The 208543-nt window shown below is 49.8% G+C and overlaps 1 protein-coding gene across 1 annotated transcript; it reads right to left on the reverse strand.

Moving 5' to 3' along the window:
• Positions 1-57657: 57657 nt before the first annotated feature.
• LOC137356256 (zinc finger protein 184-like) lies at positions 57658-202850 on the reverse strand. Its single transcript, XM_068022129.1, has 3 exons — positions 202742-202850; positions 155246-157029; positions 57658-57737 (listed from the first exon to the last, which is right to left on the reverse strand). The coding sequence occupies exons 1-2, from the start codon at positions 202848-202850 to the stop codon at positions 155273-155275; spliced, it is 1866 nt and encodes a 621-aa protein (XP_067878230.1). The 3' UTR covers positions 57658-57737; positions 155246-155272.
• Positions 202851-208543: the final 5693 nt, after the last annotated feature.

Genomic DNA, 208543 nt, shown 5'->3' on the forward strand with positions numbered 1-208543 from the left:
GACAACAGATCAGAGAGAGAGAACAGATCAGAGAGAGAGAAAGAACAGATCAGTGAGAGAGAGACAACAGATCAGAGAGAGAGAACAGATCAGAGAGAGAGAACAGATCAGAGAGAGAGACAACAGATCAGAGAGACAACAGATCAGAGAGTGAGAGACAACGGATCAGAGTGAGAGAGAGAGAACAGATCAGACAGAGAGAGAGAGAACAGATCAGACAGAGAGAGGGAGAGAGAACAGATCATACAGAGAGAGAGAGAGAGAGAACTGATCAGAGAGAGAACAGATCAGACAGAGGGAGAGAGAGAGAACAGATCAGAGAGAGAGAGAGAGACAACAGACCAGAGAGAGGGAGAGGCAACAGATCAGAGAGAGGGAGAGGCAACAGATCAGAGAGAGGGAGAGGCAGCAGATCAGAGAGAGAGACAACAGATCAGAGAGAGACAACAGATCAGAGAGAGAGAACAGATCAGAGAGAGAGAGAGAACAGATCAGTGAGAGAGAGACAACAGATCAGAGAGAGAGAGAACAGATCAGACAGAGAGAGAGAAAAGATCAGAAATAGAGACAGCAGATCAGACAGAGAGAGAAGAGATCAGACAGAGAGAGGGAGAGAACAGGACAGAAAGAGAACAGATCAGAGAGAGGGAGAGAACAGACAAGAGAGAGGGAGAGGCAACAGATCAGAGAGAGGGAGAGGCAGCAGATCAGAGAGAGAGACAACAGATCAGAGAGAGAGAACAGATCAGAGAGAGAGAGAGAACAGATCAGAGAGAGAGAGACAACAGATCAGTGAGAGAGAGACAACAGATCAGAGAGAGAGAACAGATCAGAGAGAGAGAGAGAACAGATCAGACAGAGAGAAGAGATCAGACAGACAGAGAGAGAGAACAGATCAGAGAGAGAGAGAACAGATCAGAGAAAGGGAGAGAACAGGTCAGTAAGAGAGACAAAAGATCAGAGAGAGATAACAGATCAGATGGAGAGAACAGATCAGAGAGGGAGAGGCAACAGATCAGTGAGAGAGAGAACAGATCTGAGAGAGAGAGAGAACAGATCAGAGAGAGAGAGAACAGATCAGAGAGAGAGAAAACAGATCAGAGAGAGAAAACAGATCAGAGAGAGAAAACAGATCGGAGAGAGAAAACATCAGAGAGGGAGACAACAGATGAGTGACAGGGAGAGACAACAGATCAGAGAGAGAGAGAGAACAGATCGGAGAGAGAGAACAGATCGGAGAGAGAGAACAGATCGGAGAGAGAAAACAGATCAGAGAGGGAGACAACAGATGAGTGAGAGGGAGAGACAACAGATCAGAGAGAGAGACACAACAGATCAGAGAGAAAGAGAGAACAGATCAGAGAGGGAGAGGCAACAGATCAGAGAAAGAGAACAGATGAGAGTGAGAGACAACAGATCAGAGAGAGAGACAACAGATCAGAGAAAGGGAGAAAAGATCAGAGAGAGCGACAGCAGATCAGACAGAGAGGACGGATCAGACAGAGAGAGAGAACAGATCAGAGGGAGAGAAGAGATCGGACAGAGAGAGAACAGATCAGAGAGAGACAGCAGATCAGAGGGAGAGAGAACAGATCAGAGAGAGAGAGAAGAGATCGGACAGAGAGAGAACAGATCAGACAGAGGGACAGGCAACAGATCAGAGAGAGAGACAACAGATCAGAGAGAGAGACAACAGGTCGGACAAAGAGAACAGATCAGAGAGAAAAAGAGAACAGATCAGAGAGAGAGAGAGACAAATGATCACAGAGAGACAAATGATCACAGAGAGCAAGAGAACCGATCAGAGAGAGAGAGAACAGATCAGAGAGAGGGAGAGGCAACAGATCAGAGAGAGAGAACAGATCAGAGAGAGAGAGAGAGAGACAACAGATCTGAGAGAGGGAGAGACAACATCAGAGAGAAAACAGATCAGGGAGTGAGAAAGAACAGATCAGAGAGAGAGAGACAACAGATCAGAGAGAGAGAGACAACAGATCAGAGAGAGAGTGAACAGATCAGAAAGAGAGAGAACAGATCAGAAAGAGAGAGAACAGATCAGAGAAAGAGAGAAAAGATCAGAGATAGAGACAGCAGATCAGACAGAGAGAAGAGATCAGACAGAGAGAGAAGAGATCAGACAGAGAGAGAGAGAGAACAGATCAGAGAGAGAGAGAACAGATCAGAGAGAGGGAGAGGCAACAGATCAGAGAGAGAGAGAACAGATCATAGAGAGAGAGTACAGTTCAGAGAGAGACAACAGATCAGAAAGGGAACAGATCAGAGAGGGAGAGGCAACAGATCAGAGAGAGAGAGAACAGATCAGAGAGAGAGAGAACAGATCAGAGAGAGAGAGAACAGATCAGAGAGAGAGAACAGATCAGAGTGAGAGAGAACAAATCAGAGAGAGAGAGAACAGATTAAAGGGAGGCAGAGGCAACAGATCAGAGAGGGAACAGATGAGAGAGAATGAGAACAGATCAGAGAGAGACAACAGATGAGTGAGAGAGAGAGACAACAGATGAGTGAGAGAGAGAGACAACAGATCGGAGAGAGGGAGAGGCAACAGATCAGAGAGAGAGAGAGAACAGATCAGTGAGAGAAACAACAGATCAGAGAGAGAGACAACAGATCAGAGAGAGACAACAGATCAGACAGAGAGAGAGACAACGGATCAGACAGAGAGAGAGAGAACAGATCAGACAGAGAGAGAGAGAGAACAGATCAGACAGAGAGGGAGAGAGAGAGAGAACAGATCATACAGAGAGAGAGAGAGAGAACTGATCAGAGAGAGAACAGATCAGACAGAGGGAGAGGCAACAGATCAGAGAGAGAGAGAGAATAGATCAGTGAGAGAGACAACAGATCAGAGAGAGAGACAACAGATCAGAGAGAGACAACGGATCAGACAGAGAGAGAGAGAACAGATCAGACAGAGAGAGAGAGAGAACAGATCAGACAGAGAGGGAGAGAGAGAGAGAACAGATCATACAGAGAGAGAGAGAGAGAACTGATCAGAGAGAGAACAGATCAGACAGAGGGAGAGAGAACAGATCAGAGAGAGAGAGAGAACAGATCAGAGAGAGAGAGCGAACAGATCAGAAAGAGAACAGATCAGAGAGAGAGAGAGACAACAGACAAGAGAGAGGGAGAGGCAGCAGATCAGAGAGAGAGGCAGCAGATCAGAGAGAGAGACAACAGATCAGAGAGAGAGAACAGATCAGACAGAGAGAGAACAGATCAGACAGAGAGAGAACAGATCAGAAAGAGAGAGAACAGATCAGAAAGAGAGAGAACAGATCAGAGAGAGAGAGAAAAGATCAGAGATATAGACAGCAGATCAGACAGAGAGAACAGATCAGACAGAGAGAGAAGAGATCAGACAGAGAGAGAGAGAGAACAGATCAGAGAGAGAGAGAACAGATCAGAGAGAGAGAGAACAGATCAGAGAGAGGGAGAGAACAGGTCAGTAAGAGAGACAAAAGATCAGAGAGAGATAACAGATCAGAGGGAGAGAACAGATCAGAGAGAGAGAACAGATCAGAGAGAGAGAGAACAGATTAAAGGGAGGCAGAGGCAACAGATCAGAGAGGGACAGGGAGCAGATGAGAGAGAATGAGAACAGATCAGAGAGAGACAACAGATGAGTGAGTGAGAGAGAGAGAGAGAGAGACAACAGATCTGAGAGAGAGAACAGATCGGAGAGAGAAAACAGATCAGAGAGGGAGACAACAGATGAGTGACAGGGAGAGACAACAGATCAGAGAGAGAGAGAGAACAGATCGGAGAGAGAGAACAGATCGGAGAGAGAAAACAGATCGGAGAGAGAAAACAGATCGGAGAGAGAAAACAGATCGGAGAGAGAAAACAGATGAGTGAGAGGGACAGACAACAGATGAGTGAGAGGGACAGACAACAGATCAGAGAGAGAGACACAACAGATCAGAGAGAAAGAGAGAACAGATCAGAGAGAGGGAGAGGCAACAGATCAGAGAGAGAGACAACAGATCAAAGAGAGAACAAATCAGAAAAAGGGAGAACAGATCAGAGAGAGGGAGAAAAGATCAGACAGAGAGAGAAGAGATCAGACAGAGAGAGAGAGAACAGATCAGAGAGAGAGAACAGATCAGAGAGAGAGAGAACAGATCAGAGAGAGAGAGAACAGATCAGAGAGAGAGACAACAGATCAAAGAGAGAGTGAACAGATCAGAGAGAGAGTGAACAAATCAGAAAAAGAGAGAACAGATCAGAGAGAGGGAGAAAAGATCAGACAGAGAGAGAAGAGATCAGACAGAGAGAGAGAGAGAACAGATCAGAGAGAGAGAACAGATCAGAGAGAGAGAGAACAGATCAGAGAGAGAGAGAACAGATCAGAGAGAGGGAGAGAACAGGTCAGTAAGAGAGACAAAAGATCAGAGAGAGAGAGATAACAGATCAGAGGGAGAGAACAGATCAGAGAGAGAACAGATCAGAGAGAGAGAGAACAGATTAAAAGGAGGCAGAGGCAACAGATCAGAGAGGGACAGGGAGCAGATGAGAGAGAATGAGAACAGATCTGAGAGAGACAACAGATCTGAGAGAGACAACAGATCGGAGAGAGAGAACAGATCGGAGAGAGAGAACAGATCGGAGAGAGAAAACAGATCAGAGAGAGAAAACAGATCGGAGAGAGAAAACAGATCAGAGAGGGAGACAACAGATGAGTGACAGGGAGAGACAACAGATCAGAGAGAGAGAACAGATCGGAGAGAGAAAACAGATCAGAGAGAGAAATCAGATCGGAGAGAGAAAACAGATCAGAGAGGGAGACAACAGATGAGTGAGAGGGAGAGACAACAGATCAGAGAGAGAGACACAACAGATCAGAGAGAACAGATCAGAGAGAGGGAGAACAGATCAGAGAGAGAGAGAACAGATCAGAGAGAGGGAGAGAACAGGTCAGTAAGAGAGACAAAAGATCAGAGAGAGAGAGATAACAGATCAGAGGGAGAGAACAGATCAGAGAGAGAACAGATCAGAGAGAGAGAGAACAGATTAAAGGGAGGCAGAGGCAACAGATCAGAGAGGGACAGGGAGCAGATGAGAGAGAATGAGAACAGATCTGAGAGAGACAACAGATCTGAGAGAGACAACAGATCGGAGAGAGAGAACAGATCGGAGAGAGAGAACAGATCGGAGAGAGAAAACAGATCAGAGAGAGAAAACAGATCGGAGAGAGAAAACAGATCAGAGAGGGAGACAACAGATGAGTGACAGGGAGAGACAACAGATCAGAGAGAGAGAACAGATCGGAGAGAGAAAACAGAGCAGAGAGAGAAATCAGATCGGAGAGAGAAAACAGATCAGAGAGGGAGACAACAGATGAGTGAGAGGGAGAGACAACAGATCAGAGAGAACAGATCAGAGAGAGGGAGAGGCAACAGATCAGAGAAAGAGAACAGATCAGAGTGAGAGACAACAGATCAGAGAGAGAGACAACAGATCAAAGAGAGAGTGAACAGATCAGAGAGAGAGAGAACAAATCAGAAAAAGAGAGAACAGATCAGAGAGAGGGAGAAAAGATCAGAGAGAGCGACAGCAGATCAGACAGAGAGGACGGATCAGACAGAGAGAGAGAGAGAAGAGATCAGACAGAGAGAGAGAGAGAACAGATCAGAGGGAGAGAGAACAGATCAGAGGGAGAGAGAAGAGATCGGACAGAGAGAGAACAGATCAGACAGAGGGACAGGCAACAGATCAGAGAGAGAGACAGCAGATCAGACAGAGAGGACGGATCAGACAGAGAGAGAAAGATCAGACAGAGAGAGAGAGAGAACAGATCAGACAGAGAGAGAAGAGAATCGGACAGAGAGAGAACAGATCAGACAGAGGGACAGGCAACAGATCAGAGAGAGAGACAACAGATGAGAGAGAGAGACAACAGGTCGGACAAAGAGAACAGATCAGAGAGAAAAAGAGAACAGATCAGAGAGAGAGAGAACAGATCAGACAGAGAACGGATGAGTGAGAGAGAGAGACAACAGATCTGAGAGAAGGAGAGACAACAGATCAGAGAGAAAACAGATCAGGGAGTGAGAGAGAACAGATCAGAGAGAGAAATCAGATCGGAGAGAGAAAACAGATCAGAGAGAGAAAACAGATCGGAGAGAGAAAACAGATCAGAGAGGGAGACAACAGATGAGTGACAGGGAGAGACAACAGATCAGAGAGAGAGAGAGAACAGATCAGAGAGAGAGAACAGATCAGAGAGAGAGAACAGATCAGAGAGAGAAAACAGATCGGAGAGAGAAAACAGATCAGAGAGGGAGACAACAGATGAGTGAGAGGGAGAGACAACAGATCAGAGAGAGAGACACAACAGATCAGAAAGAAAGAGAGAACGGATCAGAGAGAGGGAGAGGCAACAGATCAGAGAAAGAGAACAGATCAGAGTGAGAGACAACAGATCAGAGAGAGAGACAACAGATCAAAGAGAGAGTGAACAGATCAGAGAGAGAGAGAACAAATCAGAAAAAGAGAGAACAGATCAGAGAGAGGGCGAAAAGATCAGAGAGAGCGACAGCAGATCAGACAGAGAGGACGGATCAGACAGAGAGAGAGAGAGAGAAGAGATCAGACAGAGAGACAGAGAGAACAGATCAGACAGAGAGAACAGATCAGAGGGAGAGAGAAGAGATCGGACAGAGAGAGAACAGATCAGACAGAGGGACAGGCAACAGATCAGAGAGAAAGACAGCAGATCAGACAGAGAGGACAGATCAGACAGAGAGAGAAAGATCAGACAGAGAGAGAGAGACAACGGATCAGAGAGAGAACAGATCAGAGAGAGGGAGAGGCAACAGATCAGTGAGAGAGAGAACAGATCTGAGAGAGAGAGAGAACAGATCAGAGAGAGAGAACAGATCGGAGAGAGAGAACCGATCAGAGTGAGAGAGAACAGATCAGAGAGAGAGAGAACAGATGAAAGGGAGGCAGAGGCAACAGATCAGAGAGGGAGAGGGAACAGATGAGAGAGAATGAGAACAGATCAGAGAGAGACAACAGATGAGTGAGAGAGAGAGAACAGATCTGAGAGAGAGAACAGATCGGAGAGAGAAAACAGATCGGAGAGAGAAAACAGATCGGAGAGAGAAAACAGATCAGAGAGGGAGACAACAGATGAGTGAGAGGGAGAGACAACAGATCAGAGAGAGAGACACAACAGAGCAGAGAGAAAGAGAGAACGGATCAGAGAGAGGGAGAGGCAACAGATCAGAGAAAGAGAACTGATCAGAGTGAGAGACAACAGATCAAAGAGAGAGTGAACAGATCAGAGAGAGAGAGTACAAATCAGAAAAAGAGAGAACAGATCAGAGAGAGGGAGAAAAGATCAGAGAGAGCGACAGCAGATCAGACAGAGAGGACGGATCAGACAGAGAGAGAGAGAGAGAACAGATCAGAGGGAGAGACAACAGATCAGAGGGAGAGAGAACAGATCAGAGGGAGAGAGAAGAGATTGGACAGAGAGAGAACAGATCAGACAGAGGGACAGGCAACAGATCAGAGAGAGAGACAGCAGATCAGACAGAGAGGACGGATCAGACAGAGAGAGAAAGATCAGACAGAGAGAGAGAGAGAACAGATCAGACAGAGAGATCAGATCAGAGGGAGAGAGAAGAGATCGGACAGAGAGAGAACAGATCAGAGAGAGGGAGAGGCAACAGATCAGTGAGAGAGAGAACAGATCTGAGAGAGAGAGAGAACAGATCTGAGAGAGAGAGAGAACAGATCAGAGAGAGAGAAAACAGATCAGAGAGAGAAAACAGATCGGAGATAGAAAACAGATCAGAGAGGGAGACAACAGATGAGTGACAGGGAGAGACAACAGATCAGAGAGAGAGAGAGAACAGATCGGAGAGAGAGAACAGATCGGAGAGAGAAAACAGATCGGAGAGAGAAAACAGATCAGAGAGGGAGACAACAGATGAGTGAGAGGGAGAGACAACAGATCAGAGAGAAAGAGAGAACAGATCAGAGAGGGAGAGGCAACAGATCAGAGAAAGAGAACAGATGAGAGTGAGAGACAACAGATCAGAGAGAGAGACAACAGATCAAAGAGAGAGTGAACAGATCAGAGAGAGAGAGAACAAATCAGAAAAAGAGAGAACAGATCAGAGAAAGGGAGAAAAGATCAGAGAGAGCGACAGCAGATCAGACAGAGAGGACGGATCAGACAGAGGGAGAGAGAACAGATCAGAGGGAGAGAGAACAGATCAGAGGGAGAGAGAAGAGATCGGACAGAGAGAGAACAGATCAGACAGAGGGACAGGCAACAGATCAGAGAGAGACAGCAGATCAGACAGAGAGGACGGATCAGACAGAGAGAGAAAGATCAGACAGAGAGAGAGAGAGAACAGATCAGAGGGAGAGAGAACAGATCAGAGAGAGAGAGAAGAGATCGGACAGAGAGAGAACAGATCAGACAGAGGGACAGGCAACAGATCAGAGAGAGAGACAACAGGTCGGACAAAGAGAACAGATCAGAGAGAAAAAGAGAACAGATCAGAGAGAGAGAGAGACAAATGATCACAGAGAGACAAATGATCACAGAGAGCAAGAGAACCGATCAGAGAGAGAGAGAACAGATCAGAGAGAGGGAGAGGCAACAGATCAGAGAGAGAGAGAACAGATCAGAGAGAGAACAGATGAGTGAGAGAGAGAGAGACAACAGATCTGAGAGAGGGAGAGACAACATCAGAGAGAAAACAGATCAGGGAGTGAGAAAGAACAGATCAGAGAGAGAGAGACAACAGATCAGAGAGAGAGAGACAACAGATCAGAGAGAGAGAGACAACAGATCAGAGAGAGAGTGAACAGATCAGAGAGGGAGAACAGATCAGAAAGAGAGAGAACAGATCAGAAAGAGAGAGAACAGATCAGAAAGAGAGAGAACAGATCAGAGAAAGAGAGAAAAGATCAGAGATAGAGACAGCAGATCAGACAGAGAGAAGAGATCAGACAGAGAGAGAAGAGATCAGACAGAGAGAGAGAGAGAACAGATCAGAGAGAGAGAGAACAGATCAGAGAGAGGGAGAGGCAACAGATCAGAGAGAGAGAGAAGAGATCATAGAGAGAGTACAGTTCAGAGAGAGACAACAGATCAGAAAGGGAACAGATCAGAGAGGGAGAGGCAACAGATCAGTGAGAGAGAGAACAGATCAGAGAGAGAGAGAAAACAGATCAGAGTGAGAGAGAACAGATCAGAGAGAGAGAGAACAGATTAAAGGGAGGCAGAGGCAACAGATCAGAGAGGGAACAGATGAGAGAGAATGAGAACAGATCAGAGAGAGACAACAGATGAGTGAGAGAGAGAGACAACAGATGAGTGAGAGAGAGAGACAACAGATGAGTGAGAGAGAGAGACAACAGATCGGAGAGAGGGAGAGGCAACAGATCAGAGAGAGAGAGAGAACAGATCAGTGAGAGAAACAACAGATCAGAGAGAGAGACAACAGATCAGAGAGAGAGAGAGAGAACAGATCAGACAGAGAGAGAGAGAGAACAGATCAGACAGAGAGGGAGAGAGAGAGAGAACAGATCATACAGAGAGAGAGAGAGAGAACTGATCAGAGAGAGAACAGATCAGACAGAGGGAGAGAGAACAGATCAGAGAGAGAGAGAGAGAACTGATCAGAGAGAGAACAGATCAGACAGAGGGAGAGAGAACAGATCAGACAGAGAGAGAGAGAGAACAGATCAGACAGAGAGGGAGAGAGAGAGAGAACAGATCATACAGAGAGAGAGAGAGAGAACTGATCAGAGAGAGAACAGATCAGACAGAGGGAGAGAGAACAGATCAGAGAGAGAGAGAGAACAGATCAGAGAGAGAGAGCGAACAGATCAGAAAGAGAACAGATCAGAGAGAGAGAGAGACAACAGACAAGAGAGAGGGAGAGGCAACAGATCAGAGAGAGGGAGAGGCAGCAGATCAGAGAGAGAGGCAGCAGATCAGAGAGAGAGACAACAGATCAGAGAGAGAGAGAGAACAGATCAGAGAGAGAGGGAGAACAGATCAGTGAGAGAGAGAGAACAGATCAGACAGAGAGAGAACAGATCAGACAGAGAGAGAACAGATCAGAAAGAGAGAGAACAGATCAGAGAGAGAGAGAAAAGATCAGAGATATAGACAGCAGATCAGACAGAGAGAACAGATCAGACAGAGAGAGAAGAGATCAGACAGAGAGAGAGAGAGAACAGATCAGAGAGAGAGAGAACAGATCAGAGAGAGAGAGAGAACAGATCAGAGAGAGGGAGAGAGAACAGATCAGAGGGAGAGAGAAGAGATTGGACAGAGAGAGAACAGATCAGACAGAGGGACAGGCAACAGATCAGAGAGAGAGACAGCAGATCAGACAGAGAGGACGGATCAGACAGAGAGAGAAAGATCAGACAGAGAGAGAGAGAGAACAGATCAGACAGAGAGATCAGATCAGAGGGAGAGAGAAGAGATCGGACAGAGAGAGAACAGATCAGAGAGAGGGAGAGGCAACAGATCAGTGAGAGAGAGAACAGATCTGAGAGAGAGAGAGAACAGATCTGAGAGAGAGAGAGAACAGATCAGAGAGAGAGAAAACAGATCAGAGAGAGAAAACAGATCGGAGATAGAAAACAGATCAGAGAGGGAGACAACAGATGAGTGACAGGGAGAGACAACAGATCAGAGAGAGAGAGAGAACAGATCGGAGAGAGAGAACAGATCGGAGAGAGAAAACAGATCGGAGAGAGAAAACAGATCAGAGAGGGAGACAACAGATGAGTGAGAGGGAGAGACAACAGATCAGAGAGAAAGAGAGAACAGATCAGAGAGGGAGAGGCAACAGATCAGAGAAAGAGAACAGATGAGAGTGAGAGACAACAGATCAGAGAGAGAGACAACAGATCAAAGAGAGAGTGAACAGATCAGAGAGAGAGAGAACAAATCAGAAAAAGAGAGAACAGATCAGAGAAAGGGAGAAAAGATCAGAGAGAGCGACAGCAGATCAGACAGAGAGGACGGATCAGACAGAGGGAGAGAGAACAGATCAGAGGGAGAGAGAACAGATCAGAGGGAGAGAGAAGAGATTGGACAGAGAGAGAACAGATCAGACAGAGGGACAGGCAACAGATCAGAGAGAGAGACAGCAGATCAGACAGAGAGGACGGATCAGACAGAGAGAGAAAGATCAGACAGAGAGAGAGAGAGAACAGATCAGACAGAGAGATCAGATCAGAGGGAGAGAGAAGAGATCGGACAGAGAGAGAACAGATCAGAGAGAGGGAGAGGCAACAGATCAGTGAGAGAGAGAACAGATCTGAGAGAGAGAGAGAACAGATCTGAGAGAGAGAGAGAACAGATCAGAGAGAGAGAAAACAGATCAGAGAGAGAAAACAGATCGGAGATAGAAAACAGATCAGAGAGGGAGACAACAGATGAGTGACAGGGAGAGACAACAGATCAGAGAGAGAGAGAGAACAGATCGGAGAGAGAGAACAGATCGGAGAGAGAAAACAGATCGGAGAGAGAAAACAGATCAGAGAGGGAGACAACAGATGAGTGAGAGGGAGAGACAACAGATCAGAGAGAAAGAGAGAACAGATCAGAGAGGGAGAGGCAACAGATCAGAGAAAGAGAACAGATGAGAGTGAGAGACAACAGATCAGAGAGAGAGACAACAGATCAAAGAGAGAGTGAACAGATCAGAGAGAGAGAGAACAAATCAGAAAAAGAGAGAACAGATCAGAGAAAGGGAGAAAAGATCAGAGAGAGCGACAGCAGATCAGACAGAGAGGACGGATCAGACAGAGGGAGAGAGAACAGATCAGAGGGAGAGAGAACAGATCAGAGGGAGAGAGAAGAGATCGGACAGAGAGAGAACAGATCAGACAGAGGGACAGGCAACAGATCAGAGAGAGACAGCAGATCAGACAGAGAGGACGGATCAGACAGAGAGAGAAAGATCAGACAGAGAGAGAGAGAGAACAGATCAGAGGGAGAGAGAACAGATCAGAGAGAGAGAGAAGAGATCGGACAGAGAGAGAACAGATCAGACAGAGGGACAGGCAACAGATCAGAGAGAGAGACAACAGGTCGGACAAAGAGAACAGATCAGAGAGAAAAAGAGAACAGATCAGAGAGAGAGAGAGACAAATGATCACAGAGAGACAAATGATCACAGAGAGCAAGAGAACCGATCAGAGAGAGAGAGAACAGATCAGAGAGAGGGAGAGGCAACAGATCAGAGAGAGAGAGAACAGATCAGAGAGAGAACAGATGAGTGAGAGAGAGAGAGACAACAGATCTGAGAGAGGGAGAGACAACATCAGAGAGAAAACAGATCAGGGAGTGAGAAAGAACAGATCAGAGAGAGAGAGACAACAGATCAGAGAGAGAGAGACAACAGATCAGAGAGAGAGAGACAACAGATCAGAGAGAGAGTGAACAGATCAGAGAGGGAGAACAGATCAGAAAGAGAGAGAACAGATCAGAAAGAGAGAGAACAGATCAGAAAGAGAGAGAACAGATCAGAGAAAGAGAGAAAAGATCAGAGATAGAGACAGCAGATCAGACAGAGAGAAGAGATCAGACAGAGAGAGAAGAGATCAGACAGAGAGAGAGAGAGAACAGATCAGAGAGAGAGAGAACAGATCAGAGAGAGGGAGAGGCAACAGATCAGAGAGAGAGAGAAGAGATCATAGAGAGAGAGTACAGTTCAGAGAGAGACAACAGATCAGAAAGGGAACAGATCAGAGAGGGAGAGGCAACAGATCAGTGAGAGAGAGAACAGATCAGAGAGAGAGAGAAAACAGATCAGAGTGAGAGAGAACAGATCAGAGAGAGAGAGAACAGATTAAAGGGAGGCAGAGGCAACAGATCAGAGAGGGAACAGATGAGAGAGAATGAGAACAGATCAGAGAGAGACAACAGATGAGTGAGAGAGAGAGACAACAGATGAGTGAGAGAGAGAGACAACAGATGAGTGAGAGAGAGAGACAACAGATCGGAGAGAGGGAGAGGCAACAGATCAGAGAGAGAGAGAGAACAGATCAGTGAGAGAAACAACAGATCAGAGAGAGAGACAACAGATCAGAGAGAGAGAGAGAGAACAGATCAGACAGAGAGAGAGAGAGAACAGATCAGACAGAGAGGGAGAGAGAGAGAGAACAGATCATACAGAGAGAGAGAGAGAGAACTGATCAGAGAGAGAACAGATCAGACAGAGGGAGAGAGAACAGATCAGAGAGAGAGAGAGAGAACTGATCAGAGAGAGAACAGATCAGACAGAGGGAGAGAGAACAGATCAGACAGAGAGAGAGAGAGAACAGATCAGACAGAGAGGGAGAGAGAGAGAGAACAGATCATACAGAGAGAGAGAGAGAGAACTGATCAGAGAGAGAACAGATCAGACAGAGGGAGAGAGAACAGATCAGAGAGAGAGAGAGAACAGATCAGAGAGAGAGAGCGAACAGATCAGAAAGAGAACAGATCAGAGAGAGAGAGAGACAACAGACAAGAGAGAGGGAGAGGCAACAGATCAGAGAGAGGGAGAGGCAGCAGATCAGAGAGAGAGGCAGCAGATCAGAGAGAGAGACAACAGATCAGAGAGAGAGAGAGAACAGATCAGAGAGAGAGGGAGAACAGATCAGTGAGAGAGAGAGAACAGATCAGAGAGAGAGAACAGATCAGACAGAGAGAGAACAGATCAGAAAGAGAGAGAACAGATCAGAGAGAGAGAGAAAAGATCAGAGATATAGACAGCAGATCAGACAGAGAGAACAGATCAGACAGAGAGAGAAGAGATCAGACAGAGAGAGAGAGAGAACAGATCAGAGAGAGAGAGAACAGATCAGAGAGAGAGAGAGAACAGATCAGAGAGAGGGAGAGAACAGATCAGAGAGAGGGAGAGAACAGATCAGAGAGAGGGAGAGAACAGGTCAGTAAGAGAGACAAAAGATCAGAGAGAGAGATAACAGATCAGAGGGAGAGAACAGATCAGAGAGAGAGAGAACAGATCAGAGAGAGAGAGAACAGATTAAAGGGAGGCAGAGGCAACAGATCAGAGAGGGACAGGGAGCAGATGAGAGAGAATGAGAACAGATCAGAGAGAGACAACAGATGAGTGAGTGAGAGAGAGAGAGAGAGAGACAACAGATCTGAGAGAGAGAACAGATCGGAGAGAGAAAACAGATCAGAGAGGGAGACAACAGATGAGTGACAGGGAGAGACAACAGATCAGAGAGAGAGAGAGAACAGATCGGAGAGAGAAAACAGATCAGAGAGAGAAAACAGATCGGAGAGAGAAAACAGATCGGAGAGAGAAAACAGATCAGAGAGAGAAAACAGATCAGAGAGGGAGACAACAGATGAGTGAGAGGGACAGACAACAGATCAGAGAGAGAGACACAACAGATCAGAGAGAAAGAGAGAACAGATCAGAGAGAGGGAGAGGCAACAGATCAGAGAGAGAGACAACAGATCAAAGAGAGAGTGAACAGATCAGAGAGAGAGAGAACAAATCAGAAAAAGAGAGAACAGATCAGAGAGAGGGAGAAAAGATCAGACAGAGAGAGAAGAGATCAGACAGAGAGAGAGAGAGAACAGATCAGAGAGAGAGAACAGATCAGAGAGAGAGAGAACAGATCACAGAGAGAGAGAACAGATCAGAGAGAGGGAGAGAACAGGTCAGTAAGAGAGACAAAAGATCAGAGAGAGAGACAACAGATCAAAGAGAGAGTGAACAGATCAGAGAGAGAGAGAACAAATCAGAAAAAGGGAGAACAGATCAGAGAGAGAGAGAAGAGATCAGACAGAGAGAGAAGAGATCAGACAGAGAGAGAGAGAGAACAGATCAGAGAGAGAGAACAGATCAGAGAGAGAGAGAACAGATCAGAGAGAGAGAGAACAGATCAGAGAGAGGGAGAGAACAGGTCAGTAAGAGAGACAAAAGATCAGAGAGAGAGAGATAACATCAGAGGGAGAGAACAGATCAGAGAGAGAGAGAACAGATCAGAGAGAGAGAGAACAGATTAAAGGGAGGCAGAGGCAACAGATCAGAGAGGGACAGGGAGCAGATGAGAGAGAATGAGAACAGATCAGAGAGAGACAACAGATGAGTGAGAGAGAGAGACAACAGATCAGAGAGAGACAACGGATCAGAGAGAGAGAACAGATCGGAGAGAGAAAACAGATCAGAGAGAGAAAACAGATCGGAGAGAGAAAACAGATCAGAGAGGGAGACAACAGATGAGTGAGAGGGAGAGACAACAGATCAGAGAGAGAGACACAACAGATCAGAAAGAAAGAGAGAACGGATCAGAGAGAGGGAGAGGCAACAGATCAGAGAAAGAGAACAGATCAGAGTGAGAGACAACAGATCAGAGAGAGAGACAACAGATCAAAGAGAGAGTGAACAGATCAGAGAGAGAGAGAACAAATCAGAAAAAGAGAGAACAGATCAGAGAGAGGGCGAAAAGATCAGAGAGAGCGACAGCAGATCAGACAGAGAGGACGGATCAGACAGAGAGAGAGAGAGAAGAGATCAGACAGAGAGACAGAGAGAACAGATCAGACAGAGAGAACAGATCAGAGGGAGAGAGAAGAGATCAGACAGAGAGAGAACAGATCAGACAGAGGGACAGGCAACAGATCAGAGAGAAAGACAGCAGATCAGACAGAGAGGACAGATCAGACAGAGAGAGAAAGATCAGACAGAGAGAGAGAGAGAACAGATCAGAGAGAGAACAGATCAGAGAGAGGGAGAGGCAACAGATCAGTGAGAGAGAGAACAGATCTGAGAGAGAGAGAGAACAGATCAGAGAGAGAGAACAGATCGGAGAGAGAGAACCGATCAGAGTGAGAGAGAACAGATCAGAGAGAGAGAGAACAGATGAAAGGGAGGCAGAGGCAACAGATCAGAGAGGGAGAGGGAACAGATGAGAGAGAATGAGAACAGATCAGAGAGAGACAACAGATGAGTGAGAGAGAGAGAACAGATCTGAGAGAGAGAACAGATCGGAGAGAGAAAACAGATCGGAGAGAGAAAACAGATCGGAGAGAGAAAACAGATCAGAGAGGGAGACAACAGATGAGTGAGAGGGAGAGACAACAGATCAGAGAGAGAGACACAACAGAGCAGAGAGAAAGAGAGAACGGATCAGAGAGAGGGAGAGGCAACAGATCAGAGAAAGAGAACAGATCAGAGTGAGAGACAACAGATCAAAGAGAGAGTGAACAGATCAGAGAGAGAGAGTACAAATCAGAAAAAGAGAGAACAGATCAGAGAGAGGGAGAAAAGATCAGAGAGAGCGACAGCAGATCAGACAGAGAGGACGGATCAGACAGAGAGAGAGAGAGAAGAGATCAGACAGAGAGAGAGAGAGAACAGATCAGAGGGAGAGACAACAGATCAGAGGGAGAGAGAACAGATCAGAGGGAGAGAGAAGAGATCGGACACAGAGAGAACAGATCAGACAGAGGGACAGGCAACAGATCAGAGAGAGAGACAGCAGATCAGACAGAGAGAGAAAGATCAGACAGAGAGAGAGAGAGAACAGATCAGACAGAGAGATCAGATCAGAGGGAGAGAGAAGAGATCGGACAGAGAGAGAACAGATCAGACAGAGGGACAGGCAACAGATCAGAGAGAGAGACAACAGATCAGAGAGAGAGACAACAGATCAGAGAGAAAAAGAGAACAGATCAGAGAGAAAAAGAGAACAGATCAGAGAGAGAGAGAACAGATCAGACAGAGAACGGATGAGTGAGAGAGAGAGACAACAGATCAGAGAGAAAACAGATCAGGGAGTGAGAGACAACAGATCAGAGAGAGAGAGACAACAGATCAGAGAGAGAGACAACAGATCAGAGAGAGAGACAACAGATCAGAGAGAGAGAGACAACAGATCAGAGAGAGAGACAACAGATCAGAGAGAGAGACAACAGATCAGAGAGAGAGTGAACAGATCAGAGAGAGAGAGAACAGATCAGAGAGAGAGAGAACAGATCAGAGAGAGAGAGAAAAGATCAGAGATAGAGACAGCAGATCAGACAGAGAGAACAGATCAGACAGAGAGTGAACAGATCAGAGAGAGAGTGAACAGATCAGAGAGAGAGTGAACAGATCAGAGAGAGAGAGAACAGATCAGAGAGAGAGAGAACAGATCAGAGAGAGAGAGAACAGATCAGAGAGAGGGAGAGGCAACAGATCAGAGGGAGAGAGAACAGTTCATAGAGAGAGAGAACAGTTCAGAGAGAGACAACAGATCAGAGAGGCAACAGATCAGTGAGAGAGAGAACTGATCTGAGAGAGAGAGAACAGGTCAGAGAGAGAGAACAGATCGGAGAGAGAGAACAGATCAGAGTGAGAGAGAACAGATCAGAGAGAGAGACAACAGATCAGAGAGGGAACAGATGAGAGAGAATGAGAACAGATCAGAGAGAGACAACAGATGAGTGAGAGAGAGAGAGAGAGAGAGACAACAGACAAGAGAGAGGGAGAGGCAACAGATCACAGAGATAGAACAGATCAGAGAGAGAGACAACAGATCAGAGAGAGAGACAACAGATCAGAGAGAGAGAGACAACAGATCAGAGAGACAACAGATCAGAGAGAGAGAGACAACGGATCAGAGAGAGAGAGAGAGAACAGATCAGATAGAGAGCAGATCAGACAGAGAGAGAGAGAACAGATCAGACAGAGAGAGAGAGAACAGATCATACACAGAGCGAGAGAGAGAACTGATCAGAGAGAGAGCAGATCAGACAGAGGGAGAGAGAACAGATCAGACAGAGAGAGAGAGAGAACAGATCAGACAGAGAGAGAGAGAACAGATCATACAGAGAGAGAGAGAGAACTGATCAGAGAGAGAGAGCAGATCAGACAGAGGGAGAGACAACAGACAAGAGAGAGGGAGAGGCAACAGATCAGAGAGAGGGAGAGGCAGCAGATCAGAGAGAGAGGCAGCAGATCAGAGAGAGAGACAACAGATCAGAGAGAGAGGGAGAACAGATCAGTGAGAGAGAGAGAGAACAGATCAGAGAGAAAGAACAGATCAGACAGAGAGAGAACAGATCAGAAAGAGAGAGAACAGATCAGAAAGAGAGAGAACAGATCAGAGAGAGAGAGAAAAGATCAGAGATATAGACAGCAGATCAGAAAGAGAGAACAGATCAGACAGAGAGAGAAGAGATCAGACAGAGAGAGAGAGAGAACAGATCAGAGAGAGAGATAACAGATCAGAGGGAGAGAACAGATCAGAGAGAGAGAGAACAGATCAGAGAGAGAGAGAACAGATTAAAGGGAGGCAGAGGCAACATATCAGAGAGGGACAGGGAGCAGATGAGAGAGAATGAGAACAGATCAGAGAGAGACAACAGATGAGTGAGTGAGAGAGAGAGAGAGAGAGACAACAGATCTGAGAGAGAGAACAGATCGGACAGAGAGAGAACAGATCAGAAAGAGAGAGAACAGATCAGAAAGAGAGAGAACAGATCAGAGAGAGAGAGAAAAGATCAGAGATATAGACAGCAGATCAGAAAGAGAGAACAGATCAGACAGAGAGAGAAGAGATCAGACAGAGAGAGAGAGAGAACAGATCAGAGAGAGAGATAACAGATCAGAGGGAGAGAACAGATCAGAGGGAGAGAACAGATCAGAGAGAGAGAGAACAGATCAGAGAGAGAGAGAACAGATTAAAGGGAGGCAGAGGCAACATATCAGAGAGGGACAGGGAGCAGATGAGAGAGAATGAGAACAGATCAGAGAGAGACAACAGATGAGTGAGTGAGAGAGAGAGAGAGAGAGACAACAGATCTGAGAGAGAGACAACAGATCTGAGAGAGAGAACAGATCGGAGAGAGAAAACAGATCAGAGAGGGAGACAACAGATGAGTGACAGGGAGAGACAACAGATCAGAGAGAGAGAGAGAACAGATCGGAGAGAGAAAACAGATCAGAGAGAGAAAACAGATCAGAGAGAGAAAACAGATCGGAGAGAGAAAACAGATCGGAGAGAGAAAACAGATCAGAGAGGGAGACAACAGATGAGTGACAGGGAGAGACAACAGATCAGAGAGAGAGACACAACAGATCAGAGAGAAAGAGAGAACAGATCAGAGAGAGGGAGAGGCAACAGATCAGAGAGAGAGACAACAGATCAAAGAGAGAGTGAACAGATCAGAGAGAGAGAGAACAAATCAGAAAAAAAGAGAACAGAACAGAGAGAGGGAGAAAAGATCAGACAGAGAGAGAAGAGATCAGACAGAGAGAGAGAGAGAACAGATCAGAGAGAGAGAGAACAGATCACAGAGAGAGAGAACAGATCAGAGAGAGGGAGAGAACAGGTCAGTAAGAGAGACAAAAGATCAGAGAGAGAGACAACAGATCAAAGAGAGAGTGAACAGATCAGAGAGAGAGAGAACAAATCAGAAAAAGAGAGAACAGATCAGAGAGAGGGAGAAAAGATCAGACAGAGAGAGAAGAGATCAGACAGAGAGAGAGAGAGAACAGATCAGAGAGAGAGAACAGATCAGAGAGAGAGAGAACAGATCAGAGAGAGAGAGAACAGATCAGAGAGAGAGAGAACAGATCAGAGAGAGGGAGAGAACAGGTCAGTAAGAGAGACAAAAGATCAGAGAGAGAGTGATAACAGATCAGAGGGAGAGAACAGATCAGAGAGAGAGAGAACAGATCAGAGAGAGAGAGAACAGATTAAAGGGAGGCAGAGGCAACAGATCAGAGAGGGACAGGGAGCAGATGAGAGAATGAGAACAGATCAGAGAGAGACAACAGATGAGTGAGAGAGAGAGACAACAGATCGGAGAGAGAGAACAGATCGGAGAGAGAAAACAGATCGGAGAGAGAAAACAGATCAGCGAGAGAAAACAGATCGGAGAGAAAACAGATCAGAGAGGGAGACAACAGATGAGTGACAGAGAGAGAGAACAGATCGGAGAGAGAAAACAGATCAGAGAGAGAAAACAGATCGGAGAGAGAAAACAGATCAGAGAGGGAGACAACAGATGAGTGAGAGGGAGAGACAACAGATCAGAGAGAGAGACACAACAGATCAGAGAGAGGGAGAGGCAACAGATCAGAGAAAGAGAACAGATCAGAGTGAGAGACAACAGATCAAAGAGAGAGAGAACAGATCAGAGAGAGAGAGAACAGATCAGAGAGAGAGAGAACAGATCAGAGAGAGAGAGAAAAGATCAGAGATAGAGACAGCAGATCAGACAGAGAGAACAGATCAGACAGAGAGAGAAGAGATCAGACAGAGAGAGAGAGAGAACAGATCAGAGAGAGAGAGAACAGATCAGAGAGAGGGAGAGGCAACAGATCAGAGAGAGAGAGAACAGTTCATAGAGAGAGAGAACAGTTCAGAGAGAGACAACAGATCAGAGAGCAACAGATCAGTGAGAGAGAGAACTGATCTGAGAGAGAGAGAACAGGTCAGAGAGAGAGAACAGATCAGAGAGAGAGAGAACAGATCGGAGAGAGAGATCAGATCAGAGTGAGAGAGAACAGATTAAAGGGAGGCAGAGGCAACAGATCAGAGAGGGAACAGATGAGAGAGAATGAGAACAGATCAGAGAGAGACAACAGATGAGTGAGAGAGAGAGAGAGAGAGACAACAGACAAGAGAGAGGGAGAGGCAACAGATCAGAGAGAGGGAGAGGCAGCAGATCAGAGAGAGAGGCAGCAGATCAGAGAGAGAGAGAGAACAGATCAGTGAGAGAAACAACAGATCAGAGAGAGAGAACAGATCAGAGAGAGAGAGACAACAGATCAGAGAGAGAGAGAGAACAGATCAGTGAGAGAAACAACAGATCAGAGAGAGAGAACAGATCAGAGAGAGAGACAACAGATCAGAGAGAGAGAGACAACAGATCAGAGAGAGAGAACAGATCAGAGAGAGAGAGAGAACAGATCAGAGAGAGAGAGAGAACAGATCAGAGACAGAGAGAGAACAGATCAGAGAGAGAGAGACAACAGATCAGAGAGAGACAACAGATCAGAGAGAGAGAGACAACAGATCAGAGAGAGAGAGAGAACAGATCAGTGAGAGAAACAACAGATCAGAGAGAGAGAACAGATCAGAGACAGAGAGAGAACAGATCAGAGAGAGAGAGACAACAGATCAGAGAGAGACAACAGATCAGAGAGAGAGAGACAACAGATCAGAGAGAGAGAGAGAACAGATCAGTGAGAGAAACAACAGATCAGAGAGAGAGAACAGATCAGAGACAGAGAGAGAACAGATCAGAGAGAGAGAGACAACAGATCAGAGAGAGACAACAGATCAGAGAGAGAGAGACAACAGATCAGAGAGAGAGAGAGAACAGATCAGTGAGAGAAACAACAGATCAGAGAGAGAGAACAGATCAGAGAGAGAGAGACAACAGATCAGAGAGAGAGAGAGAACAGATCAGTGAGAGAAACAACAGATCAGAGAGAGAGAACAGATCAGAGAGAGAGAGACAACAGATCAGAGAGAGAGACAACTGATCAGAGAGAGAGAGAGAACAGATCAGTGAGAGAGAGACAACAGATCAGAGAGAGAGAGAGAACAGATCAGAGAGAGAGAGACAACAGATCAGAGAGAGAGAGACAACAGATCAGAGAGAGAGACAACTGATCAGAGAGAGAGACAACTGATCAGAGAGAGAGAGAGAACAGATCAGAGAGAGAGAGACAACAGATCAGAGAGAGAGAGACAACAGATCAGACAGAGAGAGAGAGAACAGATCAGACAGAGAGAGAGAGAACAGATCAGACAGAGAGAGAGAGAACAGATCAGAGAGAGAGAGAGACAACAGACAAGAGAGAGGGAGAGGCAACAGATCAGAGAGAGGGAGAGGCAGCAGATCAGAGAGAGAGGCAGCAGATCAGAGAGAGAGACAACAGATCAGAGAGAGAGGGAGAACAGATCAGTGAGAGAGAGAGAACAGATCAGAGAGAAAGAACAGATCAGAAAGAGAGAGAACAGATCAGAAAGAGAGAGAACAGATCAGAGAGAGAGAGAACAGATCAGAGAGAGAGAGAAAAGATCAGAGATATAGACAGCAGATCAGACAGTGAGAACAGATCAGACAGAGAGAGAAGAGATCAGACAGAGAGAGAGAACAGATCAGAGAGAGGGAGAGAACAGGTCAGTAAGAGAGACAAAAGATCAGAGAGAGAGATAACAGATCAGAGGGAGAGAACAGATCAGAGAGAGAGAGAACAGATCAGAGAGAGAGAGAACAGATTAAAGGGAGGCAGAGGCAACAGATCAGAGAGGGACAGGGAGCAGATGAGAGAGAATGAGAACAGATCAGAGAGAGACAACAGATGAGTGAGTGAGAGAGAGAGAGAGAGAGACAACAGATCTGAGAGAGAGAACAGATCGGAGAGAGAAAACAGATCAGAGAGGGAGACAACAGTTGAGTGACAGGGAGAGACAACAGATCAGAGAGAGAGAGAGAACAGATCGGAGAGAGAAAACAGATCAGAGAGAGAAAACAGATCAGAGAGAGAAAACAGATCAGAGAGAGAAAACAGATTGGAGAGAGAAAACAGATTGGAGAGAGAAAACAGATTGGAGAGAGAAAACAGATCGGAGAGAGAAAACAGATCAGAGAGGGAGACAACAGATGAGTGAGAGGGACAGACAACAGATCAGAGAGAGGGACACAACAGATCAGAGAGAAAGAGAGAACAGATCAGAGAGAGGGAGAGGCAACAGATCAGAGAGAGAGAGACAACAGATCAAAGAGAGAGTGAACAGATCAGAGAGAGAGAGAACAAATCAGAAAAAGAGAGAACAGATCAGAGAGAGGGAGAAAAGATCAGACAGAGAGAGAAGAGATCAGACAGAGAGAGAGAGAGAACAGATCAGAGAGAGAGAGAACAGATCAGAGAGAGAGAGAACAGATCACAGAGAGAGAGAACAGATCAGAGAGAGGGAGAGAACAGGTCAGTAAGAGAGACAAAAGATCAGAGAGAGAGACAACAGATCAAAGAGAGAGTGAACAGATCAGAGAGAGAGAGAACAAATCAGAAAAAGAGAGAACAGATCAGAGAGAGGGAGAAAAGATCAGACAGAGAGAGAAGAGATCAGACAGAGAGAGAGAGAGAACAGATCAGAGAGAGAGAACAGATCAGAGAGAGAGAGAGAACAGATCAGAGAGAGAGAGAGAACAGATCAGAGAGAGAGAGAACAGATCAGAGAGAGGGAGAGAACAGGTCAGTAAGAGAGACAAAAGATCAGAGAGAGAGAGATAACAGATCAGAGGGAGAGAACAGATCAGAGAGAGAGAGAACAGATCAGAGAGAGAGAGAACAGATTAAAGGGAGGCAGAGGCAACAGATCAGAGAGGGACAGGGAGCAGATGAGAGAGAATGAGAACAGATCAGAGAGAGACAACAGATGAGTGAGAGAGAGAGACAACAGATCTGAGAGAGAGAACAGATCGGAGAGAGAAAACAGATCGGAGAGAGAAAACAGATCAGAGAGAGAAAACAGATCAGAGAGAGAAAACAGATCGGAGAGAGAAAACAGATCGGAGAGAGAAAAGAGATCGGAGAGAGAAAACAGATCAGAGAGGGAGACAACAGATGAGTGACAGGGAGAGACAACAGATCAGACAGAGAGACACAACAGATCAGAGAGAAAGAGAGAACAGATCAGAGAGAGGGAGAGGCAACAGATCAGAGAAAGAGAACAGATCAGAGTGAGAGACAACAGATCAGAGAGAGAGACAACAGATCAAAGAGAGAGTGAACAGATCAGAGAGAGAGAGAACAAATCAGAAAAAGAGAGAACAGATCAGAGAGAGGGAGAAGAGATCAGACAGAGAGAGAAGAGATCAGACAGAGAGAGAGAGAGAACAGATCAGAGAGAGAGAGAACAGATCAGAGAGAGAGAGAACAGATCAGAGAGAGGGAGAGAACAGGTCAGTAAGAGAGACAAAAGATCAGAGAGAGAGAGATAACAGATCAGAGGGAGAGAACAGATCAGAGAGAGAGAGAACAGATCAGAGAGAGAGAGAACAGATTAAAAGGAGGCAGAGGCAACAGATCAGAGAGGGACAGGGAGCAGATGAGAGAGAATGAGAACAGATCAGAGAGAGACAACAGATGAGTGAGAGAGAGAGACAACAGATCTGAGAGAGAGAACAGATCGGAGAGAGAAAACAGATTGGAGAGAGAAAACAGATCAGAGAGAGAAAACAGATCGGAGAGAGAAAACAGATCAGAGAGGGAGACAACAGATGAGTGACAGGGAGAGACAACAGATCAGACAGAGAGAGAGAACCGATCGGAGAGAGAAAACAGATCGGAGAGAGAAAACAGATCAGAGAGGGAGACAACAGATGAGTGAGAGGGAGAGACAACAGATCAGAGAGAGAGACACAACAGATCAGAGAGAAAGAGAGAACAGATCAGAGAGAGGGAGAGGCAACAGATCAGAGAAAGAGAACAGATCAGAGTGAGAGACAACAGATCAGAGAGAGAGACAACAGATCAAAGAGAGAGTGAACAGATCAGAGAGAGAGAGAACAAATCAGAAAAAGAGAGAACAGATCAGAGAGAGGGAGAAAAGATCAGAGAGAGCGACAGCAGATCAGACAGAGAGGACGGATCAGACAGAGAGAGAGAGAGAAGAGATCAGACAGAGAGAGAGAGAGAACAGATCAGAGGGAGAGAGAACAGATCAGAGGGAGAGAGAACAGATCAGAGGGAGAGAGAAGAGATCGGACAGAGAGAGAACAGATCAGACAGAGGGACAGGCAACAGATCAGAGAGAGAGACAGCAGATCAGACAGAGAGGACGGATCAGACAGAGAGAGAAAGATCAGACAGAGAGAGAGAGAGAACAGATCAGACAGAGAGAGAAGAGATCAGACAGAGGGACAGGCAACAGATCAGAGAGAGAGACAACAGATGAGAGAGAGAGACAACAGGTCGGACAAAGAGAACAGATCAGAGAGAAAAAGAGAACAGATCAGAGAGAGAGAGAACAGATCAGACAGAGAACGGATGAGTGAGAGAGAGAGACAACAGATCTGAGAGAGGGAGAGACAACAGATCAGAGAGAAAACAGATCAGGGAGTGAGAGAGAACAGATCAGAGAGAGAAATCAGATCGGAGAGAGAAAACAGATCAGAGAGAAAACAGATCGGAGAGAGAAAACAGATCAGAGAGGGAGACAGCAGATGAGTGACAGGGAGAGACAACAGATCAGAGAGAGAACAGATCAGAGAGAGAGAACAGATCAGAGAGAGAAAACAGATCGGAGAGAGAAAACAGATCAGTGAGGGAGACAACAGATGAGTGAGAGGGAGAGACAACAGATCAGAGAGAGAGACACAACAGATCAGAGAGAAAGAGAGAATGGATCAGAGAGAGGGAGAGGCAACAGATCAGAGAAAGAGAACAGATCAGAGTGAGAGACAACAGATCAGAGAGAGAGACAACAGATCAAAGAGAGAGTGAACAGATCAGAGAGAGAGAGAACAAATCAGAAAAAGAGAGAACAGATCAGAGAGAGGGCGAAAAGATCAGAGAGAGCGACAGCAGATCAGACAGAGAGGACGGATCAGACAGAGAGAGAGAGAGAAGAGAGACAGAGAGAACAGATCAGACAGAGAGAACAGATCAGAGGGAGAGAGAAGAGATCGGACAGAGAGAGAACAGATCAGACAGAGGGACAGGCAACAGATCAGAGAGAGAGACAGCAGATCAGACAGAGAGGACAGATCAGACAGAGAGAGAAAGATCAGACAGAGAGAGAGAGACAACAGTTCAGAGAGAGAACAGATCAGAGAGAGAACAGATCAGAGAGAGGGAGAGGCAACAGATCAGTGAGAGAGAGAACAGATCAGACAGAGAGGACAGATCAGACAGAGAGAGAAAGATCAGACAGAGAGAGAGAGACAACAGTTCAGAGAGAGAACAGATCAGAGAGAGAACAGATCAGAGAGAGGGAGAGGCAACAGATCTGAGAGAGAGAGAGAACAGATCTGAGAGAGAGAGAGAACAGATCAGAGAGAGAGAGAACTGATCGGAGAGAGAGAACCGATCAGAGTGAGAGAGAACAGATCAGAGAGAGAGAGAACAGATGAAAGGGAGGCAGAGGCAACAGATCAGAGAGGGAGAGGGAACAGATGAGAGAGAATGAGAACAGATCAGAGAGAGACAACAGATGAGTGAGAGAGAGAGAAAAGATCGGAGAGAGAAAACAGATCGGAGAGAGAAATCAGATCGGAGAGAGAAAACAGATCGGAGAGGGAGACAACAGATGAGTGACAGGGAGAGACAACAGATCAGAGAGAGAGGGAGAACAGATCGGAGAGAGAAAACAGATCAGAGAGAGAAAACAGATCGGAGAGAGAAAACAGATCAGAGAGGGAGACAACAGATGAGTGAGAGGGAGAGACAACAGATCAGAGAGAGAGACACAACAGATCAGAGAGAAAGAGAGAACAGATCAGAGAGAGGGAGAGGCAACAGATCAGAGAAAGAGAACAGATCAGAGTGAGAGACAACAGATCAGAGAGAGAGACAACAGATCAAAGAGAGAGTGAACAGATCAGAGAGAGAGAGAACAAATTAGAAAAAGAGAGAACAGATCAGAGAGAGGGAGAAAAGATCAGAGAGAGCGACAGCAGATCAGACAGAGAGGACGGATCAGACAGAGAGAGAGAGAGAACAGATCAGACAGAGAGGACAGATCAGAGGGAGAGAGAACAGATCAGAGGGAGAGAGAACAGATCAGAGGGAGAGAGAACAGATCAGAGGGAGAGAGAAGAGATCGGACTGAGAGAGAACAGATCAGACAGAGGGACAGGCAACAGATCAGAGAGAGAGAGAACAGATCAGACAGAGAGGACGGATCAGACAGAGAGAGAAAGATCAGAGAGAGAGAGAGATCAGATCAGAGGGAGAGAACAGATGAGAGAGAGAGAGAAGAGATCGGACAGAGAGAGAACAGATCAGACAGAGAGAGAAAGATCAGAGAGAGAAACACAACAGATCAGAGAGAAAGAGAGAACAGATCAGAGAGAGGGAGAGGCAACAGATCAGAGAAAGAGAACAGATCAGAGTGAGAGACAACAGATCAGAGAGAGAGACAACAGATCAAAGAGAGAGTGAACAGATCAGAGAGAGAGAGAACAAATCAGAAAAAGAGAGAACAGATCAGAGAGAGGGCGAAAAGATCAGAGAGAGCGACAGCAGATCAGACAGAGAGGACGGATCAGACAGAGAGAGAGAGAAGAGATCAGAGGGAGAGAGAAGAGATCGGACAGAGAGAGAACAGATCAGACAGAGGGACAGGCAACAGATCAGAGAGAGAGACAGCAGATCAGACAGAGAGGACGGATCAGACAGAGAGAGAAAGATCAGACAGAGAGAGAGACAACAGATCAGAGAGAGAACAGATCAGAGAGAGAACAGATCTGAGAGAGAGAGAGAACAGATCAGAGAGAGAGAGAACAGATCGGAGAGAGAGAACCGATCAGAGTGAGAGAGAACAGATCAGAGAGAGAGAGAACAGATGAAAGGGAGGCAGAGGCAACAGATCAGAGAGGGAGAGGGAACAGATGAGAGAGAATGAGAACAGATCAGAGAGAGACAACAGATAAGTGAGAGAGAGAGAACAGATCGGAGAGAGAGAACAGATCGGAGAGAGAGAACAGATCGGAGAGAGAAAACAGATCGGAGAGAGAAATCAGATCGGAGAGAGAAATCAGATCGGAGAGGGAGACAACAGATGAGTGACAGGGAGAGACAACAGATCAGAGAGAGAGGGAGAACAGATCGGAGAGAGAAAACAGATCAGAGAGAGAAAACAGATCGGAGAGAAAAAACAGATCAGAGAGGGAGACAACAGATGAGTGAGAGGGAGAGACAACAGATCAGAGAGAGAGACACAACAGATCAGAGAGAAAGAGAGAACAGATCAGAGAGAGGGAGAGGCAACAGATCAGAGAAAGAGAACAGATCAGAGTGAGAGACAACAGATCAGAGAGAGAGACAACAGATCAAAGAGAGAGTGAACAGATCAGAGAGAGAGAGAACAAATCAGAAAAAGAGAGAACAGCTCAGAGAGAGGGAGAAAAGATCAGAGAGAGCGACAGCAGATCAGACAGAGAGGACGGATCAGACAGAGAGAGAGAGAGAACAGATCAGACAGAGAGGACAGATCAGAGGGAGAGAGAATAGATCAGAGGGAGAGAGAAGAGATCGGACAGAGAGAGAACAGATCAGACAGAGGGACAGGCAACAGATCAGAGAGAGAGACAGCAGATCAGACAGAGAGGACGTATCAGACAGAGAGAGAAAGATCAGAGAGAGAGAGAGAACAGATCAGATCAGAGGGAGAGATCAGATCAGAGGGAGAGAACAGATCAGAGAGAGAGTGAAGAGATCGGACAGAGAGAGAACAGATCAGACAGAGGGACAGGCAACAGATCAGAGAGAGAGACAACAGATCAGAGAGAGGGACAACAGGTCGGACAAAGAGAACAGATCAGAGAGAAAAAGAGAACAGATCAGAGAGAGAGAGAGTCAAATGATCACAGCGAGCGAGAGAACAGATCAGAGAGAGAGAGAACAGATCAGAGAGAGAGAGAGAACAGATCAGAGAGAGGGAGAGAACAGGTCAGTAAGAGAGACAAAAGATCAGAGAGAGAGAGATAACAGATCAGAGGGAGAGAACAGATCAGAGAGAGAGAGAACAGATCAGAGAGAGAGAGAACAGATTAAAGGGAGGCAGAGGCAACAGATCAGAGAGGGACAGGGAGCAGATGAGAGAGAATGAGAACAGATCAGAGAGAGACAACAGATGAGTGAGAGAGAGAGACAACAGATCGGAGAGAGACAACAGATCGGAGAGAGAAAACAGATCAGAGAGAGAAAACAGATCGGAGAGAGAAAACAGATCAGAGAGGGAGACAACAGATGAGTGACAGGGAGAGACAACAGATCAGACAGAGAGAGAGAACAGATCGGAGAGAGAGAACAGATCGGAGAGAGAGAACAGATCGGAGAGAGAAAACAGATCGGAGAGAGAAAACAGATCAGAGAGGGAGACAACAGATGAGTGAGAGGGAGAGACAACAGATCAGAGAGAGAGACACAACAGATCAGAGAGAGAGAACAGATCGGAGAGAGAGAACAGATCGGAGAGAGAAAACAGATCGGAGAGAGAAAACAGATCAGAGAGGGAGACAACAGATGAGTGACAGGGAGAGACAACAGATCAGACAGAGAGAGAGAACAGATCGGAGAGAGAGAACAGATCGGAGAGAGAAAACAGATCGGAGAGAGAAAACAGATCAGAGAGGGAGACAACAGATGAGTGACAGGGAGAGACAACAGATCAGACAGAGAGAGAGAACAGATCGGAGAGAGAGAACAGATCGGAGAGAGAAAACAGATCGGAGAGAGAAAACAGATCAGAGAGGGAGACAACAGATGAGTGAGAGGGACAGACAACAGATCAGAGAGAGAGACACAACAGATCAGAGAGAAAGAGAGAACAGATCAGAGAGAGGGAGAGGCAACAGATCAGAGAAAGAGAACAGATCAGAGTGAGAGACAACAGATCAGAGAGAGAGACAACAGATCAAAGAGAGAGTGAACAGATCAGAGAGAGAGAGAACAAATCAGAAAAAGAGAGAACAGATCAGAGAGAGGGAGAAAAGATCAGAGAGAGCGACAGCAGATCAGACCGAGAGGACGGATCAGACAGAGAGAGAGAGAGAAGAGATCAGACAGAGAGAGAGAGAGAACAGATCAGAGGGAGAGAGAACAGATCAGAGGGAGAGAGAACAGATCAGAGGGAGAGAGAAGAGATCGGACAGAGAGAGAACAGATCAGATAGAGGGACAGGCAACAGATCAGAGAGAGAGACAGCAGATCAGACAGAGAGGACGGATCAGACAGAGAGAGAAAGATCAGACAGAGAGAGAGAGAGAACAGATCAGACAGAGAGAGAAGAGATCGGACAGAGAGAGAACAGATCAGACAGAGGGACAGGCAACAGATCAGAGAGAGAGACAGCAGATCAGACAGAGAGGACGGATCAGACAGAGAGAGAGAGACAACAGTTCAGAGAGAGAACAGATCAGAGAGAGAACAGATCAGAGAGAGGGAGAGGCAACAGATCAGTGAGAGAGAGAACAGATCAGACAGAGAGGACAGATCAGACAGAGAGAGAAAGATCAGACAGAGAGAGAGAGACAACAGTTCAGAGAGAGAACAGATCAGAGAGAGAACAGATCAGAGAGAGGGAGAGGCAACAGATCAGTGAGAGAGAGAACAGATCTGAGAGAGAGAGAGAACAGATCAGAGAGAGAGAGAACAGATCGGAGAGAGAGAACCGAAGAGAGTGAGAGAGAACAGATCAGAGAGAGAGAGAACAGATGAAAGGGAGGCAGAGGCAACAGATCAGAGAGGGAGAGGGAACAGATGAGAGAGAATGAGAACAGATCAGAGAGAGACAACAGATGAGTGAGAGAGAGAGAAAAGATCTGAGAGAGAGAACAGATCGGAGAGAGAAAACAGATCGGAGAGAGAAATCAGATCGGAGAGAGAAAACAGATCGGAGAGGGAGACAACAGATGAGTGACAGGGAGAGACAACAGATCAGAGAGAGAGGGTGAACAGATCGGAGGGAGAAAACAGATCAGAGAGAGAAAACAGATCGGAGAGAGAAAACAGATCGGAGAGAGAAAACAGATCAGAGAGGGAGACAACAGATGAGTGAGAGGGAGAGACAACAGATCAGAGAGAGAGACACAACAGATCAGAGAGAAAGAGAGAACAGATCAGAGAGAGGGAGAGGCAACAGATCAGAGAAAGAGAACAGATCAGAGTGAGAGACAACAGATCAGAGAGAGAGACAACAGATCAAAGAGAGAGTGAACAGATCAGAGAGAGAGAGAACAAATCAGAAAAAGAGAGAACAGCTCAGAGAGAGGGAGAAAAGATCAGAGAGAGCGACAGCAGATCAGACAGAGAGGACGGATCAGACAGAGAGAGAGAGAGAACAGATCAGACAGAGAGGACAGATCAGAGGGAGAGAGAACAGATCAGAGGGAGAGAGAAGAGATCGGACAGAGAGAGAACAGATCAGACAGAGGGACAGGCAACAGATCAGAGAGAGGGAGAAAAGATCAGAGAGAGCGACAGCAGATCAGACAGAGAGGACGGATCAGACAGAGAGAGAGAGAAGAGATCAGACAGAGAGACAGAGAGAACAGATCAGACAGAGAGAACAGATCAGAGGGAGAGAGAAGAGATCGGACAGAGAGAGAACAGATCAGACAGAGGGACAGGCAACAGATCAGAGAGAGAGACAGCAGATCAGACAGAGAGGACAGATCAGACAGAGAGAGAAAGATCAGACAGAGAGAGAGACAACAGATCAGAGAGACAACAGATCAGAGAGAGAACAGATCAGAGAGAGAGAGAGAACAGATCAGAGAGAGAGAGAACAGATCGGAGAGAGAGAACCGATCAGAGTGAGAGAGAACAGATCAGAGAGAGAGAGAACAGATGAAAGGGAGGCAGAGGCAACAGATCAGAGAGGGAGAGGGAACAGATGAGAGAGAATGAGAACAGATCAGAGAGAGACAACAGATGAGTGAGAGAGAGAGAACAGATCTGAGAGAGAGAACAGATCGGAGAGAGAGAACAGATCGGAGAGAGAGAACAGATCGGAGAGAGAAAACAGATCGGAGAGAGAAATCAGATCGGAGAGAGAAAACAGATCGGAGAGAGAAAACAGATCGGAGAGGGAGACAACAGATGAGTGACAGGGAGAGACAACAGATCAGAGAGAGAGGGAGAACAGATCGGAGAGAGAAAACAGATCAGAGAGAGAAAACAGATCGGAGAGAGAAAACAGATCAGAGAGGGAGACAACAGATGAGTGAGAGGGAGAGACAACAGATCAGAGAGAGAGACACAACAGATCAGAGAGAAAGAGAGAACAGATCAGAGAGAGGGAGAGGCAACAGATCAGAGAAAGAGAACAGATCAGAGTGGGAGACAACAGATCAGAGAGAGAGACAACAGATCAAAGAGAGAGTGAACAGATCAGAGAGAGAGAGAACAAATCAGAAAAAGAGAGAACAGATCAGAGAGAGGGAGAAAAGATCAGAGAGAGCGACAGCAGATCAGACAGAGAGGACGGATCAGACAGAGAGAGAGAGAGAACAGATCAGACAGAGAGGACAGATCAGAGGGAGAGAGAACAGATCAGAGGGAGAGAGAAGAGATCGGACAGAGAGAGAACAGATCAGACAGAGGGACAGGCAACAGATCAGAGAGAGAGACAGCAGATCAGACAGAGAGGACGGATCAGACAGAGAGAGAAAGATCAGAGAGAGAGAGAGAACAGATCAGATCAGAGGGAGAGATCAGATCAGAGGGAGAGAACAGATCAGAGAGAGAGAGAAGAGATCGGACAGAGAGAGAACAGATCAGACAGAGGGACAGGCAACAGATCAGAGAGAGAGACAACAGATCAGAGAGAGAGACAACAGGTCGGACAAAGAGAACAGATCAGAGAGAAAAAGAGAACAGATCAGAGAGAGAGAGAGTCAAATGATCACAGCGAGCGAGAGAACAGATCAGAGAGAGAGAGAACAGATCAGAGAGAGAGATAACAGATCAGAGGGAGAGAACAGATCAGAGAGAGAGACAACAGATCAAAGAGAGAGTGAACAGATCAGAGAGAGAGAGAACAAATCAAAAAAAGAGAGAACAGATCAGAGAGAGAACAGATTAAAGGGAGGCAGAGGCAACAGATCAGAGAGGGACAGGGAGCAGATGAGAGAGAATGAGAATAGATCAGAGAGAGACAACAGATGAGTGAGAGAGAGAGAGAGAGAGAGACAACAGGCTCAGTTAGGGCGCTTGAGAGCTACAAGCTAGCCAGGAAGGATCTAAAGGGAGAGCTAAGAAGAGCAAGGAGAGGACACGAGAAGTCATTGGTGGATCGGATCAGGGAAAACCCTAAGGCTTTCTATAGGTATATCAGGAATAAAAGAATGACTAGAGTTAGATTAGGGCCAATCAAGGATAGTAGTGGGAAGTTGTGTGTGGAATCAGAGGAGATAGGGGAAGTGTTAAATGAATATTTTGCGTCAGTATTTACAGTAGAGAAAGAAAATGTTGTTGAGAATACTGAGATTCAGGCTACGAGGCTAGATGGGATTGAGGTTCACAAGGAGGAGGTGTTAGCCATTTTGGAAAGTGTGAAAATAGATAAGTCCCCTGGGCCAGATGGGATTTATCCTAGGATTCTCTGGGAAGCTCGGGAGGAGATTGCAGAGCCTTTGTCCTTGATCTTTATGTCGTCATTGTCGACAGGAATCGTGCCGGAAGACTGGAGGATAGCAAATGTTGTCCCCTTGTTCAAGAAGGGGAGTAGAGACAGCCCTGGTAATTATAGACCTGTGAGCCTTACTTCGGTTGTGGGTAAAATGTTGGAAAAGGTTATAAGAGACAGGATTTATAATCATCTTGAAAAGAATAAGTACATTAGAGATAGTCAGCACGGTTTTGTGACGGGTAGGTCGTGCCTCACAAACCTTATTGAGTTTTTCGAGAAGGTGACCAGCAGGTGGATGAGGGTAAAGCAGTGGATGTGGTGTATATGGATTTCAGTAAGGCGTTTGATAAGGTTCCCCACGGTAGGCTATTGCAGAAAATACGCAAGTATGGGGTTGAAGGTGATTTAGAGCTTTGGATCAGAAATTGGCTAGCTGAAAGAAGACAGAGGGTGGTGGTTGATGGCAAATGTTCATCCTGGAGTTTAGTTACTAGTGGTGTACCGCAAGGATCTGTTTTGGGGCCACTGCTGTTTGTCATTTTTATAAATGACCTGGAAGAGGGTGTAGAAGGGTGGGTTAGTAAATTTGCAGATGACACTAAGGTCGGTGGAGTTGTGGATAGTGCCGAAGGATGTTGTCGGGTACAGAGAGACATAGATAGGCTGCAGAGCTGGGCTGAGAGATGGCAAATGGAGTTTAATGCGGAAAAGTGTGAGGTGATTCATTTTGGAAGGAGTAACAGGAATGCAGAGTACTGGGCTAATGGGAGGATTCTTGGTAGTGTAGATGAACAGAGAGATCTTGGTGTCCAGGTGCATAAATCCCTGAAGGTTGCTAACCAGGTTAATAGGGCTGTTAAGAAGGCATATGGTGTGTTAGCTTTTATTAGTAGGGGGGTCGAGTTTCGGAGCCACGAGGTCATGCTGCAGCTGTACAAAACTCTGGTGAGACCGCACCTGGAGTATTGCGTGCAGTTCTGCTCACTGCATTATAGGAAGGATGTGGAAGCTATGGAAAGGGTGCAGAGGAGATTTACTAGGATGTTGCCTGGTATGGAGGGAAGGTCTTAGGAGGAAAGGCTGAGGGACTTGAGGTTGTTTTCGTTGGAGAGAAGGAGGAGGAGAGGTGACTTAATAGAGACATATAAGATAATCAGAGGGTTAGATAGGGTGGATAGTGAGCGTCTTTTTCCTCGGATGGTGATGGCAAACACGAGGGGACATAGCTTCAAGTTGAGGGGTGATAGATATCGGACAGATGTGAGAGGTAGTTTCTTTACTCAGAGAGTAGTAAGGGCGTGGAACGCCCTGCCTGCAGCAGTAGTAGATTCGCCAACTTTAAGGGCATTTAAGTGGACATTGGATAGACACATGGATGAAAATGGAATAGTGTAGGTCAGATGGTTTCACAGGTCGGTGCAACATCGAGGGCCGAAGGGCCTGTACTGCGTTGTAATGTTCTAATTCTAAAAAAAAACAGATCGGAGAGAGACAACAGATCGGAGAGAGAGAACAGATCGGAGACAGAAAACAGATCGGAGAGAGAAAACAGATCGGAGAGAGAAAACAGATCAGAGAGGGAGACAACAGATGAGTGACAGGGAGAGACAACAGATCAGAGAGAGAGAGAGAACAGATCGGAGAGAGAGAACAGATCGGAGAGAGAGAACAGATCGGAGAGAGAAAACAGATCGGAGAGAGAAAACAGATCGGAGAGAGAAAACAGATCGGAGAGAGAAAACAGATCAGAGAGGGAGACAACAGATGAGTGAGAGGGAGAGACAACAGATCAGAGAGAGAGACACAACAGATCAGAGAGAAAGAGAGAACAGATCAGAGAGGGAGAGGCAACAGATCAGAGAAAGAGAACAGATCAGAGTGAGAGACAACAGATCAAAGAGAGAGTGAACAGATCAGAGAGAGAGAGTACAAATCAGAAAAAGAGAGAACAGATCAGAGAGAGGGAGACAAGATCAGAGAGAGCGACAGCAGATCAGACAGAGAGGACGGATCAGACAGAGAGAGAGAGAGAAGAGATCAGACAGAGAGAGAGAGAGAACAGATCAGAGAGAGGGAGAAAAGATCAGAGAGAGCGACAGCAGATCAGACAGAGAGGACGGATCAGACAGAGAGAGAGAGAGAAGAGATCAGACAGAGAGAGAGAGAGAACAGATCAGAGAGAGGGAGAAAAGATCAGAGAGAGCGACAGCAGATCAGAAAGAGAGGACGGATCAGACAGAGAGAGAGAGAGAACAGATCAGACAGAGAGGACAGATCAGAGGGAGAGAGAACAGATCAGAGGGAGAGAGAAGAGATCGGACAGAGAGAGAACAGATCAGACAGAGGGACAGGCAACAGATCAGAGAGAGAGACAACAGATCAGAGAGAGAGGACGGCTCAGACAGAGAGAGAGAGATCAGAGAGAGAGACACAACAGATCAGATCAGAGGGAGAGAACAGATCAGAGAGAGAGAGAAGAGATCGGACAGAGAGAGAACAGATCAGACAGAGAGAGAAAGATCAGAGAGAGAGACACAACAGATCAGAGAGAGAGTGAACAGATCAGAGAGAGAGAGAACAAATCAGAAAAAGAGAGAACAGATCAGAGAGAGGGCGAAAAGATCAGAGAGAGCGACACAACAGATCAGAGAGAAAGAGAGAACAGATCAGAGAGAGGGAGAGGCAACAGATCAGAGAAAGAGAACAGGTCAGAGTGAGAGACAACAGATCAGAGAGAGAGACAACAGATCAAAGAGAGAGAGACAACAGATCAAAGAGAGAGTGAACAGATCAGAGAGAGAGAGAACAAATCAGAAAAAGAGAGAACAGATCAGAGAGAGGGCGAAAAGATCAGAGAGAGCAACAGCAGATCAGACAGAGAGGACGGATCAGACAGAGAGAACAGATCAGAGGGAGAGAGAAGAGATCGGACAGAGAGAGAACAGATCAGACAGAGGGACAGGCAACAGATCAGAGAGAGAGACAGCAGATCAGACAGAGAGGACAGATCAGACAGAGAGAGAAAGATCAGACAGAGAGAGAGACAACAGATCAGAGAGAGAACAGATCAGAGAGAGAACAGATCAGAGAGAGGGAGAGGCAACAGATCAGTGAGAGAGAGAACAGATCTGAGAGAGAGAGAGAACAGATCAGAGAGAGAGAGAACAGATCAGAGTGAGAGAGAACAGATCAGAGAGAGAGAGAACAGATGAAAGGGAGGCAGAGGCAACAGATCAGAGAGGGAGAGGGAACAGATGAGAGAGAATGAGAACAGATCAGAGAGAGACAACAGATGAGTGAGAGAGAGAGAACAGATCTGAGAGAGAGAACAGATCGGAGAGAGAGAACAGATCGGAGAGAGAAATCAGATCGGAGAGAGAAAACAGATCGGAGAGGGCGACAACAGATGAGTGACAGGGAGAGACAACAGATCAGAGAGAGAGGGAGAACAGATCGGAGAGAGAAAACAGATCAGAGAGAGAAAACAGATCAGAGAGAGAAAACAGATCGGAGAGAGAAAACAGATCAGAGAGGGAGACAACAGATGAGTGAGAGGGAGAGACAACAGATCAGAGAGAAAGAGAGAACAGATCAGAGAGAGGGAGAGGCAACAGATCAGAGAAAGAGAACAGATCAGAGTGAGAGACAACAGATCAGAGAGAGAGACAACAGATCAAAGAGAGAGTGAACAGATCAGAGAGAGAGAGAACAAATCAGAAAAAGAGAGAACAGATCAGAGAGAGGGAGAAAAGATCAGAGAGAGCGACAGCAGATCAGACAGAGAGGACGGATCAGACAGAGAGAGAGAGAGAACAGATCAGACAGAGAGGACAGATCAGAAGGAGAGAGAACAGATCAGAGGGAGAGAGAAGAGATCGGACAGAGAGAGAACAGATCAGACAGAGGGACAGGCAACAGATCAGAGAGAGAGACAGCAGATCAGACAGAGAGGACGGATCAGACAGAGAGAGAAAGATCAGAGAGAGAGAGAGAAAGATCAGAGAGAGAGAGAGAACAGATCAGATCAGAGGGAGAGATCAGATCAGAGGGAGAGAACAGATCAGAGAGAGAGAGAAGAGATCGGACAGAGAGAGAACAGATCAGACAGAGGGACAGGCAACAGATCAGAGAGAGAGACAACAGATGAGAGAGAGAGACAACAGGTCGGACAAAGAGAACAGATCAGAGAGAAAAAGAGAACAGATCAGAGAGAGAGAGAGTCAAATGATCACAGCGAGCGAGAGAACAGATCAGAGAGAGAGAGAACAGATCAGAGAGAGAGAGAACAGATCAGAGAGAGAACAGATTAAAGGGAGGCAGAGGCAACAGATCAGAGAGGGACAGGGAGCAGATGAGAGAGAATGAGAATAGATCAGAGAGAGACAACAGATGAGTGAGAGAGAGAGAGAGAGAGAGACAACAGATCGGAGAGAGACAACAGATCAGAGAGAGAAAACAGATCGGAGAGAGAAAACAGATCAGAGAGGGAGACAACAGATGAGTGACAGGGAGAGACAACAGATCAGAGAGAGAGAGAGAACAGATCGGAGAGAGAGAACAGATCGGAGAGAGAAAACAGATCGGAGAGAGAAAACAGATCAGAGAGGGAGACAACAGATGAGTGAGAGGGAGAGACAACAGATCAAAGAGAGAGTGAACAGATCAGAGAGAGAGAGTACAAATCAGAAAAAGAGAGAACAGATCAGAGAGAGGGAGACAAGATCAGAGAGAGCGACAGCAGATCAGACAGAGAGGACGGATCAGACAGAGAGAGAGAGAGAGAAGAGATCAGACAGAGAGAGAGAGAGAACAGATCAGAGGGAGAGACAACAGATCAGAGGGAGAGAGAACAGATCAGAGGGAGAGAGAAGAGATCGGACAGAGAGAGAACAGATCAGACAGAGGGACAGGCAACAGATCAGAGAGAGAGACAGCAGATCAGACAGAGAGGACGGATCAGACAGAGAGAGAGAGAGAACAGATCAGACAGAGAGATCAGATCAGAGGGAGAGAGAAGAGATCGGACAGAGAGAGAACAGATCAAACAGAGGGACAGGCAACAGATCAGAGAGAGAGACAACAGGTCGGACAAAGAGAACAGATCAGAGAGAAAAAGAGAACAGATCAGAGAGAGAGAGAACAGATCAGACAGAGAACGGATGAGTGAGAGAGAGAAACAACAGATCTGAGAGAGGGAGAGACAACAGATCAGAGGGAAAACAGATCAGGGAGTGAGAGAGAACAGATCAGAGAGAGAGAGAGACAACAGATCAGAGAGAGAGACAACTGATCAGAGAGAGAGTGAACAGATCAGAGAGAGAGACAGCAGATCAGAGAGAGAGAACAGATCAGAGAGAGAGAGAAAAGATCAGAGATAGAGACAGCAGATCAGACAGAGAGAACAGATCAGACAGAGAGAGAGAGAGAACAGATCAGAGAGAGAGAGAACAGATCAGAGAGAGAGAGAACAGATCAGAGAGAGAGAGAACAGATCAGAGAGAGGGAGAGGCAACAGATCAGAGAGAGAGACAACAGTTCAGAGAGAGACAACAGATCAGAGAGGCAACAGATCTGAGAGAGAGAGAACAGATCTGAGAGAGAGAGAACAGGTCAGAGAGAGAGAACAGATCAGAGAGAGAGAGAACAGATCGGAGAGAGAGAACAGATCAGAGTGAGAGAGAACAGATTAAAGGGAGGCAGAGGCAACAGATCAGAGAGGGAACAGATGAGAGAGAATGAGAACAGATCAGAGAGAGACAACAGATGAGTGAGAGAGAACAGATCGGAGAGAGAGAACAGATCGGAGAGAGAGAACAGATCGGAGAGAGAAAACAGATCAGAGAGGGAGACAACAGATGAGTGAGAGGGAGAGACAACAGATCAGAGAGAAAGAGAGAACAGATCAGAGAGAGGGAGAGGCAACAGATCAGAGAAAGAGAACAGATCAGAGTGACAGACAACAGATCAGAGAGAGAGACAACAGATCAAAGAGAGAGAACAGATCAGTGAGAGGGAGAAAAGATCAGAGAGAGAGAGAAAAGATCAGAGAGAGAAAACAGATGAGAGACAGAGAGAACAGATCACTGAGAGAGAGAACAGTTAAGAGCGAGAGAGAACAGATCAGAGAGAGAGAGAGAACAGATCAGAGAGAGAGAGAGAATAGATCAGAGAGAGAAAACAGATGAGAGACAGAGAGAACAGATCACTGAGAGAGAGAACAGTTAAGAGCGAGAGACAACAGATCAGAGAGAGAGAGAGAGAGAACAGATCAGAGAGAGAGACAGCAGATCAGAGAGAGAGATCAGATGAGTGAGAGAGAGAGAGACAACAGATCTGAGAGAGGGAGAGACAACAGATCAGAGAGAGAGAACAGATCAGAGAGAGAGAGAGAACAGATCAGAGAGAGAGAGAACAGATCAGAGAGAGAGAGAACAGATCAGAGAGAGAGACAACAGATTAGAGAGAGAGAGACAACAGATTAGAGAGAGAGAGAGACAATGGATTAGAGAGAGAGAGAGAGAACAGATCAGACAGGGAGAGAGCAGATCAGACGGAGAGAGAGAGAGAGAGAACAGATCAGACAGAGAGAGAGAGAACAGATCATCCAGAGAGAGAGAGAGAACAGATCAGAGAGAGAGAGAGAACAGACCTTGAGAGGGAGAAGCAACAGATCAGAGAGAGGGAGAGGCAACAGATCAGAGAGAGATACAACAGATCAGAGAGAGAGAACAGTTCAGAGACAGAGAACAAATCAGACAGAGAGAGAGAACAGATCAGACAGAGAGAGAACAGATCAGACAGAGAGAGGGAGAGAGAGAGAACAGATCATACAGAGAGAGAGAGAGAGAACAGATCAGAGAGAGAGAGAACAGATCAGAGAGAGAGAACAGATCAGAGCGAGAGACAACAGATCAGAGAGAGGGAGAACAGATCAGACAGAGAGACATAGAACAGATCAGACAGAGAGAGAACAGATCAGACAGAGAGAGGGAGAGAGAGAGAGAGAACAGATCATACAGAGAGAGAGAGAGAACTGATCAGAGAGAACAGATCAGACAGAGGGCGAGAGAACAGATCATAGAGAGAGAGAGAACAGATCAGAGAGAGAGAGAGAACAGATCAGAAAGAGAACAGATCAGAGAGAGAGAGACAACAGATCAGAGAGAGAGAGACAACAGACCAGAGAGAGGGAGAGACAACAGATCAGAGAGGGAGAGGCAGCAGATCAGAGAGAGAGAGAACAGATCAGAGATTGAGAGAGAACAGATCAGAGAGAGAGAGAACAGATCAAAGAGAGAACAGATCAGAGAGAGAACTGATCAGAGAGAGAAAGACAACAGATCAGAGAGAGAGAGAGAACAGATCAGAGAGAGAGAGAGAACAGATCAGAGAGAGAGAGAACAGATCAGACAGAGAGAGAGAGAGAACAGATCAGAGAGAGAGAACAGATCAGAGAGAGAGAGAACAGATCAGAGAGAGAGAGAACAGATCAGAGAGAGGGAGAGGCAACAGATCATAGAGAGGGAGAGGCACCAGATCAGTGAGAGAGAGAACAGATCAGAGAGAGAGAACAGATCAGAGAGAGGGAGAGGCAACAGATCATAGAGAGGGAGAGGCAACAGATCAGAGAGAGAGAGAACAGATCTGAGAGAGAGAACAGGTGAGAGAGAGAGAACAGATCGGAGAGAGAGAACAGATCAGAGAGAGAGAGACCAGATCAGAGAGAGAGAGAACAGATTAAAGGGAGGCAGAGGCAACAGATCAGAGAGGATGAGAACAGATCAGAGAGAGACAACAGATGAGTGAGAGAGAGAGAGAGAACAGATCGGAGAGAGAGAACAGATCGAAGAGAGAAAACAGATCGAAGAGAGAAAACAGATCAGAGAGAGAAAACAGATCAGAGAGAGAAAACAGATCAGAGAGGGAGACAACAGATGAGTGAGAGGGAGAGACAACAGATGAGTGAGAGGGAGAGACAACAGATCAGAGAGAAAGAGAGAACAGATCAGAGAGAGGGAATGGCAACAGATCAAAGAGAGAGAGAACAAATCAGAGAGAGAGAGAACAAATCAGAGGGAGAGAGGACAGATCAGAGGGAGAGAACAGATCAGAGTGAGAGACAACAGATCAAAGAGAGAGAGAACAAATCAGAGAGAGAGAGAACAAATCAGAGGGAGAGAGGACAGATCAGAGGGAGAGAGGACAGATCAGAGGGAGAACAGATCAGAGGGAGAGAGAAGAGATCGGACAGAGAGAGAACAGATCAGACAGACGGACAGGCAACAGATCAGAGAGAGAGACAGCAGATCAGACAGAGAGATCAGATGAGTGAGAGAGAGAGAGACAACAGATCTGAGAGAGGGAGAGACAACAGATCAGAGAGAGAGAGAGAACAAAAGAACAAAGAACAAAGATAATTACAGCACAGGAACAGGCCCTTCGGCCCTCCAAGCCTGCGCCGATCCAGATCCTCTCTCTAAACATGTCGCCTATTTTCTAAGCTTCTGTATCTCTTTTCTTCCTGCCCATTCATGTATCTGTCTAGATACATCTTAAAAGACTCCATCGTGCCCGCATCTACCACCTCCGCTGGCAATGCGTTCCAGGTGCCCACCACCCTCTGCGTAAAGAACTTTCCACACATATCCCCCCTAAACTTTTCCCCTTTCACTTTGAACTCGTGTCCTCTAGTAATTGAAACCCCCACTCTGGGAAAAAGCTTCTTGCTATCCACCCTGTCTATACCTCTCATGATTTTGTACACCTCAATCAGGTCCCCCCTCAACCTCCGTCTTTCTAATGAAAATAATCCTAATCTACTCAACCTCTCTTCATAGCTAGCGCCCTCCATACCAGGCAACATCCTGGTGAACCTCCTCTGCACCCTTTCCAAAGCATCCACATCCTTTTGATAATGTGGCGACCAGAACTGTACGCAGTATTCCAAATGTGGCCGAACCAAAGTCCTATACAACTGTAACATGACCTGCCAACTCTTGTACTCAATGCCCCGTCCGATGAAGGAAAGCATGCCGTATGCCTTCTTGACCACTCTATTTACCTGCGTTGCCACCTTCAGGGAACAGTGGACCTGAACACTCAAATCTCTCTGGACATCAATTTTCCCCAGGACTTTTCCATTTACTGTATAGTTCACTCTTGAATTGGATCTTCCAAAATGCATCACCTCGCATTTGCCCTGATTGAACTCCATCTGCCATTTCTCTGCCCAACTCTCCAATCTGTCTATATTCTGCTGTATTCTCTGACAGTCCCCTTCACTATCTGCTACTCCACCAATCTTAGTGTCGTCTGCAAACTTGCTAATCAGACCACCTATACTTTCCTCCAAATCATTAATGTATATCACAAACAACAGTGGTCCCAGCACAGATCCCTGTGGAACACCACTGGTCACACGTCTCCATTTTGAGAAACTCCCTTCTACTGCTACTCTCTGTCTCCTGTTGCCCAGCCAGTTCTTTATCCATCTAGCTAGTACACCTTGGACCCCAAGCGCCTTCACTTTCTCCATCAGCCTGCCATGGGGAACCTTATCAAACGCCTTACTGAAGTCCATGTATATGACATCTACAGCCCTTCCCTCATCAATCAACTTTGTCACTTCCTCAAAGAATTCTATTAAGTTGGTAAGACATGACCTTCCCTGCACAAAACCATGTTGCCTATCACTGATGAGCCCATTTTCTTCCAAATGGGAATAGATCCTATCCCTCAGTATCTTCTCCAGCAGTTTCCCTACCACTGACGTCAGGCTCACCGGTCTATAATTACCTGGATTATCCCTGCTACCCTTCTTAAACAAGGGGACAACATTAGCAATTCTCCAGTCCTCCGGGACCTCACCCGTGTTTAAGGATGCTGATCAGAGAGAGAGAGAACAGATCAGAGAGAGAGAGAACAGATCAGAGAGAGAGAGAGAACAGATCAGAGAGAGAGACAACAGATTAGAGAGAGAGAGACAACAGATTAGAGAGAGAGAGAGACAATGGATTAGAGAGAGAGAGAGAGAACAGATCAGACAGGGAGAGAGCAGATCAGACGGAGAGAGAGAGAGAGAGAACAGATCAGACAGAGAGAGAGAGAACAGATCATCCAGAGAGAGAGAGAGAACAGATCAGAGAGAGAGAGAGAACAGACCTTGAGAGGGAGAAGCAACAGATCAGAGAGAGGGAGAGGCAACAGATCAGAGAGAGATACAACAGATCAGAGAGAGAGAACAGTTCAGAGACAGAGAACAAATCAGACAGAGAGAGAGAACAGATCAGACAGAGAGAGAACAGATCAGACAGAGAGAGGGAGAGAGAGAGAACAGATCATACAGAGAGAGAGAGAGAGAACAGATCAGAGAGAGAGAGAACAGATCAGAGAGAGAGAACAGATCAGAGCGAGAGACAACAGATCAGAGAGAGGGAGAACAGATCAGACAGAGAGACATAGAACAGATCAGACAGAGAGAGAACAGATCAGAAAGAGAGAGAACAGATCAGACAGAGAGAGAGAACAGATCAGAGAGAGAGAACAGATCAGAGAGAGAGAAAACAGATCGGAGAGAGAGAACAGATCAGAGAGAGAGAACAGATCAGAGAGAGAGAGAGACAACAGACCAGAGAGAGGGAGAGGCAACAGATCAGAGAGGGAGAGGCAGCAGATCAGAGAGAGAGAGAACAGATCAGAGATTGAGAGAGAACAGATCAGAGAGAGAGAGAACAGATCAAAGAGAGAGAACAGATCAGAGAGAGAACTGATCAGAGAGAGAAAGACAACAGATCAGAGAGAGAGAGAGAACAGATCAGAAAGAGAGAGAACAGATCAGAAAGAGAGAGAACAGATCAGACAGAGAGAGAGAACAGATCAGAGAGAGAGAACAGATCAGAGAGAGAGAAAACAGATCGGAGAGAGAGAACAGATCAGAGAGAGAGAACAGATCAGAGAGAGAGAGAGAGAGAACAGATCAGAGAGAGAGAACAGATCAGAGAGAGAGAACAGATCGGAGAGAGAGAACAGATCAGAGAGAGAGAACAGATCAGAGAGAGAGAGAGAGAGAACAGATCAGAGAGAGAGAACAGATCAGAGAGAGAGAACAGATCAGACAGAGAGAGAGAGAGAACAGATCAGAGAGAGAGAACAGATCAGAGAGAGAGAGAACAGATCAGAGAGAGGGAGAGGCAACAGATCATAGAGAGGGAGAGGCAACAGATCAGTGAGAGAGAGAACAGATCTGAGAGAGAGAACAGGTGAGAGAGAGAGAACAGATCAGAGTGAGAGAGACCAGATCAGAGAGAGAGAGAACAGATTAAAGGGAGGCAGAGGCAACAGATCAGAGAGGATGAGAACAGATCAGAGAGAGACAACAGATGAGTGAGAGAGAGAGAGAGAACAGATCGGAGAGAGAGAACAGATCGGAGAGAGATAACAGATCGAAGAGAGAAAACAGATCAGAGAGAGAAAACAGATCAGAGAGGGAGACAACAGATGAGTGAGAGGGAGAGACAACAGATCAGAGAGAGACACACAACAGATCAGAGAGAGAGAGAGAACAGATCGGAGAGAGAAAACAGATCAGCGAGGGAGACAACAGATGAGTGAGAGAGTGAACAGATCAGAGAGAGAGAGTACAAATCAGAAAAAGAGAGAACAGATCAGAGAGAGGGAGAAAAGATCAGAGAGAGCGACAGCAGATCAGACAGAGAGGACGGATCAGACAGAGAGAGAGAGAGAAGAGATCAGACAGAGAGAGAGAGAGAACAGATCAGAGAGAGGGAGAAAAGATCAGAGAGAGCGACAGCAGATCAGAAAGAGAGGACGGATCAGACAGAGAGAGAGAGAGAACAGATCAGAGGGAGAGAGGACAGATCAGAGGGAGAGAGAACAGATCAGAGGGAGAGAGAAGAGATCGGACAGAGAGAGAACAGATCAGACAGAGGGACAGGCAACAGATCAGAGAGAGAGACAGCAGATCAGACAGAGAGGACGGCTCAGACAGAGAGAGAACAGATCAGATCAGAGGGAGAGAACAGATCAGAGAGAGAGAGAAGAGATCGGACAGAGAGAGAACAGATCAGACAGAGAGAGAAAGATCAGAGAGAGAGACACAACAGATCAGAGAGAAAGAGAGAACAGATCAGAGAGAGGGAGAGGCAACAGATCAGAGAAAGAGAACAGATCAGAGTGAGAGACAACAGATCAGAGAGAGAGACAACAGATCAAAGAGAGAGTGAACAGATCAGAGAGAGAGAGAACAAATCAGAAAAAGAGAGAACAGATCAGAGAGAGGGAGAAAAGATCAGAGAGAGCGACAGCAGATCAGACAGAGAGGACGGATCAGACAGAGAGAGAGAGAGAAGAGATCAGACAGAGAGACAGAGAGAACAGATCAGACAGAGAGAACAGATCAGAGGGAGAGAGAAGAGATCGGACAGAGAGAGAACAGATCAGACAGAGGGACAGGCAACAGATCAGAGAGAGAGACAGCAGATCAGACAGAGAGGACAGATCAGAGAGAGAACAGATCAGAGAGAGAACAGATCAGAGAGAGGGAGAGGCAACAGATCAGTGAGAGAGAGAACAGATCTGAGAGAGAGAGAGAACAGATCAGAGAGAGAGAGAACAGATCGGAGAGAGAGAACCGATCAGAGTGAGAGAGAACAGATCAGAGTGAGAGAGAACAGATCAGAGAGAGAGAGAACAGATGAAAGGGAGGCAGAGGCAACAGATCAGAGAGGGAGAGGGAACAGATGAGAGAGAATGAGAACAGATCAGAGAGAGACAACAGATGAGTGAGAGAGAGAGAAAAGATCTGAGAGAGAGAACAGATCTGAGAGAGAAAACAGATCGGAGAGAGAAATCAGATCGGAGAGAGAAAACAGATCGGAGAGGGAGACAACAGATGAGTGACAGGGAGAGACAACAGATCAGAGAGGGAGGGAGAACAGATCGGAGAGAGAAAACAGATCAGAGAGAGAAAACAGATCGGAGAGAGAAAACAGATCAGAGAGGGAGACAACAGATGAGTGAGAGGGAGAGACAACAGATCAGAGAGAGACACACAACAGATCAGAGAGAAAGAGAGAACAGATCAGAGAGAGGGAGAGGCAACAGATCAGAGAAAGAGAACAGATCAGAGTGAGAGACAACAGATCAGAGAGAGAGACAACAGATCAAAGAGAGAGTGAACAGATCAGAGAGAGAGAGAACAAATCAGAAAAAGAGAGAACAGATCAGAGAGAGGGAGAAAAGATCAGAGAGAGCGACAGCAGATCAGACAGAGAGGACGGATCAGACAGAGAGAGAGAGAGAACAGATCAGACAGAGAGGACAGATCAGAGGGAGAGAGAAGAGATCGGACAGAGAGAGAACAGATCAGACAGAGGGACAGGCAACAGATCAGAGAGAGAGACAGCAGATCAGACAGAGAGGACGGATCAGACAGAGAGAGAAAGATCAGAGAGAGAGAGAGAACAGATCAGATCAGAGGGAGAGATCAGATCAGAGGGAGAGAACAGATCAGAGAGAGAGAGAAGAGATCGGACAGAGAGAGAACAGATCAGACAGAGGGACAGGCAACAGATCAGAGAGAGAGACAACAGGTCGGACAAAGAGAACAGATCAGAGAGAAAAAGAGAACAGATCAGAGAGAGAGAGAACAGATCAGAGAGAGGGAGAGAACAGGTCAGTAAGAGAGACAAAAGATCAGAGAGAGAGATAACAGATCAGAGAGAGAGAGAACAGATCAGAGAGAGAACAGATTAAAGGGAGGCAGAGGCAACAGATCAGAGAGGGACAGGGAGCAGATGAGAGAGAATGAGAATAGATCAGAGAGAGACAACAGATGAGTGAGAGAGAGAGAGAGAGAGAGAGAGACAACAGATCGGAGAGAGACAACAGATCGGAGAGAGACAACAGATCAGAGAGAGAAATCAGATCGGCCAGAGAAAACAGATCGGAGAGAGAAAACAGATCAGAGAGGGAGACAACAGATGAGTGACAGGGAGAGACAACAGATCAGAGAGAGAGAGAGAACAGATCGGAGAGAGAAAACAGATCGGAGAGAGAAAACAGATCGGAGAGAGAAAACAGATCAGAGAGGGAGACAACAGATGAGTGAGAGGGAGAGAGAACAGATCAGAGAGAGAGACACAACAGATCAGAGAGAAAGAGAGAACAGATCAGAGAGAGGGAGAGGCAACAGATCAGAGAAAGAGAACAGATCAGAGTGAGAGACAACAGATCAGAGAGAGAGACAACAGATCAAAGAGAGAGTGAACAGATCAGAGAGAGAGAGAACAAATCAGAAAAAGAGAGAACAGATCAGAGAGAGGGAGACAAGATCAGAGAGAGCGACAGCAGATCAGACAGAGAGGACGGATCAGACAGAGAGAGAGAGAGAAGAGATCAGACAGAGAGAGAGAGAGAGAACAGATCAGAGGGAGAGAGAACAGATCAGAGGGAGAGGGAAGAGATCGGACAGAGAGAGAACAGATCAGAGGGAGAGACAACAGATCAGAGGGAGAGAGAACAGATCAGAGGGAGAGAGAAGAGATCGGACAGAGAGAGAACAGATCAGACAGAGGGACAGGCAACAGATCAGAGAGAGAGACAGCAGATCAGACAGAGAGGACGGATCAGACAGAGAGAGAGAGAGAACAGATCAGACAGAGAGATCAGATCAGAGGGAGAGAGAAGAGATCGGACAGAGAGAGAACAGATCAAACAGAGGGACAGGCAACAGATCAGAGAGAGAGACAACAGATCAGAGAGAGAGACAACAGGTCGGACAAAGAGAACAGATCAGAGAGAAAAAGAGAACAGATCAGAGAGAGAGAGAACAGATCAGACAGAGAACGGATGAGTGAGATAGAGAGACAACAGATCTGAGAGAGGGAGAGACAACAGATCAGAGAGGAAACAGATCAGGGAGTGAGAGAGAACAGATCAGAGAGAGAGAGACAACAGATCAGAGAGAGAGAGACAACAGATCAGAGAGAGAGACAACTGATCAGAGAGAGAGTGAACAGATCAGAGAGAGAGAACAGATCAGAGAGAGAGAGAAAAGATCAGAGATAGAGACAGCAGATCAGACAGAGAGAACAGATCAGACAGAGAGAGAGAGAGAACAGATCAGAGAGAGAGAGAACAGATCAGAGAGAGAGAGAACAGATCAGAGAGAGGGAGAGGCAACAGATCAGTGAGAGAGAGAACAGATCTGAGAGAGAGAGAACAGGTCAGAGAGAGAGAACAGATCAGAGAGAGAGAGAACAGATCGGAGAGAGAGAACAGATCAGAGTGAGAGAGAACAGATTAAAGGGAGGCAGAGGCAACAGATCAGAGAGGGAACAGATGAGAGAGAATGAGAACAGATCAGAGAGAGACAACAGATGAGTGAGAGAGAGAGAACAGATCGGAGAGAACAGATCGGAGAGAGAGAACAGATCGGAGAGAGAGAACAGATCAGAGAGGGAGACAACAGATCAGAGAGGGAGACAACAGATGAGTGAGAGGGAGAGACAACAGATCAGAGAGAAAGAGAGAACAGATCAGAGAGAGGGAGAGGCAACAGATCAGAGAAAGAGAACAGATCAGAGTGACAGACAACAGATCAGAGAGAGAGACAACAGATCAAAGAGAGAGAACAGATCAGAGAGAGGGAGAAAAGATCAGACAGAGAGAGAAAAGATCAGAGAGAGAAAACAGATGAGAGACAGAGAGAACAGATCACTGAGCGAGAGAACAGTTAAGAGCGAGAGAGAACAGATCAGAGAGAGAGAGTGAACAGATCAGAGAGAGAGAGAGAATAGATCAGAGAGAGAAAACAGATGAGAGACAGAGAGAACAGATCACTGAGAGAGAGAACAGTTAAGAGCGAGAGACAACAGATCAGAGAGAGAGAGAGAACAGATCAGAGAGAGAGACAGCAGATCAGAGAGAGAGATCAGATGAGTGAGAGAGAGAGAGACAACAGATCTGAGAGAGGGAGAGACAACAGATCAGAGAGAGAGAACAGATCAGAGAGAGAGAGAGAACAGATCAGAGAGAGAGAGAACAGATCAGAGAGAGAGACAACAGATTAGAGAGAGAGAGACAACGGATTAGAGAGAGAGAGAGAGAACAGATCAGACAGGGAGAGAGCAGATCAGACGGAGAGAGAGAGAGAGAGAGAACCGATCAGACAGAGAGAGAGAGAACAGATCAGAGAGAGAGAGAGAACAGACCTTGAGAGGGAGAAGCAACAGATCAGAGAGAGGGAGAGGCAACAGATCAGAGAGAGATACAACAGATCAGAGAGAGAGAACAGTTCAGAGACAGAGAACAAATCAGACAGAGAGAGAGAACAGATCAGACAGAGAGAGAACAGATCAGACAGAGAGAGGGAGAGAGAGAGAACAGATCATACAGAGAGAGAGAGAGAGAACTGATCAGAGAGAGAGAGAACAGATCAGAGAGAGAGAACAGATCAGAGAGAGACAACAGATCAGAGAGAGAGAGAACAGATCAGACAGAGAGACATAGAACAGATCAGACAGAGAGAGAGAGAGAACTGATCAGAGAGAGAACAGATCAGACAGAGGGCGAGAGAACAGATCATAGAGAGAGAGAGAACAGATCAGAGAGAGAACAGATCAGAAAGAGAACAGATCAGAGAGAGAGAGACAACAGACCAGAGAGAGGGAGAGACAACAGACCAGAGAGAGGGAGAGACAACAGACCAGAGAGAGGGAGAGGCAACAGATCAGAGAGGGAGAGGCAGCAGATCAGAGAGAGAGAGAACAGATCAGAGAGAGAGAGAGAACAGATCAGTGAGAGAGAGACAACAGATCAGTGAGAGAGAGACAACAGATCAGTGAGAGAGAGACAACAGATCAGAGAGAGAGAACAGATCGGACAGAGAGAGAACAGATCAGACAGAGAGAGAGAGAGAGAGAACAGATCATACAGAGAGAGAACAGATTAGAGAGACAACAGGTCAGAGAGAGAGAGAACAGATCAGAGATTGAGAGAGAGAACAGATCAGAGATTGAGAGAGAGAACAGATCAGAGATTGAGAGAGAACAGATCAGAGAGAGAGAACAGATCAGAGAGAGAACAGATCAGAGAGAGAGACAACAGGTCAGAGAGAGAGAGACAACAGATCAGAGATTGAGAGAGGACAGATCAGAGATTGAGAGAGAACAGATCAAAGAGAGAGAGAACAGATCAGAGAGAGAACTGATCAGAGAGAGAAAGACAACAGATCAGAGAGAGAGAGACAACAGATCAGAAAGAGAGAGAACAGATCAGACAGAGAGAGAGAACAGATCAGAGAGAGAGAACAGATCAGAGAGAGAGAGAGAGCAGATCAGACAGAGAGAGAGAGAGAACAGATCAGAGAGAGAGAACAGATCAGAGATTGAGAGAGGACAGATCAGAGATTGAGAGAGAACAGATCAGAGAGAGAGAGAACAGATCAAAGAGAGAGAGAACAGATCAGAGAGAGAACTGATCAGACAGAGAGAGAAAGACAACAGATCAGAGAGAGAGAGAACAGATCAGAGAGAGAACTGATCAGAGAGAGAAAGACAACAGATCAGAGAGAGAGAGACAACAGATCAGAGAGAGGGAGAGACAACAGATCAGAGAGAGAGAGAGAACAGATCAGTGAAAGAGTGACAACCAACCAGAAAGACAGAGAGAGACAAAAGGTCAAAGAGGAAGCAAAGACAACAGGTGAGGTGATGAATTGGTTGTAAATATCACTGAATTAGTGATGCAGAGACCCAGGTCAATGCAAAGGTTCCATTCATTAATTTAATGAATAGTCTCAGCAATGATGCCTTGAAAATATCCACGATCGGAAAAACCCATCTGATGTGTTTTAGCATCGCAAATCTGCTCTCCTTACCTGGTCTGTCCTACACGTGACTCCAGTCCCACAGCAATGTGATTGACTGTTAACTGACCTTGAAATGGCCTAAACAAGCCACTCGGTTCAAGGGCAATTAGGGATGGGCAATAAATATTGGCCGAGCCAGGGACGGCCACCACCCATGGAACGAAAAGATCAAAGAGAGGGTTCAATAGATCAGAGAGACAACAGATCAGTGAGACAGCAGATCACAGAAAGAGATGAGCAAGAGAGAGCATACAAATGGGAAGTGGACTGAGGGACTGCAACACAGACAATAACCGAGCTGCACACTCCATCAACTGATCAGATCAAGGAGAGATGGTAAAAACAAACCCCAGAGATCAGTCGAACATCATCAAGAGACACAGCTCTGAAAGGGAAAAACAGTCCTCTCAGAATACAGAATTTATTGCAAACACCATCATCTGACAGGGGACACAAACAAAATACAAATACAGGATTCATTCTCATCCCGATAAACTGTTTCTCCTCAAACAAATTCGACTCTGAATGGAAGTTCATCTTCTCAATAAATACAATTTTCACATATTCTTTCACAACACTCCCAGGACAGGTACAGCACAGGGGGGTGTCCGTCTCTCAGTCTGTACCCGGTCTCTCCCACCCTCTCTGTCTGTACCCGTTCTCTCTCTCTCTCTCAGTCTGTACACGGTCTCTCTCCCTCTCTCAGTCTGTACCCGGTCTCTCTCTCTCTCTCAGTCTGTACACGGTCTCTCTCCCTCTCTCAGTCTGTACCCGGTCTCTCTCTCTCTCTCAGTCTGTACCCGTTCTCTCTCTCTCTCTCAGTCCGTACATGGTCTCTCTCTCTCTCTCAGTCTGTACCTGGTCTCACTCTCACTCTGTACTCGGTCTCTATCTCTCTCTCAGTCTGTACCCGGTCTCTCTCCCTCTCTCAGTCTGTACCCGGTCTCTCTCCCTCTCTCAGTCTGTACCCGGTCTCTCTCCCTCTCTCAGTCTGTACACGGTCTCTCCCACCCTCTCAGTCTGTACCCGGTCTCTCTCCCTCTCTCAGTCTGTACCCGGTCTCTCTCTCTCTCTCAGTCTGTACCCGGTCTCTCTCTCTCTCTCAGTCTGTACCCGTTCTCTCTCTCTCTCTCAGTCCGTACACGGTCTCTCTCCCTCTCTCAGTCTGTACCCGGTCTCTCTCTCTCTCTGTCTGTACCCGTTCTCTCTCTCTCTCTCAGTCCGTACACGGTCTCTCTCTCTCTCTCAGTCTGTACCCGGTCTCTCTCTCTCTCTGTCTGTACCCGTTCTCTCTCTCTCTCTCAGTCCGTACACGGTCTCTCTCTCTCTCTCAGTCTGTACCTGGTCTCACTCTCACTCTCAGTCTGTACTCGGTCTCTCTCTCTCAGTCTGTACCCGGTCTCTCTCCCTCTCTCAGTCTGTACCCGGTCTCTCTCCCTCTCTCAGTCTGTACCCGGTGTCTCTCCCTCTCTCAGTCTGTACCCGGTCTCTCTCCCTCTCTCAGTCTGTACCCGGTCTCTCTCCCTCTCTCAGTCTGTACCCGGTCTCTCTCCCTCTCTCAGTCCGTACACGGTCTCTCTCCCTCTCTCAGTCTGTACCCGGTCTCTCTCTCTCTCTCAGTCTGTACCCGGTCTCTCTCCCTCTCTCAGTCTGTACCCGGTCTCTCCCACCCTTTCAGTCTGTGCCCGGTCTCTCTCTCTCTCTCAGTCTGTACCCGGTCTCTCTCCCTCTCTCAGTCTGTACCCGGTCTCTCCCACCCTCTCAGTCTGTACCCGGTCTCTCCCACCCTCTCTGTCTGTACCCGTTCTCTCTCTCTCTCTCAGTCTGTACCCGGTCTCTCTCTCTCTCTCAGTCTGTACCCGGTCTCTCTCTCTCTCTCCGAGTCTGTACCCGGTCTCTCTCCCTCTCTCAGTCTGTACCCGGTCTCTCTCTCTCTCTCAGTCTGTACCCGGTCTCTCTCCCTCTCTCAGTCTGTACCCGGTCTCTCTCCCTCTCTCAGTCTGTACCCGGTCTCTCTCCCTCTCTCAGTCTGTACACGGTCTCTCCCACCCTCTCAGTCTGTACCCGGTCTCTCTCCCTCTCTCAGTCTGTACCCGGTCTCTCTCTCTCTCTCAGTCTGTACCCGGTCACTCTCTCTCTCTCAGTCTGTACCCGTTCTCTCTCTCTCTCTCAGTCCGTACACGGTCTCTCTCCCTCTCTCAGTCTGTACCCGGTCTCTCCCACCCTCTCAGTCTGTACCCGGTCTCTCCCACCCTCTCTGTCTGTACCCGTTCTCTCTCTCTCTCTCAGTCTGTACCCGGTCTCTCTCTCTCTCTCAGTCTGTACCCGGTCTCTCTCTCTCTCTCCGAGTCTGTACCCGGTCTCTCTCCCTCTCTCAGTCTGTACCCGGTCTCTCTCTCTCTCTCAGTCTGTACCCGGTCTCTCTCTCTCTCTCAGTCTGTACCCGGTCTCTCTCCCTCTCTCAGTCTGTACCCGGTCTCTCTCTCTCTCTCAGTCTGTACCCGGTCTCTCTCCCTCTCTCAGTCTGTACCCGGTCTCTCTCTCTCTCTCAGTCTGTAAAAGGTCTCTCTCTCTCTCTCTCTCACTCTCAGTCTGTACCCGGTCTCTCTCTCTCTCAGTCTGTACCCAGTCTCTGGCTCTCTCTCAGTCTGTACCCGGTCTCTCTCCCTCTCTCAGTCTGTACCCGGTCTCTCTCTCAGTCTGTAAAAGGTCTCTCTCTCTCTCTCTCTCTCAGTCGGTACCCGGTCTCTCTCCCTCTCTCAGTCTGCACCCGGTCTCTCTCTCTCTCTCAGTCTGCACCCGGTCTCTCTCTCTCTCTCAGTCTGTACCCGGTCTCTCTCTCTCTCTCAGTCTGTACCCGGTCTCTCTCTCTCTCTCAGTCTGTACTCGGTCGCTCTCTCTCTCAGTCTGTACCAGGTCCCTCTCTCTCTCAGTCTGTACCCGGTCTATCTCTCTCTCAGTCTGGACCCGGTCTCTCTCTCTCTCTGTCTGTACCCGGTCCCTTTCTCACTTTCAGACTGTACCCGGTCTCTATCTCTCGCAGTCTGTACCCAGTTTCTCTCTTCTCAGTCTGCACCCGGTCTCTTTCTCTCTCAGTCTGCACCCGGTCCCTCTCTCTCAGTCTGTACCCGGTCTCTCTCTCTGCCTGCACCCGGTATCTCTCTCTCAGTCTGCACCCGGTCCCTCTCTCTCAGTCTGTACCCGGTCTCTCTCTCTCGCAGTCTGTACCCAGTTTCTCTCTCTCTCAGTCTGCACCCCGTCTCTCTCTCTCCGTCTGTACCCAGTCTCTCTCTCTGTGTCTGTACTCGGTCTCTCTCTCACTCTCTGTCTATACCCGGTCTCTCTCTCTCTCAGTCTGTACCCGGTCTCTCTCTCTCTCACTGTCTGTACCCAGTCTCTCTCATTCTCAGACTGTACCCGGTCTCTCTCTCTCTATCTGTACCCGGTGTCTCTCTCTCTCTCAGTCTGTACTCGGTCTCTCTCTCTCAGTCTGTACCTGGTCTTTCTCTCTCAGTCTGTACCCGGTCTCTCTCTCTCTCTCTGTCTGTACCCGGTCTCTCTCTCTCTCGCTGTCTGTACCCGGTCTCTCTCTCTCTCTCTCCGTCTGTACCCGGTCTCTCTCTCTGTGTCTGGACTCGGACTCTCTCTCACTCTCAGTCTATACTCGGTCTCTCTCTCTCTCAGTGTCTGTACCCAGTCTCTCTCACTCTCAGACTGTACCCAGTCTCTCTCTCTCTCAGTCTGTACCGAGTCTCTCCCTCAGTCTGTACCCGGTCTCTCTCACTCTCAGTCTGTACCTGGTCTCTCTCTCTCTATCTGTACCCGGTCTCTCTCTCTCTGTCTGTACCCGGTCTCTCTCTCTCTCTCAGTCTGTACTCGGTCTCTCTCTCTCTCTCAGTCTGTACCCGGTCTCTCTCTCTCTCAGTCTGTACCGAGTCTCTCTCTCTCTCAGTTTGTACCGAGTCTCTCTCTCTCTCAGTCTGTACCCGGTCTCTCTCTCTCTCAGTCTGTACTCGGTCTCTCTCTCTCTCTCAGCCTGTACCGAGTCTCTCTCTCTCTCAGTCTGTACCCGGTCACTCTCTCTCTCAGTCTGCACTCGGTCTCGCTCTCTCTCTCAGTCTGTACCCGGTCTCTCTCTCTCTCAGTCTGTACTCGGTCTCTCTCTCTCTCTCAGTCTGTACTCGGTCTCTCTCTCTCTCTCTCAGTCTGTACTCGGTCTCTCTCTCTCAGCCTGTACCGAGTCCCTCTCTCTCTCAGTCTGCACTCGGTCTCTCTCTCTCTCTCTCTCTCTCAGTCTGTACCCGGTCTCTCTCTCTCTCTGTCTGAACCCGGTCTCTCTCTTTCTCAGTCTGAACCCGGTCTCTCTCTCTCTCAGTCTGAACCTGGTCTCTCTCTCTCTCAGTCTGCACTCGGTCTCTCTCTCTCTCTCTCAGTCTGTACCTGGTCTCTCACTCTCTCAGTCTGTACCCGGTCTCTCTCTCTCTGTCTGAACCCGGTCTCTCTCTCTCTGTCTGTACCTGGTCTCTCTCTCTCTCAGTCTGTACCTGGTCTCTCTCAGTCTATCCCCAGTTTCTCTCTCTCAGTCTGTACCTGGTCTCTCTCTCTCTCAGTCTGTACCTGGTCTCTCTCAGTCTGCACCCAGTCTCTCTCTCTCTCAGTCTGTACCTGGTCTCTCTCTCTCTCTGTCTGTACCCGGTCTCTCTCTCTCTCGCTGTCTGTACCCGGTCTCTCTCTCTCTCTCTCCGTCTGTACCCGGTCTCTCTCTCTGTGTCTGTACTCGGACTCTCTCTCACTCTCAGTCTATACCCGGTCTCTCTCTCTCTCTCAGTATGTACCCGGTCTCTCTCTCTGTGTCTGTACTCGGACTCTCTCTCACTCTCAGTCTATACCCGGTCTCTCTCTCTCTCTCAGTATGTACCCGGTCTCTCTCTCTCTCACTGTCTGTACCCAGTCTCTCTCTCTCAGTCTGTACCGAGTCTCTCCCTCAGTCTGTACCCGGTCTCTCTCACTCTCAGTCTGTACCTGGTCTCTCTCTCTCTATCTGTACCCGGTCTCTCTCTCTCTCTCTCTCTGTACCCGGTCTCTTTCTCTCTCTCAGTCTGTACTCGGTCTCTCTCTCTCTCAGTCTGTACCCGGTCTCTCTCTTTCTCAGTCTGTACCGAGTCTCTCTCTCTCTCAGTTTGTACCGAGTCTCTCTCTCTCTCAGTCTGTACCCGGTCTCTCTCTCTCTCAGTCTGTACTCGGTCTCTCTCTCTCTCTCAGCCTGTACCGAGTCTCTCTCTCTCTCAGTCTGTACCCGGTCTCTCTCTCTCTCTCAGTCTGTACTCGGTCTCTCTCTCTCAGCCTGTACCCGGTCTCTCTCTCTCTCAGTCTGCACTCGGTCTCTCTCTCTCTCTCAGTCTGTACCCGGTCTCTCTCTCTCTCTGTCTGAACCCGGTCTCTCTCTTTCTCAGTCTGAACCCGGTCTCTCTCTCTCTCAGTCTGCACTTGGTCTCTCTCTCTCTCTCTCAGTCTGTACCTGGTCTCTCACTCTCTCAGTCTGTACCCGGTCTCTCTCTCTCTGTCTGAACCCGGTCTCTCTCACTCTGTCTGTACCTGGTCTCTCTCAGTCTGTCCCCAGTCTCTCTCTCTCAGTCTGTACCTGGTCTCTCTCTCTCTCAGTCTGTACCTGGTCTCTCTCAGTCTGCACCCAGTCTCTCTCTCTCTCAGTCTGTACCTGGTCTCTCTCTCTCTCAGTCTGTACCTGGTCTCTCTCTCTCTCAGTCTGTACTCGGTCTCTCTCTCTCAGTCTGTACCCGGTCTCTCACTCTCTCAGTCTGTACCCGGTCTCTCTCTCTCTCTGTCTGAACCCGGTCTCTCTCTCTCTGTCTGTACCCGGTCTCTCACTCTCTCAGTCTGAACCCGGTCTCTCTCTCTCTGTCTGTACCTGTCCTCAGAGTGAGGGGAGCTGAGAGTTTCCAACGAGCAGAGCTGACTGGTGAGTACGTCCTGGTGGGTATTTTTCAAACTGGATTGAATTGTAAGTCATTGTTTTAGCAAGACTTAGTTGTTTTTTTAAAATTATAATCTTCTATAGTTTTAAATTTAAAGGGTTTAGTCATGGCAGGAGAGCTTGAAGCCGTGGTTTGCTCCTCTTGCTGCATGTGGGAATCCGGGAATATTCCCAGTCCCCGGGACCAGCGTGCGTGCAGGAAGTGTGTCCAGCTGCAGCTCCTGGAAGCTCGGGTTTCAGAGCTGGAACGATGGCTGGAATCACTGTGGAGCATCCGCGAGTCTGAGAGCATTGTGGATAGCACGTACAGAGAGGTGGTCACACTGCAGCCGAAGGGACTTGAGGAAGGAAGGGAATGGGTGACCACCAGGCAGTCCAAGAGAAACAGGCAGGTAGTTCAGGAGTCCCCTGGGGTCCCGCTTGCAAATCGGTATTCCATTTTGGAGGCTGATGAGGCTGGTTCCTCCAGGGAGTGCGGATAGAGCCAAGCTTCTGGCACCACAAGCAGCCTGTCTGCACAGGAAGGGGGAAAGAGAGGAAGATCAATAGTAATAGGGGATTCTATAGTCAGGGGAACAGATAGGTGCTACTGTGGCCGTCAACGTGACTCCAGGGTGGTTTGTTGCCTCCCTGGTGCCAGGGTCCGGGATGTCACTGAACGGTTGCAGGGCATCCTGAAGGGGGAGGGTGATCAGGCAGAGGTCATGGTACATGTTGGTACCAATGACATAGGTAGAAAGAGGGATGAGGTCTTGTATCAAGAATTCAGGGAGTTAGGCAGTAGACTAAAAAGCAGGACCTCTCTGGTTGTAATCTCTGGATTACTCCCAGTGCCACGTGCTAGCGAGTATAGAAATTGGAGAATAGCACAGATGAATGCGTGGCTTTAGAGTTGGTGCAGGAGGGAGGGTTTTAGATTTCTGGACCACTGGGACCGTGAGCTGCGGAAGGTGGGACCTGTACAAGTGGGACGGTCTGCATCTGAACCATAGGGGGACTCACATCCTTGCTGGCGGGTTTGCTAGTGCTGTTGGGAGGAGTTTAAACGAATTTGGCAGGAGGAGGGGACGCAGACTCCTAGCAGAATAGGGACACAGCTAAACACAGGAAAGCGAACAAGTCAGAGGGAATACAGCGGAAGAAATAGACAAGTTTCAAAAAAAGGTTTTGGATTGGGGGAGAGCAAATTTTAGTAAAATAAGGCAGGATCTGGCCAAGATAGACTGGAAAGAGTTACTTGTTGGGAAATCTACGGAAGAGCAGTGGGGGACATTCAGAAAGGAAATGGGGAGGGTACAGGCCCAACATGTTCCCTCTAGGGTAATAGGTCGGAGCAACAAGCCCAGAGAACCATGGATGACCAGAAACATTCAGGGTACGATGAGAAGGAAAAGAGAGGCTTTTAGCAAATACAAGGAGAGCAAATCAATGGAAGCATCAGTGGAATACAGAAAGTGTAGGATGGAGCTTAAGAAAGCAATCCCAAGATATTCTATATCAATGGGAAGAGGACAACCAGGGAAAGAGTAGGACCCATTAGGGACCAAGGGGGAAATCTGCGGGTGGAGCCAGAGGACATTGGTAGGGTGTTGAACGAATACCTCACATCTGTCTTCACCCAAGAGAATGAGGATGTAGATATGGAACTCAGAGAGAGAGACTGTGAGGTTCTTGAGCAAATTGTCATCGGGAGTGACAAGGTATTGGCGGTTTTGGCAGGCTTAAAAGTGGACAAATCTCCAGGTCCGGACGATTTGTGTCCCAGGATGCTGTGGGAGGCGAGGGTGGAGATTGCAGGGGCTCTGACCCAAATTTTTAATTCCTCTCTGGCCATGGGGGTGGGGGGGCAGGGGGCATTGTGGGGGGTGCCAGAGGACTGGAGAACAGCTAATGTGGTCCCACTATTTAAGAAAGGTTGTAGAGATAAGCCAGGGAACTACAGACCAGTGAGTCTCACGTCAGTGGTAGAGAAACTATTGGAGAAAATTCTGAAGGAGAGAATCTATTCCCACTTGGAGAGGCAAAATTTGATTAGGAATAGTCAGCATGGCTTTGTCAGAGGGAGGTCATGCCTAACAAATTTGATAGAATTTTTTGAGCCTGTGACCAGGTGTGTAGTTGAGGGTAGTGCAGTTGATGTAGTTTACATGGATTTCAGCAAAGCCTTTGACAAGGTCCCACATGGGAGACTTATCAAGAAAACAAATGCACACGGGATACAGGGTAACTTGATAAGGTGGATTCAAAATTGGCTTAGCTGTAGGAGACAGAGAGTGATGACAGACGGCTGTTTTAGTGACTGGAACCCAGTGTCCAGTGGCGTACCACAGGGATCTGTGCTGGGTCCCCTATTGTTTGTCATTTATATAAACGACATAGATGACTATGTCGGTGGTAGGATCAGTAAGTTCGCGGATGACACAAAGATTGGCCGAGTGGTTAACAGTGAGGTTGAGTGTCTTGGGTTACAGGAAGATATAGACGGGATGGTCAAATGGGCAGAAAGTGGCAGATGGAATTTAATGCTGAACAGTGTGAGGTGATACACTTTGGAAGGAGTAATGTGACACGGAAGTATTCAATGAATGGCCTGACACTGGGAAGTTCCGAGGAACAAAGGGACCTTGGCGTGTTTGTCCATAGATCTCTGAAGGCAGGGGGCAGGTTAATAGGGTGGTGAAAAAGGCATATGGGACACTTTCCTTTATCAATCAAGGCATAGATTACAAAAGCAGGGAGGTCATTTTGGAGTTGTACAGAACTTTGGTGAGGCCACAGCTGGAGTACTGTGTGCAATTCTGGTCGCCACATTATAGGAAGGATGTGATTGCACTGGAGGGGGTGCAGAGGCGATTCACCAGGATGTTGCCTGGGATGGAACATTTAAGCTATGAAAAGAGGTTGGATAGGCTTGGATTGTTTTCGCTGGAGCAGAGAAGACTGAGGGGTGACCTGATCGAGGTGTACAAGATTCTGAGGGGCATGGACAGGGTGGATAGGGAGCAGCTGTTCCCCTTAGTTGAAGGATCAGTTACAAGTTTAAGGTGAGGGGCAGGAGGTTTAAGGGGGATTTCAGGAAGAACTTTTTTACCCAGAGGGTGGTGACGGTCTGGAATGCACTGCCTGGGAGGGTGGTAGAGGCGGGTTGCCTCACATCCTTTAAAAAGTACCTGGATGAGCACTTGGCACGTCATAACATTCAAGGCTATGGGCCAAGTGCTGGCAAATGGGATTAGGTAGACAGGTCAGGTGTCTTTAATGCATGGGTGCAGACTCGATGGGCCGAAGTGCCTCTTCTGCACAGTATTATTCTGTGATTCTGTCTCGCTCACTCTCAGTCTGTACTCGGTCTCTCTCTCTCTCGGACTGTACCCGGTCTCCCTCTCTCTCTCTCAGTCTGCACCCGGTCTCCCTCTCTCTCTCTCAGACTGTACCCGGTCTCTCTCTCTCTCTCTCAGTCTGTACCCGGTCTCTCTCTCTCTCTCTCGGACTGTACCTGGTCTCCCTCTCTCTCTCTCAGTCTGCACCCGGTCTCCCTCTCTCTCTCTCAGACTGTACCCGGTCTCTCTCTCTCTCTCTCAGTCTGTACCCGGTCTCTCTCTCTCTCTCTCGGACTGTACCTGGTCTCCCTCTCTCTCTCTCAGTCTGCACCCGGTCTCCCTCTCTCTCTCTCAGTCTGTACCCGGTCTCTCTCTCTCTCTCTCAGACTGTACCCGGTCTCTCTGTCTCTCTCAGTCTGTACCCAGACTCTCTCTCCCTCTCAGTCTGTACCCGGTCTCTCTCTCTCTCAGTCTGTACTCGGTCTCTCTCTCTCTCTCTCAAACTGTACCCGGTCTCTCTCTCTCTCTCAGTCTGTACCCGGACTCTCTCTCCCTCTCAGTCTGTACCCGGTCTCTCTCTCTCTCTCTCAGTCTGTACCCGGTCTCCCTCTCTCTCTCAGTCTGTACTCGGTCTCTCTCTCTCTCTCTCTCACACTGTACCCGGTCTCTCTCTCTCTCTCTCAGTCTGTACCCGGACTCTCTCTCCCTCTCAGTCTGTACCCGGTCTCTCTCTCTCTCTCTCAGTCTGTACCCGGTCTCTCTCTCGCTCTCTCTCTCTCAGTCTGTACCCGGACTCTGTCTCCGTCTCAGTCTGTACCCGGTCTCTCTCTCTCTCAGTCTGTACTCGGTCTCTCTCTCTCTCTCTCAGCCTGTACTCGGTCTCTCTCTCTCTCTCTCAGTCTGTACTCGGTCTCTCTCTCTCTCTCTCTCTCTCTCAGACTGTACCCGGTCTCTCTCTCTCTCTCTCAGTCTGTACCCGGACTCTCTCTCCCTCTCAGTCTGTACCCGGTCTCTCTCTCTCTCAGTCTGTGCCCGGTCTCCCTCTCTCTCTCTCAGTCTGTACCCGGTCTCTCTCTCCCTCTCAGTCTGTACCGGGTCTCTCTCTCTCGGTCTGTACCCGGTCTCCCTCTCTCAGTCTGTACCCGGTCTCTCTCTCCCAGTCTGTACCCGGTCTCTCCATACCAGTCTGTACCCAGTCTCCCTCTCTCTGACTGTACCCGGTCTCTCTCTCTCTGTCTATACCCGGTGTCCCTCTCTCAGTCTGTACCCGGTCTCTCTCTCTCTGACTGTACCTGGTCTCCCTCTCTCAGTCTGTACCCGGTCTCTCTCTCTCTGACTGTACCCGGTCTCCCTCTCTCTCTCTCAGTCTGTACCCAGTCTCTCTCTCTCTGACTGTACCAGGTCTCCCTCTCTCTCTCTCTCAGTCTGTACCCGGTCTCTCTCTCTCTCTCCCTCAGTCTGTACCCGGTCTCTCTCTCTCTCCGTCTGTACTCGGTCTCCCTCTCTCAGTCTGTACCCGGTCTCTCTCTCTTTCAGTCTGTACCTGGTCTCTCTCTCTCTCTCTCTCTCAGTCTGTACTCGGTCTCTCTCTCTCAGTCTGTACCCGGTCTCTCTCTCTCTCAGTCTGAACCTGGTCTCTCTCTCTCTCAGTCTGAACCTGGTCTCTCTCTCTCAGTCTGTACCCGGTCTCTCACTCTCAGTCTGCACCCGGTCTCTCTCTCTCAGTCTGTACCCGGTCTCTCTCTCTCTCAGTCTAAACCTGGTCTCTCTCTCAGTCTGTACCTGGTTTCTCTCTCTCAGTCTGTACCCGGTCTCTCTCTCTCTCAGTCCGTACCTGGTCTCCCTCTCTCAGTCTGTACTCGGTCTCTCTCTCTCAGTCTGCACCCGGTCTCTCTCTCTCTCAGTCTGTACCTGGTCACTCTCTCTCTCTCTCTCAGTCTGTACCCGGTCTCTCTCTCTCTCAGTCTGTCCCTGGTCTCTCTCTCTCTCTCTCAGTCTGTACTCGGTCTCTCTCTCTCAGTCTGTACCCGGTCTCTCTCTCTCCCAGTCTGTACCTGGTCTCTCTCTCTCAGTCTGTACCCGGTCTCTCTCTCTCAGTCTGTACCCGGTCTCTCTCTCTCTCAGTCTGTACCCGGTGTCTCTCTCTCTCTCTCTCTCAGTCTGTACCCGGTCTCTCTCACTCTCAGTCTGTACCCGGTCTCTCTCTCTCTCTAAGCCTGTACCCGGTCTCTCTCTCTCTCTCTCTCTCTCTCAGTCTGTACCCGGTCTCTCTCTCTCTCAGCCTGTACCCGGTCTCTGTCTCTCTCTCTCTCAGTCCGTACTCGGTCTCTCTCTCTCTCAAACTGTACTCGGTCTCTCTCTCTCTCTCAGTCTGTACCCTGTCTCTCTCTCTCTCCCTCTCAGTCTGTACCCGGTCTCTCTCTCTCTCTCTCAGTCTGTACCCGGTCTCCCTCTCTCTCTCTCAGTCTGTACTCGGTCTCTCTCTCTCTCTCTCTCACACTGTACCCGGTCTGTCTCTCTCTCTCTCAGACTGTACCCGGTCTCTCTCTCTCTCTCTCAGTCTGTACCCGGACTCTCTCTCCCTCTCAGTCTGTACCCGGACTCTCTCTCCCTCTCAGTCTGTACCCGGTGTCTCTCTCTCTCTCTCTCTCTCTCTCAGTCCGTACCCGGACTCTCTCTCCGTCTCAGTCTGTACCCGGTCTCTCTCTCTCTCTCTCAGTCTGTACTCGGTCTCTCTCTCTCTCTCTCAGACTGTACCCGGTCTCTCTCTCTCTCTCTCAGCCTGTACTCGGTCTCTCTCTCTCTCTCTCAGTCTGTACTCGGTCTCTCTCTCTCTCTCTCTCAGACTGTACCCGGTCTCTCTCTCTCTCTCTCAGTCTGTACCCGGACTCTCTCTCCCTCTCAGTCTGTACCCGGTCTCTCTCTCTCTCAGTCTGTACCCGGTCTCCCTCTCTCTCTCTCAGTCTGTACCCGGTCTCTCTCTCCCTCTTAGTCTGTACCGGGTCTCTCTCTCTCAGTCTGTACCCGGTCTCCCTCTCTCAGTCTGTACCCGGTCTCCCTCTCTCAGTCTGTACCCGGTCTCTCTCTCCCAGTCTGTACCCGGTCTCTCCATACCAGTCTGTACCCAGTCTCCCTCTCTCTGACTGTACCCGGTCTCTCTCTCTCTGTCTATACCCGGTGTCCCTCTCTCAGTCTGTACCCGGTCTCTCTCTCTCTGACTGTACCCGGTCTCCCTCTCTCAGTCTGTACCCGGTCTCTCTCTCTCTGACTGTACCCGGTCTCCCTCTCTCTCTCTCAGTCTGTACCGGTCTCTCTCTCTCTGACTGTACCAGGTCTCCCTCTCTCTCTCTCAGTCTGTACCCGGTCTCTCTCTCTCTCTCCCTCAGTCTGTACCCGGTCTCTCTCTCTCTCTCTCTCTCAGTCTGTACTCGGTCTCCCTCTCTCAGTCTGTACCCGGTCTCTCTCTCTTTCAGTCTGTACCTGGTCTCTCTCTCTCTCTCTCTCTCAGTCTGTACTCGGTCTCTCTCTCTCAGTCTGTACCCGGTCTCTCTCTCTCTCAGTCTGAACCTGGTCTCTCTCTCTCTCAGTCTGAACCTGGTCTCTCTCTCTCAGTCTGGACCCGGTCTCTCACTCTCAGTCTGCACCCGGTCTCTCTCTCTCAGTCTGTGCCCGGTCTCTCTCTCTCTCAGTCTGAACCTGGTCTCTCTCTCAGTCTGTACCTGGTCTCTCTCTCTCTCTCTCTCTCTCTCTCAGTCTATACCTGGTTTCTCTCTCTCAGTCTGTACCCGGTCTCTCTCTCTCTCAGTCTGTACCTGGTCTCCCTCTCTCAGTCTGTACTCGGTCTCTCTCTCTCAGTCTGCACCCGGTCTCTCTCTCTCTCAGTCTGTACCTGGTCACTCTCTCTCTCTCTCTCTCAGTCTGTACCCGGTCTCTCTCTCTCTCAGTCTGTACCTGGTCTCTCTCTCTCTCTCTCAGTCTGTACTCGGTCTCTCTCTCTCAGTCTGTACCCGGTCTCTCTCTCTCCCAGTCTGTACCTGGTCTCTCTCTCTCAGTCTGTACCCGGTCTCTCTCTCTCAGTCTGTACCCGGTTTCTCTCTCTCTCAGTCTGTACCTGGTCTCTCTCTCTCTCAGTCTGTACCTGGTCTCTCTCTCTCAGTCTGTACCCGGTCTCTCTCTCAGTCTGTACCCGGTCTATCTCTCTCTCAGTCTGTACTCGGTCTCTCTCTCTCAGTCTGTAACTGGTCTCTCTCTCTCAGACTTTACCCGGTCTCTCTCTCTCTCAGTCTTACCTGGTCTCTCTCTCTCAGTCTGCACCCGGTCTCTCTCACTCAGACTGTACACGGTCTCTCTCTCTCTCACTCTGTACCTGGTCTCTCTCTCTCTCTCAGTGTGTACCCGGTCTCTCTCTCTCTCCGTCTGCACCCGATCTCTCTCTCTCTCAGTCTGTACCTGGTCTCTCTCTCTCTCACAGTCTGTACCCGGTCTCTCTCTCTCAGTCTGTACCCGGTCTCTTGCTCAGGCTGTACCTGGTCTCTCTCTCAGTCTGAACCCGGTCTCTCTCTCTCTCAGTCCGTACCTGGTCTCTCTCTCTCTCTAAGTCTGTACCCGGTATCTCTCTCTCTCATTCTTTACCTGGTCTCTCTCACTCTCAGTCTGCACCCGGTCTCTCTCACTCTCTCAGTCTGTACCCAATCTCTCTCTCTCACAGTCTGTACCCGGTCTCTCTCTCTCTCTCAGTCTGTACCTGGTCTCTCTCTCTCAGTCTGTACGGGGTCTCTCTCTCTCTCTCTCTCTCTCAGTCTGTACCCGGTCTCTCTCTCTCTCAGTCTGTACCCAGTCTCTCTCTCTCAGTCTGTACCCGGTCTCTCTCTCTCTTACTCTGTACCCGGTCTCTCTCTCTCAGTCTGTACACGGTCTCTCTCTCTCAGTCTGTACCCGGTCTCTCTCTCTCTCTCAGTCTGTACCTGGTCTCTCTCTCTCTCTCAGTCTCTACCTGGTCTCTCTCTCTCAGTCCGTACCCAGTCTCTCTCTCTCTCAGTCTGTACCTGGTCTCTCTATATCTCTTTCAGTCTGTACCCGGTCTCTCTCTCTCTCATTCTATACCCGGTCTCTCTCTCTCTCTCTCTCTCTCTCTCAGTCTGTACCCGGTCTCTCTCTCTCTCTCTCAGTCTGTACCCGGTCTCTCTCTCTCTCTCAGTCTGTACCTGGTCTCTCTCTCTCTCTCAGTCTGTACCTGGTCTCTCTCTCTCTCTCAGTCTATACCTGGTCTCTTTCTCTCAGTCTGTACCCGGTCTCTCTCTCTCTCAGTATGTACCTGGTCTCTCTCTCTCTCTCAGTCTGTACCTGGTCTCTCTCTCTCTCTCAGTCTGCACCCGGTCTCTCACTCAGTCTGTACCTGGTCTCTCTCTCTCTCTCAGTCTGTACCTGGTCTCTCTCTCTCTCTCAGTCTGCACCCGGTCTCTCACTCAGTCTGTACCTGGTCTCTCTCTCTCTCTCAGTCTGTACCTGGTCTCTCTCTGTCAGTCTGTACCCGGTCTCTCTCTCTCTCATTCTATACCCGGTCTCTCTCTCTCTCTCAGTCTGTACCTGGTCTCTCTCTCTCTCTCAGTCTGTACCTGGTCTCTCTCTCTCTCTCAGTCTGCACCCGGTCTCTCACTCAGTATGTACCTGGTCTCTCTCTCTCAATCTGTACTTATTCTCTCTCTCTCCGTCTGTACCCGGTCGCTCTCTCTCTCAGTCTGTACCTGGTCTCTCTCTCTCTCTCTCAGTCTGTACCCGGTCTCTCTCTCTCAGTCTGTACCCGGTCTCTCTCTCTCTCAGTCTGTACCTGGTCTCTCTCTCAGTCTGTACCCGGTCTCTCTCTCTCAGTCTGTACCATGTCTCTCTCTCTCTCAGTCTGTACCTGGTCTCTCTCTCTCTCTCAGTCTGTACCCGGTCTCTCTCTCTCTCAGTCTGTACCTGGTCTCTCTCTCTCTCTCAGTCTGTACCTGGTCTCTCTCTCTCTCTCTCTCTCAGTCTGTACTCGGTCTCTCTCTCTCAGTCTGTACCCGGTCTCTCTCTCTCTCAGTCTGAACCTGGTCTCTCTCTCTCTCAGTCTGAACCTGGTCTCTCTCTCTCAGTCTGTACCCGGTCTCTCACTCTCAGTCTGCACCCGGTCTCTCTCTCTCAGTCTGTACCCGGTCTCTCTCTCTCTCAGTCTAAACCTGGTCTCTCTCTCAGTCTGTACCTGGTCTCTCTCTCTCTCTCTCTCTCTCAGTCTATACCTGGTTTCTCTCTCTCAGTCTGTACCCGGTCTCTCTCTCTCTCAGTCCGTACCTGGTCTCCCTCTCTCAGTCTGTACTCGGTCTCTCTCTCTCAGTCTGCACCCGGTCTCTCTCTCTCTCAGTCTGTACCTGGTCACTCTCTCTCTCTCTCTCAGTCTGTACCCGGTCTCTCTCTCTCTCAGTCTGTCCCTGGTCTCTCTCTCTCTCTCTCAGTCTGTACTCGGTCTCTCTCTCTCAGTCTGTACCCGGTCTCTCTCTCTCCCAGTCTGTACCTGGTCTCTCTCTCTCAGTCTGTACCCGGTCTCTCTCTCTCAGTCTGTACCCGGTCTCTCTCTCTCTCAGTCTGTACCCGGTGTCTCTCTCTCTCTCTCTCTCAGTCTGTACCCGGTCTCTCTCACTCTCAGTCTGTACCCGGTCTCTCTCTCTCTAAGCCTGTACCCGGTCTCTCTCTCTCTCTCTCTCAGTCTGTACCCGGTCTCTCTCTCTCTCTCAGCCTGTACCCGGTCTCTGTCTCTCTCTCTCTCAGTCCGTACTCGGTCTCTCTCTCTCTCTCTCAAACTGTACCCGGTCTCTCTCTCTCTCTCAGTCTGTACCCTGTCTCTCTCTCTCTCCCTCTCAGTCTGTACCCGGTCTCTCTCTCTCTCTCTCAGTCTGTACCCGGTCTCCCTCTCTCTCTCTCAGTCTGTACTCGGTCTCTCTCTCTCTCTCTCTCACACTGTACCCGGTCTGTCTCTCTCTCTCTCAGACTGTACCCGGTCTCTCTCCCTCTCTCTCAGTCTGTACCCGGACTCTCTCTCCCTCTCAGTCTGTACCCGGTCTCTCTCTCTCTCTCTCAGTCTGCACTCGGTCTCTCTCTCTCTCTCTCAGACTGTACCCGGTCTCTCTCTCTCTCTCTCAGTCTGTACCCGGACTCTCTCTCCGTCTCAGTCTGTACCCGGTCTCTCTCTCTCTCTCTCAGTCTGTACTCGGTCTCTCTCTCTCTCTCTCAGACTGTACCCGGTCTCTCTCTCTCTCTCTCAGCCTGTACTCGGTCTCTCTCTCTCTCTCTCAGTCTGTACTCGGTCTCTCTCTCTCTCTCTCTCAGACTGTACCCGGTCTCTCTCTCTCTCTCTCAGTCTGTACCCGGACTCTCTCTCCCTCTCAGTCTGTACCCGGTCTCTCTCTCTCTCAGTCTGTACCCGGTCTCCCTCTCTCTCTCTCAGTCTGTACCCGGTCTCTCTCTCCCTCTCAGTCTGTACCGGGTCTCTCTCTCTCAGTCTGTACCCGGTCTCCCTCTCTCAGTCTGTACCCGGTCTCCCTCACTCAGTCTGTACCCGGTCTCTCTCTCCCAGTCTGTACCCGGTCTCTCCATACCAGTCTGTACCCAGTCTCCCTCTCTCTGACTGTACCCGGTCTCTCTCTCTGGGAGAGCTGGGAAGGTCAGTTTGAAAGTAAATTTAATTTCCTTTTGTTTTTCGGCGGAGGCCAGGGGGCTGCTGGGTAAGTAAAACACTATATATTTGGGCGGTTTCTGAACCCGAGACACCACACTTGTCGTGTCTCCCAACCGCCCTCCTCCTCTAACCAAAAAAAAAGGACTCGGTGGGGTGTTTATAAGGTAAGGCTTTTTCGATTTCTCTGGTTTATTGTGATTGGTAAAAACTTTTCGTTCCTTTTTCATTTAACTAAGTTAAGCTTAAGATTAAAAATGGCAGGAGATCTCAGACCCGTGTCATGCTCCTCTTGCTCAATGTGGGAGCTCAGGGACACGGCTGATGTCCCTGACTCCTTCACGTGCAGGAAGTGTGTCCAACTGCAGCTCTTGTTAGACCGCATGACGGCTCTCGAGCTGCGGATGGACTCACTTTGGAGCATGCGCGATGCTGAGGAGGTCGTGGATAGCACGTTTAGTGAATTGGTCACACCGCAGATTAGGATTGCTGAGGGAGAAAGGGAATGGGTTACCAAAAGGCAGAGAAAGAGCAGGAAGGCAGCGCAGGAGTCCCCTGCGGTCATCTCCCTCCAAAACAAGTATACCGTTTTGGATACTGTTGGGGGAGATGGCTCACCAGGGGAAGGCAGCAGTAGCCAGGTCCATGGCACCGTGGCTGGCTCTGCTGTTCAGAAGGGCGGGAAAAAGAGTGGAAGGGCTATAGTCATAGGGGATTCGATTGTAAGGGGAGTAGATAGGCGGTTCTGTGGTCGAAAACGAGACTCCCGAATGGTATGTTGCCTCCCAGGTGCACGGGTCAGGGATGTCTCAGATCGGCTGCAGAACATTCTAAAGGGGGAGGGTGAACAGCCAGTTGTCATTGTGCACATAGGCACTAATGATATAGGTAAAAAACGGGATGAGGTCCTGCAAGCAGAATTTAGGGAGTTAGGAGCCAAGTTAAAAAGTAGGACCTCAGAGGTAGTAATCTCAGGATTGCTACCAGTGCCACGTGCTAGTCAGAGTAGAAATGAAAAAATAGTGAGGATGAATGCGTGGCTTGAGAGATGGTGCAGGAAGGAGGGGTTCAGATTTTTGGGACATTGGGACCGGTTCTGGGGGAGGTGGGACTATTACAAATTGGATGGTCTACACCTGGGCCGGACTGGAACCAATGTCCTTGGAGGTGCTTTTGCTAACGCTGTTGGGGAGGGTTTAAACTAATGTGGCAGGGGGATGGGAACCAATTGAGGTCAGTTGACAGTAAGGAGGTAGTAACAAAAGCCTGTAAGGAACTAGATAATGAAGTCAGTGTGACTAAGGGGAAGAGCAGGCAGGGAGCAGATGATGAATATAAAGGGACTGGTGGTCTGAGGTGCATTTGTTTTAATGCAAGAAGTGTAGCAGGTGAGGCAGATGAACTTAGGGCTTGGATTAGTACCTGGGAGTATGATGTTATTGCTATTACTGAGACTTGGTTGAGGGAAGGGCATGATTGGCAACTAAATATCCCAGGATATCGATGCTTCAGGCGGGATAGAGAGGGAGGTAAAAGGGGTGGAGGAGTTGCATTACCGGTCAAAGAGGATATCACAGCTGTGCTGAAGGAGGGCACGATGGAGGCCTCGAGCAGTGAGGCAATATGGACAGAACTCAGAAATAGGAAGGGTGCGGTAACAATGTTGGGGCTGTACGCCAGGCCTCCCAACAGCGAGCGTGAGATAGAGGTACAAATATGTAAACAGATTATGGAAAGATGTAGGAGCGACAGGGTGGTGGTGATAGGAGATTTTAATTTTCCCAACATTGACTGGGATTCACTTAGTGTTAGAGGTCTAGATGGAGCAGAATTTGTAAGGAGCATCCAGGAGGGTTTTCTAGAGCAGTATATAAATAGTCCAACTCAGGAAGGGGCCATACTGGACCTGGTGTTGGGGAATGAGCCCGGCCAGGTGGTTGAAGTTTCAGTCAGGGACTACTTTGGGAATAGTGATCACAATTCCGTAAGCTTTAAAATACTCATGGACAAAGACGAGAGTGGTCCGAAAGGAAGAGTGCTAAATTGGGGAAAGGCCAACTATACCAAAATTCGGCAGGACCTGGGAAATGTAGATTGGGAGCAGCTGTTTGAAGGTAAATCCACATTTGATATGTGGGAGGCTTTTAAAGAGAGGTTGATTAGCGTTCAGGAGAGACATGTTCCTGTGAAAATGAGGGAGAGAAATGGCAAGATTAGGGAACCATGGATGACAGCTGAAATTGTGAGACTAGCTAAGAGGAAAAAGGAAGCATACATAAGGTGTAGGCGGCTGATGAAAGACGAAGCTTTGAAAGAATATCGGGAATGTAGGACCAATCTGAAACGAGGAATTAAGAGGGCTAAAAGGGGTCATGAAATATCTTTAGCAAACAGGGTTAAGGAAAATCCCAAAGCCTTTTATTCATATATAAGGAGAAAGAGGGTAACTAGAGAAAGGATTGGCCCACTAAAGGACAAAGGAGGAAAGTTATGCTTGGACTCAGAGAAAACGGGTGAGATTCTAAACGAGTACTTTGCATCGGTATTCACCGAGGAGAGGGACATGACGGATGTTGAGGTTAGGAACAGATGTTTGATTACTCTAGGTCAAGTCGGCATAAGGAGGGAGGAAGTGTTGGGTATTCTAAAGGGCATTAAGGTGGACAAGTCCCCAGGTCCGGATGGGATCTATCCCAGGTTACTGAGGGAAGCGAGAGAGGAAATAGCTGGGGCCTTAACAGATATCTTTGCAGCATCCTTAAACACGGGTGAGGTCCCGGAGGACTGGAGAATTGCTAATGTTGTCCCCTTGTTTAAGAAGGGTAGCAGGGATAATCCAGGTAATTATAGACCGGTGAGCCTGACGTCAGTGGTAGGGAAGCTGCTGGAGAAGATACTGAGGGATAGGATCTATTCCCATTTGGAAGAAAATGGGCTCATCAGTGATAGGCAACATGGTTTTGTGCAGGGAAGGTCATGTCTTACCAACTTAATAGAATTCTTTGAGGAAGTGACAAAGTTGATTGATGAGGGAAGAGCTGTAGATGTCATATACATGGACTTCAGTAAGGCGTTTGATAAGGTTCCCCATGGCAGGCTGATGGAGAAAGTGAAGGCGCATGGGGTCCAAGGTGTACTAGCTAGATGGATAAAGAACTGGCTGGGCAACAGGAGACAGAGAGTAGCAGTAGAGGGGAGTTTCTCAAAATGGAGATGTGTGACCAGTGGTGTTCCACAGGGATCCGTGCTGGGACCACTGTTGTTTGTGATATACATAAATGATTTGGAGGAAAGTATAGGTGGTCTGATTAGCAAGTTTGCAGACGACACTAAGATTGGTGGAGTAGCAGATAGTGAAGGGGACTGTCAGAGAATACAGCAGAATATAAATAGATTGGAGAGTTGGGCAGAGAAATGGCAGATGGAGTTCAATCAGGGCAAATGCGAGGTGATGCATTTTGGAAGATCCAATTCAAGAGTGAACTATACAGTAAATGGAAAGGTCCTGGGGAAAATTGATGTACAGAGAGATTTGGGTGTTCAGGTCCACTGTTCCCTGAAGGTGGCAACGCAGGTAAATAGAGTGGTCAAGAAGGCATACGGCATGCTTTCCTTCATCGGACGGGGTATTGAGTACAAGAGTTGGCAGGTCATGTTACAGTTGTATAGGACTTTGGTTCGGCCACATTTGGAATACTGCGTGCAGTTCTGGTCGCCACATTACCAAAAGGATGTGGATGCTTTGGAGAGGGTGCAGAGGAGGTTCACCAGGATGTTGCCTGGTATGGAGGGCGCTAGCTATGAAGAGAGGTTGAGTAGATTAGGATTATTTTCATTAGAAAGACGGAGGTTGAGGGGGGACCTGATAGAGGTGTACAAAATCATGAGAGGTATAGACAGGGTGGATAGCAAGAAGCTTTTTCCCAGAGTGGGGGATTCAATTACTAGAGGACACGAGTTCAAAGTGAAAGGGGAAATGTTTAGGGGGGATATGCGTGGAAAGTTCTTTACGCAGAGGGTGGTGGGCACCTGGAACGCGTTGCCAGCGGAGGTGGTAGATGCGGGCACGATAGCGTCTTTTAAGATGTATCTAGACAGATACATGAATGGGCAGGAAGAAAAGAGATACAGAACCTAAGAAAATAGGCGACATGTTTAGAGAGAGGATCTGGATCGGCGCAGGCTTGGAGGGCCGAAGGGCCTGTTCCTGTGCTGTAATTATCTTTGTTCTTTGTTTGTTCTCTCTGACTGTACCCGGTCTCCCTCTCTCAGTCTGTACCCAGTCTCTCTCTCTCTGACTGTACCCGGTCTCCCTCTCTCAGTCTGTACCCGGTCTCTCTCTCTCTGACTGTACCCGGTCTCCCTCTCTCTCTCTCAGTCTGTACCGGTCTCTCTCTCTCTGACTGTACCAGGTCTCCCTCTCTCTCTCTCAGTCTGTACCCGGTCTCTCTCTCTCTCTCCCTCAGTCTGTACCCGGTCTCTCTCTCTCTCTCTCTCTCAGTCTGTACTCGGTCTCCCTCTCTCAGTCTGTACCCGGTCTCTGTCTCTTTCAGTCTGTACCTGGTCTCTCTCTCTCTCTCTCTCTCAGTCTGTACTCGGTCTCTCTCTCTCAGTCTGTACCCGGTCTCTCTCTCTCTCAGTCTGAACCTGGTCTCTCTCTCTCAGTCTGTACCCGGTCTCTCACTCTCAGTCTGCACCCGGTCTCTCTCTCTCAGTCTGTGCCCGGTCTCTCTATCTCTCAGTCTGAACCTGGTCTCTCTCTCAGTCTGTACCTGGTCTCTCTCTCTCTCTCTCTCTCTCTCAGTCTATACCTGGTTTCTCTCTCTCAGTCTGTACCCGGTCTCTCTCTCTCAGTCTGCACCTGGTCTCCCTCTCTCAGTCTGTACTCGGTCTCTCTCTCTCAGTCTGCACCCGGTCTCTCTCTCTCTCAGTCTGTACCTGGTCACTCTCTCTCTCTCTCTCTCAGTCTGTACCTGGTCTCTCTCTCTCTCTCTCAGTCTGTACTCGGTCTCTCTCTCTCAGTCTGTACCCGGTCTCTCTCTCTCCCAGTCTGTACCTGGTCTCTCTCTCTCAGTCTGTACCCGGTCTCTCTCTCTCAGTCTGTACCCGGTTTCTCTCTCTCTCAGTCTGTACCTGGTCTCTCTCTCTCTCAGTATGTACCTGGTCTCTCTCTCTCAGTCTGTACCCGGTCTCTCTCTCAGTCTGTACCCAGTCTATCTCTCTCTCAGTCTGTACCTGGTCTCTCTCTCTCAGTCTATACCTGGTCTCTCTCTCTCAGTCTGTACTCGGTCTCTCTCTCTCAGTCTGTAACTGGTCTCTCTCTCTCAGACTTTACCCGGTCTCTCTCTCTCTCAGTCTTACCTGGTCTCTCTCTCTCAGTCTGCACCCGGTCTCTCTCACTCAGACTGTACACGGTCTCTCTCTCTCTCACTCTGTACCTGGTCTCTCTCTCTCTCTCAGTGTGTACCCGGTCTCTCTCTCTCTCCGTCTGCATCCGATCTCTCTCTCTCTCAGTCTGTACCTGGTCTCTCTCTCTCTCACAGTCTGTACCCGGTCTCTCTCTCTCAGTCTGCACCCGGTCTCTCGCTCAGGCTGTACCTGGTCTCTCTCTCAGTCTGAACCCGGTCTCTCTCTCTCTCAGTCTGTACGTGGTCTCTCTCTCTCTCTCTCAGTCTGTACCCGGTCTCTCTCTCTCTCAGTCTGTACCTGGTCTCTCTCTCTCTCTCTCAGTCTGTACCCGGTCTCTCTCTCTCTCAGTCTGTACCTGGTCTCTCTCTCTCAGTCTGTACCTGGTCTCTCTCTCTCTCTCTCTCTCTCTCAGTCTATACCTGGTCTCTCTCTCTCAGTCCGTACCTGGTCTCTCTCTCTCTCTAAGTCTGTACCCGGTATCTCTCTCTCTCATTCTTTACCTGGTCTCTCTCACTCTCAGTCTGCACCCGGTCTCTCTCACTCTCTCAGTCTGTACCCAATCTCTCTCTCTCACAGTCTGTACCCGGTCTCTCTCTCTCTCTCAGTCTGTACCTGGTCTCTCTCTCTCAGTCTGTACCCGGTCTCTCTCTCTCTCTCTCTCAGTCTGTACCCGGTCTCTCTCTCTCTCAGTCTGTACCCAGTCTCTCTCTCTCAGTCTGTACCTGGTCTCTCTCTCTCTTACTCTGTACCCGGTCTCTCTCTCTCAGTCTGTACACGGTCTCTCTCTCAGTCTGTACCCGGTCTCTCTCTCTCTCTCAGTCTGTACCTGGTCTCTCTCTCTCTCTCAGTCTCTACCTGGTCTCTCTCTCTCAGTCCGTACCCGGTCTCTCTCTCTCTCAGTCTGTACCTGGTCTCTCTATATCTCTTTCAGTCTGTACCCGGTCTCTCTCTCTCTCTCAGTCTGTACCTGGTCTCTCTCTCTCTCATTCGAGACCCGGTCTCTCTCTCTCTCTCTCTCTCTCTCAGTCTGTACCCGGTCTCTCTCTCTCTCTCTCAGTCTGTACCCGGTCTCTCTCTCTCTCTCTCAGTCTGTACCCGGTCTCTCTCTCTCTCTCAGTCTGTACCTGGTCTCTCTCTCTCTCTCAGTCTGTACCTGGTCTCTCTCTCTCTCTCAGTCTATACCTGGTCTCTTTCTCTCAGTCTGTACCCGGTCTCTCTCTCTCTCAGTCTGTACCTGGTCTCTCTCTCTCTCTCAGTCTGTACCTGGTCTCTCTCTCTCTCTCAGTCTATACCTGGTCTCTTTCTCTCAGTCTGTACTCGGTCTCTCTCTCTCAGTCTGTACCCGGTCTCTCTCTCTCAGTCTGTACCCGGTCTCTCTCTCTCAGTCTGTACCCGGTTTCTCTCTCTCTCAGTCTGTACCTGGTCTCTCTCTCTCTCAGTATGTACCTGGTCTCTCTCTCTCAGTCTGTACCCGGTCTCTCTCTCAGTCTGTACCCAGTCTATCTCTCTCTCAGTCTGTACCTGGTCTCTCTCTCTCAGTCTATACCTGGTCTCTCTCTCTCAGTCTGTACTCGGTCTCCCTCTCTCAGTCTGTAACTGGTCTCTCTCTCTCAGACTTTACCCGGTCTCTCTCTCTCTCAGTCTTACCTGGTCTCTCTCTCTCAGTCTGCACCCGGTCTCTCTCACTCAGACTGTACACGGTCTCTCTCTCTCTCACTCTGTACCTGGTCTCTCTCTCTCTCTCAGTGTGTACCCGGTCTCTCTCTCTCTCCGTCTGCATCCGATCTCTCTCTCTCTCAGTCTGTACCTGGTCTCTCTCTCTCTCACAGTCTGTACCCGGTCTCTCTCTCTCAGTCTGCACCCGGTCTCTCGCTCAGGCTGTACCTGGTCTCTCTCTCAGTCTGAACCCGGTCTCTCTCTCTCTCAGTCTGTACGTGGTCTCTCTCTCTCTCTCTCAGTCTGTACCCGGTCTCTCTCTCTCTCAGTCTGTACCTGGTCTCTCTCTCTCTCTCTCAGTCTGTACCCGGTCTCTCTCTCTCTCAGTCTGTACCTGGTCTCTCTCTCTCAGTCTGTACCTGGTCTCTCTCTCTCAGTCTGTACCTGGTCTCTCTCTCTCTCTCTCTCTCTCAGTCTATACCTGGTCTCTCTCTCTCAGTCCGTACCTGGTCTCTCTCTCTCTCTAAGTCTGTACCCGGTATCTCTCTCTCTCATTCTTTACCTGGTCTCTCTCACTCTCAGTCTGCACCCGGTCTCTCTCACTCTCTCAGTCTGTACCCAATCTCTCTCTCTCACAGTCTGTACCCGGTCTCTCTCTCTCTCTCAGTCTGTACCTGGTCTCTCTCTCTCAGTCTGTACCCGGTCTCTCTCTCTCTCAGTCTGTACCCAGTCTCTCTCTCTCAGTCTGTACCTGGTCTCTCTCTCTCTTACTCTGTACCCGGTCTCTCTCTCTCAGTCTGTACACGGTCTCTCTCTCAGTCTGTACCCGGTCTCTCTCTCTCTCTCAGTCTGTACCTGGTCTCTCTCTCTCTCTCAGTCTCTACCTGGTCTCTCTCTCTCAGTCCGTACCCGGTCTCTCTCTCTCTCAGTCTGTACCTGGTCTCTCTATATCTCTTTCAGTCTGTACCCGGTCTCTCTCTCTCTCATTCGAGACCCGGTCTCTCTCTCTCTCTCTCTCTCTCTCTCAGTCTGTACCCGGTCTCTCTCTCTCTCTCTCAGTCTGTACCCGGTCTCTCTCTCTCTCTCAGTCTGTACCTGGTCTCTCTCTCTCTCTCAGTCTGTACCTGGTCTCTCTCTCTCTCTCAGTCTATACCTGGTCTCTTTCTCTCAGTCTGTACCCGGTCTCTCTCTCTCTCAGTCTGTACCTGGTCTCTCTCTCTCTCTCAGTCTGTACCTGGTCTCTCTCTCTCTCTCTCAGTCTATACCTGGTCTCTTTCTCTCAGTCTGTACCCGGTCTCTCTCACTCTCTCAGTCTGCACCCGGTCTCTCACTCAGTCTGTACCTGGTCTCTCTCTCTCTCTCAGTCTGTACCCGGTCTCTCTCTCTCTCATTCTATACCCGGTCTCTCTCTCTCTCTCAGTCTGTACCTGGTCTCTCTCTCTCTCTCAGTCTGTACCTGGTCTCTCTCTCTCTCTCAGTCTATACCTGGTCTCTTTCTCTCAGTCTGTACCCGGTCTCTCTCTCTCTCTCAGTCTATACCTGGTCTCTTTCTCTCAGTCTGTACCCGGTCTCTCTCTCTCTGTCAGTCTGTACCCGGTCTCTCTCTCTCTCATTCTATACCCGGTCTCTCTCTCTCTCTCAGTCTGTACCCGGTCTCTCTCTCTCTCTCAGTCTGTACCCGGTCGCTCTCTCTCTCAGTCTGTACCTGGTCTCTCTCTCTCTCTCTCAGTCTGTACCCGGTCTCTCTCTCTCAGTCTGTACCCGGTCTCTCTCTCTCAGTCTGTACCCGGTCTCTCTCTCTCTCAGTCTGTACCTGGTCTCCCTCTCAGTCTGTACCCGGTCTCTCTCTCTCAGTCTGTACCATGTCTCTCTCTCTCTCAGTCTGTACCTGGTCTCTCTCTCTCTCTCAGTCTGTACCCGGTCTCTCTCTCTCTCTGTCTGTACCCAGTCTCTCTCTCTCTCTCTCAGTCTGTCCCCGGTCTCTCTCACTCTCAGTCTGTACCCGGTCTCTCTCACTCTCAGTCTGTACCCGGTCTCTCTCTCTCTCAGTCTGTACCCGGTGTCTCTCTCTCTCTCTCTCTCTCAGTCTGTACCTGGTCTCTCTCACTCTCAGTCTGTACCCGGTCTCTCTCTCTCTAATTCTGTACCCGGTCTCTCTCTCTCTCAGTCTGTACACGGTCTCTCTCTCTCTCTCAGTCTGTACGCGGTCTCTCTCACTCTCATTCTGTACCCGGTCTCTCTCACTCTCAGTCTGTACCCGGTCTCTCACACTCTCAGTCTGTACCCGGTCTCTCTCTCTCTCAGTTTGTACCCGGTGTCTCTCTCTCTCTCTCTCAGTCTGTACCCGGTCTCTCTCACTCTCAGTCTGTACCGGTCTCTCTCTCTCTAAGTCTGTACCCGGACTCTCTCTCTCTCTCTCTCAGTCTGTACCCGGTCTCTCTCTCTCTCTCAGCATGTACCCGGTCTCTGTCTCTCTCTCTCTCAGTCTGTGCCCGGTCTCTCTCTCACTCTGTACTCGGTCTCTCTCACTCTCAGTCTGTACACGGTCTCTCTCACTCTCTGTCTGTACCCGGTCTCTCTCACTCTCAGTCTGCACCCGGTCTCTCCCACTCTCTGTCTGTACCCAGTATCTCTCTCTCTCTCTCAGTCTGTACCCGGTCTCTCACTCTCAGTCTGTACCCAGTCTCTCTCTCTCTCTCTCAGTCTGTACCGTGTCTCTCTCTCTCTCTCTCTCTCAGTCTGTACCCGGTCTCTCTCTCTCTCTCAGTCTGTACCCGGTCTGTCTCTCTCTCTCTCTCAGTCTGTACCCGGTCTCTCTCTCACTCTCAGTCTGTACTCGGTTTCTCTCTCTCTCAGTCTGTACCCGGTTCTCTCTCTCTCTCTCAGTCTGTACCCGGTGTCTCTCTCACTCTCTGTCTGTACGCGGTCTCTCTCTCTCTCAGTCTGTACCCGGTCTCTCTCTCACTCTCTGTCTGTGCGCGGTCTCTCTCTCTCTCTGTCTGTACCCGGTCTCTCTCACTCTCAGTCTGTACCCGGTCTCTCCCACTCTCAGTCTGTACCCAGTCTCTCTCTCTCTCTCTCACAGTCTGTACCCGGTCTCGCTCACTCTGAGTCTGTGCCCGGTCTCTCTCACTCTCAGTCTGTACAAGGTCTCGCTCTCTCTCAGCCTGTACCCGGTATCCCTCACTCTGAGTCTGTACACGGTCTCTGTCTCTCTCTGTCTGTACACAGTCTCTCTCTCTCTCTCAGTCTGTACCCGGTCTCTCACTCTCAGTCTGTACCCGGTCTCTCTCACTCTCAGTCTGTACCCGGTCTCTCTCTCTCTCTCTCAGTCTGTACCCGGTCTCTCTCACTCTCAGTCTGTAGCGGGTCTCTCTCTCTCTCAGTCTGTACCCGGTGTCTCTCTCGCTTTCTCTCTCAGTCTGTACCCGGTCTCTCTCACTCTCAGTCTGTACCGGTCTCTCTCTCTCTAAGCCTGTACCCGGTCTCTCTCTCTCTCTCTCTCAGTCTGTACCCGGTCTCTCTCTCTCTCTCAGCCTGTACCCGGTCTCTGTCTCTCTCTCTCTCAGTCTGCACACGGTCTCTCTCTCTCTCAGCCTGTACCCGGTCTCTGTCTCTCTCTCTCTCAGTCTGTACCCGGTCTCTCTCTCTCTCTCTCTCAGTCTGTACCCGGTCTCTCTCTCTCTCTCAGCCTGTACCCGGTCTCTGTCTCTCTCTCTCTCAGTCTGCACACGGTCTCTCTCTCTCTCAGCCTGTACCCGGTCTCTGTCTCTCTCTCTCTCAGTCTGCACACGGTCTCTCTCTCTCTCAGCCTGTACCCGGTCTCTGTCTCTCTCACTCTCAGTCTGTACCCGGTCTCTCTCACTCTCAGTCAGTACCCGGTCTCTCTCTCTCTCAGTCTGTACCCGGTCTCTCTCTCCCTCTGTCTGTACCCAGTCTCTCTCTCTCTCTCTCAGTCTGTACCCGGTCTCTCTCACTCTCAATCTGTACCCGGTCTCTCTCACTCTCAGTCTGTACACGGTCTCTCTCTCTCTCTGTCTGTACCCAGTCTCTCTCTCTCTCTCTCAGTCTGTACCCGGTCTCTCTCACTCTCAGTCTGTACCCGGTCTCTCTCACTCTCAGTCTGTACCCGGTCTCTCTCTCTCTCAGTCTGTACCCGGTGTCTCTCTCTCTCTCTCTCTCAGTCTGTACCCGGTCTCTCTCACTCTCAGTCTGTACCCGGTCTCTCTCTCTCTAAGTCTGTACCCGGTCTCTCTCTCTCTCAGTCTGTACACGGTCTCTCTCTCTCTCTGTCTGTACGCGGTCTCTCTCTCTCTCTCTCTCACAGTCTGTACCCGGTCTCTCTCACTCTCAGTCTGTACGCAGTCTCTCTCTCTCTCTCAGTCTGTACCCGGTCTCTCTCACTCTCAGTCTGTACCCGGTCTCTCTCTCTCTAAGCCTGTACCCGGTCTCTCTCTCTCTCTCTCTCAGTCTGTACCCGGTCTCTCTCTCTCTAAGTCTGTACCCGGTCTCTCTCTCTCTCAGTCTGTACACGGTCTCTCTCTCTCTCTGTCTGTACGCGGTCTCTCTCTCTCTCTCTCTCACAGTCTGTACCCGGTCTCTCTCACTCTCAGTCTGTACGCAGTCTCTCTCTCTCTCTCAGTCTGTACCCGGTCTCTCTCACTCTCAGTCTGTACCCGGACTCTCTCTCTCTCTCTCTCAGTCTGTACGCGGTCTCTCTCTCTCTCAGTCTGTACCCGGTCTCTCTCACTCTCAGTCTGTACCGGTCTCTCTCACTCTCAGTCTGTACCCGGTCTCTCTCACTCTCAGTCTGTACCCGGACTCTCTCTCTCTCTCTCTCAGTCTGTACGCGGTCTCTCTCTCTCTCAGTCTGTACCCGGTCTCTCTCACTCTCAGTCTGTACCCGGTCTCTCTCACTCTCAGTCTGTACCCGGACTCTCTCTCTCTCTCTCTCAGTCTGTACGCGGTCTCTCTCTCTCTCAGTCTGTACCCAGTCTCTCTCTCACTCTCAGTCTGTACCCGGACTCTCTCTCTCTCTCTCTCAGTCTGTACGCGGTCTCTCTCTCTCTCAGTCTGTACCCGGTCTCTCTCACTCTCAGTCTGTACCCGGTCTCTCTCACTCTCAGTCTGTACCCGGACTCTCTCTCTCTCTCTCTCTCAGTCTGTACGCGGTGTCTCTCTCTCTCAGTCTGTACCCGGTCTCTCTCACTCTCAGTCTGTACCCGGTCTCTCTCTCTCTCAGTCTGTACCCGGTGTCTCTCTCTCTCTCTCTCTCTCAGTCTGTACCCGGTCTCTCTCACTCTCAGTCTGTACCGGTCTCTCTCTCTCTAAGTCTGTACCCGGACTCTCTCTCTCTCTCTCTCAGTCTGTACCCGGTCTCTCTCTCTCTCTCAGCCTGCACCTGGTCTCTGTCTCTCTCTCTCTCAGTCTGTGCCCGGTCTCTCTCTCACTCTGTACTCGGTCTCTCTCACTCTCAGTCTGTACACGGTCTCTCTCTCTCTCTGTCTGTACCCGGTCTCTCTCACTCTCAGACTGCACCCGGTCTCTCCCACTCTCTGTCTGTACCCAGTATCTCTCTCTCTCTCTCAGTCTGTACCCGGTCTCTCTCTCTCTCAGTCTGTACCCGGTCTCTCTCTCTCTCTCTCAGTCTGTACCCGGTCTCTCTCTCTCTCTCTCTCTCAGTCTGTACCCGGTCTCTCTCTCTCTCTCTCTCTCAGTCTGTACCCAGTCTCTCTCTCTCTCTCTCTCTCAGTCCGTACCCGGTCTCTCTCTCCCTCTCTCTCAGTCTGTACCCGGTCTCTCTCTCACTCTCAGTCTGTAGCGGGTCTCTCTCTCTCTCAGTCTGTACCCGGTGTCTCTCTCTCTCTCTCTCTCAGTCTGTACCCGGTCTCTCTCACTCTCAGTCTGTACCGGTCTCTCTCTCTCTAAGCCTGTACCCGGTCTCTCTCTCTCTCTCTCTCAGTCTGTACCCGGTGTCTCTCTCTCTCTCTCTCTCTCAGTCTGTACCCGGTCTCTGTCTCTCTCTCTCTCAGTCTGTACCCGGTCTCTCTCTCTCTCAGTCTGTACCCGGTGTCACTCTCTCTCTCTCTCTCAGTCTGTACCCAGTCTCTCTCTCTCTCTCTCAGTCTGTACCCGGTCTCTCTCACTCTCTCTCAGTCTGTACCCGGTCTCTCTCACTCTCAGTCTGTACCCGGTCTCTCTCACTCTCAGTCTGTACCCGGTCTCTCTCTCTCTCAGTCTGTACCCGGTGTCTCTCTCTCTCTCTCTCTCAGTCTGTACCTGGTCTCTCTCACTCTCAGTCTGTACCCGGTCTCTCTCTCTCTATTTCTGTACCCGGTCTCTCTCTCTCTCAGTCTGTACCCGGTCTCTCTCTCTCTCTTTCTGTACCCGGTGTCTCTCTCACTCTCTGTCTGTACGCGGTCTCTCTCTCTCTCAGTCTGTACCCGGTCTCTCTCTCACTCTCTGTCTGTGCGCGGTCTCTCTCTCTCTCTGTCTGTACCCGGTCTCTCTCACTCTCAGTCTGTACCCGGTCTCTCCCACTCTCAGTCTGTACCCAGTCTCTCTCTCTCTCTCTCACAGTCTGTACCCGGTCTCGCTCACTCTGTGTCTGTGCCCGGTCTCTCTCACTCTCAGTCTGTACAAGGTCTCGCTCTCTCTCAGCCTGTACCCGGTATCCCTCACTCTGAGTCTGTACACGGTCTCTGTCTCTCTCTGTCTGTACACAGTCTCTCTCTCTCTCTCAGTCTGTCCCCGGTCTCTCTCACTCTCAGTCTGTACCCGGTCTCTCTCACTCTCAGTCTGTACCCGGTCTCTCTCTCTCTCAGTCTGTACCCGGTGTCTCTCTCTCTCTCTCTCTCAGTCTGTACCTGGTCTCTCTCACTCTCAGTCTGTACCCGGTCTCTCTCTCTCTAATTCTGTACCCGGTCTCTCTCTCTCTCAGTCTGTACACGGTCTCTCTCTCTCTCTCAGTCTGTACCCGGTCTCTCTCTCTCTAATTCTGTACCCGGTCTCTCTCTCTCTCAGTCTGTACACGGTCTCTCTCTCTCTCTCAGTCTGTACGCGGTCTCTCTCACTCTCATTCTGTACCCGGTCTCTCTCACTCTCAGTCTGTACCCGGTCTCTCACACTCTCAGTCTGTACCCGGTCTCTCTCTCTCTCAGTTTGTACCCGGTGTCTCTCTCTCTCTCTCTCAGTCTGTACCCGGTCTCTCTCACTCTCAGTCTGTACCGGTCTCTCTCTCTCTAAGTCTGTACCCGGACTCTCTCTCTCTCTCTCTCAGTCTGTACCCGGTCTCTCTCTCTCTCTCAGCATGTACCCGGTCTCTGTCTCTCTCTCTCTCAGTCTGTGCCCGGTCTCTCTCTCACTCTGTACTCGGTCTCTCTCACTCTCTGTCTGTACCCGGTCTCTCTCACTCTCAGTCTGCACCCGGTCTCTCTATATCTCTTTCAGTCTGTACCCGGTCTCTCTCTCTCTCATTCGAGACCCGGTCTCTCTCTCTCTCTCTCTCTCTCTCAGTCTGTACCCGGTCTCTCTCTCTCTCTCACAGTCTGTACCCGGTCTCTCTCTCTCTCTCAGTCTGTACCTGGTCTCTCTCTCTCTCTCAGTCTGTACCTGGTCTCTCTCTCTCTCTCAGTCTATACCTGGTCTCTTTCTCTCAGTCTGTACCCGGTCTCTCTCTCTCTCAGTCTGTACCTGGTCTCTCTCTCTCTCTCAGTCTGTACCTGGTCTCTCTCTCTCTCTCAGTCTATACCTGGTCTCTTTCTCTCAGTCTGTACTCGGTCTCTCTCTCTCAGTCTGTACCCGGTCTCTCTCTCTCCCAGTCTGTACCTGGTCTCTCTCTCTCAGTCTGTACCCGGTCTCTCTCTCTCAGTCTGTACCCGGTTTCTCTCTCTCTCAGTCTGTACCTGGTCTCTCTCTCTCTCAGTATGTACCTGGTCTCTCTCTCTCAGTCTGTACCCGGTCTCTCTCTCAGTCTGTACCCAGTCTATCTCTCTCTCAGTCTGTACCTGGTCTCTCTCTCTCAGTCTATACCTGGTCTCTCTCTCTCAGTCTGTACTCGGTCTCCCTCTCTCAGTCTGTAACTGGTCTCTCTCTCTCAGACTTTACCCGGTCTCTCTCTCTCTCAGTCTTACCTGGTCTCTCTCTCTCAGTCTGCACCCGGTCTCTCTCACTCAGACTGTACACGGTCTCTCTCTCTCTCACTCTGTACCTGGTCTCTCTCTCTCTCTCAGTGTGTACCCGGTCTCTCTCTCTCTCCGTCTGCATCCGATCTCTCTCTCTCTCAGTCTGTACCTGGTCTCTCTCTCTCTCACAGTCTGTACCCGGTCTCTCTCTCTCAGTCTGCACCCGGTCTCTCGCTCAGGCTGTACCTGGTCTCTCTCTCAGTCTGAACCCGGTCTCTCTCTCTCTCAGTCTGTACGTGGTCTCTCTCTCTCTCTCTCAGTCTGTACCCGGTATCTCTCTCTCTCAGTCTGTACCTGGTCTCTCTCTCTCTCTCTCAGTCTGTACCCGGTCTCTCTCTCTCTCAGTCTGTACCTGGTCTCTCTCTCTCAGTCTGTACCTGGTCTCTCTCTCTCAGTCTGTACCTGGTCTCTCTCTCTCTCTCTCTCTCTCAGTCTATACCTGGTCTCTCTCTCTCAGTCCGTACCTGGTCTCTCTCTCTCTCTAAGTCTGTACCCGGTATCTCTCTCTCTCATTCTTTACCTGGTCTCTCTCACTCTCAGTCTGCACCCGGTCTCTGTCACTCTCTCAGTCTGTACCCAATCTCTCTCTCTCACAGTCTGTACCCGGTCTCTCTCTCTCTCTCAGTCTGTACCTGGTCTCTCTCTCTCAGTCTGTACGGGGTCTCTCTCTCTCTCTCTCTCAGTCTGTACCCGGTCTCTCTCTCTCTCAGTCTGTACCCAGTCTCTCTCTCTCAGTCTGTACCCGGTCTCTCTCTCTCAGTCTGTACACGGTCTCTCTCTCAGTCTGTACCCGGTCTCTCTCTCTCTCTCAGTCTGTACCTGGTCTCTCTCTCTCTCTCAGTCTCTACCTGGTCTCTCTCTCTCAGTCCGTACCCGGTCTCTCTCTCTCTCAGTCTGTACCTGGTCTCTCTATATCTCTTTCAGTCTGTACCCGGTCTCTCTCTCTCTCATTCGAGACCCGGTCTCTCTCTCTCTCTCTCTCTCTCTCTCAGTCTGTACCCGGTCTCTCTCTCTCTCTCTCAGTCTGTACCCGGTCTCTCTCTCTCTCTCAGTCTGTACCTGGTCTCTCTCTCTCTCTCAGTCTGTACCTGGTCTCTCTCTCTCTCTCAGTCTATACCTGGTCTCTTTCTCTCAGTCTGTACCCGGTCTCTCTCTCTCTCAGTCTGTACCTGGTCTCTCTCTCTCTCTCTCAGTCTGTACCTGGTCTCTCTCTCTCTCTCAGTCTATACCTGGTCTCTTTCTCTCAGTCTGTACCCGGTCTCTCTCTCTCTCTCAGTCTGCACCCGGTCTCTCACTCAGTCTGTACCTGGTCTCTCTCTCTCTCTCAGTCTGTACCTGGTCTCTCTCTGTCAGTCTGTACCCGGTCTCTCTCTCTCTCATTCTATACCCGGTCTCTCTCTCTCTCTCAGTCTGTACCTGGTCTCTCTCTCTCTCTCAGTCTGTACCTGGTCTCTCTCTCTCTCTCAGTCTGTACCTGGTCTCTCTCTGTCAGTCTGTACCCGGTCTCTCTCTCTCTCATTCTATACCCGGTCTCTCTCTCTCTCTCAGTCTGTACCTGGTCTCTCTCTCTCTCTCAGTCTGTACCTGGTCTCTCTCTCTCTCTCAGTCTATACCTGGTCTCTTTCTCTCAGTCTGTACCCGGTCTCTCTCTCTCTCTCAGTCTATACCTGGTCTCTTTCTCTCAGTCTGTACCCGGTCTCTCTCTCTCTGACAGTCTGTACCCGGTCTCTCTCTCTCTCATTCTATACCCGGTCTCTCTCTCTCTCTCAGTCTGTACCCGGTCTCTCTCTCTCTCTCAGTCTGTACCCGGTCGCTCTCTCTCTCAGTCTGTACCTGGTCTCTCTCTCTCAGTCTGTACCCGGTCTCTCTCTCTCAGTCTGTACCCGGTCTCTCTCTCTCTCAGTCTGTACCTGGTCTCCCTCTCAGTCTGTACCCGGTCTCTCTCTCTCAGTCTGTACCATGTCTCTCTCTCTCTCAGTCTGTACCTGGTCTCTCTCTCTCTCTCAGTCTGTACCCGGTCTCTCTCTCTCTCTGTCTGTACCCAGTCTCTCTCTCTCTCTCTCAGTCTGTCCCCGGTCTCTCTCACTCTCAGTCTGTACCCGGTCTCTCTCACTCTCAGTCTGTACCCGGTCTCTCTCTCTCTCAGTCTGTACCCGGTGTCTCTCTCTCTCTCTCTCTCAGTCTGTACCTGGTCTCTCTCACTCTCAGTCTGTACCCGGTCTCTCTCTCTCTAATTCTGTACCCGGTCTCTCTCTCTCTCAGTCTGTACACGGTCTCTCTCTCTCTCTCAGTCTGTACGCGGTCTCTCTCACTCTCATTCTGTACCCGGTCTCTCTCACTCTCAGTCTGTACCCGGTCTCTCACACTCTCAGTCTGTACCCGGTCTCTCTCTCTCTCAGTTTGTACCCGGTGTCTCTCTCTCTCTCTCTCAGTCTGTACCCGGTCTCTCTCACTCTCAGTCTGTACCGGTCTCTCTCTCTCTAAGTCTGTACCCGGACTCTCTCTCTCTCTCTCTCAGTCTGTACCCGGTCTCTCTCTCTCTCTCAGCATGTACCCGGTCTCTGTCTCTCTCTCTCTCAGTCTGTGCCCGGTCTCTCTCTCACTCTGTACTCGGTCTCTCTCACTCTCAGTCTGTACACGGTCTCTCTCACTCTCTGTCTGTACCCGGTCTCTCTCACTCTCAGTCTGCACCCGGTCTCTCCCACTCTCTGTCTGTACCCAGTATCTCTCTCTCTCTCTCAGTCTGTACCCGGTCTCTCACTCTCAGTCTGTACCCGGTCTCTCTCTCTCTCTCTCAGTCTGTACCGTGTCTCTCTCTCTCTCTCTCTCTCAGTCTGTACCCGGTCTCTCTCTCTCTCTCAGTCTGTACCCGGTCTGTCTCTCTCTCTCTCTCAGTCTGTACCCGGTCTCTCTCTCACTCTCAGTCTGTACTCGGTTTCTCTCTCTCTCAGTCTGTACCCGGTTCTCTCTCTCTCTCTCAGTCTGTACCCGGTGTCTCTCTCACTCTCTGTCTGTACGCGGTCTCTCTCTCTCTCAGTCTGTACCCGGTCTCTCTCTCACTCTCTGTCTGTGCGCGGTCTCTCTCTCTCTCTGTCTGTACCCGGTCTCTCTCACTCTCAGTCTGTACCCGGTCTCTCCCACTCTCAGTCTGTACCCAGTCTCTCTCTCTCTCTCTCACAGTCTGTACCCGGTCTCGCTCACTCTGAGTCTGTGCCCGGTCTCTCTCACTCTCAGTCTGTACAAGGTCTCGCTCTCTCTCAGCCTGTACCCGGTATCCCTCACTCTGAGTCTGTACACGGTCTCTGTCTCTCTCTGTCTGTACACAGTCTCTCTCTCTCTCTCAGTCTGTACCCGGTCTCTCACTCTCAGTCTGTACCCGGTCTCTCTCACTCTCAGTCTGTACCCGGTCTCTCTCTCTCTCTCTCAGTCTGTACCCGGTCTCTCTCACTCTCAGTCTGTAGCGGGTCTCTCTCTCTCTCAGTCTGTACCCGGTGTCTCTCTCGCTTTCTCTCTCAGTCTGTACCCGGTCTCTCTCACTCTCAGTCTGTACCGGTCTCTCTCTCTCTAAGCCTGTACCCGGTCTCTCTCTCTCTCTCTCTCAGTCTGTACCCGGTCTCTCTCTCTCTCTCAGCCTGTACCCGGTCTCTGTCTCTCTCTCTCTCAGTCTGCACACGGTCTCTCTCTCTCTCAGCCTGTACCCGGTCTCTGTCTCTCTCTCTCTCAGTCTGTACCCGGTCTCTCTCTCTCTCAGTCTCTACCCGCTGTCTCTCTCTCAGTCTGTACCCGGTCTCTCTCACTCTCAGTCAGTACCCGGTCTCTCTCTCTCTCAGTCTGTACCCGGTCTCTCTCTCCCTCTGTCTGTACCCAGTCTCTCTCTCTCTCTCTCAGTCTGTACCCGGTCTCTCTCACTCTCAATCTGTACCCGGTCTCTCTCACTCTCAGTCTGTACACGGTCTCTCTCTCTCTCTGTCTGTACCCAGTCTCTCTCTCTCTCTCTCAGTCTGTACCCGGTCTCTCTCACTCTCAGTCTGTACCCGGTCTCTCTCACTCTCAGTCTGTACCCGGTCTCTCTCTCTCTCAGTCTGTACCCGGTGTCTCTCTCTCTCTCTCTCTCAGTCTGTACCCGGTCTCTCTCACTCTCAGTCTGTACCCGGTCTCTCTCTCTCTAAGTCTGTACCCGGTCTCTCTCTCTCTCAGTCTGTACACGGTCTCTCTCTCTCTCTGTCTGTACGCGGTCTCTCTCTCTCTCTCTCTCACAGTCTGTACCCGGTCTCTCTCACTCTCAGTCTGTACGCAGTCTCTCTCTCTCTCTCAGTCTGTACCCGGTCTCTCTCACTCTCAGTCTGTACCCGGTCTCTCTCACTCTCAGTCTGTACCCGGTCTCTCTCTCTCTCTCTCAGTCTGTACCCGGTCTCTCTCTCTCTCTCAGTCTGTACCTGGTCTCTCTCTCTCTCTCAGTCTGTACCTGGTCTCTCTCTGTCAGTCTGTACCCGGTCTCTCTCTCTCTCATTCTATACCCGGTCTCTCTCTCTCTCTCAGTCTGTACCTGGTCTCTCTCTCTCTCTCAGTCTGTACCTGGTCTCTCTCTCTCTCTCAGTCTATACCTGGTCTCTTTCTCTCAGTCTGTACCCGGTCTCTCTCTCTCTCTCAGTCTATACCTGGTCTCTTTCTCTCAGTCTGTACCCGGTCTCTCTCTCTCTGACAGTCTGTACCCGGTCTCTCTCTCTCTCTGTCTGTACGCGGTCTCTCTCTCTCTCTCTCTCTCAGTCTGTACCTGGTCTCTCTCTCTCTCTCAGTCTATACCTGGTCTCTTTCTCTCAGTCTGTACCCGGTCTCTCTCTCTCTCAGTCTGTACCTGGTCTCTCTCTCTCTCTCTCAGTCTGTACCTGGTCTCTCTCTCTCTCTCAGTCTATACCTGGTCTCTTTCTCTCAGTCTGTACCCGGTCTCTCTCTCTCTCTCAGTCTGCACCCGGTCTCTCACTCAGTCTGTACCTGGTCTCTCTCTCTCTCTCAGTCTGTACCTGGTCTCTCTCTGTCAGTCTGTACCCGGTCTCTCTCTCTCTCATTCTATACCCGGTCTCTCTCTCTCTCTCAGTCTGTACCTGGTCTCTCTCTCTCTCTCAGTCTGTACCTGGTCTCTCTCTCTCTCTCAGTCTGTACCTGGTCTCTCTCTGTCAGTCTGTACCCGGTCTCTCTCTCTCTCATTCTATACCCGGTCTCTCTCTCTCTCTCAGTCTGTACCTGGTCTCTCTCTCTCTCTCAGTCTGTACCTGGTCTCTCTCTCTCTCTCAGTCTATACCTGGTCTCTTTCTCTCAGTCTGTACCCGGTCTCTCTCTCTCTCTCAGTCTATACCTGGTCTCTTTCTCTCAGTCTGTACCCGGTCTCTCTCTCTCTGACAGTCTGTACCCGGTCTCTCTCTCTCTCATTCTATACCCGGTCTCTCTCTCTCTCTCAGTCTGTACCCGGTCTCTCTCTCTCTCTCAGTCTGTACCCGGTCGCTCTCTCTCTCAGTCTGTACCTGGTCTCTCTCTCTCAGTCTGTACCCGGTCTCTCTCTCTCAGTCTGTACCCGGTCTCTCTCTCTCTCAGTCTGTACCTGGTCTCCCTCTCAGTCTGTACCCGGTCTCTCTCTCTCAGTCTGTACCATGTCTCTCTCTCTCTCAGTCTGTACCTGGTCTCTCTCTCTCTCTCAGTCTGTACCCGGTCTCTCTCTCTCTCTGTCTGTACCCAGTCTCTCTCTCTCTCTCTCAGTCTGTCCCCGGTCTCTCTCACTCTCAGTCTGTACCCGGTCTCTCTCACTCTCAGTCTGTACCCGGTCTCTCTCTCTCTCAGTCTGTACCCGGTGTCTCTCTCTCTCTCTCTCTCAGTCTGTACCTGGTCTCTCTCACTCTCAGTCTGTACCCGGTCTCTCTCTCTCTAATTCTGTACCCGGTCTCTCTCTCTCTCAGTCTGTACACGGTCTCTCTCTCTCTCTCAGTCTGTACGCGGTCTCTCTCACTCTCATTCTGTACCCGGTCTCTCTCACTCTCAGTCTGTACCCGGTCTCTCACACTCTCAGTCTGTACCCGGTCTCTCTCTCTCTCAGTTTGTACCCGGTGTCTCTCTCTCTCTCTCTCAGTCTGTACCCGGTCTCTCTCACTCTCAGTCTGTACCGGTCTCTCTCTCTCTAAGTCTGTACCCGGACTCTCTCTCTCTCTCTCTCAGTCTGTACCCGGTCTCTCTCTCTCTCTCAGCATGTACCCGGTCTCTGTCTCTCTCTCTCTCAGTCTGTGCCCGGTCTCTCTCTCACTCTGTACTCGGTCTCTCTCACTCTCAGTCTGTACACGGTCTCTCTCACTCTCTGTCTGTACCCGGTCTCTCTCACTCTCAGTCTGCACCCGGTCTCTCCCACTCTCTGTCTGTACCCAGTATCTCTCTCTCTCTCTCAGTCTGTACCCGGTCTCTCACTCTCAGTCTGTACCCGGTCTCTCTCTCTCTCTCTCAGTCTGTACCGTGTCTCTCTCTCTCTCTCTCTCTCAGTCTGTACCCGGTCTCTCTCTCTCTCTCAGTCTGTACCCGGTCTGTCTCTCTCTCTCTCTCAGTCTGTACCCGGTCTCTCTCTCACTCTCAGTCTGTACTCGGTTTCTCTCTCTCTCAGTCTGTACCCGGTTCTCTCTCTCTCTCTCAGTCTGTACCCGGTGTCTCTCTCACTCTCTGTCTGTACGCGGTCTCTCTCTCTCTCAGTCTGTACCCGGTCTCTCTCTCACTCTCTGTCTGTGCGCGGTCTCTCTCTCTCTCTGTCTGTACCCGGTCTCTCTCACTCTCTGTCTGTGCGCGGTCTCTCTCTCTCTCTGTCTGTACCCGGTTCTCTCTCTCTCTCTCAGTCTGTACCCGGTTCTCTCTCTCTCTCTCAGTCTGTACCCGGTGTCTCTCTCTCTCTCTGTCTGTACCCGGTCTCTCTCACTCTCAGTCTGTACCCGGTCTCTCCCACTCTCAGTCTGTACCCAGTCTCTCTCTCTCTCTCTCACAGTCTGTACCCGGTCTCGCTCACTCTGAGTCTGTGCCCGGTCTCTCTCACTCTCAGTCTGTACAAGGTCTCGCTCTCTCTCAGCCTGTACCCGGTATCCCTCACTCTGAGTCTGTACACGGTCTCTGTCTCTCTCTGTCTGTACACAGTCTCTCTCTCTCTCTCAGTCTGTACCCGGTCTCTCACTCTCAGTCTGTACCCGGTCTCTCTCACTCTCAGTCTGTACCCAGTCTCTCTCTCTCTCTCTCTCAGTCTGTACCCGGTCTCTCTCACTCTCAGTCTGTAGCGGGTCTCTCTCTCTCTCAGTCTGTACCCGGTGTCTCTCTCGCTTTCTCTCTCAGTCTGTACCCGGTCTCTCTCACTCTCAGTCTGTACCGGTCTCTCTCTCTCTAAGCCTGTACCCGGTCTCTCTCTCTCTCTCTCTCAGTCTGTACCCGGTCTCTCTCTCTCTCTCAGCCTGTACCCGGTCTCTGTCTCTCTCTCTCTCAGTCTGCACACGGTCTCTCTCTCTCTCAGCCTGTACCCGGTCTCTGTCTCTCTCTCTCTCAGTCTGTACCCGGTCTCTCTCTCTCTCAGTCTCTACCCGCTGTCTCTCTCTCAGTCTGTACCCGGTCTCTCTCACTCTCAGTCAGTACCCGGTCTCTCTCTCTCTCAGTCTGTACCCGGTCTCTCTCTCTCTCAGTCTGTACCCGGTCTCTCTCTCCCTCTGTCTGTACCCAGTCTCTCTCTCTCTCTCTCAGTCTGTACCCGGTCTCTCTCACTCTCAATCTGTACCCGGTCTCTCTCACTCTCAGTCTGTACACGGTCTCTCTCTCTCTCTGTCTGTACCCAGTCTCTCTCTCTCTCTCTCAGTCTGTACCCGGTCTCTCTCACTCTCAGTCTGTACCCGGTCTCTCTCACTCTCAGTCTGTACCCGGTCTCTCTCTCTCTCAGTCTGTACCCGGTGTCTCTCTCTCTCTCTCTCTCAGTCTGTACCCGGTCTCTCTCACTCTCAGTCTGTACCCGGTCTCTCTCTCTCTAAGTCTGTACCCGGTCTCTCTCTCTCTCAGTCTGTACACGGGCTCTCTCTCTCTCTGTCTGTACGCGGTCTCTCTCTCTCTCTCTCTCACAGTCTGTACCCGGTCTCTCTCACTCTCAGTCTGTACGCAGTCTCTCTCTCTCTCTCAGTCTGTACCCGGTCTCTCTCACTCTCAGTCTGTACCCGGTCTCTCTCTCTCTGAGTCTGTACCCGGTGTCTCTCTCTCTCGCTCTCTCAGTCTGTACCCAGTCTCTCTCTCACTCTCAGTCTGTACCCGGACTCTCTCTCTCTCTCTCTCAGTCTGTACGCGGTCTCTCTCTCTCTCAGTCTGTACCCGGTCTCTCTCACTCTCAGTCTGTACCGGTCTCTCTCACTCTCAGTCTGTACCCGGACTCTCTCTCTCTCTCTCTCAGTCTGTACGCGGTCTCTCTCTCTCTCAGTCTGTACCCGGTCTCTCTCACTCTCAGTCTGTACCCGGACTCTCTCTCTCTCTCTCTCTCAGTCTGTACGCGGTGTCTCTCTCTCTCAGTCTGTACCCGGTCTCTCTCACTCTCAGTCTGTACCCGGTCTCTCTCTCTCTCAGTCTGTACCCGGTGTCTCTCTCTCTCTCTCTCTCTCTCAGTCTGTACCCGGTCTCTCTCACTCTCAGTCTGTACCGGTCTCTCTCTCTCTAAGTCTGTACCCGGACTCTCTCTCTCTCTCTCTCAGTCTGTACCCGGTCTCTCTCTCTCTCTCAGCCTGTACCTGGTCTCTGTCTCTCTCTCTCTCAGTCTGTGCCCGGTCTCTCTCTCACTCTGTACCCGGTCTCTCTCACTCTCAGTCTGTACCGGTCTCTCTCTCTCTAAGTCTGTACCCGGACTCTCTCTCTCTCTCTCTCAGTCTGTACCCGGTCTCTCTCTCTCTCTCAGCCTGTACCTGGTCTCTGTCTCTCTCTCTCTCACTCTGTACTCGGTCTCTCTCACTCTCAGTCTGTACACGGTCTCTCTCTCTCTCTGTCTGTACCCGGTCTCTCTCACTCTCAGACTGCACCCGGTCTCTCCCACTCTCTGTCTGTACCCAGTATCTCTCTCTCTCTCTCAGTCTGTACCCGGTCTCTCTCTCTCTCAGTCTGTACCCGGTCTCTCTCTCTCTCTCTCAGTCTGTACCCGGTCTCTCTCTCTCTCTCTCTCTCAGTCTGTACCCGGTCTCTCTCTCTCTCTCTCTCTCAGTCTGTACCCAGTCTCTCTCTCTCTCTCTCTCTCAGTCCGTACCCGGTCTCTCTCTCTCTCTCTCTCAGTCTGTACCCGGTCTCTCTCTCACTCTCAGTCTGTAGCGGGTCTCTCTCTCTCTCAGTCTGTACCCGGTGTCTCTCTCTCTCTCTCTCTCAGTCTGTACCCGGTCTCTCTCACTCTCAGTCTGTACCGGTCTCTCTGTCTCTAAGCCTGTACCCGGTCTCTCTCTCTCTCTCTCTCAGTCTGTACCCGGTGTCTCTCTCTCTCTCTCTCTCAGTCTGTACCCGGTCTCTGTCTCTCTCTCTCTCAGTCGGAACCCGGTCTCTCTCTCTCTCAGTCTGTACCCGATGTCTCTCTCTCTCTCTCTCTCAGTCTGTACCCGGTCTCTCTCACTCTCAGTCAGTACCCGGTCTCTCTCTCTCTCAGTCTGTACCCGGTCTCTCTCTCTCTCTCTCAGTCTGTACCCGGTCTCTCTCTCTCTCAGTCTGTACCCGGTGTCTCTCTCTCTCTCTCTCTCTCTGTCTGTACCCAGTCTCTCTCTCTCTCTCTCAGTCTGTACCCGGTCTCTCTCACTCTCAGTCTGTACCCGGTCTCTCTCTCTCTCAGTCTGTACCCGGTGTCTCTCTCTCTCTCTCTCTCAGTCTGTACCTGGTCTCTCTCACTCTCAGTCTGTACCCGGTCTCTCTCTCTCTATTTCTGTACCCGGTCTCTCTCTCTCTCAGTCTGTACACGGTCTCTCTCTCTCTCTCAGTCTGTACGCGGTCTCTCTCACTCTCATTCTGTACCCGGTCTCTCTCACTCTCAGTCTGTACCCAGTCTCTCTCACTCTCAGTCTGTACCCGGTCTCTCTCTCTCTCAGTCTGTACCCGGTGTCTCTCTCTCTCTCTCTCTCTCAGTCTGTACCCGGTCTCTCTCACTCTCAGTCTGTACCCGGTCTCTCTCTCTCTCAGTCTGTACCCGGTCTCTCTCTCTCTCAGTCTGTACCCGGTGTCTCTCTCTCTCTCTCTCTCTCTCTCAGTCTGTACCCGGTGTCTCTCTCTCTCTCTCTCTCAGTCTGTACCTGGTCTCTCTCACTCTCAGTCTGTACCGGTCTCTCTCTCTCTAAGTCTGTACCCGGACTCTCTCTCTCTCTCTCTCTCAGTCTGTACCCGGTCTCTCTCTCTCTCTCAGCATGTACCCGGTCTCTGTCTCTCTCTCTCTCAGTCTGTGCCCGGTCTCTCTCTCACTCTGTACTCGGTCTCTCTCACTCTCAGTCTGTACACGGTCTCTCTCACTCTCTGTCTGTACCCGGTCTCTCTCACTCTCAGTCTGCACCCGGTCTCTCCCACTCTCTGTCTGTACCCAGTATCTCTCTCTCTCTCTCAGTCTGTACCCGGTCTCTCTCACTCTCAGTCTGCACCCGGTCTCTCCCACTCTCTGTCTGTACCCAGTATCTCTCTCTCTCTCTCAGTCTGTACCCGGTCTCTCACTCTCAGTCTGTACCCGGTCTCTCTCTCTCTCTCTCAGTCTGTACCGTGTCTCTCTCTCTCTCTCTCTCTCAGTCTGTACCCGGTCTCTCTCTCTCTCTCAGTCTGTACCCGGTCTCTCTCTCTCTCTCTCTCTCAGTCTGTACCCGGTCTCTCTCTCTCTCAGTCTGTCCTCGGTTTCTCTCTCTCTCAGTCTGTACCCGGTTCTCTCTCTCTCTCTCTGTCTGTACGCGGTCTCTCTCTCTCTCAGTCTGTACCCGGTCTCTCTCTCACTCTCTGTCTGTGCGCGGTCTCTCTCTCTCTCTGTCTGTACCCGGTCTCTCTCACTCTCAGTCTGTACCCGGTCTCTCCCACTCTCAGTCTGTACCCAGTCTCTCTCTCTCTCTCTCACAGTCTGTACCCGGTCTCGCTCACTCTGAGTCTGTGCCTGGTCTCTCTCACTCTCAGTCTGTACAAGGTCTCGCTCTCTCTCAGCCTGTACCCGGTATCCCTCACTCTGAGTCTGTACACGGTCTCTCTCTCTCTCTGTCTGTACGCAGTCTCTCTCTCTCAGTCTGTACCCGGTCTCTCACTCTCAGTCTGTACCCGGTCTCTCTCACTCTCAGTCTGTACCCGGTCTCTCTCTCGGTCTGTCTGTACCCAGTCTCTCTCTCTCTCTCTCAGTCTGTACCCGGTCTCTCTCACTCTCAGTCTGTCGCGGGTCTCTCTCTCTCTCAGTCTGTACCCGGTGTCTCTCTCGCTTTCTCTCTCAGTCTGTACCCGGTCTCTCTCACTCTCAGTCTGTACCGGTCTCTCTCTCTCTAAGCCTGTACCCGGTCTCTCTCTCTCTCTCTCTCAGTCTGTACCCGGTCTCTCTCTCTCTCTCAGCCTGTACCCGGTCTCTGTCTCTCTCTCTCTCAGTCTGTACCCGGTCTCTCTCACTCTCAGTCTGTACCGGTCTCTCTCTCTCTAAGCCTGTACCCGGTCTCTCTCTCTCTCTCAGCCTGTACCCGGTCTCTGTCTCTCTCTCTCTCAGTCTGCACACGGTCTCTCTCTCTCTCAGCCTGTACCCGGTCTCTGTCTCTCTCTCTCTCAGTCTGTACCCGGTCTCTCTCTCTCTCAGTCTGTACCCGCTGTCTCTCTCTCTCTCTCTCTCTCAGTCTGTACCCGGTCTCTCTCGCTCTCAGTCAGTACCCGGTCTCTCTCTCTCTCAGTCTGTACCCGGTCTCTCTCTCCCTCTGTCTGTACCCAGTCTCTCTCTCTCTCTCTCAGTCTGTACCCGGTCTCTCTCTCTCTCTCAGTCTGTACCCGGTCTCTCTCACTCTCAATCTGTACCCGGTCTCTCTCACTCTCAGTCTGAAAACGGTCTCTCTCTCTCTCTGTCTGTACCCAGTCTCTCTCTCTCTCTCTCAGTCTGTACCCGGTCTCTCTCACTCTCAGTCTGTACCCGGTCTCTCTCACTCTCAGTCTGTACCCGGTCTCTCTCTCTCTCAGTCTGTACCCGGTGTCTCTCTCCCTCTGTCTGTACCCAGTCTCTCTCTCTCTCTCTCAGTCTGTACCCGGTCTCTCTCACTCTCAATCTGTACCCGGTCTCTCTCACTCTCAGTCTGAAAACGGTCTCTCTCTCTCTCTGTCTGTACCCAGTCTCTCTCTCTCTCTCTCAGTCTGTACCCGGTCTCTCTCACTCTCAGTCTGTACCCGGTCTCTCTCACTCTCAGTCTGTACCCGGTCTCTCTCTCTCTCAGTCTGTACCCGGTGTCTCTCTCTCTCTCTCTCTCAGTCTGTACCCGGTCTCTCTCACTCTCAGTCTGTACCCGGTCTCTCTCTCTCTAAGTCTGTACCCGGTCTCTCTCTCTCTCAGTCTGTACACGGTCTCTCTCTCTCTCTGTCTGTACGCGGTCTCTCTCACTCTCAGTCTGTACCCAGTCTCTCTCACTCTCAGTCTGTACCCGGTCTCTCTCACTCTCAGTCTGTACCCGGTCTCTCCCTCTCTCAGTCTGTACCCGGTGTCTCTCTCTCTCTCTCTCACAGTCTGTACCCGGTCTCTCTCACTCTCAGTCTGTACCGGTCTCTCTCTCTCTCTCTCTCAGTCTGTACCTGGTCTCTCTCACTCTCAGTCTGTACCCGGTCTCTCTCTCTCTAATTCTGTACCCGGTCTCTCTCTCTCTCAGTCTGTACACGGTCTCTCTCTCTCTCTCAGTCTGTACGCGGTCTCTCTCACTCTCATTCTGTACCCGGTCTCTCTCACTCTCAGTCTGCACCCGGTCTCTCTCACTCTCAGTCTGTACCCGGTCTCTCTCTCTCTCAGTCTGTACCCGGTGTCTCTCTCTCTCTCTCTCTCTCAGTCTGTACCCGGTCTCTCTCACTCTCAGTCTGTACCGGTCTCTCTCTCTCTAAGTCTGTACCCGGACTCTCTCTCTCTCTCTCTCTCAGTCTGTACCCGGTCTCTCTCTCTCTCTCAGCATGTACCCGGTCTCTGTCTCTCTCTCTCTCAGTCTGTGCCCGGTCTCTCTCTCACTCTGTACTCGGTCTCTCTCACTCTCAGTCTGTACACGGTCTCTCTCACTCTCTGTCTGTACCGGTCTCTCTCTCTCTAAGCCTGTACCCGGTCTCTCTCTCTCTCTCCCTCTGTCTGTACCCAGTCTCTCTCTCTCTCTCTCAGTCTGTACCCGGTCTCTCTCACTCTCAGTCTGTACCGGTCTCTCTCTCTCTAAGCCTGTACCCGGTCTCTCTCTCTCTCTCTCTCAGTCTGTACCCGGTCTCTCTCTCTCTCTCAGCCTGTACCCGGTCTCTGTCTCTCTCTCTCTCAGTCTGCACACGGTCTCTCTCTCTCTCAGCCTGTACCCGGTCTCTGTCTCTCTCTCTCTCAGTCTGTACCCGGTCTCTCTCTCTCTCAGTCTCTACCCGCTGTCTCTCTCTCAGTCTGTACCCGGTCTCTCTCACTCTCAGTCAGTACCCGGTCTCTCTCTCTCTCAGTCTGTACCCGGTCTCTCTCTCCCTCTGTCTGTACCCAGTCTCTCTCTCTCTCTCTCAGTCTGTACCCGGTCTCTCTCACTCTCAATCTGTACCCGGTCTCTCTCACTCTCAGTCTGTACACGGTCTCTCTCTCTCTCTGTCTGTACCCAGTCTCTCTCTCTCTCTCTCAGTCTGTACCCGGTCTCTCTCACTCTCAGTCTGTACCCGGTCTCTCTCACTCTCAGTCTGTACCCGGTCTCTCTCTCTCTCAGTCTGTACCCGGTGTCTCTCTCTCTCTCTCTCTCAGTCTGTACCCGGTCTCTCTCACTCTCAGTCTGTACCCGGTCTCTCTCTCTCTAAGTCTGTACCCGGTCTCTCTCTCTCTCAGTCTGTACACGGTCTCTCTCTCTCTCTGTCTGTACGCGGTCTCTCTCTCTCTCTCTCTCACAGTCTGTACCCGGTCTCTCTCACTCTCAGTCTGTACGCAGTCTCTCTCTCTCTCTCAGTCTGTACCCGGTCTCTCTCACTCTCAGTCTGTACCCGGTCTCTCTCACTCTCAGTCTGTACCCGGTCTCTCTCTCTCTCTCTCAGTCTGTACCCGGTCTCTCTCTCTCTCTCAGTCTGTACCTGGTCTCTCTCTCTCTCTCAGTCTGTACCTGGTCTCTCTCTGTCAGTCTGTACCCGGTCTCTCTCTCTCTCATTCTATACCCGGTCTCTCTCTCTCTCTCAGTCTGTACCTGGTCTCTCTCTCTCTCTCAGTCTGTACCTGGTCTCTCTCTCTCTCTCAGTCTATACCTGGTCTCTTTCTCTCAGTCTGTACCCGGTCTCTCTCTCTCTCTCAGTCTATACCTGGTCTCTTTCTCTCAGTCTGTACCCGGTCTCTCTCTCTCTGACAGTCTGTACCCGGTCTCTCTCTCTCTCTGTCTGTACGCGGTCTCTCTCTCTCTCTCTCTCTCAGTCTGTACCTGGTCTCTCTCTCTCTCTCAGTCTATACCTGGTCTCTTTCTCTCAGTCTGTACCCGGTCTCTCTCTCTCTCAGTCTGTACCTGGTCTCTCTCTCTCTCTCTCAGTCTGTACCTGGTCTCTCTCTCTCTCTCAGTCTATACCTGGTCTCTTTCTCTCAGTCTGTACCCGGTCTCTCTCTCTCTCTCAGTCTGCACCCGGTCTCTCACTCAGTCTGTACCTGGTCTCTCTCTCTCTCTCAGTCTGTACCTGGTCTCTCTCTGTCAGTCTGTACCCGGTCTCTCTCTCTCTCATTCTATACCCGGTCTCTCTCTCTCTCTCAGTCTGTACCTGGTCTCTCTCTCTCTCTCAGTCTGTACCTGGTCTCTCTCTCTCTCTCAGTCTGTACCTGGTCTCTCTCTGTCAGTCTGTACCCGGTCTCTCTCTCTCTCATTCTATACCCGGTCTCTCTCTCTCTCTCAGTCTGTACCTGGTCTCTCTCTCTCTCTCAGTCTGTACCTGGTCTCTCTCTCTCTCTCAGTCTATACCTGGTCTCTTTCTCTCAGTCTGTACCCGGTCTCTCTCTCTCTCTCAGTCTATACCTGGTCTCTTTCTCTCAGTCTGTACCCGGTCTCTCTCTCTCTGACAGTCTGTACCCGGTCTCTCTCTCTCTCATTCTATACCCGGTCTCTCTCTCTCTCTCAGTCTGTACCCGGTCTCTCTCTCTCTCTCAGTCTGTACCCGGTCGCTCTCTCTCTCAGTCTGTACCTGGTCTCTCTCTCTCAGTCTGTACCCGGTCTCTCTCTCTCAGTCTGTACCCGGTCTCTCTCTCTCTCAGTCTGTACCTGGTCTCCCTCTCAGTCTGTACCCGGTCTCTCTCTCTCAGTCTGTACCATGTCTCTCTCTCTCTCAGTCTGTACCTGGTCTCTCTCTCTCTCTCAGTCTGTACCCGGTCTCTCTCTCTCTCTGTCTGTACCCAGTCTCTCTCTCTCTCTCTCAGTCTGTCCCCGGTCTCTCTCACTCTCAGTCTGTACCCGGTCTCTCTCACTCTCAGTCTGTACCCGGTCTCTCTCTCTCTCAGTCTGTACCCGGTGTCTCTCTCTCTCTCTCTCTCAGTCTGTACCTGGTCTCTCTCACTCTCAGTCTGTACCCGGTCTCTCTCTCTCTAATTCTGTACCCGGTCTCTCTCTCTCTCAGTCTGTACACGGTCTCTCTCTCTCTCTCAGTCTGTACGCGGTCTCTCTCACTCTCATTCTGTACCCGGTCTCTCTCACTCTCAGTCTGTACCCGGTCTCTCACACTCTCAGTCTGTACCCGGTCTCTCTCTCTCTCAGTTTGTACCCGGTGTCTCTCTCTCTCTCTCTCAGTCTGTACCCGGTCTCTCTCACTCTCAGTCTGTACCGGTCTCTCTCTCTCTAAGTCTGTACCCGGACTCTCTCTCTCTCTCTCTCAGTCTGTACCCGGTCTCTCTCTCTCTCTCAGCATGTACCCGGTCTCTGTCTCTCTCTCTCTCAGTCTGTGCCCGGTCTCTCTCTCACTCTGTACTCGGTCTCTCTCACTCTCAGTCTGTACACGGTCTCTCTCACTCTCTGTCTGTACCCGGTCTCTCTCACTCTCAGTCTGCACCCGGTCTCTCCCACTCTCTGTCTGTACCCAGTATCTCTCTCTCTCTCTCAGTCTGTACCCGGTCTCTCACTCTCAGTCTGTACCCGGTCTCTCTCTCTCTCTCTCAGTCTGTACCGTGTCTCTCTCTCTCTCTCTCTCTCAGTCTGTATCCGGTCTCTCTCTCTCTCTCAGTCTGTACCCGGTCTGTCTCTCTCTCTCTCTCAGTCTGTACCCGGTCTCTCTCTCACTCTCAGTCTGTACTCGGTTTCTCTCTCTCTCAGTCTGTACCCGGTTCTCTCTCTCTCTCTCAGTCTGTACCCGGTGTCTCTCTCACTCTCTGTCTGTACGCGGTCTCTCTCTCTCTCAGTCTGTACCCGGTCTCTCTCTCACTCTCTGTCTGTGCGCGGTCTCTCTCTCTCTCTGTCTGTACCCGGTCTCTCTCACTCTCTGTCTGTGCGCGGTCTCTCTCTCTCTCTGTCTGTACCCGGTTCTCTCTCTCTCTCTCAGTCTGTACCCGGTTCTCTCTCTCTCTCTCAGTCTGTACCCGGTGTCTCTCTCTCTCTCTGTCTGTACCCGGTCTCTCTCACTCTCAGTCTGTACCCGGTCTCTCCCACTCTCAGTCTGTACCCAGTCTCTCTCTCTCTCTCTCACAGTCTGTACCCGGTCTCGCTCACTCTGAGTCTGTGCCCGGTCTCTCTCACTCTCAGTCTGTACAAGGTCTCGCTCTCTCTCAGCCTGTACCCGGTATCCCTCACTCTGAGTCTGTACACGGTCTCTGTCTCTCTCTGTCTGTACACAGTCTCTCTCTCTCTCTCAGTCTGTACCCGGTCTCTCACTCTCAGTCTGTACCCGGTCTCTCTCACTCTCAGTCTGTACCCAGTCTCTCTCTCTCTCTCTCAGTCTGTACCCGGTCTCTCTCACTCTCAGTCTGTAGCGGGTCTCTCTCTCTCTCAGTCTGTACCCGGTGTCTCTCTCGCTTTCTCTCTCAGTCTGTACCCGGTCTCTCTCACTCTCAGTCTGTACCGGTCTCTCTCTCTCTAAGCCTGTACCCGGTCTCTCTCTCTCTCTCTCTCAGTCTGTACCCGGTCTCTCTCTCTCTCTCAGCCTGTACCCGGTCTCTGTCTCTCTCTCTCTCAGTCTGCACACGGTCTCTCTCTCTCTCAGCCTGTACCCGGTCTCTGTCTCTCTCTCTCTCAGTCTGTACCCGGTCTCTCTCTCTCTCAGTCTCTACCCGCTGTCTCTCTCTCAGTCTGTACCCGGTCTCTCTCACTCTCAGTCAGTACCCGGTCTCTCTCTCTCTCAGTCTGTACCCGGTCTCTCTCTCCCTCTGTCTGTACCCAGTCTCTCTCTCTCTCTCTCAGTCTGTACCCGGTCTCTCTCACTCTCAATCTGTACCCGGTCTCTCTCACTCTCAGTCTGTACACGGTCTCTCTCTCTCTCTGTCTGTACCCAGTCTCTCTCTCTCTCTCTCAGTCTGTACCCGGTCTCTCTCACTCTCAGTCTGTACCCGGTCTCTCTCACTCTCAGTCTGTACCCGGTCTCTCTCTCTCTCAGTCTGTACCCGGTGTCTCTCTCTCTCTCTCTCTCAGTCTGTACCCGGTCTCTCTCACTCTCAGTCTGTACCCGGTCTCTCTCTCTCTAAGTCTGTACCCGGTCTCTCTCTCTCTCAGTCTGTACACGGGCTCTCTCTCTCTCTGTCTGTACGCGGTCTCTCTCTCTCTCTCTCTCACAGTCTGTACCCGGTCTCTCTCACTCTCAGTCTGTACGCAGTCTCTCTCTCTCTCTCAGTCTGTACCCGGTCTCTCTCACTCTCAGTCTGTACCCGGTCTCTCTCTCTCTGAGTCTGTACCCGGTGTCTCTCTCTCTCGCTCTCTCAGTCTGTACCCAGTCTCTCTCTCACTCTCAGTCTGTACCCGGACTCTCTCTCTCTCTCTCTCAGTCTGTACGCGGTCTCTCTCTCTCTCAGTCTGTACCCGGTCTCTCTCACTCTCAGTCTGTACCGGTCTCTCTCACTCTCAGTCTGTACCCGGACTCTCTCTCTCTCTCTCTCAGTCTGTACGCGGTCTCTCTCTCTCTCAGTCTGTACCCGGTCTCTCTCACTCTCAGTCTGTACCCGGACTCTCTCTCTCTCTCAGTCTGTACGCGGTGTCTCTCTCTCTCAGTCTGTACCCGGTCTCTCTCACTCTCAGTCTGTACCCGGTCTCTCTCTCTCTCAGTCTGTACCCGGTGTCTCTCTCTCTCTCTCTCTCTCTCAGTCTGTACCCGGTCTCTCTCACTCTCAGTCTGTACCGGTCTCTCTCTCTCTAAGTCTGTACCCGGACTCTCTCTCTCTCTCTCTCAGTCTGTACCCGGTCTCTCTCTCTCTCTCAGCCTGTACCTGGTCTCTGTCTCTCTCTCTCTCAGTCTGTGCCCGGTCTCTCTCTCACTCTGTACTCGGTCTCTCTCACTCTCAGTCTGTACACGGTCTCTCTCTCTCTCTGTCTGTACCCGGTCTCTCTCACTCTCAGACTGCACCCGGTCTCTCCCACTCTCTGTCTGTACCCAGTATCTCTCTCTCTCTCTCAGTCTGTACCCGGTCTCTCTCTCTCTCAGTCTGTACCCGGTCTCTCTCTCTCTCTCTCAGTCTGTACCCGGTCTCTCTCTCTCTCTCTCTCTCAGTCTGTACCCGGTCTCTCTCTCTCTCTCTCTCTCAGTCTGTACCCAGTCTCTCTCTCTCTCTCTCTCTCAGTCCGTACCCGGTCTCTCTCTCTCTCTCTCTCAGTCTGTACCCGGTCTCTCTCTCACTCTCAGTCTGTAGCGGGTCTCTCTCTCTCTCAGTCTGTACCCGGTGTCTCTCTCTCTCTCTCTCTCAGTCTGTACCCGGTCTCTCTCACTCTCAGTCTGTACCGGTCTCTCTGTCTCTAAGCCTGTACCCGGTCTCTCTCTCTCTCTCTCTCAGTCTGTACCCGGTGTCTCTCTCTCTCTCTCTCTCAGTCTGTACCCGGTCTCTGTCTCTCTCTCTCTCAGTCGGAACCCGGTCTCTCTCTCTCTCAGTCTGTACCCGATGTCTCTCTCTCTCTCTCTCTCAGTCTGTACCCGGTCTCTCTCACTCTCAGTCAGTACCCGGTCTCTCTCTCTCTCAGTCTGTACCCGGTCTCTGTCTCTCTCTCTCTCAGTCTGTACCCGGTCTCTCTCTCTCTCAGTCTGTACCCGGTGTCTCTCTCTCTCTCTCTCTCTCTGTCTGTACCCAGTCTCTCTCTCTCTCTCTCAGTCTGTACCCGGTCTCTCTCACTCTCAGTCTGTACCCGGTCTCTCTCTCTCTCAGTCTGTACCCGGTGTCTCTCTCTCTCTCTCTCTCAGTCTGTACCTGGTCTCTCTCACTCTCAGTCTGTACCCGGTCTCTCTCTCTCTATTTCTGTACCCGGTCTCTCTCTCTCTCAGTCTGTACACGGTCTCTCTCTCTCTCTCAGTCTGTACGCGGTCTCTCTCACTCTCATTCTGTACCCGGTCTCTCTCACTCTCAGTCTGTACCCAGTCTCTCTCACTCTCAGTCTGTACCCGGTCTCTCTCTCTCTCAGTCTGTACCCGGTGTCTCTCTCTCTCTCTCTCTCTCAGTCTGTACCCGGTCTCTCTCACTCTCAGTCTGTACCCGGTCTCTCTCTCTCTCAGTCTGTACCCGGTCTCTCTCTCTCTCAGTCTGTACCCGGTGTCTCTCTCTCTCTCTCTCTCTCTCAGTCTGTACCCGGTGTCTCTCTCTCTCTCTCTCTCAGTCTGTACCTGGTCTCTCTCACTCTCAGTCTGTACCGGTCTCTCTCTCTCTAAGTCTGTACCCGGACTCTCTCTCTCTCTCTCTCTCAGTCTGTACCCGGTCTCTCTCTCTCTCTCAGCATGTACCCGGTCTCTGTCTCTCTCTCTCTCAGTCTGTGCCCGGTCTCTCTCTCACTCTGTACTCGGTCTCTCTCACTCTCAGTCTGTACACGGTCTCTCTCACTCTCTGTCTGTACCCGGTCTCTCTCACTCTCAGTCTGCACCCGGTCTCTCCCACTCTCTGTCTGTACCCAGTATCTCTCTCTCTCTCTCAGTCTGTACCCGGTCTCTCTCACTCTCAGTCTGCACCCGGTCTCTCCCACTCTCTGTCTGTACCCAGTATCTCTCTCTCTCTCTCAGTCTGTACCCGGTCTCTCACTCTCAGTCTGTACCCGGTCTCTCTCTCTCTCTCTCAGTCTGTACCGTGTCTCTCTCTCTCTCTCTCTCTCAGTCTGTACCCGGTCTCTCTCTCTCTCTCAGTCTGTACCCGGTCTCTCTCTCTCTCTCTCTCTCAGTCTGTACCCGGTCTCTCTCTCTCTCAGTCTGTCCTCGGTTTCTCTCTCTCTCAGTCTGTACCCGGTTCTCTCTCTCTCTCTCTGTCTGTACGCGGTCTCTCTCTCTCTCAGTCTGTACCCGGTCTCTCTCTCACTCTCTGTCTGTGCGCGGTCTCTCTCTCTCTCTGTCTGTACCCGGTCTCTCTCACTCTCAGTCTGTACCCGGTCTCTCCCACTCTCAGTCTGTACCCAGTCTCTCTCTCTCTCTCTCACAGTCTGTACCCGGTCTCGCTCACTCTGAGTCTGTGCCTGGTCTCTCTCACTCTCAGTCTGTACAAGGTCTCGCTCTCTCTCAGCCTGTACCCGGTATCCCTCACTCTGAGTCTGTACACGGTCTCTCTCTCTCTCTGTCTGTACGCAGTCTCTCTCTCTCAGTCTGTACCCGGTCTCTCACTCTCAGTCTGTACCCGGTCTCTCTCACGCTCAGTCTGTACCCGGTCTCTCTCTCGGTCTGTCTGTACCCAGTCTCTCTCTCTCTCTCTCAGTCTGTACCCGGTCTCTCTCACTCTCAGTCTGTCGCGGGTCTCTCTCTCTCTCAGTCTGTACCCGGTGTCTCTCTCGCTTTCTCTCTCAGTCTGTACCCGGTCTCTCTCACTCTCAGTCTTTACCGGTCTCTCTCTCTCTAAGCCTGTACCCGGTCTCTCTCTCTCTCTCTCTCAGTCTGTACCCGGTCTCTCTCTCTCTCTCAGCCTGTACCCGGTCTCTGTCTCTCTCTCTCTCAGTCTGTACCCGGTCTCTCTCACTCTCAGTCTGTACCGGTCTCTCTCTCTCTAAGCCTGTACCCGGTCTCTCTCTCTCTCTCAGCCTCTACCCGGTCTCTGTCTCTCTCTCTCTCAGTCTGCACACGGTCTCTCTCTCTCTCAGCCTGTACCCGGTCTCTGTCTCTCTCTCTCTCAGTCTGTACCCGGTCTCTCTCTCTCTCAGTCTGTACCCGCTGTCTCTCTCTCTCTCTCTCTCTCAGTCTGTACCCGGTCTCTCTCGCTCTCAGTCAGTACCCGGTCTCTCTCTCTCTCAGTCTGTACCCGGTCTCTCTCTCCCTCTGTCTGTACCCAGTCTCTCTCTCTCTCTCTCAGTCTGTACCCGGTCTCTCTCTCTCTCTCAGTCTGTACCCGGTCTCTCTCACTCTCAATCTGTACCCGGTCTCTCTCACTCTCAGTCTGAAAACGGTCTCTCTCTCTCTCTGTCTGTACCCAGTCTCTCTCTCTCTCTCTCAGTCTGTACCCGGTCTCTCTCACTCTCAGTCTGTACCCGGTCTCTCTCACTCTCAGTCTGTACCCGGTCTCTCTCTCTCTCAGTCTGTACCCGGTGTCTCTCTCCCTCTGTCTGTACCCAGTCTCTCTCTCTCTCTCTCAGTCTGTACCCGGTCTCTCTCACTCTCAATCTGTACCCGGTCTCTCTCACTCTCAGTCTGAAAACGGTCTCTCTCTCTCTCTGTCTGTACCCAGTCTCTCTCTCTCTCTCTCAGTCTGTACCCGGTCTCTCTCACTCTCAGTCTGTACCCGGTCTCTCTCACTCTCAGTCTGTACCCGGTCTCTCTCTCTCTCAGTCTGTACCCGGTGTCTCTCTCTCTCTCTCTCTCAGTCTGTACCCGGTCTCTCTCACTCTCAGTCTGTACCCGGTCTCTCTCTCTCTAAGTCTGTACCCGGTCTCTCTCTCTCTCAGTCTGTACACGGTCTCTCTCTCTCTCTGTCTGTACGCGGTCTCTCTCACTCTCAGTCTGTACCCAGTCTCTCTCACTCTCAGTCTGTACCCGGTCTCTCTCACTCTCAGTCTGTACCCGGTCTCTCTCTCTCTCAGTCTGTACCCGGTGTCTCTCTCTCTCTCTCTCACAGTCTGTACCCGGTCTCTCTCACTCTCAGTCTGTACCGGTCTCTCTCTCTCTCTCTCTCAGTCTGTACCTGGTCTCTCTCACTCTCAGTCTGTACCCGGTCTCTCTCTCTCTAATTCTGTACCCGGTCTCTCTCTCTCTCAGTCTGTACACGGTCTCTCTCTCTCTCTCAGTCTGTACGTGGTCTCTCTCACTCTCATTCTGTACCCGGTCTCTCTCACTCTCAGTCTGCACCCGGTCTCTCTCACTCTCAGTCTGTACCCGGTCTCTCTCTCTCTCAGTCTGTACCCGGTGTCTCTCTCTCTCTCTCTCTCTCAGTCTGTACCCGGTCTCTCTCACTCTCAGTCTGTACCGGTCTCTCTCTCTCTAAGTCTGTACCCGGACTCTCTCTCTCTCTCTCTCTCAGTCTGTACCCGGTCTCTCTCTCTCTCTCAGCATGTACCCGGTCTCTGTCTCTCTCTCTCTCAGTCTGTGCCCGGTCTCTCTCTCACTCTGTACTCGGTCTCTCTCACTCTCAGTCTGTACACGGTCTCTCTCACTCTCTGTCTGTACCCGGTCTCTCTCACTCTCAGTCTGCACCCGGTCTCTCCCACTCTCTGTCTGTACCCAGTATCTCTCTCTCTCTCTCAGTCTGTACCCGGTCTCTCACTCTCAGTCTGTACCCGGTCTCTCTCTCTCTCTCTCAGTCTGTACCGTGTCTGTCTCTCTCTATCTCTCTCAGTCTGTACCCGGTCTCTCTCTCTCTCTCAGTCTGTACCCGGTCTCTCTCTCTCTCTCTCTCAGTCTGTACCCGGTCTCTCTCTCTCTCAGTCTGTCCTCGGTTTCTCTCTCTCTCAGTCTGTACCCGGTTCTCTCTCTCTCTCTCAGTCTGTACCCGGTCTCTCTCTCACTCTCTGTCTGTACGCGGTCTCTCTCTCTCTCAGTCTGTACCCGGTCTCTCTCTCACTCTCTGTCTGTGCGCGGTCTCTCTCTCTCTCTGTCTGTACCCGGCCTCTCTCACTCTCAGTCTGTACCCGGTCTCTCCCACTCTCAGTCTGTACCCAGTCTCTCTCTCTCTCTCTCACAGTCTGTACCCGGTCTCGCTCACTCTGAGTCTGTGCCCGGTCTCTCACTCTCAGTCTGTACAAGGTCTCGCTCTCTCTCAGCCTGTACCCGGTATCCCTCACTCTGAGTCTGTACACGGTCTCTCTCTCTCTCTGTCTGTACGCAGTCTCTCTCTCTCTCTCAGTCTGTACCCGGTCTCTCACTCTCAGTCTGTACCCGGTCTCTCTCACTCTCAGTCTGTACCCGGTCTCTCTCTCGGTCTGTCTGTACCCAGTCTCTCTCTCTCTCTCTCAGTCTGTACCCGGTCTCTCTCACTCTCAGTCTGTCGCGGGTCTCTCTCTCTCTCAGTCTGTACCCGGTGTCTCTCTCGCTTTCTCTCTCAGTCTGTACCCGGTCTCTCTCACTCTCAGTCTGTACCGGTCTCTCTCTCTATAAGCCTGTACCCGGTCTCTCTCTCTCTCTCTCTCAGTCTGTACCCGGTCTCTCTCTCTCTCTCAGCCTGTACCCGGTCTCTGTCTCTCTCTCTCTCAGTCTGTACCCGGTCTCTCTCACTCTCAGTCTGTACCGGTCTCTCTCTCTCTAAGCCTGTACCCGGTCTCTCTCTCTCTCTCAGCCTGTACCCGGTCTCTGTCTCTCTCTCTCTCAGTCTGCACACGGTCTCTCTCTCTCTCAGCCTGTACCCGGTCTCTGTCTCTCTCTCTCTCTCAGTCTGTACCCGGTCTCTCTCTCTCTCAGTCTGTACCCGCTGTCTCTCTCTCTCTCTCTCTCAGTCTGTACCCGGTCTCTCTCACTCTCAGTCAGTACCCGGTCTCTCTCTCTCTCAGTCTGTACCCGGTCTCTCTCTCCCTCTGTCTGTACCCAGTCTCTCTCTCTCTCAGTCTGTACCCGGTCACTCTCACTCTCAATCTGTACCCGGTCTCTCTCACTCTCAGTCTGTACACGGTCTCTCTCTCTCTCTGTCTGTACCCAGTCTCTCTCTCTCTCTCTCAGTCTGTACCTGGTCTCTCTCACTCTCAGTCTGTACCCGGTCTCTCTCACTCTCAGTCTGTACCCGGTCTCTCTCTCTCTCAGTCTGTACCCGGTGTCTCTTTCTCTCTCTCTCTCAGTCTGTACCCGGTCTCTCTCACTCTCAGTCTGTACCGGTCTCTCTCACTCTCAGTCTGTACCCGGACTCTCTCTCTCTCTCTCTCAGTCTGTACGCGGTCTCTCTCTCTCTCAGTCTGTACCCGGTCTCTCTCACTCTCAGTCTGTACTCGGTCTCTCTCACTCTCAGTCTGTACACGGTCTCTCTCACTCTCTGTCTGTACCCGGTCTCTCTCACTCTCAGTCTGCACCCGGTCTCTCCCACTCTTTGTCTGTACCCAGTATCTCTCTCTCTCTCTCAGTCTGTACCCGGTCTCTCACTCTCAGTCTGTACCCGGTCTCTCTCTCTCTCTCTCAGTCTGTACCGTGTCTGTCTCTCTCTATCTCTCTCAGTCTGTACCCGGTCTCTCTCTCTCTCTCAGTCTGTACCCGGTCTCTCTCTCTCTCTCTCTCAGTCTGTACCCGGTCTCTCTCTCTCTCAGTCTGTCCTCGGTTTCTCTCTCTCTCAGTCTGTACCCGGTTCTCTCTCTCTCTCTCAGTCTGTACCCGGTCTCTCTCTCACTCTCTGTCTGTACGCGGTCTCTCTCTCTCTCAGTCTGTACCCGGTCTCTCTCTCACTCTCTGTCTGTGCGCGGTCTCTCTCTCTCTCTGTCTGTACCCGGCCTCTCTCACTCTCAGTCTGTACCCGGTCTCTCCCACTCTCAGTCTGTACCCAGTCTCTCTCTCTCTCTCTCACAGTCTGTACCCGGTCTCGCTCACTCTGAGTCTGTGCCCGGTCTCTCACTCTCAGTCTGTACAAGGTCTCGCTCTCTCTCAGCCTGTACCCGGTATCCCTCACTCTGAGTCTGTACACGGTCTCTCTCTCTCTCTGTCTGTACGCAGTCTCTCTCTCTCTCTCAGTCTGTACCCGGTCTCTCACTCTCAGTCTGTACCCGGTCTCTCTCACTCTCAGTCTGTACCCGGTCTCTCTCTCGGTCTGTCTGTACCCAGTCTCTCTCTCTCTCTCTCAGTCTGTACCCGGTCTCTCTCACTCTCAGTCTGTCGCGGGTCTCTCTCTCTCTCAGTCTGTACCCGGTGTCTCTCTCGCTTTCTCTCTCAGTCTGTACCCGGTCTCTCTCACTCTCAGTCTGTACCGGTCTCTCTCTCTATAAGCCTGTACCCGGTCTCTCTCTCTCTCTCTCTCAGTCTGTACCCGGTCTCTCTCTCTCTCTCAGCCTGTACCCGGTCTCTGTCTCTCTCTCTCTCAGTCTGTACCCGGTCTCTCTCACTCTCAGTCTGTACCGGTCTCTCTCTCTCTAAGCCTGTACCCGGTCTCTCTCTCTCTCTCAGTCTGTACCCGGTCTCTCTCTCTCTCAGTCTGTACCCGCTGTCTCTCTCTCTCTCTCTCTCAGTCTGTACCCGGTCTCTCTCACTCTCAGTCAGTACCCGGTCTCTCTCTCTCTCAGTCTGTACCCGGTCTCTCTCTCCCTCTGTCTGTACCCAGTCTCTCTCTCTCTCAGTCTGTACCCGGTCACTCTCACTCTCAATCTGTACCCGGTCTCTCTCACTCTCAGTCTGTACACGGTCTCTCTCTCTCTCTGTCTGTACCCAGTCTCTCTCTCTCTCTCTCAGTCTGTACCTGGTCTCTCTCACTCTCAGTCTGTACCCGGTCTCTCTCACTCTCAGTCTGTACCCGGTCTCTCTCTCTCTCAGTCTGTACCCGGTGTCTCTTTCTCTCTCTCTCTCAGTCTGTACCCGGTCTCTCTCACTCTCAGTCTGTACCCGGTCTCTCTCTCTCTAAGTCTGTACCCGGTCTCTCTCTCTCTCAGTCTGTACACGGTCTCTCTCTCTCTCTGTCTGTACGCGGTCTCTCTCACTCTCAGTCTGTACCCAGTCTCTCTCACTCTCAGTCTGTACCCGGTCTCTCTCACTCTCAGTCTGTACCCGGTCTCTCTCTCTCTCAGTCTGTACCCGGTGTCTCTCTCTCTCACAGTCTGTACCCGGTCTCTCTCACTCTCAGTCTGTACCGGTCTCTCTCTCTCTCTCTCTCAGTCTGTACGCGGTCTCTCTCTCTCTCAGTCTGTACCCGGTCTCTCTCACTCTCAGTCTGTACCCGGTCTCTCTCTCTCTGAGTCTGTACCCGGTGTCTCTCTCTCTCGCTCTCTCAGTCTGTACCCAGTCTCTCTCTCACTCTCAGTCTGTACCCGGACTCTCTCTCTCTCTCTCTCAGTCTGTACGCGGTCTCTCTCTCTCTCAGTCTGTACCCGGTCTCTCTCACTCTCAGTCTGTACCGGTCTCTCTCACTCTCAGTCTGTACCCGGACTCTCTCTCTCTCTCTCTCAGTCTGTACGCGGTCTCTCTCTCTCTCAGTCTGTACCCGGTCTCTCTCACTCTCAGTCTGTACCCGGACTCTCTCTCCCTCTCTCTCTCAGTCTGTACGCGGTGTCTCTCTCTCTCAGTCTGTACCCGGTCTCTCTCACTCTCAGTCTGTACCCGGTCTCTCTCTCTCTCAGTCTGTACCCGGTGTCTCTCTCTCTCTCTCTCTCAGTCTGTACCCGGTCTCTCTCTCTCTCAGTCTGTAAAGGTCTCTGTCTCTCTCTCTCTCAGTCTGTGCCCGGTCTCTCTCTCACTCTGTACTCGGTCTCTCTCACTCTCAGTCTGTACACGGTCTCTCTCTCTGTCTGTACCCGGTCTCTCTCACTCTCAGACTGCACCCGGTCTCTCCCACTCTCTGTCTGTACCCAGTATCTCTCTCTCTCTCTCAGTCTGTGCCCGGTCTCTCTCTCTCTCTCTCAGTCTGTACCCGGTCTCTCTCTCTCACTCTCTCTCAGTCTGTACCCGGTCTCTCTCTCTCTCTCTCAGTCTGTACCCAGTCTCTCTCTCTCTCTCTCTCTCAGTCCGTACCCGGTCTCTCTCTCTCTCTCTCTCAGTCTGTACCCGGTCTCTCTCACTCTCAGTCTGTACCGGTCTCTCTCTCTCTAAGTCTGTACCCGGACTCTCTCTCTCTCTCTCTCAGTCTGTACCCGGTCTCTCTCTCTCTCTCAGCCTGTACCTGGTCTCTGTCTCTCTCTCTCTCAGTCTGTGCCCGGTCTCTCTCTCACTCTGTACTCGGTCTCTCTCACTCTCAGTCTGTACACGGTCTCTCTCTCTCTCTCTCTCAGTCGGAACCCGGTCTCTCTCTCTCTCAGTCTGTACCCGATGTCTCTCTCTCTCTCTCTCTCAGTCTGTACCCGGTCTCTGTCTCTCTCTCTCTCAGTCTGTACCCGGTGTCACTCTCTCTCTCTCTCTCTCTGTCTGTACCCAGTCTCTCTCTCTCTCTCTCAGTCTGTACCCGGTCTCTCTCACTCTCAGTCTGTACCCGGTCTCTCTCACTCTCAGTCTGTACCCGGTCTCTCTCTCTCTCAGTCTGTACCCGGTGTCTCTCTCTCTCTCTCTCTCAGTCTGTACCTGGTCTCTCTCACTCTCAGTCTGTACCCGGTCTCTCTCTCTCTAATTCTGTACCCGGTCTCTCTCTCTCTCAGTCTGTACACGGTCTCTCTCTCTCTCTCAGTCTGTACGCGGTCTCTCTCACTCTCATTCTGTACCCGGTCTCTCTGACTCTCAGTCTGTACCCGGTCTCTCTCACTCTCAGTCTGTACCCGGTCTCTCTCTCTCTCAGTCTGTACCCGGTGTCTCTCTCTCTCTCTCTCTCAGTCTGTACCCGGTCTCTCTCACTCTCAGTCTGTACCGGTCTCTCTCTCTCTAAGTCTGTACCCGGACTCTCTCTCTCTCTCTCTCAGTCTGTACCCGGTCTCTCTCTCTCTAAGTCTGTACCCGGACTCTCTCTCTCTCTCAGTCTGTACCCGGTCTCTCTCTCTCTCTCAGCATGTACCCGGTCTCTGTCTCTCTCTCTCTCAGTCTGTGCCCGGTCTCTCTCTCACTCTCTCTCAGTCTGTACCCGGTCTCTCTCTCTCCTACAGCATGTACCCGGTCTCTGTCTCTCTCTCTCTCAGTCTGTGCCCGGTCTCTCTCTCACTCTCTCTCAGTCTGTACCGGTCTCTCTCTCTCTAAGTCTGTACCCGGACTCTCTCTCTCTCTCTCTCAGTCTGTACCCGGTCTCCCTCTCTCAGCATGTACCCGGTCTCTGTCTCTCTCTCTCTCAGTCTGTGCCCGGTCTCTCTCTCACTCTGTACTCGGTCTCTCTCACTCTCAGTCTGTACACGGTCTCTCTCACTCTCTGTCTGTACCCGGTCTCTCTCACTCTCAGTCTGCACCCGGTCTCTCCCACTCTCTGTCTGTACCCAGTATCTCTCTCTCTCTCTCAGTCTGTACCCGGTCTCTCACTCTCAGTCTGTACCCGGTCTCTCTCTCTCTCTCTCAGTCTGTACCGTGTCTCTCTCTCTCTCTCTCTCTCAGTCTGTACCCGGTCTCTCTCTCTCTCTCAGTCTGTACCCGGTCTCTCTCTCTCTCTCTCTCAGTCTGTACCCGGTCTCTCTCTCTCTCAGTCTGTCCTCGGTTTCTCTCTCTCTCAGTCTGTACCCGGTTCTCTCTCTCTCTCTCAGTCTGTACCCGGTCTCTCTCTCACTCTCTGTCTGTACGCGGTCTCTCTCTCTCTCAGTCTGTACCCGGTCTCTCTCTCACTCTCTGTCTGTGCGCGGTCTCTCTCTCTCTCTGTCTGTACCCGGTCTCTCTCACTCTCAGTCTGTACAAGGTCTCGCTCTCTCTCAGCCTGTACCCGGTATCCCTCACTCTGAGTCTGTACACGGTCTCTCTCTCTCTCTGTCTGTACGCAGTCTCTCTCTCTCTCTCAGTCTGTACCCGGTCTCTCACTCTCAGTCTGTACCCGGTCTCTCTCACTCTCAGTCTGTACCCGGTCTCTCTCTCGGTCTGTCTGTACCCAGTCTCTCTCTCTCTCTCTCTCAGTCTGTACCCGGTCTCTCTCACTCTCAGTCTGTCGCGGGTCTCTCTCTCTCTCAGTCTGTACCCGGTGTCTCTCTCGCTTTCTCTATCAGTCTGTACCCGGTCTCTCTCTCTCTAAGCCTGTACCCGGTCTCTCTCTCTCTCTCTCTCTCAGTCGGTACCCGGTCTCTCTCTCTCTCTCAGCCTGTACCCGGTCTCTGTCTCTCTCTCTCTCAGTCTGTACCCGGTCTCTCTCACTCTCAGTCTGTACCGGTCTCTCTCTCTGTAAGCCTGTAGCCGGTCTCTCTCTCTCTCTCTCTCAGTCTGTACCCGGTCTCTCTCTCTCTCTCAGCCTGTACCCGGTCTCTGTCTCTCTCTCTCTCAGTCTGCACACGGTCTCTCTCTCTCTCAGCCTGTACCCGGTCTCTGTCTCTCTCTCTCTCCGTCTGTACCCGGTCTCTCTCTCTCTCAGTCTGTACCCGCTGTCTCTCTCTCTCTCTCTCTCAGTCTGTACCCGGTCTCTCTCACTCTCAGTCAGTACCCGGTCTCTCTCTCTCTCAGTCTGTACCCGGTCTCTCTCTCGGTCTGTCTGTACCCAGTCTCTCTCTCTCTCTCTCAGTCTGTACCCGGTCTCTCTCACTCTCAATCTGTACCCGGTCTCTCTCACTCTCAGTCTGTACACGGTCTCTCTCTCTCTCTGTCTGTACCCAGTCTCTCTCTCTCTCTCTCAGTCTGTACCCGGTCTCTCTCACTCTCAGTCTGTACCCGGTCTCTCTCACTCTCAGTCTGTACCCGGTCTCTCTCTCTCTCAGTCTGTACCCGGTGTCTCTCTCTCTCTCTCTCTCTCAGTCTGTACCCGGTCTCTCTCTCTCTCTAATTCTGTACCCGGTCTCTCTCTCTCTCAGTCTGTACACGGTCTCTCTCTCTCTCTCAGTCTGTACGCGGTCTCTCTCACTCTCATTCTGTACCCGGTCTCTCTGACTCTCAGTCTGTACCCGGTCTCTCTGACTCTCAGTCTGTACCCGGTCTCTCTCACTCTCAGTCTGTACCCGGTCTCTCTCTCTCTCAGTCTGTACCCGGTGTCTCTCTCTCTCTCTCTCTCAGTCTGTACCCGGTCTCTCTCACTCTCAGTCTGTACCCGGACTCTCTCTCTCTCAGTCTGTACCCGGACTCTCTCTCTCTCTCTCTCTCAGTCTGTACCCGGTCTCTCTCTCTCTAAGTCTGTACCCGGACTCTCTCTCTCTCTCAGTCTGTACCCGGTCTCTCTCTCTCTCTCAGCATGTACCCGGTCTCTGTCTCTCTCTCTCTCAGTCTGTGCCCGGTCTCTCTCTCACTCTCTCTCAGTCTGTACCCGGTCTCTCTCTCTCTCTCAGCATGTACCCGGTCTCTGTCTCTCTCTCTCTCAGTCTGTGCCCGGTCTCTCTCTCACTCTCTCTCAGTCTGTACCGGTCTCTCTCTCTCTAAGTCTGTACCCGGACTCTCTCTCTCTCTCTCTCAGTCTGTACCCGGTCTCCCTCTCTCTCTCAGCATGTACCCGGTCTCTGTCTCTCTCTCTCTCAGTCTGTGCCCGGTCTCTCTCTCACTCTGTACTCGGTCTCTCTCACTCTCAGTCTGTACACGGTCTCTCTCACTCTCTGTCTGTACCCGGTCTCTCTCACTCTCAGTCTGCACCCGGTCTCTCCCACTCTCTGTCTGTACCCAGTATCTCTCTCTCTCTCTCAGTCTGTACCCGGTCTCTCACTCTCAGTCTGTACCCGGTCTCTCTCTCTCTCTCTCAGTCTGTACCGTGTCTCTCTCTCTCTCTCTCTCTCAGTCTGTACCCGGTCTCTCTCTCTCTCTCAGTCTGTACCCGGTCTCTCTCTCTCTCTCTCTCAGTCTGTACCCGGTCTCTCTCTCTCTCAGTCTGTCCTCGGTTTCTCTCTCTCTCAGTCTGTACCCGGTTCTCTCTCTCTCTCTCAGTCTGTACCCGGTCTCTCTCTCACTCTCTGTCTGTACGCGGTCTCTCTCTCTCTCAGTCTGTACCCGGTCTCCCTCTCACTCTCTGTCTGTGCGCGGTCTCTCTCTCTCTCTGTCTGTACCCGGTCTCTCTCACTCTCAGTCTGTACAAGGTCTCGCTCTCTCTCAGCCTGTACCCGGTATCCCTCACTCTGAGTCTGTACACGGTCTCTCTCTCTCTCTGTCTGTACGCAGTCTCTCTCTCTCTCTCAGTCTGTACCCGGTCTCTCACTCTCAGTCTGTACCCGGTCTCTCTCACTCTCAGTCTGTACCCGGTCTCTCTCTCGGTCTGTCTGTACCCAGTCTCTCTCTCTCTCTCTCTCAGTCTGTACCCGGTCTCTCTCACTCTCAGTCAGTACCCGGTCTCTCTCTCTCTCAGTCTGTACCCGGTCTCTCTCACTCTCAGTCTGTCGCGGGTCTCTCTCTCTCTCAGTCTGTACCCGGTGTCTCTCTCGCTTTCTCTATCAGTCTGTACCCGGTCTCTCTCACTCTCAGTCTGTACCGGTCTCTCTCTCTCTAAGCCTGTACCCGGTCTCTCTCTCTCTCTCTCTCTCAGTCGGTACCCGGTCTCTCTCTCTCTCTCTCAGCCTGTACCCGGTCTCTGTCTCTCTCTCTCTCAGTCTGTACCCGGTCTCTCTCACTCTCAGTCTGTACCGGTCTCTCTCTCTGTAAGCCTGTAGCCGGTCTCTCTCTCTCTCTCTCTCAGTCTGTACCCGGTCTCTCTCTCTCTCTCAGCCTGTACCCGGTCTCTGTCTCTCTCTCTCTCAGTCTGCACACGGTCTCTCTCTCTCTCAGCCTGTACCCGGTCTCTGTCTCTCTCTCTCTCCGTCTGTACCCGGTCTCTCTCTCTCTCAGTCTGTACCCGCTGTCTCTCTCTCTCTCTCTCTCAGTCTGTACCCGGTCTCTCTCACTCTCAGTCAGTACCCGGTCTCTCTCTCTCTCAGTCTGTACCCGGTCTCTCTCTCGGTCTGTCTGTACCCAGTCTCTCTCTCTCTCTCTCAGTCTGTACCCGGTCTCTCTCACTCTCAATCTGTACCCGGTCTCTCTCACTCTCAGTCTGTACACGGTCTCTCTCTCTCTCTGTCTGTACCCAGTCTCTCTCTCTCTCTCTCAGTCTGTACCCGGTCTCTCTCACTCTCAGTCTGTACCCGGTCTCTCTCACTCTCAGTCTGTACCCGGTCTCTCTCTCTCTCAGTCTGTACCCGGTGTCTCTCTCTCTCTCTCTCTCTCAGTCTGTACCCGGTCTCTCTCTCTCTCTAAGTCTGTACCCGGTCTCTCTCTCTCTCAGTCTGTACACGGTCTGTCTCTCTCTTAGTCTGTACGCGGTCTCTCTCACTCTCTGTCTGTACCCGGTCTCTCTCACTCTCAGTCTGCACCCGGTCTCTCCCACTCTCTGTCTGTACCCAGTATCTCTCTCTCTCTCTCAGTCTGTACCCGGTCTCTCACTCTCAGTCTGTACCCGGTCTCTCTCTCTCTCTCTCAGTCTGTACCGTGTCTCTCTCTCTCTCTCTCTCTCAGTCTGTACCCGGTCTCTCTCTCTCTCTCAGTCTGTACCCGGTCTCTCTCTCTCTCTCTCTCAGTCTGTACCCGGTCTCTCTCTCACTCTCTGTCTGTACGCGGTCTCTCTCTCTCTCAGTCTGTACCCGGTCTCTCTCTCACTCTCTGTCTGTGCGCGGTCTCTCTCTCTCTCTGTCTGTACCCGGTCTCTCTCTCACTCTCTGTCTGTACCCGGTCTCTCTCTCTCTCAGTCTGTACCCGGTGTCTCTCTCTCTCTCTCTCTCTCAGTCTGTACCCGGTCTCTCTCTCTCTCTAAGTCTGTACCCGGTCTCTCTCTCTCTCAGTCTGTACACGGTCTGTCTCTCTCTTAGTCTGTACGCGGTCTCTCTCTCTCTCAGTCTGTACCCGGTCTCTCTCACTCTCAGTCTGTACAAGGTCTCGTTCTCTCTCAGCCTGTACCCGGTATCCCTCACTCTGAGTCTGTACACGGTCTCTCTCTCTCTCTGTCTGTACGCAGTCTCTCTCTCTCTCTCAGTCTGTACCCGGTCTCTCACTCTCAGTCTGTACCCGGTCTCTCTCACTCTCAGTCTGTACCCGGTCTCTCTCTCGGTCTGTCTGTACCCAGTCTCTCTCTCTCTCTCTCTCAGTCTGTACCCGGTCTCTCTCACTCTCAGTCTGTCGCGGGTCTCTCTCTCTCTCAGTCTGTACCCGGTGTCTCTCTCGCTTTCTCTATCAGTCTGTACCCGGTCTCTCTCACTCTCAGTCTGTACCGGTCTCTCTCTCTCTAAGCCTGTACCCGGTCTCTCTCTCTCTCTCTCTCTCAGTCTGTACCCGGTCTCTCTCTCTCTCTCAGCCTGTACCCGGTCTCTGTCTCTCTCTCTCTCAGTCTGTACCCGGTCTCTCTCACTCTCAGTCTGTACCGGTCTCTCTCTCTGTAAGCCTGTAGCCGGTCTCTCTCTCTCTCTCTCTCAGTCTGTACCCGGTCTCTCTCTCTCTCTCAGCCTGTACCCGGTCTCTGTCTCTCTCTCTCTCAGTCTGCACACGGTCTCTCTCTCTCTCAGCCTGTACCCGGTCTCTGTCTCTCTCTCTCTCCGTCTGTACCCGGTCTCTCTCTCTCTCAGTCTGTACCCGCTGTCTTTCTCTCTCTCTCTCTCAGTCTGTACCCGGTCTCTCTCACTCTCAGTCAGTACCCGGTCTCTCTCTCTCTCAGTCTGTACCCGGTCTCTCTCTCGGTCTGTCTGTACCCAGTCTCTCTCTCTCTCTCTCAGTCTGTACCCGGTCTCTCTCACTCTCAATCTGTACCCGGTCTCTCTCACTCTCAGTCTGTACACGGTCTCTCTCTCTCTCTGTCTGTACCCGGTGTCTCTCTCTCTCTCTCTCTCTCAGTCTGTACCCGGTCTCTCTCTCTCTCTAAGTCTGTACCCGGTCTCTCTCTCTCTCAGTCTGTACACGGTCTGTCTCTCTCTTAGTCTGTACGCGGTCTCTCTCACTCTTAGTCTGTACCCAGTCTCTCTCACTCTCAGTCTGTACCCGGTCTCTCTCACTCTCAGTCTGTACCCGGTCTCTCTCTCTCTCTCTCTCAGTCTGTACGCGGTCTCTCTCTCTCTCAGTCTGTACCCGGTCTCTCTCACTCTCAGTCTGTACCCGGACTCTCTCTCTCTCTCTCTCTCTCAGTCTGTACGCGGTGTCTCTCTCTCTCAGTCTGTACCGGGTCTCTCTCACTCTCAGTCTGTACCCGGTCTCTCTCTCTCTCAGCCTGTACCCGGTGTCTCTCTCTCTCTCTCTCTCAGTCTGTACCCGGTCTCTCTCACTCTCAGTCTGTACCGGTCTCTCTCTCTCTCTCAGCCTGTACCCGGTCTCTGTCACTCTCTCTCTCAGTCTGTACACGGTCTCTCTCTCTCTCTGTCTGTACCCGGTCTCTCTCACTCTCAGACTGCACCCGGTCTCTCCCACTCTCTGTCTGTACCCAGTATCTCTCTCTCTCTCTCAGTCTGTCCCCGGTCTCTCTCTCTCTCAGTCTGTACCCGGTCTCTCTCTCTCTCTCTCAGTCTGTACCCGGTCTCTCTCTCTCTCTCTCTCTCAGTCTGTACCCGGTCTCTCTCTCTCTCTCTCTCTCAGTCTGTACCCAGTCTCTCTCTCTCTCTCTCTCTCAGTCCGTACCCGGTCTCTCTCTCTCTCTCTCTCTCTCAGTCCGTACCCGGTCTCTCTCTCTCTCTCTCTCAGTCTGTACCCGGTCTCTCTCTCACTCTCAGTCTGTACCCGGTCTCTCTCACTCTCAGTCTGTACCCGGTCTCTCTCTCTCTCAGTCTGTACCCGGTGTCTCTCTCTCTCACTCTCAGTCTGTACCCGGTGTCTCTCTCACTCTCAGTCTGTACCCGGTCTCTCTCTCTCTAATTCTGTACCCGGTCTCTCTCTCTCTCAGTCTGTACACGGTCTCTCTCTCTCTCTCAGTCTGTACGCGGTCTCTCTCACTCTCATTCTGTACCCGGTCTCTCTCACTCTCAGTCTGTACCCGGTCTCTCTCACTCTCAGTCTGTACCAGGTCTCTCTCTCTCTCAGTCTGTACCCGGTGTCTCTCTCTCTCAGTCTGTACCCGGTCTCTCTCTCTCTCAGTCTGTACCCGGTGTCTCTCTCTCTCTCTCTCTCTCAGTCTGTACCCGGTCTCTCTCACTCTCAGTCTGTACCGGTCTCTCTCTCTCTAAGTCTGTACCCGGACTCTCTCTCTCTCTCTCTCAGTCTGTACCCGGTCTCTCTCTCTCTCTCAGCATGTACCCGGTCTCTGTCTCTCTCTCTCTCAGTCTGTGCCCGGTCTCTCTCTCACTCTGTACTCGGTCTCTCTCACTCTCAGTCTGTACACGGTCTCTCTCACTCTCTGTCTGTACCCGGTCTCTCTCACTCTCAGTCTGCACCCGGTCTCTCCCACTCTCTGTCTGTACCCAGTATCTCTCTCTCTCTCTCAGTCTGTACCCGGTCTCTCACTCTCAGTCTGTACCCGGTCTCTCTCTCTCTCTCTCAGTCTGTACCGTGTCTCTCTCTCTCTCTCTCTCAGTCTGTACCCGGTCTCTCTCTCTCTCTCAGTCTGTACCCGGTCTCTCTCTCTCTCTCTCTCAGTCTGTACCCGGTCTCTCTCTCTCTCAGTCTGTCCTCGGTTTCTCTCTCTCTCAGTCTGTACCCGGTTCTCTCTCTCTCTCTCAGTCTGTACCCGGTCTCTCTCTCACTCTCTGTCTGTACGCGGTCTCTCTCTCTCTCAGTCTGTACCCGGTCTCTCTCTCACTCTCTGTCTGTACCCGGTCTCTCTCTCTCTCTGTCTGTACCCGGTCTCTCTCACTCTCAGTCTGTACCCGGTCTCTCCCACTCTCAGTCTGTACCCAGTCTCTCTCTCTCTCTCTCACAGTCTGTACCCGGTCTCGCTCACTCTGAGTCTGTGCCCGGTCTCTCTCACTCTCAGTCTGTACAAGGTCTCGCTCTCTCTCAGCCTGTACCCGGTATCCCTCACTCTGAGTCTGTACACGGTCTCTCTCTCTCTCTGTCTGTACGCAGTCTCTCTCTCTCTCTCAGTCTGTACCCGGTCTCTCACTCTCAGTCTGTCCCCGGTCTCTCTCACTCTCAGTCTGTACCCAGTCTCTCTCTCGGTCTGTCTGTACCCAGTCTCTCTCTCTCTCTCTCAGTCTGTACCCGGTCTCTCTCACTCTCAGTCTGTACAAGGTCTCGCTCTCTCTCAGCCTGTACCCGGTATCCCTCACTCTGAGTCTGTACACGGTCTCTCTCTCTCTCTGTCTGTACGCAGTCTCTCTCTCTCTCTCAGTCTGTACCTGGTCTCTCACTCTCAGTCTGTCCCCGGTCTCTCTCACTCTCAGTCTGTACCCGGTCTCTCTCACTCTCAGTCTGGAGCGGGTCTCTCTCTCTCTCAGTCTGTACCCGGTGTCTCTCTCGCTTTCTCTCTCAGTCTGTACCCGGTCTCTCTCACTCTCAGTCTGTACCGGTCTCTCTCTCTCTAAGCCTGTACCCGGTCTCTCTCTCTCTCTCTCTCAGTCTGTACCCGGTCTCTCTCTCTCTCTCAGCCTGTACCCGGTCTCTGTCTCTCTCTCTCTCAGTCTGTACCCGGTCTCTCTCTCTCTCAGTCTGTACCCGCTGTCTCTCTCTCTCTCTCTCTCAGTCTGTACCCGGTCTCTCTCACTCTCAGTCAGTACCCGGTCTCTCTCTCTCTCTCAGTCTGTAAACGGTCTCTCTCTCCCTCTGTCTGTACCCAGTCTCTCTCTCTCTCTCTCAGTCTGTACCCGGTCTCTCTCTCTCTCAGTCTGTACCCGGTCTCTCTCACTCTCAATCTGTACCCGGTCTCTCTCACTCTCAGTCTGTACATGGTCTCTCTCTCTCTCTGTCTGTACCCAGTCTCTCTCTCTCTCTCTCAGTCTGTACCCGGTCTCTCTCACTCTCAGTCTGTACCCGGTCTCTCTCACTCTCAGTCTGTACCCGGTCTCTCTCTCTCTAAGTCTGTACCCGGTCTCTCTCTCTCTCTCTGTCTGTACGCGGTCTCTCTCACTCTCAGTCTGTACCCAGTCTCTCTCACTCTCAGTCTGTACCCGGTCTCTCTCACTCTCAGTCTGTACCCGGTCTCTCTCTCTCTCAGTCTGTACCCGGTGTCTCTCTCTCTCTCTCTCACAGTCTGTACCCGGTCTCTCTCACTCTCAGTCTGTACCGGTCTCTCTCTCTCTCTCTCTCAGTCTGTACCTGGTCTCTCTCACTCTCAGTCTGTACCCGGTCTCTCTCTCTCTAATTCTGTACCCGGTCTCTCTCTCTCTCAGTCTGTACACGGTCTCTCTCTCTCTCTCAGTCTGTACGCGGTCTCTCTCACTCTCATTCTGTACCCGGTCTCTCTCACTCTCAGTCTGTACCCGGTCTCTCTCACTCTCAGTCTGTACCCGGTCTCTCTCTCTCTCAGTCTGTACCCGGTGTCTCTCTCTCTCTCTCTCTCTCAGTCTGTGCCCGGTCTCTCTCACTCTCAGTCTGTACCGGTCTCTCTCTCTCTAAGTCTGTACCCGGACTCTCTCTCTCTCTCTCTCTCAGTCTGTACCCGGTCTCTCTCTCTCTCTCAGCATGTACCCGGTCTCTGTCTCTCTCTCTCTCAGTCTGTGCCCGGTCTCTCTCTCACTCTGTACTCGGTCTCTCTCACTCTCAGTCTGTACACGGTCTCTCTCACTCTCTGTCTGTACCCGGTCTCTCTCACTCTCAGTCTGTACCCGGTCTCTCTCTCTCTAATTCTGTACCCGGTCTCTCTCTCTCTCAGTCTGTACACGGTCTCTCTCTCTCTCTCAGTCTGTACCCGCTGTCTCTCTCTCTCTCTCCCTCTCAGTCTGTACCCGGTCTCTCTCACTCTCAGTCTGTCGCGGGTCTCTCTCTCTCTCAGTCTGTACCCGGTGTCTCTCTCGCTTTCTCTATCAGTCTGTACCCGGTCTCTCTCACTCTCAGTCTGTACCGGTCTCTCTCTCTCTAAGCCTGTACCCGGTCTCTCTCTCTCTCTCTCTCTCAGTCGGTACCCGGTCTCTCTCTCTCTCTCAGCCTGTACCCGGTCTCTGTCTCTCTCTCTCTCAGTCTGTACCCGGTCTCTCTCACTCTCAGTCTGTACCGGTCTCTCTCTCTGTAAGCCTGTAGCCGGTCTTTCTCTCTCTCTCTCTCAGTCTGTACCCGGTCTCTCTCTCTCTCTCAGCCTGTACCCGGTCTCTGTCTCTCTCTCTCTCAGTCTGCACACGGTCTCTCTCTCTCTCAGCCTGTACCCGGTCTCTGTCTCTCTCTCTCTCCGTCTGTACCCGGTCTCTCTCTCTCTCAGTCTGTACCCGCTGTCTCTCTCTCTCTCTCTCTCAGTCTGTACCCGGTCTCTCTCACTCTCAGTCAGTACCCGGTCTCTCTCTCTCTCAGTCTGTACCCGGTCTCTCTCTCGGTCTGTCTGTACCCAGTCTCTCTCTCTCTCTCTCAGTCTGTACCCGGTCTCTCTCACTCTCAATCTGTACCCGGTCTCTCTCACTCTCAGTCTGTACACGGTCTCTCTCTCTCTCTGTCTGTACCCAGTCTCTCTCTCTCTCTCTCAGTCTGTACCCGGTCTCTCTCACTCTCAGTCTGTACCCGGTCTCTCTCACTCTCAGTCTGTACCCGGTCTCTCTCTCTCTCAGTCTGTACCCGGTGTCTCTCTCTCTCTCTCTCTCTCAGTCTGTACCCGGTCTCTCTCTCTCTCTAAGTCTGTACCCGGTCTCTCTCTCTCTCAGTCTGTACACGGTCTGTCTCTCTCTTAGTCTGTACGCGGTCTCTCTCACTCTCTGTCTGTACCCGGTCTCTCTCACTCTCAGTCTGCACCCGGTCTCTCCCACTCTCTGTCTGTACCCAGTATCTCTCTCTCTCTCTCAGTCTGTACCCGGTCTCTCACTCTCAGTCTGTACCCGGTCTCTCTCTCTCTCTCTCAGTCTGTACCGTGTCTCTCTCTCTCTCTCTCTCTCAGTCTGTACCCGGTCTCTCTCTCTCTCTCAGTCTGTACCCGGTCTCTCTCTCTCTCTCTCTCAGTCTGTACCCGGTCTCTCTCTCTCTCAGTCTGTCCTCGGTTTCCCTCTCTCTCAGTCTGTACCCGGTTCTCTCTCTCTCTCTCAGTCTGTACCCGGTCTCTCTCTCACTCTCTGTCTGTATGCGGTCTCTCTCTCTCTCAGTCTGTACCCGGTCTCTCTCTCACTCTCTGTCTGTGCGCGGTCTCTCTCTCTCTCTGTCTGTACCCGGTCTCTCTCACTCTCAGTCTGTACAAGGTCTCGTTCTCTCTCAGCCTGTACCCGGTATCCCTCACTCTGAGTCTGTACACGGTCTCTCTCTCTCTCTGTCTGTACGCAGTCTCTCTCTCTCTCTCAGTCTGTACCCGGTCTCTCACTCTCAGTCTGTACCCGGTCTCTCTCACTCTCAGTCTGTACCCGGTCTCTCTCTCGGTCTGTCTGTACCCAGTCTCTCTCTCTCTCTCTCTCTCAGTCTGTACCCGGTCTCTCTCACTCTCAGTCTGTCGCGGGTCTCTCTCTCTCTCAGTCTGTACCCGGTGTCTCTCTCGCTTTCTCTATCAGTCTGTACCCGGTCTCTCTCACTCTCAGTCTGTACCGGTCTCTCTCTCTCTAAGCCTGTACCCGGTCTCTCTCTCTCTCTCTCTCTCAGTCTGTACCCGGTCTCTCTCTCTCTCTCAGCCTGTACCCGGTCTCTGTCTCTCTCTCTCTCAGTCTGTACCCGGTCTCTCTCACTCTCAGTCTGTACCGGTCTCTCTCTCTGTAAGCCTGTAGCCGGTCTCTCTCTCTCTCTCTCTCAGTCTGTACCCGGTCTCTCTCTCTCTCTCAGCCTGTACCCGGTCTCTGTCTCTCTCTCTCTCAGTCTGCACACGGTCTCTCTCTCTCTCAGCCTGTACCCGGTCTCTGTCTCTCTCTCTCTCCGTCTGTACCCGGTCTCTCTCTCTCTCAGTCTGTACCCGCTGTCTTTCTCTCTCTCTCTCTCAGTCTGTACCCGGTCTCTCTCACTCTCAGTCAGTACCCGGTCTCTCTCTCTCTCAGTCTGTACCCGGTCTCTCTCTCGGTCTGTCTGTACCCAGTCTCTCTCTCTCTCTCTCAGTCTGTACCCGGTCTCTCTCACTCTCAATCTGTACCCGGTCTCTCTCACTCTCAGTCTGTACACGGTCTCTCTCTCTCTCTGTCTGTACCCAGTCTCTCTCTCTCTCTCTCAGTCTGTACCCGGTCTCTCTCACTCTCAGTCTGTACCCGGTCTCTCTCACTCTCAGTCTGTACCCGGTCTCTCTCTCTCTCAGTCTGTACCCGGTGTCTCTCTCTCTCTCTCTCTCTCAGTCTGTACCCGGTCTCTCTCTCTCTCTAAGTCTGTACCCGGTCTCTCTCTCTCTCAGTCTGTACACGGTCTGTCTCTCTCTTAGTCTGTACGCGGTCTCTCTCACTCTTAGTCTGTACCCAGTCTCTCTCACTCTCAGTCTGTACCCAGTCTCTCTCACTCTCAGTCTGTACCCGGTCTCTCTCTCTCTCTCTCTCAGTCTGTACGCGGTCTCTCTCTCTCTCAGTCTGTACCCGGTCTCTCTCACTCTCAGTCTGTACCCGGACTCTCTCTCTCTCTCTCTCTCAGTCTGTACGCGGTGTCTCTCTCTCTCAGTCTGTACCGGGTCTCTCTCACTCTCAGTCTGTACCCGGTCTCTCTCTCTCTCAGTCTGTACCCGGTGTCTCTCTCTCTCTCTCTCTCAGTCTGTACCCGGTCTCTCTCACTCTCAGTCTGTACCGGTCTCTCTCTCTCTCTCAGCCTGTACCCGGTCTCTGTCACTCTCTCTCTCAGTCTGTACACGGTCTCTCTCTCTCTCTGTCTGTACCCGGTCTCTCTCACTCTCAGACTGCACCCGGTCTCTCCCACTCTCTGTCTGTACCCAGTATCTCTCTCTCTCTCTCAGTCTGTCCCCGGTCTCTCTCTCTCTCAGTCTGTACCCGGTCTCTCTCTCTCTCTCTCAGTCTGTACCCGGTCTCTCTCTCTCTCTCTCTCTCAGTCTGTACCCGGTCTCTCTCTCTCTCTCTCTCTCAGTCTGTACCCAGTCTCTCTCTCTCTCTCAGTCCGTACCCGGTCTCTCTCTCTCTCTCTCTCTCAGTCCGTACCCGGTCTCTCTCTCTCTCTCTCTCAGTCTGTACCCGGTCTCTCTCTCACTCTCAGTCTGTACCCGGTCTCTCTCACTCTCAGTCTGTACCCGGTCTCTCTCTCTCTCAGTCTGTACCCGGTGTCTCTCTCTCTCTCTCTCTCAGTCTGTACCCGTTGTCTCTCTCACTCTCAGTCTGTACCCGGTCTCTCTCTCTCTAATTCTGTACCCGGTCTCTCTCTCTCTCAGTCTGTACACGGTCTCTCTCTCTCTCTCAGTCTGTACGCGGTCTCTCTCACTCTCATTCTGTACCCGGTCTCTCTCACTCTCAGTCTGTACCCGGTCTCTCTCACTCTCAGTCTGTACCAGGTCTCTCTCTCTCTCAGTCTGTACCCGGTGTCTCTCTCTCTCAGTCTGTACCCGGTCTCTCTCACTCTCAGTCTGTACCGGTCTCTCTCTCTCTAAGTCTGTACCCGGACTCTCTCTCTCTCTCTCTCAGTCTGTACCCGGTCTCTCTCTCTCTCTCAGCATGTACCCGGTCTCTGTCTCTCTCTCTCTCAGTCTGTGCCCGGTCTCTCTCTCACTCTGTACTCGGTCTCTCTCACTCTCAGTCTGTACACGGTCTCTCTCACTCTCTGTCTGTACCCGGTCTCTCTCACTCTCAGTCTGCACCCGGTCTCTCCCACTCTCTGTCTGTACCCAGTATCTCTCTCTCTCTCTCAGTCTGTACCCGGTCTCTCACTCTCAGTCTGTACCCGGTCTCTCTCTCTCTCTCTCAGTCTGTACCGTGTCTCTCTCTCTCTCTCTCTCTCTCTCAGTCTGTACCCGGTCTCTCTCTCTCTCTCAGTCTGTACCCGGTCTCTCTCTCTCTCTCTCTCAGTCTGTACCCGGTCTCTCTCTCTCTCAGTCTGTCCTCGGTTTCTCTCTCTCTCAGTCTGTACCCGGTTCTCTCTCTCTCTCTCAGTCTGTACCCGGTCTCTCTCTCACTCTCTGTCTGTACGCGGTCTCTCTCTCTCTCAGTCTGTACCCGGTCTCTCTCTCACTCTCTGTCTGTACCCGGTCTCTCTCTCTCTCTGTCTGTACCCGGTCTCTCTCACTCTCAGTCTGTACCCGGTCTCTCCCACTCTCAGTCTGTACCCAGTCTCTCTCTCTCTCTCTCACAGTCTGTACCCGGTCTCGCTCACTCTGAGTCTGTGCCCGGTCTCTCTCACTCTCAGTCTGTACAAGGTCTCGCTCTCTCTCAGCCTGTACCCGGTATCCCTCACTCTGAGTCTGTACACGGTCTCTCTCTCTCTCTGTCTGTACGCAGTCTCTCTCTCTCTCTCAGTCTGTACCCGGTCTCTCACTCTCAGTCTGTACCCGGTCTCTCTCACTCTCAGTCTGTACAAGGTCTCGCTCTCTCTCAGCCTGTACCCGGTATCCCTCACTCTGAGTCTGTACACGGTCTCTCTCTCTCTCTGTCTGTACGCAGTCTCTCTCTCTCTCTCAGTCTGTACCTGGTCTCTCACTCTCAGTCTGTCCCCGGTCTCTCTCACTCTCAGTCTGTACCCGGTCTCTCTCACTCTCAGTCTGGAGCGGGTCTCTCTCTCTCTCAGTCTGTACCCGGTGTCTCTCTCGCTTTCTCTCTCAGTCTGTACCCGGTCTCTCTCACTCTCAGTCTGTACCGGTCTCTCTCTCTCTAAGCCTGTACCCGGTCTCTCTCTCTCTCTCTCTCAGTCTGTACCCGGTCTCTCTCTCTCTCTCAGCCTGTACCCGGTCTCTGTCTCTCTCTCTCTCAGTCTGTACCCGGTCTCTCTCTCTCTCAGTCTGTACCCGCTGTCTCTCTCTCTCTCTCTCTCAGTCTGTACCCGGTCTCTCTCACTCTCAGTCAGTACCCGGTCTCTCTCTCTCTCTCAGTCTGTAAACGGTCTCTCTCTCCCTCTGTCTGTACCCAGTCTCTCTCTCTCTCTCTCAGTCTGTACCCGGTCTCTCTCTCTCTCAGTCTGTACCCGGTCTCTCTCACTCTCAATCTGTACCCGGTCTCTCTCACTCTCAGTCTGTACATGGTCTCTCTCTCTCTCTGTCTGTACCCAGTCTCTCTCTCTCTCTCTCAGTCTGTACCCGGTCTCTCTCACTCTCAGTCTGTACCCGGTCTCTCTCACTCTCAGTCTGTACCCGGTCTCTCTCTCTCTAAGTCTGTACCCGGTCTCTCTCTCTCTCAGTCTGTACACGGTCTCTCTCTCTCTCTGTCTGTACGCGGTCTCTCTCACTCTCAGTCTGTACCCAGTCTCTCTCACTCTCAGTCTGTACCCGGTCTCTCTCACTCTCAGTCTGTACCCGGTCTCTCTCTCTCTCAGTCTGTACCCGGTGTCTCTCTCTCTCTCTCTCACAGTCTGTACCCGGTCTCTCTCACTCTCAGTCTGTACCGGTCTCTCTCTCTCTCTCTCTCAGTCTGTACCTGGTCTCTCTCACTCTCAGTCTGTACCCGGTCTCTCTCTCTCTAATTCTGTACCCGGTCTCTCTCTCTCTCAGTCTGTACACGGTCTCTCTCTCTCTCTCAGTCTGTACGCGGTCTCTCTCACTCTCATTCTGTACCCGGTCTCTCTCACTCTCAGTCTGTACCCGGTCTCTCTCACTCTCAGTCTGTACCCGGTCTCTCTCTCTCTCAGTCTGTACCCGGTGTCTCTCTCTCTCTCTCTCTCTCAGTCTGTACCCGGTCTCTCTCACTCTCAGTCTGTACCGGTCTCTCTCTCTCTAAGTCTGTACCCGGACTCTCTCTCTCTCTCTCTCTCAGTCTGTACCCGGTCTCTCTCTCTCTCTCAGCATGTACCCGGTCTCTGTCTCTCTCTCTCTCAGTCTGTGCCCGGTCTCTCTCTCACTCTGTACTCGGTCTCTCTCACTCTCAGTCTGTACACGGTCTCTCTCACTCTCTGTCTGTACCCGGTCTCTCTCACTCTCAGTCTGTACCCGGTCTCTCTCTCTCTAATTCTGTACCCGGTCTCTCTCTCTCTCAGTCTGTACACGGTCTCTCTCTCTCTCTCAGTCTGTACCCGCTGTCTCTCTCTCTCTCTCCCTCTCAGTCTGTACGCGGTCTCTCCCTCACTCTTTCTCTCTCTCTCCCTCTCTCAATCTTTACCCGGTGTCTCTCTCTCTTTCTCTCTCTCTCTCTCTCAATCTTTACCCGGTCTCTCTCTCTCTCTCTCAGTCTGTACCCAGTCTCTCTCTCTCAGTCTTTACCCAGTGTCACTCTCTATCTCTCTCTCCCTCTCTCTCAGTCTGTACCCAGTCTCTCTCTCTCTCTCTCTCTCTCAGTCTTTACCCGGTGTCACTCTCTCTCTCCCTCTCTCTCAGTCTGTACCCAGTCTCTCTCTCTATCTCTCAGTCTTTACCCGGTGTCACTCTCTCTCTCCCTCTCTCTCAGTCTGTCCCCAGTCTCTCTCTCTCTCTCTCAGTCTTTACCCGGTGTCACTCTCTCTCTCTCTCTCTCTCTCTCTCAGTCTGTACTCTGTCTCTCTCTCTCTCTCTCTCTGAGTCTGCACCCAGTCTCTCTCTCTCTCTCTCTCTCAGTCTTTACCCGGGGTCTCTCTCTCTCTCTCTCTCCCTCTCTCTCAGTCTGTATCCAGTCTCTCTCTCTCTCAGTCTTTACCCGGTGTCACTCTCTCTCTCTCTCAGTCTGGACCCAGTCTCTCACCCTCTCTCTCAGTCTGTACCCGGTGTCTCTCTCTCTCTCTCTCTGTCTGTACCCAGTCTCTCTCCCTCTCTCTCAGTCTTTACCCGGTGTCACTCTCTCTCTCTCTCTCCCAGTCTGTACCCAGTCTCTCTCTCTCTCTCTCTCTCAGTCTGTACAAAGTCTCTCTCCATCTCTCTCAGTCTGTACCCGGTGTCTGTCTCTCTCTCTCAGTCTGTACCCGGTGTCTCTCTCTCTCTCTCTCTCAGTCTGTACCCGGTGTCTCTCTCTCTCTCTCTCAGTCTGTACCCGGTGTCTCTCTCTCTCTCGCTGTCTGTACCCGGTGTCTCTCTCTCTCTCAGTCTGTACCAGGTCTCTCTCTCTCAGTCTGTACCCCGTCTCTCTCTCTCTCTCAGTCTGTACCCGATGTCTCTCTCTCTCTCTCAGTCTGTACCCGGTGTCTGTCTCTCTCTCTCTCTCTCAGTCTGTACCCGGTGTCTCTCTTTCTCTGTCTCTCCCTCTCAGTCTGCACGCGGTCTCTCTCTCTCTCTCTCTCTGTCTGTACCCAGTCTTGCTCTCTTTCTCAGTCTTTTACACGTCTCTCTCTCTCTCTCTCAGTCTGTACCCAGTCTCTTTCTCTCTCTCTCTCTCAGTCTTTACCCGGTCTCTCTCTCTCTCTCTCTCTCAGTCTTTACCCGGTCTCTCTCTCTCTCTCTCAGTCTTTACCCGGTGACAGTCTCTCTCTCTCTCTCTCAGTCTGTACCCGGTGTCTCTCTCTCTCTCTCAGTCTGTACCCGCTGTCTCTCTCTCTCTCTCTCCCTCTCAGTCTGTACGCGGTCTTTCTCTCTCTCTTTCTCAATATTTACCCGGTGTCTCTCTCTCTCTCTCTCTCAGTCTGTACCCAGTCTCTCACTCTCTCTCTCTCTGTCTTTACCCGGTGTCACTCTCTCACTCAGTCTGTACCCAGTCTCTCTCCCTCTCTCTCAGTCTGTACCCAGTGTCTCTCTCTCTCTCTCAGTCTGTACCCAGTCTCTCTCTCTCTCTCTCAGTCTGTACCCGGTGTCTCTCTCTCTCTCTCTCAGTCTGTGCCCGGTCTCTCTCACTCTAGCTCTCTCTCAGTCTGTACCCAGTCTCTCTCCCTCTCTCTCAGTCTGTACCCGGTGTCTCTATCTCTCTCTCTCAGTCTGTACCCGGTGTCACTCTCTCTCTCTCTCTCTCCCTTTCTCTCAGTCTCTACCCGGTGTCTTTCTCTCTCTCTCTCTCTCAGTCTGTACCCAGTCTCTCTCCCTCTCTCTCAGTCTGTACCCAGTCTCTCTCTCTCTCTCTCTCTCTCTCTCAGTCTGTACAAAGTCTCTCTCCATCTCTCTCAGTCTGTACCCGGTGTCTGTCTCTATCTCTCAGTCTGCACCCGGTGTCTCTCTCTCTCTCTCTCTCAGTCTGTACCCGGTGTCTCTCTCTCTCTCTCTCAGTCTTTACCCAGTGTCTCTCTCTCTCTCTCTCTCTCAGTCTGTACCCGGTGTCTCTCTCTCTCTCGCTGTCTGTACCCGGTGTCTCTCTCTCTCTCAGTCTGTACCCGGTCTCTCTCTCTCTCAGTCGGTACCCGATGTCTCTCTCTCTCTCTCAGTCTGTACCCGGTCTCTCTCTCTCTCTCTCTCTCTCTCTCAGTCTGTACCCGATGTCTCTCTCTCTCTCTCTCAGTCTGTACCCAGTCTCTCTCTCTCTCTCTCTCTCAGTCTGTACCCGATGTCTCTCTCTCTCTCTCTCTCTCTCAGTCTGTACCCGGTCTCTCTCTCTCTCTCTCTCTCTTAGTCTGTACCCGGTGTCTCTCTCTCTCTGTCTCTCCCTCTCAGTCTGTACGCGGTCTCTGTCTCTCTCTTTCTCTCTCTCTCTCTCTGTCTGTCTGTACCCAGTCTCGCTCTCTCTCTCGTGTAGTGTCTCCCACCCACCCTCCTCCTCTAACCAAAAAAAAGGACTCTAGGGTGTTGATAAGGTAAGCTTTTTATTTAAAACTTCAGTCCGTCGGATTGCTAAGCGAACAAGTTTTGACTTTTTTTTTCGTTTGGTTTTTCAGTAGATTTATTGGGAATCTAGAATAGTGGGAATGGAGGTAAAGGCAGTTGTATGTTCCTCCTGCAGAATGTGGGAGGTAGGGGTCGCCAAGAGTGTCCCTGCTGACTGCATCTGCGGGAAGTGCACCCAACTCCAGCTCCTCGAGAACCGCGTTAGGGAACTGGAGCTGGAGCTGGATGAACTTCGGATCATTCGGGAGGCGGAGGGGATTATTGACAGGAGTTATAGGGAGGCAGTCACACCTCAGGTAAAAGAAGTAGGTAGATGGGTTACCGTCAGGGGAAGGAAAGGGAACCAGCAGGCAGTGCAGGGATCCCCTGTGGCCGTTTCCCTCAACAACAGGTCTACCGTTTTGGATACTGTTGGGGGGGACGACTTACCAGGGGTAAGCAATGGGGTGCAGGTCTCTGGCACAGAGTCTGTCCCTGTTGCTCAGAAGGGAAAAGGGAAGAGGAGCAGAGCATTAGTCATTGGGGACTCCATAGTTAGGGGAACAGATAGGAGGTTCTGTGGGAACGAGAGAGACTCACGGTTGGTGTGTTGCCTCCCAGGTGCCAGGGTACGTGATGTCTCCGATCGTGTTTTTGGGATCCTTAAGGGGGAGGGGGAGCACCCCCAAGTCGTGGTCCACATAGGCACCAACGACATAGGTAGGAAGAGAGATGGGGATTTAAGGCAGAAATTCAGGGAGCTAGGGTGGAAGCTTAGAGCGAGAACAACCAGAGTTGTTATCTCTGGGTTGTTGCCTGTGCCACGTGCTAGCGAAGAGAGGAATAGGGAGAGAGAGGAGTTGAACACGTGGCTGCAGGGATGGTGTAGGAGGGAGGGTTTTGGTTTCCTGGATAATTGGGGCTCTTTCTGGGGTAGGTGGGACCTCTACAAACAGGATGGTCTTCACCTGAACCAGAGGGGTACCAATATCCTGGGGGGGAGATTTGTTAGTGCTCTTCGGGGGGGTTTAAACTAAATCAGCAGGGGAATGGGAACCTAAATTGCAGTGCCAGTGTACAGGCTGTTGAGAGTAGTGAGGTAGGGGATAAGGTTACAGGGACACAAGAGGGCACTGGCAAGCAAGAACTTGGTTTAAAGTGTGTCTACTTCAACGCCAGGAGCATCCGGAATAAGGTGGGTGAGCTTGCAGCATGGGTTGGTACCTGGGATCCTGATGTTGTGGCCATTTCGGAGACATGGGTAGAGCAGGGGCAGGAATGGATGGTGCAGGTTCCGGGATTTAGATGTTTCAGAAAGAACAGAGAAGATGGTAAAAGAGGGGGGGGGTGTGGCATTGTTAATCAAGGAAAGTATTACAGCGGCAGAAAGGACGTTTGAGGACTCGTCTACTGAGGTAGTCTGGGCCGAGGTTAGAAACAGGAGAGGAGAGGTCACCCTGTTGGGAGTTTTCTATAGACCTCCGAATAGTTCCAGAGATGTAGAGGAAAGGATAGCGAAGATGATTCTCGACAGGAGCGAGAGTAACAGGGTAGTGGTTATGGGGGACTTTAACTTTCCAAATATTGACTGGAAATACTATAGTTCGAGTACTTTAGATGGGTCTGTTTTTGTCCAGTGTGTGCAGGAGGGTTTTCTGACACAGTATGTGGACAGGCCAACCAGGGGCGATGCCACATTGGATTTGGTACTGGGTAATGAACCCGGCCAGGTGTTTGATTTAGATGTAGGTGAGCACTTTGGCGATAGTGATCACAATTCGGTTAGGTTTACCTTAGCGATGGGCAGGGACAGGTATATACCGCAGGGCAAGAATTATAGCTGGGGGAAAGGAAATTATGACGCGATTAGGCAAGATTTAGGATGCGTAGGATGGGGAAGGAAACTGCAGGGGATGGGCACAAACGAAATGTGGAGCTTATTCAAGGAGCAGCTAATGCGTGTCCTTGATAAGTATGTACCTGTCAGGCAGGGAGGAAGTTGTCGAGCAAGGGAGCCGTGGTTTACTCAAGAAGTTGAAGCGCTTGTCAAGAGGAAGAGGGCGGCTTATGTTAGGATGAGACGTGAAGGCTCAGTTAGGGCGCTTGAGAGTTACAAGCTAGCCAGGAAGGATCTAAAGGGAGGGCTAAGAAGAGCAAGGAGAGGACACGAGAAGTCATTGGCGGATAGGATCAAAGAAAACCCTAAGGCTTTCTATAGGTATATCAGGAATAAACGAATGATAAGAGTTAGAACAGGGCCAATCAAGGATAGTAGTGGGAAGTTGTGTGCGGAATCAGAGGAGATAGGGGAAGCGTTAAATGAATATTTTTCGTCAGTATTTACAGTAGAGAAAGAAAATGTTGCCGAGGAGATTACTGAGATACAGCCTACTAGGCTAGATGGGATTGAGATTCACAAGGAGGAGGTGTTAGCAATTTTGGAAAGAGTGAAAATAGATAAGTCCCCTGGGCCAGATGGGATTTATCCTAGGATTCTCTGGGAAGCCAGGGAGGAGATTGCAGAGCCGTTGTTGTTGATCTTTAAGTCGTCATTGTCGACAGGAGTAGTGCCGGAGGACTGGAGGATAGCAAATGTTGTCCCCTTGTTCAAGAAGGGGAGTAGAGACAGCCCTGGTAATTATAGACCTGTGAGCCTTACTTCGGTTGTGGGTAAAATGTTGGAAAAGGTTATAAGAGACAGGATTTATAATCATCTTGAAAAGAATAAGTTCATTTGCGATAGTCAGCACGGTTTTGTGAAAGGTAGGTCGTGCCTCACAAACCTTATTGAGTTTTTCGAGAAGGTGACCAAACAGGTGGATGAGGGTAAAGCCGTGGATGTGGTGTATATGGATTTCAGTAAGGCGTTTGATAAGGTTCCCCACGGTAGGATATTGCAGAAAATACGCAAGTATGGGGTTGAAGGTGATTTAGAGCTTTGGATCAGAAATTGGCTAGCTGAAAGAAGACAGAGGGTGGTGGTTGATGGCAAATGTTCATCCTGGAGTTTAGTTACTAGTGGTGTACCGCAAGGTTCTGTTTTGGGGCCACTGCTGTTTGTCATTTTTATAAACGACCTGGATGAGGGTGTAGAAGGGTGGGTTAGTAAATTTGCGGATGACACGAAGGTCGGTGGAGTTGTGGATAGTGTCGAAGGGTGTTGTAGGGTACAGAGGGACATAGATAGGCTGCAGAGCTGGGCTGAGAGATGGCAAATGGAGTTTAATGCGGAGAAGTGTGAGGTGATTCACTTTGGAAGGAGTAACAGCAATGCAGAGTACTGGGCTAATGGGAAGATTCTTGGTAGTGTAGATGAGCAGAGAGATCTTGGTATCCAGGTACATAAATCCCTGAAAGTTGCTACCCAGGTTAATAGGGCTGTTAAGAAGGCATATGGTGTGTTAGCCTTTATTAGTAGGGGGATCGAGTTTCAGAGCCACGGGGTCATGATGCAGCTGTACAAAACTCTGGTGAGGCCGCGCCTGGAGTATTGCGTGCAGTTCTGGTCACCGCATTATAGGAAGGATGTCGAAGCTTTGGAAAGGGTGCAGAGGAGATTTACTAGGATGTTGCCTGGTATGGAGGGAAGGTCTTACGAGGAAAGGCTGAGGGACTTGGGGTTGTTTTCGTTAGAGAGAAGGAGGAGGAGAGGTGACTTAATAGAGACATACAAGATAATCAGAGGGTTAGATAGGGTGGATAGTGAGAGTCTTTTTCCTCGGATGAGGATGGCAAACACGAGGGGACATAGCTTTAAGTTGAGGGGTGAAAGATATAGGACAGATGTCAGAGGTAGTTTCTTTACGCAGAGAGTAGTAGGGGCGTGGAACGCCCTGCCTGCAACAGTAGTAGACTCGCCAACTTTAAGGGCATTTAAGTGGTCATTGGATAGACATATGGATGTAAATGGAATAGTGTAGGTCAGATGGTCGGCGCAACATCGAGGACCAAAGGGCCTGTACTGCGCTGTAATATTCTAATTCTAATTCTAATTCTCTCTCAGTCTTTTACAGGTCTCTCTCTCTCTCTCTCAGTCTTTACCCGGTGTCACTCTCTCTCTCTCTCTCTCAGTCTGTACCCAGTCTCTCTCTCTCTCTCTCTCTCTCAGTCTTTACCCGGTCTCTCTCTCATCTCTCTCTCTCAGTCTTTACCCGGTCTCTCTCTCTCTCTCTCTCAGTCTTTACCCGGTGACACTCTCTCTCTCTCTCTCCCTTTCTCTCAGTCTGTACCCGGTGTGTGTCTCTCTCTCTCTCTCTCTCTCAGTCTGTACCCGGTGTCTCTCTCTCTCAGTCTGTACCCGGTGTCTCTCTCTCTCTCTCTCCCTCTCAGTCTGTACGCGGTCTTTCTCTCTCTCTTTCTCAATATTTACCCGGTGTCTCTCTCTCTCTCTCAGTCTGTACCCAGTCTCTCACTTTCTCTCTCTCTCAGTCTTTACCCGGTGTCTCTCTCTCTCTCTCAGTCTGTACCCAGTCTCTCACTTTCTCTCTCTCTCAGTCTTTACCCGGTGTCACTCTCTCTCTCTCAGTCTGTACCCAGTCTCTCTCCCTCTCTCTCAGTCTGTACCCAGTGTCTCTCTCTCGCTCTCAGTCTGTACCCAGTCTCTCTCTCTCTCTCTCTCAGTCTGTACCCGGTGTCTCTCTCTCTCTCTCTCAGTCTGTGCCCGGTCTCTCTCACTCTCTCTCTCTCTCAGTCTGTACCCAGTCTCTCTCCCTCTCTCTCAGTCTGTCCCCGGTGTCTCTCTCTCTCGCTCTCAGTCTGCACCCGGTGTCACTCTCTCTCTCTCTCTCTCCCTTTCACTCAGTCTGTACCCGGTGTCTCTCTCTCTTTCTCTCTCTGTCTGTACCCGGTGTCTCTCTCTCTCTCTCAGTCTGTACCCGCTGTCTCTCTCTCTCTCTCTCTCTCCCCCTCTCAGTCTGTACGCATTCTTTCTCTCTCTCTTTCTCTCTCTCTCTCTCTCTCAATCTTTACCCGGTGTCTCTCTCTCTCTCTCAGTCTGTACCCAGTCTCTCTCTCTCTCTCTCAGTCTTTACCAGGTGTCACTCTCTCTCTCTCTCTCTCCCTCTCAGTCTGTACGCAGTCTTTCTCTCTCTCTTTCTCAATCTTTACCCGCTGTCTCTCTCTCTCTCTCTGTCTCCCTCTCCGTCTGTACGCAGTCTTTCTCTCTCTCTCTCTCAATCTTTACCCGCTGTCTCTCTCTCTCTCTCTCTCTCAGTCTGTACTCGGTCTCTCTCTCTCTCTCTCTCAGTCTGTACCCAGTCTCTCTCTCAGTCTTTACCTGTTGTCTCTCTCTCTCACTCTCTCCCTCTCTCTCAGTCTGTATCCAGTCTCTCTCTCTCTCTCTCTCTCAGTCTTTACCCAGTCTCTCTGCCTCTCGCTCAGTCTGTACCCGGTGTCTCTCTCTCTCTCTCTCTCTCAGTCTGTACCCAGTCTCTCTCCCTCTCTCTGTCTGTACCCAGTCTCTCTCTCTCTCTCTCTCTCTCTCAGTCTGTACCCAGTCTCTCTCCCTCTCGCTCAGTCTGTACCCGGTGTCTCTCTCTCTCTCTCTCAGTCTGTACCCAGTCTCTCTCCCTCTCTCTCAGTCTGTACCCGGTGTCTCTTTCTCTCTCTCTCTCTCAATCTGTACCCAGTCTCTCTCCCTCTCTCTCAGTCTGTACCCAGTTTCTCTCTCTCTCTCAGTCTGTACCCGGTGTCTCTTTCTCTCTCTCTCTCTCAATTTGTACCCAGTCTCTCTCCATCTCTCTCAGTCTGTACCCGGTGTCTCTCTCTCTCTCTCAGTCTGTACCCGGTGTCTCTCTCTCTCTCTCTCTCTCTCTCAGTCTGTACCCGGTGTCTCTCTCTCTCTCGCTGTCTGTACCCGGTGTCTCTCTCTCTCTCAGTCTGTACCCGGTCTCTCTCTCTCAGTCTGTACCTGGTCTCTCTCTCTCTCTCTCTCTCAGTCTGTACCCGGTGTCTCTCTCTCTCTCTCTCTCTCAGTCTGTACCCGGTGTCTCTCTCTCTCTCAGTCTGTACCCGGTGTCTCTCTCTCTCTCTCAGTCTGAACCCGGTCTCTCTTTCTCAGTCTGTACCCGGTGTCTCACTCTCTCTCAGTCTGTACCCTGTCTCTCTCCCTCTCTCAGTCTGTACCCGATGTCTCTCTCTCTCTCTCTCTTTCTCTCTCTCTCCCTCAGTCTGTACCCAGTCTCTCTCTCTCTCTCTCTCAGTCTTTACCCGGTCTCTCTCTCTCTCTCTCTCAGTCTTTACCCGGTGTCACTCTCTCTCTCTCTCAGTCTGTACCCAGTCTCTCTCTCTCTCAGTCTTTACCCGGTGTCTCTCTCTCTCTCTCTCTCTCTCAGTATGTACCCGTTGTCTCGCTCTCTCTCTCTCTCTCCCTCTCAGTCTGTACGCAGTCTTTCTCTCTCTCTTTCTCTCTCTCTCTCTCTCAGTCTTTACCCGGTGTCTCTCACTCTCTCTCAGTCTGTACCCAGTCTCCCTCTCTCTCTCAGTCTTTACCCGGTGTCACTCTCTCTCTCTCCCTCTCTCTCAGTCTGTACCCAGTCTCTCTCTCTCTCTCTCAGTCTTTACCCGGTGTCACTCTCTCTCTCCCTCTCTCTCAGTCTGTCCCCAGTCTCTCTCTCTCTCTCAGTCTTTAGCCGGTGTCTCTCTCTCTCTCCCTCTCTCTCAGTCTGTATCCAGTCTCTCTCTCTCTCTCTCTCTCAGTCTTTACCCAGTGTCACTCTCTCTCTCTCTCTCCCTCTCTCTCAGTCTGTACCCAGTCTCTCTCTCTCTCTCTCAGTCTTTACCCAGTGTCACTCTCTCTCTCCCTCTCTCTCAGTCTTTACCCAGTCTCTCTCTCTCTCTCAGTCTTTACCCGGTGTCTCTCTCTCTCTCCCTCTCTCTCAGTCTGGATCCAGTCTCTCTCTCTCTCTCTCAGTCTGTACCCGGTGTCTCTCTCTCTCAGTCTGTACCCGCTGTCTCTCTCTCTCTCTCTCTCTCCCTCTCAGTCTGTACGCGGTCTCTCCCTCACTCTTTCTCTCTCTCTCCCTCTCTCAATCTTTACCCGGTGTCTCTCTCTCTTTCTCTCTCTCTCTCTCTCTCTCTCAATCTTTACCCGGTGTCTCTCTCTCTCTCTCTCAGTCTGTACCCAGTCTCTCTCTCTCAGTCTTTACCCAGTGTCACTCTCTATCTCTCTCTCCCTCTCTCTCAGTCTGTACCCAGTCTCTCTCTCTCTCTCTCTCTCTCTCAGTCTTTACCCGGTGTCACTCTCTCTCCCTCTCTCTCAGTCTGTACCCAGTCTCTCTCCCTCTCTCTCAGTCTTTACCCGGTGTCTCTCTCTCTCTCTCTCTCTGTCTCCCTCTCTCTCTGTCTGTATCCAGTCTATCTCTCTCTCTCTCAGTCTTTACCCGGTGTCACTCTCTCTCTCTCTCTCTCCCTTTCTCTCAGTCTGTACCCGGTGTCTCTCTCTCTCTCTCAGTCTGTACCCCGTGTCTCTCTCTCTCTCAGTCTGTACCCGCTGTCTCTCTCTCTCTCTCTCCCTCTCAGTCTTTACGCGGTCTCTCTCTCTCTCTTTCTCTCTCTCTCAATCTTTACCCGGTGTCACTCTCTCTCTCTCTCTCTCTCTCCCTCTCTCTCAGTCTGTACCCGGTATCTCTCTCTCTCTCTCTCAGTCTGTACCCTGGCTCTCTCTTTCTCTCTCTCAGTCTGTACCCGGTCTCTCTCTCTCTCTCTCTCTCTCTCTCAGTCTGTACCCGGTGTCTCTCTCTCTATCTGTCTGTACCTGCTGTCTCTCTCTCTCTCTCTCTCAGTCTGTACCCGGTGTCTCTCTCTCTCTCTCTCCCCACAGTCTGTACCCGGTGTCTCTCCCTCTCTCTCTGTCTGTACCCGGTGTCTCTCTCACTCACTCAGTCTGTACCCAGTGTCTCTCTCTCTCTCTCTCAGTCTGTACCCGGTGTCTCACTCTCTCTCTCTCTCTCAGTCTGTACCCGGTGTCTCTCTCTCTCTCGCTGTCTGTACCCGGTGTCTCTCTCTCTCTCTGTCTGTACCCGGTGTCTCTCTCTCTCTCTCAGTCTGTACCCGGTGTCTATCTCTCTCTCTCTCTTTCAGTCTGTACCCGGTCTCTCTCTCTCTCTCAGTCTGTACCCGGTCTCTCTCTCCCAGTCCGTACCCGGTCTCTCTCTCTCACAGTCTGTACCCGGTGTCTCTCTCTCTCTCAGTCTGTACCCGGTGTCTCTCTCTCTCTCTCAGTCTGCACCCGGTCTCTCTCTCTCAGACTGTACCCGGTGTCTCTCTCTCTCTCAGTCTGTACCCGGTGTCGCTCTCTCTCTGTCTCTCCCTCTCAGTCTGTACGCGGTCTCTCTCTCTCTTTCTCTCTCTCTCTCTCTCTCTCAGTCTGTACCCAGTCTCTCAATCTCCCTCTCACAGTCTTTACCCGGTCTCTCGCTCTCTCTCTCAGTCTTTACCCGGTGTCACTCTCTCTCTCTCTCTCAGTCTGTACCCGGTGTCTCTCTCTCAGTCTTTACCCGGTCTCTCTCTCTCTCAGTCTTTACCCGGTGTCACTCTCCTCTCTCCCATTCTCTCAGTCTGCACCCCGTGTCTCTCTCTCTCTCTCTCTCTCAGTCTGTACCCGGTGTCTCTCTCTCTCTCTCCCTCTCACTCTCTCTCTCCCTCTCAGTCTGTACGCGGTCTTTCTCTCTCTCTTTCTCTCTCTCTCTCTCAATCTTTACCCGGTGTCTCTCTCTCTCTCTCTCTCAGTCTGTACCCAGTCTCTCTCTCTCTCTCTCAGTCTTTACCCGGTGTCACTCTCCTCTCTCTCTCCCATTCTCTCAGTCTGTACCCGGTGTCTCTCTCTCTCTCTCTCTCTCTCTCAGTCTGTACCCAGTCTCTCTCTCTCTCTCTCTCTCTCTCTCAGTCTTTACCCGGTGTCACTCTCTCTCTCCCTCTCTCTCAGTCTGTACCCAGTGTCTCTCCCTCTCTCTCAGTCTTTACCCGGTGTCTCTCTCTCTCTCCCTCTCTCTCAGTCTGTATCCAGTCTCTCTCTCTCTCTCTCTCAGTCTTTACCCGGTGTCACTCTCTCTCTCTCTCTCTCTCTCCCTTTCTCTCAGTCTGTACCCGGTGTCTCTCTCTCTCTCTCTCTGTCTGTACCCGGTGTCTCTCTCTCTCTCTCTCTCAGTCTGTACCCGATGTCTCTCTCTCTCTCTCTCAGTCTGTACGCGGTCTCTCTCTCTTTCTCTCTCTCTCAATCTTAACCCGGTGTCTCTCTCTCTCTCTCAGTCTGTACCCAGTCTCTCTCTCTCAGTCTTTACCCGGTCTCTCTCTCTCTCTCTCTCAGTCTTTACCCGGTGTCAGTCTCTCTCTCTCTCTCTCTCAGTCTGTACCCGGTCTCTCCCTCTCAGTCTGTACCCGGTGTCTCTCTCTCTCTCAGTCTGTACCCGGTCTCTCTCTCTCAGTCTGTACCCGATGTCTCTCTCTCTCTCTCTCTCTCTCTCTCAGTCTGTACCCGGTGTCTCTCTCTCTCTCTCTCTCTCTGTACCCGGTGTCGCTCTCTCTCTGTCTCTCCCTCTCAGTCTGTACGCGGTCTCTCTCTCTCTCTTTCTCTCTCTCTCTGTCTCTCTCAGTCTGTACCCAGTCTGTCTCTCTCCCTCTCTCAGTCTTTACCCGGTCTCTCGCTCTCTCTCTCAGTCTTTACCCGGTGTCACTCTCTCTCTCTCAGTCTGTACCCAGTCTCTCTCTCTCTCAGTCTTTACCCGGTCTCTCTCTCTCTCAGTCTTCACCCGGTGTCACTCTCTCTCTCTCTCTCCCTCTCTCTCAGTCTGTACCCAGTCTCTCTCTCTCTCTCAGTCTTTACCCGGTGTCTCTCTCTCTTTCCCTCTCTCTCTCTCCCTCTCAAACTTTACCCGGTGTCTCTCTCTCTCTCTCAGTCTGTACCCAGTCTCTCTCTCTCTCTCTCTCAGTCTTTACCCGGTGTCACTCTCTATCTCTCTCTTCATCTCTCACAGTCTGTACCCAGTCTCTCTCTCTCTCTCAGTCTTTACCCGGTGTCACTCTCTATCTCTCTCTTCCTCTCTCTCAGTCTGTACCCAGTGTCTCTCCCTCTCTCTCAGTGTTTACCCGCTGTCTCTCTCTCTCTCCCTCTCTCTCAGTCTGTATCCAGCCTCTCTCTCTCTCTCTCTCTCAGTCTTTACCCGGTGTCACTCTCTCTCTCTCTCTCTCTCTCTCTCCCTTTCTCTCAGTCTGTACCCGGTGTCTCTTTCTCTCTCTCTCTCTTTGTCTGTACCCGATGTCTCTCTCTCTCTCTCTCAGTCTGTTCGCGGTCTCTCTCTCTCTCTTTCTCTCTCTCTCAATCTTTACCCGATGTCTCTCTCTCTCTCTCAGTCTGTACCCAGTCTCTCTCTCTCTCAGTCTTTACCCGGTGTCACTCTCTCTCTCAGTCTGTACCCGGTATCTCTCTCTCTCTCTCTCAGTCTGTACCCTGGCTCTCTCTTTCTCTCTCTCAGTCTGTACCCGGTCTCTCTCTCTCTCTCTCTCTCTCTCTCAGTCTGTACCCGGTGTCTCTCTCTCTATCTCTCTGTCTGTACCTGCTGTCTCTCTCTCTCTCTCTCAGTCTGTACCCGGTGTCTCTCTCTCTCTCTCTCTCTCAGTCTGTACCCGGTGTCTCTCCCTCTCTCTCTGTCTGTACCCGGTGTCTCTCTCACTCCCTCAGTCTGTACCCAGTGTCTCTCTCTCTCTCTCTCAGTCTGTACCCGGTGTCTCACTCTCTCTCTCTCTCTCAGTCTGTACCCGGTGTCTCTCTCTCTCTCGCTGTCTGTACCCGGTGTCTCTCTCTCTCTCTCTGTCTGTACCCGGTGTCTCTCTCTCTCTCTCTCTCTCAGTCTGTACCCGGTGTCTATCTCTCTCTCTCTCTCTCTCTCTCTCAGTCTGTACCCGGTCTCTCTCTCTCTCTCAGTCTGTACCCGGTCTCTCTCTCCCAGTCCGTACCCGGTCTCTCTCTCTCAGTCTGTACCCGGTGTCTCTCTCTCTCTCAGTCTGTACCCGGTGTCTCTCTCTCTCTCTCAGTCTGTACCCGGTGTCTCTCTCTCTCTCAGTCTGTACCCGGTCTCTCCCTCTCAGTCTGTACCCGGTGTCTCTCTCTCTCTCTCTCTCTCTCAGTCTGTACCCGGTGTCTCTCTCTCTCTCTCTCTCTGTACCCGGTGTCGCTCTCTCTCTGTCTCTCCCTCTCAGTCTGTACGCGGTCTCTCTCTCTCTTTCTCTCTCTCTCTCAGTCTGTACCCAGTCTCTCAATCTCCCTCTCACAGTCTTTACCCGGTCTCTCGCTCTCTCTCTCAGTCTTTACCCGGTGTCACTCTCTCTCTCTCTCTCAGTCTGTACCCAGTCTCTCTCTCTCAGTCTTTACCCGGTCTCTCTCTCTCTCAGTCTTTACCCGGTGTCACTCTCCTCTCTCTCTCCCATTCTCTCAGTCTGTACCCGGTGTCTCTCTCTCTCTCTCTCTCTCAGTCTGTACCCGGTGTCTCTCTCTCTCTCTCTCTCTCTCTCTCCCTCTCACTCTCTCTCTCCCTCTCAGTCTGTACGCGGTCTTTCTCTCTCTCTTTCTCTCTCTCTCTCTCAATCTTTACCCGGTGTCTCTCTCTCTCTCTCTCTCAGTCTTTACCCGGTGTCACTCTCTCTCTCTCTCTCCCTCTCTCTCAGTCTGTACCCAGTCTCTCTCTCTCTCTCAGTCTTTACCCGGTGTCTCTCTCTCTTTCCCTCTCTCTCTCCCTCTCAAACTTTACCCGGTGTCTCTCTCTCTCTCTCAGTCTGTACCCAGTCTCTCTCTCTCTCAGTCTTTACCCGGTGTCACTCTCTATCTCTCTCTTCCTCTCTCTCAGTCTGTACCCAGTCTCTCTCTCTCTCTCAGTCTTTACCCGGTGTCACTCTCTCTCTCCCTCTCTCTCAGTCTGTACCCAGTGTCTCTCCCTCTCTCTCAGTCTTTACCCGGTGTCTCTCTCTCTCTCCCTCTCTCTCAGTCTGTATCCAGTCTCTCTCTCTCTCTCTCTCATTCTTTACCCGGTGTCACTCTCTCTCTCTCTCTCTCTCTCTCCCTTTCTCTCAGTCTGTACCCGGTGTCTCTCTCTCTCTCTCTCTGTCTGTACCCGGTGTCTCTCTCTCTCTCTCTCTCTCTCTCAGTCTGTACCCGATGTCTCTCTCTCTCTCTCAGTCTGTACGCGGTCTCTCTCTCTTTTTCTCTCTCTCAATCTTAACCCGGTGTCTCTCTCTCTCTCTCAGTCTGTACCCAGTCTCTCTCTCTCTCTCTCAGTCTTTACCCGGTCTCTCTCTCTCTCTCTCAGTCTTTACCCGGTGTCAGTCTCTCTCTCTCTCTCTCTCAGTCTGTACCCGGTCTCTCCCTCTCAGTCTGTACCCGGTGTCTCTCTCTCTCTCAGTCTGTACCCGGTCTCTCTCTCTCAGTCTGTATCCAGTCTCTCTCTCTCTCTCTCTCTCAGTCTTTACCCAGTGTCACTCTCTCTCTCTCTCTCCCTCTCTCTCAGTCTGTACCCAGTCTCTCTCTCTCTCTCTCAGTCTTTACCCGGTGTCACTCTCTCTCTCCCTCTCTCTCAGTCTTTACCCAGTCTCTCTCTCTCTCTCAGTCTTTACCCGGTGTCTCTCTCTCTCTCCCTCTCTCTCAGTCTGGATCCAGTCTCTCTCTCTCTCTCTCAGTCTGTACCCGGTGTCTCTCTCTCTCAGTCTGTACCCGCTGTCTCTCTCTCTCTCTCTCTCTCCCTCTCAGTCTGTACGCGGTCTCTCCCTCACTCTTTCTCTCTCTCTCCCTCTCTCAATCTTTACCCGGTGTCTCTCTCTCTTTCTCTCTCTCTCTCTCTCTCTCTCAATCTTTACCCGGTGTCTCTCTCTCTCTCTCTCAGTCTGTACCCAGTCTCTCTCTCTCAGTCTTTACCCAGTGTCACTCTCTATCTCTCTCTCCCTCTCTCTCAGTCTGTACCCAGTCTCTCTCTCTCTCTCTCTCTCAGTCTTTACCCGGTGTCACTCTCTCTCCCTCTCTCTCAGTCTGTACCCAGTCTCTCTCCCTCTCTCTCAGTCTTTACCCGGTGTCTCTCTCTCTCTCTCTCTCTGTCTCCCTCTCTCTCTGTCTGTATCCAGTCTATCTCTCTCTCTCTCAGTCTTTACCCGGTGTCACTCTCTCTCTCTCTCTCTCCCTTTCTCTCAGTCTGTACCCGGTGTCTCTCTCTCTCTCTCAGTCTGTACCCCGTGTCTCTCTCTCTCTCAGTCTGTACCCGCTGTCTCTCTCTCTCTCTCTCCCTCTCAGTCTTTACGCGGTCTCTCTCTCTCTCTTTCTCTCTCTCTCAATCTTTACCCGGTGTCACTCTCTCTCTCTCTCTCTCTCTCCCTCTCTCTCAGTCTGTACCCGGTATCTCTCTCTCTCTCTCTCAGTCTGTACCCTGGCTCTCTCTTTCTCTCTCTCAGTCTGTACCCGGTCTCTCTCTCTCTCTCTCTCTCACTCTCTCAGTCTGTACCCGGTGTCTCTCTCTCTATCTGTCTGTACCTGCTGTCTCTCTCTCTCTCTCTCTCAGTCTGTACCCGGTGTCTCTCTCTCTCTCTCTCCCCTCAGTCTGTACCCGGTGTCTCTCCCTCTCTCTCTGTCTGTACCCGGTGTCTCTCTCACTCACTCAGTCTGTACCCAGTGTCTCTCTCTCTCTCTCTCAGTCTGTACCCGGTGTCTCACTCTCTCTCTCTCTCTCAGTCTGTACCCGGTGTCTCTCTCTCTCTCGCTGTCTGTACCCGGTGTCTCTCTCTCTCTCTGTCTGTACCCGGTGTCTCTCTCTCTCTCTCTCTCTCTCAGTCTGTACCCGGTGTCTATCTCTCTCTCTCTCTCTCAGTCTGTACCCGGTCTCTCTCTCTCTCTCAGTCTGTACCCGCTGTCTCTCTCTCCCAGTCCGTACCCGGTCTCTCTCTCTCAGTCTGTACCCGGTGTCTCTCTCTCTCTCAGTCTGTACCCGGTGTCTCTCTCTCTCTCTCAGTCTGCACCCAGTCTCTCTCTCTCAGACTGTACCCGGTGTCTCTCTCTCTCTCAGTCTGTACCCGGTCTCTCTCTCTCAGTCTGTACCCGATGCCTCTCTCTCTCTCTCTCTCTCAGTCTGTACCCGGTGTCTCTCTCTCTCTCTCTCTCTGTACCCGGTGTCGCTCTCTCTCTGTCTCTCCCTCTCAGTCTGTACGTGGACTCTCTCTCTCTTTCTCTCTCTCTCTCTCTCTCTCTCTCAGTCTGTACCCAGTCTCTCAATCTCCCTCTCACAGTCTTTACCCGGTCTCTCGCTCTCTCTCTCAGTCTTTACCCGGTGTCACTCTCTCTCTCTCTCTCAGTCTGTACCCAGTCTCTCTCTCTCAGTCTTTACCCGGTCTCTCTCTCTCTCAGTCTTTACCCGGTGTCACTCTCCTCTCTCCCATTCTCTCAGTCTGTACCCGGTGTCTCTCTCTCTCTCTCTCTCTCAGTCTGTACCCGGTGTCTCTCTCTCTCTCTCTCTCTCCCTCTCACTCTCTCTCTCCCTCTCAGTCTGTACGCGGTCTTTCTCTCTCTCTTTCTCTCTCTCTCTCTCAATCTTTACCCGGTGTCTCTCTCTCTCTCTCTCTCAGTCTGTACCCAGTCTCTCTCTCTCTCTCTCAGTCTTTACCCGGTGTCACTCTCCTCTCTCTCTCCCATTCTCTCAGTCTGTACCCGGTGTCTCTCTCTCTCTCTCTCTCTCAGTCTGTACCCAGTCTCTCTCTCTCTCTCTCTCTCTCTCTCAGTCTTTACCCGGTGTCACTCTCTCTCTCCCTCTCTCTCAGTCTGTACCCAGTGTCTCTCCCTCTCTCTCAGTCTTTACCCGGTGTCTCTCTCTCTCTCCCTCTCTCTCAGTCTGTATCCAGTCTCTCTCTCTCTCAGTCTTTACCCGGTGTCACTCTCTCTCTCTCTCTCCCTCTCCCTTTCTCTCAGTCTGTACCCGGTGTCTCTCTCTCTCTCTCTCTGTCTGTACCCGGTGTCTCTCTCTCTCTCTCTCTCTCTCTCAGTCTGTACCCGATGTCTCTCTCTCTCTCTCTCAGTCTGTACGCGGTCTCTCTCTCTTTCTCTCTCTCTCAATCTTAACCCGGTGTCTCTCTCTCTCTCTCAGTCTGTACCCAGTCTCTCTCTCTCAGTCTTTACCCGGTCTCTCTCTCTCTCTCTCAGTCTTTACCCGGTGTCAGTCTCTCTCTCTCTCTCTCTCTCAGTCTGTACCCGGTCTCTCCCTCTCAGTCTGTACCCGGTGTCTCTCTCTCTCTCAGTCTGTACCCGGTCTCTCTCTCTCAGTCTGTACCCGATGTCTCTCTCTCTCTCTCTCTCTCTCTCTCTCAGTCTGTACCCGGTGTCTCTCTCTCTCTCTCTGTACCCGGTGTCGCTCTCTCTCTGTCTCTCCCTCTCAGTCTGTATGCGGTCTCTCTCTCTCTCTTTCTCTCTCTCTGTGTCTCTCTCAGTCTGTACCCAGTCTCTCTCTCTCCCTCTCTCAGTCTTTACCCGGTCTCTCGCTCTCTCTCTCAGTCTTTACCCGGTGTCACTCTCTCTCTCTCAGTCTGTACCCAGTCTCTCTCTCTCTCAGTCTTTACCCGGTCTCTCTCTCTCTCAGTCTTCACCCGGTGTCACTCTCTCTCTCTCTCTCCCTCTCTCTCAGTCTGTACCCAGTCTCTCTCTCTCTCTCAGTCTTTACCCGGTGTCTCTCTCTCTTTCCCTCTCTCTCTCTCCCTCTCAAATTTTACCCGGTGTCTCTCTCTCTCTCTCAGTCTGTACCCAGTCTCTCTCTCTCTCTCTCTCAGTCTTTACCCGGTGTCACTCTCTATCTCTCTCTTCATCTCTCACAGTCTGTACCCAGTCTCTCTCTCTCTCTCAGTCTTTACCCGGTGTCACTCTCTATCTCTCTCTTCCTCTCTCTCAGTCTGTACCCAGTGTCTCTCCCTCTCTCTCAGTGTTTACCCGCTGTCTCTCTCTCTCTCCCTCTCTCTCAGTCTGTATCCAGCCTCTCTCTCTCTCTCTCTCAGTCTTTACCCGGTGTCACTCTCTCTCTCTCTCTCTCTCTCCCTTTCTCTCAGTCTGTACCCGGTGTCTCTTTCTCTCCCTCTCTCTTTGTCTGTACCCGATGTCTCTCTCTCTCTCTCTCAGTCTGTTCGCGGTCTCTCTCTCTCTCTTTCTCTCTCTCTCAATCTTTACCCGATGTCTCTCTCTCTCTCTCAGTCTTTACCCGGTGTCACTCTCTCTCTCAGTCTGTACCCGGTATCTCTCTCTCTCTCTCTCAGTCTGTACCCTGGCTCTCTCTTTCTCTCTCTCAGTCTGTACCCGGTCTCTCTCTCTCTCTCTCTCTCTCTCTCAGTCTGTACCCGGTGTCTCTCTCTCTATCTCTCTGTCTGTACCTGCTGTCTCTCTCTCTCTCTCAGTCTGTACCCGGTGTCTCTCTCTCTCTCTCTCTCTCAGTCTGTACCCGGTGTCTCTCCCTCTCTCTCTGTCTGTACCCGGTGTCTCTCTCACTCCCTCAGTCTGTACCCAGTGTCTCTCTCTCTCTCTCTCTCAGTCTGTACCCGGTGTCTCACTCTCTCTCTCTCTCTCAGTCTGTACCCGGTGTCTCTCTCTCTCTCGCTGTCTGTACCCGGTGTCTCTCTCTCTCTCTGTCTGTACCCGGTGTCTCTCTCTCTCTCTCAGTCTGTACCCGGTGTCTATCTCTCTCTCTCTCTCTCTCTCTCTCAGTCTGTACCCGGTCTCTCTCTCTCTCTCAGTCTGTACCCGGTCTCTCTCTCCCAGTCCGTACCCGGTCTCTCTCTCTCAGTCTGTACCCGGTGTCTCTCTCTCTCTCAGTCTGTACCCGGTGTCTCTCTCTCTCTCTCAGTCTGTACCCGGTGTCTCTCTCTCTCTCAGTCTGTACCCGGTCTCTCCCTCTCAGTCTGTACCCGGTGTCTCTCTCTCTCTCTCTCTCTCTCTCAGTCTGTACCCGGTGTCTCTCTCTCTCTCTCTCTCTGTACCCGGTGTCGCTCTCTCTCTGTCTCTCCCTCTCAGTCTGTACGCGGTCTCTCTCTCTCTTTCTCTCTCTCTCTCAGTCTGTACCCAGTCTCTCAATCTCCCTCTCACAGTCTTTACCCGGTCTCTCGCTCTCTCTCTCAGTCTTTACCCGGTGTCACTCTCTCTCTCTCTCTCAGTCTGTACCCAGTCTCTCTCTCTCAGTCTTTACCCGATCTCTCTCTCTCTCAGTCTTTACCCGGTGTCACTCTCCTCTCTCTCTCCCATTCTCTCAGTCTGTACCCGGTGTCTCTCTCTCTCTCTCTCTCTCAGTCTGTACCCGGTGTCTCTCTCTCTCTCTCTCTCTCTCTCTCTCCCTCTCACTCTCTCTCTCCCTCTCAGTCTGTACGCGATCTTTCTCTCTCTCTTTCTCTCTCTCTCTCTCAATCTTTACCCGGTGTCTCTCTCTCTCTCTCTCTCAGTCTTTACCCGGTGTCACTCTCTCTCTCTCTCTCCCTCTCTCTCAGTCTGTACCCAGTCTCTCTCTCTCTCTCAGTCTTTACCCGGTGTCTCTCTCTCTTTCCCTCTCTCTCTCCCTCTCAAACTTTACCCGGTGTCTCTCTCTCTCTCTCAGTCTGTACCCAGTCTCTCTCTCTCTCAGTCTTTACCCGGTGTCACTCTCTATCTCTCTCTTCCTCTCTCTCAGTCTGTACCCAGTCTCTCTCTCTCTCTCTCTCTCTCTCAGTCTTTACCCGGTGTCACTCTCTCTCTCCCTCTCTCTCAGTCTGTACCCAGTGTCTCTCCCTCTCTCTCAGTCTTTACCCGGTGTCTCTCTCTCTCTCCCTCTCTCTCAGTCTGTATCCAGTCTCTCTCTCTCTCTCTCTCAGTCTTTACCCGGTGTCACTCTCTCTCTCTCTCTCTCTCTCTCCCTTTCTCTCAGTCTGTACCCGGTGTCTCTCTCTCTCTCTCTCTGTCTGTACCCGGTGTCTCTCTCTCTCTCTCTCTCTCTCAGTCTGTACCCGATGTCTCTCTCTCTCTCTCAGTCTGTACGCGGTCTCTCTCTCTTTTTCTCTCTCTGAATCTTAACCCGGTGTCTCTCTCTCTCTCTCAGTCTGTACCCAGTCTCTCTCTCTCTCTCTCAGTCTTTACCCGGTCTCTCTCTCTCTCTCTCAGTCTTTACCCGGTGTCAGTCTCTCTCTCTCTCTCTCTCAGTCTGTACCCGGTCTCTCCCTCTCAGTCTGTACCCGGTGTCTCTCTCTCTCTCAGTCTGTACCCGGTCTCTCTCTCTCAGTCTGTACCCGATGTCTCTCTCTCTCTCTCTCTCTCAGTCTGTACCCGGTGTCTCTCTCTCTCTCTCTCTCTCTCTGTACCCGGTGTCGCTCTCTCTCTGTCTCTCCCTCTCAGTCTGTACGCGGTCTCTCTCTCTCTCTTTCTCTCTCTCTCTGTCTCTCTCAGTCTGTACCCAGTCTCTCTCTCTCCCTCTCTCAGTCTTTACCCGGTCTCTCGCTCTCTCTCTCAGTCTTTACCCGGTGTCACTCTCTCTCTCTCTCTCAGTCTGTACCCAGTCTCTCTCTCTCTCAGTCTTTACCCGGTCTCTCTCTCTCTCAGTCTTCACCCGGTGTCACTCTCTCTCTCTCTCTCCCTCTCTCTCAGTCTGTACCCAGTCTCTCTCTCTCTCTCAGTCTTTACCCGGTGTCTCTCTCTCTTTCCCTCTCTCTCTCCCTCTCAAACTTTACCCGGTGTCTCTCTCTCTCTCAGTCTGTACCCAGTCTCTCTCTCTCTCTCTCTCAGTCTTTACCCGGTGTCACTCTCTATCTCTCTCTTCCTCTCTCTCAGTCTGTACCCAGTGTCTCTCCCTCTCTCTCAGTGTTTACCCGGTGTCTCTCTCTCTCTCTCAGTCTTTACCCGGTGTCACTCTCTCTCTCTCTCTCTCTCTCTCCCTTTCTCTCAGTCTGTACCCGGTGTCTCTTTCTCTCTCTCTCTCTTTGTCTGTACCCGATGTCTCTCTCTCTCCCTCTCAGTCTGTACGCGGTCTCTCTTTCTCTCTCTCTCAATCTTTACCCGATGTCTCTCTCTCTCTCTCAGTCTGTACCCAGTCTCTCTCTCTCTCTCTCAGTCTTTACCCGGTGTCACTCTCTCTCTCTCTCTCCCTCTCACTCAGTCTGTACCAGTCTCTCTCTCTCTGAGTCTTTACCCGGTGTCACTCTCTCTCTCCCTCTCTCTCAGTCTGTACCCAGTATCTCTCTCTCTCTCTCAGTCTTTACCCGGTGTCACTCTCTCTCTCTCTCTCTCTCTCTCTCTCAGTCTGTACCTGGTGTCTCTCTCTCTCTCTCAGTCTGTACCCGGTGTCTCTCTCTCTCTCTCTCTCTCTCTCTCTCTCAGTCTGTACCCAGTGTCTCTCTCTCTCTCTCTCTCTCAGTCTGTACCCGGAGTCTCTCTCTCTCTCTCAGTCTGTACCCGGTCTCTCTCTCTCAGTCTGTACCCGGTCTCTCTCTCTCAGTCTGTACCCGGTGTTTCTCTCTCTCTCTCTCTCAGTCTGTACCCGGTGTCTCTCTCTCTCTCTCTCTCAGTCTGTACCCGGTCTCTCTCTCTCTCTCAGTCTGTACCCGGCCTCTCTCTCTCAGTCTGTACCCGGTGTCTCTCTCTCTCTCAGTCTGTACCCGGTGTCTCTCGCTCTCTCTCAGTCCGTACCCAGTCTCTCTCTCTCAGACTGTACCTGGTGTCTCTCTCTCTCTCAGTCTGTACCCGGTCTCTCTCTCTCAGTCTGTACCCGGTGTCTCTCTCTCTCTCAGTCTGTACCCGGTCTCTCTCTCTCTCTCAGTCTGTACCCGATGTCACTCTCTCTCTCTCTCTCTCTCTCTCAGTCTGTACCCGGTGTCTCTCTCTCTCTCTGTCTGTACCTGGTGTCTCTCTCTCTCTGTCTCTCCCTCTCAGTATGTACGCGGTCTCTCTCTCTCTCTTTCTCTCTCTCTCTCTCTCTCTCTCTCAGTCTGTACCCAGTCTCTCTCTCTCTCTCTCTCAGTCTTTACCCGGTCTCTCTCTCTCTCTCTCAGTCTTTACCCGGTGTCACTCTCTCTCTCTCTCTCTCAGTCTGTACCTGGTGTCTCACTCTCTCTCTCTCTCTCTCAGTCTGTACCCGGTGTCTCTCTCTCTCTCTCGCTGTCTCTACCCGGTGTCTCTCTCTCTCTCAGTCTGTACCCAGTCTCTCTCTCTCTCTCTCTCTCTCTCTCAGTCTGTACAAAGTCTCTCTCCATCTCTCTCAGTCTGTACCCGGTGTCTGTCTCTATCTCTCAGTCTGCACCCGGTGTCTCTCTCTCTCTCTCTCTCAGTCTGTACCCGGTGTCTCTCTCTCTCTCTCTCTCAGTCTTTACCCAGTGTCTCTCTCTCTCTCAGTCTGTACCCGGTGTCTCTCTCTCTCTCGCTGTCTGTACCCGGTGTCTCTCTCTCTCTCAGTCTGTACCAGGTCTCTCTCTCTCAGTCTGTACCCGGTCTCTCTCTCTCTCTCTCTCTCTCAGTCTGTACCCGATGTCTCTCTCTCTCTCTCTCTCTCTCAGTCTGTACCCGGTGTCTGTCTCTCTCTCTCTCTCTCAGTCTGTACCCGATGTCTCTCTCTCTCTCTCTCTCTCAGTCTGTACCCGGTCTCTCTCTCTCTCTCTCTCTCAGTCTGTACCCGATGTCTCTCTCTCTCTGTCTCTCCTTCTCAGTCTGAACCCGGTCTCTCTTTCTCAGTCTGTACCCGGTGTCTCACTCTCTCTCAGTCTGTACCCTGTCTCTCTCCCTCTCTCAGTCTGTACCCGATGTCTCTCTCTCTCTCTCTCTCTGTCTGTACGCGGTCTCTCTCTCTCTCTTTCTCTCTCTCTCCCTCAGTCTGTACCCAGTCTCTCTCTCTCTCTCTCAGTCTTTACCCGGTGTCACTCTCTCTCTCTCTCTCCCTCTCTCTCAGTCTGTACCCAGTCTCTCTCTCTCTCAGTCTTTACCCGGTGTCACTCTCTCTCTCTCTCTCCCTCTCTCTCAGTCTGTACCCAGTCTCTCTCTCTCTCTCTCTCTCTCAGTCTTTACCCGGTGTCACTCTCTCTCTCTCTCTCCCTCTCTCTCAGTCTGTACCCAGTCTCTCTCTCTCTCTCTCTCAGTCTTTACCCGGTGTCACTCTCTCTCTCTCAGTCTGTACCCAGTCTCTCTCCCTCTCTCTCAGTCTGTACCCAGTCTCTCTCTCTCTCTCTCTCTCTCTCTCAGTCTTTACCCGGTGTCACTCTCTCTCTCTCTCTCCCTCTCTCTCAGTCTGTACCCAGTCTCTCTCTCTCTCTCTCTCTCTCTCAGTCTTTACCCGGTGTCACTCTCTCTCTCCCTCTCTCTCAGTCTGTACCCAGTCTCTCTCTCTCTCTCTCAGTCTTTACCCGGTGTCTCTCTCTCTCTCTCTCAGTCTGTACCCAGTGTCTCTCTCTCTCTCTCAGTCTGTACCCAGTCTCTCTCTCTCAGTCTTTACCCGGTGTCATTCTCTCTCCCTCTCTCTCAGTCTGTACCCGGTGTCTCTCTCTCCCTCTCTCTCAGTCTGTACCCAGTCTCTCTCTCTCTCTCTCTCACTCTCTCTCAGTCTGTATCCAGTCTCTCTCTCTCTCTCAGTCTGTACCCGCTGTCTCTCTCTCTCTCTCCCTCTCAGTCTGTACGCGGTCTCTCCCTCTCTCTTTCTCTCTCTCTCTCTCTCTCAGTCTGTACCCAGTCTCTCTCTCTCTCTCAGTCTTTACCCGGTGTCACTCTCTCTCTCTCAGTATGTACCCAGTCTCTCTCTCTCTCTCTCTCAATCTGTACCCGATGTCTCTCTCTCTCTCTCAGTCTGTACGCGGTCTCTCTCTCTTTTTCTCTCTCTCAATCTTAACCCGGTGTCTCTCCCTCTCTCTCAGTCTGCACCCAGTCTCTCTCTCTCTCTCTCTCTCTCTCTCAGTCTTTACCCGGTCTCTCTCTCTCTCTCTCAGTCTTTACCCGGTGTCACTCTCTCTCATTCTCTCTTCCTTTCTCTCAGTCTGTACCCGGTGTCTCTCTCTCTCTCTCTCTCAGTCTGTACCCGGTGTCTCTCTCTCTCTCTCAGTCTGTACCCGCTGTCTCTCTCTCTCTCTCTCCCTCTCAGTCTGTACGTGGTCTTTCTCTCTCTCTTTCTCAATCTTTACCCGGTGTCTCTCTCTCTCTCTCAGTCTGTACCCAGTCTCTCTCTCTCTCTCTCAGTCTTTACCCGGTGTCACTCTCTCTCTCTCAGTATGTACCCAGTCTCTCTCTCTCTCTCTCTCAGTCTGTACCCAGTCTCTCTCTCTCTCTCTCAGTCTTTACCCGGTGTCACTCTCTCTCTCTCAGTATGTACCCAGTCTCTCTCTCTCTCTCTCTCAGTCTGTACCCGGTGTTTTTCTCTCTCTCTCTCTCTCTCTCAGTCTGTACCCAGTCTCTCTCTCTCTCTCTCAGTCTGTACCCGGTGTCTCTCTCTCTCTCTCTCTCTCAGTCTTTACCTGGTGTCTCTCTCCTTCTCTCTCTCTCAGTCTGTACCCGGTGTCTCTCTCTCTCTCTCAGTCTTTACCCGGTGTCTCTCTCTCTCTCTCTCTCTCAGTCTGTACCCGGTGTCTCTCTCTCTCTCTCTCTCAGTCTGTATCCGGTGTCTCTCTCTCTCTCGCTGTCTGTACCCGGTGTCTCTCTCTCTCTCAGTCTGTACCCGGTCTCTCTCTCTCAGTCTGTACCCGGTCTCTATCTCTCTCTCTCTCTCTCTCTCTCTCTCAGTCTGTACCCGGCCACTCTCTCTCTCTCTCTCTCTCTCAGTCTGTACCCGCTCTCTCTCTCTCAGTCTGTACCCGCTCTCTCTCTCTCTCTCTCTCAGTCTGTACCCGATGTCTCTCTGTCTCTCTCTGTCTGTACGCGGTCTCTCTCTCTCTCTTTCTCTCTCTCTCTCTCTCTCTCTCTCTCAGTCTGTACCCGGTCTCTCTCTCTCTCTCTCACTCTTTACCCGGTCTCTCTCTCTCTCAGTCTTTACCCAATGTCTCTCTCTCTCTCTCTCTCTCTCTCTCTGTACGCGGTCTCTCTCTCTCTCTCTTTCTCTCTCTCTCTCTCTCTCTCTCAGTCTGTACCCGGTCTCTCTCTCAGTCTTTACCCGGTCTCTCTCTCTCTCTCAGTCTTTACCCGGTGTCACTCTCTCTCTCTCTCTCTCCCTTTCTCTCAGTCTGTACCCGGTGTCTCTCTCTCTCTCTCTCTCTCAGTCTGTACCCGGTGTGTCTCTCTCTCTCTCAGTCTGAACCCGCTGTCTCTCTCTCTCTCTCCCTCTCAGTCTGTACGCGGTCTTTCTCTCTCTCTCTCTCAGTCTTTACCGGGTGTCACTCTCTCTCTCTCTCTCCCTCTCTCTCAGTCTGTACCCAGTCTCTCTCTCTCTCTCTCTCTCTCTCTCAGTCTTTACCCGGTCTCTCTCTCTCTCTCTCAGTCTTTACCCGGTGTCACTCTCTCTCTCCCTCTCTCTCAGTCTGTACCCAGTCTCTCTCTCTCTCTCTCAGTCTTTACCCGGTGTCTCTCTCTCTCTCTCTCAGTCTGTACCCAGTGTCTCTCTCTCTCTCTCAGTCTGCACCCAGTCTCTCTCTCAGTCTTGGCCCGGTGTCATTCTCTCTCCCTCTCTCTCAGTCTGTACCCGGTGTCTCTCTCTCCCTCTCTCTCAGTCTGTACCCAGTCTCTCTCTCTCTCTCTCTCTCCCTCTCTCTCAGTCTGTACCCAGTCTCTCTCTCTCCCTCTGTCTTTACCCGGTGTCACTCTCCCTCTCTCTCAGTCTGTACCCAGTCTCTCTCTCTCTCTCTCTCTGTCTTTACCCGGTGTCTCTCTCTCTCTCTCTCTCCCTCTCTCTCAGTCTGTACCCAGTCTCTCTCCCTCTCTCTCAGTCTGTACCCAGTCTCTCTCTCTCTCTCTCTCTCTCCCTCTCTCTCAGTCTGTACCCAGTCTCTCTCTCTCTCTCTGTCTTTACCCGGTGTCACTCTCCCTCTCTCTCAGTCTGTACCCGGTGTCTCTCTCTCCCTCTCTCTCAGTCTGTACCCAGTCTCTCTCTCTCTCTCTCTCTCTATCTCTCTCTCTCTCTCTCTCTCAGTCTGTACCCAGTCTCTCTCTCTCTCTCTCTCCCTCTCTCTCAGTCTGTACCCAGTCTCTCTCTCTCTCTGTCTTTACCCGGTGTCACTCTCCCTCTCTCACAGTCTGTACCCAGTCTCTCTCTCTCTCCCTCTCTCTCAGTCTGTACCCAGTCTCTCTCTCTCTCTCTCTCTCTCTATCTCTCTCTCTCTCTCTCTCAGTCTGTACCCAGTCTCTCTCTCTCTCTCTCTCTCAGTCTGTACCCAGTCTCTCTCTCTCTCTCTGTCTTTACCCGGTGTCACTCTCCCTCTCTCTCAGTCTGTACCCAGTCTCTCTCTCTCTCCCTCTCTCTCAGTCTGTACCCAGTCTCTCTCTCTCTCTCTCTCTCTCAGTCTGTACCCAGTCTCTCTCTCTCTCTCTCTCTCTCAGTCTGTACCCAGTCTCGCTCTCTCTCTGTGTCTTTACCCGGTGTCACTCTCTCTCTCTCTCTCCCTCTCTTTCAGTCTGTACCCAGTCTCTCTCTCTCTCTCTGTCATTACCCGGTGTCACTCTCCCTCTCTCTCAGTCTGTACCCAGTCTCTCTCTCTCTCCCTCTCTCTCAGTCTGTACCCAGTCTCTCTCTCTCTCTCTCAGTCTGTACCCTGTTTTTACACAGTGAACTGTTTCCTCAGTCACTGGAGGCTGTTGCTTGAACCACTGTAGTCTGAGTAGCTGCCTGCTTGCGGTGAATGTTCTGGTGGGACTGCAGACTCGCCCACTGACGGAAGCTGTCCCCGCAGGTGTCGCAGATGAAAGAGTTGGCGGCCTGCGGCTGGGCCTGTCCCCGGGCCTCCCTCTCCAGTCCTGGTTCCCCGCGGTGCAGCCTCATGTGCCAGCGGAGGTAGTGGGGACGGGTGAAGCCCTTCTTGCAGGCCGGGCAGGTGTAGGCCTCGGGCAGGACATGGCAACGCTGGTGCAGTTGGAGCCGACGCCACTGGCTGAAGCAGCTCCCGCAGGCCCCGCATCGGAAGGGCCGCTGGTGCCCGCCCTGCTCCGAGCCGGGGTGTCTGCCCAACATCTGCCCACAGCGGGGGCACCGGCGGTGGGAGCGGCCGGGGGTGGAGGCCTGGTATTTGGCCTGCGGGCTTGCCGCGGTCGAGGCCTGGCCGCAGCTGGAGCAGGCCTGGCCTGAGGGGCTGGAGTCGGACGAGGGGCCGCAGCCCGACTCCGAGAAGACCCGCTGGCGGACATGCACCCGCTGGTGCTGCTGCAGGGCCTGCGACCGGCTGAAGGAGTCGCCACACACCCCGCAGGTCAGTCGCTGCTCCACGGTGCGGGAGGGCCCCACGGTGGAGGAGCTGGAGAGCCGAGCGATGGAGCAGTTTGGAGGCCCAGTGATGGAGGTCTTGGAGTGCCCATTGATGGAGGAGTCTGAAGGCCCAGCAATGGAGTTATTGGCGAGCCCAGCGACAGCGGAGTTTGAAGGCCCAGCGACGGAAGTGTTGGGGATCCCAGCGATGGAGGTATTGGAGAGCCCAGCGATGGAGGAGTTTGAAGGCCCAGCAATGGAGGTGTTCCTAGCGATGGAGGTGTTGGAGAGCCCAGTCATGGAGGTCTTGGGGAGCCCCGTGATGGAGGTTTTCCCAGTGACGGAGGTGTTGGAGAGCCCAGCGATGGAGGTGGTCCCAGTGACGGAGGTGCTGGAGAGCCCAGCGATGGAGGTGGTCCCAGTGACGGAGGTGTTGGAGAGCCCAGCGACGGAGGTGCTGGAGAGCCCAGCGATGGAGGTGTTCCCAGCGACGGAGGTGTCGGAGAGCCCAGCGATGGAGGAGTTTGAAGGCCCAGCGACGGAGGCTCCAGCCTCTCCTGGCAACTTGAGGCCGGCGTGAACGGGCATGTGCCACTGCAGGAAGCGCTCCTGAGTGAAGCCTTTGCCACAGGCCCGACAGATGAAGGTCTCCCGCAGGCCGTGGCTGCGCTGGTGCTGCATCAGCTGCTCCCGCTGCACAAAGCACCTGCCACACTGGTCACAACGGTAAGTCTCCGCGGCAAAGTGCAGCCGCTGGTGTTGCCGGAAGTTGGCAGCCAGGGCGAATGTTTTACCGCACAGGCCGCACTCGTGGGCCTCCTGCCCGGTGTGTGCCGCCTGGTGCCGAGCGAGCAGAGCGGCCACCGTGAAGCCCTTGCCGCAGACATCGCAGACGGCCAGACGCTCTCCCCTGTTACACTGCTCGTGGGAGGAGACGGCCGCCGACCGGGTGAAGCTCATTTCACCGAACGCCCGCTGCCCGGCGTGGACCCGCAGGTGCTGTTGGAGGGCATGGGAGCGGCTGAAGTGGTCACCACACGTAGCACAGGTGAAGGCCCCCGTGCTCCTCGCAGCCAAGGCAGGGGGTGGCAGAGTCCGTCCATCCCCCTCCATCTCCATTCGGATCTTTAGCAGACCTGTAAAAGCCAAATAAATCACAAACTGACTGTCGCTAATCTCAGGGTACAGCAAGAGCCCAATACTGTGCAGTATTGGGGAAACAGTAACACGGGGGTACGGTATTGGGGGTACAGTAACACAGGGGTATTGGAGGAACAGTAACACGGGGGTACGGTATTGGGGGTACAGTAACACGGGGGTATTGGAGGAACAGTAACACGGGGGTACGGTACTGGGGGAACAGTAACACGGGGGTACGGTATTGGGGGGTACAGTAACACGGGGGTATTGGGGGAACAGTAACATGGGGGTACGGTACTGGGGGTACAGTAACACGGGGATATAGGGGAAACAGTAACAAGGGGGTACGGTATTGGGGGTACAGTAACACGGGGGTATTGGAGGAACAGTAACACGGGGGTACGGTAACACGGGGGTATTGGGGGAACAGTAACACGGGGGTACGGTACTGGGGGAACAGTAACACGGGGGTACGGTATTGGGGGGTACAGTAACACGGGGGTATTGGGGGAACAGTAACATGGGGGTACGGTACTGGGGGTACAGTAACACGGGGATATAGGGGAAACAGTAACAAGGGGGTACGGTATTGGGGGTACAGTAACACGGGGGTATTGGAGGAACAGTAACACGGGGGTACGGTATTGGGGGTACAGTAACACGGGGGTATTGGGGGAACAGTAACACGGGGGTACGGTACTGGGGGAACAGTAACACGGGGGTACGGTATTGGGGGTACAGTAACACGGGGGTATTGGGGGAACAGTAACAAGGGGGTACGGTATTGGGGGTACAGTAACACGGGGGTATTGGGCGAACAGTAACACGGGGGTATTGGGGGAACAGTAACACGGGGGTACGGTATTGGGGGGAACAGTAACACGGGGGTATTGGGGGACAGAGTAATTGATTAGCCTGATCAGTTGTTGTTGTATGTTTACTCTGATAATCAGTTGTTGTATGTTTACTCTGATAATAAGTTGTTGTTGTATGTTTATCCTGATCAGTTGTTGTTGTATGTTTACTCTGATCAGTTGTTGTATGTTTACTCTGATGATCAGTTGTTGTTGTATGTTTACTCTGATCAGTTGTTATTGTATGTTTACTCTGATTATCAGTTGTTGTATGTTTACTCTGATCAGTTGTTGTATGTTTACTCTCAGTTGTTGTATGTTTACTCTGATCAGTTGTTGTATGTTTACTCTGATCAGTTGTTGTTGTATGTTTCCTCTGATGATCAGTTGTTGTATGTTTATTCTCAGTTGTTGTTGTATGTTTACTCTGATCAGTTGTTGTATGTTTACTCTGATGATCAGTTGTTGTTGTATGTTTACTCTGATCAGTTGTTATTGTATGTTTACTCTGATTATCAGTTGTTGTATGTTTACTCTGATCAGTTGTTGTATGTTTACTCTCAGTTGTTGTATGTTTACTCTGATCAGTTGTTGTATGTTTACTCTGATCAGTTGTTTTTGTATGTTTACTCTGATCAGTTGTTGTATGTTTACTCTGATCAGTTGTTGTTGTATGTTTCCTCTGATGATCAGTTGTTGTATGTTTATTCTCAGTTGTTGTTGTATGTTTACTCTGATCAGTTGTTATGTTTACTCTGATGATCAGTTGTCTGTTTACTCTGATCAGTTGTTGTCTGTTTACTCTGATCAGTTGTTGTCTGTTTACTCTGATCAGTTGTTGTCTGTTTACTCTGATAAGTTATTGCTGTCTGTTTACTCTGATTATCAGTTGTTGTTGTATAGCTGATACAAAAGCAGAAAGTGCTAGAAATACTCAGCAGGTCAGGCAGCGTCTGCAAATATGGGCGTGGGAGCAGCTGGGGTGGGGGTGGGGGGGTGGTTGTGTTGAAATGGCCAGTGACCGGAAGCTCGGGGTCATGCTCACGGACTGAGCGGAGGCGTTCCGGAAAGCGGCCACCAGTCTGCGTTTGGTCTCGCCGACGTAGAGGCGACCACATTGTGAGCGGCCCACGCCTCTGTCCTTGGCCACTCCAGCGTTCCAGCGAACATCAACGCAAGCTCGAGGAGCAGCTCCTCATCTTTCCATTTGGCACTCTACGGCCTTGTGGACTCGACATCGTGTTCAGTAACTGCACTCCACAGCCTTGTGGACTCGACATCGAGTTCAGTAACTGCACTCTACAGCCTTCTGGACTGAACATCGAGTTCAGTAACTGCACTCTACAGCCTTGTGGACTCGACATTGAGTTCAGTAACTGCACTCTACAGCCTTCTGGACTGAACATCGAGTTCAGTAACTGCACTCTACAGCCTTGTGGACTGAACATTGAGTTCAGTAACTGCACTCTACAGCCTTGTGGACTGAACATCGAGTTCAGTAACTGCACTCTACAGCCTTGTGGACTCGACATCGAGTTCAGTATCTGCAATCTACAGCCTTCTGGACTGAACATTGAGTTCAGTAACTGCACTCTACAGCCTTGTGGACTGAACATTGAGTTCAGTAACTGCACTCTACAGCCTTGTGGACTGAACATTGAGTTCAGTAACTGCACTCTACAGAGTTGTGGACTCGACATCGAGTTCAGTATCTGCACTCTACAGCCTTCTGGACTGAACATTGAGTTCAGTAACTGCACTCTACAGCCTTGTGGACTGAACATTGAGTTCAGTAACTGCACTCTACAGAGTTGTGGACTCGACATCGAGTTCAGTATCTGCACTCTACAGCCTTCTGGACTGAACATTGAGTTCAGTAACTGCACTCTACAGCCTTGTGGACTGAACATTGAGTTCAGTAACTGCACTCTACAGCCTTCTGGACTGAACATTGAGTTCAGTAACTGCACTCTACAGCCTTGTGGACTGAACATTGAGTTCAGTAACTGCACTCTACAGCCTTGTGGACTGAACATCGAGTTCAGTAACTGCACTCTACAGCCTTGTGGACTGAACACTGAGTTCAGTAACTGCACTCTACAGCCTTGTGGACTGAACATCGAGTTCAGTAACTGCACTCTACAGCCTTGTGGACTGAACATCGAGTTCAGTAACTGCACTCTACAGCCTTGTGGACTGAACATCGAGTTCAGTAACTGCACTCTACAGCCTTGTGGACTGAACATTGAGTTCAGTAACTGCACTCTACAGCCTTGTAGACTCGACATTGAGTTCAGTAACTGCACTCTACAGCCTTGTGGACTGAACATTGAGTTCAGTATCTGCACACTACAGCCTTGTGGACTGAACATCGAGTTCAGTAACTGCACTCTACAGCCTTGTGGACTGAACATTGAGTTCAGTAACTGCACTCTACAGCCTTGTAGACTCGACATTGAGTTCAGTAACTGCACTCTACAGTCTTGTGGACTGAACATTGAGTTCAGTAACTGCACTCTACAGTCTTGTGGACTGAACATTAAGTTCAGTAACTGCACTCTACAGCCTTGTGGACTGAACATTGAGTTCAGTAACTGCACTCTACAGCCTTGTAGACTCGACATTGAGTTCAGTAACTGCACTCTACAGCCTTGTGGACTCGACATTGAGTTTAGTAACTGCACTCTACAGTCTTGTGGACTGAACATTGAGTTCAGTAACTGCACTCTACAGCCTTGTGGACTGAACATCGAGTTCAGTAACTGCACTCTACAGCCTTGTGGACTGAACATTGAGTTCAGTAACTGCACTCTACAGCCTTGTAGACTCGACATTGAGTTCAGTAACTGCACTCTACAGTCTTGTGGACTGAACATTGAGTTCAGTAACTGCACTCTACAGTCTTGTGGACTGAACATTGAGTTCAGTAACTGCACTCTACAGCCTTGTGGACTGAACATTGAGTTCAGTAACTGCACTCTACAGCCTTGTAGACTCGACATTGAGTTCAGTAACTGCACTCTACAGCCTTGTGGACTCGACATTGAGTTTAGTAACTGCACTCTACAGTCTTGTGGACTGAACATTGAGTTCAGTAACTGCACTCTACAGCCTTGTGGACTGAACATTGAGTTCAGTAACTGCACTCTACAGCCTTGTGGACTCGACATTGAGTTTAGTAACTGCACTTTGTAGTCTTGTGGACTGAACATTGAGTTCAGTAACTGCACTCTACAGCCTTGTGGACTCGACATTGAGTTCAGTAACTGCACTCTACAGCCTTGTGGACTGAACATTGAGTTCAGTTACTGCACTCTACAGCCTTGTGGACTGAACATTGAGTTCAGTAACTGCACTCTACAGACTTGTGGACTGAACATTGAGTTCAGTAACTGCACTCTACAGCCTTGTGGACTCGACATTGAGTTCAGTATCTGCACACTACAGTCTTGTGGACTCGACATTGAGTTCAGTAACTGCACTCTACAGTCTTGTGGACTCGACATTGAGTTCAGTATCTGCACACTACAGCCTTGTGGACTGAACATTGAGTTCAGTAACTGCACTCTACAGCCTTGTGGACTCGACATTGAGTTCAGTAACTGCACTCTCCAGCCTTGTGGACTCGACATTGAGTTCAGTAACTGCACTCTACAGCCTTGTCGACTGAACATTGAGTTCAGTAACTGCACTCTACAGCCTTGTGGACTCGACATTGAGTTCAGTATCTGCACACTACAGCCTTGTGGACTGAACATTGAGTTCAGTAACTGCACTCTACAGCCTTGTGGACTCGACATTGAGTTCAGTAACTGCACTCTACCGTCTTGTGGACTGAACATTGAGTTCAGTAACTGCACTCTACAGCCTTGTGGACTTGACATTGAGTTCAGTAACTGCACTCTACAGCCTTGTCGACTGAACATTGAGTTCAGTAACTGCACTCTACAGCCTTGTGGACTCGACATTGAGTTCAGTAACTGCACTCTACCGTCTTGTGGACTGAACATTGAGTTCAGTAACTGCACTCTGCAGCCTTGTGGACTCGACATTGAGTTCAGTATCTGCACTCTACAGCCTTGTGGACTGAACATTGAGTTCAGTAACTGCACTCTACAGCCTTGTGGACTCGACATTGAGTTCAGTAACTGCACTCTACAGCCTTGTGGACTGAACATTGAGTTCAGTAACTGCACTCTGCAGCCTTGTGGACTGAACATTGAGTTCAGTAACTGCACTCTACAGTCTTGTGGACTGAACATTGAGTTAAGTAACTGCACTCTACAGCCTTGTGGACTGAACATTGAGTTCAGTAACTGCACTCGACAGTCTTGTGGACTGAACATTGAGTTCAGTAACTGCACTCTACAGTCTTATGGACTCGACATTGAGTTCAGTAACTGCACTCTACAGTCTTGTGGAATCAACATTGAGTTCAGTAACTGCACTCTACAGCCTTGTGGACTGAACATTGAGTTAAGTAACTGCACTCTACAGCCTTGTGGACTGAACATTGAGTTCAGTAACTGCACTCTACAGCCTTGTGGACTGAACATTGAGTTCAGTAACTGCACTCTACAGCCTTGTGGACTCGACATTGAGTTCAGGAACTGCACTCTACAGTCTTGTGGACTGAACATTGAGTTCAGTAACTGCACTCTACAGTCTTATGGACTCGACATTGAGTTCAGTAACTGCACTCTACAGTCTTGTGGAATCAACATTGAGTTCAGTAACTGCACTCAACAGTCTTGTGGAATCAACACTGAGTTCAGGAACTGCACTCTACAGTCTTGTGGAATCAACATTGAGTTCAGTAACTGCACTCTACAGTCTTGTGGACTGAACATTGAGTTCAGTAACTGCACTCTACAGTCTTGTGGACTCAACATTGAGTTCAGTAACTGCACTCTCCAGCCTTGTGGACTGAACATTGAGTTCAGTAACTGCACTCTACAGTCTTGTGGACTCAACATTGAGTTCAGTAACTGCACTCTCCAGCCTTGTGGACTCGACATTGTGTTCAGTAACTGCACTCTACAGCCTTGTGGACTGAACATTGAGTTCAGTAACTGCACTCTACAGCCTTGTGGACTCAACATTGAGTTCAGTAACTGCACTCTACAGCCTTGTGGACTCGACATCGAGTTCAGTAACTGCACGCTACAGCCTTGTGGACTGAACATTGAGTTCAGTAACTGCACTCGACAGCCTTGTGGACTGAACATTGAGTTCAGTATCTGCACTCTACAGTCTTGTGGACTGAACATTGAGTTCAGTAACTGCACTCTACAGTCTTGTGGACTCAACATTTTCAGTAACTGCACTCTACAGCCTTGTGGACTCGACATCGAGTTCAGTAACTGCACTCGACAGTCTTGTGGACTCGACATTGAGTTCAGTAACTGCACTCTACAGTCTTGTGGACTCAAGATTGAGTTCAGTAACTGCACTCTACAGCCTTGTGGACTCGACATCGAGTTCAGTAACTGCACTCTACAGCCTTGTGGACTCGACATTGAGTTCAGTAACTGCACTCTACAGTCTTGTGGACTCAACATTGAGTTCAGTAACTGCACTCTACAGCCTTGTGGACTGAACATTGAGTACAGTAACTGCACTCTACAGTCTTGTGGACTGAACATTGAGTTCAGTAACTGCACTCTACAGCCTTGTGGACTCGACATCGAGTTCAGTAACTGCACTCTACAGCCTTGTGGACTCGACATTGAGTTCAGTAACTGCACTCTACAGCCTTGTGGACTGAACATTGAGTTCAGTAACTGCACTCTACAGTCTTGTGGACTCGACATTGAGTTCAGTAACTGCACTCTACAGTCTTGTGGACTCGACATTGAGTTCAGTAACTGCACTCTACAGCCTTGTGGACTCGACATTGAGTTCAGTAACTGCACTCTGCAGTCTTGTGGACTGAACATTGAGTTCAGTAACTGCACTCTACAGCCTTGTGGACTGAACATTGAGTTCAGTAACTGCACTCTACAGCCTTGTGGACTGAACATTGAGTTCAGTAACTGCACTCTACAGCCTTGTGGACTGAACATTGAGTACAGTAACTGCACTCTACAGCCTTGTGGACTGAACATTGAGTTCAGTAACTGCACTCTACAGCCTTGTGGACTGAACATTGAGTTCAGTAACTGCACTCTACAGTCTTGTGGACTCGACATTGAGTTCAGTAACTGCACTCTACAGTCTTGTGGATTGAACATTGAGTTCAGCAACTGCACTCTACAGCCTTGTGGACTGAACATTGAGTTCAGTAACTGCACTCTACAGTCTTGTGGGCTGAACATTGAGTTCAGTAACTGCACTCTACAGCCTTGTGGACTCGACATTGAGTTTAGTAACTGCACTTTGTAGTCTTGTGGACTGAACATTGAGTTCAGTAACTGCACTCTACAGCCTTGTGGACTCGACATTGAGTTCAGTATCTGCACACTACAGCCTTGTGGACTGAACATTGAGTTCAGTAACTGCACTCTACAGCCTTGTGGACTCGACATTGAGTTCAGTAACTGCACTCTACCGTCTTGTGGACTGAACATTGAGTTCAGTAACTGCACTCTACAGCCTTGTGGACTTGACATTGAGTTCAGTAACTGCACTCTACAGCCTTGTCGACTGAACATTGAGTTCAGTAACTGCACTCTACAGCCTTGTGGACTCGACATTGAGTTCAGTAACTGCACTCTACCGTCTTGTGGACTGAACATTGAGTTCAGTAACTGCACTCTGCAGCCTTGTGGACTCGACATTGAGTTCAGTATCTGCACTCTACAGCCTTGTGGACTGAACATTGAGTTCAGTAACTGCACTCTACAGCCTTGTGGACTCGACATTGAGTTCAGTAACTGCACTCTACAGCCTTGTGGACTGAACATTGAGTTCAGTAACTGCACTCTGCAGCCTTGTGGACTGAACATTGAGTTCAGTAACTGCACTCTACAGTCTTGTGGACTGAACATTGAGTTAAGTAACTGCACTCTACAGCCTTGTGGACTGAACATTGAGTTCAGTAACTGCACTCGACAGTCTTGTGGACTGAACATTGAGTTCAGTAACTGCACTCTACAGTCTTATGGACTCGACATTGAGTTCAGTAACTGCACTCTACAGTCTTGTGGAATCAACATTGAGTTCAGTAACTGCACTCTACAGCCTTGTGGACTGAACATTGAGTTAAGTAACTGCACTCTACAGCCTTGTGGACTGAACATTGAGTTCAGTAACTGCACTCTACAGCCTTGTGGACTGAACATTGAGTTCAGTAACTGCACTCTACAGCCTTGTGGACTCGACATTGAGTTCAGGAACTGCACTCTACAGTCTTGTGGACTGAACATTGAGTTCAGTAACTGCACTCTACAGTCTTATGGACTCGACATTGAGTTCAGTAACTGCACTCTACAGTCTTGTGGAATCAACATTGAGTTCAGTAACTGCACTCAACAGTCTTGTGGAATCAACACTGAGTTCAGGAACTGCACTCTACAGTCTTGTGGAATCAACATTGAGTTCAGTAACTGCACTCTACAGTCTTGTGGACTGAACATTGAGTTCAGTAACTGCACTCTACAGTCTTGTGGACTCAACATTGAGTTCAGTAACTGCACTCTCCAGCCTTGTGGACTGAACATTGAGTTCAGTAACTGCACTCTACAGTCTTGTGGACTCAACATTGAGTTCAGTAACTGCACTCTCCAGCCTTGTGGACTCGACATTGTGTTCAGTAACTGCACTCTACAGCCTTGTGGACTGAACATTGAGTTCAGTAACTGCACTCTACAGCCTTGTGGACTCAACATTGAGTTCAGTAACTGCACTCTACAGCCTTGTGGACTCGACATCGAGTTCAGTAACTGCACGCTACAGCCTTGTGGACTGAACATTGAGTTCAGTAACTGCACTCGACAGCCTTGTGGACTGAACATTGAGTTCAGTATCTGCACTCTACAGTCTTGTGGACTGAACATTGAGTTCAGTAACTGCACTCTACAGTCTTGTGGACTCAACATTTTCAGTAACTGCACTCTACAGCCTTGTGGACTCGACATCGAGTTCAGTAACTGCACTCGACAGTCTTGTGGACTCGACATTGAGTTCAGTAACTGCACTCTACAGTCTTGTGGACTCAAGATTGAGTTCAGTAACTGCACTCTACAGCCTTGTGGACTCGACATCGAGTTCAGTAACTGCACTCTACAGCCTTGTGGACTCGACATTGAGTTCAGTAACTGCACTCTACAGTCTTGTGGACTCAACATTGAGTTCAGTAACTGCACTCTACAGCCTTGTGGACTGAACATTGAGTACAGTAACTGCACTCTACAGTCTTGTGGACTGAACATTGAGTTCAGTAACTGCACTCTACAGTCTTGTGGACTCGACATTGAGTTCAGTAACTGCACTCTACAGCCTTGTGGACTGAACATTGAGTTCAGTAACTGCACTCTACAGTCTTGTGGACTCGACATTGAGTTCAGTAACTGCACTCTACAGTCTTGTGGACTCGACATTGAGTTCAGTAACTGCACTCTACAGCCTTGTGGACTGAACATTGAGTTCAGTAACTGCACTCTACAGCCTTGTGGACTGAACATTGAGTTCAGTAACTGCACTCTACAGCCTTGTGGACTGAACATTGAGTACAGTAACTGCATTCTACGGTCTTGTGGACTGAACATTGAGTTCAGTAACTGCACTCTACAGTCTTGTGGACTCGACATTGAGTTCAGTAACTGCACTCTACAGTCTTGTGGACTCGACATTGAGTTCAGTAACTGCACTCTGCAGTCTTGTGGACTGAACATTGAGTTCAGTAACTGCACTCTACAGCCTTGTGGACTGAACATTGAGTTCAGTAACTGCACTCTACAGCCTTGTGGACTGAACATTGAGTTCAGTAACTGCACTCTACAGCCTTGTGGACTGAACATTGAGTACAGTAACTGCACTCTACAGCCTTGTGGACTGAACATTGAGTTCAGTAACTGCACTCTACAGCCTTGTGGACTGAACATTGAGTTCAGTAACTGCACTCTACAGTCTTGTGGACTCGACATTGAGTTCAGTAACTGCACTCTACAGTCTTGTGGACTCGACATTGAGTTCAGTAACTGCACTCTACAGCCTTGTGGACTGAACATTGAGTTCAGTAACTGCACTCTACAGCCTTGTGGACTGAACATTGAGTTCAGTAACTGCACTCTACAGCCTTGTGGACTGAACATTGAGTTAAGTAACTGCACTCTACAGCCTTGTGGACTGAACATTGAGTTCAGTAACTGCAATCTACAGACTTGTGGACTGAACATTGAGTTCAGTAACTGCACTCTACAGCCTTGTGGACTCGACATTGAGTTCAGTATCTGCACACTACAGTCTTGTGGACTCGACATTGAGTTTAGTAACTGCACTCTACAGTCTTGTGGACTCGACATTGAGTTCAGTATCTGCACACTACAGCCTTGTGGACTGAACATTGAGTTCAGTAACTGCACTCTACAGCCTTGTGGACTCGACATTGAGTTCAGTAACTGCACTCTCCAGCCTTGTGGACTCGACATTGAGTTCAGTAACTGCACTCTACAGCCTTGTGGACTGAACATTGAGTTCAGTAACTGCACTCTACAGCCTTGTCGACTGAACATTGAGTTCAGTAACTGCACTCTACAGCCTTGTGGACTCGACATTGAGTTCAGTATCTGCACACGACAGCCTTGTGGACTGAACATTGAGTTCAGTAACTGCACTCTACAGCCTTGTGGACTGAACATTGAGTTCAGTAACTGCACTCTACCGTCTTGTGGACTGAACATTGAGTTCAGTAACTGCACTCTACAGCCTTGTGGACTCGACATTGAGTTCAGTAACTGCACTCTACAGCCTTGTCGACTGAACATTGAGTTCAGTAACTGCACTCTACAGCCTTGTGGACTCGACATTGAGTTCAGTAACTGCACTCTACCGTCTTGTGGACTGAACATTGAGTTCAGTAACTGCACTCTGCAGCCTTGTGGACTCGACATTGAGTTCAGTATCTGCACTCTGCAGCCTTGTGGACTGAACATTGAGTTCAGTAACTGCACTCTACAGCCTTGTGGACTCGACATTGAGTTCAGTAACTGCACTCTACAGCCTTGTGGACTGAACATTGAGTTCAGTAACTGCACTCTGCAGCCTTGTGGACTGAACATTGAGTTCAGTAACTGCACTCTACAGTCTTGTGGACTGAACATTGAGTTAACTAACTGCACTCTACAGCCTTGTGGACTGAACATTGAGTTCAGTATCTGCACTCGACAGTCTTGTGGACTGAACATTGAGTTCAGTAACTGCACTCTACAGTCTTATGGACTCGACATTGAGTTCAGTAACTGCACTCTACAGTCTTGTGGAATCAACATTGAGTTCAGTAACTGCACTCTACAGCCTTGTGGACTGAACATTGAGTTAAGTAACTGCACTCTACAGCCTTGTGGACTGAACATTGAGTTCAGTAACTGCACTCTACAGCCTTGTGGACTGAACATTGAGTTCAGTAACTGCACTCTACAGCCTTGTGGACTCGACATTGAGTTAAGGAACTGCACTCTACAGTCTTGTGGACTGAACATTGAGTTCAGTAACTGCACTCTCCAGTCTTATGGACTCGACATTGAGTTCAGTAACTGCACTCTACAGTCTTGTGGAATCAACATTGAGTTCAGTAACTGCACTCAACAGTCTTGTGGAATCAACACTGAGTTCAGGAACTGCACTCTACAGTCTTGTGGAATCAACATTGAGTTCAGTAACTGCACTCTACAGTCTTGTGGACTGAACATTGAGTTCAGTAACTGCACTCTACAGTCTTGTGGACTCGACATTGAGTTCAGTAACGGCACTCTGCAGCCTTGTGGACTGAACATTGAGTTCAGTAACTGCACTCTACAGCCTTGTGGACTGAACATTGAGTTCAGTAACTGCACTCTACAGTCTTGTGGACTCAACATTGAGTTCAGTAACTGCACTCTCCAGCCTTGTGGACTGAACATTGAGTTCAGTAACTGCACTCTACAGTCTTGTGGACTCAACATTGAGTTCAGTAACTGCACTCTCCAGCCTTGTGGACTCGACATTGTGTTCAGTAACTGCACTCTACAGCCTTGTGGACTGAACATTGAGTTCAGTAACTGCACTCTACAGCCTTGTGGACTCGACATCGAGTTCAGTAACTGCACTCTACAGCCTTGTGGACTGAACATTGAGTTCAGTAACTGCACTCTACAGCCTTGTGGACTCGACATCGAGTTCAGTAACTGCACTCTACAGCCTTGTGGACTGAACATTGAGTTCAGTAACTGCACTCGACAGCCTTGTGGACTGAACATTGAGTTCAGTATCTGCACTCTACAGTCTTGTGGACTGAACATTGAGTTCAGTAACTGCACTCTACAGCCTTGTGGACTCGACATTGAGTTCAGTAACTGCACTCTACAGCCTTGTGGACTGAACATTGAGTTCAGTAACTGCACTCTACAGCCTTGTGGACTGAACATTGAGTTCAGTATCTGCACTCTGCAGCCTTGTGGACTGAACATTGAGTTCAGTAACTGCACTCTACAGCCTTGTGGACTCGACATTGAGTTCAGTAACTGCACTCTACAGCCTTGTGGACTGAACATTGAGTTCAGTAACTGCACTCTGCAGCCTTGTGGACTGAACATTGAGTTCAGTAACTGCACTCTACAGTCTTGTGGACTGAACATTGAGTTAAGTAACTGCACTCTACAGCCTTGTGGACTGAACATTGAGTTCAGTATCTGCACTCGACAGTCTTGTGGACTGAACATTGAGTTCAGTAACTGCACTCTACAGTCTTATGGACTCGACATTGAGTTCAGTAACTGCACTCTACAGTCTTGTGGAATCAACATTGAGTTCAGTAACTGCACTCTACAGCCTTGTGGACTGAACATTGAGTTAAGTAACTGCACTCTACAGCCTTGTGGACTGAACATTGAGTTCAGTAACTGCACTCTACAGCCTTGTGGACTGAACATTGAGTTCAGTAACTGCACTCTACAGCCTTGTGGACTCGACATTGAGTTAAGGAACTGCACTCTACAGTCTTGTGGACTGAACATTGAGTTCAGTAACTGCACTCTCCAGTCTTATGGACTCGACATTGAGTTCAGTAACTGCACTCTACAGTCTTGTGGAATCAACATTGAGTTCAGTAACTGCACTCAACAGTCTTGTGGAATCAACACTGAGTTCAGGAACTGCACTCTACAGTCTTGTGGAATCAACATTGAGTTCAGTAACTGCACTCTACAGTCTTGTGGACTGAACATTGAGTTCAGTAACTGCACTCTACAGTCTTGTGGACTCGACATTGAGTTCAGTAACGGCACTCTGCAGCCTTGTGGACTGAACATTGAGTTCAGTAACTGCACTCTACAGCCTTGTGGACTGAACATTGAGTTCAGTAACTGCACTCTACAGTCTTGTGGACTCAACATTGAGTTCAGTAACTGCACTCTCCAGCCTTGTGGACTGAACATTGAGTTCAGTAACTGCACTCTACAGTCTTGTGGACTCAACATTGAGTTCAGTAACTGCACTCTCCAGCCTTGTGGACTCGACATTGTGTTCAGTAACTGCACTCTACAGCCTTGTGGACTGAACATTGAGTTCAGTAACTGCACTCTACAGCCTTGTGGACTCGACATCGAGTTCAGTAACTGCACTCTACAGCCTTGTGGACTGAACATTGAGTTCAGTAACTGCACTCTACAGCCTTGTGGACTCGACATCGAGTTCAGTAACTGCACTCTACAGCCTTGTGGACTGAACATTGAGTTCAGTAACTGCACTCGACAGCCTTGTGGACTGAATATTGAGTTCAGTATCTGCACTCTACAGTCTTGTGGACTGAACATTGAGTTCAGTAACTGCACTCTACAGCCTTGTGGACTCGACATTGAGTTCAGTAACTGCACTCTACAGCCTTGTGGACTGAACATTGAGTTCAGTAACTGCACTCTACAGCCTTGAGGACTCGACATTGAGTTCAGTAACTGCACTCTACAGTCTTGTGGACTCAACATTGAGTTCAGTAACTGCACTCTACAGCCTTGTGGACTCGACATCGAGTTCAGTAACTGCACTCGACAGTCTTGTTGACTCGACATTGAGTTCAGTAACTGCACTCTACAGTCTTGTGGACTCGACATTGAGTTCAGTAACTGCACTCTACAGCCTTGTGGACTCGACATCGAGTTCAGTAACTGCACTCTACAGCCTTGTGGACTCGACATTGAGTTCAGTAACTGCACTCTACAGTCTTGTGGACTCAACATTGAGTTCAGTAACTGCACTCTACAGCCTTGTGGACTGAACATTGAGTTCAGTAACTGCACTCTACAGTCTTGTGGACTCGACATTGAGTTCAGTAACTGCACTCTACAGTCTTGTGGACTCGACATTGAGTTCAGTAACTGCACTCTACAGCCTTGTGGACTGAACATTGAGTTCAGTAACTGCACTCTACAGCCTTGTGGACTGAACATTGAGTTCAGTAACTGCACTCTACAGCCTTGTGGACTGAACATTGAGTACAGTAACTGCATTCTACAGTCTTGTGGACTGAACATTGAGTTCAGTAACTGCACTCTACAGTCTTGTGGACTCGACATTGAGTTCAGTAACTGCACTCTACAGTCTTGTGGACTCGACATTGAGTTCAGTAACTGCACTCTGCAGTCTTGTGGACTGAACATTGAGTTCAGTAACTGCACTCTACAGCCTTGTGGACTGAACATTGAGTTCAGTAACTGCACTCTACAGCCTTGTGGACTGAACATTGAGTTCAGTAACTGCACTCTACAGCCTTGTGGACTGAACATTGAGTACAGTAACTGCACTCTACAGCCTTGTGGACTGAACATTGAGTTCAGTAACTGCACTCTACAGCCTTGTGGACTGAACATTGAGTTCAGTAACTGCACTCTACAGTCTTGTGGACTCGACATTGAGTTCAGTAACTGCACTCTACAGTCTTGTGGACTCGACATTGAGTTCAGTAACTGCACTCTACAGCCTTGTGGACTGAACATTGAGTTCAGTAACTGCACTCTACAGCCTTGTGGACTGAACATTGAGTTCAGTAACTGCACTCTACAGCCTTGTGGACTGAACATTGAGTTAAGTAACTGCACTCTACAGCCTTGTGGACTGAACATTGAGTTCAGTAACTGCAATCTACAGACTTGTGGACTGAACATTGAGTTCAGTAACTGCACTCTACAGCCTTGTGGACTCGACATTGAGTTCAGTATCTGCACACTACAGTCTTGTGGACTCGACATTGAGTTTAGTAACTGCACTCTACAGTCTTGTGGACTCGACATTGAGTTCAGTATCTGCACACTACAGCCTTGTGGACTGAACATTGAGTTCAGTAACTGCACTCTACAGCCTTGTGGACTCGACATTGAGTTCAGTAACTGCACTCTCCAGCCTTGTGGACTCGACATTGAGTTCAGTAACTGCACTCTACAGCCTTGTGGACTGAACATTGAGTTCAGTAACTGCACTCTACAGCCTTGTCGACTGAACATTGAGTTCAGTAACTGCACTCTACAGCCTTGTGGACTCGACATTGAGTTCAGTATCTGCACACGACAGCCTTGTGGACTGAACATTGAGTTCAGTAACTGCACTCTACAGCCTTGTGGACTCGACATTGAGTTCAGTAACTGCACTCTACCGTCTTGTGGACTGAACATTGAGTTCAGTAACTGCACTCTACAGCCTTGTGGACTCGACATTGAGTTCAGTAACTGCACTCTACAGCCTTGTCGACTGAACATTGAGTTCAGTAACTGCACTCTACAGCCTTGTGGACTCGACATTGAGTTCAGTAACTGCACTCTACCGTCTTGTGGACTGAACATTGAGTTCAGTAACTGCACTCTGCAGCCTTGTGGACTCGACATTGAGTTCAGTATCTGCACTCTGCAGCCTTGTGGACTGAACATTGAGTTCAGTAACTGCACTCTACAGCCTTGTGGACTCGACATTGAGTTCAGTAACTGCACTCTACAGCCTTGTGGACTGAACATTGAGTTCAGTAACTGCACTCTGCAGCCTTGTGGACTGAACATTGAGTTCAGTAACTGCACTCTACAGTCTTGTGGACTGAACATTGAGTTAAGTAACTGCACTCTACAGCCTTGTGGACTGAACATTGAGTTCAGTATCTGCACTCGACAGTCTTGTGGACTGAACATTGAGTTCAGTAACTGCACTCTACAGTCTTATGGACTCGACATTGAGTTCAGTAACTGCACTCTACAGTCTTGTGGAATCAACATTGAGTTCAGTAACTGCACTCTACAGCCTTGTGGACTGAACATTGAGTTAAGTAACTGCACTCTACAGCCTTGTGGACTGAACATTGAGTTCAGTAACTGCACTCTACAGCCTTGTGGACTGAACATTGAGTTCAGTAACTGCACTCTACAGCCTTGTGGACTCGACATTGAGTTAAGGAACTGCACTCTACAGTCTTGTGGACTGAACATTGAGTTCAGTAACTGCACTCTCCAGTCTTATGGACTCGACATTGAGTTCAGTAACTGCACTCTACAGTCTTGTGGAATCAACATTGAGTTCAGTAACTGCACTCAACAGTCTTGTGGAATCAACACTGAGTTCAGGAACTGCACTCTACAGTCTTGTGGAATCAACATTGAGTTCAGTAACTGCACTCTACAGTCTTGTGGACTGAACATTGAGTTCAGTAACTGCACTCTACAGTCTTGTGGACTCGACATTGAGTTCAGTAACGGCACTCTGCAGCCTTGTGGACTGAACATTGAGTTCAGTAACTGCACTCTACAGCCTTGTGGACTGAACATTGAGTTCAGTAACTGCACTCTACAGTCTTGTGGACTCAACATTGAGTTCAGTAACTGCACTCTCCAGCCTTGTGGACTGAACATTGAGTTCAGTAACTGCACTCTACAGTCTTGTGGACTCAACATTGAGTTCAGTAACTGCACTCTCCAGCCTTGTGGACTCGACATTGTGTTCAGTAACTGCACTCTACAGCCTTGTGGACTGAACATTGAGTTCAGTAACTGCACTCTACAGCCTTGTGGACTCGACATCGAGTTCAGTAACTGCACTCTACAGCCTTGTGGACTGAACATTGAGTTCAGTAACTGCACTCTACAGCCTTGTGGACTCGACATCGAGTTCAGTAACTGCACTCTACAGCCTTGTGGACTGAACATTGAGTTCAGTAACTGCACTCGACAGCCTTGTGGACTGAACATTGAGTTCAGTATCTGCACTCTACAGTCTTGTGGACTGAACATTGAGTTCAGTAACTGCACTCTACAGCCTTGTGGACTCGACATTGAGTTCAGTAACTGCACTCTACAGCCTTGTGGACTGAACATTGAGTTCAGTAACTGCACTCTACAGCCTTGTGGACTCGACATTGAGTTCAGTAACTGCACTCTACAGTCTTGTGGACTCAACATTGAGTTCAGTAACTGCACTCTACAGCCTTGTGGACTCGACATCGAGTTCAGTAACTGCACTCGACAGTCTTGTGGACTCGACATTGAGTTCAGTAACTGCACTCTACAGTCTTGTGGACTCGACATTGAGTTCAGTAACTGCACTCTACAGCCTTGTGGACTCGACATCGAGTTCAGTAACTGCACTCTACAGCCTTGTGGACTCGACATTGAGTTCAGTAACTGCACTCTACAGTCTTGTGGACTCAACATTGAGTTCAGTAACTGCACTCTACAGCCTTGTGGACTGAACATTGAGTTCAGTAACTGCACTCTACAGTCTTGTGGACTCGACATTGAGTTCAGTAACTGCACTCTACAGTCTTGTGGACTTGACATTGAGTTCAGTAACTGCACTCTACAGCCTTGTGGACTGAACATTGAGTTCAGTAACTGCACTCTACAGCCTTGTGGACTGAACATTGAGTTCAGTAACTGCACTCTACAGCCTTGTGGACTGAACATTGAGTACAGTAACTGCACTCTACAGTCTTGTGGACTGAACATTGAGTTCAGTAACTGCACTCTACAGTCTTGTGGACTCGACATTGAGTTCAGTAACTGCACTCTACAGTCTTGTGGACTCGACATTGAGTTCAGTAACTGCACTCTACAGCCTTGTGGACTGAACATTGAGTTCAGTAACTGCACTCTACAGCCTTGTGGACTGAACATTGAGTTCAGTAACTGCACTCTACAGCCTTGTGGACTGAACATTGAGTACAGTAACTGCACTCTACAGTCTTGTGGACTCGACATTGAGTTCAGTAACTGCACTCTGCAGCCTTGTGGACTGAACATTGAGTTCAGTAACTGCACTCTACAGTCTTGTGGACTCGACATTGAGTTCAGTAACTGCACTCTACAGCCTTGTGGACTGAACATTGAGTTCAGTAACTGCACTGTACAGCCTTGTGGACTCGACATTGAGTTCAGTAACTGCACTCTACAGCCTTGTGGACTGAACATTGAGTTCAGTAACTGCACTCTACAGTCTTGTGGACTCGACATTGAGTTCAGTAACTGCACTCTACAGCCTTGTGGATTGAACATTGAGTTCAGTAACTGCACTCTACAGTCTTGTGGACTCGACATTGAGTTCAGAAACTGCACTCTACAGTCTTGTGGACTCGACATTGAGTTCAGTAACTGCACTCTACAGCCTTGTGGACTGAACATTGAGTTCAGTAACTGCACTCCACAGTCTTGTGGACTGAACATTGAGTTCAGTAACTGCACTCTGCAGTCTTGTGGACTCGACATTGAGTTCAGTAACTGCACTCTACAGCCTTGTGGACTGAACATTGAGTTCAGTAACTGCACTCTGCAGCCTTGTGGACTGAACATTGCGTTCAGTAACTGCACTCGACAGTCTTGTGGATTCGACATTGAGTTCAGTAACTGCACTCTACAGCCTTGTGGACTGAACATTGAGTTCAGTAACTGCACTCTACAGCCTTGTGGAATCGACATTGTGTTCAGTAACTGCACTCTACAGCCTTGTGGACTGAACATTGAGTTCAGTAACTGCACTCTACAGCCTTGTGGACTGAACATTGAGTTCAGTAACTGCACTCGACAGTCTTGTGGACTCGACATTGAGTTCAGTAACTGCACTCCACAGCCTTGTCGACTGAACATTGAGTTCAGTAACTGCACTCTACAGCCTTGTGGACTGAACATTGAGTTCAGTAACTGCACTCTACAGGCTTGTGGACTGAACATTGAGTACAGTAACTGCACTCTACAGTCTTGTGGACTGAACATTGAGTTCAGTAACTGCACTCTACAGTCTTGTGGACTCGACATTGAGTTCAGTAACTGCACTCTACAGTCTTGTGGACTCGACATTGAGTTCAGTAACTGCACTCTACAGCCTTGTGGACTGAACATTGAGTTCAGTAACTGCACTCTACAGCCTTGTGGACTGAACATTGAGTTCAGTAACTGCACTCTACAGCCTTGTGGACTGAACATTGAGTACAGTAACTGCACTCTACAGTCTTGTGGACTCGACATTGAGTTCAGTAACTGCACTCTGCAGCCTTGTGGACTGAACATTGAGTTCAGTAACTGCACTCTAGTCTTGTGGACTCGACATTGAGTTCAGTAACTGCACTCTACAGCCTTGTGGACTGAACATTGAGTTCAGTAACTGCACTGTACAGCCTTGTGGACTCGACATTGAGTTCAGTAACTGCACTCTACAGCCTTGTGGACTGAACATTGAGTTCAGTAACTGCACTCTACAGTCTTGTGGACTCGACATTGAGTTCAGTAACTGCACTCTACAGCCTTGTGGATTGAACATTGAGTTCAGTAACTGCACTCTACAGTCTTGTGGACTCGACATTGAGTTCAGAAACTGCACTCTACAGCCTTGTGGACTGAACATTGAGTTCAGTAACTGCACTCGACAGTCTTGTGGACTCGACATTGAGTTCAGTAACTGCACTCCACAGCCTTGTCGACTGAACATTGAGTTCAGTAACTGCACACTACAGCCTTGTGGACTGAACATTGAGTTCAGTAACTGCACTCTACAGCCTTGTGGACTGAACATTGAGTTCAGTAACTGCACTCTACAGTCTTGTGGACTGAACATTGAGTTAAGTAACTGCACTCTACAGCCTTGTGGACTGAACATTGAGTTCAGTAACTGCACTCGACAGTCTTGTGGACTGAACATTGAGTTCAGTAACTGCACTCTACAGTCTTATGGACTCGACATTGAGTTCAGTAACTGCACTCTACAGTCTTGTGGAATCAACATTGAGTTCAGTAACTGCACTCTACAGCCTTGTGGACTGAACATTGAGTTAAGTAACTGCACTCTACAGCCTTGTGGACTGAACATTGAGTTCAGTAACTGCACTCTACAGCCTTGTGGACTGAACATTGAGTTCAGTAACTGCACTCTACAGCCTTGTGGACTCGACATTGAGTTAAGGAACTGCACTCTACAGTCTTGTGGACTGAACATTGAGTTCAGTAACTGCACTCTCCAGTCTTATGGACTCGACATTGAGTTCAGTAACTGCACTCTACAGCCTTGTGGACTGAACATTGAGTTCAGTAACTGCACTCTGCAGCCTTGTGGACTGAACATTGCGTTCAGTAACTGCACTCGACAGTCTTGTGGATTCGACATTGAGTTCAGTAACTGCACTCTACAGCCTTGTGGACTGAACATTGAGTTCAGTAACTGCACTCTACAGCCTTGTGGAATCGACCTTGTGTTCAGTAACTGCACTCTACAGCCTTGTGGACTGAACATTGAGTTCAGTAACTGCACTCTACAGCCTTGTGGACTGAACATTGAGTTCAGTAACTGCACTCGACAGTCTTGTGGACTCGACATTGAGTTCAGTAACTGCACTCCACAGCCTTGTCGACTGAACATTGAGTTCAGTAACTGCACACTACAGCCTTGTGGACTGAACATTGAGTTCAGTAACTGCACTCTACAGCCTTGTGGACTGAACATTGAGTTCAGTAACTGCACTCTACAGTCTTGTGGACTGAACATTGAGTTAAGTAACTGCACTCTACAGCCTTGTGGACTGAACATTGAGTTCAGTAACTGCACTCGACAGTCTTGTGGACTGAACATTGAGTTCAGTAACTGCACTCTACAGTCTTATGGACTCGACATTGAGTTCAGTAACTGCACTCTACAGTCTTGTGGAATCAACATTGAGTTCAGTAACTGCACTCTACAGCCTTGTGGACTGAACACTGAGTTAAGTAACTGCACTCTACAGCCTTGTGGACTGAACATTGAGTTCAGTAACTGCACTCTACAGCCTTGTGGACTGAACATTGAGTTCAGTAACTGCACTCTACAGCCTTGTGGACTCGACATTGAGTTAAGGAACTGCACTCTACAGTCTTGTGGACTGAACATTGAGTTCAGTAACTGCACTCTCCAGTCTTATGGACTCGACATTGAGTTCAGTAACTGCACTCTACAGTCTTGTGGAATCAACATTGAGTTCAGTAACTGCACTCAACAGTCTTGTGAAATCAACACTGAGTTCAGGAACTGCACTCTACAGTCTTGTGGAATCAACATTGAGTTCAGTAACTGCACTCTACAGTCTTGTGGACTGAACATTGAGTTCAGTAACTGCACTCTACAATCTTGTGGACTCGACATTGAGTTCAGTAACGGCACTCTGCAGCCTTGTGGACTGAACATTGAGTTAAGTAACTGCACTCTACAGCCTTGTGGACTGAACATTGAGTTCAGTAACTGCACTCTACAGTCTTGTGGACTCAACATTGAGTTCAGTAACTGCACTCTCCAGCCTTGTGGACTGAACATTGAGTTCAGTAACTGCACTCTACAGTCTTGTGGACTCAACATTGAGTTCAGTAACTGCACTCTCCAGCCTTGTGGACTCGACATTGTGTTCAGTAACTGCACTCTACAGCCTTGTGGACTGAACATTGAGTTCAGTAACTGCACTCTACAGCCTTGTGGACTCAACATTGAGTTCAGTAACTGCACACTACAGCCTTGTGGACTCGACATCGAGTTCAGTAACTGCACTCTACAGCCTTGTGGACTGAACATTGAGTTCAGTAACTGCACTCGACAGCCTTGTGGACTGAACATTGAGTTCAGTAACTGCACTCTACAGCCTTGTGGACTCGACATTAAGTTCAGTAACTGCACTCTACAGCCTTGTGGACTGAACATTGAGTTCAGTAACTGCACTCTACAGCCTTGTGGACTCGACATTGAGTTCAGTAACTGCACTCTACAGTCTTGTGGACTCAACATTGAGTTCAGTAACTGCACTCTACAGCCTTGTGGACTCGACATCGAGTTCAGTAACTGCACTCGACAGTCTTGTGGACTCGACATTGAGTTCAGTAACTGCACTCTACAGTCTTGTGGACTCGACATTGAGTTCAGTAACTGCACTCTACAGCCTTGTGGACTCGACATCGAGTTCAGTAACTGCACTCTACAGCCTTGTGGACTCGACATTGAGTTCAGTAACTGCACTCTACAGTCTTGTGGACTCAACATTGAGTTCAGTAACTGCACTCTACAGCCTTGTGGACTGAACATTGAGTTCAGTAACTGCACCCTACAGTCTTGTGGACTCGACATTGAGTTCAGTAACTGCACTCTACAGTCTTGTGGACTCGACATTGAGTTCAGTAACTGCACTCTACAGCCTTGTGGACTGAACATTGAGTTCAGTAACTGCACTCTACAGCCTTGTGGACTGAACATTGAGTTCAGTAACTGCACTCTGCAGCCTTGTGGACTGAACATTGAGTACAGTAACTGCACTCTACAGTCTTGTGGACTGAACATTGAGTTCAGTAACTGCACTCTACAGCCTTGTGGACTCAACATTGAGTTCAGTAACTGCACTCTACAGCCTTGTGGACTCGACATCGAGTTCAGTAACTGCACTCTACAGCCTTGTGGACTGAACATTGAGTTCAGTAACTGCACTCGACAGCCTTGTGGACTGAACATTGAGTTCAGTATCTGCACTCTACAGTCTTGTGGACTGAACATTGAGTTCAGTAACTGCACTCTACAGCCTTGTGGACTCGACATTGAGTTCAGTAACTGCACTCTACAGCCTTGTGGACTGAACATTGAGTTCAGTAACTGCACTCTACAGCCTTGTGGACTCGACATTGAGTTCAGTAACTGCACTCTACAGTCTTGTGGACTCAACATTGAGTTCAGTAACTGCACTCTACAGCCTTGTGGACTCGACATCGAGTTCAGTAACTGCACTCGACAGTCTTGTGGACTCGACATTGAGTTCAGTAACTGCACTCTACAGTCTTGTGGACTCGACATTGAGTTCAGTAACTGCACTCTACAGCCTTGTGGACTGAACATTGAGTACAGTAACTGCACTCTACAGTCTTGTGGACTCGACATTGAGTTCAGTAACTGCACTCTGCAGCCTTGTGGACTGAACATTGAGTTCAGTAACTGCACTCTAGTCTTGTGGACTCGACATTGAGTTCAGTAACTGCACTCTACAGCCTTGTGGACTGAACATTGAGTTCAGTAACTGCACTGTACAGCCTTGTGGACTCGACATTGAGTTCAGTAACTGCACTCTACAGCCTTGTGGACTGAACATTGAGTTCAGTAACTGCACTCTACAGTCTTGTGGACTAGACATTGAGTTCAGTAACTGCACTCTACAGCCTTGTGGATTGAACATTGAGTTCAGTAACTGCACTCTACAGTCTTGTGGACTCGACATTGAGTTCAGAAACTGCACTCTACAGTCTTGTGGACTCGACATTGAGTTCAGTAACTGCACTCTACAGCCTTGTGGACTGAACATTGAGTTCAGTAACTGCACTCCACAGTCTTGTGGACTGAACATTGAGTTCAGTAACTGCACTCTGCAGTCTTGTGGACTCGACATTGAGTTCAGTAACTGCACTCTACAGCCTTGTGGACTGAACATTGAGTTCAGTAACTGCACTCTGCAGCCTTGTGGACTGAACATTGCGTTCAGTAACTGCACTCGACAGTCTTGTGGATTCGACATTGAGTTCAGTAACTGCACTCTACAGCCTTGTGGACTGAACATTGAGTTCAGTAACTGCACTCTACAGCCTTGTGGAATCGACATTGTGTTCAGTAACTGCACTCTACAGCCTTGTGGACTGAACATTGAGTTCAGTAACTGCACTCTACAGCCTTGTGGACTGAACATTGAGTTCAGTAACTGCACTCGACAGTCTTGTGGACTCGACATTGAGTTCAGTAACTGCACTCCACAGCCTTGTCGACTGAACATTGAGTTCAGTAACTGCACACTACAGCCTTGTGGACTGAACATTGAGTTCAGTAACTGCACTCTACAGCCTTGTGGACTGAACATTGAGTTCAGTAACTGCACTCTACAGTCTTGTGGACTGAACATTGAGTTAAGTAACTGCACTCTACAGCCTTGTGGACTGAACATTGAGTTCAGTAACTGCACTCGACAGTCTTGTGGACTGAACATTGAGTTCAGTAACTGCACTCTACAGTCTTATGGACTCGACATTGAGTTCAGTAACTGCACTCTACAGTCTTGTGGAATCAACATTGAGTTCAGTAACTGCACTCTACAGCCTTGTGGACTGAACATTGAGTTAAGTAACTGCACTCTACAGCCTTGTGGACTGAACATTGAGTTCAGTAACTGCACTCTACAGCCTTGTGGACTGAACATTGAGTTCAGTAACTGCACTCTACAGCCTTGTGGACTCGACATTGAGTTAAGGAACTGCACTCTACAGTCTTGTGGACTGAACATTGAGTTCAGTAACTGCACTCTCCAGTCTTATGGACTCGACATTGAGTTCAGTAACTGCACTCTACAGTCTTGTGGAATCAACATTGAGTTCAGTAACTGCACTCAACAGTCTTGTGAAATCAACACTGAGTTCAGGAACTGCACTCTACAGTCTTGTGGAATCAACATTGAGTTCAGTAACTGCACTCTACAGTCTTGTGGACTGAACATTGAGTTCAGTAACTGCACTCTACAATCTTGTGGACTCGACATTGAGTTCAGTAACGGCACTCTGCAGCCTTGTGGACTGAACATTGAGTTAAGTAACTGCACTCTACAGCCTTGTGGACTGAACATTGAGTTCAGTAACTGCACTCTACAGTCTTGTGGACTCAACATTGAGTTCAGTAACTGCACTCTCCAGCCTTGTGGACTGAACATTGAGTTCAGTAACTGCACTCTACAGTCTTGTGGACTCAACATTGAGTTCAGTAACTGCACTCTCCAGCCTTGTGGACTCGACATTGTGTTCAGTAACTGCACTCTACAGCCTTGTGGACTGAACATTGAGTTCAGTAACTGCACTCTACAGCCTTGTGGACTCAACATTGAGTTCAGTAACTGCACACTACAGCCTTGTGGACTCGACATCGAGTTCAGTAACTGCACTCTACAGCCTTGTGGACTGAACATTGAGTTCAGTAACTGCACTCGACAGCCTTGTGGACTGAACATTGAGTTCAGTAACTGCACTCTACAGCCTTGTGGACTCGACATTGAGTTCAGTAACTGCACTCTACAGCCTTGTGGACTGAACATTGAGTTCAGTAACTGCACTCTACAGCCTTGTGGACTCGACATTGAGTTCAGTAACTGCACTCTACAGTCTTGTGGACTCAACATTGAGTTCAGTAACTGCACTCTACAGCCTTGTGGACTCGACATCGAGTTCAGTAACTGCACTCGACAGTCTTGTGGACTCGACATTGAGTTCAGTAACTGCACTCTACAGTCTTGTGGACTCGACATTGAGTTCAGTAACTGCACTCTACAGCCTTGTGGACTCGACATCGAGTTCAGTAACTGCACTCTACAGCCTTGTGGACTCGACATTGAGTTCAGTAACTGCACTCTACAGTCTTGTGGACTCAACATTGAGTTCAGTAACTGCACTCTACAGCCTTGTGGACTGAACATTGAGTTCAGTAACTGCACCCTACAGTCTTGTGGACTCGACATTGAGTTCAGTAACTGCACTCTACAGTCTTGTGGACTCGACATTGAGTTCAGTAACTGCACTCTACAGCCTTGTGGACTGAACATTGAGTTCAGTAACTGCACTCTACAGCCTTGTGGACTGAACATTGAGTTCAGTAACTGCACTCTGCAGCCTTGTGGACTGAACATTGAGTACAGTAACTGCACTCTACAGTCTTGTGGACTGAACATTGAGTTCAGTAACTGCACTCTACAGCCTTGTGGACTCAACATTGAGTTCAGTAACTGCACTCTACAGCCTTGTGGACTCGACATCGAGTTCAGTAACTGCACTCTACAGCCTTGTGGACTGAACATTGAGTTCAGTAACTGCACTCGACAGCCTTGTGGAGTGAACATTGAGTTCAGTATCTGCACTCTACAGTCTTGTGGACTGAACATTGAGTTCAGTAACTGCACTCTACAGCCTTGTGGACTCGACATTGAGTTCAGTAACTGCACTCTACAGCCTTGTGGACTGAACATTGAGTTCAGTAACTGCACTCTACAGCCTTGTGGACTCGACATTGAGTTCAGTAACTGCACTCTACAGTCTTGTGGACTCAACATTGAGTTCAGTAACTGCACTCTACAGCCTTGTGGACTCGACATCGAGTTCAGTAACTGCACTCGACAGTCTTGTGGACTCGACATTGAGTTCAGTAACTGCACTCTACAGTCTTGTGGACTCGACATTGAGTTCAGTAACTGCACTCTACAGCCTTGTGGACTCGACATCGAGTTCAGTAACTGCACTCTACAGCCTTGTGGACTCGACATTGAGTTCAGTAACTGCACTCTACAGTCTTGTGGACTCAACATTGAGTTCAGTAACTGCACTCTACAGCCTTGTGGACTGAACATTGAGTTCAGTAACTGCACTGTACAGTCTTGTGGACTCGACATTGAGTTCAGTAACTGCACTCTACAGTCTTGTGGACTCGACATTGAGTTCAGTAACTGCACTCTACAGCCTTGTGGACTGAACATTGAGTTCAGTAACTGCACTCTACAGCCTTGTGGACTGAACATTGAGTTCAGTAACTGCACTCTACAGCCTTGTGGACTGAACATTGAGTATAGTAACTGCACTCTACAGTCTTGTGGACTGAACATTGAGTTCAGTAACTGCACTCTACAGTCTTGTGGACTCGACATTGAGTTCAGTAACTGCACTCTACAGTCTTGTGGACTCGACATTGAGTTCAGTAACTGCACTCTACAGCCTTGTGGACTGAACATTGAGTTCAGTAACTGCACTCTACAGCCTTGTGGACTGAACATTGAGTTCAGTAACTGCACTCTACAGCCTTGTGGACTGAACATTGAGTACAGTAACTGCACTCTACAGTCTTGTGGACTCGACATTGAGTTCAGTAACTGCACTCTGCAGCCTTGTGGACTGAACATTGAGTTCAGTAACTGCACTCTACAGTCTTGTGGACTCGACATTGAGTTCAGTAACTGCACTCTACAGCCTTGTGGACTGAACATTGAGTTCAGTAACTGCACTGTACAGCCTTGTGGACTCGACATTGAGTTCAGTAACTGCACTCTACAGCCTTGTGGACTGAACATTGAGTTCAGTAACTGCACTCTACAGTCTTGTGGACTCGACATTGAGTTCAGTAACTGCACTCTACAGCCTTGTGGATTGAACATTGAGTTCAGTAACTGCACTCTACAGTCTTGTGGACTCGACATTGAGTTCAGAAACTGCACTCTACAGTCTTGTGGACTCGACATTGAGTTCAGTAACTGCACTCTACAGCCTTGTGGACTGAACATTGAGTTCAGTAACTGCACTCCACAGTCTTGTGGACTGAACATTGAGTTCAGTAACTGCACTCTGCAGTCTTGTGGACTCGACATTGAGTTCAGTAACTGCACTCTACAGCCTTGTGGACTGAACATTGAGTTCAGTAACTGCACTCTGCAGCCTTGTGGACTGAACATTGCGTTCAGTAACTGCACTCGACAGTCTTGTGGATTCGACATTGAGTTCAGTAACTGCACTCTACAGCCTTGTGGACTGAACATTGAGTTCAGTAACTGCACTCTACAGCCTTGTGGAATCGACATTGTGTTCAGTAACTGCACTCTACAGCCTTGTGGACTGAACATTGAGTTCAGTAACTGCACTCTACAGCCTTGTGGACTGAACATTGAGTTCAGTAACTGCACTCGACAGTCTTGTGGACTCGACATTGAGTTCAGTAACTGCACTCCACAGCCTTGTCGACTGAACATTGAGTTCAGTAACTGCACACTACAGCCTTGTGGACTGAACATTGAGTTCAGTAACTGCACTCTACAGCCTTGTGGACTGAACATTGAGTTCAGTAACTGCACTCTACAGCCTTGTGGACTGAACATTGAGTTCAGTAACTGCACTCTACAGCCTTGTGGACTGAACATTGAGTTCAGTAACTGCACGCTACAGCCTTGTGGACTGAACATTGAGTTCAGTAACTGCACTCTACAGCCTTGTGGACTCGACATTGAGTTCAGTAACTGCACTCTACAGCCTTGTGGACTGAACATTGAGTTCAGTAACTGCACTCTGCAGCCTTGTGGACTGAACATTGAGTTCAGTAACTGCAGTCTGCAGCCTTGTGGACTCGACATTGAGTTCAGTAACTGCACTCTACAGCCTTGTGGACTGAACATTGAGTTCAGTAACTGCACTCTACAGCCTTGTGGACTGAACATTGAGTTCAGTAACTGCACTCTACAGCCTTGTGGACTGAACATTGAGTTCAGTAACTGCACTCTACAGCCTTGTGGACTGAACATTGAGTTCAGTAACTGCACTCTACAGCCTTGTGGACTCGACATTGAGTTCAGTAACTGCACTCTACAGCCTTGTGGACTGAACATTGAGTTCAGTAACTGCACTCTGCAGCCTTGTGGACTGAACATTGAGTTCAGTATCTGCACTCTACAGCCTTGTGGACTCGACATTGAGTTCAGTAACTGCAGTCTACAGTCTTGTGGACTGAACATTGAGTTCAGTAACTGCACTCTGCAGCCTTGTGGACTGAACATTGAGTTCAGTATCTGCACTCTACACCCTTGTGGACTGAACATTGAGTTCAGTAACTGCACTCTACAGTCTTGTGGACTCGACATTGAGTTCAGTAACTGCACTCTGCAGCCTTGTGGACTGAACATTGAGTTCAGTAACTGCACTCTACAGTCTTGTGGACTCGACATTGAGTTCAGTAACTGCACTCTACAGCCTTGTGGACTGAACATTGAGTTCAGTAACTGCACTCTACAGCCTTGTGGACTCGACATTGAGTTCAGTAACTGCACTCTACAGTCTTGTGGACTCGACATTGAGTTCAGTAACTGCACTCTACAGCCTTGTGGACTGAACATTGAGTTCAGTAACTGCACTCTACAGTCTTGTGGACTCGACATTGAGTTCAGAAACTGCACTCTACAGTCTTGTGGACTCGACACTGAGTTCAGTAACTGCACTCTACAGCCTTGTGGACTGAACATTGAGTTCAGTAACTGCACTCCACAGTCTTGTGGACTGAACATTGAGTTCAGTAATTGCACTCTGCAGTCTTGTGGACTCGACATTGAGTTCAGTAACTGCACTCTACAGCCTTGTGGACTGAACATTGAGTTCAGTAACTGCACTCTGCAGCCTTGTGGACTGAACATTGCGTTCAGTAACTGCACTCGACAGTCTTGTGGATTCGACATTGAGTTCAGTAACTGCACTCTACAGCCTTGTGGACTGAACATTGAGTTCAGTAACTGCACTCTACAGCCTTGTGGACTAAACATTGAGTTCAGTAACTGCACTCTACAGCCTTGTGGACTGAACATTGAGTTCAGTAACTGCACTCGACAGTCTTGTGGACTCGACATTGAGTTCAGTAACTGCACTCCACAGCCTTGTCGACTGAACATTGAGTTCAGTAACTGCACACTACAGCCTTGTGGACTGAACATTGAGTTCAGTAACTGCACTCTACAGCCTTGTGGACTGAACATTGAGTTCAGTAACTGCACTCTACAGCCTTGTGGACTGAACATTGAGTTCAGTAACTGCACTCTACAGCCTTGTGCACTGAACATTGAGTTCAGTAACTGCACGCTACAGCCTTGTGGACTGAACATTGAGTTCAGTAACTGCACTCTACAGCCTTGTGGACTCGACATTGAGTTCAGTAACTGCACTCTACAGCCTTGTGGACTGAACATTGAGTTCAGTAACTGCACTCTGCAGCCTTGTGGACTGAACATTGAGTTCAGTAACTGCAGTCTGCAGCCTTGTGGACTCGACATTGAGTTCAGTAACTGCACTCTACAGCCTTGTGGACTGAACATTGAGTTCAGTAACTGCACTCTACAGCCTTGTGGACTGAACATTGAGTTCAGTAACTGCACTCTACAGCCTTGTGGAATGAACATTGAGTTCAGTAACTGCACTCTACAGCCTTGTGGACTGAACATTGAGTTCAGTAACTGCACTCTACAGCCTTGTGGACTCGACATTGAGTTCAGTAACTGCACTCTACAGCCTTGTGGACTGAACATTGCGTTCAGTAACTGCACTCTGCAGCCTTGTGGACTGAACATTGAGTTCAGTAACTGCACTCTACAGTCTTGTGGACTCGACATTGAGTTCAGTAACTGCACTCTTCAGCCTTGTGGACTGAACATTGAGTTCAGTATCTGCACTCTACAGCCTTGTGGACTGAACATTGAGTTCAGTAACTGCACTCTGCAGTCTTGTGGACTGAACATTGAGTTCAGTAACTGCACTCTACAGTCTTGTGGACTCGACATTGAGTTCAGTAACTGCACTCTTCAGCCTTGTGGACTGAACATTGAGTTCAGTATCTGCACTCTACAGCCTTGTGGACTGAACATTGAGTTCAGTAACTGCACTCTACAGTCTTGTGGACTCGACATTGAGTTCAGTAACTGCACTCTACAGCCTTGTGGACTGAACATTGAGTTCAGTAACTGCACTCTACAGTCTTGTGGACTCGACATTGAGTTCAGTAACTGCACTCTACAGTCTTGTGGACTCGACATTGAGTTCAGTAACTGCACTCTACAGCCTTGTGGACTGAACATTGAGTTCAGTAACTGCACTCTACAGTCTTGTGGACTCGACATTGAGTTCAGAAACTGCACTCTACAGTCTTGTGGACTCGACATTGAGTTCAGTAACTGCACTCTCCAGCCTTGTGGACTGAACATTGAGTTCAGTAACTGCACTCCACAGTCTTGTGGACTGAACATTGAGTTCAGTAACTGCACTCTGCAGTCTTGTGGACTCGACATTGAGTTCAGTAACTGCACTCCACAGCCTTGTGGACTGAACATTGAGTTCAGTAACTGCACTCTACAGCCTTGTGGTCTGAACATTGAGTTCAGTAACTGCACTCGACAGTCTTGTGGACTGAACATTGAGTTCAGTAACTGCACTCTACAGCCTTGTGGAATCGACATTGTGTTCAGTAACTGCACTCTACAGCCTTGTGGACTGAACAATGAGTTCAGTAACTGCACTCTACAGCCTTGTGGACTGAACATTGAGTTCAGTAACTGCACTCTACAGCCTTGTGGACTGAACATTGAGTTCAGTAACTGCACTCGACAGTCTTGTGGACTCGACATTGAGTTCAGCAACTGCACTCTACAGCCTTGTGGACTGAACATTGAGTTCAGTAACTGCACTCCACAGCCTTGTCAACTGAACATTGAGTTCAGTAACTGCACACTACAGCCTTGTGGACTGAACATTGAGTTCAGTAACTGCACTCTACAGCCTTGTGGACTCAACATTGAGTTCAGTAACTGCACTCAACAGCCTTGTGGACTGAACATTGAGTTCAGTAACTGCACTCAACAGCCTTGTGGACTGAACATTGAGTTCAGTAACTGCACTCAACAGCCTTGTGGACTCAACATTGAGTTCAGTAACTGCACTCAACAGCCTTGTGGACTGAACATTGAGTTCAGTAACTGCACTCTACAGCATTGTGGACTGAACATTGAGTTCAGTAACTGCACTCAACAGCCTTGTGGACTGAACACTGAGTTCAGTAACTGCACTCTACAGCCTTGTGGACTCGACATTGAGTTCAGTAACTGCACTCTGCAGCCTTGTGGACTGAACATTGAGTTCAGTAACTGCACTCAACAGCCTTGTGGACTCGACATTGAGTTCAGTAACTGCACTCAACAGCCTTGTGGACTCGACATTGAGTTCATTAACTGCACTCTGCAGCCTTGTGGACTCGACATTGAGTTCAGTAACTGTACTCAACAGCCTTGTGGACTGAACATTGAGTTCAGTAACTGCACTCTACAGCCTTGTGGACTCGACATTGAGTTCAGTAACTGCACTCTACAGCCTTGTGGACTCGACATTGAGTTCAGTAACTGCACTCAACAGCCTTGTGGACTGAACATTGAGTTCAGTAACTGCACTCTACAGTCTTGTGGACTCGACATTGAGTTCAGTAACTGCACTCTGCAGCCTTGTGGACTCGACATTGAGTTCAGTAACTGCACTCTACAGCCTTGTGGACTCGACATTGAGTTCAGTAACTGCACTCAACAGCCTTGTGGACTGAACATTGAGTTCAGTAACTGCACTCTACAGTCTTGTGGACTCGACATTGAGTTCAGTAACTGCACTCTGCAGCCTTGTGGACTCGACATTGAGTTCAGTAACTGCACTCTGCAGCCTTGTGGACTCGACATTGAGTTCAGTAACTGCACTCTACAGCCTTGTGGACTGAACATTGAGTTCAGTAACTGCACTCTACAGCCTTGTGGACTGAACATTGAGTTCAGTATCTGCACTCTGCAGCCTTGTGGACTCGACATTGAGTTCAGTAACTGCACTCAACAGCCTTGTGGACTGAACATTGAGTTCAGTAACTGCACTCAACAGCCTTGTGGACTGAACATTGAGTTCAGTAACTGCACTCTACAGCCTTGTGGACTCGACATTGAGTTCAGTAACTGCACTCTGCAGCCTTGTGGACTGAACATTGAGTTCAGTCTAATTCTAATGCACTCTACAGCCTTGTGGACTCAACATTGAGTTCAGTAACTGCACTCTGCAGCCTTGTGGACTGAACATTGAGTTCAGTAACTGCACTCTGCAGCCTTGTGGACTGAACATTGAGTTCAGTAACTGCACTCTACAGCCTTGTGGACTGAACATTGAGTTCAGTAACTGCACTCTACAGCCTTGTGGACTCGACATTGAGTTCAGTAACTGCACTCTGCAGCCTTGTGGACTCGACATTGAGTTCAGTAACGGCACTCTGCAGCCTTGTGGACTCGACATTGAGTTCAGTAACTGCACTCAACAGCCTTGTGGACTGAACATTGAGTTCAGTAACTGCACTCTACAGCATTGTGGACTGAACATTGAGTTCAGTAACTGCACTCAACAGCCTTGTGGACTGAACACTGAGTTCAGTAACTGCACTCTACAGCCTTGTGGACTCGACATTGAGTTCAGTAACTGCACTCTGCAGCCTTGTGGACTGAACATTGAGTTCAGTAACTGCACTCTACAGCCTTGTGGACTCGACATCGAGTTCAGTAACTGCACTCTGCAGCCTTGTGGACTCGACATTGAGTTCAGTAACTGCACTCAAAAGCCTTGTGGACTCGACATTGAGTTCAGTAACTGCACTCAACAGCCTTGTGGACTCGACATTGAGTTCAGTAACTGCACTCTGCAGCCTTGTGGACTCGACATTGAGTTCAGTAACGGCACTCTGCAGCCTTGTGGACTCGACATTGAGTTCAGTAACGGCACTCTACAGCCTTGTGGACTGAACATTGAGTTCAGTAACTGCACTCAACAGCCTTGTGGACTGAACATTGAGTTCAGTAACTGCACTCAACAGCCTTGTGGACTGAACATTGAGTTCAGTAACTGCACTCTACAGCGTTGTGGACTCGACATTGAGTTCAGTAACTGCACTCTACAGCCTTGTGGACTCGACATTGAGTTCAGTAACTGCACTCAACAGCCTTGTGGACTGAACATTGAGTTCAGTAACTGCACTCTACAGTCTTGTGGACTCGACATTGAGTTCAGTAACTGCACTCTGCAGCCTTGTGGACTCGACATTGAGTTCAGTAACTGCACTCTACAGCCTTGTGGACTCGACATTGAGTTCAGTAACTGCACTCAACAGCCTTGTGGACTGAACATTGAGTTCAGTAACTGCACTCTACAGTCTTGTGGACTCGACATTGAGTTCAGTAACTGCACTCTGCAGCCTTGTGGACTCGACATTGAGTTCAGTAACTGCACTCTACAGCCTTGTGGACTGAACATTGAGTTCAGTAACTGCACTCAACAGCCTTGTGGACTGAACATTGAGTTCAGTAACTGCACTCTACAGCCTTGTGGACTCGACATTGAGTTCAGTAACTGCATTCTGCAGCCTTGTGGACTGAACATTGAGTTCAGTCTAATTCTAATGCACTCTACAGCCTTGTGGACTCAACATTGAGTTCAGTAACTGCACTCTGCAGCCTTGTGGACTGAACATTGAGTTCAGGAACTGCACTCTGCAGCCTTGTGGACTGAACATTGAGTTCAGTAACTGCACTCTACAGCCTTGTGGACTGAACATTGAGTTCAGTAACTGCACTCTACAGCCTTGTGGACTCGACATTGAGTTCAGTAACTGCACTCTGCAGCCTTGTGGACTCGACATTGAGTTCAGTAACTGCACTCTACAGCCTTGTGGACTCGACATTGAGTTCAGTAACTGCACTCAACAGCCTTGTGGACTGAACATTGAGTTCAGTAACTGCACTCTACCGTCTTGTGGACTCGACATTGAGTTCAGTAACGGCACTCTGCAGCCTTGTGGACTCGACATTGAGTTCAGTAACTGCACTCTGCAGCCTTGTGGACTCGACATTGAGTTCAGTAACTGCACTCAACAGCCTTGTGGACTGAACATTGAGTTCAGTAACTGCACTCTACAGCCTTGTGGACTCGACATTGAGTTCAGTAACTGCACTCTGCAGCCTTGTGGACTGAACATTGAGTTCATTAACTGCACTCAACAGCTTTGTGGACTGAACATTGAGTTCAGTAACTGCACTCTAGAGTCTTGTGGACTGAACATTGAGTACAGTAACTGCACTCTACAGTCTTGTGGACTGAACATTGAGTTCAGTAACTGCACTCTACAGCCTTGTGGACTCAACATTGAGTTCAGTAACTGCACTCAACAGCCTTGTGGACTGAACATTGAGTTCAGTAACTGCACTCAACAGCCTTGTGGACTGAACATTGAGTTCAGTAACTGCACTCTGCAGCCTTGTGGACTGAACATTGAGTTCAGTAACTGCACTCTACAGCCTTGTGGACTCGACATTGAGTTCAGTAACTGCACTCTACAGCCTTGTGGACTCGACATTGAGTTCAGTAACTGCACTCTACAGCCTTGTGGACTGAACGTTGAGTTCAGTATCTGCACTCTGCAGCCTTGTGGACTGAACATTGAGTTCAGTAACTGCACTCTACAGCCTTGTGGACTGAACGTTGAGTTCAGTATCTGCACTCTCCAGCCTTGTGGACTGAACATTGAGTTCAGTGACTGCACTCTACAGCCTTGTGGACTCAACATTGAGTTCAGTAACTGCACTCAACAGCCTTGTGGACTGAACATTGAGTTCAGTAACTGCACTCTACAGCCTTGTGGACTCAACATTGAGTTCAGTATCTGCACTCTACAGCCTTGTGGACTCGACATTGAGTTCAGTATCTGCACACTGCAGCCTTGTGGACTCAACTTTGAGTTCAGTAACTGCACTCTACAGCCTTGTGGACTGAACATTGAGTTCAGTAACTGCACTCTACAGCCTTGTGGACTCGACATTGAGTTCAGTAACTGCACTCTACAGCCTTGTGGACTCGACATTGAGTTCAGTATCTGCACACTACAGTCTTGTGGACTCAACATTGAGTTCAGTAACTGCACTCTACAGTCTTGTGGACTCGACATTGAGTTCAGTATCTGCACACTACAGCCTTGTGGACTGAACATTGAGTTCAGTAACTGCACTCTACAGCCTTGTGGACTCGACATTGAGTTCAGTAACTGCACTCTCCAGCCTTGTGGACTCGACATTGAGTTCAGTAACTGCACTCTACAGCCTTGTCGACTGAACATTGAGTTCAGTAACTGCACTCTACAGCCTTGTGGACTCGACATTGAGTTCAGTATCTGCACACTACAGCCTTGTGCACTGAACATTGAGTTCAGTAACTGCACTCTACAGCCTTGTGGACTCGACATTGAGTTCAGTAACTGCACTCTACCGTCTTGTGGACTGAACATTGAGTTCAGTAACTGCACTCTACAGCCTTGTGGACTCGACATTGAGTTCAGTAACTGCACTCTACCGTCTTGTGGACTGAACATTGAGTTCAGTAACTGCACTCTACAGCCTTGTGGACTGAACATTGAGTTCAGTAACTGCACTCTACCGTCTTGTGGAGTGAACATTGAGTTCAGTAACTGCACTCTACAGTCTTGTGGACTCAACATTGAGTTCAGTAACTGCACTCTACAGCCTTGTGGACTCAACATTGAGTTCAGTAACTGCACTCTACAGCCTTGTCGACTGAACATTGAGTTCAGTAACTGCACTCCACAGCCTTGTGGACTGAACATTGAGTTCAGTAACTGCACTCTACAGCCTTGTGGACTCGACATTGAGTTCAGTATCTGCACACTACAGCCTTGTGGACTGAACATTGAGTTCAGTAACTGCACTCTGCAGCCTTGTCGACTGAACATTGAGTTCAGTAACTGCACTCTACACACTTGTGGACTCAACATTGAGTTCAGTAACTGCACTCTACAGCCTTGTGGACTCGACATTGAGTTCAGTAACTGCACTCTACAGCCTTGTGGACTCGACATTGAGTTCAGTATCTGCACTCTACAGTCTTGTGGACTGAACATTGAGTTCAGTAACTGCACTGTACAGCCTTGTGGACTCGACATTGAGTTCAGTAACTGCACTCTACAGCCTTGTGGACTGAACATTGAGTTCAGTAACTGCACTCTACAGTCTTGTGGACTCAACATTGAGTTCAGTAACTGCACTCTCCAGCCTTGTGGACTCAACATTGAGTTCAGTAACTGCACTCTCCAGCCTTGTGGACTCAACATTGAGTTCAGTAACTGCACTCTACAGCCTTGTGGACTCAACATTGAGTTCTGTGACTGCACTCTACAGCCTTGTGGACTCGACATTGAGTTCAGTAACTGCACTCTCCAGCCTTGTGGACTCAACATTGAGTTCAGTAACTGCACTCTACAGCCTTGTGGACTCGACATTGAGTTCAGTAACTGCACTCTACAGCCTTGTGGACTCAACATTGAGTTCAGTAACTGCACTCTCCAGCCTTGTGGACTCAACATTGAGTTCTGTGACTGCACTCTACAGCCTTGTGGACTTGACATTGAGTTCAGTAACTGCACTCTACAGCCTTGTGGACTTGACATTGAGTTCTGTGACTGCACTCTACAGCCTTGTGGACTTGACATTGAGTTCAGTAACTGCAGTCTACAGTCTTGTGGACTGAACATTGAGTTCAGTAACTGCACTCTACAGCCTTGTGGACTGAACATTGAGTTCAGTATCTGCACTCTGCAGCCTTGTGGACTGAACATTGAGTTCAGTAACTGCACTCTACAGCCTTGTGGACTGAACGTTGAGTTCAGTATCTGCACTCTCCAGCCTTGTGGACTGAACATTGAGTTCAGTGACTGCACTCTACAGCCTTGTGGACTCAACTTTGAGTTCAGTAACTGCACTCTACAGCCTTGTGGACTGAACATTGAGTTCAGTAACTGCACTCTACAGCCTTGTGGACTCGACATTGAGTTCAGTAACTGCACTCTACAGCCTTGTGGACTCGACATTGAGTTCAGTATCTGCACACTACAGTCTTGTGGACTGAACATTGAGTTCAGTAACTGCACTCTACAGTCTTGTGGACTCGACATTGAGTTCAGTATCTGCACACTACAGCCTTGTGGACTGAACATTGAGTTCAGTAACTGCACTCTACAGCCTTGTGGACTCGACATTGAGTTCAGTAACTGCACTCTCCAGCCTTGTGGACTCGACATTGAGTTCAGTAACTGCACTCTACAGCCTTGTCGACTGAACATTGAGTTCAGTAACTGCACTCTACAGCCTTGTGGACTCGACATTGAGTTCAGTATCTGCACACTACAGCCTTGTGGACTGAACATTGAGTTCAGTAACTGCACTCTACAGCCTTGTGGACTCGACATTGAGTTCAGTAACTGCACTCTACCGTCTTGTGGACTGAACATTGAGTTCAGTAACTGCACTCTACAGCCTTGTGGACTCGACATTGAGTTCAGTAACTGCACTCTACAGCCTTGTCGACTGAACATTGAGTTCAGTAACTGCACTCTACAGCCTTGTGGACTCGACATTGAGTTCAGTAACTGCACTCTACCGTCTTCTGGACTGAACATTGAGTTCAGTAACTGCACTCTGCAGCCTTGTGGACTCGACATTGAGTTCAGTATCTGCACTCTACAGCCTTGTGGACTGAACATTGAGTTCAGTAACTGCACTCTACAGCCTTGTGGACTCGACATTGAGTTCAGTAACTGCACTCTACAGCCTTGTGGATTGAACATTGAGTTCAGTAACTGCACTCTGCAGCCTTGTGGACTGAACATTGAGTTCAGTAACTGCACTCTACAGCCTTGTGGACTCGACATTGAGTTCAGTAACTGCACTCTACCGTCTTGTGGACTGAACATTGAGTTCAGTAACTGCACTCTACAGCCTTGTGGACTGAACATTGAGTTCAGTAACTGCACTCTACCGTCTTGTGGAGTAAACATTGAGTTCAGTAACTGCACTCTACAGTCTTGTGGACTCAACATTGAGTTCAGTAACTGCACTCTACAGCCTTGTGGACTCAACATTGAGTTCAGTAACTGCACTCTACAGCCTTGTCGACTGAACATTGAGTTCAGTAACTGCACTCCACAGCCTTGTGGACTGAACATTGAGTTCAGTAACTGCACTCTACAGCCTTGTGGACTCGACATTGAGTTCAGTATCTGCACACTACAGCCTTGTGGACTGAACATTGAGTTCAGTAACTGCACTCTGCAGCCTTGTCGACTGAACATTGAGTTCAGTAACTGCACTCTACAGCCTTGTGGACTCGACATTGAGTTCAGTATCTGCACACTACAGCCTTGTGGACTGAACATTGAGTTCAGTAACTGCACTCTGCAGCCTTGTCGACTGAACATTGAGTTCAGTAACTGCACTCTGCAGCCTTGTGGACTCAACATTGAGTTCAGTAACTGCACTCTACAGCCTTGTGGACTCGACATTGAGTTCAGTAACTGCACTCTACAGCCTTGTGGACTCGACATTGAGTTCAGTATCTGCACTCTACAGTCTTGTGGACTGAACATTGAGTTCAGTAACTGCACTGTACAGCCTTGTGGACTCGACATTGAGTTCAGTAACTGCACTCTACAGCCTTGTGGACTGAACATTGAGTTCAGTAACTGCACTCTACAGTCTTGTGGACTCAACATTGAGTTCAGTAACTGCACTCTCCAGCCTTGTGGACTCAACATTGAGTTCAGTAACTGCACTCTCCAGCCTTGTGGACTCAACATTGAGTTCAGTAACTGCACTCTACAGCCTTGTGGACTCAACATTGAGTTCTGTGACTGCACTCTACAGCCTTGTGGACTCGACATTGAGTTCAGTAACTGCACTCTCCAGCCTTGTGGACTCAACATTGAGTTCAGTAACTGCACTCTACAGCCTTGTGGACTCGACATTGAGTTCAGTAACTGCACTCTACAGCCTTGTGGACTCAACATTGAGTTCAGTAACTGCACTCTCCAGCCTTGTGGACTCAACATTGAGTTCTGTGACTGCACTCTACAGCCTTGTGGACTCGACATTGAGTTCAGTAACTGCACTCTACAGCCTTGTGGACTGAACATTGAGTTCAGTAACTGCACTCTCCAGCCTTGTGGACTGAACATTGAGTTCAGTAACTGCACTCTACAGCCTTGTGGACTTGACATTGAGTTCAGTAACTGCACTCTACAGTCTTGTGGACTTGACATTGAGTTCAGTAACTGCATTCTACAGTCTTGTGGACTTGACATTGAGTTCAGTAACTGCAGTCTACAGTCTTGTGGACTGAACATTGAGTTCAGTAACTGCACTCTACAGCCTTGTGGACTGAACATTGAGTTCAGTAACTGCACTCTACAGCCTTGTGGACTCGACATTGAGTTCAGTAACTGCACTCTACAGCCTTGTGGACTCGACATTGAGTTCAGTATCTGCACTCTACAGTCTTGTGGACTGAACATTGAGTTCAGTAACTGCACTGTACAGCCTTGTGGACTCGACATTGAGTTCAGTAACTGCACTCTACAGCCTTGTGGACTGAACATTGAGTTCAGTAACTGCACTCTACAGTCTTGTGGACTCAACATTGAGTTCAGTAACTGCACTCTCCAGCCTTGTGGACTCAACATTGAGTTCAGTAACTGCACTCTCCAGCCTTGTGGACTCAACATTGAGTTCAGTAACTGCACTCTACAGCCTTGTGGACTCAACATTGAGTTCTGTGACTGCACTCTACAGCCTTGTGGACTCGACATTGAGTTCAGTAACTGCACTCTCCAGCCTTGTGGACTCAACATTGAGTTCAGTAACTGCACTCTACAGCCTTGTGGACTCGACATTGAGTTCAGTAACTGCACTCTACAGCCTTGTGGACTCAACATTGAGTTCAGTAACTGCACTCTCCAGCCTTGTGGACTCAACATTGAGTTCTGTGACTGCACTCTACAGCCTTGTGGACTTGACATTGAGTTCAGTAACTGCACTCTACAGCCTTGTGGACTTGACATTGAGTTCTGTGACTGCACTCTACAGCCTTGTGGACTTGACATTGAGTTCAGTAACTGCAGTCTACAGTCTTGTGGACTGAACATTGAGTTCAGTAACTGCACTCTACAGCCTTGTGGACTGAACATTGAGTTCAGTATCTGCACTCTGCAGCCTTGTGGACTGAACATTGAGTTCAGTAACTGCACTCTACAGCCTTGTGGACTGAACGTTGAGTTCAGTATCTGCACTCTCCAGCCTTGTGGACTGAACATTGAGTTCAGTGACTGCACTCTACAGCCTTGTGGACTCAACTTTGAGTTCAGTAACTGCACTCTACAGCCTTGTGGACTGAACATTGAGTTCAGTAACTGCACTCTACAGCCTTGTGGACTCGACATTGAGTTCAGTAACTGCACTCTCCAGCCTTGTGGACTGAACGTTGAGTTCAGTATCTGCACTCTCCAGCCTTGTGGACTGAACATTGAGTTCAGTGACTGCACTCTACAGCCTTGTGGACTGAACATTGAGTTCAGTAACTGCACTCTACAGCCTTGTGGACTTGACATTGAGTTCAGTAACTGCACTCTCCAGCCTTGTGGACTGAACATTGAGTTCAGTAACGTCACAGCACGACGGGCCATTTATCTTTTTTTTAAGGTTTTATTTTACGTTATTTATTAATCATGTTCCTACTTTTTCATGTTGTGCTTTTGGACAGAACTGTTCAATATTCCGCCATTAACGCTCTCTCTGAACTACTGCTTTGTCTTTCACCACGAGCATTAACACTCGCTTTGCCTTTGTCCCAGGAAAGTTTTGTCATTTAATCTCTCCTGCCCTCTACCCTATCAAACACCTTTCCTTTTGTTCTCTTCTCCACATCACCCCCTTCACTTGCTTAAAACCTAATTCTTTTCTCACCTTTGCCAGTTGCGTTGACGGGTCACTGACCTGAAATGTTCACTCTGCTTCTCTCTCCACAGACGCTGCCAGACCTGCTGCGTATTTCCAGCACTTTCTGTTTTTATTTCAGATTTCCAGCATCTGCACTATTTTGCTTTTATTTTAGATGTCGCATGGTTGCCCTGATTGTCAGTTGTTGTGCGGTCACCCCAATCGTCAGTTGTGTTGTATGGTGACTCTGATTATCAGTTGTTGTTTGATGGTCACCCTCATCGTCAGTTGTTATTGTATGGTCACTGATTGTCACTTGTTGTTATATGCTCACCCTCATTGTCAATTGTTGTTGTATGGTTGCCCTGACCGCCAGTTGTTGCTGTACGCTTACCCTGACCGTCAACTGTTGTTGTATGGTCACCTTGACCGTCAGCTGTTGATGTATGGTCACCCTGACCGTCAGTTGTTGTTGTATAGTTACCCTGACTGTCAGTTGTTGTTGTTGTACAGTTATCCTAATTGCCAGTTGTTGTTGTATGGTCACCCTGACCGCCAATTGTTGTTGTAGAGTCACCCTGACTGTCAGTTGTTGTTGTCTGGTCACCCAGCCCGTCAGTTGTTGCTGTATGGTCACCCTGTCCGTTATTGTATAGTCATCCTGACTGTCAGTTGTTGTTGTATGGTCACCCTGGCCATCAGTTGTTGTTGCATGGATACCCTGTCAGTTGTTGTTGTATGGTCACCCTGACTGTCAGTTGTTTTTGTATGGTCACCCTGTCAGTTGTTGTTCTATGGTTACACTGACCGTCAGTCGTTATTGTATGGCTACCCTGACTGTCCGTTTTTGCTGTTGTATGCTTACCCTGACCGTCAGCTGTTGTCGTTGTATGCTTACCCTGACCGTCAGTTGTTGTTGCTGTTGTATGCTTACCCTGACCGTCAGTTATTGTTGTTGTACGGTTAACCTGACTGTCAGTGGTTGTTGGATGGTCACCGTGACAGTCAGTTGTTGTTGTATGGTCACCCTGACTGTCAGTTGTTGTCATATGGTTACCCTGACCGTCAGTTGTTGTCATATGGTTACCCTGACCGTCAGTTGTTGTCGTATGCTAACCCTGACTCTTAGTTGTTGTTGTTGTATGGTTAACCTGACAGTCAGTTGTTGTTGCATGGTTACCCTGAGCGTCACCTTTTGTTGTATGGTTACCCCGATTGTCAGTTGTTGTATGCTTATCCCGCCCATCAGTTGTTGTTGTATGCTTACCTTGACCGTCGGTTGGTGTTGTATGGTCACGCTGTCAGTTGTTGTTGTATGCTTACCCTGACCATCAGTTGATGTTGTATGCATACCCTGACTGTCAGTTGTTGTTGTTGTATGCTTACACTGACCATCAATTGTTGTTGTTGCATGCTTACCCTGACTGTCAGTTATTGTTGTTGTACCGTTACCCTAATTGTCTGTTGTTGTTGTATGGTTACCCTGACCGCCAGTTGCTGTTGTATGCTTACCCTGACCGTCAGCTGTTGCTGTATGGTCACCCCGACTGTCAGTTGTTGCTGTATAGTTACCCTGACCTTCAATTGTTGTTGTATGCTTACCTTGACCGTCGGTTGGTGTTGTATGGTCACGCTGAATGTCAGTTGTTGTTGTATGCTTACCCTGACCTTCAGTTGTTGTTGTATGCTTACCCTGACTCTCAATTGTTCTTGTTGTACGCTTACACTGACTGTCAGTTGTTGTTGTTGTACAGTTACCCTGACTGTCAGTTGTAGTTGCCTGGTTACACAGACCTTCAGTTGTTGTTGTATGGCTACCCTGACTTCCGTTGTTGTTGTATGCTTACCCTGACCGTCAATTGTTGTTGTTGTACAGTTACCCTAATTGCCAGTTGTTGTTGTCTGGTCACCCAGCCCGTCAGTTGTTGCTATATGGTCACCCTGTCCGTTATTGTATAGTCATCCTGACTGTCAGTTGTTGTTGTATGGTCACCCTGGCCGTCAGTTGTTGTTGCATGGATACCCTGTCAGTTGTTGTTGTATGGTCACCCTGACTGTCAGTTGTTTTTGTATGGTCACCCTGTCAGTTGTTGTTCTATGGTTACACTGACCGTCAGTCGTTATTGTATGGCTACCCTGACTGTCCGTTTTTGCTGTTGTATGCTTACCCTGACCGTCAGCTGTTGTCGTTGTATGCTTACCCTGACCGTCAGTTGTTGTTGCTGTTGTATGCTTACCCTGACCGTCAGTTATTGTTGTTGTACGGTTAACCTGACTGTCAGTGGTTGTTGGATGGTCACCGTGACAGTCAGTTGTTGTTGTATGGTCACCCTGACTATCAGTTGTTGTCATATGGTTACCCTGACTGTCAGTTGTTGTCATATGGTTACCCTGACCGTCAGTTGTTGTCGTATGCTTACTCTGACCGTCAGTTGTCGTCGTATGCTTACTCTGACCGTCAGTTGTTGTCGTATGATCACCCTGACCGTATGTTGTTGTCGTTGGGTCACCCGGCCCATCAGTGTTGTTGTATGGTCACCCTGTCAGTTGTTGTTGTATGGTCACCCTGACTGTCAGTTGTTGTTGTATGGTCACCTTGACTGTCAGTTGTTGTTGTATGGTCACACTGACTGTCAGTTGTTGTTGTATGGTCACACTGACTCAGTTGTTGTTCTATGCTTACCCTGACTGTCAGTTGTTGTTGTATGGTCGCCCTGACTCTCAGTTGTTATTGTATGGTCACCCTGACTGTCAGCTGTTGTTGTTGTATGGTCACCCTGACTGTCAGTTGTTGTTGTATGCTTACCCTGATTGTCAGTTGTTGTTGTATGGTCATCCCGACTGTCAGCTGTTGTTGTTGTATGGTCACCCTGACTGTCAGTTGTTGTTGTTGTTGTATGCTTTCCCTGATTGTCAGTTGTTGTTGTTGTATGGTCACCCTGACTGTCAGTTGTTGTTGCTGTTGTATGCTTACCCTGACCGTCAGTTATTGTTGTACGGTTAACCTGACTGTCAGTGGTTGTTGGATGGTCACCGTGACAGTCAGTTGTTGTCGTATGGTCACCCTGACTATCAGTTGTTGTCATATGGTTACCCTGACTGTCAGTTGTTGTCATATGGTTACCCTGACCGTCAGTTGTCGTCGTATGCTTACTCTGACCGTCAGTTGTTGTCGTATGATCACCCTGACCGTATGTTGTTGTCGTTGGGTCACCCGGACCATCAGTGTTGTTGTATGGTCACCCTGTCAGCTGTTGTTGTATGGTCACACTGACTCTCAGTTGTTGTTCTATGCTTACCCTGACTGTCAGTTGTTGTTGTATGGTCACCCTGACTCTCAGTTGTTATTGTATGGTCACCCTGACTGTCAGCTGTTGTTGTTGTATGGTCACCCTGACTGTCAGTTGTTGTTGTATGCTTACCCTGACTGTCAGTTGTTGTTGTATGGTCACCCTGACTCTCAGTTGTTATTGTATGGTCACCCTGACTGTCAGCTGTTGTTGTTGTATGGTCACCCTGACTGTCAGTTGTTGTTGTTGTATGCTTACCCTGATTGTCAGTTGTTGTTGTTGTATGGTCACCCTGACTGTCAGTTGTTGTTGTATGCTTACCCTGATTGTCAGTTGTTGTTGTATGCTTACCCTGATTGTCAGTTGTTGTTGTTCTCAACCCCCTCACCAATCCGGGCCACTGAAGCCCTTTGACCCCCCCTCGTGCACAATGGCGGCGCCCGCACTTCCGGTCCGCGCCCCCCTCCCGCCGGAAGTCCGGATCGCTCCCGAGGCGGCCGCTATCGCCTTACCGGAGCCTCGGTTGCTCCGCGGTTCCACCTCCCTCCCTCCATACCTGCCTCCTGCCGCCGCACCACCGGCCCCGCGGGCACCGCTGCTTCTCCGCCGCTGCCGCCACTCCAACTCCCGGTCCCCACTCGGCCGAGCAGAGCCAGGCTGCGCATGTGCGGCCCCGCCCCCTCCCCCAGCGGCGCATGCGCGGCCCCGCCTCCCGCCGCCCGGCTAGTGGACCTTCACCTGCGCGGGGCAGTCTGGGTAGGCGGGCCGCCATTGAAGCTCGCTGGACTGCACAGAGGCAATAAAAGGAGAGAAGGGGTCCGGGAAGGAAGGAAAGAGGAAGAGAAGCAGTGAGGTGGGAGGGAGAGGGAGAAAGAGAGGCAGGGAAGGAGGGAGAGAGAGATAGAGGCAGGGAAGGAGGGAGAGAGAGAGAGGCAGGGAAGGAGGGAGAGAGAGATAGAGGCAGGGAAGGAGGGAGAGAGAGAGAGGCAGGGAAGGAGGGAGAGAGAGAGGCAGGGAAGGAGGGAGGGAGAGAGAGGCAGGGAGGGAGGGAGAGAGAGGCAGGGAAGGAGGGGGAGAGAGGCAGGGAGGGAGAGGGAGAGAGAGGCAGGGAAGGAGGGAGGGAGAGAGAGACAAGGAAGGAGGGAGAGAGAGATAGAGGCAGGGAAGGAGGGAGAGAGAGATAGAGGCAGGGAAGGAGGGAGAGAGAGAGAGGCAGGGAAGGAGGGAGAGAGAGAGGCAGGGAAGGAGGGAGGGAGAGAGAGGCAGGGAGGGAGAAGGAGAGAGAGGCAAGGAAGGAGGGAGAGAGAGAGAGGCAGGGAAGGAGGGAGGGAGAGAGAGGCAGGGAGGGAGAAGGAGAGAGAGGCAGGGAAGGAGGGAGGGAGAGAGAGGCAAGGAAGGAGGGAGAGAGAGAGAGAGGCAAGGAAGGAGGGAGAGAGAGATAGAGGCAAGGAAGGAGGGAGAGAGAGATAGAGGCAAGGAAGGAGGGAGAGAGAGATAGAGGCAAGGAAGGAAGGAGAGAGAGATAGAGGCAGGGAAGGCGGGAGAGAGAGAGAGAGAGGCAGGGAAGGAGGGAGAGAGAGGGAGCAACACAAGGAGGGACAGAGGCAGGGAAGGAGGGAGGGAGAGACCGTATTAACCTGGAGATTAGAGAAGCATGTAGCATGGGTAATACAATAATCATGGGTGTCTTCAATCTTCATATCGACTGGGTAAACATAATGAACACTGATCATGTGGAGGATGCGTTTCCGGAGTGTGTTAAGGATGGTTTTCTAGAGAAGTATTAGATAAAAGAAGAGGCTTATAATGTTGCAAAAATAGTAGTAAGTCTGAAGATTGGGAGTGTTTTAGAAACCAGCAAAGGGCCACCAAAAAGTTAATAAAAAGGGAAAAAATAGAATGAGAGTAAACTAGCCAGCAATATAAAAACAGCTTGTTAGCACTTTTATATGTACATAAAAAGGAAGAGAGTTGTTAAAGTGGACATTGGTCCCTTAGAGGCAGAGACAGGAGAAATCATCATGGGCAATGAGGAAATGGCAGAGGCATTGAACAAATATTTTGTGTCTGTCTTCACAGTAGAAGATACAAGTTCAATACCAGAAATAGGGAGTAACCTAGGGGCTAAAAAAAAGTGAGGAAATTAAGGATTTTGATACTAATCGAGAAAAAGTATTGGAGAAACTTGAGCGACTAAGATCTGACAAGTCTCCAGGACCAGATGGCCTATATCCTAGGGTTCTAAAAGAGATATCTGCAGAGATAGTGGATGTGCTGGCTATAATTTTCCAGAATTCCTTGGATTCAGGAATGGTCCCGTCAATTTGGAAGTTGGCAAATGTTACGTCACTTTCCAAGAAAGGAGGTAGAGAGAAAACAGGGAACTACAGGCCAGTTAGTCTGACATCGGTTGTGGAGAAGATGCTGGAATCTATTATTAAGAAAGTGACATAGAAAAGCACAGTATGATTAGAAAAAGTCAGCATGGTTTAACTAAAGGAAGATCCTGTTTGACAAATTTATTGGAGTTTTCTTGAGGATGTAACTAGGAGGGTAGATAAAGGGGAACCTGTAGATGTAGTATAAATGGATTTCCAAAAGGCATTCGATAAGGTGCCACATAAAAGATTATTAGGCAAGATAAGGGCTCATAGTGTTGGGGATAACATATTAACGTGTATTGGGGATCGGTTTAGAGACAGGAAGCAGAGAGTGGGCATAAACAGGGCATTTCAAGTTGACAGGCAGTAAATAGTGGATTGTCACAAGAATCAGTGCTGGAGCCTCAGCGATTTACACACTATATTAACGACGGGAATGAAGAGACAGAGAGTAGTGTATCTAAGTTTGCTGATGATACAAAGCTTGGTGGAAAGGTAAACTGCGGGGAGGATGTTGAGAGGCTGAAAAGAGATACAGACAGGTTAATTGAGTGGGCAATAAGATGGCAAATGGAGTATAATGTAGGGAAGTGTGAAATTATTCACTTTGGTCATAAAAATAGAAAAGCAGTAGATTTTTTAAAAGGTGTGAAACTGGTAAGTGTCGATGTGCAGAGAGTCTTGGGGGTACTTGTACAAGGAACGCACAAAGTTAACACGCAGATACAGCAGGCTATTCGGAATGCAAATGACATGTTGACCTTTATTGCAAGGGGATTGGAGTACAGGAATAAAGAAGTCTTACTAAAATTGCACAGGGCTTTGGTGAGACCGCACCTGGAATACTGTGTGCAGTTTTGATCTCCACATTTAAGATAGGATAGACTTGCACTGGAGGCAGTGCAGCGAAGATTTACTAAATTGGTCCCTGGGTTGAGGAGGCTGTCCTTTCAGAGGCTGCGTAAATTGGGTCTGTATTCTCTGGGGTTTAGCAGAATGAGAGACGATCTAATTGAGACATACAAGATTCTGAAAGGGCTGGATTGGGTAGACACTGAGAGATTATTTCCGCTGGTCGGGGAATCTAGAACACAGGGGCACAGTCTCAGGATAAGGGGCTGATCATTCAGGACTGAGATGAGGAGAAATTACTTCACTCAAAGGGTTGTGAATTGGAATTCTCTACCACAGAGGGCTGTGGACGATCCATCGTTGAATATATTTAAGGCTGGGATAGATAGATTATTAGTCTCTCAGGGAATCGAGGGATATGGGGAGCGGACGGAAAGTGGAATTGAAGCCCGAGATCAGCCATGATGGTTTTGAATGGCGGAGCAGACTCAATGGGAAATATGGTCCATTCCCGCTCCTATTTGTTGTGTTCTTCGAAGTGTGTCGCGGAACCCACTATAGAACAGGCTATTTTAGATCCAGTATTATGCAATGAGAAAGGACGGATGAATAATCTTGTAAAAGAACCTTTAGGGATGAGTGACCATAATATGATAGAATTTTACATTATTGTTTGAAAGTGAGGTAGTTCAATCTGAAGCCAGGGTGTTAAATTTGAACAAAGAAAATTGTGAAGGTCTGAGGGGCAAATTGATTGAGGTGGATTGGGAAAATACATTAAAAGGTACGACATTACATAGTCAATGGATAGTCTTCAAAGAATTATTACATAGTTTACAGCTACTATACATTCCTTCAAGGCACAAAAGCCTCAAAAGTAAAGGCAGGCAACTGTGGCTAACAAAGGAAGTTAAGGATTGTATAAGATTAAAAGAAAAGGCCTATAAAGTTGCCAGAAATAGTAATAAACCTGAGGTTTGGGAGGATTTCAGAAAACGGCAAAGGAGGACCAAGAAACTGATAAAGAAAGGGAGAATAGAATATGAATGTAAGCTAGCAAAAAAGTATAAAAACGGACTGTAAAAGCTTCTATAGGTATGTATAAAGGAAACATTTGGCTAAGATAAATGTGGGTCCATTACAGGCAGAGTCAGGAGAATTTATAATGGGGAATAGAGAAATAGCAGAGAAGGTAAATGATTACTTTGTGTCTGTCTTCACTGAGGAAGATACAAGAAATCTCCCAAAATTAGAGATCCAAGGGATTAGGGGGAAATGGGGAATTGAAGGAAATTAGTATTAGTAAGAAGGTTGTATTGGAGAAATTAATGGGGCTGAAGGTTGATAAGTCCCCGGTACCTGATATTCTACATCCCAGAGTGTTGAAAGAGGTAACTATGGAGATAGTGGATACATTGGTGATCATCTTCCAAAGTTCTATAGATTCTGGAGCAGTTCCTGCAGATTGGAAGGTCGCAAATGTTACCTCACTATTTAAAAAGGGAGGGAGAGAGAAAACAGGGACCTACAGACCTGTTAGTCTTACTTCAGTCATTGGGAAAATGCTAAAATCTAGTCTAAAGGATGTGATAAATGGATACTTGGATAATAATGATCTGATTGGGCAGAGTCAACATGGATTTATGAATGGGAAATCATGTTTGATGAACCTGTTGGAGTTTTTTGAGGATGTTTCAAACAGAATTGATAAAGGGGAGTTAGTGGATGTGGTATACTTGGATTTTCAGAAGGCTTTTGATAAAGTCCCCCACAGGAGGTTGGTTAGTAAAACTAAAGCACATGGGATAGGAGGTAATATACTGGCGTGGATTCAGGATTGGTTAACAGGCAGAAAACAGAGAGTAGGAATAAACGGGTCATTCCCGCGTTGGCAGGCTGTGACTAGTGGGGTACCACAAGGATCAGTGCTTGGGCCCCAGCTGTTCACAAGATATATCAATGATTTGGACGTAAATTCCAAATGTAGTAAGTCCAATTTCGCGGATGACAGAAAACTAGGTGGGAATGTGTGTTGTGAGGAAGATGCAAAGTGGCTTCAAGGGGATTTGGACAAACTTAGTGAGTGGGCAAGAACGTGGCAGATGGAATATAATGTGGAAAATTGTGAGATTATCCACTTTGGTAGGAGGAACAGATGTGCAGAGTATTTCTTAAGTGGTAAGAGATAAGAAAGTGTAAATGTACAAAGGGATCTGGGAATCCTTGTCAATAAGTCACTGAAAGCTAACATGCGGGTGCAGCAAGCAATTAGGAAGGCGAATGTATGTTAGATAGACAGGGTAGACGCAACTAAGATGTTTCCATTGGTTGGGGAGACTAGAACCGGGGGACACAATTTCAAAATAAGGGAGAAGCCACTTCGGACAGAGATGAGGAGAAATTTCTTCGGGTTGTGAATCTTTGGAATTCTCTAGCACAGAGGGCTGTGGAAGCTCAGTCACTGATTATGTTTAAAGCAGAGATTGACAGATTTCTAAATACAAATGACATAAAAGGATATGGGGATAGTGTGGGGGAAAAGGCATTGAAGTGATCATCCATAATCATATTGAATGGTGGGGCAGGCTCGATGGGCTGAATGGCCTACTCCTGTTTCTGTGTTCCAATGAGACAGGGAGGGAGGGAGGGAAAGACGGAGGGAAGAGGGACTCACTGTTCTGACAACGTCTGCTTCCAAACTCTCCGATCCACCAGCATGGCGGCTGCTGTAACTGACCCCTCGCTGGGGGGGGGGGGGGGGAGCCCTCCATGGGGACTGAACCCTCACTGGGGGGGGGGGGGGAGTCCTCCATGGGGACTGAACCCTCACTGGGGGGGTACGGGTCTCCCCATGGGGACTGACCTCTCGATGGGGGGGACGGGTCTCCCCATGGGGACTGACCTCTCGATGGGGGGGACGGGTCTCCCCATGGGGACTGACCTCTCGATGGGGGGGACGGGTCTCCCCATGGGGACTGACCCCTCGCTGGGGGGGTACGGGTCTCCCCATGGGGACTGACCCCTCGTTGGGGGGGGGGAACGGGTGTCCCCCATGGGAACTGACCCCTCGCTGGGGGGGTACGGGTCTCCCCATGGGGACTGACCCCTCGCTGGGGGGGGGAACG

Source organism: Heterodontus francisci, chromosome 45, assembly GCF_036365525.1.
Source record: "Heterodontus francisci isolate sHetFra1 chromosome 45, sHetFra1.hap1, whole genome shotgun sequence".
Taxonomy (NCBI): Eukaryota; Metazoa; Chordata; class Chondrichthyes; order Heterodontiformes; family Heterodontidae; genus Heterodontus; species Heterodontus francisci.

Coding starts and splice junctions, on each gene's coding strand:
- LOC137356256 (XM_068022129.1), bottom strand. CDS start 202,850: ATGCGCAGCCTGGCTCTGCTCGGCCGAGTGGGGACCGGGAGTTGGAGT. Junction 157,030..202,741: donor GGTGCGGCGGCAGGAGGCAG/GTATGGAGGGAG, acceptor TGGCTTTTACAG/GTCTGCTAAAGATCCGAATG.